We start from the raw sequence: 219,855 nt of genomic DNA on the forward strand, positions 1-219,855 counted from the left end.
TGCTGATGGGTCAGAACTGGGCACAAGTAACAATGAACCCTTTCTATCTGGTGTGGCCCACACTAGGCTCTTACACCGGGGTATGCCATGGCCACCTGTAGTGCTCCTGGTGGTAAACACTTGACTAGTCTACTTCATCTATAATGAAGATGCTAGGTTTAGATACTGCCGTCTTAACTCGGATACTTACATCTTCCCAGGTCCACCACTTTTCATGAGCGGCAATGCCAGTTTCTCTGAAATATTCCTCTAGTGGGGGTTCAAGGAGGATTACATCAAACTCGCTTTTCAATTCTCTTAGATCAAATGTCTCAAGGTCTGCTTGTAAGTACCTGTATCAGCAAAACAGGAAGGTTTCCGCAGGTCACAGACTACAGCAGAGTGAACACATAGGGAAATTCTTCTCATAAATAGACAACACAGTAAAGAAAGCAGAGACTTTGAGATTGGGCTTTATGGCCAATTAGTTATCCAGAATACAGCACCGTATCCAATTGAAATTGAAATAAATGGGACTTGTGAGGACATCTTACAAACCCTAAACTGGGGGTTAGACATGAGATATATAGAGATATATAGAGATATATATATATATATATATATATAGAGAGAGATATAGAGATATATAGAGATATATATATATATATATATATTCTTCTCTACCACATGGCCCGTTTGCAAATAACTGATTAAGAGTGAAGAAGACAAGGATGCTTGCCTGAAGTGTCACACTGGGTGGTCCCTAAACAAACATTTTCTGGGGGAGCATGCAGGTCAGCCCTGTTTAATAGAGCTCATCAGTGTATTGCCATTTATCATGGTTTCATCCATATTTCCATTACTAAAACCACAGAAAGACACATGGAGTGTTCTTTAATTCTCTCTAAGGAACAAAAGACTGAAATCAAAAGGGTCAAAGACAGAGCCATTTCTGCATATACTTTTATTGCAATACTTATATTGCTTCAACAGTCAAAAATAGAGTACAATCTGGTGCAGCGACATTGTACTACCACCAGGAGGGAGTAAAGAGCTGCCTGGTGGCTTCACAGCAACATGAAGGTAGCAGTATAAAACTAAAGTGGCTACTTCCATACATAGCACTGACTGATCTCCACAGACACACTATATACTTTTAATGAACAGGCAGCAGCACCACCGGGGCTTGTATGTTCAGCAACTGACTGCCTATTCAGCAGGCAAAGTTTCGGCTGTTGACACTGAACCTTCCACAAGCAAGATGCATCCCAGCAGATAGATAAAGGGATACCAGTATATCACACCACCATTGTATCACGAGCAGTAATCATAAACAGTATATAATAGAGGGAGAATCACCTGTCCACTATTATAATAGCATTTGTAGAGAGACATGTACCAGAACATATTATAGCCATTATACGTGTGTGTGTGTGTGCAGTTATATATTCATAATCGGTGCATGTGTGTATTTAACAGGACCCACCAGTACTAGAATTACTCCCACCTTTGTTGAGCATGTCTGATATACACATACTATAAATCCATCTCTAGATTGACTAGACAGACTTACATTGGAGGAGTATTGGATGTGGAAATTAACTCATCCTTCAGTCTGATCAGCTCTCTGAGTTTTGGATATTCCTCGAACCGGTCTGCTAATCCTGAAGAAAGAAATGGGGAAGGTGTTAACAGGTTCTGCAAAACAAGCCCTGGAAACCATCTGCAGACGATCATGCGTTACATCTGGGATAGAACAAGATGATAAAGCATTGCCATATGTGTCTGGCGGCCTCCAGACAGGACTAATCCCTTAACTCCTTACTGATACATACACATGATGTACTTTACAGGGTCAGGATAAAAGCATACTAACACTGCCCACCTTAGGAAGTCCGTCAGAGGAACATGAATGACACTGTCTGTTTTTACACTTAGGGATATGAAGCTTTTCCTGCAACCACAAACAGCTAGATAAAAGTAATACCCAAGAAGTGGAACACATTGGGGAAAAAAATCATACCAACGTCTCGGATGAAGTTCTGGGGTCTGTGGCCTGTGTCCACAAAATGCTGGCAGTAGTCATTGTGAGGGTTCAAACTCTGGGTCCCCTGCAGGCAGAAAAGGTCAAAGGGCGATGAGGTTAACAGAAAAGTGACTGGTGGAAGGTAATGAGAACTACAAATTACAGACCCACTGATACCTATAGATGCAGCATCCATGAGCGCTGTGCATGAGCGCATCACCGGTTCCAATTCAAGTCATTACTAATTTTAATGGAACCTTTAGTAACCTTGTGTAAATGCAATGCAAACGCCACGTGTGAAAGCACCCTCAGAAGGGCAAAAATTGGCCCCTTGTACACAGTTTGGTTGTATACAACCACATTCATTTCAATGGGCAATACATCCACCCAATGGTACCAACGGTGGGAAAAATATAGAGCTTTTCCAGTAGATAAAAGCTGGGTTGCACTCGTCCTTATGGAGAGTAAAGGGGCGAGCAGCGATTCCCCCTCCTCTTTTCCAGCAAAACTTATGCCGTACCCTGGTCCCTGCCCAAGCGTAGCATACATTGTGGGCAAGGAGCCTTAATCAGTAACATGAAAGAGCAATAGATACTGTGCTACTCCTTCTTTCAAGTAGAATTAAACCCAGTATTCCAGATGACTATTTACCTTATATACTCGAGTATAAGCCTAGTTTTTCAGCACAAAAAATTGTGCTGAAACCACAAACTCGGCTTATACTCGAGTAAAAAAATATATAGGTTTTACAAGGTTTTTGTGGTAAAATTAGGGGCCTCGGCTTATACTTGGGTCAGTTTTTACTCGAGTATATACGGTACATAATGAAGAATATAAAGATGGAAGGAAAACACTAATGTCATGTACAAACGGGACCAAATGTTATGGAAATTAATATTGGTTTTGTTTTCCCCATAGTAAATTAAAGGAAGATTATAGTAAGAATAACCATTTCAATATTAAAGAAACCCAAAGCACTAGTCACATACAATAAACATATGTAAGCCTATGCTTTTAGATTTCTACTCCTCCTTTAGGTGTAAATATAACGTTATGGCCGGCCTGTGTGGTAATACAGTAGTAACAAAGTCTTTAAAATGCTCCGGTGAACCCGAGCGTCACAAGATAAATTACCAGGAAGAATTCACAGACCCGGTTCTGTTGCTGATTACATGTCCGGAGTAAAGTAATGGCTTGAGACAAGTCAGGAGGCTAATTGACTTTTCCATTTGTGAAACGTGAAACCATTCAATGGAATATATTAGTAACCTTTCCACATTAGCGCAAACCTTTGATTTTGTGCCGTTCGTTCCGCTGCCCCTTTGTCATTTTATGTGACAGCTATTTCCCCGGGCGCGTGGAGAATTCTCCGACTAGCAGATTTTCCTGAGCAACTCTTACACAGTGTGTTGTGCATTTTGTTGTATTTATTGGCCCTCAGAAGATCTCTTTCAGGAAAAGCAAAGCTTAGACAGCTCTAACAGCAGCCAAGATAGAAAATAATCCCCTCTATTAAAGGGATATTCCCACAATCAAAAACATCCATCCCAAAATAGAATAATCCACTGACCCTCAACCCATTGTCGCCAATGCCATCCACTTCGCATTTCAGGTTTTTTGCTCCACTCCTTTCAAAATCCATAACTTTATTATTATTTTTTTGTTTACAGAGCTGTTTTTTGCTTAATAATCTATACTTCCTATATCAGCATTTCCATGCCATGCACGGGGGAAGCTGGAAAAAATTCCAATGCGGTGAAGTTGACAACAAAATCCACACATATCTGCGCCATTTGCTCAGTTTTTACGGCTTTTGCTGTGTGCTTTAAAATGACCTTTACTTTAGTCACTACGATCATGCAGATACCAAATTAATATAGTTTTATTGTGTTCAATACATTTAAAAAAGAATTTAACTTTTGTACAATTTTTTACTAATTCAGCCATATTTTGATGCCAATAACTTTTTCATACCGAAATTTGAATGGCCTAATTTTTTGTGGGATGAGTAAAAATGGCAAAATGTGTTGCAAAACGGTGAAAAATTGGTGACTTGAACGCTCCTTTTATGCACACACAATGTGAATTGTATGCACTGTGTGTGTGTGTTAGAAGCTGACCACTAACATCAAAATGACATCAAAACTTTGCAGTACGAGAGGAGTAGGGAAGTGGCAGAGACGGGTAGGTTTTACAACAGAGCTCCCTCCCTAACTTTGTGCTATAAATAGGTGGACTAAAAGTTGATTTTTTACCACACCTGATACATGACAGGATGATTGATTTGAAGCCGAGGCACTGGATAGAAATGGCAGTAGCGTTTTGATCAGTTTATTTCTGGTGACAGATTCCCTTTAAGGTTCATTCACATGGGTATTTTTTTTTATATGCAAATGAGAGTTTGTGATAGATGGGACCCATATTACGCCCACCCATTATAGTCAACTGGGGTCATCTGAGGATTCCACACATGCTTACACTGCTGTGGAGAAAATCGTAGCGCACTCTACAACGCAGTACCTCATGTCAGTAAAACTAATGTGAATATACTCTGCTTATCATTCATTTTTTGATATATAAAAAACATAAACCACAATAATCAGTGTTTTTTTTAACATGTGTGAAAAACGGATGAAACTGTAAAATAAAAATGACATGAAAAACTGAAACCTGAAAAAATCTGACTGAAAACTGTTTGAAATTTGAGATCTGAAAATCGTAATTTTTTTTCACTGAGGAAACTAAGTTTTTTGCAGCACTCCTATGAGTGTAGAAAGTGCACTCATTGGTAATAGTTGGTGAACCTGAAGGATGGGTTAATTTCTGCTGATGACACTAAGCTATGTAAGTACAGTATAGTCTAGAAGAGATGTTACAAGCTGATATGGATGGTATCCATCAGTATAAGGGTGTGAGGAGAAAAACTTGAATTACAGCAGAACTCCACTATATATTTCCCCCTCTACAATTCCCCAAAACAGTCCCCAGGTTGATGAAATTTCACCCGACAACCCGCTATAAGTGCTCTGCTGCTAAAATTTCACAGCTTTTTCTACATAAGAGATGGCACGTGTCTGATGACCAGTGTAAGTGCCAGTCTAGGTTGACCTAGAGCAGTGGTGGCGAACCTATGGCACCTGTGGGCTCTCAGGCCATCACTGCAGGACAGAGTTCACCAAACAGGACCAAATCCACCAAATCTTCCTGCAGTCCCAGGCAACTGCAATCAGCGCTATTTTAAAGCGACACTTCATTGACTGTTTGGAACTGCGGGAAAAGTGAGAAGGTGTTGACAGAACCGCACTATCTTTGGAGGTCATCCTGCTGGACCCACCATTCTTCCTGTACAGAGAGACCATGGCCCTCTTTCTTTCAACTGTATTAGTGGCATTAGGCGGCCGATACAATTGAATGATGTGGAAGAACAGGCAGCAACAAGTTACTGCTTAAAATGCCACATTGGCACTTCAAGGTAACTAAGTGGATTTTGGTTGTAGTTTGGGCACTCAGTCTCTAAAACCTGAGTGAAGTTGGCCCCCCCACCTTGTTCAAATCAAACAAAATTGGTGTCAAACGTTTGAGCAGCAAAAATTTTCGTTTGTGCCGCTATCGTTTTTAAGATTTTAATGAAAGTTTCCAGAGGTCATCAGAGGTCAACCAGCCCCCCCCCCCCCCCACATTGCCCAAATCAAACAAAACTGGGACTGAACAATTCTGCTACGTTTGTGCTGCTCAAATTTTTGTTTGTGCTGCTTTTGTTTTGAATTATGAACAAAAAATTAAAGTTCAACCAGCCCCCCCACATTAACCGAACCAAACAAAACTGGTGTCAAACGTTAGTGCTACGTTTGTGCAGCAAAAATTTTCATTTGTGCCGCTATCATTTTTAAGGTATGTTCAGGTGTTTAAGGTGTTTAGGATGAACTGGTAAAAAAACAAACCTAGTGACACTTCCCTGGTTTGACCACCAGGGGGAGCTAGCAAACACATTGTACTTTGGAAGAAATGAACTCTGATGACCTCTGCAAAAAAGTATGAATATATTAAAAATGATAGCGGCACAAACGAAAATTTTTGCTGCACAAACGTAGCACTAACGTTTGACACCCGTTTTGTTTGATTCGGTTAATGTGGGGGGGCTGTTTGAACTTTTGACCTTTAATTTTTTGTTCATGTATTCAAAACAGCACAAACAAAAATTTGAGCAGCACAAACGTAGCAGAGTTGTTTGGTCCCAGTTTTGTTTGATTTGGGCAATATGGGGGGGCTGGTTGACCTCTGATGATCTCTGGAAACTTTCATTAAAATCTTAAAAACGATAGCGGCACAAACGAAGATTTTTGCTGCACAAACCAGCACAAATGTTTGACCCCAATTTTGTTTGATTTGAACAAGGTGGGGGGGGGCCAACTTCACTCAGGTGTCTCTAAAAGGTTCGCCATCACTGACCTAGAGAGTCCTGGAGCTACCACAGACTTTGAGAATGCAAACTGAGTAAGTTGAGTTAAAAGGAGCCTGTCATCAAGGACAGGAGGCATGGTTATATGGCTGTCCAGGAGAAAACTTAACTCTTCTGTTCAGAAGTTGACTCAACTCTACTCATTTGCATATCAAAAACATCTGGGGCAAATCATTTGAGGTGATATGGGGAGAACTTCTAACTCTTTATCAGCAGGTATAACTGGTGTGAGGGGTGAAATTTCTATTGATAGGTCTTCTTTAAAGATTACCATTTGCTGTTGCTGCACATGCTAAGCACAATGTCAACCAGACCATATAACATTACTACTATAGAAAAAGACATTCCTTAATGACATTTACAGAACTGCAATGAAGAGGGCACAAAGTGTCCGTAGAAGAAGGCCAGCAGGCACAACGCTTTGTCAGGATATAGAATAGAACACAATGAGCGTAGACAGCCACATTTGTTTCTGTCAAACATTGTCTCAGAGAGGCTGAAGTATCCTAAAGCCATGGCTTATCCTACATGACTTCAGTAGTGGATGGCCTCACAGTGCTTTTAATTACCGATACAGCTGATGAGTAGAGGAAAAATCCCATTCGGCACAAAACCATAGACTAATGGACAATACTACTCCACTATCAACCGGCTTAGAAAAAGGGTTTTACCTAATTTTTTAAAGGAAACCTGGAAAAAAAAAATCAAAATGCACTTCACCTTCTCCATTACCCGCATCTGATTGGCCAACATTAATTGTCCAAGCAGGTCTTAAACAGAAGACCAAGGGACCACGGGAGCCACTACCTGGAGCAGGAAAGGTACAATTTGTCTATTTTTTTTTATCCCATCCCTACATCCCCCCCCTTCCCCGTCCTAGCTTTCAAGGGGTTTTCTACAAATTTTGAGAAGTAGATCTGTTTTTTTTTTTTTTTTAAATCAAGTATTAAAGTATTAAAGTTTTTACATTTTACAAACATATAAATATCCCACCCCTACCTTTTAGTAGATCTGTTCTAATAAATATTCAAAGTAAATTATACGTTTATGAGTACCTTTAAGAAAGTGCTGGAATCTTTGTAAATTTCTTCCTTGTAGGGTAAGTTCTCTTCCTCCTTTTGTGGTTCAACTGCATCCTAGGGGTGAAGAAATCAATATGCCATCAATATACAGATCTCTGTAATTGTTAAGTAACAAAAACAGCACAATGTTAAGCATTTGGAGAACCAGAAGTTACTGAAAAGCCATGAGTGTTTTCAATGACTAAATACTGTCCTGCTGAATCTAATCACACTGCGTACAGTATCTGAATATACTTCTGGTCAGCATGTGTTTAATATGACATGAATTATCTCTTCAGAAAATTGGTCTTGTCATCCAACATATGTTTTCTCTCTGTAAGGTTCAAGGCAGCTGCTTTCACTATAAGAAAGTTGAAGAGAGGGCCACATGGTGCATAACCCCTAGTCACACTCCACATCATGCTACTACATTGCATCTAATCATAGTAAAGAGATCCAGGCTGAGATACCCCATGTGCGGGGCCATAACAAGACAGCCAATCAAACTCGACGTGACTAAACTCGCCATCATCAGTTGCCCCTGGTGAGGTTTCATGTGAATTGCATGGACAAAAGTCATCACGTAGTCCTAGGCACCATCGAAGTTCAGTGTATAAACCAGAGCGGAGATCATCTCCACAGGCCAGCCCTGATGGACCTGCAATAAGGCACCAGCACCACAGCTTACACTGCAGGAGAGTGCAGACACTAGGAGTGGATGGTCAGGGATTTCTACATCCAAACCCATTGCAATAAGGGATTTGCTGGGTATCTTGTGCTTCATAGGAGACTGTCTTCTGGGGAAGTCATTTTTAAGTAGGTAATGTTACCTTGCATTCTTCCACCACTTCTTCATCTGCTTCCCCTTCCTCTGGAGGTTTCCGCTTCAGACTAGGTCCGGATGTATCATATGAAGCTCTTAAAAAAAAACCAGTACTTCCACCATTAAGAATTGTGCATATACTCACCAAATTATTCTCCTTCCCCTCAGGTTTAGCACTGACATGCCTTCATACCCTGCGGGGAATCATCCCCCCCCCAACAATACCGTTAAAGTGAAGACATTAGTTGGGCTAAAATTGTGTATGTAGTTGGCTGTATTAGAGCTGAAAGGTTTTTTTCAGACCTAAACCAAAATTGGGGTAAATAAATGACATAAAGACACTTTATCTTAGTAATGTGAATTCTCTGTCACTTCAGGGCAGAAGATAACATGCTTGACTAGCAGGTCATGTCACCTCTCCTAACCTGGATTTTGGCACTTCATTAGATGTCACAGGAACCAGTCAGCCCCTCCTCGCACTCTATTACAGATGTGCAGATATCATCTGGTTGGATGGGGTGGACTGGAGTAACAGGCATGCCATCTCTGCCCTGTGCCTGCTCTCATGATGATTTACATGTGGGGAGAAAGAGCCTGATCATGAAACAAGAGTTTATTTATTGACTGGGCTATTATTCGTGAGCTGAGTGGGAGGAGGAGTCTGCTATGCAAGGCTTCATGGGAACTGTAGTCCCAGGATATAAACTACCTCTTTAAGCTAGCATAGAGATCAGAGAAATATGTTTTTACATGGATGGGTTAAAAGCGTGTTAGAGCAAGAGATTGTGATTTTAAAAGGATTTTTTTATAAACCCTTTTTCTAAAAATGTAGTTTAAACTCAGAGCGAAGGAGAAAGAAGTGTCAGACACAATAGATACATACAAAGCGCTATGGTAGTAGGGATTGGTCTACACTGAGTTTGTCAGCCACCTTTTCACATCCTCCATTCCATAGACTTGTATTGTGCATTAACCGGACCTTACAACAACAGGACCGTATCGGGAAGCAAAATCTAAAATATGTCTTATTGCTGCCTTGTCCAAAAGGTCTGTTCATGTGCGTGAGGCCTCACACAGATATGGCCGCCCAGCTATAGCACATGTCTCTGCACACCTTGTAACACTTGTTATAATCTAGTGACTATCATTTAGATTTACTCACCGACACATTTCTCTGGCTTCTGCAATCTCCCTTTGTTCATCTCTGCTGTTTAGTACAGCTCCAATGTTGTCAGCACTTTCAGCTCCAAGCTGCAGAAAATACAATAGTGCAGCGAGTAACCAACTGATGTCTCATTAGAAATCTCTGCCATGTCACTAATGCTACAGCACCATCATCCTCAGTATCAATAGGGGTAATGACATTCAGACCCCCTACCAACCAAGACATCAGATCATAACTTCCAGTTATCAAAAGACAACTTTAACAGCGGCTCCAAAGAGAATTTATAAAAAATTACTTTAAACAGCACCACTAGCAAAGTTAAACTTTTGGTGTAATGTAATAGAAATTTAGAGCAAAAGCTGGAGCTTGACTCAGAAGTCTTGACTATGATACCGTATGGAGGAATGGAAGGGTAATTTACCCCCTTCATGAGCTATAGGGGGAGATACAACATGATCATACAATTTAGGTCCAGTTCACACTTCCGTTTGATTATCATCCTCTATAACTAAAACAATACTTAGAAGGGTCTTCCAACAAAGCAAGTCAGGCCCTCCTTTAAGTGCCAGCACTTGGCAAATGTGGAGCTATGGGCAGTGTCTCTTCAACAATAGCACACCACAGATTCACCACAACACTGTTAACACTGCACTAGCACCCCTACTGTAGTGTTACCCCTATGCATGTCTGTCTAGCCTTTGTTATTGTCACTATTGTATTTCGTACTTTAATCATTTCCCCTTATACAATGTAATGTTGTCATGTTAATCTGTATTTTGCTACATCGCAATGTGCTGTAACTGTATGCAACCAAGGAACTAGCAACATAAGAACATGCCTCACATAGTGTATCTTTGTAACTGTAACATTTAAAGGGGACCTACCACCACAATTCTACCTATAAAGCTACAATGGGTGGTAGGTGGATGAATGGGACGTAAGGATAGCCCTTTTTGGGCTAATCCTTACGGCCCGGCTATCCTTTTGTAAACTTTAATCAGTTGATATGCTAATTTATTTAAGCGACTACTGGGGCGTGGAGTAGCCGGACATGAGGCTACTCCACGCCCCAGTAGCCTCGTTCCTCCGCCTACCATGTAATCTTCGGCGCGCAGCACCTCGTAGCTGTGCGCCCTCGTCCGAGCACCCGGCGTCTGCACATGCGCAGTAGCGCCGGCCTCGGAGCTACGGCCGCACACCCGTAGGCCTGCGTCCTGCGCAGAACGCAGGATATTTGCACGAAGATTACCTGGTAGGCGGAGGAACAAGGCTACTGGGGCGTGGAGTAGCCGCGACTAGTAGCCTCATGTCTGGCTACTCCACGCCCCAGTAGCCGCTTAAATATATTAGCATATCAACTGATTAAAGTTTACAAAAGGATAGCCGGGACGTAAGGATTAGCCCAAAAAGGGCTATCCTTACGTCCCATTCATCCACCTACCACCCATTCTACCTTTATAGGTAGAATCGTGGTGGTAGGTCCCCTTTAAGGATATCTACCAGCAGGATGAAGGATTGTAAACCAAACACACTGACATACTGGTGTGTCTCCTCTCTGGCTGGATGTGCTCTTCTTTAAGCTTCCTATGCCCTTGTTTTTAAGAAAAAAAGGCTTTAAAAATTATGCAAATGAGGTCAAATGTAAAAAGTGTAAAATTGCTGCAGCACCATTTTTTCCTTCACAAATAACAGAAGTGGTGCAAACAGTTGACTTCTTTTATCATCATTTTAGCTGCCGAGGTCAATAACAGAGGTGTGAACTGGGCCTAAGTAACAGTCCATCCTAAATCAGTGCCATGAACAGTGGTACATGGAATCTGGACAGGCTCAGGGGGCTGCCTATTTCAAGACATGTTTCTTGGGGTGGTATGGCGCTAGACATGGGCCATACGTTATATATTGATCGATAGCTTTGAACTACTCCAGTATATTGTCCAGTATAATATGTTTATTAGTATCTGAATGAGATGTAAATCCTCCTGCTATACATCATCAGTCATCACTCCTGTTGTGTGGGTTCCTACTATCAGGTATATGATTGTATAGTGGGACTTACACAGGAGGGTGGGTGATGAGGAGGTCTCCCCATTACTATAAGGTACATATGGATTGATAATCCTGTAATGTCACCTATAAACCTAGGACACGCGCACATAACCCATGTTACAGGTGAGTACACTCATCCTCCATTATAATAATACATAATCTCCATTGTGCACTGTACTGCACTGCAAGCTCCAGCAGCTACGGGAAACTACAACTCCCAGCGCCCCGCAGGCCCCCGCTACTCCCTGTGTGTATTACTTGCTGGGCCAATAGTTTCCTGCGCAGCTTCTGCCGGGCGCGGATCTCCTGCAAGCGGCTGTTCATTGCTTCTATTCCCGGTTTCCACTTCGCCCGCTACAACCAGCTCCTCCTAGCGTCGCAATCTGATGACATCAGGCAAAACAGTCCACTACACGGAGGGAGCGATCGCGGCAGCCATCTTTGAATCGGGCACTTGCCAGTAACTCGCTGTTTAACCTCCAAAGTTTTACTTCCTATTTATGTTTTTTAAATAAAAAGTTCAATTCTGAAAACTATTTTTTCCACACATTACTGGCATCTCGGGTAACTAAGTTCTCTTCTGTCAGAGTGAGTGAGATTAATGCCCCCCAACCTTCATACCAGTGAAAGAGTGACAGAATATGCCCCTCATGGAAATGTGTTTTGCCCTAAGTGACGCCTTTTGCTCCAGCCCTAACTTCAGCCCCACACAGTATAATTTCCCCCTCACTGCTCTCCATCTCCCCCTCTTATTGTACCCTCCAAGCAGCTCCCCTTCCTATTGTGCCCTCCCAGCAGCTCCCCTTCTTATTGTGCCCTCCCAGCAGCACCCCCTCTTATTGTGCCCTCCCAGCAGCTCCCCTTCTTATTGTGCCCTCCCAGCAGCACCCCCTCTTATTGTGCCCTCCCAGCAGCTCACCCTCTTATTGTGCCCTCCCAGCAGCTCACCCTCTTACTGTGCCCTCCCAGCAGCTTCCCCTCTTATTGTGCCCGCCCAGCAGCTCCCCCTCTTATTGTGCCCTCCCAGCAGCTCCCCATCTTATTGTACCCTCCCAGCAGCTACCCCTCTTATTGTGCCCTCCCAGCAGCTCCCCCTCTTATTGTGCCCTCCCTGGAGTCCCCCCTCTTATTGTGCCCTCCCAGCAGCTCCCCCTCTTATTGTGCCCTCCCAGCAGCTCCCCCTCTTATTGTACCATCCCAGCAGCTCCCCCTCTTATTGTGCCCTCCTAGCAGTTCCCCCTCTTATTGGGCCCTCCCATCAGCTCCCCCTCTTATTGTGCCCTCCCATCAGCTCCCCCTCTTATTGTGCCCTCCTAGCAGTTCCCCCTCTTATTGTGCCCTCCTAGCAGTTCTCCCTCTTATTGTGCCCTCCCAGCAGCTCCACCTCTTATTGTGCCTCCAAAATAAAATAATAATAATACTTACCTTTCCATGTACCCCCCACAATGGTTCCTCTTTTCTTTCCTTCTGCTGTATGTAGCAGTGAGAAAAAACACAGTCACAGTGATAGTATAGAGAACTGCTTGCTATGAATATTCAGCTCTGTCTGCATCTGGAGGATGCCGGCAGAGTTGATGTCTCAGCAAAAACCTTCTGCACATTCCTCCCGAAAAATTGGGACTGTACCACTGGAACCGGGATGGTTGGGAGGAATGGAACATGGCCCAAAAGGAAAAGCAATGTCGTTTCTGAATTTTAGAGATATAGTTTCTTCATATTTACATAGCTCCCAACCATCCTGAATTTGCTGGGACAGTCCTGGTATTTGGGTGCTGTCCCGGCGGTAGGGTGAATGTCCCGGACTGCCCCACCTTCCGACACACTAGAGAGCAGAGCCGATACCAGGAGGTGGGACCAGCTCCTGCTACCACCACACATCTCACTCCTCTCTCACTTCTGAGAGCCCGAGAGTAGATGAAGCACGACTGCTGGGCAACGAGGAAAGCTAAGTGACACCAATTTTTTTTTAACACCCAGGAACAGGGGAGCCACAATATTTGATGGGACAGGGGAGCTAACAATATGTGAGGGAACAGGGAAGCCACAATATGAGAGAGGACATAAGAAAATACACTTGAACTTATATTGTCCGGCGCTCCAGATTTCCCATGGTTGCTCCATGACGTGGCCATGTTTGTTTACAAAGGGCAAGGCAAAGAGAAATTGCGGCACGCCACACCAGGAGTGCATGAACACGGTAAGTCCAAGTTTATATTAGTCCATTCAGGACTCTATTTTGTCCTCAACGAAACAGACTCATTTTTCAAATCTGCCCTGTGTCACTATACGTGGTTATAACTTTGTAATGATGGAATTTTGTGTCTGTTTTCCGAGACACATAGTACTACAAATTAGTTAAAAAATTTGGATGATGTCTTTTGTGTTACGTTATGAAAAAAACTGAAATTTGGCATACATTTCTCCACTACTCTACTTTTGAAGCAGATAGTCATAGCACCCAAATTAATGAATAACTTAAATTTCCCAAATGTCTGCTTTATGTTAGCATGTTTTTTTAAAGTGAACCTGTCACCATGGAACTCATTTTCACTAAAGACAGGCTACAGAAGCCCATTATAGCTGCATTGCACATATGCCATGCTGCCTTTTCTAAGCATTTGCATTACAATATAATTGTGTAACCAGTCTAACTTTGCATTCTGACAAAATCCTCTGTGTAGTCCTAGGGGTTGGGCTTTGGTTTGGCTGCATTTCAAAAAACAACACGTGACTCTGTGCTGCAGACTGCTCAGCTCTCAGCCCCTACCTTTATGGTTCTGTACAGCTCCTCTTTCCTCTTCCTTCACAGAGGTCACAGCCTGGTGAGCTGACATCAGTGGGAGAGGGAGGAGCTGTACAGGAGCTGTGCAGGCAATTAGTTCATGGGATTTGATATGATACAAATACCAAAGTGCTCCATCTTCCTACAATGCTATCTAGTAATGAGAATTACGTCTCTTCTTAGTGAGCTGGCTCATTAGGCTCTGCTCACTAAGAAGAACCGGCTCTTCTGGGTCCTGAACGGCTCCCTATTACATGTATAATAGAAAGCTGCAGGCCATTCAGTCATCGGACACCTCTCCACTTTTAACTAAATTTTATCGGGTTAAAGGGGGTGTGGTGAGCCGTTTAGGGGCTGGGTTTAGCAAGCCACGCGAATAAGCTGACCTATCACTAATGCTATCCATAGAGCTACTATGTCAGTTACAGCCCCCAACATGTTTGCCTTGCAGTTTCACTAACATTCCTGCTATAGGGTCCCAGGACAGTTTTCCACAGTGCATAGATAAGCAATATCAGATTATTGGTTATAGATAATTTTTCTGTTTCCAACAGTGTCAAAATAACTAAAGAGAACAAAGCTGATAGTTCCGCTCTGTTCTCTGTAGTGGGCCACTTAGTTATGTTGACCTCCCATTCAAATGAAAAGGACCTGGCGACACTTTGTGGACTGTGTGGAGCAGCCTACTCACCATTTTAATGGTATATTTTAAGGATAGTCCAAAAGGACTGTTCTCTTGGTGTGCTCACTGGACCATTACCGGGTGTAATAAACCTCAATAAAGGCTGTGAGCTGGCCACAGTTTGTGTGGTCAGTTCATGGTCTCTGACAGCGTCGTGAATATCAAGCCTTATAAGACTCCTTAGCTCATACACAAGAATATGTGCTGCAGTAGGCCCCATTCACTTGAAGGGAACTCAATTAAATCACCTAAGAAACAGTCCCATTTATTTGTATTTAGTATAGGTCAAGGTTCACAATGATTGTTATCAAATTCTCATATGTGATTCCCTGTTCTATAGGGGGACCTTTCAGGTCATGGACATCAGAAATGAGCGGCCGCACCGCAAATCAGGGCAGGAGTAGGAGCGGGAGCTAGGCCCAGTCATACACAATGGAAGTTCATGGGGCCGTGAGCTAGCCACTGTTTGTGCAGTCCACTCATGGCCAAAAAATATGGTTTTGTGCAAGAGACCTAATGCTGTAATCACTTACATATATCATTATTACATTCACACATATAAAGTTCAATTCCATAACAACAACTATACAGTATATTTATATTGAAATAAGAGAGATACTGTAATTTGGGATACAAAAATTCAGTATGTTTATCACAATGTAATGCTGGCTAGCCGCCACATGTGGCTCTGGTATTTTAACTTTTTCACTTTCCCAAGGATAATGTGTTAATATAAACATCTGCATTGAAAGAACACAATTTTTTTTGGTAAATTGGGATTACACGTACTTCTGCAAACTTCTTTACCACCTGAATAAACACAGAAACCAAGATCCAAAACAAAACCCATGTATATTGCCAATGGAATTCCAAGGTTAATTTTCTGTTACATAAAACAAAGAGGTCTTTAGTTTAGGGGTACGTACTTCTTCTCCCACCTTCATCAGTACAATTATACTGTATTCATTAGATGTAGAACTTGGATAAAGTTCTTCAAGAAAGCTAATGGAGAGGAATACAAATGTCATTTGCACACAGGACCCGAGAAAAGTGGATGAGAAGCTGGCAGCTTATGATGTTTGATTGATACCTTTCAAGGTGAAAACACTTTACTTCTTTGCTCCCTGTAATCTCATCCTGGTGCTTGACGGTACAAAGAACCAGCTGTAGAAACAGCGATCAGCTATTGAGATGAATAACCTTTCTCAATGGGACAATATTTTTGCAGTAGCTATCAGGCATGGTAAACCACAATGGTAATTTATCTACATTTATATACTATGAATACCGTCATTTATATGTTTGCTATACAGCAGGTAGTATCTTACTGAACTTAAAAATGCATGAGATCAGGAACAGGCAGATTATTGTCACAAGCTTTTATACCACTACACTAACTCTCACATATGGTACAGAAGTCTGTGTAGGGATTTTGTTGATAATTTTAAAAGATTAGGTTCTCATCTTTAAATGTATACCAGAAGCATCCATCATCTCATCTCAAGTTACTCTTTTCCGCTCATTTGCATATGTATAAACATATCTTGTTTAATCCCCAAACTCAGTTTTGCTGAAAAAACAATTATAAAATTATGATGAAGCTCTGTCGCTTCTGTTTCTTCTCCTCTTACCCTAATTATACACTGTTTCAGTGAACGCTGTATTCATTGTTGTCCATGACAGGCAGAATTAATCAATTAATCAATCACTGCACCATCCCCCAGCTGCTGTGTATGAGTCATCCAGCTCAGATTGATTAGTCCTGTCTGGGCAGTTCAGGAAGCTCTGTGTAATGTGTTTATGTACTGCAGCCAGTCTGCACCCAGCTTTCCCAAGGTCCAGAATTTTATAATAGTTTTTTGAGCAAAAGCACTCGGATCAGGGATCAAACAAGATATATTTCTGCATCAGTGTAGCTACAGCATTCTCAAGGTATGTTTTGTACACAATGCATAAAAACAAATCCCCTTAAGGACATCCTTAAGTCAACCCCTAGTTACAGACAGACCTCTCTGACCTCTGTGATCTCTGGTGAAGTCTTGTTGATAATCCATGTTCCTATAACGTCAAAAAATGTTGAAAATCATTTTTTCACTGTGACAAAACATTTTTTGCCTGGAGCTACAATTCTAAAATATACCAGTTCCAACTTACATACAAATTCAACTTAAAGGTGTTGTCTGACAGTTTTAAATATACAGCAGGAGGGCTAGGGAGGGATTTAAAAAACAAAACAAAACCTGGACTCACCTCCTCCATCACTCTTGGTGCCCTCAATGCGTTTTAAGCACTGTAGTAGGTGCTGGGATAATGGTGCAGAGTGCTGAGTGCTTGGCTGGCCGCCGGAAGTGGCCGGACCAAATCTTCTGTGTCCCTGTAAACAAACAGGGGCACGGCTCCGATGGACTGCAGTGCAGAACAAGTGGAAGTGACAGGCTTATTTTTTTTAAATCCCGCCCCAGCCCACCTGCTGAATTTTTAAAACTGTCGGACATCCCCTTTGAGAACATACCTAAAGAACCTATCTTGTAAGTAAGGATATTTTCTACTCTGTATGACTATGCCATTAGTTAGTTGTAAAGTCAGTGTAACTTTAAAGTCCCAGTAGTTATTGTTTGGTGCCTTCTGGTGTACATAAACACTAGCAATTATCATTTTGCCATTGACTGACTAGTACATGCCTATCTGGGCATCTTGTAATGATGTGTTTGAAAAAAAGTAATTCATCAAAACTCTAAATAGACGGTCTCTAAATAGTGGCTTATGGATCCACATGTGACTACCAAATCTATACCCCTCTTTCTTTATGGTGTTACCTATACGGTAGTTACATCATGTCATATATTCAACCTATTTTTTATAAGTTGAATGTGTCTGCCAGACATTGGAAATTATGCTACGTTTTCCAGGATGGGATAAGGGAAAACCACGCCTCTTTTAGCTACCTTTTAAGGCTTCTCCCTTGACATCAAGCATGACCTACAAGAGGCCTTATGACATTAAAACCAAACCAGTATATCTAGAAGGAACAGACTCCCAACTGTAGACAGCACTTTTTCGACCTTATTGGGTCTTCTCATTGCAGTGCAGGGAACTGGTTTGGCTGAGTGGGTTGGGAAGTAAGAGTTCTCCTTACGGAGACTGCCAATTAAGGCCTCCATGTAGGCGTGTGGCGTCTTATAGCCATCCTTCTCCCAGATATGACATTTAGAGGCATGAATGTGCCTCTAAATGTACAAAAGGTTTCAAATTTTTTGTATGTGTTTATAATAATCCCCACACAACACCCGACGCTACCTTATGATGTATGTTTCTGTCCTTTATTGGCATTAGACATGGCAAAAATAAGGTGGTAAGTAGTTTTCCCTGTTAAAATTACGAAACTCAAACTTTTCATCACTAGATGTGATATTTCTTGATGGTATGCTTATGTGATATGTTTTATAAAGGTTGAATAAAGCATACAACTACTTCACCACTGTGATCTTTATGATGACAAACATTAACTAGAGTCCTTCCATTGCTTTGAAGTACCAAGTTATGTCCCATACGACCTTATTATTAATGTGAAATCTGAAAGCTGCTATTCCACTGTCACATCAGATACATAATGGTCTATAATTCCCACATTATGGATCAAAGTCTTCCATGCTGGTTGGGTGGTGATTGATAGGAGATATTAGTGACACTAGTCTCCTAGGAAGCAACCTATGTGACTTTAATTTGGTATTTTACACAACAAAAGTCAATGAAATGCTGTCAGGTTTTGGTTTACTCAGGTTATTAGCCAAAAAGCAAATGTCTCCATAGGTTCCATAGAGTTTGTTTCCCAAAGTGGTCCATAGCTGGTACCAGAAGCTACTATTCCTTTGTCACACCAGAGTCATAATGATACACAATTTCCATCCAATTTTTGTGAGGATTGGCACTGCAATATTTGTGACCCCTACTTGTGACCCATAAGTATCCAGCTGCAATGGCTTAGACTGGTGGTTTAATGAAAACTAATGCAGATTTGATGTGTAGAAAATATGCAGGGTTATACAGTAGAAGCGTTGTCAATGGGTTATAACCAAATCTCATACACACGCTTAGAAAAAAAAATATTCATGCTACAGACTAATGAATCAATGGGTTAATGCTACAGCCATTCTGCAACATGTGTACATGGCCTAATTGTTACGAGTAGTCTGGAAAGTATTTGAATATAAGAAGACATTTTAAAATTTATGATTCACATAAAAAAAATGTATAAATGTCTATTCAGATTTTCTGAAAATCTACTAAACATTTTTATGATCTTTGTAAGGTAAAACTATACTTTACATAACACAATTCTACAGTCATAAAGTATATTTATGAGGATTGAAAACATTCCTAAAACTTTAATCCCAGACATTTCCTCTCCGCCTTCACTTTTCCTGAAGTTCGATGCTTGACATATAATGTGTCATTTGATAGCGAACACAATCTGAGGGGAATTTTGTCCGAGACACAAACACACGGCTCCTCATTTGTGATGTCTCCTAGGACATATAAGAAAGTTGGCATTGCTATTCTAAGATGTAGTAACTATGATTTGTTTTATTGTAAGGCTAGATTTGGCTGTGTCCACTTGTGTACTGTACGCTGGATTTTAGATTTCCTGTTTCCTTGATTTATTTTACAATCTACACAACATGCTGCGTTCTTTTCTCCTAAAATAATCAAAGATTTGCTCCAAAACAATTAAAATTGACTAGCAATAGAGATGAGCGAACATACTCGTCCGAGCTTGATGCTCAATCGAGCATTAGTGTACTCGTAACTGCTCGTTGCTCGGACGAGTATTTCGCCCGCTCGAGAAAATGGCAGCTCCCGCCGTTTTGCTTTTTGGCGGCCAGAAACAGAGCCAATCACAAGCCAGGAGACTCTGCACTCCACCCAGGATGACGTGGTACCCTTACACGTAGATAGCAGTGGTTGGCTGGCCAGATCAGGTGACCCTGGGATAGACTAGCCGCTGCCCGCGCTGCTCGGATCATTCTCTGTCTGGATGCCGCTAGGGAGAGAGCTGCTGCTGGTCAGGGAAAGCGTTAGGCTGTTCTATTAGCTTACTGTTAGGCAGGAGTGATTCTCCAACAAGAACCCAACAGCCCTTCTTAGGGCTACAATAACGTTATACATTTTTTTTTTTTTTTATTTGCAGCTAGTACCATATTGTGAGGAATTAGCAGGGGGACTTGCTACCGTTGTGTTTAGCTCTTAGTGACACACATATCCACCTCAAACACCAAAGTGGGAAAATTTATTAGGGGTTTGATTTCAATTAGGCACAGTCTGCCAGTTTCTTTTTATTTTAGGTTTATTTTTTTAATAACTCAGTGTCATCTCATCTTGCATAGTAGTGTGCTTTCATACTTGGCTAGAAAATAGCCATAGGAGAATCCAAACGTCTTACTTACGCCTACAGTAGCGTTATATATATTTGATTTCTGGTTGATCTGCTGGTGGCTGTAGTTGCTGCAGTGCATCTACTAGCAAATTGTGAGCAATTTGTAGTGAGACTTGCGACCACTGTGTTTTGCGCTTAGTGACGCACATATCCATCGCAAAGACCGAAGTGGGAAAATTTATTAGGGCCCGGGGTTGTATTTCAATTAGGCACAGTCTGCCATTTCCTTTTTTATTTTACCTTTATTTTTTTCATTACTCAGCGTCATCTCATCTGGCATAGTAGTGTGCTTTAATACTTGGCTAGAAAATAGCCATAGGAGAATCCAAACGTCTTACTTACGCCTACAGTAGTGTTATATATATTTGATTTCTGGTTGATCTGCTGGTGGCTGTAGTTGCTGCAGTGCATCTACTAGCAAATTGTGAGCAATTTGTAGTGAGACTTGCGACCACTGTGTTTTGCGCTTAGTGACGCACATATCCATCGCAAAGACCGAAGTGGGAAAATTTATTAGGGCCCGGGGTTGTATTTCAATTAGGCACAGTCTGCCATTTCCTTTTTTATTTTACGTTTATTTTTTTCATTACTCAGCGTCATCTCATCTGGCATAGTAGTGTGCTTTAATACTTGGCTAGAAAATAGCCATAGGAGAATCCAAACGTCTTACTTACGCCTACAGTAGCGTTATATATATTTGATTTCTGGTTGATCTGCTGGTGGCTGTAGTTGCTGCAGTGCATCTACTAGCAAATTGTGAGCAATTTGTAGTGAGACTTGCGACCACTGTGTTTTGCGCTTAGTGACGCACATATCCATCGCAAAGACCGAAGTGGGAAAATTTATTAGGGCCCGGGGTTGTATTTCAATTAGGCACAGTCTGCCATTTCCTTTTTTATTTTACCTTTATTTTTTTCATTACTCAGCGTCATCTCATCTGGCATAGTAGTGTGCTTTAATACTTGGCTAGAAAATAGCCATAGGAGAATCCAAACGTCTTACTTACGCCTACAGTAGCGTTATATATATTTGATTTCTGGTTGATCTGCTGGTGGCTGTAGTTGCTGCAGTGCATCTACTAGCAAATTGTGAGCAATTTGTAGTGAGACTTGCGACCACTGTGTTTTGCGCTTAGTGACGCACATATCCATCGCAAAGACCGAAGTGGGAAAATTTATTAGGGCCCGGGGTTGTATTTCAATTAGGCACAGTCTGCCATTTCCTTTTTTATTTTACGTTTATTTTTTTCATTACTCAGCGTCATCTCATCTGGCATAGTAGTGTGCTTTAATACTTGGCTAGAAAATAGCCATAGGAGAATCCAAACGTCTTACTTACGCCTACAGTAGCGTTATATATATTTGATTTCTGGTTGATCTGCTGGTGGCTGTAGTTGCTGCAGTGCATCTACTAGCAAATTGTGAGCAATTTGTAGTGAGACTTGCGACCACTGTGTTTTGCGCTTAGTGACGCACATATCCATCGCAAAGACCGAAGTGGGAAAATTTATTAGGGCCCGGGGTTGTATTTCAATTAGGCACAGTCTGCCATTTCCTTTTTTATTTTACCTTTATTTTTTTCATTACTCAGCGTCATCTCATCTGGCATAGTAGTGTGCTTTAATACTTGGCTAGAAAATAGCCATAGGAGAATCCAAACGTCTTACTTACGCCTACAGTAGCGTTATATATATTTGATTTCTGGTTGATCTGCTGGTGGCTGTAGTTGCTGCAGTGCATCTACTAGCAAATTGTGAGCAATTTGTAGTGAGACTTGCGACCACTGTGTTTTGCGCTTAGTGACGCACATATCCATCGCAAAGACCGAAGTGGGAAAATGTATTAGGGCCTGGGGTTGTATTTCAATTAGGCACAGTCTGCCATTTCCTTTTTTATTTTACCTTTATTTTTTTCATTACTCAGCGTCATCTCATCTGGCATAGTAGTGTGCTTTAATACTTGGCTAGAAAATAGCCATAGGAGAATCCAAACGTCTTACTTACGCCTACAGTAGCGTTATATATATTTGATTTCTGGTTGATCTGCTGGTGGCTGTAGTTGCTGCAGTGCATCTACTAGCAAATTGTGAGCAATTTGTAGTGAGACTTGCGACCACTGTGTTTTGCGCTTAGTGACGCACATATCCATCGCAAAGACCGAAGTGGGAAAATTTATTAGGGCCCGGGGTTGTATTTCAATTAGGCACAGTCTGCCATTTCCTTTTTTATTTTACCTTTATTTTTTTCATTACTCAGCGTCATCTCATCTGGCATAGTAGTGTGCTTTAATACTTGGCTAGAAAATAGCCATAGGAGAATCCAAACGTCTTACTTACGCCTACAGTAGCGTTATATATATTTGATTTCTGGTTGATCTGCTGGTGGCTGTAGTTGCTGCAGTGCATCTACTAGCAAATTGTGAGCAATTTGTAGTGAGACTTGCGACCACTGTGTTTTGCGCTTAGTGACGCACATATCCATCGCAAAGACCGAAGTGGGAAAATTTATTAGGGCCCGGGGTTGTATTTCAATTAGGCACAGTCTGCCATTTCCTTTTTTATTTTACGTTTATTTTTTTCATTACTCAGCGTCATCTCATCTGGCATAGTAGTGTGCTTTAATACTTGGCTAGAAAATAGCCATAGGAGAATCCAAACGTCTTACTTACGCCTACAGTAGCGTTATATATATTTGATTTCTGGTTGATCTGCTGGTGGCTGTAGTTGCTGCAGTGCATCTACTAGCAAATTGTGAGCAATTTGTAGTGAGACTTGCGACCACTGTGTTTTGCGCTTAGTGACGCACATATCCATCGCAAAGACCGAAGTGGGAAAATTTATTAGGGCCCGGGGTTGTATTCCAATTAGGCACAGTCTGCCATTTCCTTTTTTATTTTACCTTTATTTTTTTCATTACTCAGCGTCATCTCATCTGGCATAGTAGTGTGCTTTAATACTTGGCTAGAAAATAGCCATAGGAGAATCCAAACGTCTTACTTACGCCTACAGTAGCGTTATATATATTTGATTTCTGGTTGATCTGCTGGTGGCTGTAGTTGCTGCAGTGCATCTACTAGCAAATTGTGAACAATTTGTAGTGAGACTTGCGACCACTGTGTTTTGCGCTTAGTGACGCACATATCCATCGCAAAGACCGAAGTGGGAAAATTTATTAGGGCCCGGGGTTGTATTTCAATTAGGCACAGTCTGCCATTTCCTTTTTTATTTTACGTTTATTTTTTTCATTACTCAGCGTCATCTCATCTGGCATAGTAGTGTGCTTTAATACTTGGCTAGAAAATAGCCATAGGAGAATCCAAACGTCTTACTTACGCCTACAGTAGCGTTATATATATTTGATTTCTGGTTGATCTGCTGGTGGCTGTAGTTGCTGCAGTGCATCTACTAGCAAATTGTGAGCAATTTGTAGTGAGACTTGCGACCACTGTGTTTTGCGCTTAGTGACGCACATATCCATCGCAAAGACCGAAGTGGGAAAATTTATTAGGGCCCGGGGTTGTATTTCAATTAGGCACAGTCTGCCATTTCCTTTTTTATTTTACCTTTATTTTTTTCATTACTCAGCGTCATCTCATCTGGCATAGTAGTGTGCTTTAATACTTGGCTAGAAAATAGCCATAGGAGAATCCAAACGTCTTACTTACGCCTACAGTAGCGTTATATATATTTGATTTCTGGTTGATCTGCTGGTGGCTGTAGTTGCTGCAGTGCATCTACTAGCAAATTGTGAGCAATTTGTAGTGAGACTTGCGACCACTGTGTTTTGCGCTTAGTGACGCACATATCCATCGCAAAGACCGAAGTGGGAAAATTTATTAGGGCCCGGGGTTGTATTTCAATTAGGCACAGTCTGCCATTTCCTTTTTTATTTTACCTTTATTTTTTTCATTACTCAGCGTCATCTCATCTGGCATAGTAGTGTGCTTTAATACTTGGCTAGAAAATAGCCATAGGAGAATCCAAACGTCTTACTTACGCCTACAGTAGCGTTATATATATTTGATTTCTGGTTGATCTGCTGGTGGCTGTAGTTGCTGCAGTGCATCTACTAGCAAATTGTGAGCAATTTGTAGTGAGACTTGCGACCACTGTGTTTTGCGCTTAGTGACGCACATATCCATCGCAAAGACCGAAGTGGGAAAATTTATTAGGGCCCGGGGTTGTATTTCAATTAGGCACAGTCTGCCATTTCCTTTTTTATTTTACGTTTATTTTTTTCATTACTCAGCGTCATCTCATCTGGCATAGTAGTGTGCTTTAATACTTGGCTAGAAAATAGCCATAGGAGAATCCAAACGTCTTACTTACGCCTACAGTAGCGTTATATATATATTTGATTTCTGGTTGATCTGCTGGTGGCTGTAGTTGCTGCAGTGCATCTACTAGCAAATTGTGAGCAATTTGTAGTGAGACTTGCGACCACTGTGTTTTGCGCTTAGTGACGCACATATCCATCGCAAAGACCGAAGTGGGAAAATTTATTAGGGCCCGGGGTTGTATTTCAATTAGGCACAGTCTGCCATTTCCTTTTTTATTTTACGTTTATTTTTTTCATTACTCAGCGTCATCTCATCTGGCATAGTAGTGTGCTTTAATACTTGGCTAGAAAATAGCCATAGGAGAATCCAAACGTCTTACTTACGCCTACAGTAGCGTTATATATATTTGATTTCTGGTTGATCTGCTGGTGGCTGTAGTTGCTGCAGTGCATCTACTAGCAAATTGTGAGCAATTTGTAGTGAGACTTGCGACCACTGTGTTTTGCGCTTAGTGACGCACATATCCATCGCAAAGACCGAAGTGGGAAAATTTATTAGGGCCCGGGGTTGTATTTCAATTAGGCACAGTCTGCCATTTCCTTTTTTATTTTACGTTTATTTTTTTCATTACTCAGCGTCATCTCATCTGGCATAGTAGTGTGCTTTAATACTTGGCTAGAAAATAGCCATAGGAGAATCCAAACGTCTTACTTACGCCTACAGTAGCGTTATATATATTTGATTTCTGGTTGATCTGCTGGTGGCTGTAGTTGCTGCAGTGCATCTACTAGCAAATTGTGAGCAATTTGTAGTGAGACTTGCGACCACTGTGTTTTGCGCTTAGTGACGCACATATCCATCGCAAAGACCGAAGTGGGAAAATTTATTAGGGCCCGGGGTTGTATTTCAATTAGGCACAGTCTGCCATTTCCTTTTTTATTTTACCTTTATTTTTTTCATTACTCAGCGTCATCTCATCTGGCATAGTAGTGTGCTTTAATACTTGGCTAGAAAATAGCCATAGGAGAATCCAAACGTCTTACTTACGCCTACAGTAGCGTTATATATATTTGATTTCTGGTTGATCTGCTGGTGGCTGTAGTTGCTGCAGTGCATCTACTAGCAAATTGTGAGCAATTTGTAGTGAGACTTGCGACCACTGTGTTTTGCGCTTAGTGACGCACATATCCATCGCAAAGACCGAAGTGGGAAAATTTATTAGGGCCCGGGGTTGTATTTCAATTAGGCACAGTCTGCCATTTCCTTTTTTATTTTACGTTTATTTTTTTCATTACTCAGCGTCATCTCATCTGGCATAGTAGTGTGCTTTAATACTTGGCTAGAAAATAGCCATAGGAGAATCCAAACGTCTTACTTACGCCTACAGTAGCGTTATATATATATTTGATTTCTGGTTGATCTGCTGGTGGCTGTAGTTGCTGCAGTGCATCTACTAGCAAATTGTGAGCAATTTGTAGTGAGACTTGCGACCACTGTGTTTTGCGCTTAGTGACGCACATATCCATCGCAAAGACCGAAGTGGGAAAATTTATTAGGGCCCGGGGTTGTATTTCAATTAGGCACAGTCTGCCATTTCCTTTTTTATTTTACGTTTATTTTTTTCATTACTCAGCGTCATCTCATCTGGCATAGTAGTGTGCTTTAATACTTGGCTAGAAAATAGCCATAGGAGAATCCAAACGTCTTACTTACGCCTACAGTAGCGTTATATATATTTGATTTCTGGTTGATCTGCTGGTGGCTGTAGTTGCTGCAGTGCATCTACTAGCAAATTGTGAGCAATTTGTAGTGAGACTTGCGACCACTGTGTTTTGCGCTTAGTGACGCACATATCCATCGCAAAGACCGAAGTGGGAAAATTTATTAGGGCCCGGGGTTGTATTTCAATTAGGCACAGTCTGCCATTTCCTTTTTTATTTTACCTTTATTTTTTTCATTACTCAGCGTCATCTCATCTGGCATAGTAGTGTGCTTTAATACTTGGCTAGAAAATAGCCATAGGAGAATCCAAACGTCTTACTTACGCCTACAGTAGCGTTATATATATTTGATTTCTGGTTGATCTGCTGGTGGCTGTAGTTGCTGCAGTGCATCTACTAGCAAATTGTGAGCAATTTGTAGTGAGACTTGCGACCACTGTGTTTTGCGCTTAGTGACGCACATATCCATCGCAAAGACCGAAGTGGGAAAATTTATTAGGGCCCGGGGTTGTATTTCAATTAGGCACAGTCTGCCATTTCCTTTTTTATTTTACCTTTATTTTTTTCATTACTCAGCGTCATCTCATCTGGCATAGCAGTGTGCTTTCATACTTGGCTAGAAAATAGCCATAGCAATAGGATAGCATCGTTTGGTTTTAAAAACTAAAAAACACAAAAAAACAAAAAAAAACAAAAAAAAGTTTAAAAAAAAAGAAAAAGTTATAACTCTCATTTTCAAAATGTTTAACCCGAGGGCTAGGGGTAGAGGACGAGGGCGGGGACGTGGGCGTCCAACTACTGCAGGGGTCAGAGGCCGTGGTCCTGGGCGGGGTGAGACACCACCTGCTTATGAGGGAGCAGGGGAACGCCGCAGAGCTACATTCCCTAGGTTCATGTCTGAAGTTACTGGGACTCGTGGTAGAGCACTGTTGAGGCCAGAACAGTGCAAACAGGTGATGTCGTGGATTGCCGACAATGCTTCGAGCAATTTGTCCACCAGTCAGTCTTCCACGCAGTCCACCCATGTCACCGAAATCGGCACTCCTCCAGCTCCTGCACCTCAGCCTCCTCCCCCCCAGTCTGCCCCCTCCCAGCAAAATTTGCCATTTGAACCGGCATACTCTGAGGAACTGTTTTCTGGACCCTTCGCACAGTCACAAACCACTTGTCCGGTTGCTGATGAGCAATTTTCCGATGCCCAGGTTTTCCACCAGTCGCAGTCTGTGGGTGATGATGACCTTGTTGACGTACTGGAAGAAGTGTGTAAAGAGGTGTCCGACGATGAGGAGACACGGTTGTCAGACAGTGGGGAAGTTGTTGTCAGGGCAGGAAGTCCGAGGGGGGAGCAGACTGAGGGATCGGAGGATGATGAGGTGACAGACCCAAGCTGGGTTGATAGGCCGGGTGAACACAGTGCTTCTGAGACGGAGGAGAGTCCTCGACCAGAACAGGTTGGAAGAGGCAGTGGTGGGGCCAGACGGAGAGGCAGGGCCAGAGCTGGTGCATCAGCGCCAAATGTGTCAACTAGTGAAGCTCCCGTGGCGAGGGCTCCTGCGGCGAGGGCTAGATTTTCAGAAGTCTGGAGGTTCTTTAAGGAAACACCGGATGACCGACGGACTGTGGTGTGCCACATTTGCCAAACCAGGATCAGCAGGGGTTCCACCACTAATAGCTTAACTACCACCAGTAAGCGCAGGCATATGAATGCTAAACACCCCACTCAGTGGCAACAAGCGCGTTCACCTCCGGCCGTGCACACCACTGCTCCTTCCCCTGTGTCAGCTGATAGTCAGCCCCCTGCCCAGGACCCTGCCACAAAAACCCCATCGTCGCCTCCACGATCCTCCACAGCATCCACCAGCGTTCAGCTCTCCATACCCCAGACGCTGGAGCGGAAACGCAAATATAGTGCAACCCACCCGCACGCCCAAGCCCTTAATGTGCACATCTCCAGATTGCTAAGCCTGGAGATGCTGCCCTATAGGCTAGTAGAGACCGAGGCCTTTCGCAGCCTCATGGCGGCGGCCGCCCCTCGGTATTCGGTCCCCAGCCGCCACTACTTTTCCCGATGTGCCGTCCCAGCCCTGCACCAGCACGTGTCAGACAACATAATCCGTGCCCTGACCAACGCCGTTTTTGACAAGGTCCACCTGACCACGGACACGTGGACGAGTGCTGCCGGGCAGGGCCACTATATATCGCTGACGGCACATTGGGTTAACTTGGTGGAGGCTGGGACCGAGTCTGACCCTGCGGCTGGTCATATACTGCCGACGCCGAGGATTGCGGGGCCTACCTCGGTCCAGGTGTTTCAGGCCTACTATGCCTCCTCCTCCTCCCACCCCTCCTCCTCCTCCGAACGACCATCCGTGGGCATGGCGCCATCAGTCGGTAGCTCTAGGCACAGCAGCAGTGCCGTCGCTAAGCGACAGCAGGCGGTGCTCAAACTGCTGAGCCTAGGCGATAAAAGGCACACCGCCCAAGAACTATTACAGGGCATCACGGCGCAGACTGATCTGTGGCTGGCACCGCTGAACCTGAAGCCAGGCATGGTTGTGTGTGACAACGGCCGTAACCTGGTGGCGGCTCTGCAACTCGGCAGACTGACACATGTGCCATGCCTGGCCCATGTGTTAAATCTGATAGTTCAGCGTTTCCTCAAGACATACCCCAATCTGTCTGATTTGCTCACGAAGGTGCGCCGCATCTGTGCGCATTTCAGGAAGTCCAGCCCAGATGCTGCCACTCTCAGGGCAGCGCAGCGCCGCCTCCAACTGCCCGCTCACCGACTGTTGTGCGACGTGCCCACGAGGTGGAATTCAACACTGACCATGTTATCCAGAGTTTACCAGCAGCGCCGAGCGATTGTAGACTGCCAGAACTGGTAGTCAGGTCAGTCAGCTTCCTCAAGTCTACAATGAGGAGTGGACGTGGATGTCTGATATCTGTCAGGTGCTGAGTAACTTTGAGGAGTCAACACAGATGGTCAGTGGCGATGCCGCCATCATCAGCCTCACCATCCCGCTGCTTGGCCTGTTGAAAAACTCTCTGGTCAGCATGAAGTCGGAAGCTTTGCGCTCCTCACAAGAGACGGGGGAAGAAGATTCCCTTGTTGATAGCCAAAGCACCCTTAGGTCTGTTTCTCAGCGCATATCGGAGGAGGTGGAGGTGGAGGAGGATGAGGAGGAAGAGGAGGAGAATGTTGGCGAGACACAAGAGGGGACCATTGTTGAGTCCTTCACTGTTGAGCGTGTATGGGCAGAAGAAGAGGAATTGGAGGAGTTGGAGGAGGAGGAAATGGACAGTCAGGCCAGTGAGGGGAGCGAATTCTTACGCGTTGGTACTCTGGCGCATATGGCAGATTTCATGCTAGGCTGCCTATCCCGTGACCCTCGCGTTCAAAGAATTTATTCCAGCACCGATTACTGGGTGTTCACTCTCCTGGACCCACGGTACAAGCAAAATCTTTCCACTCTCATCCCTGGAGAGGAAAGGAGTGTGAGAATGCATGAATACCAGCAGGCCCTGGTGCACAAGCTGAAACAGTATTTCCCTTCTGACAGCGCTAGCGGCAGAGTGCGTAGTTCTGCGGGACAAGTAGCGAGGGAGAGTAGGCGAGCAGGCAGCTTGTCCAGCACTGGCAAGGGTACGCTTTACAAGGCTTTTGCCAGCTTTATGTCACCCCAGGAAGACACTGTCACCTGTCCCCAGTCTCAGCAGAGTAGGGCTGATCTTTACAGAAAGATGGTGAGGGAGTACGTAGCTGACCATACCATCGTCCTAAATGATCACACAGCTCCCTACAACTACTGGGTTTCAAAGCTGGACATGTGGCACGAACTGGCGCTGTACGCCTTGGAGGTTCTTGCCTGCCCTGCCGCTAGCGTCTTGTCCGAGCGGGTTTTCAGTGCAGCTGGTGGCATCATCACCGATAAGCGTACACGCCTGTCGACTGACAGCGCTGACAGGCTGACGCTTATCAAGATGAATAAAGCATGGATTTCTCCTAATTTCCAATCTCCAGCAGGTGAAGGAAGCTCAACCTGAATAATTTATCCACTCCTCCTCCTCCTCCTCATTTTCCTCCTTCTCCTGCTCTTTGTACAGTAAAGCAGAGGAAACTGGCTATTTTTTGACAGGGCCCACTGGCTCTAGCTATAGTACTTTATGCATTTAATTTTTCTGGAGGGCCACCGACCCGGTCCTCTGTTTTAAACAATTTTTGGGAGTGCCACATACAGGCACTCAATCTATTCAATTTTTCTGGAGCTCCACCTACCTGCTCCTCTGGTTTGAAAAATTTTTTGGACTGCCACATACAGGCACTCAATCTATTCCATTTTTCTGGAGGGCCACCTACCTGCTCCTCTGGTTTGAAAACTTTTTTGGACTGCCACATACAGGCACTCAATCTATTCAATTTTCCTGGAGGGCCACCTACCTGCTCCTCTGGTTTAAAAACTTTTTTGGACTGACACATACAGGCACTCAATCTATTCAATTTTTCTGGAGGGCCACCTACCTGCTCCTCTGGTTTAAAAACTTTTTTGGACTGCCACATACAGGCACTCAATCTATTCCATTTTTCTGGAGGGCCACCTACCTGCTCCTCTGGTTTAAAAACTTTTTTGGACTGCCACATACAGGCACTCAATCTATTCCATTTTTCTGGAGGGCCACCTACCTGCTCCTCTGGTTTGAAAAATTTTTTGGACTGCCACATACAGGCACTATCCAAATTGAATTGTCTCCATAGCAGCCTCCACACGTTGTCTCCATTGCTACCTCCAAAAGTCGTCCATATAGCTGCCTCCATACATCGTCCCTTTATCAAACGAGGTTTGTCAGGCCGAAATTTGGGTTGTTTTCATGGATTCCAAATCAAAGTTGTTAACTTTGTCGCCACCCTGCTGTGTTATCCACAAAATACACTGGCAAACTTTTACCATTTACGGATATTATTTCAGCGCTTCTTGCGCATCTGTTTACATTCCCCTCACCCGCCATATCCCAAACTTATAAGAACGCTACTACACTTGATCTTATACAAAAGGTTCTTAGAAGTGCTGTTTGGGGAGTAGCCTAGAGACAGGGGCTTGGATTGGCGAAAGCTCGCCTGGCAGCGGAGCGCCAGCTCCATGCCAAGATCCAACTAACATAGTTTTAACTGCAGCACCTTTAATCTACTACTAGTTCACTGCCTCCATACATGCCCGCCTTATCAAACGTGCTGTGTCAGGCAGAATTTTGGGTTGTTTTCATGGCTTCCACAACAAACTTGTTAACTTTGTCGCCACCCTGCTGTGTAATCCACAAAATATACTGGCAAACTTTTACCATTTACGGATATTATTTCAGCGCTTCTTGCGCATCTGTTTACATTCCCCTCACCCGCCATATCCCAAACTTATAAGAACGCTACTACACTTAACTTGGTGCAGGCTGGGACCGAGTCTGACCCTGTGGCTGGTCATATACTGCCGACGCAGAGGATTGCGGGGCCTACCTCGGTCCAGGTCTCAAAGGCCTACTATACCTCCAAATCCTCCCACCCCTCCTCCACCTCCTCCTCCTCCGAATTACCATCCGTGTGCATGGCGCCATCAGTCGGTAGCTCTAGCCACAGCAGCAGTGCCGTCGCTAAGCGACAGCAGGCGGTGCTCAAACTGCTGAGCCTAGGTGATAAAAGGCACACCGCCCAAGAGCTATTGCAGGGCATTCCACATCAAACTTGTTAACTTTGTCGCCACCCTGCTGTGTAAGCCACAAAATATACTGGAAAACTTTTTTCATTTACGGATATTATTTCAGCGCTTCTTGCGCAGATGTTTACATTCCCCTCACCCGCCATATCCCAAACTTATAAGAACGCTACTACACTTGATCTTATCCGAAAGGTTCTTAGAAGTGCTGTTTGGGGAGTAGCCTAGAGACAGGGGCTTGGATTGGCGAAAGCTCGCCTGGCAGCGGAGCGCCAGCTCCATGCCAAGAAACAACTAACATAGTTATAACTGCAGCACCTTTAATCTACTACTAGTTCACTGCCTCCATACATCGTCCCCTTATCAAACGAGCTGTGTCAGGCAGAATTTTGGATTGTTTTCATGGCTTCCATGTTAACTTTGTCGCCACCCTTCTGTGTAATCCACAAAATATACTGGCAAACTTTTATCATGTACCGATATTATTTGAGCGCTTCTTGCTCACCTCCTTTGGTTCCTCTCTGCTACCCATTGGTTTGAAGCCTGAGTCCATTTAGGGTATGTCGCCATGCCACTCTCTAGCCTTCCGCTGCTGCCGCTGCCTCTGCATGCCGTCCCCTATAGTGTCAGGGTCAATTATTGGATGTTTTAGATGCTATCTAGCTTCATTCTGTCACTCTGTCATGGCCATGCTGTTGCCCATAATTTTGGCATAATGGTGCATTTAAGCAGCCTCAGAGGCATCCATGCATGCTGCCCCTGCTGTTTCCTGTCCATTTCCGTGGTGTTTCCATCCTTTTCTGAGGTTCCCAGGTGTTTGGCCAAGCTTCCCTGTGCAGAGCCTTGGTCCCCTTGAAAAATGCTCGAGTCTCTCATTGACTTCAATGGGGCTCGTTACTCGAAACGAGCACTCGAGCATCGGGAAAAGTTCGTCTCGAATAACGAGTACCCGAGCATTTTAGTGCTCGCTCATCTCTACCTAGCAACATCTCACAAATAGCACCAGTGAAGCCGTCCCCCAAGAAGAAGCTACAGTATCTTAATTATATCTTCTGATAAATCATTGGTAACATCAGAAAAGATCTCTAGAAAATGCCACGATAGGATGGCAATTGACCTCTGGACTAGGCAATAAAGTGTAACTCAACCTTTAAAGCATTTTTTTTCAATTTCAGGATATAATTTGCCATTAGTATAGAGCTCACAGACTAAACCCTATCCATACAGGGCAAATGTCCGTAAACAACGATGGCACATGTACTGACATATTGGTGCCAATCATTGTTCCATGTAATGTCATTGGGGGTTGTTATTGTCATTACAGACAGGAAACTCTGAGAGACTCCTATAGCTGTCTTTGGCACAAACTACAGGACACATGCATTCACACTTTAATATTTAATACATTAATACTGTAGTATATTGCAATCTAGGATTCAAACACCCTAGGGCAGTGATGGCGAACCTATGGCACAGGTGCCAGAGGTGGCACTCTAAACTCTTTCTGTAGGCACCCAGGCTGTCACCCCAGGAAAGATTAAATCAGACAGGACTAGAATATTCCTGCAGTTCTCAGTTCTCCTGCTGCTCTCAATGCTCTTTTAAGGTGACACATCCTTGACTGATTGGAAATGCAGGAAGAGTGAGAAGGTGTGAACAGGGCCAGATTATCTATTGATGTCCCCTTGCTGGCCCCATGATTCTTCTTGTACAGAGAGACCATGGAGAGAAGCTACAATGATGTCTGAATTTGTTCTCCTGCTTTCAACTATATTGGTGGCTTAGATGGCCAATACTATTGTAGAAGAACAAGGAGCAATAAGTTACTGTTTAAATTGTCATGTTGGCACTTCATGGTAAATAAGTGGGATTCGGTTGTAGTTTGGGAACCCAGTCTCTAAAAGGTTTGCTATCGTTGCCCTAAATCAGTGATGGCAAGCCTTTTAGACATCGAGTGCCCAATCTACAACCAAAACCCAAGTATTTTTCGCAAAGTGCCAATGCGACAATTTAAGCAGTAACTTACTACTCCATGCTCTTTTGCAGGTTTGAATTGTATCAGCATCTGAGGACACCAATACAGTAGAAAGGATTATCATTGTAGCTTCCTTCTAAGGTCCTGGGTTGCCTGGAACTGCAAGAAGCCTTAAGTCCTGTCTGGCAACCCTGCCCTGGGATGATGGCAAGGGTGCCCATAGAGATGGCTCTGAGTGCCACCTCTGGCACCCGTGCCACAGGTTTACCACCACTGCCCTAGGGGCCTCAAAGAGTAATAATGAAAAAAATAAAAATTTAAATTATCCCCCTTTCCCAAGAACACATTTATAAATAAATAAAATCATAAACATGTTAGGATCCATGTGCCCCATAATGTCTGCTCTATCAAAATATAAAAAATTATCTTGTATTTTTAATAAAGTAAAGGGAAACCACGTCCAATTAACAAATCAATGCTTTTTCACCATTTTAACAAACAGTAAAATATTCATACAAAGTGATTGATGGATCAAAAAGTACATAAAATAGTATCAATGAAAACATCCTTTCCTGCAAAAAACTTTTCTGCAAAAAAGCACTCCTTTTATTTACTCCTATTTATTCAAAAGAATGAAAAAGTAGTGGTTAACAAAATATGGAGAAAAAAACATGAAGACATATTTTTAGTTTTTACATTTTTTTTCAGACATAAGAAAACTGTGTTGATTTGGTGCCGCCTTGATCGTACTGACCTCAGCATTAAAAGGGATGTGTCATCTGGACCTCACAGTTAGAGCCATAAGTGGCACCACTGCTTTTTGTCAATTCCAACAAATTTGGATTTTTTCTTTTCAGTGTCCTATATTGCATGAAACAAATAAATTAAATGTTGGTACTAGGAAGTACAGTTTTTCTTGCATATTATAGCCATTATACAGGTCTGTGTATGGCTTACGGGATGTGGAAAAATACCCAAAAAATTAAAAATGGTCTGGTATCCAGGGGTGCAACTACAAGAGTAGCAGCCATAGCAGCTTTTATGGGGCCCACAGTTTCAGGGGGCCCTGACATCCAACCTGTCACACTAAATAATGGAAGAGGTGTACCATTATACATTACAAATCTTTCACAATACATAACTGAGCAGGATAAGAATTGTTGGGGGAGGGGGGAATTAGAACAGAAAGACAAGGAATCTCTCATACCTACTTTCTGACGTCTATTTCCCGCATGTGGTCTGCAGCTGCTGGGCTGTATGAAGTCAGATCTGTGGCCTCTGACACCCCACTGTGACTATATATATATAAGTTTAGGTGCCAGCCAACAAGGCCAGACATGGCCTTGCATGGTCAAATAAACAAGTAAAAGTTTGGTGTTCAGGAAATGCATTTATAGGAAGTCCATGACAATTTACATACCGTAATCTGTTGTGCAGTATAATGTTTATATGAATAGTACATTTATAGATCTGATAATGTGATGTATATATGCTCTATATGTGATGTGTATATACTTTATGTGAGTGCATATATGCTGTATATCTGTATATGGTACTGTATGTATGTGTGTATATGGTGTGTATCTACTGTATGTATATATATGGGACTGTATGTATGTGTGTATTTGATATGTAAATATTGTATCTGTGTATAAGAAGTGTATATACTCATGTATATATATATGTATATATGAATGTATATATGAGTGCAGAAATGTGTGTGTCACGCACTGGGGTGTGGGAAGAGTCTCTGAGGCTAAAGTCTGTGGACTCCTTGGACCACTGTGGGGGATAATGATACTAGCCGCAACCCGGGAGCGGAGTCTAAGTGGATCCCTGGTCTTCGGCAGAGCCCGCCGCAAAGTGGGATGTTCTTGCTGCGGCGTTAGCAACCAGGTCGCTCCACGGGTGTGAATAGGCCCGCAGTGGCAGCCAAGGTAGGGACACAGGGTAGGCAGGACCATGGGAAGGCAGGACCATGGGAAGGCAGGACCTTGGGAAGGCAGGACCTTGGGAAGGCAGGACCTCAGGATGGCAGGACCTCGGGATGGCAGGAACACAGGACTGCCACAGGAGTACAGGACTGCCACAGGAACACAGGGCCGCCACAGGAACACAGGAAACACGGAGGCGTCTGGAAACGCACAGGAACACAGAGGCGTCTGGAAACACTCAGGAAACACGGAGGGCTTTCTCTTCAGTATAAGGACTTGAAGATCCGGCAGGGGATGCTGGGAGCTGCCGGAATATATAGCAGAGCCGGAACCGGAATGCCAGCGCCAAACAGGAGGACGCTGGCCCTTTAAATCACAGAGTACCGCCGTGTGCACACCCTAGAGAATGGGGACGCACGCGGGGCCTAGTCATGGAAGGGCACGGGAGCCAGGACAGAAGACCGGGACCAAAGCTGGACCAGGAGCGGGGAGAGGTGAGTTGCGGGTCCGGGACAGGGCAGTGTCAGAGTCAGCACATAACGGAGCACGGGTGTACCCACAATCCACAACAAGGATCGTGGGGACACCCTTGCCATAGGTCTGGGCCGGGGCCCAGCAGCGCATGGGTGCACCCGCGATCCGAGACATGGATTGCCGGGGTCACCCGTGACAGTGTGTATGCAAGAGTATATAAATGTGTGTATAATTATATTAAAGGACACCTGTCATCAGGTCTGTGTCACTAGTCCTGTCACTACTACCTGTTGGAGCAGCTCACAAGGATCCCATCCCAGCCTTTATCTAGTTATTTCATACATTAATCATTGTAAAATCATCTATTCTTTATCATGTAAATGAGGCTGGTCACATGGTCAGAGGCAGTGATGTCACTCCTGTTACCCCTCCCCTCTCCTCCCCCTGCTCATGTCTGTGTGTAGTATATAGTAAAGCATGGCTAGTGTGTGCTGCATCCTCCTAATATACAGGTGAGAGACACAGACATCAGATACACATGAATCTGACATGTTCTGCTGTAACATGGCTGCCTGGAGCTGCAGTATCTCTCCTAAACACACACACATGCACACACAGGCTGCAGGGGGCGTGGCCACCAGCACCAGGAAGCACATCATTATACAGCCTCACATCATTATACAGGCTGTCAGTCATGCACTGGGGGTGTGGCTGTGCCTCCCACTCATGAATACAGTGGACAGCTTGAATATGCTAATGCTTCATTGGACATTTCACAGGTCATTTGCATACAGCTTTAGGACCTCATTGCTTAGGTTTACAGGCATGTAGAGGGACAAGGAAGGGATAGAGGCAATGCTCTCTAATGGCAGTTTATGAAAATATATTTAGTTTAGGGGGGTTATTTTGCATGACGGGTTCTCTTTAATGTGTGTGATTATATAAAGACGTGAGGGCACAAATATGTTTATTTTTTAAGGGGTAGGGGGCCCCATTCAGAAGTCTGCTATGGAGCCCCACCTCTTCTAGTTACACCCCTTCTGGTACCCGGGGGATTAAATAAAACAGTTTATCTGTGCTTTTTTCTTCTGAAGTGAAGACAGCATAGAGATAACAAAATGAGCCTAAATATTAACTTTTCCCAGAGAATATTTCCCTTCATTATTTCAGAGGAAATAAATAAACAGTTTATCAGCTTCTTATCTATCAGCTGTCAGTGGAGTAGAGTAAAGAAAGCTGATTTACACAAACTGCTTAAATAAGGCAGAAAGGCAGAAGAAAAAGAAGGTAACAGAGATTTATTTCTCTAATAAAGTATATAACACAGTTTACTATTATCATTAGCACTTAAAGGGGTTATCCGGGTTTAAAAATTTTATTATGGCCGGGCTGGGGAGGGATAGTTAAACATAATAAACATGGACTTACCTCCTCCGGCGCCGCCGATGTCCCGTGCCGCGGTCACTTCGATCCGTGCCCCTGTAAACAAACAGGGGCTCGGAAGCCGCGCACAGGGAGCTTCCGGTCCGCGTTGTGGATGGCTCCTCCCATCCGTCCCTATCTCTCAGCGTTGTAAGCGCTGAGAGATGGTGCGCATGGGAGCATCCGGCCAGCCGGAAGCTCCCTGTGCGTCCTTGTACTGAAACCGGCGCACGGAGAAGACGGGCCGCGGCGCGGGACATCGGCAGCACCGGAGGAGGTAAGTACATGTTTATTATGTTTAAATAGCCCTCCCCAGCCCGGCCATAAAAAAATTTTTAAACCCGGATAACCCCTTTAATGCCAGAGCCATTCTGCAACATGTGCCTAATTGATAAATTTACTTTAACCCCTAGGCGCACCTGGACGTTATAGTACGTCCCGGTGGCTAGATACTTAGCACACCAGGACTCACGAACGGAGCCGGAACCAGAAGCAGCGTCTGTCAGCTGTCTAGTACGTCATGCATGACCGCGGAGTGTAAGGGTGTTTCTGCTATGGATCGGATCCCCTGTGCAGCTTACCGGGGGATCCGAGCCTATTCTGGGCACCCCCGAAGTCTGACTAATGCTCCGGGGCTGCCCAATGTCCCTGCCAGTCAGATCCCTTCCGGGTCTGACTGTAAACTGTCTGAGCATGCGCCTGCATGCTCAGACAGTTTACACTGCTCTACATTGTAGTGTATTGTAGTGCAGTGTATTGGACTTGAACCAGCGATCAGAGCATCGCTGGTTCAAGTTCAACTATGTATAAGTAAAAAAAGGTGAAAAACACAAAAGTTAACACATTAGAATAAATAAAAAATAAATACATTAAAATATAAGCCCCTAAAATGTAACTTTCCCATAAAAACACTTAATAAACTATAAAAACTCAAACACACAAAAAAACGCCACATATTTGGTATTGCTGCGTCTGTAGCAATCTATATAATAAAACAGAATCGTTACTAGACCTGCACGGTAAACGCCAGGGAAAAAAAAAACCCAAAAATCGTTCCCAAAAAAGATAATTTCTAATTAATACCTTTTAAAAAATGATCTAAAAAGTGATTTAAAAAAGTTACGCACTCTAAAATGAGACCACTAAAAAGAATGACTCTTCTCGCAAAAAATAAGCTGCTAACCAGATTTGTCAGCCGAAAAATAAAAAAGTTCTGCATATGAAAAGATGGTGATGCTAAAATGAACAAAATTTTCTCCAAATTAGTTTTTATTCAGTACAATGGAATAAAATACACAAAACCCCCACATATTTGGTATAGCTACGTCTGTGACTACCTGCATAATAAAACAGAATCGTTATTGGACCCGCAAAGTGAACCTCGTAAAAAAACAACCTCAAAAATGCTCATAAAAAAAGATGATTTTTAATTAATACCCTTTAAAAATGCTCTAAAAATGATTTAAAAAAGTTACACACTCTAAAATAAGACCACTAAAAAGAACAATCCTTCTTGCAAAAAATAAGCCCTTAACCAGATTTGGAAGCCGAAAAATAAAAAAGTTATGTATATGAAAGTCGGTGATGCTAAAATTAATATTTTTGCCAAATTACTTTCTATTCAGTAAAAATGGGAAAAAGTTTTTAAAAGCTATATAAATGAGGTCTTTTTGTAATCGTGGTGACCCATAGAATAAAAATAATATACTATTTTTACGGTATGGTAAACGGGCAAAAAAAACCCACAAAAAAATGTTCCTAAAAATTGATGATTTTCATTTCCTCCACCAACAAAGAGTTAATAAAATCTCACCAATTAGCTATAGATGCCCCAAAATTTGGTAGCAGAAAAGTGCATCTCATGTGGCAAAAAAATAAGCCCCTATAGATCCACAATAAAAAAAAAAAAAAATTATAGCCTGTACAATGTGACATAGCAAATCAGATCTGGATGGCGCCTCCTTCCCTTCTATGCCCGGCCGTGCGCCCATACAGCAAGTAACCACCACATATGGGTTATCAGTATACTCGGGAGAAATTGGGTATCAAACTTTGTGGAGCCTTTTTTCATTTAATCCATTTCAAATGGATTAATTTTCCACCCAAAATGAATGTATTGTCAAAAAATATTACAATTTGTAGACCACACCTCAATTTTGTTTTAACCCCTATAAAACACCTAAAGGGTTAACAAACTTCCTAAAAGTGGTTTTTCGTATGCTGGGATGTGTAGTTTCCATAATGGGGTCATTAACAATTCTAGCTATTATTTAGGCCTCTCACAGTCAATTAAAAGTTGAGCAGGTCCATCTAAATATTAGTTTTGGTGATTTTCCCAAAAATTTTAAAAATGGCACCCAAATTCTGAGCCTCATAACATTCTAGTACAATATGTGGAATCTTAAAAAACCATCCAACATAAAGCAGACATTTAGGAAATGCAAGTTATGAATTTATTTGTATGCTATGACTATCTGCTTCAAAAGTAGAGAATTTAGAACTTTGAAAATAAAGAATTTTTCCAAATTTTTGCCAAATTTAGTTTTTTTTTCATAACTAAACACAAAAGATATTATCCAAATTTGTAAACTACTTTGAAGTACAATGCGTTACGAGAAAACAATCTCAAAATCCCCTGGATATCTCATAGCGTTGAAAAGCTATAACCACTTATAGTGACACAGGCCAGATTTGAAAGGCCAAAAGAAACTGAGTCTTGTAGGGGTTAAAAAGTATGCTGAACAATATTTTCTATAATGTGCGAAGTTCTTTGTAGGCAACAATACATGTTCAGGTCTTAATGCTCCTTAAGCAGGCAGTGCCAAACTTACATGATTATATATATACACTCACCGGCCACTTTATTAGGTACACCTGTCCAACTGCTCGTTAACACTTAATTTCCAATCAGCCAATCACATGGCGGCAACTCAGTGCATTTAGGCATGTAGACATGGTCAAGACAATCTCCTGCAGTTCAAACCGAGCATCAGTATGGGGAAGAAAGGTGATTTGAGTGCCTTTGAACGTGGCATGGTTGTTGGTGCCAGAAGGGCTGGTCTGAGTATTTCAGAAACTGCTGATCTACTGGGATTTTCACGCACAACCATCTCTAGGGTTTACAGAGAATGGTCCGAAAAAGAAAAAACATCCAGTGAGCGGCAGTTCTGTGGGCGGAAATGCCTTGTTGATGCCAGAGGTCAGAGGAGAATGGGCAGACTGGTTCGAGCTGATAGAAAGGCAACAGTGACTCAAATCGCCACCCGTTACAACCAAGGTAGGCAGAAGAGCATCTCTGAACGCACAGTACGTTGAACTTTGAGGCAGATGGGCTACAGCAGCAGAAGACCACACCGGGTGCCACTCCTTTCAGCAAAGAACAGGAAACCGAGGCTACAATTTGCACAAGCTCATCGAAATTGGACAGTAGAAGATTGGAAAAACGTTGCCTGGTCTGATGAGTCTCGATTTCTGCCGCGACATTCGGATGGTAGGGTCAGAATTTGCCGTCAACAACATGAAAGCATGGATCCATCCTGCCTTGTATCAACGGTTCAGGCTGGTGGTGGTGGTGTCATGGTGTGGGGAATATTTTCTTGGCACTCTTTGGTCCCCTTGGTACCAATAGAGCATCGTTGCAACGCCACAGCCTACCTGAGTATTGTTGCTGACCATGTCCATCCCTTTATCACCACAATGTACCCAACATCTGATGGCTACTTTCAGCAGGATAATGCGCCATGTCATAAAACTGGAATCATCTCAGACTGGTTTATTGAACATGACAATGAGTTCACTGTACTCAAATGGCCTCCACAGTCACCGGATCTCAATCCAATAGAGCATCTTTGGGATGTGGTGGAACGGGAGATTCGCATCATGGATGTGTAGCCGACAAATCTGCGGCAACTGTGTGATGCCATCATGTCAATATGGACCAAAATCTGAGGATTGCTTCCAGCACCTTGTTGAATATATGCCACGAAGAATTGAGGCAAAAGGGGGTCCAACCCGTTACTAGCATGGTGTACCTAATAAAGTGGCCGGTGAGTGTATATATAAAATAGATGTGGATTTATCAAGATTTGTACTACTCTCTTATGCCACTTCCATGCCAAGTGGGTGGGGAGTGATGTATAATGGGCTGTGCCTTGGAGTGGCCCGGCCTTGTGATACCCCTTATTGGTGCATTAGCTTTAGCCTAGACCTGCTCCTGGTGCAGGTCATAGCGCAATTCTATGCAAAGAAGGCTCTGGCGTAGACTTGATCGGGTGCTTGGTCTTGTGTTGGATATATGAAGAGGTGTGGGTTGGGGGAAAATCATAGGGTGTAAGAACAATCGTTGGTTAAATCCCCATCATTGTCTTCTTTTATCCAAACAGCATTTCATTATTGATTTATAACATTTTGGTAAAAGTTTACATATACTTTATAATGGATCAGTAGAAGATAAACTGTTAAATACTGTAAATACATACTTTACCTAATTATTAATAATGTGTAGGGAAGAATGTTTATTTAAATTTACATGCATGATGGTGTGAAAAAACAGACAGAGAAATGCTCCGCAGAACATGCTTGCTTGAATAATAGTAGTCAGTGTACCAATTCCAGATTTCTTGTTTGGCTGTCATGAGCAGTGAAATGCAAGAATTCAGCAGTAACTGGAAGAAAATTCAATTAACCCCTTAATCTTCAAAGGGCTTACAGTATATTAAATTTCTGTCAATGATAGCTTTCTATTTTGAAATTGTAATTTTTTTCTGTTTTTTTAGATAAATTCTATTTTTTTGCATTTAACAGCAAATGTAAACCAATGTATTTTTAATTTATCGAGGCTCTTCTAGTTGTAAATAGTAAATAGTCAGGACAGGTTTGATTCTTGCTTTTTTAATTACAGTAAATGATCATGGTTTAGCTGAATTTGTGTGTTTTCCTGAAAAGGGGATGGTTTGCTGTATTGCATGAACATCGGCTGCTGTAACGACCATGTGTATTCCTAGATTGGTGGGGATGGGGGGGGGGGGGTTCACAGGCCTGGATTGGGGAGAGGAGAGAAGTGGCAACGTAGCCCCCATCAAAATAAAATGTGGCCGCCTTAGCAGGGCCGCATTAAGGTTGGTAAAATCTGGTAAAGGCCCCCACTGAGTGCAGCGTGCATACACGTCCTCCTGCTCACTATCCACTATCCCCGCAGTAACACCGCTACATACAGTCGCCTAGTCCCCAGTAACACCGCTACATACAGCCGCCTCACACCAAGTAACACAGCTACATACAGCCGCCTCATCCCCAGTAACAAAGCTACATACAGCCGCCTCGTCCCCAGTAACACCGCTACAAACAGCCGCCTCACACCCAGTAACACAGCTACATATAGCTGCCTTGCCCCCAGTAACACAGCTACATACAGCTGTCTCACCCCAGTAACACATCTACATACAGCCGCCTCGTCCCCAGCAACACCGCTACATACAGCCGCCTCACCCCAGTAACAAAGCTAAATACAGCCGCCTCCCCCCCAGTAACACAGCTACATACAGCCGCCTCGCTCCCAGTAACACAGCTACATACAGCTGCCTCGCCCCCAGTAACATGGCTACATACAGCCACCTCACCCCCAGTAACACAGCTACATACAGCCGCCTATCTCCTGGTAACACAGCTACACACAGCCGCCTCATCCCCAGTAACACAGCTACATACAGCTGCCTCGCCCCAGTAACACAGCTACATACAGCCGCCTCACCCCCAGTAACACAGCTACATACAGCCGCCTCGCCCCCAGTAACACAGCTACACACAGCCACCTCACCCCCAGTAACACAGCTACATACAGCCACCTCGCCCCCAGTAACACAGCTACATACAGCCGCCTCATCCCCAGTAACACAGCTACATACAGCCGCCTCGCCCCAGTAAGCTGCCTCACCCCCAGTAACACAGCTACATACAGCCGCCTCACCCCCAGTAACACAGCTACCTACATCCACCTCGCGCCCAGTAACACAGCTACACACAGCTGCCTCACCCCCAGTAACACAGCTACATACAGCCGCCTCGCCCAGCCACATACAGCCGCCTCATCCCCAGTAACACAGCTATATACAGCCGCCTCGCCCCCAGTAACACAGCTACACACAGCCGCCTCACCCCCAGTAACATAGCTACATACAGCCGCCTCACCCCCAGTAACACAGCTACATACAGCCGCCACATCCCCAGTAACACAGCTACATACAGCCGCCTCACCCCCAGTAACATAGCTACATACAGCCGCCTCACCCCCAGTAACACAGCTACATATAGCCGCCTCATCCCCAGTCGCGTGAAAGCCGACGCGATTGCGACACAAAACGATCACGTGCTACACAATCCCCGAAAAGTCGGGAAAACCGACGAAAATGCGGCCTGCGGGTCCCTTAGTAAATAAGCTCCATTGTCCAGAAAAACATATAATAGACAATTCATACAGATGTAAATAGAAATACAAATAGGATTCATACACTGCCTCTCAAAAGTTTGGGGTTACTTAAATTAATCACAAATACACTCTATACATTAATAATGTGGTAAATGACTATTCTAGCTGCAAACTTCTGTTTTCAAGGCAATATCTACATAGGTGTATATAGGCCCATTTCCAACAACCACCACTACAGCGGTTTAATGGTACATTGGGGCACATTAACTTACCCGTCCTGACGCGTCCCCGAAAGTGCATTGTCCGACGATCATTCACTGTGCCGTGATTCACCAAGATCATGCGCCCGATATCCTGCATGTGTTGCTTCCCCGCTCAGGTCCGACAGAGTTCACCTTCTTCTTCCTGGTGCATGTAAGTGCTTGATCTTGTGATACAATTTGAAAGCTAAATCCCATGCTCAGTCCGAATCAATTGGATCGTCTAACGGCCTGTTCTATCACCCCCTCTCCGCCCCCTCCCCCCCACAATTCTGTCGCATGAAAGCCAGCGCAGCTGCACACCAATTCGATCGAACACAATTCCCAGTTAAATAACCGTCACAGCAGCGCAAATCCCAAAAACGTTGGAAAATCCAACTAAAGTGCGGCCGCGGACCCTTAGTAAATAATCTCCATTGTGTTTGCTAACTGTGTAAGCAAATATCTAAGACAACACACAAATACATTGTCTATAAAAGCATATGTTTATTAGATAAATCTAAAACCACATAAAAAGGGAATAACACAGAAAATAAAGGGCCCACATAAGGTCACAATGTATGCTAACAAAATATATGTGGAGACTCACTCCTACTACACTGAATCCAATAGTTAAACCGCTAATATACATAGTTAAAAAACAAACAAGGTTGGTCAAGAGGGCTGTATGAAAATACATGTATACAGACCAAAGGAGCCAATCCCCTGTGTTAGAAGGCTAATGGATGTTTAGAAAACCCTTGTTCAAGTATGCAAGCACAGCTGAAAACAATTTAGCTGATTCGAGAAGCTTTAAAACTGACCTTCCTTTGAGCTGAGACTTCAGAAAAAGAAACGGAACTCCGCACCAGGTTCAGGGTAAAAATAGTTTCTTGTCAATCCAGACTTTATTTTATAGACAATTTTAAAATGTACATGGCATGTCCCCTAGACCATGGAGAGGAACAAAAAAACCTACGCGTTTCAAGTGCACGTGGCACTCTTAGTCATGGTTAAATTGTTTGTGAAAGACGCCGGGATATGTACCTGCCTCCCGGGACACCCCGGTCACATGACTCAGGGAAATCCCGAAGACATGGAACAGACCCAGGAGTAAATTCTTTTTATATAAAAACAAGGTAAGTCCATAAAAACCTAAATTGTGTACCCATAATAGAGTTCAATACAACATTGTTTCATAAACATTAATAGTAATAACAATTTTTATCATTCCTAAAGACGTCTATTACTTGTGAGTATGACAATCGGTTACTAAACCAATTGCAGCGCTTAGTTACATTCTAGCCAAAAGGTGGACTGGACTGCGGGGGGGAAAAAAAAGAAAAAAATTACTTTTGTATGTATCAAAAACTAGGTTGCATGTTTAGATCTAATAGTATTACTGTTGTAGATGATCCAAACATGTGCTAGCTTAATAATGAAACATGATTTCATGTTTGAAGTTCATTCCTATTGGAAATCTGCTATTTAGGCAGAAAATCCAATAGGCTTCGCGATCCCGTAAGATTTTATTGCGGTCTCCCCCCCTTTTACCCGGGCGGACCTGTTCGATTGCACAGGCTGAAAGTGATGCCACTCTGCCTTGGTGGCATTCAATAAAGTGTCTGGATGCACCGGATAAATTCTTAATATGGATTTGTTCCCTGGAGACATTTTTACTCGCATTAGTGATGTCTCTAATATGTTCCAACAATCTTTGTTTAAATCTGCGTACAGTACTACCAATATATATTTTTTCGCACGTGGTACATTTAATTTGGTAGACTACATAGTCACTATTGCAATTTAAAAAACTCCTAATATTGTACACCTCAGTATTCGTGCTGTTAGAAAATGTTTTTGTTGGTAACACAAAACTGCATGATTTACATGGGTGGGAACCGCATTTAAAGAAACCTATATGTTGTAACCAGGTGCGGTTACTATTGGTTTTAGTAGTAAACATGCTTGGTGACACGAGATTACCAATAGTTGTATTTCTGCGTGCTACAATTTTACAGCCTCCACTTAATATCTTGGATAAGGTCTCGTCTTCATATAAGATGGGTATGTGTTTGTAAATGAGATCTTTTATTTCATAAAACTGATCAGAAAACTGTAGCATCAAAAATGGAGCTGTATTATCATTTTTAGTATGTTTCTTATTTCTATCTAGCATGTTTTTACGTTCCTTGTTGTCAACTACCTTTTCAGCTCGTTTAAGCATCCAATGTGGATATTTCCTCTTTTTAAGGCGATTGTGTATTTCTGTGGTTTCTTGTTTGTAGTCTCTGTGAAGGGTACAGTTTCTCTTAGCTCGTGTGAGTTCTCCCACAGGAATTGCTTTAGCTACATGTTTGGGATGTGAACTGTTTGCATGTAAGATAGTATTACCTGCAGTTTTTTTGCGATGTGTAGATGTCACAATCTTTGTCTCATCAACAATACTTAATTCCAAATCCAAAAACACTGTGTGTTGTGAATCAGTATAGATGGTAAACTGCAAATTAAGAGAATTCCCGTTGATGTATTTTTCAAACATTGGTACGGCAGATACATCGCCCCTCCAAATAATCAATATATCGTCGATGTATCTGCCGTACCAATGCATTAACGAAAAAAATGGGTTATTCTCAGAGTAAACATAGTGTTCCTCCCAGTATGCCATAACAATGTTAGCCAATGAGGGCGAGAACTTCGCCCCCATTGACACTCCTCGTGTCTGAAGATAAAAAACATTATCAAATGTGAAGAAATTATGCGTTATAAGATACCATGTAGTTTCTTTAATGAACAATTTACAATTGTCTCCATAGTCACTGTATTTATCTAGATGGTATGAAAGGGCATCCATAGCAACATGGTGGGGTATAGAAGTGTACAAAGACACGACGTCACAAGTGACCCAATATGAGTCAGTCTGGATTGACAAGAAACTATTTTTACCCTGAACCTGGTGCGGAGTTCCGTTTCTTTTTCTGAAGTCTTGGACCGTACACTACGTCAGTGTGGATCTCCTGCACATGTGAATGGGAAAACTGGTGAGCTACAAAATTTTCTTTTTCTTATTCTTCCTTTGAGCTGGTTCAGCTTATCAATAGATGTGTGCAGTTGCACCTCCAATATTATGGGTGTTAGGTAGGATTAGGGTTCCCGCCCCAAATACTTCAAAATTAAAGAATAATCCAAGCACTCCTTTGGAATATATAATGCCAAGTGAATAGTTTATTTACAGGTAAGTGATCATATTCAAATTAGTGACGTTTCGGCCAAACATAGGCCTTTGTCAAACACTGTAAGACACAAATAGTATATAAATAAGTGTAAATATATGATACAACATATATAGATACATGGTAATATAGTGTATAATCATTGTACATCAGAGTGTACAAATACAGAGTCACTATCATTGTCAGAGTGTAGACATAAACATAAAGTAGAGCAGAATAAAGGGACATGTCGATTTTAATATATCAAGGAGATGCTAGGTAGAGTCTGTACATCACTTACTCCACCAGCCCTACATAGGCTGGTATGATTATTCCTGGCCCTCCTCCTCCCTTTTGTCATCCTGTACACGCACCTCCCCCCTTCTCCCCACCTCCACTAACATATTCCGCATCTCTGCCCACTGTACTAACGGATCAGTAACCCTGTCATCCCTTGCGTCCATATGGTCCTGTGCCCGTATCCACTAAATGTCTCCGTCATTTTAGTAAATGCAGGTGCAAACTGCCAGTTCGGACCTGTAGACCAGATCTGAATTGGCATAGTTTTTTGCTTTAGTCTAAATCAATTTGCGGGCGGAGACTATAGTAAATGTCATGTCCTCCGAGAGGCCCAAAAACTGATGAGGAGGGAGAGATTCATGTGCTTTCTCTGCCAGAAAACTGCCAGAGATGGCATAATGAATCTTACCCAATGAGTCAAGGGTCCAGTATTATCTACAAAGCTAGTTTACAGAAGCCACATTTCTATGTCAAATGTCACCACTGGGAAATGGTAATGTGATTGGTAGAGGACAGATTGGGACCACTCTGAACATGAACTCTGAAATGGGTGTTTGGCATGCTGTAGCATGTTTTTTTTTAAAAAAAAAACTCTTAAATAGCTGAGTTATTTATGATGTAAGCTTCTACTAGTAGAGTGTTTTGTCATTTTACTCTATGATGGAAAACATGGAATCAGAGCTCTGCATAAGACAAATGGGGGTCTGGCTTCCTTTACTGCTCTGGTTGTGGTCAGCCTGCACCTGGGTATAGAATTTTTTGTCTTATGATAAAGCCACCCTATAAGAAGATCTAGTGCTTTCACATGTGACAGTATTCCAGAGTTTTACACACACACTGTCTGGATTAGTTGCCTTTTGATCAGGTAGTTCATCATTCAGCATTTTTTCAGTCTGGAAGAATTCTCCTTGAGGAAGTCTTTTGATTATACACAAATGGAGAATGATGACTGCTATTGAAATATGGACATTACTTTTACAATCAGAACAAATGAAATTGAAGCAAATGTCAGGAGCAACATGACAATCCATAAAACAGTAACACATTCTGGACTCAAGACACACTGCACAAGGCATTAAAAATTACTTTATTACTGAAGAGAGACAACAGCAAATAAATAACTTTCCAAGTGGCTAGATGAAACCATGTGGAATACCATAGGACTGCATTATAAACTGTGTATATCAGCAAGACTTTAGTAGGAGCTGTCACACCAAATACAAAATAAATAGACATCACTAGACAACACAGTCTGAAGTAAAATTTTAATTTAGAACTAAAAGTCAATGTGTGAAATAATGTACAAACATGCACATGTGCAGCCATCTGTGAAAAATAATGCTCATGCACAAAGGGCACTTTACAACCTACAACCACCTTACAACCATCTAGCTGTTTGGAGTTGTAACCTGGCACACATTGGGTCAGATTTATCAAGCTGTCTGAAAGTCAGAATATTTCTAGTTCCCCATGGCAACCAATCACAGCTCCCCTTTAAAATATTCAAAGCACTAGTAAAATGAAAGCTGAGCTGTGATTGGTTGCCATGGGCAACTAGAAATATTCTGACTTTCAGACAGCTTGGTAAATCTGACCCATAGCCTTACATGTGTTGAATTGTGGCCATTTTGCACTTTACTGGATGTAAATTGAAATACTTTTAGTTGAGAATAGCTACTAAGAATGAATTAACCATAAACTGCAGTTTAATCTATGACAGCATGTGTCGAAGGTGCTGAGGTGCTGAGCAGTTTGATATTTAGTGTTGCTTGACAGCTATTGATGTATGCCCAGTCATCTGGTCATGAATGGGGTCCTATCAGTAATGACATCTATCCCTGTATATACAGTTATCTAGTCATGTCTGGTGGTCCTATCATTGATTGACAACTATCTCTGTATGCAGGGCTTTGAAGTCAGTGACCATTTTGGTGGAATCAGAGTTGGACTAAAATGGACTCCAAAAATATATTATATACAATTAATTAACTGCAGTATGTGCTGAATATTTTTTAATAAGAATTTAGGGAAATTATGACATGTCCTAGAAATATCTCTTCTTTCCCTTATCTAAGAATGAAGGCTTTTAGTTGAGATGATTGTGAATGCAGTTTTTTGCTCATGCTCCGTAGTGAAGCTACGATCAGAAGAGAAGGAATGTCTGTGCTTATCTTAGAACTGCTAGAGTGACCAGGAAAACTGGATGAAAGAACTGTATGTTCTCTCTGTATACTGCTTTATGTTTTAGTTTGCTTTCACCTGAGTATATGTTTGGAAAGGATAGCTGCTGTGATGGATTCTATACACTATACATAGAATATGAGGGGAAAACTTTTTTAACATCTCAAATTCAGAAATACAGAAACACACACATGAAAAGTATTTTAGGTATATAAGCTGAGCCTTCATGTTATCTAACACTGCTAGACTGTGCAACATTATGACTTGAAACACTTAGTGAACTTTTTCCAGAGAACATCTTGATATTGAAAGTTAACATTTTCATCAATTGACATTGGTACGGCAGATACATCGCCCCTCCAAATAATCAATATATCGTCGATGTATCTGCCGTACCAATGCATTAACGAAAAAAATGGGTTATTCTCAGAGTAAACATAGTGTTCCTCCCAGTATGCCATAACAATGTTAGCCAATGAGGGCGAGAACTTCGCCCCCATTGACACTCCTCGTGTCTGAAGATAAAAAACATTATCAAATGTGAAGAAATTATGCGTTATAAGATACCATGTAGTTTCTTTAATGAACAATTTACAATTGTCTCCATAGTCACTGTATTTATCTAGATGGTATGAAAGGGCATCCATAGCAACATGGTGGGGTATAGAAGTGTACAAAGACACGACGTCACAAGTGACCCAATATGAGTCAGTCTGGATTGACAAGAAACTATTTTTACCCTGAACCTGGTGCGGAGTTCCGTTTCTTTTTCTGAAGTCTTGGACCGTACACTACGTCAGTGTGGATCTCCTGCACATGTGAATGGGAAAACTGGTGAGCTACAAAATTTTCTTTTTCTTATTCTTCCTTTGAGCTGGTTCAGCTTATCAATAGATGTGTGCAGTTGCACCTCCAATATTATGGGTGTTAGGTAGGATTAGGGTTCCCGCCCCAAATACTTCAAAATTAAAGAATAATCCAAGCACTCCTTTGGAATATATAATGCCAAGTGAATAGTTTATTTACAGGTAAGTGATCATATTCAAATTAGTGACGTTTCGGCCAAACATAGGCCTTTGTCAAACACTGTAAGACACAAATAGTATATAAATAAGTGTAAATATATGATACAACATATATAGATACATGGTAATATAGTGTATAATCATTGTACATCAGAGTGTACAAATACAGAGTCACTATCATTGTCAGAGTGTAGACATAAACATAAAGTAGAGCAGAATAAAGGGACATGTCGATTTTAATATATCAAGGAGATGCTAGGTAGAGTCTGTACATCACTTACTCCACCAGCCCTACATAGGCTGGTATGATTATTCCTGGCCCTCCTCCTCCCTTTTGTCATCCTGTACACGCACCTCCCCCCTTCTCCCCACCTCCACTAACATATTCCGCATCTCTGCCCACTGTACTAACGGATCAGTAACCCTGTCATCCCTTGCGTCCATATGGTCCTGTGCCCGTATCCACTAAATGTCTCCGTCATTTTAGTAAATGCAGGTGCAAACTGCCAGTTCGGACCTGTAGACCAGATCTGAATTGGCATAGTTTTTTGCTTTAGTCTAAATCAATTTGCGGGCGGAGACTATAGTAAATGTCATGTCCTCCGAGAGGCCCAAAAACTGATGAGGAGGGAGAGATTCATGTGCTTTCTCTGCCAGAAAACTGCCAGAGATGGCATAATGAATCTTACCCAATGAGTCAAGGGTCCAGTATTATCTACAAAGCTAGTTTACAGAAGCCACATTTCTATGTCAAATGTCACCACTGGGAAATGGTAATGTGATTGGTAGAGGACAGATTGGGACCACTCTGAACATGAACTCTGAAATGGGTGTTTGGCATGCTGTAGCATGTTTTTTTTTAAAAAAAAAAACTCTTAAATAGCTGAGTTATTTATGATGTAAGCTTCTACTAGTAGAGTGTTTTGTCATTTTACTCTATGATGGAAAACATGGAATCAGAGCTCTGCATAAGACAAATGGGGGTCTGGCTTCCTTTACTGCTCTGGTTGTGGTCAGCCTGCACCTGGGTATAGAATTTTTTGTCTTATGATAAAGCCACCCTATAAGAAGATCTAGTGCTTTCACATGTGACAGTATTCCAGAGTTTTACACACACACTGTCTGGATTAGTTGCCTTTTGATCAGGTAGTTCATCATTCAGCATTTTTTCAGTCTGGAAGAATTCTCCTTGAGGAAGTCTTTTGATTATACACAAATGGAGAATGATGACTGCTATTGAAATATGGACATTACTTTTACAATCAGAACAAATGAAATTGAAGCAAATGTCAGGAGCAACATGACAATCCATAAAACAGTAACACATTCTGGACTCAAGGCACACTGCACAAGGCATTAAAAATTACTTTATTACTGAAGAGAGACAACAGCAAATAAATAACTTTCCAAGTGGCTAGATGAAACCATGTGGAATACCATAGGACTGCATTATAAACTGTGTATATCAGCAAGACTTTAGTAGGAGCTGTCACACCAAATACAAAATAAATAGACATCACTAGACAACACAGTCTGAAGTAAAATTTTAATTTAGAACTAAAAGTCAATGTGTGAAATAATGTACAAACATGCACATGTGCAGCCATCTGTGAAAAATAATGCTCATGCACAAAGGGCACTTTACAACCTACAACCACCTTACAACCATCTAGCTGTTTGGAGTTGTAACCTGGCACACATTGGGTCAGATTTATCAAGCTGTCTGAAAGTCAGAATATTTCTAGTTCCCCATGGCAACCAATCACAGCTCCCCTTTAAAATATTCAAAGCACTAGTAAAATGAAAGCTGAGCTGTGATTGGTTGCCATGGGCAACTAGAAATATTCTGACTTTCAGACAGCTTGGTAAATCTGACCCATAGCCTTACATGTGTTGAATTGTGGCCATTTTGCACTTTACTGGATGTAAATTGAAATACTTTTAGTTGAGAATAGCTACTAAGAATGAATTAACCATAAACTGCAGTTTAATCTATGACAGCATGTGTCGAAGGTGCTGAGGTGCTGAGCAGTTTGATATTTAGTGTTGCTTGACAGCTATTGATGTATGCCCAGTCATCTGGTCATGAATGGGGTCCTATCAGTAATGACATCTATCCCTGTATATACAGTTATCTAGTCATGTCTGGTGGTCCTATCATTGATTGACAACTATCTCTGTATGCAGGGCTTTGAAGTCAGTGACCATTTTGGTGGAATCAGAGTTGGACTAAAATGGACTCCAAAAATATATTATATACAATTAATTAACTGCAGTATGTGCTGAATATTTTTTAATAAGAATTTAGGGAAATTATGACATGTCCTAGAAATATCTCTTCTTTCCCTTATCTAAGAATGAAGGCTTTTAGTTGAGATGATTGTGAATGCAGTTTTTTGCTCATGCTCCGTAGTGAAGCTACGATCAGAAGAGAAGGAATGTCTGTGCTTATCTTAGAACTGCTAGAGTGACCAGGAAAACTGGATGAAAGAACTGTATGTTCTCTCTGTATACTGCTTTATGTTTTAGTTTGCTTTCACCTGAGTATATGTTTGGAAAGGATAGCTGCTGTGATGGATTCTATACACTATACATAGAATATGAGGGGAAAACTTTTTTAACATCTCAAATTCAGAAATACAGAAACACACACATGAAAAGTATTTTAGGTATATAAGCTGAGCCTTCATGTTATCTAACACTGCTAGACTGTGCAACATTATGACTTGAAACACTTAGTGAACTTTTTCCAGAGAACATCTTGATATTGAAAGTTAACATTTTCATCAATTGACATTGGTACGGCAGATACATCGCCCCTCCAAATAATCAATATATCGTCGATGTATCTGCCGTACCAATGCATTAACGAAAAAAATGGGTTATTCTCAGAGTAAACATAGTGTTCCTCCCAGTATGCCATAACAATGTTAGCCAATGAGGGCGAGAACTTCGCCCCCATTGACACTCCTCGTGTCTGAAGATAAAAAACATTATCAAATGTGAAGAAATTATGCGTTATAAGATACCATGTAGTTTCTTTAATGAACAATTTACAATTGTCTCCATAGTCACTGTATTTATCTAGATGGTATGAAAGGGCATCCATAGCAACATGGTGGGGTATAGAAGTGTACAAAGACACGACGTCACAAGTGACCCAATATGAGTCAGTCTGGATTGACAAGAAACTATTTTTACCCTGAACCTGGTGCGGAGTTCCGTTTCTTTTTCTGAAGTCTTGGACCGTACACTACGTCAGTGTGGATCTCCTGCACATGTGAATGGGAAAACTGGTGAGCTACAAAATTTTCTTTTTCTTATTCTTCCTTTGAGCTGGTTCAGCTTATCAATAGATGTGTGCAGTTGCACCTCCAATATTATGGGTGTTAGGTAGGATTAGGGTTCCCGCCCCAAATACTTCAAAATTAAAGAATAATCCAAGCACTCCTTTGGAATATATAATGCCAAGTGAATAGTTTATTTACAGGTAAGTGATCATATTCAAATTAGTGACGTTTCGGCCAAACATAGGCCTTTGTCAAACACTGTAAGACACAAATAGTATATAAATAAGTGTAAATATATGATACAACATATATAGATACATGGTAATATAGTGTATAATCATTGTACATCAGAGTGTACAAATACAGAGTCACTATCATTGTCAGAGTGTAGACATAAACATAAAGTAGAGCAGAATAAAGGGACATGTCGATTTTAATATATCAAGGAGATGCTAGGTAGAGTCTGTACATCACTTACTCCACCAGCCCTACATAGGCTGGTATGATTATTCCTGGCCCTCCTCCTCCCTTTTGTCATCCTGTACACGCACCTCCCCCCTTCTCCCCACCTCCACTAACATATTCCGCATCTCTGCCCACTGTACTAACGGATCAGTAACCCTGTCATCCCTTGCGTCCATATGGTCCTGTGCCCGTATCCACTAAATGTCTCCGTCATTTTAGTAAATGCAGGTGCAAACTGCCAGTTCGGACCTGTAGACCAGATCTGAATTGGCATAGTTTTTTGCTTTAGTCTAAATCAATTTGCGGGCGGAGACTATAGTAAATGTCATGTCCTCCGAGAGGCCCAAAAACTGATGAGGAGGGAGAGATTCATGTGCTTTCTCTGCCAGAAAACTGCCAGAGATGGCATAATGAATCTTACCCAATGAGTCAAGGGTCCAGTATTATCTACAAAGCTAGTTTACAGAAGCCACATTTCTATGTCAAATGTCACCACTGGGAAATGGTAATGTGATTGGTAGAGGACAGATTGGGACCACTCTGAACATGAACTCTGAAATGGGTGTTTGGCATGCTGTAGCATGTTTTTTTTTTAAAAAAAAACTCTTAAATAGCTGAGTTATTTATGATGTAAGCTTCTACTAGTAGAGTGTTTTGTCATTTTACTCTATGATGGAAAACATGGAATCAGAGCTCTGCATAAGACAAATGGGGGTCTGGCTTCCTTTACTGCTCTGGTTGTGGTCAGCCTGCACCTGGGTATAGAATTTTTTGTCTTATGATAAAGCCACCCTATAAGAAGATCTAGTGCTTTCACATGTGACAGTATTCCAGAGTTTTACACACACACTGTCTGGATTAGTTGCCTTTTGATCAGGTAGTTCATCATTCAGCATTTTTTCAGTCTGGAAGAATTCTCCTTGAGGAAGTCTTTTGATTATACACAAATGGAGAATGATGACTGCTATTGAAATATGGACATTACTTTTACAATCAGAACAAATGAAATTGAAGCAAATGTCAGGAGCAACATGACAATCCATAAAACAGTAACACATTCTGGACTCAAGACACACTGCACAAGGCATTAAAAATTACTTTATTACTGAAGAGAGACAACAGCAAATAAATAACTTTCCAAGTGGCTAGATGAAACCATGTGGAATACCATAGGACTGCATTATAAACTGTGTATATCAGCAAGACTTTAGTAGGAGCTGTCACACCAAATACAAAATAAATAGACATCACTAGACAACACAGTCTGAAGTAAAATTTTAATTTAGAACTAAAAGTCAATGTGTGAAATAATGTACAAACATGCACATGTGCAGCCATCTGTGAAAAATAATGCTCATGCACAAAGGGCACTTTACAACCTACAACCACCTTACAACCATCTAGCTGTTTGGAGTTGTAACCTGGCACACATTGGGTCAGATTTATCAAGCTGTCTGAAAGTCAGAATATTTCTAGTTCCCCATGGCAACCAATCACAGCTCCCCTTTAAAATATTCAAAGCACTAGTAAAATGAAAGCTGAGCTGTGATTGGTTGCCATGGGCAACTAGAAATATTCTGACTTTCAGACAGCTTGGTAAATCTGACCCATAGCCTTACATGTGTTGAATTGTGGCCATTTTGCACTTTACTGGATGTAAATTGAAATACTTTTAGTTGAGAATAGCTACTAAGAATGAATTAACCATAAACTGCAGTTTAATCTATGACAGCATGTGTCGAAGGTGCTGAGGTGCTGAGCAGTTTGATATTTAGTGTTGCTTGACAGCTATTGATGTATGCCCAGTCATCTGGTCATGAATGGGGTCCTATCAGTAATGACATCTATCCCTGTATATACAGTTATCTAGTCATGTCTGGTGGTCCTATCATTGATTGACAACTATCTCTGTATGCAGGGCTTTGAAGTCAGTGACCATTTTGGTGGAATCAGAGTTGGACTAAAATGGACTCCAAAAATATATTATATACAATTAATTAACTGCAGTATGTGCTGAATATTTTTTAATAAGAATTTAGGGAAATTATGACATGTCCTAGAAATATCTCTTCTTTCCCTTATCTAAGAATGAAGGCTTTTAGTTGAGATGATTGTGAATGCAGTTTTTTGCTCATGCTCCGTAGTGAAGCTACGATCAGAAGAGAAGGAATGTCTGTGCTTATCTTAGAACTGCTAGAGTGACCAGGAAAACTGGATGAAAGAACTGTATGTTCTCTCTGTATACTGCTTTATGTTTTAGTTTGCTTTCACCTGAGTATATGTTTGGAAAGGATAGCTGCTGTGATGGATTCTATACACTATACATAGAATATGAGGGGAAAACTTTTTTAACATCTCAAATTCAGAAATACAGAAACACACACATGAAAAGTATTTTAGGTATATAAGCTGAGCCTTCATGTTATCTAACACTGCTAGACTGTGCAACATTATGACTTGAAACACTTAGTGAACTTTTTCCAGAGAACATCTTGATATTGAAAGTTAACATTTTCATCAATTGACTGTTCATGAGGCAATTCATCTTTATCTGGAAATTGTTAGAGATGTTGCTTATGTGGTTACTGCATTGCCACCAACCCAAGTCAGTGTAGAGAGGCTGTTCTCTAGCCCTAAAATAATTAGGTCAGACTTGAGGTCATCTATGAAGGAGGATCTGATGGAGAAAATACTGTTTTCAAGAAAAAATTCATAGGCACATTAAACTAATTATACATAACATTTCAACATTTGTGTTGAAAATTGTATTTTCACATAGTGTTTTGCAAAGTTACAATTTATTTAAGTTATAGTTTTAAATTGTATTCCAATTAACTTAGTGTATAATAATGGTGATAAAACTTTATTATTACTGTAAATGTATCACTTAAACATGCCCCATGTCTTTTGGAGTGTTAGGCTCCAGGGATAGTGGATAGTGGCACCCGGTTTTCACCAGAGCCCTGCGCAAAGCGGGTTGGACATGCTGCAGCGTTGTACTACCAGGTCGTTCCACAGATGCAACTCTGTCCGCAGTGGCAGCCAAAGCTCGGTACACAGACGTTAGGCAGAATCGTAGTCTGGGACAGGCAAGGGGTCAGGATGGGCAACACGGAATCAGAGTCGGGGACATAGCAAAAGGTCAAGGCAGGCAGAACAGGATCAAAGTCAAACAAGGAACCGGGGTCACAATGGGAAATCAATAAACAGGCACTAGGAAAGGACACAAGCTTTCTCAACGGCATACAGCATGAAGATCTGGCAGGAAATGCTGGGAGAGGCGGCTTTTAACCCAATCCTGGAATGGCCAGCACTAATCAGTGGTGTGCTGGCCCTTAAAATTTTTGTGAGCTCCCACGCGCGCACTCTAGGATTTGGGGATTCGCACATACTGCCGTGGAGCCGGAACAGGAATGGGGGTAGGTAAGTGGCACTGGTGTCGCGCTGGTGGGGAGAGAGGGGCACGGCACCCATAACATGTCGTGAACTGGTACTCACCCGTCCTTGCTCCTGCTACTGGTACGGTGAGCGTGCAAACGCGCCGGCTTCAGAAGATTTATAATCCAGCCTCTCGCCCTGACGGATCTTTATGCATCACAGCCTTAGAAAAAGCTTGTTTGATTCCATGTGCTATTGTTCTGTATACCCGTTGTGATCCTGGTTCCGCTATTGACTTTTATCATGTTTCGCCTGTCTTGAGCTATTTCTACGTCCCCGACTTTGATCCCGTGCTGCCCATCTTAAACTGCTGCCTGTCCTCGACTACGATTCTGCCTGTCCTCGACTACGATTCTGCTCAACGTGGTGGTCCAGTGGGTCCACTACCCCTGGAACCTGACACTGCATAGCTTCAGTATAAAAGAACAATGTACTTCCTTTATACATACAAGAGTTAATTCAATAAAGTAGCTACTACAGTTAAAATTTCTTGGTCCACCATAAACATGTATATGTGCTTGTTGGAATGGATATATATGTAGCTCGCAGGTCATAGTACAGTTCACTTTGACCGAAAACTAGCAATTAAGTACAGGTCTTGCATTTACTTTTAACACCAAGATGCCTCAATGAAATGGATAGCATGTACAAATCAGCAGGGGGTCAACAGGAGGGTCATCTCACTGCCATCAACTGCTTTCTGCCTTTCTGCAAAGAATGAAACATGACAACAGGTTACTTGTAAGATTTATTTCACTTGACACTACAAACAAAAGCTACTTTTTCAGCAGCAATTGAAATATCTCTCTTCAGTACAGAACATAGGAATCATTTCAATCACACTGAAAATACTGATGTGGAGGCTCATATTTATCCCTAAAAATTCCTGTTTATGTTTTGTTAAAGTTTATCAATATTGCTGTGTGTCATGAAGAAATCACATTGTAAATGTTAAATTTAGGATCAAACGACATTCACAGAATTCAGAGGAGGTATTCTATACCTTAGTGGAAATATACTCTGCTTGTCTCCATTTTACAAAAAAAAAGTGTAGAGTTTACATATCAATATGTAAAATAAAGTAATTTCCAAGTATAGTATCATTGCTTCTGTGCCAGTGTTTTGCCCCTTTGTCCAACACTTGTGAAAACTATGCACCTAAAAGGGCGTGTTTGTTTGGGACACGACACAATTGTGTCACACGCTGTATAATGAAATTGCACCAAAAAGAAAAAGGTGTAAGTGTGTGCACACTTTTCATAGTAGTGCCAATTGCACCACATAATTGAACACTGTGCACCACTATTAAATTATCTGGCGCAACCTGCACACAAATGAGGCAAACTGCACAAAGATAGTTTGCACCACTTTTGATAAATTTGGCTCATTGTGTGTGTATAATATTTATGTTGAAGCTCTATTGATTATCATTGTTCCCATTACAGCAAAAAAAAAATTTGAAACTCCAATTGCCACTGGGGTAAAAAGAAATTGTTTAGAACTACAATTATAAAATATACAGTTTCGACTTACATACAAATTCAACTTAAGAACAAACCTATGGCACCTATCTTGTACGTAACCCGGGGACTGCCTGTATTAACAACTATGAGGAGGTATGTCAAACGGCAAAATAAAGTTTGACATACGACCTAAAAAATACACATCTTGTGCAGGTAGCATTTGAATCTTTAACTGTCACTTTGTTGCAACTTTTGCTTATGATTTTACATGACAATACAGGCGGTCCCCTACTTAAGAACACCCAACTTACTGAGGACCCCTAGTTACAAACGGACCTCTGGATGTTGGGAATTTACTGTACTTGGTCCTTAGGCTACAATAAACAGCTGTAACAGTTTTCAAAGGTGCAATTAAGCTTATGAGAATCAAACATTTTTAAAATCCAATTGTCCCATAGACCAAAAAAATTTAGCTGGGGTTACAATGATAAAATATACAGTTCCTACTTACATAAAAATTCAACTTAAGAACAAACCTTCAGAACCTATCTTGTAGGTAACCTGGGGACTGCCTGTACCAAACTAAAAGCCTAAACACAGGTAAAAGTGGCAAGAAAATTTGACAGGCAAAAATATTGGATATTATGTAGACTATATATAGTGTATCAAAACGTAAAGTACTTCTAAGTAATTCTAGAAAATATATATTCAAAGTGCATTCATATAGAATTCGAACAGACTGTCTTCCTGTTAATCACATAAAGAATGAATTTTTACTGTGTGGAGTTTTCATTCAGTTTCACATTTGCAATCCAGGCTTGCTGGGATCACCATTGCATAGACTATTATGGAAATTGTCCAGAAAGTATAAATTTCTTCCTTTGTATTCAGAGTGCTCAAAGCTATAAAATGCAATAGTTGATTTTGTGTTCTATAATGTGAATGGAAATCTGTTCTTCATTTAAAATACGGGTTTATCTTCTCTTCCTCTCTCTATGCATCCAACAGTAGTTGCTGCATCGTAAAGCGGAATGATTGACTGTGCAATGATTAGCTGCATTGGGCTGGATATAGACTTTATTAAAAACACCAGCGAGGGGTTTAAACGTCTGCAGTGAACCCTAGATAGTCGGTAACTGATGCTGAAGGAATAATTAAATGTAGGCTAATTTATCTCACTTTAGTCAAAGTCTGCGTTCCTTCTCCGGCTAAACGCTTAAACACTTGAATATTGCTTAGATAAGTCATCTGGAGAGGGAGATGGTGCATTAAGATACCGTGGTGAGCAGGGCGTAAATCATATTCCTTCTGTTAGGGCCGGGTTACCGGTTTGTACTTGGTTTTCATCAGCATACCTGTCCAAAGCCAGATTTCCCCTTGCAAGCCACAAAGTATTTTCACAAACCTTCCCTTCCAGATAAATGAGAGAACATATGTGACTGTATTATTATAGTCTTTAACCTTTTTATGTCTTTCTGCTAACATTCCATAGGAAAGAAAATGCTAATGTTTTTGTCCGTGGGTGCCAGACTATTATCTGGCTTTCTTTTGGAGCACTGTCACTTCCATTTTCCGTCACATTTAAAGCAAGGAGTCAAATACATCTCTACATCTCCCTAGAAAACAATCCACCACGTAAGTATGAAGTGTCACCAGACAATACGGCTTTGCTGGAACAATTGCTGCTTAGTCAACTCCAGAGATGAGATCTCTATTGAAAGGCAGGCGCGGGTAACGCCACAGCTGTGCAAGTGTTTATTTGTCTTCTTCGACGTTAACTCATTTCACCTTCTTTCCGTATAATATCCCTTGTATAGAAAATGCCTTTGTCTGTCACAGGATTAGTTCTTTTTATAAACTGATAAATCTCTAATCTTGTAAAAAAAAAAAACACTTACTTGTGAAGTACAAAGCCAAAGTAAAGCTTTTAAAGTAATATTAGTTTAGAACCAGGCAGAGAAGAGCACCTCTCTAATCTGATTAGCTCATTAGGATTATTCAATTATTATGCTGAATGAAGTACCTACTGTGTGTGCACAGATCAATATGATTTATTAATCTTAGACTTTGGCATCAAGAACAAATATAGCTTTTCCCACAGTAACATTTGGAGGTCTGTGACTAAGCATAGAAGAGTTGAGTTTACACATTATGACTTGACCTGATTTACCTTCCCTTGAATGAAAACAGTTATAGACACAGCAGGTGGAAAGGCAACACCCGCTGATTTATATGTGACAGTCTTGTTTGAGGACACTCTAACTAAGGATCTATTCCAAAAATGGGATTTGCCTGGTTGGAACATTTCAGCTTTGGTCAGCTGAGACTATAGGGGAAGGGAAAATTTTCTTAGTTAGATGTAGGTTTTTTTGGTTGTATTATAGTGACTCTTTAGATGCATTGTGGTTTCTCCTACTTACTTTCTTACATGTTAGACTAGTTGCTGGCCTAGCTGGCACAGTGGCAATGGCACTCACTACTAGTCCTAATTACACCACCGCTGTGCATCACTCCTAGAGACAGTAAGCTGTGAGCTTACTGTCGGATTTTGCTGGTGGGGCCACCTTTTGAGTAAAGTCGTGGAGTCTCTGGGACAAATGCTCTTGGAGCATACCCTTTAATCTGGCCCTGATTGCAGCATTTGTAGATTTTTTGCAACTTTTTTAAGCAGGGAACCGGAGTCCATCACATTCAGGTAAACCTGGTTTATGTGAAATTTACCTTTGTATTTAGCCTGCTTCCTGATGTTGGAGCATGATTTACTATTTTTTGCACCTAAAATGTCACAAATAATTGTGCAAAAATACTCCACTACCCACTAAACAAAGGATCGACGGTAAGAGTTGTGCAAAGATTTGCGCCTAAAATTTCACAAAAAAACCTGCATTAAACAAAGAGCCCAGACTACTGAAATAAATAAGATGCAAAAAGAAACACATTAGAGCAGACAAAAGAGCACAGGGATGGTAAAAAAGACATTGACCACAAACATATAAATGCATACATGATTTATTCATAATGCAGCCAAAGCAATTGTTTTTGCGGCCCCACAGATCAAGGGGTGCTGAACAGTAATAGAATACAGTCTACTCCCCCAGTTCAATTGTTAAAATAAGTGGGATGCTTTTCGGCCTTCTCCTTGGGTGCTTTAAAATGTCCTCCATAAGATTTTTAAAGATTTTTACAGTTATATGTGATATAGAAAACTCCCTTCTTTGCCATTTAGAGCAGAGCTGTGCATTAGGAGGACCATCCACACATAACTGTTCTTGAGGCCCTCAGAAAATGCAACTCTACCCCCTGGATATGGTATGACCAGTCATTCTTGAAAACTTTGGTGTTCTGCAGTATCAGATCTGTTTACTGTTTACTGCTAAAGTCCCTTCTCTCTACTATGAGTAACAGGCTTCCTTTTGAATACTACAGCAGTTACTCAAGGCGGGGGCTGTGCTGTGCTCAGTGAAGAGATCTCACACAGCTACACGGCAGCATTGTTTAGTCAAAGCTGATGATCGTTTCGCTTTAATATGTACCAATCATATGTCTTCTGTAATATTTCAGGAGCATAAAGGTCATATTATGGCCAGGAATAGTGTAATTGCTCATGTACACGTAAGACTAGTGATAACTGCAATATTACCATCTGTTATATTTAACTATAATTTCAGCTAAGAACAATCATAGATTTCATATGAGCTCATGCTGTCTGGAAGCCTAGATACACACATAAACAGTAGTTTTTTTTACTAAATAAACTTTGCTAGGGAGTTATAGATGAGGGGAAGCAGGTAAGCCTCCACAAACTCTGTTCAATGGTGAGCTTTAGTGGTGGAATGTAATTCATCCACCCCACACTGATGTTCAAATAGTCCTGAAGAGGGTGTGTGCTCTGAGCACTGTACATTACCTTGTCAACCATTTGCTTGTGACTGTTCCAGTGGTCTCATGGCATAATCATGGAACTGTCTCACAAGAGCAGAGGTGATGGGTTTAGAGTGTCCTAGAGCACAATGAAGACTTTCCATGAAGGTACAAGGTCGAAATGATTCTGCCCACGTGTCTTTACTGACTTAACAATAATCCCTGAATGTTCATCAGGTGATTCAGCATTCCGGCTACTTACTTTAGTGCTATGTGCAAATTATCTGTGGATCTTTAGAGGAGAAGCAGGTAAGCATGATTCATATTGCTCCCACTCTTCTCGATGTGTGTCAGTGTGATAAATGTGAGAGAAATTGTGAGCACAGTGGCTAACGCCATTAGGTCGGACTGAAGGAGTGAGAAATTGGAAATTGTGTATATATGCAGAGAGCAGAATGGTAAAAATAGGGAAAGATTGAAGCTCTGAAAGCAGACAAAGGTGTAGGTACATGTAGAGACATGTTCACCGATTTATTGAAAATCACCTAGCCCCTTTTAACTTCTTTTTCTTGCTAATGACCATCAAAATAGTTAACACTTTAAATTTTACCCGTTTGGTGGAAAACTGCTTATAGACACCCTTTAAATGAGTCCTGGGTGAGGAACAGCCTTTAAATATTTTTAAGTTCAAATAGAATACATTTATTGTTAGGATGGATCATTAAGGCTTTAAACCGTGGAGTTAAAATGGAATGATTCCTTTGGAATATGTATCTCTGCTTTGCTATGAAAAGCCAGTCCTGTTCCTGGTACTAAATATTTTGTTTACTTATAGACCTATGTTAAGACTGAACTTTGGTCTTATAACTTAAGAATATTGTATTATTTCTTGAGATACTTTGGTCTTATAACTCAAGAAAATTTTATTATTTCTATTGTTTTCTGTCCTCATGGCTAATAATGGCTACATTATATTCTCAATATTGGCACAGTACTTCACAATAACGCTATATTTTCTTGAAATTTTCTGCACTTATTTATAAAAATAATGGAAATTTGGTGAAAATTTTTAAAAATGAGTGATTCTCTGATTTCTAAATGTTGTACTCATCATCCACTTAGCCTTACAACCCAATTTTGTTGCTAACTACCACTAACCATACATCGGCTTCATGCTGAAATAAGTTTTTATATGTTATTTATTATGTAATTTTATTTTATTAGAACGTTGAGAGGCTTACAGTTTGAACATCGATACATTCTATATTTTTAGAGGACAATTTATGTTTGTATGGGTTTTCAAAGTACTATTTATTAAAAAACACCAATTTTTAAAACTGCAGCCCTCAAACTCAAAACAGCCTTTGGTAAGCTTGTTGACACTTTAAGCTTCTCACAAGAATTAGAACAAAATGGTGGTTGTATTTGGAATTTTTAAATTTTAACAATAAAATGATTATTTATTTAGAAAACACATCCCAGAGTCTGTTGTGCAGTTTCCTACGAGTATAGCAATACCCCACATGTGAATGTGAACTAATTTAGGGGCCCTCAACAGAGCGTAGAATGGAAGGAGGAATTGAGCTTTTATATGGCAGATTTTTATGACATTGTTTTCAGATGAAAAGGTTATGAGGTACTAGAACCGTGAACCCCCTCTATAAATCCTATTTTGGAAACTACACCACCCAGAGGATTTATCTAGGTTTATCTAGGTTTATAAAGTTTTATACCACCGCAGATGTTTTATAGAAAGTATTTACATTAACTAGTGTATGTGAAAATCTTTTTTCCAAACCTTGCTTTGGCCTCTAAATTTTTATGTGTAGAAGGTTTTTTACAACAATTTTTTTTTACCAAGTTTCTCTAACAAACTGCTGTATGGGCACACAATGTGGCTTGGAAGGAAAGAAGCATCTATTGGTGGATTTTGCTAGAACAGATTTCAGGTGCTATGTCGCATTGGCTGAACCCCTAATATAGTATCAGTATGCATACAGTGATATCCCATTTATATACCTTTTGTACAAAGCGGCGTAATATTTTTATTATTTTGTTGATTGAGCTGTTTTTGGGCTTAGGGCTTATTTTTTGTGTCGGCCTGCCCTGTTTATCTCTATGGAGCGGACGAAGATCGCCGAGTAACACGTTTAGCAATCTCCTTCCTCTCCATAGAGATGAACGGGGCAGCTCACACATGTCGCGGCCGGCTTCTCTGGCAATCTCGGTGGTACTACTAGATATGCAAAGGGGGTACATCGGACCCCCGTTCCCACCGAAACCCCCATTGATTGGCAAGTTAGGCCCTATCCACACGATAGGGCCTAACTTGATTTGTGGGAAAGCCCCTTTAATAACCTTGGTTGCTCTCCTCTGCACCCGTTCAAGTTCTACTATGTCCTTTTTATACACTGGAGCCCAAAAATGTTCCCAATATTCCATGTGTGGTCTGACCAGTGATTTGTATGTATTCCTCTCTTGATGCATTCCATAATTTTATTTGTTATATTATCAGCTGCCTGACTCTGGTCACTAAAATCTTTTCAGCGGCAGTTTTACCAAATAACTGACAGTTTCAAACCCAATTGTACTTTACAGAGCTTATTATCATCTGCAAACTCTATTGTATTGAAACTCTATTGTGTATACCCCCTATGACAACGATGGCTAACCTATGGCACTGGTGCCAGAGGTGGCACTCAGAGCCCTTTCTGTGGGCACTCAGGCCATCACCAGAGATGACTCCAGGTATCTTCTTGCAGTCCCAGACATCCCAGGACTTGCTGTGCACAGAGCTATTGTAAAGTGACAGCTGTACCTGGGACTATTTTCTGCTTTATTGGTGTCCTCAGGGTGCTGGTATCAATAAAAACTGTGACAGAGAAGGGAGTATAAATCATAAATTACATTTCTGTGTTGGCACTTTGCGATAAACAAGTGGGTCTTTGTTGTAGTTTGGGCACTCGGTCTCTAAAAGGTTTGCCATCACTGCCCTATGAGGTCATCAATACAATTATTAAAAAGAAGGGGGGCCAACACTGACCCCTGTGGCACCCCACTGGTCAGGATAATGACATAATTTATATAACAAAAAATGCCTGTATAAATAACAATTTCTCATAGACATCCAACAACCAAGAGCAGCACACCAAGAGACACAAAGGGGTTATTTATCATAAGACCAGCTCTTTAGCTCTTTGGGACAGTTCTATGTCTGTTTTGGAGCTCATCAGACTCATTAAATTGGCTTTGGCCCTTTAATAAATGATCTTGTGGTCTATTTTCTGTCTGGGATTTTTTTCCCCAAAAAGTCTTTAAAAAGTCTCAAAATGCATAAAAAATCTCAGCATATACACCAGCAGGGGATTGAAGTAACTATGAGACTTTTTATGAGACTTTTTGCAAAAGTCTCAAGTCATGAATCTGGCTTTGCATGGTGTTGCACTAGCAGTAGTTCAATGTTTAGGCCTGATTAATAAGGAGTTGTATATAGTCCTGTGAGATAAATACCCCCTTGTGTCTTTTGGTATAATAACATAATTTACTCGAAAATAACTGAATTCACATGAATGCTTACAGTTATTTCATTTTATTACAAGATTCTAATGTAATTAATTGTTTGTATGTTCTACCTAATATATTGTATCACACTGAACCATGCTAAAGTATTGAACTGGTTATATTAATAACACTTTATGTTAATATTCCTGTCCTGTGAGTTTCCTCAGGACAAATAGAATCCCCCTCTGACATTATTTATATGCACCAGAAATGTCACTTGATCTTGGGTTACAGCAGAAGCTCATGTCACACGTCCTACCGGATGTCTGCGTGACCTTATGTCACTGTATGCAGTAATAGTAGCTTCTTCTGCTGTATGACTTGTGCTGCCCCTTCTGGGTATTGATGCAAGGAATGATTCTGCTGATGTATGCTCTGTGTGACAGTATTTAATGAAAAGTTTAGATCAAATGTTTTTTGAATCACCAAAGCCCTGCAACAGAGCGATAACACTAGAAATGTTCTAGTCTTTAGGTCATTTTCTAACAGGTCATTTATTCTTCCTGCTTTGTGATGCACAATATATTTTTAGTTTCCTTAAATACAGACCTCCAGAAAAAAATATATTTTTAATAATTCCATTAATGCATCCTGAAAGTCTGAAATTTGTCTTTGGAAGAAGTTCATTATTCTCTCTTTGTCTTAAGATCTCTTTTCATTTTGAAGGGATTATCCCAGACTTATAGCGATGATATACCATTAATTTCCAATCGATGGGCTCAAACCACCATGATCACCACCTAATGTTAGAATGAGGTGACAGTGGTGATAGAAAAGCACTGTACCTCACCTCTTATTGGCTCAGCTGCTGTGTTTTTCTGGAGAGTGTGTTGGACATAAATGTCATAACCTGATTTATCAGATATTTTGAGTTATATACCCTATGTGTTCAACAAAAGGTTTCACTACTATCAGCATGACAGAGTTTAATAGGATGTTGAGTGTATCAGATTATGGAATAAATGGATGATGCTGATGTTGTTAGATGATGTAGCAAATAGGTGATGTGGATTTTATGGTAGATTTTTGACCAGACAGTAACTGACTCTAGATACTAGATCCATCCCTAAATTCTAAACTTTACACCAGACACTAATGGTCTAAATCTGTCTAAATTTTGGGCAGTGTACACGGGACTCGTCTATTGTTTTTAGGTCCCTACACTGTGCTGATGAGATGCAATCACATTGAAACAATGTTGTCTATAATTAGGAGTCTATTCCTTATGGAACAGATATAAAGTACTGGTTGATTATCCAACATCAAGTCATTAGGATTTATGAAAAAGGCAAGCTTGATGTTAAAGAGGGCTCCCCTATAAGGTAGCTAATAAGCAATGTTATATTTATCCCATCCTGGAAAATTAATTTGCATATTTTCATCCAAGTATACCCAGCGGAGCATCAATGGCTGTAGGTCTCCACCTGCCGGCAGAGGCCTTTAGTGTCAAAGTTTCCTTAAAGGGGTTTTCCAACGCACAAAAGTTAGACCCTATCCACAGGACCCCCACACATCACAAAAACGAGGGGTCAGATGGGGTCCAACGTACCTCCGTCACACCCTTTGGACTAATGGAGCACACGATCACGCATGGCCTGTCTGCTCCATTAAACTCTATGGTGCTGATGGAAATTGCTGAGTCCTGCACTCACCGATCTCCATCAGCTCCATAGAGATTAATGGAGCAGAATGGTCATGCACAGCCGTCTGCTCCATTAGTCTGACGGAGCGATGAGGGGTCCGACGGGGGTACTCATCGGACCCCTCGTTTTCGTGATCTGTGTGGGTCTCAGCACACAGACCCCAACTGATCAGCAAATAAGGCCCTATCCCGTGGATAAGGCATAACTTTTGCTTGTGGGCGAACCCCTTTAAAGAGTTTTCTTAATTCCCTAACCTAGTCTACAGAGTCTCAGAGTCTGTTCCTTACGGAATTTATTATCCTGCCTCTTGTCACTAGGTTTCATGAAAGTCATTCTTGATGATAAAAGGGGCTGCCCTAGCTAATATGCAAAGTTTTCATTATCTAATTCTGGAGAATTCATTTACATATTTTCTATGCTTAGACTAGACAGTTTTCAGTCCACCACGTTTTTACTTGTGTTGCTGGTTGATCTGGTATATTTTTACACTAACTTTCTTTACACCACCACTTCAGTTTACACCAATAGATATGCTAATATCACTCCTATCAGCAGGCATTGACCTCACTGGTAGAATAGAATTTCCCAGCAATTGGTTCAACAATAAAATAATTGAGAGGAAATCACAAAAATACTAGGAAAACATATTTGCATTATCTGATATCTGAGATAGGAAACAGGGAACAGTATTCAATTTATTCAAGGGACAGCAGACATCCAGGAGTGGACCAGGAGTCCACTTAGACTCCGCTCCCGGGTTGCGGCTAGCATTGTTATTCCCCGCGGTGGTCTAGGGAGTCCACTGACTTTAGTCCCAAGGGACTATTCCCATAGACTGTGACAAATACCATATAAATCTATTTTAACGGAATGGATAACGACCAGCATATAAAAAACATTTTAGCAAAGCAGCAAAACATGATATCGATTTAACCAACTAGACCAATCAGGAAGTCAATCCAGACCAGGTTTTGGCATTTGGAGCATGTTTAAATACCAGGATAAACTCAGTATGGACATAGCTATTGAAAAAGGGGTTAGACACCCCGAAACGGGTCTAGCAACGAATACATACAGAACTACCTATCATTGTTTTATCTCTGAGTACCGGTCGATGCGGGAAAATCAAGTGAGATTCCAGCCCCCTCCTTCTCCTTCCCTTTTTCCTGCCAGCCCAGCGGTTATTGGTAATTATTGTATATTGCTCTACCTGGTTGTATATACTGGTTGCCCTGCTACATTAGGGTAGCATATTTCATTGTCACCTCTGTTACTCTTTTCTTTTGCCACTTGTTGTATTGCAATAGCTGGACAGGTTTAAAGGGTTGGGGGCTGTATAGGGAGGTGTTGCTCTTACGGGTATTTATCATATACCCTACCCTCCCTTTTTTTTTGTATGGAGGATTGTGATCCTTTTTAAATGTTTTTAATGTTTTTGGTGTGATTTGTTTACGCATTAATAAAGATTGTATTTTGGTATAGCACATGGTTTTTTCTGTTTTCAGTAAATGAAGTGAGAGACAATTATCTTAAAAGGAAGCAGGCTTCCATCACACCAGACACCAGCACTAGGACCTGGAGGAATTCAGCTGTGTGCTCCAGCACGCTCCACCACATATGCAGTCTATCAGAACGCAGGAATAGAAAAGAGAGCATGAGTACACCTTGTCCCGAGTCCCTAGTGGTAGCTATGCACAGGTAGCACAGTGGAGGCATTGTGGCAGCAAACAAAAAAAACGATGCAGGTAATATATAACCTATAAGCATACTTCCAAACTGTGACCTAAGAGGCAAAGTGACCTAAGAGGCAAATGCTAAGCAGTGTAAAACAATCTATCAGAGATAGCAAATATATTGTTTACCAACGATTGGAAATACTGCAGTAACATGTCAAGACATCCTGGTCTGGATCTCAGTTATTCAGTGACTATTTTTTGTTTTGCACATGCACAGTTTCATCTATTTTGGTTTTAATTGTTGATGCCAACTGTTTATGTACTGCGCTATCTAGTGTTCACACTCTGTGATTTATAGAACTAGTAGCGGTGCTGGTAGTAATATATATATTATATATAACAATAGGATTTTATGTTCAACTTTATGTTACATTTTATGGTTCATTTTATGATATGCAGAATAGTTGTTAATGATGTACTATTTTATGCAATAAACATATGTTGAGTAAAAACAATAAGTAGTGCATGGTACACATTTTTATCTAGCTCTTTTACATTTACCGAGGGGCACACAGTATCACCAGAGCATACTTTCCACTAGGGGTTTGTCCAACAGGTTGTGAGTGCGGTCTAGAGATCCATTACATGATATAAAGATATCCCGTTTGGTCTTACCGATCAAAATAGTTAATGTAGAACAAATGTATTATATTAGCTATACAGTGTCTGACTAGAGTTCCTTTGAGGGTCCACCTCAAACAACTAAAAAAAAATATCAGACTACTTCTAATTAAATTGTAAAACATGCAAATGTTGTTTCACATGATTAAACTCACTTGACAAGATTTAGAAAAGTTGTTTAACATTAGACAGTGCATGATGCTATCACATTGCCCCTGCTGGTCTCAGCCTTGACATGGCAGAGGCTAAATGGTGATGAGGGATAAAAGACATTTATGTAAATACAAATGGGCAGCTGAATATATTACAAATTTAAGGCTCGGTTGGGATTTCTGTTACACTCTCTGTTTTAGGAGCCTAAACTTGAAACTAAGGCCCCTTCCACACTAGCGTTGCATTTCACGTCAGGGTGCAATGCGTGAAAAACTGACGTTTTTGGCTGCGTTTTTGTTCCATTTTTCCTTGGAGTCATTAGCGTTTTTGCGTTTTTCACGCGCGTGTTGTTCGCGTTTTTTTGCGTTTTCGGTGCATTTTTCACGCGCGTTTTTTTAAGTCAATTGGACTTTTTCAAAGGGACCATGGTTCGGGAATAATATTTTTTATTTAATTGAAAAAGAATGTCTTCAGATAAGTTAGCAGATGTATGCAAACATCTTTTCTTCACTGTTCCGCGCGTATATTATCTCCCAACAAGTTAGCAGATGTGAAGAACAGTGAAGAATAGAATAAAAACAGTGAACACAGTGAACACAGGATCATTTAAGTGAAAAACACAGTAAAGAACACAGTGAAGAATAGATTACAGATGTTCGGCACATCTGCTTACTTGTCGGGAGATACGCGCGGAACGGTGCGCCCAAAATAGCATGTGAAGATCAATATATATGTGTGAAGAAGACATTGCAGATGTATGGAAACATCTGCAATGTGTTCTTTACACACATATATATTGTTCTTCACATGCTATTTTGTTCGCACCGTTCCGCGCGTATCTCCCGACAAGTAAGCAGATGTGCCGAACATCTGTAATCTATTCTGCACTGTGTTCTGCACTGTGTTTTTCACTTAAATGATACTGTGTTCACTGTTTTTATTCTATTCTTCACTGTTCTTCACTGTGTTTTTTAAATTAAATGCGCGATCGCGAGCAGGGGAATTATTCATGTCACCTAGCAACCCATACATTTAAAACACATTGCGCTTGATGCATCTCCATAGACTTGAATGGGGAGGGAAAAACGTGCGTGAAACGCAAAAGTAGAGCATGCTGCGATTTTGACGCACGTCAAAACAAACGCAAGCACACGCGTGCAAAACAACGCAAATGAGGAAAGACCCATTGGAAACAATGGGACAGAGTGCAATGCAAGTTCTGCGCATCAAAAGCACGCGCAGAACTCGCGCGTGAAAAACGCTAGTGTGGAAGGGGCCTAAGTGTTCCATTCACCTTCCTATATAATAGTGGAGAAAAGACATAGGCCCACATATGTGAAGCAATCTACGCCAGCATTCTGGCATAAAGTGTTTCTAAATACATGTGCAAACTGGTTCACATGTATTTATGAGGTGCTTGCGCTGGTATTGCGTCATGGCTGCACTATGCACTTCGTGACACAATACTGCGCACATTTATTTCGGAAGTATAACATAAATGTGTCACACACCTTGAGTGTGACTTTTCCTTTAAGTTGTAGATAAATCATACTTTTCTTTACAGAAGTTGCAAAATTTGTACCTTTTTACATACCAGCATTTATTAGCAAACCTTGCTCAATATACTACCTCTAGCTCATGCAGAATAACTTTTGTGTGTGGGGGTATTGATTTTGGAAGGAAAAAGACAATGAGATAAGGTGCGATACTGTTTAATGATGCTTTTTAATGGACCACTTTATCATTCCTGAAAGCTTATTTATGAGAACACCTTGTAAGACCATACTTGTTGGACCATTAAAGTCATTCTCTGCTGCAGTATGTTATAGCAACATAATAAATATGTATTCTTTATCATTTTACTGACCAGCCAGCTTACTGCACATAACACAAAACACCAAATAAGCTTTACAAGGAAATTATACATAATTCTTGTAACTTTTTAAAGGATAAGTAGAGGTCAATTTTTAATAGTCATAAATATATAAAAAAAATTAGCTTGGACATCGAGAAAGCTTGGTAGCTTTTGTATCTATAGGGGCTATGTGTGCTAAAAATTGTTTTGCATTAAAAATAAATTCTGGGAAATGTTGCAAATAGACTCACCATTGTTATATATATATATATATATATATATATATATATATATATATATATATATATATATACTTTCATTACTGGCCATAATTAGGTTGGTCATAAGAGAAAAAACCTTTCCTGCATTATTAAAGGAAACCTACCACTTGAAGTGGCAGGTTTCAGATGGAAATACCGGGCACCAGCTCAGGGTGAGCTGGTGCCGGAGCTTATTTTTGTTAGTGTTTTAAACCGCGGTATCGGGGTTTAAAACACTTTTTAAACTTTATCGCCGGCACAGGGAGGTACGTGCTCGGCGCTTACCATGCGCGCGACCGTGCGCGCGGCTACATAGGAAGTGAAGGAGAGCCGCGCGCATGGTAAGCACCGAACGCGTACCTCCCTGCGCCGGCTATAAAGTTTAAAAAGTGTTTTAAACCGTGATACCGCGGTTTAAAACACTAACAAAAATAAGCTCTGGCACCAGCTCACCCTGAGCTGGTGCCCGGTATTTCCATCAGAAACCTGCCACTTCAAGTGGGAGGTTTCCTTTAAATCTTAGACTGCAGATTAGTTCTTTTTGGTGTTTCTACTAAGAATGGAGGAATCAAAAATTCATATGCAGCCCCACTGCCTACTATAACATAGACTTCCTTCTGTTTACTATACATTAAGTGTAGGCCATATGGTAAGAGTAAGCTTTCTGTACAAACCAGCCATTTTGGATGTTTTAAGGTTTTAAGGTTTCTACAAATCATGTACGTGATCCATTATATAACCTTTAATCCACTTTCTATTTTACTAGGCTATGTTCAATGGAACCAGGAATTGTAATGTTGATTGATGCTGGTGTCGGGGTCGTAATCGACAATTAACCGGTCCGGTCAGTCACCTAAAATTAGACAGAGCAAGTGTGCACGTTTTTCAAGATAGAATCTGATATAAGGTTATTCCGTCTCAATCTCAAACAAGCTCGTAATGCTCAGCACAACAAGACTGACTTTATTTCCGTTAGTAAACTTTATACAGAAGGGTAAAAAGGGTGTGGTTATGTGTCATGCAGCATCATAGTGGGCAAGGATTAAGCAAATGTGTCTAGCATCCGATGTGCCCTGGTTGGTCAGTTCCAGTATCTGGGCAGATAATGTCCTGGGCGTTGACAAAACCTTAAGTTTCGATATGAGTGATGAAGCCTTCTTGGAATCGGGAATGTTGTTCTATTCCTGGAAATAGGGTGTTGGCTGTGTAGTATCAGTGGATGCCGGCGCCATCTTAAGTAACATATCTGAGCATATTGCTGAGGAGCAAAAACTTTAGTATTTGCCAGCTACATAAAAGTATAAAAATATAAAACTATAAGCTCATATACAAATATTGCCCTTCATGTATAAAACTATAAAACCATAAAGCTCATGTACAGATATTCCCCTTCACACTGGTAGTAGCATAGAAGTGATTAGGTTGCTGTGAAAAAATTTGAAATAATAAATCTGATGCATTTCAATTGGGGGAAAGGAACTGTTAGTGTTGGGTAACACTGAAGACAGGGGAAGGTGTGCCCTGAACTCGCCCCAACCTCTGACCACAACTCCCAGCAGTCCAGAGCACAGCCCCTAAACAGCGCAAAGTTTTAGCAGTGCCCAGAGCGCACGCCACAGATCGCTGGTAGCAGATGAGAGGTGGAGTCTGTGTGGAGATGCGCAGGAGGTCGGAGAACGCTGCTAGCACCACCAGAAGCATCGGAGGAAGGACCAGAAGTCCACATTCTGCCCTGTGAACCTCACAGAAACATTACATTGAATTCAGAGAGTATCTAAAATTGAACAAGTAGTAATTTATACTGATCTCTTAAATCCGTATAACAACTGAACACAAGAACATCTGGCAGGTGTAAAACAATTTACTCTAGAGAATAGTAAATTATTTATAATACCATCCCCATAATTCAGTAATCTATAGCAACTTACGGTACAACCACTAAAGTGACTGTGCTAATTACGTTAACATTTTATAGCCATCATCTAGGGGACCGTCGGTCAAATCAGGGAAAAATACTTAGTACCTTAATCACTGTAATGCAGATTTATAGATATGACGGCTTAAAGGCAACTTTACCATGAAAACTTGTGTACTTCCTCTTCATGGTGTCTAGAATTAGGTTCTTTTATTTACACAGTGGGGTTATTTATTTTACTACAGTCTTGGACAATCCTATGTATTCTGAACGGATACAGAAAAGTTGCTCTATTTCAAACTGTTGAAAAATGGAAGGACCTGTCACACTTGCATATCACGCTATTATAATAGGGATAGCTCATCGCAATCTATACAGTGCACTGTATTACTCCTGAAAAATTAGTTTTTGCCCTTGAGAGTAGTGCACATAGAGCCATCAGCAGTGGTTATACAGGGGGTCTAAGGACACGCTCGCTCTGCTCAGTACAGTTACCTCAACAGTCTAGCATCTTATCTCCAAATTTAAATACAAAGGCTTCAACAGCAATCAGACCCTTCCTAGTTTGTTCCTGTAGTTTAGGGTCCTAAATTGATCTGTATGAGAACTGCAGTGAGCGCAAGGTTAAAAAAACTAAAATTTATACTCATATTACTTTAATGAAGCTGGTATAATACCCAGGGGTGTACTATGCCAGCTTCACATACCACAGCAAGCGGGCTCCGAGAGCTCTGGACTGAACTTGCATAGTTTTCGCCCATGGAGAGAACTCATACAGGGCAGTTTGGGACACTAAACCATTGGTCCTTAAGGGTCTGTTGGTGATTTATTGTCACAGACTGCCCTGACAGGTTCCCTTTAAGGGGTGTTTACTGTGAACGGACTGTGTGGGAAGTGTTTCTTGACAGAGTCAAGGACCATGGTTCTTTTATATTTGGAATTAACTCTCCTGAAATTGCAACTTACAATAAATGGGCATTATGGGTTTAGTATTAGGATTCAGAGGCACTGACTAGCACGTCTGTTCATGTAGACATCTGGCCATGCCCCCTTATGTGACAATTATTGCCTCTTTTTTTAATATCTGGTCAATTTTTGAAAAACATAAAAGACAGGAGTAACTGTACTATTTGAATAAAACCGTGTACTGTATAGTTTTTTAGGTGTATTTTGAATTTGGCAGTTGCTGTAATTAAGGAGAAAAAAACATAAAAACTTAATCTTAATTGACTGAACTACAAGAAAGTCTACTGTCTAACAGAGAATGAAAAGGTAGTTTTCTTTTACAGATGGTTAGATTTACTTTCCTATCAAAATAAAGAAAAAAATAATGGACTACAAGGAGTTAAAACTGATGAACATACCTGACATTGTCCTGTTCTCTTGGATACCAGAAACACCCAGAGGCCAAAGTAGATAAAACTTTAAGCAGGGGCAGCAATTTATATGCTAATATACATTCCCGTGTATTAACTTGGAGAAAACATAACTTTCCAAGTGAATTATTTGTAGCAATATTCCCTAGAAGATATTCAAGGTCACTGCTTAAATTTATAAAACGTAAAGAAAAAAGACTTTAAGAGGATTACTGAACTTTATTATTACACCAGAAGAGCTTACATGGATAATAGTAAGTCAACTACCACTATATGGTCATAGTCACACATTCCAGTTGTGTCATCATCATTGATATATTTCTTTTATATACAGTTCATAAAGACAAATGCTTTTACTGTCCCTTGCTGGTACTTGATTTGACAGGTTAGGTTTATCCTAGGCTTCATGCACACAACTGTACTGTATGTGAGGATGTGAGCTAGCCACATAAATTTTGGGTAGCTCACGGACTCCATAGAGGTCTATTGTGAGTGCACCCTGTCGCCGCACCGTGAGCAGTGCTCAGCCATCTAAGAGGGGCCGCAATGGTTTGCGAACAGTTTCAGCTCACGGCCGTGTGCATGAGGCCTACATGTTACAATTGGTATTATTGGTATAGGTGGTACTGTATAAAATTAACTTTTAGAGGTTGCTTATTATTTAGGTCCAGGACATTTTTATTTTTGTAATGTGCCATTCTTATGCCAATAACTTTTTGATATCTCTGTGTGTGGAGCTGTGTATGTGTAAGATGTCAGTTTTTGCTTGATGAGCTGATATTTTCAGTGAAATCATTTTCACATCCCCGGGGTGCCAATAGGAGACAATAGGGAGTATTTCTCAGGGATTCCACACCAGTGATGTAGTAACCTTGAAATATTCACAAATGCTAGCTTATTGCAAGCACTTCTGATTATTTCCCGATTACCGCCAGAAAGAGGGGGCACAGGGCGTTGTTGTCCCCGCACCTGTGCACTCACTGCAGACACCAAATTTTCACACAAGAAAATTAGCTGGCTGCATTTATGTCTACGTCAGCAGTGTCTACGTCAGCAGTTAGCAGACATAGCAGCTGCTATGGGGCCCGCAGTGTCAGGGGGCCACCATCTGACCTGACTCATATATATGTGATGTATATATGCTGTATCTGTGATGTGCATATGATATATGTGTATATGGTGCCTGCTATGGGGCCCTGCTTCTCCTGGTTACACCCCTGTATGCCAGGTAGGGCCACCAGATCCCCACCAGATACATCAAGAGGCTGGATATTCTTGAAGTTTCCAGCTGCGTCGGACACTCTGCTGGGTTTTCATATGTCGATGCACGAGCATTGGCATATAATAAATAACCCCCAATATGGTGCCACTTAGGTGCCGCAGGCCAGCAGCAATCATGGCAGTTAATGGCGATTGTTAGCTGTATAATATAGCTGATACCTGACCTGTTTGATGAGGGCTCATCGCCTAGCTCAAGATGATGTACTATAGTTTTGTAATATGCCTAGGGGTTAAATATATAAGCAAACAAATGAGTGTGTGAACGAGGCCTAAAAATCACAACACTGCTGGTATTTAAGTCTTTTTCTTTTTTTCAGAAATTACCTTAAATGTCTAATAATGAGATTTCCCACCAACAGCAAAAGGTTTGTAAATGTCTATTAGTAAATGTGGGCCATTGTTTTACACACATTATACATTGATATTTGCACTTTAAAGGGTTATTCCAAGATTTTTAATGAATTTGCTATGGTTCAAATAGCAGATTTGTGGCTGTCTGACATTCAGCACCCCTACAGATGAGCTGATTACAGTGTTCAAACTAGAACTTCCGAATCTACCAGGCACAGTGCCGTACATAGTATAGTGGCTGTGCTTAGTATTGCACTTTGATGGGACTGAAGTGCAAACAGGTCTATTAAAAATGGATGTGACATCCCATTTCTGTGAAACGGAAGCAGATCTCACAAGAGTGATGTGGCTGCTTCCAGCTGCTGATTAGTGGAGTTACCATATGTCATGGCTGAACACTTCTAAGAGTATTTCTCCATATACTAATCTTGGCAAAGTGTAAACTTGTGCATTCAGAGTGGACAGAAGAGTTTGTCACTTCCATAAAACTCTACGGGACACAACATAAATCATTAAAACCAGTCCTACCATTATGAGAGGGCATTTAGTCATTTTTCCTGAGATCAAAACACAGGATATAGAAAAATATGGGAGCAGGTTCCTAAAATATAGTCGCTTGTATGAACAGTAATTAAAGTTATCAGGCGTCATATCAGTAAAAGGGATGTATTCTAACAGAAACTACATCTACATTTTTGGTCCAAGAATAATCATTATAATTATTGCAAATTTTATAATTGCATATTTCCAAACTCCTGCGCTAAGTCAAGTCCTGGCAGGAATCTATAGTTATCACAGCGCAGTGTTTAGTAGCATTTCTATCCTGCAAGTTTTGCTTCAAGAAACAAAGCAGTGTGGAAGAGTTTCGGTTGATCTTTATTTCTGTCACTTGCTGCACATTAAGGAGATGACTGAAATACTATCTGCATTGCTAGGAGCGGGATCATCTGACCAGCTGACGGGCTGCGCTGTGCCTGGATGCATGCTCTTTAAAACAGCTGGAGAGAACAGACTCTTACATGAGACACAGCCCACTGCTTTTATTCCAGTAAGTGAACTAAGAGCCTTTCAATCAATAAATCTGGGCAATGCACGTTCTTTGGGAATAGCCGTATTACCAGCAGGAGAAGAAAGAACTGTGGGAAGCATAATGAGTTCTTTAACAGGACACAAAGTTACGTCTTCACCAGCCTGCTGGCACTGCTGAAACATCCTGGCAGATCCACTCACCTGCAGCTATGGCTCTGTACTGAGATCACCCATCTGCTGGAAGCCTGGAAAAGATGAAGGCATGAATAAGTATTCTTCATTTCTTACTTCTTTCTTAAAGGTCCCCTGTTAAAAGTATAAACCACTGACTTGGAGGAGAAAATGAACCATGATGAAAAAAGATCTTGGCAAATGCACATGTTCTTCCAGGACCACTATTTCTTATTTACTGCATTCCTGTCTGGGATTTTAAGAGTTTGGAAATCTTTATACTAGAGATTGTATGTTATATGCCGCTGTTTCAGTTAGCCTTGATCATTTAGTTAGATAGAGTTCATTAAATATCTAATTGCCACATATTTTTTTATGGTAACTTGCGCTTGCTTCTAAGTTTTTTTTTACTACTAATGGTTGAAAAAAGGGAGGTAGAAATATATTTCAACCATCTGTTTCCAATTCATGTTCAGAACTCAGAAGTGCACCGAAGAAATGCATAGATCTAGCTGCTTGTAAGCTTCCCATGCTTGCCTTGTAGTTATCTTTAATTAATTGCCAACATACAACTTGGCAAAGCACATGCATGGAAAGTGATATGGATAGAGAGTAAACACAGCCCTGTGTGCCCTGTAAGGAATGCTGAATTGTTTTTGTCTATCTCATAGAACTTGTTTCACTTACAATAAGTGACCTAGCCCACATATCCTTTTCCCTCCTCCTCTTTCCTTTGCTTCTCCCTATCCTTAACTTTGGATTGGTCTCTCTTTTGTCAGCCCTGGTTTATTCTGCAGAAGTCTACTGTGAAGACCTGTGTTTCTTCCTGCATGAATATGAAATGGGCTGGATGGGATTAGGGGGAAGTGGCAGCTCCACCTCCCCCATCAGTTTCAGGACTAGGTTAGTGGTGGAGATGGAACAAAACAGACAGTGCTGGCAGCATGACAATAACCAGTTTTGCTGTTGCTCTAATTTTAGGGAGCATCCCTATAGCAGGCTGCTTTGATAGGTCTTCCACTTCAACAATTCATCATCTTTTCCAACATCATCAGTCACTTCGCAAAGCCCTTCAACCTGCTCAACATCATCAACCAACTCATCACCTGCCTGTTCATCACCATCACATAGGTTGTCCAAAGTACAAAGGCAAAGAAGGTTCTATAGGTGACTATATCAATGTGACAGAGTTTGGTGCAGATTGTTTAAACTGGGTTGAAATTCCTACTTTTTTGGAGAGGACACCTGGGAAAGGACTAGGTGACCACAACTTCTGCAGGAACCCAGATGGGAGGAGTAAACCTTGGTGCTTCTTCAGGAATAAACATGGCAGAGTTGACTGGGGATACTGTGACTGCAAACAAGGTGAGTAACTTTTCTGTCTTTCACACTGTCTAAGCAATGTGCTCTTTTATGTCTACCATGGAATGTGTGAAATGTTTCCAACATGTGATTTATTTTCAAAGGAAATTTGACCTGGCTTTAACATTACTACTAGTGGAAGTTATACCGTGCACATAAAAAGTGAAAAGTGAGGGAAAGGTTTCAAACAGGTTTTTATTGGTTTGGATCATGCATAAAAGCTTGACATAAACAGAAAATGCATATTGTGGAAACTAAAGAGTTAAATTGTTATAAGGAAATATATTAATTCTAGAAAGTGATTGATGGAAAAGCTGTATAATGGCATTTTGCTATTTCTCTCTCGGTGAACTATAAAATTGTAGCTTGCATAAGACAATATTATCCAACTGAAAGGCTGACCTATATATTATGTATGAGAACAAACATTGCTTCATTTTCTTGTATGGAGAGCAATGGCCTACAATAAACATGAGCTACTGTAGGAAACTTTTGGAGTCAGTGCCCTGCGTGCCAGGAAGAACCAGTTGTGGCTGCTCTTCTAAGCCTCTGAATTAGAGGTAAAGTGGATACAAACTTTTGGATAAAAAAGTACCACACTTTAAGATACATGTCTTAAATTTATTCAACCATTTTAAAATGAATTAACAAACAATAACTTTTTGGTGCTATTTTTTTTTAACTAAGTTGTTAAAAGTCTATTAAGCCTGTTGTAGGTTATGTCTTTTTGTGGGAAGGGCAAGGCACATGTATTGGTTTTCCAAGTCTAGTAAGTCTGACTATATAATAAAGTATGTATTCCCTGCTAAGACATTACTGCTTAAGTACAGAATCGTGAACTTATTGCATTTATTGAAATTCATGGAAAATAGAATAGCTGAATAACCTCACAGAGAGAGCAACATTTTTTTTCTTGAATGTATATGCCTCTACTAGAGCTAAACTTTGAAAAGGCTGGAATATCTGCTCTTTGAACTCAACTTACATGTCATGGAGTTTTATAGAGATCTAATAAAAACTGCATCCATAGAAAGGTATGAGACTATATTATATCCCTTAATATATTTGCATGTCTGATGAAACATATGGGCTTTTCTAGTTGGTTCTGTGTTCTAGACATATTCATACTTTCCAAATGTCCTGATTTTTCCCAAAGTGTCAAGAATTTACATAAACAAGCCTAGCACATTGAAACTCTAAGAATGTGCTGATACATATTGTCCAATTTACCCAAAAGTTGGTCTTTGTTGGTTTGGGGGTTGGGAGATGGTACTTAAATGCCATGATTTTGGGAATCTTGATGTATTCCATAAATTTGCAGAGGGACATCTATGTGTGCTGTACAGAAGGAAATGTATTGTAACAGTTATAATAACTACAACCTATAGAGACTTCATGTAGGTTCAGTGCACATTTAGCAATATACTGTACATGAGGCCTAAGCCATTCCATGCCAAATCATATTTAACAGTACAGACAGTCCCCTACTTAAGGACACCCGACTTACAGACACCCATAGTTAGAGACAGACCCCTCTGACCTCTGGTGGAGCTCTCTGAATGCTTTACTATAGTCCCAGACTGCAATGATCAGCTGTAAGGTGTCTGTAATGAAGCTTTATTGATAATCTTTAGTCCCATTACAGCAAAAACATTTTAAAATCCGATTGTCACTGGGGCCAAAAATTTTTTTGCCTGGATGGACAATTATAAAATATGCAGTTTCGACTTACATACAAATTCAACTTAAGAACAAACCTCCGGACCCTATCTTGCATGTAACCCGGGGACTGCCTGTAATAAATAATGATGCTTTTACCATTAGACTATTAAGCAATGAAGTTTAGAATTTTGCAGAAACACAAATCTTTTCCCAAATAATATCCTTTCAGTAACAAGTAAAAAATAGCCAATAGCCATATTATTTATTGAACCATAATCCCATAGCCTTATACCGAAAAATAGCATGTGCAGTAGTTTGTCAGCAAGTAGCATACAAACTGAATTGATTTTGTGTCTAAAAAGCTTGCTGTATCTGTTAGCATAAAAATTATTTTCAATTTAAAAGAAAATTAGATTGTAAGATTCTCTTAAGGCAGGGGCCCATGAAATTTGATACACTGTGCGATATATATTACCACTAATAATAGCATTAGTATTATTAATAATAATGATAACTTTTAGGACTATCTCCACACTTGATCATTACTCTTACCTATATCCATCTGTCTAGCTTTCTATTTATCCATAGAAGATTAAAACTAGGTTATAGCTACAAACAGAATTTAGTCCAGAGGTTTGACACCGCAAACATTACCTGTTATATCATCTCCCATGTTGTTTTAGAGACAGAATGTAGATGACTATAGACAGCAGTCTGTATTCAGCAAATAGAACTGCAGTTTCAGTTTCTTGCAATTGTTCCTTTCTAACTTTACAATAACCCTAACTTTGATCATGGCCGTTTCATGCCCTTTATTATAGTTGTATAGAACCATAAAACTTCACATATAGAGGATTATGTGCTTGGGGCAGGGGTGCACCAGCCATGAGGAGAGTTAAGCCCCTTGTTTCAGGCAGCACTACCTGCAGCAAGATGGGGGGACAGCATCAGGGTCACAGGCACCTGCTAAGAAGCAGAACTTGACACTTGCACATGAACACTCCTGATTCTGGAGTTTTACAAGGCATTAGGCCATGATTTAGGTTTATTTGAGGCCATGGGCAACTCATTTACTGAGCGCTATATATAATAGGTAACGTGGGAAAATAGTTTCATATCAGATTATTGGCACAACTGGTGCACAAAACAAATGAATTAAACTATACACATATAAATACTGTACACAAAATGTTAATGTATATTGTAGATAAAAATGTCCCTAAATTATGGAAGCATAAATAATAGCGCTATATAATCTTTGTAGCTGCAAAATGTAATTTATTAATGTTGGTTTCTCTCTGGACTTCTTCACTTGTAACCATCATTTAAAATAATTTTTAATATTGTGTGAGTTTTGTGAACATGTAAAGAAACAGGCTGCAATGCTCCCATAGAGAACCAGCCTGTATAGTGTGTGTCTATGAAGCTGACTATGAGCTTACACCTTATCTCCCTGTGTTTGTGTACACAGCTCTGGGCAGTGAAGATCAACATATCACTTTCATCTTGATATTTGAAAATACTGCTCATAGCATAATATAGCCATGGAGAGAGGAGAAAAGAGTAAGACATACTGCTCAGAGCTGTATAAACAATCACAGAGTAGAGGAGAGGGAGTCCTGTCTTTAACTGACAAGCCTTTATAGTGGAAATCTTTTTTACAAATTAAGCAGAATTTCTTAATGAATTATATTAGAAAAATGTTTACAACACTCCACCACACCCAGCATAAAAGAGTTAACAGTTACTCTCTAACAATTTTTAGATATTCTATAATATCTGTATAATTAAAATTTCATAAAGTACCCTAGGAAAATGCTGTGAAAACCTTCACATCCAAATTGCGTGCCATTTACACGGATCATGGATTGTTACTAACTTTACACATAATCTCACAATATTTTTTATAAACTTGCCGTCAGAGCTGCTTTAATTTACTTATCAATTAACATTTGATGCCTCCCTACTACAACACTGTAGTGGGGAGAGGGCTGTTGGTGTCTTGGGTCATAGATGCCCAATGCATTGGCTGGATAGACAGCATGTAGTTAATTTAATAGTGAAGTTGCACACATGACTGCTTCTTCACCCAACACAGGTAAGTTAGACGTTACTCTCTGTCTTTTAGGAATCACTCCTGAGGAAAGATTCAGCTCCAAGCCGGCTGTTCCATGGCCAAAATCTAACATTGACAATTTGATTCAGATGTTTGTGTTCAAGTAAGCAACCAACTGTTTATTCAGACAACGGAAAACCTTTTTTTATTTTTGGTGGATTAATGGAAAAGTATTCTTTCATTTTGAGAACTGTATTAAAGTATTAGTATCAAGGTCCTTTCCTGGTGTGTTGACAACTCTGATCCGACTCCATGATGGTAGAGATGTAAATGGGGAGTACAGCTGGAGGAAAGACCAAAAGTTACTATTGGTATTGATGAGAGGAGTAGTCCAAATTTAGTGATAATTATAGTGAGGGTGGGAAATATCTGATATTATATATGGTAGCTGCTGTCTTTGAACCGCCTTTCCGACCCCCCTCTGTTGTCTGTCAATCTGCATTGATTTCACTGTGAATGATATATGACATTTATTGTTTCCTGGCTAGTAGCTTTGGTCATGTAGAATGACATGTTTCCCATGACTGTCGCAAGTAGCAGTTGTTGATTTGCTTACTCAGCACAAATGCAAACAAAATGTAAAACCCAGCAGAAAACATGTCAGTGTGAAAAACCCGAAGGGAAAAGCCACGGTGGAAAGTAGACGCTAACTCAGTCTAAAGTATCTTGTCTCAGCCTGTGACAACCTGTCTTTCTTAATGCTAATACTTCTTGTTTTCTTCTGTCTATTCTCGAATTCTGGAAGTTACCAGCGCAATGCGCACAATAGGGAGCTTATTACTGCAGAGTCAAACAACTGATCTCTCTCCTGGTACCTTATCCCAGAACTGATGTAGACTTCAGTGAATATACTATAAATAAAGTCCACATTGTAGTAAACTCCGGTGAGAGATGAGTATCTCAGTGAAAGTTGTCTTAGCGGTTTCTGTTGAGTAAAGACGGCGGCGTGTACTGTTCTCTCCATGATACCAGGGGAATGTGTGCCGTCATATATATGTACTGGGCGGATGGAATAAAGCAGATGATAAACCAGTGTGTGTTTAATAAACTGCTATCTCCCAGTGGAGGTTTCCCCCGAGGTGCTGTCTCCTGAATAAAATAAGCTGCAGACTTGTTTGAACCTCTTTGCTGTCAGTAAAGATTGTGACAATGATGAAACAGATAGTGTATGCAAATGCTGACAGCAATGACTGCCACAAGCTACTGAAAATTATCTGTTTTTACGGTATTTCAATCATTTTTAGGCTTGCTTTGTAGTAGGGGCAAAGGTTATATAAAATGATTTTTTAGATTTTAACTATATGGGATATAATGAATAGCATAAGCTGTTTTATATATTCTATTGAAGTATATGAGCATTTAGAACAACACATTGATGAATGTGTCATTAGTTTTGTCTTATTCTTTGGGCAGTGTGGGTTTCAGAATGATCTCTCAGTATAGTGTTGCTATTGTCATTCATTGAACATATCAACTCTCCTAGGACTAGAATGAGAGCTATGAGTCATAACAGAGCCGTCATGATATAAAAGACCAACATTCACTGACAGAACTGAAATTATGGCCATTATTTCTGAAATGCTTTATGTTATATATAAAACATTTTTATCTCAGAGGGTCTGTAAACCTTGAACCCTTGACTTGCATGGAAGGCTGTGTTACAAATGCCTTCTTCTTCTTCTACCATAAAGATCCCCAACTACAGGGAACTAACTATTGTAAGATTTTATTTCTTAGTTATTGCTAGGTTTTAACACTGATAAAATTCATAGCATCACTGCCCTATTACTATAAAATATTTTTAGAGTAGTGGTGAACTTATGACATCATACGGGGCACAGGGATTCATTGGGTACGAGGACTGCCAACATTGAGGTACAGTAACAAACAGTTTAAAAAAAATGTTCCTTTTCTTTTCACATTTGATGGATGTGATGGAAACTATCTTTTAGAAATGATCCTTTATTTAACCCATAATAAAAAGCATGTTTGTTGAAATATCAAAGAGACATAGTAGTATGATATAGTATATAGTGATAGTTTTGCTGTCACCACACTTAGATTTGTCATTAGGTTGAGTGTAAAAAGAACATAGCAAATGTAGGAAACACAGTTAAATGGAGTGAAATAATCTAAACCAAAAAAGAGCTAAAAGTTTTATGAGAGTGCTTACTTTATGAACTACTGATTTCTGATTGTGGCTTGACACACAGAAAAAGCCTGCTTAACCAAGCTCCCGGGAATAAACACTAAAGGAAATCTTTCATCAAAATCAAGCATGATAAAGCGGGACACTTACTTATAGATGTAGGCACCGCCACTGTGGTAATCTTCTTATATTTGGTATCCATGGCCTCTTTCCTTCTAAAATCAACATTTAAAATGATGCTAATGAGTTTGAGGGGTTATCCAAGCCTTTGGTAATCTGGCTTTACAGGCTGTTACACTATCTCAGACCCCCCCTCCTCCCCACCCACCCCCACAGCACTGTGATTACAGCAAAATGTACTTACTGCATAAGTGCTGAGGAAGGGGAAGGTTAACACAGTGTGACAGTGTCACATAGGGGCTATGGTAGCCCCTGAAACTCATAGGCAGAATTTTAAAAGTTGTTTTTAGAAGGTAGAAGGCCATGGATAACAAATATAAGATTATTACCACTGTCACAGCGTCTGGATCTATAAGTAAGTGTCCCTGATTTATCATTATGGATTTTTATGGTACATTGTGGGTGGTCTGTGAGGTGGTCATGACTTCTCTTGTGAATTAAACCAATTCTGAGCAAGTTTGAATTTAATTTCTCTCAGGTATTCAATATTGATATAATGTAAATTCCATTAGATTGACCACCATGGATAACCACTTTCATGTAAATGTTGGTGCTGAATCTGTGATGATGAATTTGATAAAGTGAGGGACACAGGGTAAAAGCTGCAGCTACTTCATTTAACACTTTCATGTAAATGTTGGTGCTGAAACTGTGATGATAAATTTGTACTCATACTTATATCCTGGGGCCCAAGTAATCACGGTAGTTTTCCTTTAATGACAGTTTTTTTTTAATTTGTAGTATTCTCCTCTGCTTTGGTCAATTGATATTCTTCATGCGTAATAATTTGGCTGGCTTACAGTAATTGTTTTAGTGCCTATAATCATACAAGTATTTCTCTACTATAAAGCAAATAACGATAAGTTGATTTAGGGAAGTTGATGTAACACCTTATCGTAATTACTGCAGAAGATGCACTGTTGACTGTAAATTTGTTCTTAGTTTGCATTCCAACTGACAAACTTGGCTAACTTAATTGATTTCTACCACACATGTTTGTCTCCTGTTGACTTTATTGTAGGCTGCAGACAGTTAAGGTAGCTATGATGGACAGATGGACTCCACTAACTCCACTCAGGACTCCACTAACATTCATCTCCTGATAGTCTGGTTTGCTGGATGTCACTCTCTGGACTGGGACTCTGATATCACATAAGAGAAGTGTGCTAGCATTTTATGGACTTATGTATTTTATGATACTCTGATCCTTGCTTATCTTTTTATCCTTCATTTCTGTACTGCATCGTCCTCTTGATTTTCTGTTTTTGTTGCTTTGTTTTCACTTTGGCATATGAAGGGAACTTTAAACAGTTAAATTATAAGAATGTGGACTTCTAAATATTTTTTAGCCAAGTAGCTGCTAGTGACAAAAAGTTCAAATTAATTCCTTCACAAAGTTATGTTTACAAGCAAATGCTCTTTCCGATCTCTTTGTCAGCAAGATTCAGATTTGAACAGAAAAATATCACAATATCACAATGTACAGCATTATTCAAGACATTGGGGGTCATTTACTAAGGGCCCGATTCGCGTTTTCCCGACGTGTTACCCGAATATTTCCAATTTGCGCCAATTTTCCCTGAATTGCCCCGGGATTTTGGTGCACGTGATCGGATTGTGGCGCATCAGCGCTGGCATGCACGCAACGGAAATCGGGGGCGTGGCCGAATGAAAACCGACGGATTCAGAAAAACCGCTGCATTTAAGAAAAAAAAAAGTGTCGCGGGACTAGCACTTACCTTCACCAGGTATAGGCCGGTGAACTTCAGGGCATTCCGTCGGGCCTCGGGGAACTTCAGCGCAGCAGCGCCACCTGGTGGACGTCGGAGGAACTACCTTAGTGAATCCCGGCCGGACCCGAATCCACTGCAGATCTCGAATGGACCAGGTAAGTAAATCTGCCCTATTGTATCAAAAATGTTATATATATATATATATATATATATATATATATATATATACAGGCAGTCCTCAGGTTACATACACGATTCTATAAGTATGTTCTTAAGTTGAATTTGTATGTAAGTCAAAACTGCATATTTTATAACTGTGGTTTCAGACAATTTTTTTTTTGCCACAGTGACAATTGGAGTTGCAAAATTTTTTGCTCCAATGGGACCAAGGATTATCAATAAAGCTTCATGACAGACACCTTACAGCTGATCATTGCAGTCTTGGACTATAGTAAAGCATTCAGAGATCAAAGGTCACAGTGGGCAGGGGTCCTTCTTTAACTAGGGGTTGTCTGTAAGTTGGGTGTCCTTAAGTAGGGCACCGCCCATATATGTATCATCTATATATCCATATTTATATTTGGATGTAACTGATAGATCCTGATATAACAGGTAAAGGCCCAAATCTATTACACTGGCTGTGCCAGTTTCCTATCTGACTTTGCACTGAAAAGAACATGTTTGGGGCTTGCACATGTATTTAAGAAGTGTCTTCACCAATTATGTGTCGTGGCTGCACTGTGATCGACAAGACAGAAAAAATGTGGACCCAAAGGGGTGTGTTACTGCTTAGTCGGAGTTTGTGACACATTTAACACAGCGGCTTGACAGAATTATGTCGTATATTAAAGGCAAAAGAAAAGGAAAAGTTACACACTTCCAGAGCAGTGCAGGGTGCGCCATATAATTGAAGACCATGCTGCAGTATTCAGTAATTTTGTGCACCTTTTGCATTTGTGAGGCAAACTACACTTAGTGCAGATTGCACTAGTTCTGATAAATCTGGGACAAAGTGTCTATAAGTAAAGAAGCTGATGGTGACTTCATGTGACTGACCAAGGTTCCTGTCCAAGAGGAGAATAAAAAGTAATGTACAAGATGGGAGTAGGTGTAGTTGGATTCTCTCCATCACTATATCTTATTATGATGGTTCGAGCTCAGAGCTGAAAAAATGTAATCCGTGCCAAAATGTACACAACTTTACTGATTCATAAATTTCGGGGAGGGTCACACTAAGGGCATTGTGCATGGGGTAAGGAGTCTTGGATTATTTTTTGCAGATGTGTGTCCCTCTTGTTGGTAGCAAAGGTTCAGTGGTCTGCATTCTACTTCACAGTTACTATCCCAAACTAACTGCCTTAATATATGATCTCTCAAAACTGTTTTCCTGTTAAGTTTCAAAATTAGATCATCTTACATACTCGTTTACATACAGTATTGAGAAGTGTACTCAATTAATTTTCTAACCCGATTTTCCTACATATAAACCCACTGGCTTGTAACAGACCACCTGACACTTGAGTCTCCCACTGTCATGAGCTATGCTGCTTGTTGCTAGATATTGATTTATTTCTAAAACATCCTTGGAAGAGATAAGAACATGTCCCATAAATGTCATTAGCTAGTACCAAGCAAGCCTTTACTCATGAGAGCTGTACACAAGAGAGCTTTACTCATGAGAGCGCTGGGGAGACTTATCGTGAGCACAATAGATGTTACTACATGAGTCCATTTTAGGCGAAATAGACATAATAACCCTTACTTTAGTGTAAGTTTAATCACTGTCTATCTGAAGCTTTTATCCTTACTACTTTATGCACTAAAGCAATTTTCAATGAGTCTCCTTAAAATAATTACAAACATATTTCCAACAGAGAACTTGCATGGTTTGTTACTTGGATACACTAAGCAAAATTGAATTTGATATTTCATCTCCAAAATCTCCCTAAAAACTGCTCACCACAGAGCTTTATCAAAACCACTCCTTTAATAAGAAAAATGTTTGCAGATAATCTTATCATTTGGGGAAATGTTCAAAATAATCTGGATTTTTATTTAAGAAAATAAATCTGTAAATTCTCAAGCTAACGCTCTAAAAATCTGTTTCCTTTTCGTGGAAGGAAATGAGATGTGTGGTTTGGATTATGATTTTGCTTACTTAAAAAAGCCAAATGCATTTGAAAGTTGATGTAATATGTTAATTCCTATCATGAATTAATTATTTTTTCATGCCAGGAGAATTACAACAGAAAACAGAATAAACCATGTTTTCTGTTTGTTTGACAGAAATGTAATTTTAATAACATTATCATAGTAAATGAGAGACTGTTTCCAGGGTATCTAAACACAATCAGCTGCCAAAGTCTACTCTTACTATTAAAACTGCAAGTGAGAAGAGATTTTAGAATCATTAAAATTCTGAAAACCCCTAGGCGGCAATGATTGACTTGTCTGTGTCTTTAGGAAACTGCAAGAAATATATTCCATATAATCAGTTTATAAAAGTTGATACTGAAAAGTCTGATATTAATGGGGTTTTTTACTTCTAGTTTGGATTTCTGGTTTATGTACTTTTTATTGAATAGAACAATGGGAAGAAAGATGAGCTATATCATAATTTTGTATAGAAAGAAGTAAAGGATTAAGGTTTTGGCAAGTGTTTAATGTGAGATTCTTCAATAAAATCCTCATATAGAATGAGTACTACTTTATGTATATGTAGTGCAAGCAGGGTCTCTTCTTACCCGGCTTTAGGCATATATTCACATAAGAACACTGCAGAATGATATTGTTTTCTTTCAATTCATTTTTCATGTATTTACATGAATATATTCCACAAAATACATACGGAGTAGAAAATAAGCATATTTATCCTTCCGTTGGGCAGTGTGATGATCCTCCCACTCTCGAGTGACGTGACGGGATGCATCTACAGCCAATAACCTCACAATTTAGCACATAAAGTTTTAACTCTATATTTTTTCCCCCAGCACCTAGCACCCAATTTTGTCAGGAAAACCACTTATCAGTCTCCCTGACACTACACACCACACACGCATAGCCCAGGGAGCACACAACCACACTACATACTACAAGTGCTACTGTACAGAGCCACTCTGCTCATAATCATTCTATACCGCCACACACTAATTCTGTCTGAATCAAGGTGAGCAGTTGGGGACATATTTCCCTACAATGTGATATCTTCTCACAGGGGTCTCCTAAGGGGAAGATATGGCCAGCACATTTCTCAGCATGAATTTACTAGCAATACCAAACACCACAATGAAATCTTTAGTCAATTGCCTAATACCTACTTTTGTTGGCTTGATGACTCCAAAATCCATGGCACTTGAGACATTAGAAATATCAGAGAATGCTGATCACAGATTCATTGACAAGAAATTGGAATCTATGAATTATGACAAAGCATAATATTTTACAGATACAATACACACACATTTGGATTTGGTGATGGAGAGTCTACATCAATTAGCCTTTTCTATTTATGGGACAGAGCAAACACAGAGGGGGGTAGATGAAATATTTGGCCTAGGGACTAGATGCTAAGTACATTATTTTATAGGTGATTTGCTCTGAACATGGGGGAGAGGGTGCATCATAATACATAACTCGTCACAGGTAGCAATAAGGTGTTTTAGTCCTCAGGTTCATATGGTTCATAAGTTCATAATATTCATAATGATATGCATGACGTTGTCTAACACCTGCAAAAACTAGTTAAGTGGCTTTGCCTGGTTGGTCGTACAAATGGACTTTCTTACTATTATGCCCAACACAAAGGTGAATATAATACATGGAATTGATTCATGAGGATACACACAAAATGAATTGAAAGAAAAAATTGACTCTGTACAGGCAGTCCCCGGGTTACATACAAGATAGGGTCTGGAGGTTTGTTCTTAAGTTGAATTTGTATGTAAGTCGAAACTGTATATTTTATAATGGAAGTTCTAGACAATTTTTTTTCTTTTGCCCCAGTGACAATTGGAGTTTCAAAATTTTTGGTGTAATTGGACCAATAATTATCAATAAAGCTTCATTACAGACATCTTACAGCTGATTATTGCAGCTTGGGACTATAGTAAAGCATCCAGAGAGCTTCACCAGAGGTCACAGTGGGCAGAGGGGTCTGTCTGTAACTATGGGTTGTCTGTAAGTCGGGTGTCCTTAAGTAGGGGACCGCCTGTATAGTGTTGTAATGTGAAAATGAACCCATAAATACTGTTGAATCTGAACATCCAGGGAATCATGCAAATATGTTTTCCAAGGTGGGAAAAGGAAAACCATGCCTCTTTTTGCTACCTTAAAATGCAGCCCCGTTAACACCAAGCATGACTTATAAGAAGCCTAATAACATTATGTGGGATTAAACCAAACCAGTATCTCTATTCCATAAGGAACAGACTCCCAACTGTACACAGCAATGTTTTGACCTGATTTGGTCTCTTCAGTACAACATAGGGAAATGGATAGGCTGAGTGAAAGGCTATTGACTAAGGTAGGGAAGTAAGGGGGCTTTCATTGGGAAACTCTCCATAAGGAGAACTCTTACTTCCTGACATTAATTAATAGCCTCAAAAAAGCCACATCAGTTCCCTACGCTGTACTGAAGAGAACAAACCAGGTTGAAACGGCGAGGTCTTCAGTTGGGAATCTGTTCATTCTGGAATAGATATACTGGTTTGGCTTAATCCCATATTATATATCTAATGTCCTTGTCATGCACTCGTTATTATCGGTTGGTGCCTCTGGAAGGGATCCTACCCCATTACATGTATAAAGAATATCCAGGCATACATTTTCCTGGATATTCTTTAATCCCACATCATGGTATTAAGCTTTTTGTATGTCATGCTTAGTGTAGGGGGCAGTCTTAGCAAAAAGGTACCAAAAAAGAAGCATTGTTTTGCTTTTGCAACCTTGGCGAACATATTTACATATTTCCAAGGATTCCCTAGTGGAACATCAATAGCTATAAGTCTCTATACACCTATAAGGCGACCTTAATTGGCAAGCTCTCCATAAGGAGAACTCTTACTTCCTGATCTGAAAGTCTGGATAAATATACTTACTATGAATCTCTGTCTTATAGATATAGGTTATAAGACCATCCTGTTTTCCAGTTTGCCTCTGACTGCATACAGAGAATTGCTTTTGACCTGCCCTGGGTCAGCTTCCACCATGAATTTGACTACTTAAGTGGTAGAACCTTTGCAGTAAATTCCAGATTTACCAAAATCCCTGTACATTGATTGAATAGTTATAACCAATTGCTCAATTAAAAAACACCCTTCGAATTAACTAGTCAGGTGATATAGGTAATTATTCACTGCTTGTTTCAGACACTTGGCCAAATGTTACAGAAAGTACACATAGGCAATGAAAAATTATTATTAACACTCAATTATAATACACAATACACAAGAATCAGACATGGGAATGTCAAATGAAACTTCCCTTAAATTATTCAACAATCCATGTGTAAAATAGCACATAATAGCAATATATATCAATATAATAGCAATAAAAAGTTTTTTGAACACTGTAAAATACAAAAACAGGTAAATTCAGATTATGATAACCAAAATGATGACCGAATGTGTTGTCATTACTTTGACATGTGATCTGTTAATATGACAAAGGTTTTTTTTTAATCCGGTCTAGCCAAAAAATATACAAGTTGACAGATCATTTAAATGGAAGCCTTATATGTGGATCATTATAGCTAAAGGCAATGATATGGGGTGATGTAAATACTACCTGATTCCCTGTTCTCACAACACATCCCACAGTCCTAAATGGAATCTGCTAATAACCTTAAGGACATGTTCCCATAGAACTATATTAACTCTTGCCCACACTACTTCTGCATGGGTGCCCTCACTACTTCTACAGTTAGGCTTATTTTCAAGTTCATTTTCTGGGGATATGAACAATGCATTTTTTAGCTATAAGCAGTGTGGGCAGAAGTTAGTATAGTGCTATTGGAACTTGTCGTTAGATTTATTAATGAAATTTGGTGACAGGTTCCCTTTAATGCTACCTTAATCTGAATTTCCTTTGGTCATGTGTCTTCTGCAGTCAGTCAGTGGGATCAGCAGTCACAGTAGAGGAAATGGGACAGTGGCATTTATTTCTGGGAAATTATTAGAAATAATTATTGTCTTTTTATCAGATATTGGGGCATATTTATCAGGGCCTCTGTACCTCATCAGTGGCGTAGAGGCCTTGAAATAATCACAAATGCTAGCTGATTGCAGAGGGCGGGGCCGTCCGGGAGTGGGCTGGCACGTAGAATAAACATTGGCAGGGCCTGGCATACAATAAACGCTGCCCGTTACCCTGCCCGATGTATCTCACTGCGAAAATGCAGCGTCGGGGCTATCATGCGGCAGGGCTATCAATATCCCCCATTATCTTATTTGATAAAACAATCCTTAATATAAGATGGCATGTTATCTGATCTGTTTGTATAAATATATAATACATGATAATATAACCCAAAATTTTTATATAGCACAGTAAACAGAAGACAATGTAATATGCACTATTGAATAATATGTTAATGATAATGCTTTAACAAATTTGATGCATTTACCTCTGCAAAAAGGAATGTAAAATATTGCCAGTGAAGATTGTGTGGTGTTATTTGCTTTAAATTGTCTATTGTTAAGCTGTGACACATGTGACATGAATCAAGATACTGTAGTTTGCTGCCAAAGCTTCAGGTTGAACCCATAAGATAAAATAGTGTTACTCGTTACTGAAAGTAAAATTTCATTTTAATCCGCTAGAAAATTGCTAAAATTGCTAAAAAATATGTAGCTATGACAATCAATTACTGTAGTCTGTTGACCCAGCCCTCGAGTGATGATAATAACTTATATGTGAGTAGCTAGAAGCCTCCAACCCATGTATTTTTTACATATCGTAACTATGATGTACCGTACTTTAATCTATAGTAGTTTTAAAACTTTGTATTGCTGAGATTCAATGGATATATTTTCTATAGATAAGTTGTTAATTCATACTGATCATTGCTATATACATTTCATAGAATAAATTTTTATTTGCAGAAGGAATTATACTCAAAAATTTAAAGGGGTTTCCCAGAATTTAGAAATCCTGACTCATCCACATCCTATCTACCTGCCTACTTGCCAGGCCCCACACTAACTGGTTGATATTCCCTACTCTGAGTATGCACTCAGAACAGATGAGAAACATACAGAGAGATGATAAACAGACACAAGCGAAGTCAGGACAACCAATTCAAAACCAAGATGGTGGCGAGGTACAGAATCATGAGGCAATGAATAGTCAATAATGTAGCAAGGGTTAGAGAAAACAGTAATAGCAATAGACTAAGTAGTACAACAAGTATCAGGAGACAAGTTCAACCAGCACTTGAGTGAAATAAGAAGCAGGTATACAGTGCAGACCAAAAGTTTGGACACAACCCACTCATTTAAAGAGTTTTCTGTATTTTTATAACTATATAAATTGTAGATACACACTGAAGGCATCAAAACTATGAATTAACACATGTGGAATTATATACTTAACAAAAAAGTGTAAAACAGCTGAAATATGTCTTATATTCTAGGTTCATTAAAGTAGACACCTTTTGCTTTGATTACTGCTTTACACACACTTGGCATTCTCTTGAGGAGCTTCGAGAGGTAATCACCAGAAAAAGTTTTTACATCACAAGTGTACCCTGTCAGGTTTGTGATACAGAAAAGGTGAACGAATGGACACATGAACATCGTGAAGCATGGAGGAGGAGGTGTGATGGTGTGGGGGCTTTGCTGGTGTCACTACCACAGCATCTTGCAATGGCATACTATTCCATACGATAATGCATTTATATTAAATGCATCATTCATGCATGCTCTATTCCATCATTTATTTTTCAACAGGACAATGACCCCAAACACACCTCCATGGGCTTTGACCAAGAAGGAGAGTGATGGGGTGCTATGCCAGATGATCTGGCCTCCACAGTCACCATACCAGAACCCAATGTAAATAGTTTGGGGTGAGCTGGACCGCAGAGTGAAGGCAAAAGGGCCAACAAGTGCTAAGCATCTCTCTGAACTCATTCAAAACTGTTGGAAGATCATTTCAGGTTACTACCTCATGAAGCTCATCAAGAGAATGCCAGAGTGTGCAAAGCAGTAATCAAAGCAAAAGTTGGGTTTGAAGAACCTAGAATATAAGACATATTTTAATTTTTTTCACAATTTTTTGTTAAGTATATAATTCCACATGTGTTTGCGTGGGTTTCCTCTGGGTCCTCTGGTTTCCTCCCACTCTTTAAAATATACTGGTAGGTTGATTAGATTGTGAGTCCCTTTGGGGACAAGGACCGATTTGGCAGGCTCTGTGCAGCGCTGCATAATCTGTGTGCGCTATATAAATAAAGAATTATTATTATTATTATTATTATTATTATTATTATTATGTGATAATTCATAGTTTTGATGCCTTCAGTTTCAAAATCTGCAATTTTTATAGTCATGAAAATACAGAAAACTCTTTGAATGAGAAGGTGTGTCCAAACTTTTGGTCTGTACTGTATGTAGAGTTTCCCAGAGCCGCCCCAGCCACTTATTGGTTTGGCTGTCCATCACCACACCTGACACACACTCAGTTCCAAGATACCCTTTGGATAGGTGGTGATCCAATAACTTGCAACATTTCTTATAAACTGATCTTGGAATTCACAGCCCCAGGAATAAGTACAGAGTTGGAGTCTGATAGCTCCATATATTGTGTTGTGGCTGTTCCTGGTAACTGCAGTTCAGCTCTCATGTTTTAGAGATCCTAAACTTAATGACAGGTTCCCTACCATCATACAAAATATAATATGGTGACGAAAGTTATAACAATATTTGTTCATCCAACAAATTGGATTATGTGTTATCTTTCAAGTCCAGTGAGTGGCCACGAGGATGTTGATGAAAGTCTAATTAGAAGCCATTCCATTCCCTTTCAGAATTTTAAGATATCACATTTTAGGATGCCTGTGGGATCCAGGATTATAATGATGACCTGAATACATTCCTTATTGATGTATTGATATAAAATGTTCCTGTGTAAATCAATAGACTTGCATATCTTGTGTTTGTTGCCCATTTTAAAACTTTATGGATTTCCTAATACATTCTAAAAATATTTAACTGAAGTGTTGCCAAATGTCTGAGGGCATTTTTGAACAACTTATTGATCCAAAATGTGTATATCCCTGATAAACAATTATATGTTCTAGCAGAAAAAATATATAATTCACAAAAGTGCACAAATTCTTTTCCAGTTTCCTTCATTTATTTTATGTTGCAACGAAAACTACATCATATCATCAGCCCCCGAAAAATAATGATATCTTCTGCAATAGTATGCAGGTTTAAGTGTATCAGTCTTGTGCTTCATCTCAGTACATATATGGCCAACATTCCTTCTCAAATACTTTTCATGACCTTACAATTTATAGCTTTCCCCTTCAAGGTAATTGTGGCACAAAAAACTATTTGCCCTTAAGCTGAGTGTCAATATCTGGGGAATAAATACATCTCTAAACACAGCAGGATGCCATTTGTGAAGCTCTAGTACATCATCTAAATGCATTTTCAACAATTAACAGGGTCAGTGCGTCTGCGGAGGAGCCAGAAAAGTGAGTCAGAGGGAAGTATAGTGGAAGTCTATGTGAATGGTGCCTGGGGAACGATCTGCAGCAGCCAGTGGGATGATAATGATGCATCAGTCATATGTCGTCAGCTAGAACTTGGGTAAGTTTCCATAATATGAACTTAGTTCAACATAATTGTTTATATGTGATTTATATGTATATGAGTATAAAACTCATTCCAAATTCATTCTACATTTATATTCTCTTTTATATTTATATTCTACAATATAAAACTACAAATGCAGCAAATGTTAACTTGCCTATTAACACATAACATACCATTGAAATGAGCAGTATATATTGGGGCAGATTTACGTACCCGGTCCTGTCGCGATCCCCGAGGTGCGCTCTCCGACGAGGATGAAGTCCGGCGCGATTCTTCAAGATCGTGCGTCCATTTTCCTGCATCTGTCGCTTCCCCGCTGAAGTCCGCCGGAATTCACCTTCTTCTTCCCGGTGTATGTGAGTGCATTGTCTTGGGACACAATTTGAATTGCAAATCCCACGCTTAGTCCGAATTAGTTGGGTTGTCCGTCGGCCACGCCCCCGATTTGTGTCGCATGCAAGCCGGCGCAATTGTGTCAAAATCCGATCGTGTGCGCTAAAAACCCCACTTAGATGCGGTGCAAATCGGAAATAGACGGAAAATGCACTGTGCAAACCCTTAGTAAATGTGCCCCATTGTGTCAAGTAAAGGGGTTTATAAAAGGGTAGAGGTTTATAAAAGCTGTTATAAGTGCTTTGAATAAAAGTACTAAATAAAATAATTACCTAATTTCTTGTTTATTATAGACTGAGTGGCACGTGGCTGTTTGATCAGTTGCATAACTGCTTGTCTTATGGTTTCTGTTGTAGAAGTATCAGGTAGTTGTGGTCTGGGATATACTTTATACCATTATATACTAGCTTAAATATTGTGTAAACCAGTGTACTCCATGAGTGAGGGTCCAAGCATAGCCAGATTAACAAGGAAAAGCAAGTGTTGCAAATTCCTGAGCTCAATCTTTTTGGCCTAAATGCATCTGCGTTCAGGAGTAAGCCCTAATGCATAGTGAATTTTCATGTGTGTGATAGCCACTGTTTCTGCAGCAAGCTTAATTCATCATATATCTCAAAGGGCTCATACACATAGCTGTAGTTTCCTCAGCCCCGTTTATGAGCCCAGTGCCCTCAGCTTTGCCCTCCCATAGAAGTCTATGGGAACTTTCAAGGTTCTCCAAAGGTCCTGAAACAGCAGATTGAAAGCAGGCAGAAGGGACGCATCCACCAATCTCCAAGAAGCTTGATTCTAGTAGTATGTGGGAAGTGAATGCTAGACTCAAAGGGGTTATAATATTCATACAGCCCAGGGCCCAAGGTAGTCTTAATCCTCCCCTTGGTAAAACAGTCATGCAATGCTCCAAGGGCTTAGGACAAGCTACTGACATCATTTCTCTGTGTATCCGCAGAAATGACAGTCTGGTGGCACATGGACCATTTTTGCAGATCTATAGCTTAGAAACTTTAAAACCACTGAAGACACACTGGAAGGGATTTATCATCACTTTGTCTGTTTTTGTACTACTTTTTAAGACTAAAAAAGACAAAATTCTATCAAAATTTAGTTCAGCAAACTAGACAAAGTGTTGATAAATCCCCCCAACTGCAAAAACAGACAGAGATCTGTGGTTTACAGGAAAATCTTTTGTGTGTAGGTGCAACACCCTCGCCGATGCAAGGCAGAGGAGTGGTTGCGAATACGTCCCACCATGTAGCTTGCAGCCTGTGTAGGGTCTAGTACCTACAAGAATATAAGCAAAGTACACACTTTGCCTATATTCTTAAACTGTTATTTAAACTGATGCAGATTGTTGGGCCATTGCAGCCTGTGTAGGGTCTAGTCAGCCCCACAGCATGTCACTACATCACACTACATAGTCCTTATAGGACACAGGGGAACACTGCAGTAGTAGATCCTGCCTGGCAAGGCAGGAGTTAACTGTTTTATGTGATGTCATATGTGTCAGCCAATCACAGGTGTTATACTTTGTCTCTGTGAGCTGAGATGTGAGCTGAGATGTAATTGGAGGAGCAGCCACCACCTGACCAGGGGAGTTACAAGACCCTGTCAGGAAACTTCCAGAAGAGGCCAGTGTTCTCTCAGAAGAGAGTAGAGAGCAGTCAGACCTAGGAGTCTGCAGAAGCAGACTGGAGTTACTCCAGTACAGACTCTGTACAGTTAGCATACCAGACCAGAGCAGGAAGAGCCAAGCCCCTGCCTGAAGAGTGGAACTAATAGCTAGTTTAGTGAGGAAAGGGGTATCATCCTACCTTCAAGAGTGATACCTGAAGCAACCCAGGACAAGCTGAAGCATCCTTTTAGGACACAGCTACCTCCCAGCCTGCCCTCTGCATCCAGGCTGGCGCTCTACGTCCTGTGGCTCCCTCCAACTGCATCTCAGCACTCCACTACTCTGTTAAAGGCACGTTGCTGCGGTTCCTGTCGGTTCCAATAAAGAACTGTAAGTTGTTTTTGTTCAACCTCTGCCTCCATCTGGTCCCTGCTACTACGGCTGCCATCATCACAGGCACCCTGTCCACTACACAGAGACTTATACTCTAGACACCAAAGGGTTGCCCCAGGGAGAACCGCTATAGCAGCCTCTCCCTCATCATTTCTTGCCAACACCACCCTGCTGGAGACCTTCCAGGCTGTAGGACAGCCCTCCGGTTCTCCATACCAAGCACCGTGACACTAGCGTGCCTAGGCCGCAACCGCCAGCCACTCAGGTACTGCGGGCCCCGGCTGACTCCAGGCCCCGAGAAAAGGCTAGGCCCCGGTGGGGGATGTTGCATAGGTAGCTTCATTTCACAATGCATTCAATTGCATTTCAGCATACAATTCAAGGACAACATGAACATGCACATTGATTTCAAATAAGCAATGCTGGAAATGAAAGTGTCCTGTCCATCTTTTTGCTGAAATGGCAGGTAATGGCCCCATTGAATAAAGATATTCAGTAAGCCAACCAGCCAGCTAACTTTAAAAATCCACATTGAAGCTCTGCCCCTGGTTTCTGATATGTATTTTTGCTATATATATAATATACACTCACCGGCCACTTTATTAGGTACACCATGCTAGTAACGGGTTGGACCCCCTTTTGCCTTCAGAACTGCCTCAATTCTTCATGGCATAGATTGAACAAGGTGCTGGAAGCATTCCTCAGAAATTTTGGTCCATATTGACATGATGGCATCACACAGTTACCATAGATTTGTCGGCTGCACATCCATGATGCGAATCTCCCGTTCCACCACATCCCAAAGATGCTCTATTGGATTGAGATCTGGTGACTGTGGAAGCCATTTGAGTACAGTGAACTCATTGTCATGTTCAAGAAACCAGTCTGAGATGATTCCAGCTTTATGACATGGTGCATTATCCTGCTGAAAGTAGCCATCAGATGTTGGGTACATTGTGGTCATAAAGGGATGGACATGGTCAGCAACAATACTTAGGTAGGCTGTGGCGTTGCAACGATGCTCAATTGGTACCAAGAGGCCCAAAGAGTGCCACAAAAATATTACCCACACCATGACACCACCACCACCAGCCTGAACCGTTGATACAAGGCAGGATGGATCCATGCTTTCATGTTGTTGACACCAAATTCTGACCCTACCATCCGAATGTCGCAGCAGAAATCGAGACTCATCAGACCAGGCAACGTTTTTCCAATCTTCTACTGTCCAATTTCGATGAGTTGTGCAAATTGTAGCCTCAGTTTCCTGTTCTTAGCTGAAAGGAGTGGCACCCGGTGTGGTCTTCTGCTGCTGTAGCCCATCTGCCTCAAAGTTCAACGTACTGTGCATTCAGAGATGCTCTTCTGCCTACCATGGTTGTAACGGGTGGCGATTTGAGTCACTGTTGCCTTTCTATCAGCTCGAACCAGTCTGCCCATTCTCCTCTGACCTCTGGCATCAACAAGGCATTTCCGCCCACAGAACTGCCGCTCACTGGATGTTTTTTCTTTTTCGGACCATTCTCTGTAAACCCTAGAGATGGTTGTGCGTGAAAATCCCAGTAGATCAGAAGTTTCTGAAATACTCAGACCAGCCCTTCTGGCACCAACAACCATGCCACGTTCAAAGACACTAAAATCACCTTTCTTCCCCATACTGATGCTCGGTTTGAACTGCAGGAGATTGTCTTGACCATGTCTACATGCCCAAATTGCCGCCATGTGATTGGCTGATTAGAAATGTTAACGAGCAGTTGGACAGGTGTACCTAATAAAGTGGCCGGTGAGTGTATACATACCCCCAGCTTTACTATGGTCAAAAGCAGTATGTCGATGGGCGCAATATCACTATTATGTTGGGGTGCTGGCTGTCTTTTTCTGACTTTTTAGGTGCAAGACAGCCATGTGCACCTTTTAAAGACAGACTCCATTGCTGTGCAATTTTTAAGGTGTGACTTTTTAGGTGCACCTGCAAAAACCGCTCACAAATTTCCCAATCCCTGTCATCACATGGTTTGTGGAGTAATCACCAAGGCCTACTTAGCAACTATTTTTGACATTTGTTCTCATTCACAACATATGGGTGACCTTGATGGCATTTTACTGTACAGTTTTACTTATTATTTAATTGCTAGCACTGGGTTGTAGTGTACCAGAAAGTAAACTGCAGTACAAGTAACTCTAAACTTATCTGCATCACATTCTGAAATGAATTCTGAATTCTTGTGGCAAACCTTCAAAGTACACACTTTGCTTATATTCTTAAACTGTTATTTAAACTGATACAGATTGTTGGGCCATTGCCAGACAGAAAACCTAGCCCTGTAAAATAGCAGAAACTTTCCATCAATAAGTGGAGCAAGTCTGTGAGTAGAATTGGCTATAAACCACACACTGATTTTCTGCACGTTTTCCTACATGCAGTGACCCTTTTAGAGAAACCACTTTACTAATCCAACGAGAATATTAAAATAACGTGCAATTCGTCTCCTGATTTATAACATGTCTTAATGTATGAAGCTCAACCAACAAATTGTGTCTACAGCTCTGTCCATACTTTGAGTACACCAGGCTCAGACTGCTGAGAGTCTGGTAGAATAATAGAATTTAGAAATTGTATTTAGCATTGCATTATGTAGAGTGTATTTACTGAATGATAAAAAATTGTATTTATTATAACAAACATTCAATATGGTGCCTCTCTTCACAAAATTGTACCACCATTCCAAATGGCATCACAGGTGATCACATGTCATATATTGTCAGCCTAAGGAAGTGTTGTACTGGCCCATCAGAGAGCCAGAGGATCCTTCGGTGGGCCCAGGTTCTAGCTTAATAAATTTGGACCCCATAGATATAGCAGAAACTTGGGGGCTAGTATGGTCTATTTCCTGGGGGATAATGAATAATGGGTCCCCAAAATGATTTTATTTGGTGAACCCAAGGAATTCCATTCAGACACTGATCTGAGGCCAATAGATGTCAATAAAGTTTAAATTGAGTGGGTGAATTCCAGCTTTTCCCTAATGCTGTACAATGTGCAGTATAACATCCTCCATTTTTTAGTGTGTTAAGGCGGGTGCTGGGGCTCCCGGAAAATGTAGGTCCCATAGCAACTGCTATGGCTGCTACTGCTATAATTACGCCCCTTGTTGAAACAACTGGGTCAAGTGGCATCCTTGAATTTTACAAGTTGTTATCCAAAGTAGAAATTAATAATATAGTATACTCAAGTATAGTTAATTATTAATTATACTCGAGTATAAGCCGACCCGAGTATAAGCCGAGACCCCTAATTTTACCACCAAAAACTGGGAAAACCTATTGACTCGAGTATAAGCCGAGGGTGTAGTATACAGCCAGATAGCCCCCTGTGGTGTACAACCACCAGGCCCCTGTAGTATACAGCCTGTCCCAAGTAGTATACAATCAGCCAGCCCCAAGTAGTATACAGCCTGCCCCAAGTAGTATACAGCCTGCCCCCAAGTAGTATACAGCCTGCCCCCATGTAGTATACAGCCTGCCCCCATGTAGTATACAGCCTGCCCCCATGAAGTATACAGCCTGCCCCCATGAAGTATACAGCCTGCCCCCATGAAGTATACAGCCTGTCCCCATGAAGTGTACAGCCTGCCCCAAGAAGTATACAGTCTGCCCCAAAAAGTATACAGCCTGCCCCCATGTATAATACAGCCTGCCCCCATGTATAATACAGCCTGCCCAAAGAAGTATACAGCCTGCCCCCATGAAGTATACAGCCTGCCCCTATGAAGTATACAGCCTGCCCCAAGAAGTATACAGCCTGCCCCCATGTATTATACAGCCTGCCCAAAGAAGTATACAGCCTGCCCCAAAAAGTATACAGCCTGCCCTCAGTATGCCAAGCGAATAATAAAAAACTAAGCATAATACTCACCCTCCAACGATAGTCACCTTTGATGCTCAGGGGCGGCTCCCGGTCCTCGGCGGCAGCTCCCGGTCCTCGGCGGCATCCATGCGATCTGCCGGTGGGCGCGCACTATGATGCGGCAGTGTCACCGCTGATGACGTCATCGGCGGCGACACCGCTGCATCATACTGTGCGCCCGCCGGCAGATCGCATGGACGCGACTGCCGGCTAGTGAAGGAGAGAAGATAGAAGAGAGAAGCGGGAACGCCGACCAGGATCAGGAGCCCGCGCCGAGGTTTCGATTGCCGGAGGGTGAGTAATAATTTTTTTTTATTATTATTGACTTGTGTATAAGCCGAGGTGAGGTTTTTTTGTGCTGAAAAACTTGGCTTATACACGAGTATATACGGTATATACTGTAATTGAATAAAAAGTGATCAGCAAGTTTCCAAGATGGTATTAATGAAAAAAATCAGTTGGTTCCCCCTCAAAATGACTTATGAATGACAAGTATAAAAAAGTATTGGGTATCTGAATATGGCAATACAGAGAAACCTTTTTATTTAAGTTTAGAATTTTTAGAAATGTATTACAACATAACAAAACTATGTAAATTTGGTGATCATACTGACCACAAAAATAAAGGGGATGTATTATTTGGACTGTACAGTGGAAAACATAAAAACAAAAACAAAATCTCACAAGAAAATGTCACAACTGTGTTATTGCAAATTTCAACGCATCTGGGTGTTTTCTGCTTTCCAGAACTGTAATGTAATCTTAAATGTTACTGCTAGGAAGTAAGCTGAAAAATTTTAAATGTTGTGGTGTTTGGAGTGCAGCAAGTAAAACAAAAAAAAAGAAATGAAAAATAAACCTAGTCCTCAAGGGGTTAAATTTTTTATATTAAAGGGTTATTCCAAAGAAGAAAAATTTCTATAATGTACTCAGGATAAAAAAATAACATTCTCTAATTCACTGTTATTAGCATAAATACAGCATTTCACAGGTATAAGTCCAACCTGTCTCTATCAGTCCTGGTCTACACAATTTCAGTTGCCCATAGACACGACCCTGTAACGTCTGATGGTGATGCCATCTTGGATTTCTGTGTGACGGCAATGGAGCTGGGTTTATCTCTCTCTGCACTCTAGCCCCGCCATCCTGCTGTCCAGGATAGAGTTTACAGACACAGGCACTGAGTTTCTGCCGGCAGCAGTATGAGAAGAAATACAAAGTACAGACAGATAAGTTATTAATCGGGGGAGGAAGGCCCAGCAGATCTAGTGTGTTGTGGAATACTGACAAGCTGACATTGTGTGTAATAGGAATCTCATGGATCTTATCATCTCTGATCTGTCTCTCCTCTCTCTGTATGTGTCAGTGTGTTAGTACATTGTTCAGAAGCCAGACAAAAGTGTATGTACACCTGCACCCTGATAATCTTACCACACTGTCAGCACACAGAACTAGATGGATCATAATGTGTCTGCTTCAAGAAGTGTTCCCCAACCACTGGTTCTCGGCCTAAGACCGGGCCTTGGAACACCTGGTTTCGGACCGTGGACAATCTCTATAAGAACAAAAAAAAACAGCGACTCACCTTCCCCATTTCCCTTACTTCATTTCCAAGTTAATGCGCTGCTCTATTGCCGGCACACATGAGGATGTCATCACATTGTGTCTCCTGACAGTAGAGTCATGCACTAATACGGAAGAGAAGTGACAAAGTTCAGCTGGGAAAGGGAACATTGGAAGGAGAGGGTGGGGGCAGCAAAAGTAAAGGGGGCAATATAAGTGGGTGGTTGCTTCTTCAGGAAACGGGACAATATAAGCTAGGCACACAGGGAGTTATGGTAGGGCATGCAAACATACATTTTTGGCTATGAAACGGTGGTTTCAACGGACTTTAATGGGGACCTTATGGCTTTTTGAGACTGGGTTAACTCAATGGGGGACATTTATTATGCCTAGTTGCAATTGTGACTTTTTTCCCCTTTGACACCCCTCACGGCATTATTTTGAAATGTGGGGATGGTGGGGCAAGGGTAAGCCTGGACAAGGGTTTTACTATAATCTGCACCAGGATACTGAAACAGCTAAAATGTAAGCCAGGTATGAGTGCTGTTCTGGAATTACTGGAAGCCAGAAGCTTTTGTAATCCAGTGTGTCATGCACCAGTGCAGGGCTTAAATCAGTTTCAGTAAATTCTTGCCAAAGTGTTTCCTTTCTTGTTGAAATATATTACCATCTTGATGATCAGCACATCAGGAATAGAGTTCAGCAATAACCTGTGCCAGTTTGGTGTAAATATGGCTGCCAAGGCATCCTCACCCTGGCCCTCATTGTTTTTACCCATCCACCCACTTTTATATAGAACAGGTAAGAGTGAAACAAAAGACAATTGTGTAAATCTAGTGAAAATCAGTAAAATAATTGAGTTGTACCTCCAAAGGTCTGATCATCATAAAAGAAAACTGCTGTGAAAATGGACAATTCCTTTAACAACAAAGCATCCTAAGATAGAAATAAATGCAATCATGCTGTAAACATTCTATAATGCATATGCAAGATGTTAAACCAGAAAGGTCCCCAAGGGACCCAAAATTCAATATCATCATCATCATCAGAACTTCAATATAATAGCTCTAAATGATATCAAAATAGAATGCTTGGAAGCCTGCAAAAACCTTTGACATCATAGAGTATGTTCCAAATTAGAAATATTGTTACAACTGCTGTGTAATGTTCTAACAAAAAAATAAACATACTAATGAAAATATTGGTTTTGATATTTCTCTAAATGTAAGCAGAGCAGACATCTATCATTTGGTTATACCTACCTTTCTGGTATTGCTGTGTCTGTGTTTAGTCAGGAGTAATATGGTTTGTGACAGTCCACATGCATTATTAAAGAAGTAATAAATCCTTATATTTGACTGTGTTCATTTGTTTATTCATAGCAATAAAGCGGAAGCAAAGAAGATACCTTTATCTGGGGTGATTCCATCTTTTTGGAATGATGTACGTTGCCGCGGTGATGAAGAAAATATACTTCTCTGTGAAAAAAACATCTGGCAGGGTGGAACGTGTCCACAGGATTTAGCAGCTGCAGTTACATGTAGTTTTACACATGGTAAATAAATATTGTATATAATCCTTGATTTAATATGGTAGGCATTATAATGATTACGTGTTTTTCAGCCTACTCAATCATCTACAGATAGCAGTGTACAAGCTTTGTAAACTTTTTAATTGAGAAAGTATTCTAATTTTTATTTACATAAACATTTTACCATGTTTATTTTCTTATTTTTAGAATGTTTTCTTGCCTTGTAGAGTGCGTTTAGTTTTTACTTGTCCGCAGTGACAGGTGACTAGCATAGACAATATGTTCAGTGCATCTAGTACCATGTCTATAATTCTACTTCAATGTGGTTATCAGATGATATGAATACACTGTAAGCTGTACATAACTATTGCTCAGGTCATATTTAGCCTAAGTTTAAGCTTGAGTACAGATAATTTCCTCAAGACACATAAGGTGGGGTGCACAATACACAGTCCTTACACGCCTGTGCATCTTAAACCAGAACTCTAGCCAATCCTGTTTTTCCATGCTCCCCTCACCTCACTATCTTTCAGACTCTGATTGCAATTGCAATTATTATTGTCATTATATTCTCTTATATATATGAACCCAGACGTTTTAGCAGGCATTTATTGATGGTGCGCATTATAATCCGGTGCGCCTTATAGTCCAAAAAATACGGTACTTTGTTTATTTATAGTGCTAAATTTCAGGCTTCAAACATAAATTGTGAAATGGATCGAAATTTATTGGATATTTTAAACTTTTGTAAAAAACTTAAACTGAAAAGTGGGGCGTGCAATATTATCCGTCCGCCATAAGTTAATACTTTGTAGCGCCACTTTTTGCTGCAATTGCAGCTGCACGTTGCTTGGAGTATGTCTTCATCCGTTTTGCACATTGAGAGACATAAATTCTTGTCCATTTTAACTTGAAAAACAGCTTGAGCTCAGTGAGGTTGGATGGAGTTTTTTACACAGATCCTCGATTGGAATCAGGTCCGGCCATAATAACACCTGGTTACGTATACATAGTTGTGAACCATTCCATTGTAGATTTTGCTTTATGTTTGAGATCATTGTCCTGTTGGAAGATAAATCTCTGTCCCAGTCTCAGGTCTTTTGCAGACTCCAACAGGTTTTCTTCCAGAATGGTCAATCCATCTATCCCTGTCCCTGCTGAAGAAAAGCAGACCCAAACCATGATACTGCCACCACCATGTGAGACAGTAGGGATGGTGTGTTCAGGGTGATGAGCTGTGTTGCTTTTACGCCAAACATCTAGTTTGGCATTGTAGAGAAAACGTTTGATTTTGGTTTTATTTGACCATAGAACCTTTTTGCACATGCCTTTGCAAGGCACTGTATATAACATATCGCCTTCGCATCCATGAAGATAATCCATTATGAAATCTACTATTAAATGCTATATTGAGCATGTGCTCCTCTATTGCTAACATATAGTGAGAGACAATTATTTGTCATGAAATTCTTCTTCAAAGAAACTCATTTACATCTGGTGCATGTACCATACTTGATGCATGTACATAACAGTCACTTTGGCTGAAACTCCTAAGAAGGCCAGTGGAGGCTTAACATTTTTTGCTTTATTCAAGCCACAAGGGGTATTCTCATCTGGGCATTCCCATTCAGTTTTATTAATCTGCCATATATATACATTTCTTCAATTAGATGTTATTAAAAAACAATACCTGTGTGAAAATAATTTCTAATAAAATGTAGTAATATGGTCCCTTAGAAACAAGACTGACTCCTTGGATGCAACCACCTCTGCTGGAGGGATTGCACCAAGAAACAAAAGGTTTTTGTGTATGAAATGTCCAGGAGTTACTGCATGACCCCATCCTTCCTGTGGTAATGATCACTCAATCCAGGGTGTCAGGAAGGGCTCAATAGTGCATGTCTGGCCACTGCTGCCAGAGTGTGAGGTGGTCGTATCCGAGGAAGCTATCTGGCTTCTAAGGGACAACATGACTACATTTATGAGAAATTATCTTCACACAGGAACATTTTTTTTAAATAACATCCAATCAAAGAAATGTTTACAAATGGCAAATGAATGAAATTAAATGTAAATGCTCAGATAGGAATAACCCTTTAAGTATCCAATGATTGTACATACTCTTAAGTCCGGTATTTACACACCATAAAGGTTCATTTTTGTCTAAATGATTGTGCACCGGATCTTAAAAGTAGTTTAAAAATTTGTCATTGACGTTTTAGGTTTCTTTTCAGAATAAACTACCGTGTATGTAGTAGTGCTTAAGGAATCGAAGAAACTGTTGGCCAATATATAACATGTATTTTTCGGTTAAGATCAGTTTTCCTGAGTGCAGGCTTTGTGTCTAAATTTCTTAAGATTTGCTAAGAGAAAAGCAAAAAGTAGACCTCCATAACACAGTAACGATGAGAACCTGCTCTCCTGCCTCTCTATAATACACCATCCAAGACAAAAGAAGTATAAATGTCATTTTGTAGAAGAGCGGAGCAGTTTAGGTGTGAATTGAATAATTAGGTGAAGGTATTAAAATACTTACTAGAATCCGTATAATTTCTGTGCCTCCACCTCTTCTTCTCAATAGATTTTTATGGGAGGCAGCTCCCATAATCCCTCAATGAGTTCTTATAGGTGTAGAAGCTATCACCTAATCTCATAGTGGGTTGAAAATCTGTCTTCATTTCTGTCACACTGAAGAAGGATATTACCACTTAAATGAAAAAAAAAAGATTGGTTCAGGAGATAAAAGGTAGTTATTGGTAGAGACTGTTCAATTTATTATGAATGTCCATTGTGTTTTACAACTTAGAAACACTTGAGATTGTCAATATAGCACTAATGTGGTATACAACAAATCACAGTAACGGCCAGCCTATAGCTATATAACTCATAGAAAATGCATAGTACAATTAATTATATGTATGGTACATAGTCCATTGATTGTTGTAGTTATAAATGGGCTTTATGGAGGCTTTAAAGTTGGAAACATCCATAGTTTTTGTCTTTGCTAAGTTTTTAAACGCCAGTTTCTAGCTATTATGCTTATATATACAATACTGCTAAACAGTCAAAGGGCTGAGAAAAGAAAGCCATTCTGTCCCAGTAGGCGATTTTCCCGTGCATCAAATGGATCAATTAAGCCTAGAGAGGGGAATGCGGAGATGTCCATTACAAGGGCTGCAGCAGTGATCTCATTTATAATTCAAGATCTGTACGTTAAAACCAGAGCGGCAGGTTTGTACCATTAAGTAACATATCAAAAGAAGACTAAAGGGTTCTCATCCTTAAAGTCTGATGTGCCTTTTGTAGAATCAAATGGAATCATTACAAGAAGTGCCCTAGCAACTCCCTGCTGTGCACCTCTCACGTCTGCCTACTAAAAGTCTTTGTTTCCTTAAACGCTAACAGGATTGAGAAGGTTGTGGTACACTTTTATTGCTGGAGGATTTCCTCATCATTTTGTATGAGCAGCAGTCACTCGAGCCCTGACTCATTCTTAAAGCTATGCTTCATTTCACATCCATGTCTAAGTAGACTAACATACAATATCACATCTCTATAGGTGTTCAAAGTGCCCCAAAACACGCTGGCAAACAAGTCAATTCATGATAGCTTTGGCCTGCTTTAGAGCACATACATAGGGGGATATTTATCAGGACTTTGGCGCCACGTCAGTGACATAGAAGCCATGAAATAATTGCAAATTGCGATTATTTTCCCCAATCCCCCACGTTGACCCCAGGGGTAAATGGAGAGGCGTGTAGTGGAGCGCTCAAATGTGAAAATTCGCTGACTGCTTTTTTCTACGCCAAGCAGAGCCTGGCATACAGATAAACACGCATGAGCGCACGGGCGTATGATAAATAACCCCCACAGGAACCTGCCATTGTCAGATAGTTTTCTGTCTAACATTGCACTGACAATAACGTCATTTGAGCTTGCACATGCATTTATTAAGCGTTTTCAAAAGTTTTGTATTGCGGCTGCATTGCGACTCTTTAGGAAAATGTGCACTTAAAGGGGAGTGGTAGTGCTTAGTTGGAGTTTGCGACACATTTAGGCTACATGCACATGAACGTATGCGTCATACATTCGCCGTGATGGAGAGGTCAAAGGGTGCATATTGCTCTGTGCGCCGATTGCCATCTATGGAGGACATATCTACGGCTGCACATACATCCCCCCCCCCCCCGGCTGTGAATGCAGCCTTATTATAGTGACGCGAGGCTGTATGTAAAAGGTGCACCCAAAAAAGTTGGTACACGCTTCCCGAGAAGTGCAGGGCGCATCCTAGACATTCGTGAGGCAAATGTCCCTAAGGGCTTTGTTTTTCACATCTGTAGTTTAATGATTTTCACAGATGCCTGACAAAGTCATTGATTTCTATGGGCGTTTTCACTGATCCATTGTCTGTGGAAAAAATTATGAAACATGTCCTATTTTTTCACAGATGCGGATCACGGAAGGCAATAGAAATCTACGGGTACACAAAAAAACCCCCAAAAAAACAAACTGTGTATCAACAATTGCCCAAAAGTGGTACCACACATCAGGTGTGATGTTTTCAAAGCAAGGTTAATCCTTCAGTTTTTTTTGCGGACAGACAAAAAGGCAAAAAAACAGACACAACAGAGACGAAATGCAACTGATGTGCAACTGAAGCTGAGCGTCAACACCAATGTGAAGGAGCCCTAAGGCAGTGTGCCTCACTTTTGAGGAGATTTCAGTCAGGATTTGAGTCTACAGCTCTTTAGGATGTTCTTCACCTTCAGTCCAGGCCCGGCTTCCAATACCCTGATCTAGTTAAATACCAACATCCATTCCCACCATTGGCGCACCACGGTGATCATGGCACCGTGAGAGATTTACCTCAGAACACACCATCTGTAATCTCATATATCCAGAAGGCAGAGCACTGTACAAGGCTCTTCTGCTCCACTCAGCGCTTTTAATGGTTCATCCAGTGTGCGTGAGGTTGCAAGGGCTCATTTTGAGGGACACAGGGCTAGCACACCACAACGCCGCCTGTGACTAACGCAATAGAAGTTCCAGCAGGCCCTTGTACCGTAACACCAAATCTCCCCTGGGCACCACAGTTTTCTGTGACAAAAATTATACTCTACAACCCCCAGAAGTTTAAAAAGAAATTTAATAAAATATTTAAAGGAAATCTGCCACCAAAATTAAGCATGACAAACCAGGGACACTTACTGAGCCAATACTATGACTGTGGTAATCTTCTTATATTTGTTATGAAATGCCTCCTTCCTTCTAAGATCAACTTCTTATATTTGTTATGAAATGCCTCCTTCCTTCCAAAATCAAAATATGCTAATGAGCCCGAGTGGCTCCTCAGGTATTACTAGAGCCACTCTGTGCTATAGATTCACAGGCTGTTGCACTGTGCAGAGCACTCCCCTCTCCCCCTTTACTGTGTGCTGAAACTTTATCTGCTGCCATGAGATTACAGCAGACAGAGGGAGGGGGGAAGTGCAGGGGTGGGATGGAAGGAGGTCATGAATAACACATATAAAATGATAACCACAGTCACGGTGCCTAGATCTATGAGTAAGTGCCCCTGTTTTATAATGAATCCGACTACATGGTAGCCTCGGGTCTTCCGAAGACCCGAGGCTATTTCGTTTTAACCCCTTCATTACAATGTGCTGATAGTAGTATGGCAGTATATGATAGGATCGATCAGACAAACTAGGGTTAAAGTACCCTAGGGAGTCTGAAAAATAGTAAAAAGAAAAAAAAAAAGTTAAAAAAAAAATTATAATAAAAAAAACTAAAAATTCAAATCACCCCCCTTTCCCTAGAACTGACATAAATATAAATAAACAGTTAAAATCATAAACACATTAGGTATCGACGCGTCCGAAAATGCCCGATCTACCAAAATATATTATCGTTTTTCAATGTGTTTAACCCCGTGACGGAAAATAGCGTCCAAAGTCAAAAATGGCACTTTTTTTGCCATTTTGAAAAATATAAAAAAATCTATAAAAAGTGATCAAAAGGTCATACAGTCCTAAAAATGATATCATTGAAAATATTATCAAATTTCGCAAAAAATGACACCACCCACAGCTGTGTACACCAAAGTATAAAAAAGTTATTAGCGCCAGAAGTTGGCAAAATAAAAAAAAATATTTTTGTACAGGAGGTTTTAATTTTTGTAAATGTATGAAACATTAAAAAACCTATACAAATTTGGTATCCCCTTAATCATACCAACCCAAAGAATAAAGTAGACATGTCATTTGGGGCGCACAGTGAAAGACGTAATATCCAAGCCCACAAGAAAATTGCGCAAATGCGTTTTTTCACCATTTTCACTGCAATTTTTTCCCGCTTCAGAGTACATGGCATGGAATATTTAATACCATCACTATGAAGTGCAATTTGTTACGCAGAAAACAAGCTGTCACACAGCTCTTTACGTGTAAAAATAAAAAAGTTATAGATTTTTGAAGGTGGGGGAGTGAAAAATGAACATGAAAAACAGGAAAGGGCCCGGTCCTTAACCGGTTAAAATAGATCTGTCAAATCTCAAAAGAGGACAAGGGGTTAAGGCTATGCAAGGAAGGTTCACAGGCTGTTTTTACTCCATGCAGGGCAGGTGTCTGCAGTGTTATACAGCAAACACCTGTGGCTAACTGTAGCAATTGATTCTGGCAACAGTTGTGGAAGTTAACCTGTTAGTTGCCATGTTCAAAGCTGATCATTTCACATAAACAGCAGCTTCACTTGGGATGCAGCCATATTGGTGGCAATTGGAGCTCCCACCAAATTTTCAAGGGTTACTGATTGGTTGCCTTGACAGCTGGGGGCCTTTGCGAGACTCCTATGGCCTATTAGAGCTGCATATTCACAATATATTGCAATACAGTTGTATTGCAGTATATTGTATGAGTGGGCAGACCCCCTAGTGTTCAAACACCCTAAGGGACCTAAAAAAGTAGTAAATAAAAAATGAAAAAAAAAAACATTAGAAAATATTTAAAAAAATTATGAAAAGTATAAACCCTAGAACCCCCTTACCCTAGAGTAAAATCATAAATGTGTGCCAAAAGTCCTGACCTATAAAAATATAAAACAGTTATTCCAAGTCATGAACCCCATAACAGAAAATTGTGTCCAAATGTCGGAGGTGCCTCTTTTTCTATATATAACACATAAAACAGATCAAATTTGGATTAAAACGTGATCCAAACGTCATACAGTCACAGAATAGCAATGAAAATGGCAGCTCCTTCTAAAAATAAATTACACAGCTCTATATATCAAAGTAAGAAAAAAATTTTGTACAAAAGGTTTTAATTATTTTAAATCTAATAAAACCTATATATTTTTTTCCCTGTGTTCATACTAACTCAAAGAATAAAGGAAATGTGTTATATGGAGCACATAGTGAAAGACATAGGGGCACATTTACTTACCCGGTCCAGTCGCGATCCAGCGGCGGGTTCTCCGACGCTGATTCGGGTTCTGCTGGGATTCACTAAGGTCCGTGCGCCGATATTCACCAGGTGTCGCTGCTGCGCCGAGGTCCGCTGGAGTTCACCTGCTTTTTTCTGGTGTATGTGAGTGCTTGATCTTGCAACACAAATGGCTTTTTAAATTCTGCGGTTTCTCCGAATCCTTCGGGTTGTCCGGTGGCCACGCCCCGTGATTTCTGTCGCGCGGAAGTCGGCGCAATTGCGCCAAAAATCGATCGCGTGCGCCACAATTCCGTGAAATACAGCGCAAAGAGGAAATATTCGGGAAAAATCTGACGGATTCGCGGCTGCAGACCCTTAGTAAATGTGCCCCATAGAAACAGTGTCCACCAAAAAATAAATCAATTGTGTTGGAATTTTGTGTTGGAATTTTTTTCCAGCTTCCCATTACACGCCATAGAATACTAGATACCATCACTGGAGAGTACAATTTGTTACACGAAAAACAAGCCTTCATACAGCTCTGTACATAAAAAATGTTATGGAATTTTATAGATAGGGCGTAAAAAAAAGAAACGCAAAAACTTTAAGTGGTCTGGTCCTTTATGGATTAATAATAAACAGAATGGGTTAAAAACAAACGGTGCTCACCTGACCGATTCCCCACCATGTATATTATAAATCTTAAGGGTTCACGAGTTAATGTCTATATATTTCAAGAGGATTACATTGGGATCGCAATATAGAGTCCAGCATATACTGATTTAATTGTATTTATTTTACATAACAATTGGTAGAGATATATGTATCCTCAACTATGTTATTCCCGAAATGACTAATTTTGATCCAATCTCTTTCCAGCCACAGACTCTTTCATACCTGCTCGACTGGTTGGAGGGAGTTCCCCTTTTGAAGGAAGGATAGAAGTTTATCATTCTGGCCAATGGGGCACAGTATGCGATGATCAGTGGGATGATGCTGATGCTGAGGTGGTTTGCAGACAACTAGGACTTGGGTGAGAAGAGCCTTTTTATATTCTCCTGGCTCAAATTAATTCATTTGCATGGTAACAAAGATGCAACGTTGCTTTTTTGGTTAACATTGCTGTAGAGAAATACTTTGTATCTGGCAGTGCTACTACAGCTATGCAGTTAGCAATGACTCTAGGCCATTTATGGCGAACCTTTTAGAGACCTGTTGCCCAAACTACAACTGGATTCCACTTATTTACCATGTGCTAACATGAAAATTTAAACAGTAACTTATTGCTCCCTGTTCTTCTACAACATTCAATCGTATTGGCCCCCTGAGGTCACCAATATAGTTGAAAGCAGGAGAAAAAGTCAGACATCATTGTAGCTTCTCTCCCTGGTCTCTCTGTACAAGAAGAATCATGGGACCAGCAAGGGGACATCAATAGATAATCTGGCTCTGTTCGCACCTCTCACTCTTCCTGCATTTCTAATCAGTCACGGATGTGTCCCCTTAAAGGAGCATTGAGAGTAGCAGGAGAACTGAGAACTGCAGGAATATTCTAGTCCTGTCTGATGACTCTATCCTAGGGCGACAGCCTGGGTGCCTACAGAAAGGGTTCAGAGTGCCACCTCTAGCACCCATGCCATAAATTCGCCATCAATGCTCTTGGCTAAATTCACATCTCATTTTTTGCATACTTTCAGCGTTTCTTTATCTATGCATATGCATAGACATATATTGGCAGACAATGGTATCCTTTTTGCCTCTATCTGCACAGTATAAATCATATACTGTGGAAAACACAAGATGGAAAGATGCAGCAAGAAACTTGCTGAGCGAGGCAATTTGGGATGGATGCAACATACTGCATTCCTCCCCTAACCTCCACTGAGCATATACTCAGGGGGTCCCCAGTGATGTCCAGTGATAGATCTTTGCTCTCATTTGTAAAGACAAGTGGGAATCCTCCCGACGTATCCTTAAAACATAAAGACAAAACGAGATGTGGATGTACTCTTAACATGGTCGCCTGGCTATAGATAATAATGATTACCCCCAGGAATTAGTATACTCCAATGCCACAAAATGTTCAGCCCTATACCTACACTATGTTCAGCCCTATACCTATGTCTGCCTGACTGTCCTAGACAGTTGTGTAAATGATAATTCTTACCCTCAGGGTGGGAATTTATCCTACTATTAGAAAAATCAGTAATGTAACTCATAAGAGTTAATTCTAGGCTTATCACAGAGAAGCACATTATTCCTATTTTCTCAGTCAATTTGTAATTATACACATTGTGCTAAAATATATTTCCTTTTAAAGATCTGAATTATTCTAAAAGCAATAACATTTGGGTAGTTTTACAGAAAAGCTTCTTCTGTAACTATCCTAGTGAAAATATTACAAATGACCAAATATCGTTGTAATATTTCACCTCTGCAGAAAATGAATAACTAACCTAAATGTGAAGGATGAGCTCGCCAAGTAAAGGTCATCATTCAAGCATAGCTCAAGTGTGCTGATTCATCACGCTAAAACATAATGGCTTTGAGACGAACAATATTTTCTGGAATATAGACCTTATAGAAAATAACAGTGCAGCAAACTTTCAAATTAAATGCAATATTGGGAATCATTTTATAGAGAATTGTGCTTAACCATGGATGATTCAAAAACTAGAGGTTAACAAAGTGACATATTATACCTGTAATAGTAGTGATAACATTATAAGGACCGGGGTAGGTTTTGCTCTGGGAAGTGTGACCAGTTACTAGTGTCCTTGCGCTGCCCCTTAGGGATTATATTTAATGACCTGTGAATTTTTCCTTTTATCATAGGTGCTTCCCCACTGTTAGTGTTAAAAGCTTCAAGTAAAGTTATATGTGATGTGTTAAGTGATAGGTGTCCTAGTTCACATGTATCAGACAACCATGGTTTTACTGTAGATATTTATGGCAAAGTATATAAAAAATATAAAAGGCATTTCCTTTCAATTAAAAACCTTGAAATTAAGCACTTTCAATTACTTTGCCCATTCAGAGGAGCAAGATTCTGATTTCTCTCAAAATCGTCACATTTTTATTAGATTCACCTCAGGCTCAGGGCTGACACCCAAGGCATTAATTTTTGGTTTTAGTTTCCAGTAACTACTCATTGTCCATGCCACTGAGGGGCATGGACAATGCCAGACCTGGGAAAGAACTATCATCGCTCTAAATCCTGGCAGTGGTACCTCTTTATTTAGAAAGAGAGATGGGACCATGAGGAATGCAGAGATGGTGGAGGTGGAGGATTGGTTGGTGGTGGCTGCAGACAGTTGGAGCAAAGAGAGATAAGAAGTTTCAACATGGACTGAAGGTTAATCAAGAGAAACCTAGACAAATGAGGGCATACATAGAAAAATCAAAGTTAGAAGTTAAAATAATTTTTTTTGGTTGTTAGGCCCTAAGTCAGGTATCTTTTATTATTTATAAATAGACTCATATACAATCAATCAATCACATATATGTCACCAATATTGAAAAAAAGAGTAAAGTGTATACATATTATACATTTAGTACAATATAAACCAAAAAGTAGAAAATAAAGGACTGCCCCCCATCTTTTTACACCAATTAAAAGTCATTCCTCCGGCCAGTTTTGTTACACATTTGTCTTCAAGCCTGGATAGTTGTGCAATTACAAAGCAGAACTGTGGATGCCAGGCCCAGATAATGTGGTCCATTGTTTATCACATTTATGAAGTACTACTCTTTTTATTTCCCCCTGGAGTTTGAGAGACATTGAACTTAATATATCGTATACAGACAATACAACTTGCCAGCTATATAATAAAATATAGAATGTATTATTGGCTACCTACATCAGCGGGCCATAGTATACTATTAAATGAGTATTCCCACGAAGACAAGTTTCTTATATGAAAATAACACATTCTCTAATTAACTGTTATTAACAAAAATTCAGCATTTCAGATATAAGTCCAACCTGTCCCTATCAGTCCTGCTGTACACAATTTTAGTTGCACCCAGACATGACTCTCAGAGAAGTAACTTCTCACTTAGGGTTGGGTTCCGGTCATCTTGGATGGGATCGTGCAGATGAGATTACTATCTGTCTCTGCTGTGTGGCTGTAGCCACGCCCCCTGCACGGAGCTCACACTGCTGCACACTGAGATACATACACTTCCTGCCAGGAGATTATAGAGTGAGGATAGAGAGTCTGCAAACAACATGCTACAAGGACGTAAGTGAACTGGGGAAATGGGGAGGCTGGCACATACCTGTGAGATGCAGCAGAGCCCACAGTTCAATAAACTACAAGGAGATAAGTGACCCGGGGGAAGGGGGAGGCAGGCGCATAGCTGTGAGATGTAGTATAACCCACAGTGTAACAGTGTAAAAGTCTCTGTCTGTCAGCCTATGTGTAATCGCATGCATCTATGATATGTGTCATCTCTCTATGTTTCAGTGTATAAGTACAATGTCAAAAGCCAGATCAAAGTGCATATAAACCCTGTACCCTATAATGTGAACACCCTGTCACACCACAGAATTAGACGGATAATACAGTAATGTGTCTGCTTAGAGAGGCCCCGCTCACACCATCGGATTTTACACTGAGCAGCAGAGGGAGAGATAGGAGTTAAAACAGCAATAAAACTGAGTAACGTTGTTAAGTAAGGGGTTGAATGATCTTTATTGTGTTAACATCACTAGGGGATTTTTCTTTCGTGGGAAAACCCCTTTAATGTTTGAAAATCTTATAACCTCAAAACTTTACCTTGTGAGACATTAGTAACCGTATATATTAACTTTGGTGTATGATCCAGTCGTTGCTTTTCATAGCTTCTCTAAGTCCCACCCTGATCATTTGTGTATATATATATATATATATATATATATATATATATACACTCACCGGCCACTTTATTAGGTACACCATGCTAGTAACGGGTTGGACCCCCTTTTGCCTTCTGAACTGCCTCAATTCTTCGTGGCATAGATTCAACAAGGTGCTGGAAGCATTCCTCAGAGATTTTGGTCCATATTGACATGATGGCATCACACAGTTGCCGCAGATTTGTCGGCTGCACATCCATGATGCGAATCTCCCGTTCCACCACATCCCAAAGATGCTCTATTGGATTGAGATCTGGTGACTGTGGAGGCCATTTGAGTACAGTGAACTCATTGTCATGTTCAAGAAACCAGTCTGAGATGATTCCAGCTTTATGGCATGGCGCATTATCCTGCTGAAAGTAGCCATCAGATGTTGGGTACATTGTGGTCATAAGGGGATGGACATGGTCAGCAACAATACTCAGGTAGGCTGTGGCGTTGCAACGATGCTCAATTGGTACCAAGGGGCCCAAAGAGTGCCAAGAAAATATTCCCCACACCATGACACCACCACCACCAGCCTGAACCATTGATACAAGGCAGGATGGATCCCTGCTTTCATGTTGTTGACGCCAAATTCTGACCCTACCATCCGAATGTCGCTGCAGAAATCGAGACTCATCAGACCAGGCAATGTTTTTCCAATCTTCTACTGTCCAATTTCGATGAGCTTGTGCAAATTGTAGCCTCAGTTTCCTGTTCTTAGCTGAAAGGAGTGGCACACGGTGTGGTCTTCTGCTGCAGTAGCCCATCTGCCTCAAATTTCAACGTACTGTGCATTCAGAGATGTTCTTTTGCCTACCTTGGTTGTAACAGGTGGCTATTTGAGTCACTGTTGCCTTTCTATCAGCTCGAACCAGTCTGCCCATTCTCCTCTGACCTCTGGCATCAGCAAGGCATTTCTTTTTCGGACCATTCTCTGTAAACCCTAGAGATGGTTGTGCATGAAAATCCCAGTAGATCAACAGTTTCTGGAATACTCAGACCATCCCTTCTGGCACCAACAACCATGCCACGTTCAAAGGCACTCAAATCACCTTTCTTCCCCATACTGATGCTCGGTTGAACTGCAGCATCAGTTCTACATGCCTAAATGCACCATGTGATTGGCTGATTAGAAATTAAGTGTTAACGAGCAGTTGGACAGGTGTACCTAATAAAGTGGACGGTTAGTGTGTATATATATATATATATATATATATATATATATATATATATATATAATATATAGTTAATATTATACATACGTAAGTTACAGCTAAGGAATACTATGCATGGGTAGTTTCCTAGCAATTACTTTGTACTGCGTTATACTTGATTTCATAATTTTTTTTGTATATTGTATTTTTTTATAGCAATTATATTCACTTGGGTACCAACATATTGCATACTACATCATATATGTTACAGGCGGTCCCCTACTTAAGGACACCCAAATTACAGACGACCCATAGTTAAAGATGGACCCCTCTGCTCACTGTGACCTCTGGTGAAGTTCTGTGGATGCTTTAGTATAGTCCCAGACTGCACTGACCAGCTGTACGTTGTCTGTAATGAAGCTTTATTGATAATCCTTGGTCCAGTTACAGCAAACAATTTTAAAACTCCAATTGTCACTGGGGCAAAATTTTTTTTTGTTTGGATCTACCATTAAAAAAAAAAGTTTCGACTTACATACAAATTCAACTTAAGAACAAACCTACGGAACCTATCTTGTATGTAACCCGGGGACTGCCTGTATATACTTATTTATCATTATATGTTTTATTGCTTTATAAAACATTTTAACAGTACTTACATAACAGGTAAGGCACTGTGCCAGAATCAGATATTGCAAACCTTACCGGCATAGAATCTGAGTAAACTCCCTATTCTACAATTTTCACTGCAGGAGCTGACATACATATCTCAATACATATATTTTTGTTTACTGGGGAGTCATACAGAATTTAATTGAAATATCAGATCCAACAGTTAGTCCCAATAGCTATCCAATTTTCAGGAAATAAGAACATATGGAGCATAGCCATCTAGTCTGCATTACATCAATAAAGTTGCCTAGAAGTATTCCACAATTGCAGATAAATATTTGCATCACTAGTACCATCACTGGAGAGTTAGCGCCTAACACAGTTCACATTGAAATCAATGGGCTGTCAACGTGATGGATGCATGCAGTGCAAGACACTACAGTGAAAGACACTCTTCATAGCTATACTCTAGTATGACTAATAAATAGTGGTTTCCGACCCCTATTGAGACAAAAAATTCTCTAGTTACCTATTAAAGTGTTTCCTGACTAACAATGCCTGCTGATAAAGGGTTACAAGTCCTCCCCATATCACCTAAAATTAGTGGACAGTGGGGCAATGTACATTAATTAAAGACGTTTTTATAAAATGCAAATTAATTTTTGTGACTCATGCCTGGTATCTGAGACTATTCACTCTCTCAGGCTGGCACTGAACCATGCCCCATTATTTTGAATGATAGATCTGTGTCTCTTCAAATCACTACTCTGCCTCCTTGTATTTAGGAACCATCTGCTAATATTCAGACATATAAAGTTCTATGCACAGATGGTGCCCTGTGTTACATTCATTGACATGTGACCAAAGTGACATCATCGCAGGTCCTTTAGCCTTCTAATAATAGCAAACTGTACACCATGTAAGTGATCACATGAAATCTCAGCAGTCACTGCTGTGAATTCATCTGGTCAGATACATGCATGGGGTACAGTTTGCTATTGTTAAGAGGCTAAAGGACCTGAGATGATGTCACTCTGGTCACATGATATGAACTGTGACCAGTAAGTAGGCATAAGGCATGTGGAGTATACGTTGGGAGGGGCTGGATGAGCAGGACAACCCCCTCCCCCTCTGATGCCAAGTCATATATTATTAAAGATGATTTATGTGGATGTAAGAGGAACAATTTTTAGCTAAAAGAAGGATGTCAGTTAGTTAATATGGCTCTATAGGAAACAGTCACTGGCTGTATATGTGCAAATGAGGTGACAGGTTCCCTTTAAATACAACCTATCAAGACCTTCATGTTATCTGATCTCTTTGCATCATGATATTCAGACAGGCTCTTTGGTTACAAAAACATATGTTTTTTTTTCATTTTATTAAACAATTGGCAGGGGAATGGTGCCTCAGAGTGACCACTTCTCTGAGTTATGTGTGGCTGTATGACCTTTTGATCACTTTTTAGTTCCGTTCTGTAACTGGTTTTATATTTTGATAGATCAGGACTTTTGAAAAGCTGCAAAACGTGTTCATGGCTTTTAATGTTCGTATCTTTTTAGTAGTAGTTGGGAAAGGGGGTGATTTGAACTTTTAGGTTATCTATTAATTTTTTTTTACATTAACCCTAGGTTGTCTGATTGATCCTATACTGTGTACAGTATAATGGTTTTCAGTTATTTTAAGAGTAAATTTGAGCTCTTTGTAACCAAGGACCCTATCAAAATTCATTACTGCCTAAGGTACCCCTTAATGAGACTTAATTATCCGAGACTTGAAAGAATCTTTCCCTAATGGAAACATCACTAATAGAGATGAGCGAACATGCTCGTCCGAGCTTGATGCTCGTTCGAGTATTAAGGTACTCGAGACGGCTCGTTGCTCGGACGAGTATTTCCCCTGCTCGAGATCGAGCATTTAATTAAAAAAACACAGTGAAGAACAATGAAGAATAGAATAAAAACAGTGAACACAGTGAACACAGGATCATTTAAGTGAAAAACACAGTGAAGAACACAGTGAAGAATAGATTACAGATGTTCGGCACATCTGCTTACTTGTCGGAAGATACGCGCGGAACGGTGCGAACAAAATAGTATGTGAAGAACAATATATATGTGTGAAGAACACATTGAAGAACACGGTGAGCAGGACAGAGACAACGGGGAGCAGCACAGAGACACCGGGGAGCAGCACAGAGACACCGGGGAGCAGCACGGAGACATCGGGCAGCGGCAGCACAGAGACATGGGGCAGCGGCAGCACGGAGACATGGGGCACGGAGACATGGGGCACGGAGACATGGGGCACGGAGACATGGGCACGGAGAGCAGCGGGGCACGGAGACATGGGGCACGGAGACAGCGGGGCACGGAGAGCAGCGGGGCACGGAGACATGGGGCACGGAGACATGGGCACGGAGAGCAGCGGGGCACGGAGACATGGGGCACGGAGACATGGGCACGGAGAGCAGCGGGGCACGGAGACATGGGGCACGGAGACATGGGCACGGAGAGCAGCGGGGCACGGAGAGCAGCGGGGCACGGAGACATGGGGCACGGAGACATGGGCACGGAGAGCAGCGGGGCACGGAGACATGGGGCACGGAGACATGGGCACGGAGAGCAGCGGGGCACGGAGAGCAGCGGGGCACGGAGAGCAGCGGGGCACGGAGAGCAGCGGGGCACGGAGAGCAGCGGGGCACGGAGAGCAGCGGGGCACGGAGACATGGGGCACGGAGACATGGGCACGGAGAGCAGCGGGGCACGGAGAGCAGCGGGGCACGGAGAGCAGCGGGGCACGGAGAGCAGCGGGGCACGGGACAGCGTATCTCCCGACAAGTAAGCAGATGTGCAGAACATCTGTAATCTATTCTTCACTGTGTTTTTCACTTAAATGATCTTGTGTTCACTGTTTTTATTCTATTCCTCACTGTTCTTCACATCTGTTAACTTGTCGGGAGATAATATACGCGCGGAACAGTGAAGAATAGATTGCAGATGTTTGCATACATCTGCTAACTTATCAGAAGACATTCTTTTTCAATTAATTAACACATTTTATTCCCGAACCATGGTCCCTTTGAAAAATGCTCGAGTCTCCCATTGACTTCAATGGGGCTCGTTATTCGAGACGAGCACTCGAGCATCAGGAAAAGTTCGTCTCGAATAACGAGCACTCGAGCATTTTAGTGCTCGCTCATCTCTAATCACTAACCATGTCCATGGGCTTTCTATGCTGTAGCAGTTCAGTACTAGTCAAGTGATTAATGGCATGTTCTATACAGGAGGAGTCCACATACCATACTGTTATATACAAAGGATTCATTTGTACAAATAAAAAGTAGATAATGAAAAAATAGACATTTTGTATTCTGCAGCAGCATTTTATATTAGACCTTTGATGCAATGCAGAAATAAAATAGTTCTACACATTATTTATTAAAGATAAAGTAATGGGGATAAACCAGGATGGCTCCCGATTTATACATCACATACATAGACATTGTTTTTGTCTCCATCTGCACAGTATTTGTCAAATACTGTGCAAAAAGCAGGAAGGAAAGTCTTGAGAGGAGGCTATTGAAATCTATTGGGGGGGAGGTGCAGCAATGCTGCATACCCTTGGTCTCTGCTGAACATACGCTCAAGGAGGTTCTCTAGTGATGCCAATGTCCACATATGAACAATGACGTCACTGGGGAAACACCCTAAACATCAGCAGCAGCCAATCACTCCCTATACCTTCAGGGTGGAGGTGGATGCAGCGGGTGGACCCAAGCATATGTGACGTGTCCTTACAATGTAAAGTATAAACGTTGTGTGAATGAAGCCTAAAACAGCTTTGTAAGCTGAGACTAATAAGTATGTCCACAATTAAATATGTTTTTCACCAACAGGCACTAGCAGATGGTGAATCTACAAAAAGCTATACATGGCTGATATCTAACACAACAGGCAACCTAAAGCATGTTTATATTATCATAATTACATAAGGAACTATTGCAATTAACCCTATATATTGTCACTAATGATTTACAATACCGATGAATTCTTCATATCTGAACAAATTTTGAGTAACTCTAATTTTATACAGTAGCTTTATTTCAGTTTTGACTCAGTTTTGGTTAATAAAGAACATACAACATCCTTTTGTTAACAATTGTCACATTGCTAATATTGGTGAGAGAATGAACACTATCATTTATATACAGGACTAGGCAGCAGTATAATAGGCTGAAGTTAAGTCCATCTGTTGCTGTTTTGCTCGTGATGTGTGACTGATGGGTCTGTGTAGCAACAGGTGGGCAAATTTGCATATGGCACTTGACGTCAATTAAGAGAAATACATTGGGGGACAAATATAGAGAAAGAAGATGGGTTTAGCTAAAAATGCCACAATATGCATATGTTGTGTTATATGCAACTTGGAAAAATTTCTATTTATTTGCCAAAGCTACAGTAGTTAAATGATATCAACCATTCTAAAATCTAATTATAAAATCACAAAAATTTAAAGTAATTGATTACTGTAACTAACATTTGGTGATAGTACACATAGTACAGTACTCAATCAATGGTCTTTCCTGTGACTGGTAAGTTGGTTCACTAAACCTAGCGAGTGCATAACAATACCCTTTAACTCATTTCCCTAGAGAACATAAAGATTAGGTAAATACAACATGCTGGATCTTTTCCTTTCCCCAACATCATCTGTAAGGCAAAAATATGGTGGAGTTCAGACACATGGTCCCCCCTACCATCAGGAATCAGTGGTTCTAGCCAATGTTAGTCATTTGTCGCCCAGAAAATTTAGTACGGGGCATCATCCAGAAAATCAACTTTGAAATGAGCTGTAAATCAGTTTTATAAAAGCAAGGAGGAGGAGAGTTTAACACTGAAGTTGAGGCCTCATTCTCTGTGATTGAAATCATAAATCAGACTTCAGAAGATGAGGTTAGTGATGTCTCTGGATAAATGAACAACAATTACAGTGAAGGGGCTTTCTGAGGAGGGAGAGCTTGACTTAAGTGTTAAAATCTCCTCTCTTGACTTTGTACAACCAATTTACATCTCTCTTCAAAGTAGATTTTCTCGATTATGCCAGCACACTAGTGAAAGAAACCTGATTTGGAAGGTGTGAAGCTTCTTGAGAGCATGCTGGTAATGGTTTAGGTCAATTTCTGCTGACAAGTTCCCTTTAAATGTGTATGGCAGCCTTAATGTGTTATGTAGCCTTTAGTTTTAAAGCAATAGACTATCAAGTCTTCATGTGTAACATACTCAAATTAAAATTAACATTTTAAATAATATAAACCATTTTCTTTCGGATGGAACAATTTGCTATATATTTTCTTGATATTCTTAACAGGGGTGTTGCCAAAGCCTGGACTCAAGCTCATTTTGGAGAAGGAACTGGTCAAATTCTTCTGGATGAAGTGCAATGCACAGGAAATGAGTTGTCTATTGAAGAGTGTGAACGCAGCTCATGGGGGGAACACAACTGCGGACACAAGGAAGATGCAGGGGTTTCCTGTACACCCATTGCAGGTATAAAATTGATTAAATGTGGATTTTAAGTGGTTTTGTTCATAGATCTTTCAGGCTACTGGAATTTACAAAAGACATTCTCATGTTTTGCAAACAGTTCAAAGACAATATTGATTTTTGAGGCAATCTTCTGCAGGAAATGTCCTTGTAATTGAGAATACAAAGAAACCATTAAAGCACTACACAAAGTCAGCACCAGTGGGTTTAGGAAGACCCTGGATTATTGGGAAAATAAACCTATCATCACTCTAATTCTCCAATTTGTTGCTGAATGAAACTATTACGAAGAATTGCTGGATGTTTAGTCCAGTAATCTCATAACATTGTTACCTTTTCTATTGCATGTACTGAGGAACCAAAAATAATACTGCCTATCTATGTATTTTTCATACAGATGGTTCCATTAGACTAGCAGGTGGTAAAGGCAGCCATGAAGGACGTCTCGAAGTATTCCACAATTCACAGTGGGGGACGATATGTGATGATGGGTGGACTGAGCTGAATACACAAGTTGTATGCCGTCAAATGGGATATAAGTAAGAACCATTTAATGTCTACTAAGCATCAACTAGAAAACAGGTATAGCATATAAATGTCTGACACACAGCTTGTGATATTAAAATGGTTTAACCTTGATTCAAAAAAATATGACAGATACACCTTAAAGGGACCATCCAAAACTGCAGATGTTAAATAGGAGCCCTGTGGTTCCTTGTAACTTTGTGTATATTATTAATAGTGACAAGACTGGGAAAAACACCTTTATATTCCAGGGTTATAGCATGACTCGGAGCACACCCATCTTTTCACTGTACTTCTGCACATCCCCACCTATGTGCTCTGAGTAAGAGATGTAGAAGGCTTCTTGTTACATATTACAGCAGAGGGGGAAGCTGTAGAGTAGTTTGAATGCAGAAAGCAAAGAACATAGTAGTTTGGGGAGACTCCCTCAGCCCTCCAAATTCAACTTCAATCCTAGACTGTAATTATAAATGCATTTTTCAGTCATTCTCTGTTCCCCCTGACTATGAAGTAACATTTTTGTGCCATGGTTCACCTGATCTGAGGAGCTGTAAGCTCCCTCATATACCAATCAACTGATACACTGTGATTTTTGGACCTGATAAGCCAGAATGGTATGTTGCCGAAACGCGTAGTCCCTACCTTTTACTATTAAAGCCTCTATTATTGCACCTAAAATTATAGCAATTTTAAGGCACATTATACTCCTCATAGCTAGATTTATTCTTTTCTAGCCTCAAGACCCGAGATAGAGATTTGTAAAGGTTGTTAGCCAGTACATATCTAATAAAAAAGAAACTTATTCACTGTGGATACTCTTTTTTGTTACCACTATGTTCTGCATACAAGTAGGTGCCTATTCTTTTGAATACTTAAGAAATTGAATGAGATGTTACAATGACCTCTTCTGTCTTGGCATGAGGTCAAGAAATAGCTGTTCCTCTCATCAGTTGGCAGAGTACCCTTGACTCTGTAGAGACAGGTTTCGTAACAAATAAGAACATTTTTGAACCTTTTAGATTGTGATGTATTTGACATACAATGTAATTATCTAGTCACTGTAGTAAAAGGCCACGTGAATTTGACTTAGCTACAATGTGTCAGATTAACTTTTTTACTTTGTTTTAAAGAGAACCTTTCATCTTTCCTGTCTTGTATATTTCAGAAATTACTTGCATAAAATAACACTGTAATAGCTCTTTGATTAAATTGACCAATAGATGTTATTATTTACCTTCTCAAAGGGGCTTTGCTTCAGCTTTATCAAGACTTTTTTTTGTCATACCAGCCTTTTTTAACCTTAGAAATATTCACAATTACTAGTGAACTGCCAGTAATTGTGATTATTCCCCCTTCGCATCATGTCCACCATATTGGGCATGGAATGGCATGAAGGGGGGGGGGGTCAACATCATCCTGTGCACTATATATAACCTGCGAGCATTCAGGCCTGTAAGTTCACAGGCAGCAGAGCAATTGTACGCTAGGACTTAGCATAGAATTGTCTGCAGGTACAGCCATATGCCAGATACATCAGGAGGCTCCAGCCAGTTGGGAGGGGACTTCCTCATAAACAAGCACCCCGTTGTCAATTTATTTATAGACTTCTAGGAGGGCTAATAGAGTCTTAAGAAATGATGCTCCAGAATAATTATTTCATAAACAGCATGATGGGGAATCTATATTGCAACAGATTTCTCAAAGTATCTAATGCTGGATGTCTAATCTAGTCTAACTTTGTATTTTCTTTTGATAAAGAGTTTTATTTTGTGCTTGCCATTAGTTGGCTTATTTTTATGTCATAAAATATGTCAAAGTTTGGGGTATGATGACACAAGACAAGACCCACAGACCCCTTCTGCCCCAGGCATGAAATCGTCTAAAAAGTATGTAAAAAATGTGACACATTGGCTCACATTTATTAAAGTGTTTGCTCTAGTTTTCAAAAAAATTCTGTATTTTTCTTATGGTTTATTTTCTTCATGTTGATATGTCAGTCTTATAGGCATTGAATACAGATGGCACAGACATTGTAACCTGTAGTGAGTTAACCATATACTTTTTTCAGGGGCTCAAAATTTTCCATTGACGCAAGAGATTCAAATTTTCTGAACGTTTTTACAGATTCATTTAATATAACAGACTGAAGATAATACGTAGTGTAAGCATCAGTGGTACCTCTGCTGCATCTGAGGAAATGAGGTCTTAGATTAATGCCTACAGCTATAGAGTAATTAGTGCTAAAGAGCATCTGTGACCTATGAAGCAATTCAGTCATATAAATATCTCCAGTCTTCATGGGCTTGCCTCAAATAGATCCTTTGTTCATGGGGATTAGCCTTTGATGACCTACAATACATCACTATTATACACTTTTGCAGTGTCCTTCGCTTGCTGCCATGCAATTGAAACTTTATTGTTTAAGTGGATTCACAACCTGTCCTGACCATGTGATGGACACAATAGGACATGGTTTGTTACACCTCTGATAGCTGGACCATATCATTCATGAATCTATGGGTTCCATACAATACCAAGTAATCAGTGAAAAAGGAGGAAAACAAAGACGAAAAGTACTGTAAAAATGAGGTCGATCTGCCTGAGAACGGTTTTATTCCGCTCACCATCTTTGGTATAGTATCCACAACCACTTGTAAGAATAGTGTATATGAGATAGCAGCCAGCTGGATGCAGTCCTGTCTCTTAAGGAGATGTCAGGATGTAGAGGAAGTCTTTATCTGAGATCAACAGAAAAAAAATCATGCTAGACTATGGGAGCTGCCCCAAATAAACTGAGTGAGAAGAGCTGTGTTCTTTTCTATGTTTATTGGTAGAAAACTACAACAGCATAAAAACCAGTAACTTGCATCTGTGTTTTACAGATAATTTCACTTGTTACTGCTTAATTCATTTTCTGGAACCCTTTCTTCTTCTCTTCCTCTAAGCTCAACCCTAGCAAATTTTGTCTTGACCCTCTTTCTGCTGATGGTTAGAGATGACCTGGATATATTATCAGATTGGATTGGCAGCAATTGAGATGTTCTCTACAATCTATCCTTAAAGCAGCAGACAGACAGGCTTCAATTCATATTACAAAGTTCTCCCCATGCTCCATACCTCTTCTCACTTATCTCAATATTTCTGTTTTCTGGTCTGTGCTATTAAGCATTAATTTATTTAACTTATTTAATCTATCAGCTGACTCACTGTGGCAGGGCCACCAGTGGGGATACAGACCCCTGTTACAGCACCAGGTGTTGGGACCCAATGGTGGATTGCCGGTCCACCAGTGGTTCTTTCCCTGCATGAGCATTAGTTTTCAAGTAAAGCCAGAATGCAAGATGGTTGCTAAGGGCAAAATGTTATAAATTCCTAGGATTATTACTGCACCAGTTTTCAAGCAGAGCCAAAATATGGCATGGAGAGCAATTCTTGTAAAACAGACTGTAAAACAAAAGGAAGAGTCATTACTTAATAGTGCAGACATTAGCGGGTGGAAAGGTCTTACACCACATGTTTTAGAGGGCTGTACCACCCACGTTGACTACTTGAGTATTCATCTTGTACAAAGATACTTTTAAGCCTACATTTATGATCATAGACCCCCCTCTTGAACATCTCTGCATTCTAGTAGCTTGCCTTATTATCTGCTGCCATGAATGTATACACTGTTTGTGTGTGTGAATGTGAAGATTATTTCTACAGCATATAAGATTTTTTTTGTTTTCTTTAAAGTAGGTTTTCTAGATATTTGTCACCCTAGTGACTTTGTAACCAATTTCAACTGCATGAGATCATAAAAAAATGAAAATGATAGATTATGTAATACTCTAATGCTGTTTAATGAAGATAATTAAGATTGTTCAGGAAATTTTCTCAGTAATGGATTTCTATTATGCCACCAGTTTTGCTGTATATTAGGATATAATAAAATTAGAAGAGTGGAATGTTTTCAGAACATGTGTGTAATTGTCAAGAAATCAGTAGTGCAGTGTACTGTTAAAGGGTGGAAATGTGTACAATGTTTCAATTAACATCAAAAAGTAAAAGGGGAAGTTGTTTCAAAGGAAGGATTATGCTGATGGATACTTGATAAAGCAAACATAGCTTAATTTGGCAGGATCAGCCAACTACCTATTGTGAGTAAAATTATTCTCCCGATGTCATCCAGTTATATCATGGGAAGGAAGTATTTGGCACATTTAATTTCGACTAGCAATCCTTTTGTTCTCAATAAAAATAAGCCATTGCTAGAGGTTTACTTCTTTCTACATATTATAAACGCATGCATGCTTGCATATGTGCATGGAGTAAAAGAAGAAATCGCCACTAGTTAAATTTGTGTGACACCAAAGGTTATTGAAGGTGTGGGACAATCTTTACAATAATAAAGGACCAGGTGGTGCAAATTGACTCTTTAAAGGAAATCAACCACCAAAACAAAACAAAAAAAGGCTACAAATACTCACCCCAACTCCTCTTCACCTTCATCCCAGTGCTGTCCATTGCTAATCTTGACAGGCCGGGATCACCTAGAAAACAAATTTGCAATTAGCACCATGTAGCGCGGGGACAAGATGTCCAGCACTGCAGGCTGCTAATTATGCATGCACTTGCCACCTACCTCTCCCATGCTGGCAGGCATGCCCTCACACCTCTATTTCCCATGCAGGGAGCGGAAGAGGATGCCACGCGAAGGTGTGAATTCACGCCTCCTGTGTGACATTGCCTAGCTGTCTTGTGCTCCCAGCATGGGAGAGGGAGGTGGCAAAAGCGTGCATAATTAACAGCCCGAAATGCCGGACATCTTGTCCCTGCACTTCGTGCTGCTAATTATAAGTTTGATTTCTAGGTAATCCCAGCACATCACGGTGAAGAGAAACCGGGATGAGTATTTGTAGCCTTTTAATATTTTTTTTAGTGGTTAATTTCCGATAAAATCACATTGTGTAGAAAAGAGTGTGATGGCAACAACTCAATTACTGTCTATTAATTACCCCATTATAGATAATATATTTGTACTGTATGTGTTTGCTTTCTTAGATATGGGAAGATTCTTCTGGATAGTGACTTTGAGGAGAGCACTAGTGTCATCTGGCTGGATGATGTCACTTGTTCAGGCAAAGAACCCACGCTCACACACTGTATAAAGCATGACTGGGGCAAGCACGACTGCAGTCACCAGGAGGACATTCACTTAATATGTTATCCAGACACTGACCAGCACAGGGCTTTACCTGGTAAGTAATATGGTCATTCATGTTCTGCTTTTTTAGTGGGTGAAAGAGAGTCTGTCCAATCTGAGCGATCACAGAATTAGGGGCACAAATATAATAAGGACAGAAGTTTCCACCACTACAGAATGAAATTGCAGTTCATCTTTCGGAAATATATATATATACATGCAGTCCCCTACTTAAGAACACCTGACTTACATACGACCCCTAGTTACAAACGGACCTCTGGATTTTGGTAATTTACTGTACTTTAGACCTAGGCTACAATAAACAGCTATAACAGTTATCACAGGTGTCTGTAATTTAGATTTATTGTTTATCCTGGTTCTTATGACAATTCAACATTTTTAAAATCTAATTGTCACAGAGACCAAAAAAATTTTGACTGGGGTTACAATAATAAAGTATACGGTTCCGACTTACATACAAACTCAACTTAAGAACAAACCTACAGAACCTATCTTCTATGTAACCCGGGGACTGCCTGTATATATAAACATACTGTGGGAAAAATAAGTATTAAACACATCACCAAATAAATATATTTCTAAAGGTACTATTGTACCATTTCAGAAAGAACGTTTCAGAAAGACAATAATCCCAAAAACTCAGCCAAATAAACTCTCAACGTGTTTCAGCTAAAGAAAATAAAGCTGCTGGCATTGCCCAGCCAATACCCTGAACTCAATGCAATAGAACAGTTGTGGCGAACCTATGGCACGGGTGCCAGAGGTGGCACTCGGAGCCTTTTCTATGGGCACCCAGGCCATCACCCCAGGACTGAGTTCACCAAACACTGAATCCTGCAGTCGCAGGCAAATTAAGAGATGCTGCTCTCAGTGCTAGCTGACACTTCGTTGGCTGCTTGGAACTGCAGGAAAAGTGACAAGGTTTTGACAGAACTGCATTATCTTTGGAGGTCATCCTGCTGGACCCGACCATTCTTCCTTTACAGAGAGACCCTGGAGGAAAGCTACAATAATAATCTGAATTTGCCCTCCTTTTTTGAACTGGTGGCTTCAGACCGCCGATACAATTGAAAGATGTGAAAGAACAGGTAGCAATAAGTGACTGATTAAAATTTCATGTTGCCACTTCACCGTAAATAAGTGGATTTTGGTTGTAGTTTGGGCACTCGGTCTCTGAAAGGTTCACCAACACTGCAATAGAACATCTAAGGAAGGATCTAAGGAATTAAACTGAAAGTTCATAGAAGGAGCCCACAGAACCATCATGAGGAGCATTTGTGTGGAAGAATGGGCCAAAATCACATCTGAGCAATGCATCCAACTAATTCTCCACACAGGAGGCACTTTGAAACAGTCATCACCAGTACAATGTATTAAATACATTACAGTAAGCATGTTCAATACTTTGATCAAGTCTTTGCTGCATATTACTGTAACACCCGCGATCATTGGCAGCTTTGCCGGTGGCTTCAAATAGATGGCGGCGCATGGGCCAATTAATAAAAAAAAATTTGTACAGGAGGTTTTAATTTTTGTAAATGTATGAAAACATTATAAAACCTATACACGGCATAAAAAATAAATACCATCACTATGGAGTGCAATTTGTTACACAAGCCATCATAGAGCTCTTTATGTGTAAAAATAAAAAAGTTATAGAGTTTTGAAGGTGGGGAGTGAAAAATGGGAATGAAAAAAAAGGGCCAGGTCATTAATACACACAACTAATTTTATGGACATCTGGTTTGATTTCTTTTCCAGTATGCATTGGATGGGTTCTTACAGACATTTGATGAGAATTTCATGTCAGTATATTTATTTCGTAATGTGTTTAATACTTATTTCACCCACCGGATATAAATATATCCTGCACCTGATGAACTGCAGTTTCTTTTTGTGGTGGCGGGACCTTCTGCCCTTATTATATACAAGCCCCTAATTCTCTGATTACTCAGATTGCACCCACTCTTGTTATAGCAGGTTTTCTGTAAAACCTAAAATAGACACATACAAGATCTATCTGACACAGCCTATTAGGAGAACCAGAGGTAGAAAACAGTTTTCGATTAATGGTTATCTGATAAGTCCAGGGAAGTGAACTAGCACTATATAAATGTGTCAAGTGCTACGATCTCAACAATATCTAGAAGCAATTTTGTTCTACACTCAATAAATAAAATCACCACAGTAAAACATTGTGATAACAACGCAACAAATATTGCACAGGAAGTGGAATGTATCTCTGCAGCCATGGCATGAAGAGAAACTCCTCTGAAAATTATTCCTTGAAACAATTATTGGCCCACATTTACTTCAGGCTGTGCACCAGTTTTCTGGCATTCTTTCAGTGCGAGCTGCTTGCACATGTATTTAACCCCTTACCGACACGTGACGTAATACTATGTCACATGCCGGGTGTGGGTGCATGGAGAGGGCTCACGGGCTGAGTCCTCTCCATAGCCGGTAAGTCATTGCTGCATATTGATCCCCGCCAGCGGCTTCAAAAGGTGGTGGTACATGGGGGCTGCCATCTTTCCGAGGATCGTCCCTCCCCGTGACGTCATCGGGCAGTGGCGATCCGTCGCCATGGTAGCCTCGGGTCTTCCGGAGACAGGAGACTACCTCAGGTTAACCCATTCATTACAATGTGCTATCAATTGATTACAGAGATTGATAATTTTAGGAGGAGATTAGATAAATCATGAAAGCTGTAAATAGATTGACAGTGGAGAATGCCTGGGCTATCACCCATATATCTGACCCACCATGACCCAGCAGGTGTGGTGGTCACCAGAACGCTTGGCACCTATACCTATGGCTGCCTGCAATTCCGGCAATGTAGGTTGCAGGTATTAAGAAGGGGGCGGCGTTGGGGCATATTATACCTGCAGGCAGTCTTAGCACAGGATACACAACATTAAATAGAGGAGGAATAGTAGATATCTATGTGACAGGAAAAAGGTTTAGATCCTTCCGCCTAGTGCCGAGTCTTGCAGATTCTGAATTATTCCTCTCTTGCCATCTGGGACAGGGTGATTATAAATTGTCATATATTAGTTTCTGGTGAGCCTAGGAATATTAAAGGTGACATTTTAATGTTGCCATTCATTGTGACTCTGGCTAGTTGCCACCATGCACTGTAAAAGAAATTTAAGTAGCGCCAGTATCTTGGCAGCCACTGTGATTTTATTTCAGCGTGAGTAAAAAGAAAATGAAGCAGGAAGAAAACAAGGGCTAGAAGTACAATCCTATTCTTTACTGCAGCAGATAATGAAAGGTATGCCATAGAAAAATAAATGTATCTACTGAATATTAATGAAAGTCTACTAAAAACTAATGAAGTGTACAATTCTGATAACCGACCTGATCCTGGGGATAAAGGGGATATATATGGAAACACTATTAAAGAATAGAGTAATTAATTAGAGAAAAGGTAATTAGTCTTATTTCATTGTAAGCACATATCTCACACATATCCTATGTGATTTGATGTTCTAGTGTGAGTAAAAGCGCAAAAAAAAATCATTTTGCTTTTCATTTTCTAATCCCATTTAATAAATCCTTTAGAGTTTTTCCTTGAATTAAGTAATGCATTAGTTATTTTCATTTAGCAAGTATCCATATGTGTAATTGTGTGACTCCTTAGGTGTGACTGTTTGCAGATAATTTTAATTTTATGTTTTATGGTCCGTAACATTTTTCTACGCACTTTATGTTCTCTAATTGTTAGTGATTTAACTGTCTAATTGAAGAAATGATTGCGTATTATAACAAAAAAATACATGAAAACCGAATGGTTATGGATGATGAATGCCAAAAACATATTCTGTTGTTAACTAGTGCAGGTAATACTAGCATTTTCCTTATGTCTGCTGAAACGCACAGAGGTCCAGGAAGCTGACATATGGTTATGGCAAGGGACGCTGACAATGTAAAGCCACATGTTCGAAAATAGCAATTTAAAGTGTAGCTTTTCAATCAAGTTAGCAAATCTCATTTGTATCTAGGGTTATTTAAAGAGGATCTTTCATCACTTCCATCAACTCCAACTCTTTGAATCCCAGCATTTCCATTTTTTGCTTCCTTCCTTCAAAGATCCATAGCTCTTTTTCAGCGTACTGAGTTTTATGAGGGTATTTTTTGTGCATAGTAAATTGTACTTCCTGTTGGCGGAGACAGGGAAAAAATTCCAAATGCGCCAAAAAATTGCATTTCCAATAGTTTTTTGTAGGCTCTGTCTTTAAAGGGGTTGTCCACTTTCAGCAAATATTTGATATGATTTTGTGTAAAGAAAAGTTATACAATTTTTCAATATACTTTCTGTATCAATTCCTCATGGTTTTCTAGATCTCTGCTTGCTGTCCTTCTGTAGAAAGCTTCTATGTTTACTTCCAGTGGATAGAAATCTGCCCTTGGTCATGTGATGGACAGGCAGGTGCACAAGTTGTTATTATCACAACTCCTATGACGTATCAGTGATAATAATTGCTCATGCACCTGCTTGTCCATCACATGATCATGGACTGATTTCTATCCACTGGGAGTAAACGTAGAGATGAGTAAACCCTAGAGGGACTGATCCAGAAAGTAAATTTGAAAATTGGATAACTTTTTCCTTACACAAACCATATTAATTATTTGCTCAAAGTGGGCAGCCCCTTTAAGGCTTTCACTGAGGATAAAGCCTAGTTGTCATATTGGTACTGAAACTCCCCTTAAACTGTGCCAAATAAGCTCACTAACTGTCAGATGGGTGGTCCTGGAGTTGAGCAGACCGCCAAACTCCACTCTTCTGGAAATAGTGAACCAGATTGGCTGGGAATGCAACAGGTTATAGAGAAAATTCCACATAGCCCAGAATCAGCGGAACAATACCTATTAAAGGATGCAGAATATTGGGTCTATTCAAGGTAGTTAAATCACCTTTTTAAATCCCCTTCACCCAAGGTTCCCAGCTTTGTGTTCTGAAAATCTTATATGATTTGCTTTTCTACAATGAATAATTTTCCATTTATTTAATTCTTCCATCCAGGGTAAATTGGGAGGCTCCCATACATATTAGTGGCTAGCTTGAATCATAGGTTTGGCATACATTAATACCTATGACCAGTTGGTCAGCCATATTACATATTACACTGGGTTTGCCCCTCTGCCTCTCCAGACTCCTGAGTGGGAAACCGCATTCCTTATGTAGGGATGTGCAGTTTACAAGTTTACAAGGAATCATAAGTTCACATTAAAAAATAATCAGGAGGCTTCAAAACATTGACATTTTTTGTGTAGCATGAGAAATGTTTTTGTGGTGTCCATTAGCCCCCTTAGGAGAAATATAACACGCTTAATTCAACACAGGAATGCCATAAAGATCATCATGTGAATTTTACTATTCACGCAATAAATAGTTTTTTAAACTCACAAACATAGCTACCATCATTTCTCATATTTTAGCAATCACGTTGGGATATTATTAATAAAAATTTAACAGTTTAATTCCTTGCATGAGCGGCTTAGAAATAGATTTTCTGTTAGTTAAGGGACAAAAAGGCATATGGAAAGAGGACAGCTGGTCCAGAAATGATTGACACTCAGTCATCAGACCCAGGAGATTTACAGGCGGCCAATTTTCTGCCTGACCGACGATTTATCGTATCCTCAAATTACGTCAAGTCAAATAGTTTCCAAAGTTGCCACCAAATGGGACCTTGTCTATACTGTAATCATAGACAGCTCCATAAATATGGACTATATGGAATAACATACGCTGTAATAAATGTCCACACTGTGCAGACCTTGTTAGTGTTAAATTATTAATCTGTTTAGATTAAAGTGTACAGAAGAGGGTTACAATTCTTCATGATATTTCCTTGTAGTATGGACAAGTAGGTGTGATCCCCTTCAAGAGCAGCTGCTGGTGGTTTGATGGACTCATATCATGCAGAACCTTGCAGCTGGTTTCAGAAATTGAAATACAATTCCAGGACATCCCATTTTACAGATAGGAATTGCAGATGTTCTAGTTATTTCAAGTGAATACTAACGGAAAAATGATTAAATAAACTTGGTTTAAGTTTATGTGACCCTAAAACATCATTGAGGCACAAAAATGCTAACTATCTGTAATGACATGAACCATCTGTGCTGAGTGAGCCAACAGACTATTGAAATTCAACATGGTTCATTGAAGGTCATTCAAAATTACAACTTTTCATGAATCACTTACTTCAACACTGACAACCCTTTCAATGATTACGTTAAACAACAAAAACAGTCACCACAATAAATTAACTCGCCTCGGACTGCCTTCTGAGGTCTAAAATCTTTAGATGTCGCTGCAGTTTTCAGAGACAGCAGGTGATCCTAGGGAGAAGGGCGATACTACCACTTCTTCCTTCTCCACTCCTTACAGCATCGGGCTGAAGGAGGTGCTTTTCACCTTCCTGACACGGCCCATTTTTTCCAATCTGCCCTGTGTCACTATAAATGGTTATAACTTCGGAACGCTTTAACATATCCAAGTGATTTTGAAGTTGTTTTCTCGTGACACTTTGTACTTCATGAATTTTGGTGGTACGTTTTGCATTTATTTATGAGAAAATCATATATTTGGTGAAAATTTGGAAAAATTTTAATAACTAATATTCACCAAATGTCTACTTTATGTGGACATGGCTTTTTATGCATACTCTCATTTTTGTAAGATGCTGTGGGGCTTTGAACGTTTGGTGCGATTTTTTACATTCTCATAAAAACGCAAAATCCTGCTATTGAGGGACCTGCTAAAGGTTTCAAGTCACTTTGAGAGGCCTAAATAAAAGTAAAACCCCATAAATTACCCCATTATAGAAACTACACCCCTCAACGTACATAAAACAACTTTTATCAAGTTTATTGACCCTTTAATTGTTTTATAGGAGTTAAAACTAAATCGAATGCAATTTTGAAATTACATTTTTTTGGATAAATGAATGTGTTAAATTTTTCAGTGGATAAAACACCAAAACGCTCCACAAAGTTTGATACCCAATCTCTCCTGAGTATAACAATCCGCCATATGTGGTGGTAAACTGCTGTAGGGGCACACGCCAGGGCATGGAGGGGGAAGCTGCGCCATTCATAGCAGATTATGCATTGTCACTTTTTATTGGCTATACAATTTTTTTGGCAATTAGGACGTATGAGGGCTTATTTTTTGCAACATGAGATGCACTTTACAAATACTTCATTTTTCTGTAGCTTTTTTGGGGCTGTACACCGTACCATACAAATAACATATTATCTTTATTCTATAGATCACTACGATTATGGTGATACCTCATTTATATAGTTCTTACAGGGAATAAACTAATATGAAGCTTATTGCAAATCTTATTTGTTTTTGTATTGCCATCTTTTCAATTGACAGAGCTTGTTTAGGGCTTATTTTTTACGTGTTGAGTTGTCCTTTTCATTGGTACCATTTTGGCGCACATAAGTTTTTTTGATCACTTTTTGGAACATTTTTGTGAAGGGATTTGATGAAAAATTTACTTTTTTGGCAAGGTGTTTGGGTTTTGTTTTTATGACATTCACTGAGCGGGTCCAATAATGTTTCTCAGTTATTGCACAGAATGTTACGGACGCGTCAATGCCAAATATGTATTTTTTTTTGTGATTTTGTGTTTTTTTTTTAAAATTTATTAGATGTCTATAGCGAATGTTTGTGTCTAGGGGATGTTTTCTTTATTTTCTTTATTCTTTTTATTACCAAAATTTTTAAAAGTGTTTTAAACTTTTATATTTTAACAGGTTGGCTTGAAAAAGCGATGCTTTGATTGCTTGTTCAAGCCGTCATTCATATAACACAGTGTAATACAGAATCTCCAATCGCAGGTGTTAGAGGAGGGTGTCGGCTATTTCCCCATATAATAAAAAAAAAATCCCCCGCTACACTATAAAAACACTGCGATAGCCGTGTTTATACATATTATATATCCCAAAAAAATAGGGAATTCATTAATAATGTTAATTTTTAGTTAATTTGAAAATTAAAAAAAAAACATGTACTATAAATATAAATTTTTCCCATTTTTACCCCAAATAAGAATATAAATGGAAACATTTTTTAAAACTTTTATTACATCTTAACTAGCTCTATGTGTCCTGCCAAAAAAAAAAAACCAAAAAATTGTAAGGTAGTTTAAAAAAACAACAACTTATGGCCCTTAAACCGCTGCTTACGAAAATTTGCTAAAATGCCTGGGCATTAGAGCCTTTTCAGACCACGTCACAAAGGACATTGCCCTTCGACATTGCCCTTCAGTAAAGCTTTTCATACACATAGGATTCACAACTATCACTCCTAACTCCAACATGTAAAGAACATGAAATAAAACCAATCTACTTTTTATTTCATTAGGGATGGATAAAAGTTCTTTTAAATGGGCCAGTAGGTGGCTTGTACAAAAGGACAACCAAAGATATAACAAGTTGATCAGTGCTTTTTTGTTTTAAAGAGGCTTCACAATCATTATTATGAACACATTTTCACAAATTATGATTTTTGGTAATGATTTTTGCATTACCATTTCTGGCTTATAAATGCTGGCATGGTCCAATTGCATTTCTATGATTTGTCATTGTCAGAAGGTTCACAAACAGATTAATGTTTAAACATTAATACTGTATGGTAATCTCCCAAAGCCCCATCGATGAGAAAGGAGCCCCTGTCACATATGGGTAACAGCTCTTATTCAGAAGATCTCATTTCCTTTGTTCTCTTATATACACTCATCGGCCACTTTATTAGGTACACCATGCTAGTAACGGGTTGGACCCCCTTTTGCCTTCAGAACTGCCTCAATTCTTCATGGCATAGATTCAACAAGGTGCTGGAAGCCTTCCTCAGAGATTTTGGTCCATATTGACATGATGGCATCACACAGTTGCCGCAGATTTGTCGGCTGCACATCCATGATGCAAATCTCCCGTTCCACCACATCCCAAAGATGCTCTATTGGATTGAGATCTGGTGACTGTGGAGGCCATTTGAGTACAGTGAACTCATTGTCATGTTCAAGAAACCAGTCTGAGATGATTCCAGCTTTATGACATGGCGCATTATCCTGCTGAAAGTAGCCATAAGATGTTGGGTACATTGTGGTCATAAAGGGATGGACATGGTCAGCAACAATACTCAGGTAGGCTGTGGCATTGTAACGATGCTCAATTGGTACCAAGGGCCCAAAGAGTGCCAAGAAAATATTCCCCACACCATGACACCACCACCACCAGCCTGAACCGTTGATACAAGGCAGGATGGATCCATGCTTTCATGTTGTTGACGCCAAATTCTGTCCCTACCATCCGAATGTCGCAGCAGAAATCGAGACTCATCAGACCAGGCAACATTTTTCCAATCTTCTACTGTCCAATTTCGATGAGCTTGTGTAAATTGTAGCCTCAGTTTCCTGTTCTCAGCTGAAAGGAGTGGCACCCGGTGTGGTCTTCTGCTGCTGTAGCCCATCTGCCTCAAAGTTCGACGTACTGTGCGTTCAGAGATGCTCTCCTGCCTACCTTGGTTGTAACGGGTGGCGATTTGAGTCACTGTTGCCTTTCTATCAGCTCGAACCAGTCTGCCCATTCTCCTCTGACCCCTGGCATCAACAAGGCATTTCCGCCCACAGAACTGCCGCTCACTGGATGTTTTTTCTTTTTCGGACCATTCTCTGTAAACCCTAGAGATGGTTGTGCGTGAAAATCCCAGTAGGTCAGCAATTTCTGAAATACTCAGACCAGCCCTTCTGGCACCAACAACCATGCCACATTCAAAGGCACTCAAATCACATTTCTTCCCCATTTCACCTTTCTACCCAAACATGTTGAAAACAAAGCCTTAGACTGCTGTCCAATCCTACCAGAATCAACATTGAATAGAAACTAAAACAAAACCTACCTTTTTGCTACATGAATTGTTAACTAACATGTGGCAGGTTATTGTGTGTGCCCTGGCTGCTGCCACAGAAGTCAAAGAATTCACAATGCAATGCATGTAGATCTTTATAAGTCTGTACATTCTATTGCTGCATTAATCTATATGAAGCTTCTGCCTGTTCTCTGTAGAAATTGTATTCCCAAACAACCCTCTTCATCTCCCTGCAGTTTGACTGAACTTTGCTCACAGTCTGTGATATGCTTGCTGCTGTGCCTGCCATTCATGTTGAACTTACATCTGTGGCTTTCCAGCATCTTGCTGACAATATGAAATGATCTATAGAACCTCTGCTATATGCTGCCTGGCCACATCTATCTTAATGATGCCTGAGCAGGACATCATGGGTCATGTAGTTACCAGTGCTAACTCCTGCAGACACTCATATCCAAAAGTGGGAGACAGGTAATGGATTATCATTTAGAAAAGCAGGTTAGACGTGGCACGTGGGTAAACAGAAGACAGTTACATTGTGGGTTACATTCAGAAATAGTCTTGAGAGGGAGGATTCTTCAATCCATGTATACAAATAAGGTGGTAAATTTGAACAGAATTTATTGTAAAAAATGCTTCATATACCTAATCAAATAATGTTCCAGGATAATTATAAGCACTCATTATTCTGTACATCCAGATAAATTAAATTACAGATCATGAATTGCCCTGTCCTGACCTTTTTCAAGTCACTTCTGGTATAAAAGAACATCAGTATGATACAAGATTATAAAACGTTCACTGGGATTATAAACATAAATACAAAAACCATAACTGCTAACATGGATTAAAAAACTGTTCCATTAAACCAAGGGATGGTTGAAATTGACATAATGCTCAAGTAGATGCACCAACAATCACAAAATCAAAAATCCCACCCCAAAAATGATAGATACCAGAGTACAGTACAGTACTAAATTCCACCCCACAATCCATTGAGACAATACCTTATATAGACTGCTAACCAGGCATTTAATAATAATACAGACCCGAGACCAGAGGATAAAAACAGCAACCAAATCACACAATAATAAAGACTCTAGAGCAGACAAATAATAATAATGGAGACATCCAGAACAGACATATATCGGAGACCGCTGAGGAAACTGTGATAAAATTACTGAAGACCACTAGAGCAGAAAGTAATAAAAACGAAGACCTCAGAACAGAAAACTATGATATTAGAGAGATCCTAGAGCAGATAAAAATACAACTGTAGACCCCAGAGCAAACTATGGCTGGAGAAACCATGAGCATACTACGACTGGAGACCCCAGAGCAGACTAAGGCTGCAGTCCTTAATGCAGACTATAGCTGAAGACCCTCAGAGCAGAAAATGGCTAGAAACTCTAGAACAAACAATGGCTGGAGACTGCAGATCAGACTCTGGCTGGAGACCTCAGAGCAGACAATAGCTGGAGATGCAAGTGACTGGATACCCCAAAGCAGACAACAATGAAAAACAAAATGCTCATCTCTCCTGTCCACTCTTATTTTCCCTGTACCACACTGGACTTTCTGTGCTCCTCTTTTTCCTGCTGCATGTTATATGTTCTGGTGTCAGGAGCCAGAGCAGAGAGGCTACTAGAAGTGGAGAGTACCGTAGAGCTAACATCATGTACTGGTCTTGGATCCTCTCCCATTTGGGACACCGCTCTGCTCTGGGTCTTTCTGTCAGCACATGCAACCTGTGTCAGGACACATAGCAGATCTGCAGGAGAGCACCCAGTAGTGGTGAGCACTAGTCCTATGTACTTACCAGTACCCATCCTATTGCACAAATGAGTGCTTCTATTAGTGATGATTTATGTTTGGTAGTACAGTGCGTGCTGCAACTCCAGGCTCAGAAGGCCAGGATTTTTGCACCAATACATTAAGCCAAACATGTTTATCAACATAATACAGTCCTAATGTTGTCAACAACATATATGTTGGCTTACAGTGAAAAAAAACCCCTGAAATCTAGATATTTTTGCTAATTTATTAAACAATAAAAACTGAAATATCACATTGTCATAAGTTTTCAGTTTCCTCAGGTTGGCTGGTGAATGTTGTTGGACAGCCCTTTTCAAGTCTCTCCAGAGATTCTCAATTGGATTTAGGTCAGGTCTCTAGCTGGGCCAGTCAAGAATGGTCACAGACTTCCTAAGCAAGTCCAATCAGTTTAATTAAACATAGCTGGACTACAGTGAAGGAGAAGAACCATCTCAAGGAGGATCGAAGGAAATGGACAGCATGTGAGTTAAATATCAGTGTCACATCAAAGGGTCTGAACATGTATGACCATATGATATTTCTATTAATATTGTTTAATAAATTAGCAAAAATATCTACATTTCTGTTTCTGTTCTTCAAAATGTGGTACAGAGTGTACATTAATGAGCAAACAATTTTTTTTTTTTTATCTTACTACTTGGTGGCAATGAAACAAAGAGTGAAAAATTAAAGTTCTGAATACTTTCCACACCCATCCTATGTGAAAGTGCATGTCCTTTTTTATCTTGAAGTAGCATATAGTTTTAGCAAGGAGTTTTAATGATACAATAATTGAAATCTCTTATAGGAATTTTCCCAACTGGACTGCTTCTTATCCTGTGTTTCTCTTGGGCCCAATGCGCATGCTAACATAGTTTCCATTGTGTAATTGTGGTAGAGTGCCCTCAGCATTTCAGTAAGTTGTGGTGTGAATACTGATTTCCTGGTTTTAGCTACTTAGCATTCTTATTTTAGCTTTAGTTTTTATAAGAATGTGTCATATAATTGTAAGGCAATGATGGGGAACACCTTCAAGTGTCAAAAATAAAAAAAACTACTTCATGACCCCAAGTAAGGCCCCTTCCACACTAGCGAGTGTGATGCGATGAACTCGCATCACACTCGCAACGCAAGCTGCCGGGAACGCATGGCCCGAACGCTGCACCGCGGGAGTGAACTCAGCATGTCAGTTCACTCCCACGGTGCAGCGTTCGGGCCGTGCGTTCCCGGCAGCTTGCGTTGCGAGTGTGATGCGAGTTCATCGCATCACACTCGCTAGTGTGGAAGGGGCCTAAGACTAAACGTTATCTCTAAATGTATTTATAATCGGACTTTCCCAAAACCTGTGTATTTATTTGTTCTACCTGCATATGTGGATCTAATTTTCTTTTTGAAGATTAGAAGCTACCTAAAACATATTGTATTCTATCATATAAAATCTGATATACTGGACTCCATTGACATTAGATTGCTATTGTGTTTAAAAAAGAAACCTGTAACCATCCTTTGGGGAAAATTGATCACAATACTAAATGAAAAAACAGCAGTTGTCTGTTGCCACTTTTGCAGAGCTGTGGCCACTTTTCTTACACATCTTGGGGTAGCAGAGAATAACCATCCATTGCAAAGACATACAGTATGTGGGTAATGGGTTATTAAGCTTAAAAGGTTATGCCCATCAGCTGTTTACTGCTAACATGAAAATAACTCTATGGACAGTTTTAGACAGGCCTTAGACTAAAGAGTCTTAAATGTACCAGATTTATTGCAGTGGCTGATGATGGAATAAAAGATCTGGTGCTCCATTACACTGTCTCATAAAAGTTTATTCCTCATATTAGATGGTCAGAATTAGGAACAATTCTGGCATGGGTTAGTGCATGTTAAATGTTCATGCTTCCAATGTGAGCCAAGTACCTTTCCAATTAAGTTCACCCACTCGTTAGATGAGACAATACATATTTAATGCATTGCAAGCCATGTACACAATTTTTTTATTTGTTGATTTTTTATATGAAACCTAACTCTTTTGTGTTTCCTAAAAGAATACAATTTTTCTTCATAATTCTCAAATAAAATTATAGTGTATTTCAACTACTTCTTGTAATCGACTGCACAATCTTTGCTTGTGTCCCTTTGTCTTTATCTCAGTATTGCCTTTCCTCCAGGTCCTCCTCTGAGGTTGATGGATGGAGAAACAAAGAAGGAAGGGCGTGTGGAGATTTATCTCAATGGCCAGTGGGGGACAATCTGTGATGATGGATGGACCGATAAGGATGCATCTGTTGTGTGTCGGCAACTTGGCTACAAGTAAGTCTAGTTCGGCAAATGGAATGCTTCCTTGACAGGCAATATATTTCTAAAAGGCAGCAGAGGTTTTCAAGTATTTGGAATTTGTACATTAATAAACATAAATTACTGTACAAGCCGAAATAGAATAATTGAAACAGTTGCCAGTGAAACTGAGATGCATATTTGGAAAATACAGTAAGTCTGTAAAATGTGCATGCATTAAGCTTTTTGGATGTATTACAATAGAAAAATATACTAACAAGACATTTTTACTGAATTAACATGATTAAGTTCCCGCTATGTTGATATATATCTTTAATTATTTGTGTTTAAAATAAATTATATAAATAAATTAAATAAATTATAGTAGGTAACAAATAACCTGAAACGGGAAAAGCCGTCTTGCACTTGAATCTGATAACATGTTGCAGCATGATGTGCAAACAACAACATTCATGGCAAATCAGTGAAAAAAGGGTAAACTTTATCTGCTCTCTCATGTGCATATTTACAGATAAAAACAGTGGCTTTCTAATAATAATAATAATAATACCTTTATTAATATAGTGCCCATAGATTACGCAGCGCTAGACACAGAGTTTACCAAATCATTCCCTGTCCCAATTGGGCTCACAATATTATCAATCTACCAGTATGTTTGTTTGGAAGAAACCGGAGGACACAGAGTAAACCCACGCAATCACGGAGAGAACATACAAACTCTATGTAGATCTTGAGCTGGGGCCCTAGTTTTTCTACTAGTTTTAGTAACATTCTGAACAGAAAAAAACACTTCTGTGTTGATAGTTTTCTCCAGTTATATTCCTTGACAGCATGTAATTTTCTGTAACATTTTTTATTCAAATATTTAAGGATGTAAAAATGGCAAAAAAGTGGCGATTCAGACATTTTGGCGGTATTTTTTGTAACTGTGTTCATACCCTGGAATAATTTTTTTTTTAATTTGATAGAATGGCATTTTGACATGGTGCTAACATGTTTATGATTTTTAATGTTATAAATTTATATTTATGTGTTCTAGGGAAAGGGGGTAATTGAAATTTTTACATATAATTTATTTGTTTTTTTATATTTTTCTTCTTCTTCTTTTTTTTTTTTACTATTTCAGGTCCTCTAGGGTACTTTTTAGGGTCTGATTGCTCATACAATATATTGCAAAACAGTACTACTATAGCAGTATTTTGTTAATTTACTGATTATCTCTAATAGCCTGCCAATGGCATAGATCAGTATCCATGACAGGCCTACAAGTCCATAATGACATCACAGGTGCAACGATTCAACATTCAAGATGGCAGCACCCACTGGAGGCACTGTTAACTGTTTTGATCTGTACCAGCAACAAACACACCATTTAGAGACATTAGTAAGCTCTCTCCATACATCCCCACAACAGCATAATAGTATTGTACATCATGGTGCGCAAAGGGGCTAAGTAAAGGAAAGTGCTCCTAATAAACATATTACTGTATGCACACTGTTGGGAACTTCCCAGTATTGTGAATGGTTGATACCAGTCAAAATGACTTGTAGTTTTCTTTTAGGAGAAATTGCATTCACAGTTTAGTTTTGAATTATACATGGTCCATTATGAGAAGTGGATAATAAATGTAATTTTTGGGTTTCTCCGTGGGGCCATAGGTTCTTGTGGGCTCATTGATACCAGTCCTGTCATAATCAGTTAGCAAGAAAAACATGCTATAAGCAGTAAACATATTATATATAATATCACTGCTTATAGCTGTGTAATATGACATCAGGACTTGGCCAAACTATGGGGATGAATTACTCAGTCAAATTGCCAGCTCTATAAACTTACACCACCTATATGGAGAGCGCTATAGGGCCCAGGGCCTATGACACACTTAATCTGCACCTTATTAATTTGAATTGTAGAAATGTAATGGTGATTATCTAGGTCTTGTTCATTTATTAAAAAATATGTCAATAATGAAGTGTAAAAACATAGCTTTCCTACTACTTCACAGTTGAAAAAAAACACAGACAACAGGGATTTTATATATTTTAGATTTAACCCCTTCTCGACATTTGACGTAAAAATGCAGTACTATTACGTCAAACTTCTGGCCCCGGCTCCTAAATATGTTATAGCCGACACCCGCCTCTAACACCCGCGATCGGAGATTTCTCCGATTGCGGGTGTTAACCCCTAACACGCCGCGGTCGCGCTGACCGCGGCGTGTTGGGGGCATTTAAAGTGAATCGGACCCCCCCGCGGCTGTTCCGATCTCAGCCCCGGGACTGCCAGTGGCCGGGGCTGCGCGATCCTCTTCTGTAATGGGAAGTGTAATGTAATGTGTAATGTAAAAACATTAAATGAAAACATTTTTAAATAAAAAGAATTAATCAAATAAAGTTAAAGTCCCCTAAACACAAATATTCCCTATACACATGCAATAAAGTGAGAAAACGCAAAATCGCCAAAAAACCCCACATATTTGGTATCTTCACGTCCGTAACAATCCGTACAATAACTCAGAAACATTATTGGACCCACTAGGTGAATGCTGTAAAAACAAAACCCGAAAAACATGCCAAAAATGTACATTTTTTGTAAAATCTCTGCACAAAAATGTTCTAAAAAGTGATCAAAAAATGTTATGTGCGCCAAAATGGTACCACTGAAAAGAACAAGTCAACACGTAAAAAATAAGCCCTAAACTAGCTCTGTCAACCAAAAAATATTAAAGTTACGTCTCCGAAAAGATGGCGATGCAAAAACAAATGAGATTTCCTCTATATTAGTTTTTATCCAGTAAAATTGTAAAAATAAATGAAAAACTATACAAATGAGGTATCACCGTAATCGTAGTGATCTATAGAATAAAGATAATATAGTATTTTTAGTGTGCGGTGTACGACCCCTAAAAAAGAAAGTACAAAATTACAAAAATAAAGTAAACCAAAATTGACAATTTTCTTTTCCTCCATAATACAAGAATTAATGAAATCTCATCAATAAGCTAATGACCCACTAAAATGAAGTATTTGTAAAGTGCATCTCATGTCGCAAAAAATAAGCCTTTTATGTCCAAATTGCCCAAAAATTAAAGATTGTATAGCCAATAAAAAGTGACAATGCATAATCTGCTCTGAATGGCGCAGCTCCCCTTCGATGCCCTGGCGTGTGCCCATACAGCAGGTTACCACCACATATGGGGTATTGTTATACGCGGGAGGGATTGGGTATCACATTATGTGGAGCGTTTTGGTATTTTATCAACTGAAAATTTGAAAATTCACTTTCAAAATTGCATCCGATTTTGTTTTAACCCCTGTAAAACAATTAAAGGGTTAACAAACTTCTTAAAAGTTGTGTTACGTACGTTGAGGGGTGTAGTTTCTATAATGGGGTAATTAATGGCGTTTTACTTTTATTTAGGTCTCTCAAAGTGATTTGAAACCAGAGCAGGTCCTTCAATAGCAGGATTTTGCGTTTTTTAATGAAAATGTGAAAAATCGCACCTAACGTTCAAAGCCCCATAACATCCTACAAAAATAAGAGTGTGCATAAAAAACCATGTCCACATAAAGAAGACATTCGGTGAATGTTAGTTATTAAGTATTTTTGCGGTTATGACTATGTATGGAAAAAGTAGAACATTTTGAAGTTCGAAAATCAAGAATTTTCCCAAATTTTCACCAAATATCTGATTTTCTCATAAATAAATGCAAAACATACCACCAAAATTTTTCAACTAACATGAAGTACAAAGTGTCACGTGAAAACAGTTTTAAAATCACTTGGATATGTTAAAGCGTTCCGAAGTTATAACCACTTGTAGTGACACAGGGCAGATTGGAAAAAATGGGCCATGTCAGGAAGGTGAAAAGTGGCTTCAGCGTTAAGGGGTTAAAGTAAATACAATATTTCACAGAAAAACACTGTACATTTCAGTACATTTTCCATACACATACTTTGTGTTATTGCTACACATAAGTAGAGGAAAGACTCACTTGTATCACAAAAACCCTAGACTCTGATCAATTGCTGGGGGATGGGACATAAGTAATTAATGGATAGCTCCCCCCATCCAACCTTGAGAGGGTTACTGCAGACTGAAGCTTGTTTCCTGCGGCCAACAATGTCATTATATGTAGCTGAGTAGACGTGAACAGCCTAAATCACATTAAAGGACTGTCTTACAAATTAGAAAAGGCCCATTAAGACACTAAATATATCAAGATATCTCATTTCTTGTGCAGCCAGGCATTACGTAATATAACACACATTATGTGAAATATTACATTACGTCTGAAGACTGGCTACATGATTTGACAACACTTTAAGATAATGGCATTGTAGATACTAAACACAGCGAAGGTTAAAGGGCCAGTGTTTGGATAAATACAATAAATAAAATGTTGACACATTATTTACTGAGGTTTCTACCCATTAATACAAAAACATTTAGAAATAATTTTCAGTGATAACATGTTTTATAAAGGTAAATTATAGAGTTCATTGAAATAGTGATGACTGTACTTAAAGGACACCTGTCATCAGGTCTGTGTCACTTGTCCTGTCACTACTACCTGTTGGATCAGCTCACAAGGATCCCATCCCAGCCTTTATCTAGTTATTTCATACATTATTCATTGTAAAATCATCTTTTCTTTATCATGTAAATGAGGCTGGTCACATGGTCATAGGCAGTGATGTCACCCCTGTTGCCCCTCCCCTCTCCTCCCCCTGCTCATGTATGTGTGTAATGTATAGTAAAGCATGGCTAGTGTGTGCACTGTTTCTGCTGACATGCTGCATCCTCCTAATATACAGGTGAGAGACACAGACATCAGCTACACATGAATCTGACATGTTCTGCTATAACATGGCTGCCTGGAGCTGCTGTATCTCTCCTAAACACACACACACATACACAGGCTGCAGGGGGCGTGGCCAACAGCACCAGGAAGCACATCATTATACAGCCTCACATCATTATACAGCCTCACATCATTATACAGGCTGTCAGTCATGCACTGGGGGTGTGGCTGTGCCTCCCACTCATGAATAGAGTGGGCAGCTTGAATATGCTAATGCTTCATTGGACATTTCACAGGTCATTTGCATACAGCTTTAGGACCTCATTGCTTAGGTTTACAGGCATGTAGAGGGACAATGAAGGGATAGAGGCAATGCTCTCTAATGGCAGTTTATGAAAATATATTTAGTTTAGGGGGGTTATTTTGCATGACGGGTTCTCTTTAAATGGTTTTCATAGCTATCAAACATTATAGTTAAATGGTCTCTATTGAGGGCCAGGGACACAACAAGACTTTATACATTATTTTCTACTCTGGTCTACTTTCCGCTGCACTTTGGCCACGCAGCCTATCACTAACTGACTTGATGTTTCAACCAGTGATTGGCTGAGCAGCCTCGACTAATGTTTTCTGTGGTGTTGAGACATTTTTTTTCCATGATGGGGTTTATGGCATGGGATAATATTTTATATTTTTATAGATCATAAAAGCATATGATATATCTGTTTATTTTTATATGGAAATTAGAATTTTTGCTTTTTTCCATATTTCTTAAATTTAAACTGTATTTTTCTATTATTTTAAGCCCCCTAAGGCCCTAGTGGGTCTGAACACCTATACCATAGAATGCAATACAACAGTATTGTAGTAAATTGTGATTATACTGCTACTCTTTTACAGTGCACACAGTAAAAATCCATAGCCATAGGACCTATACAGAAAGTATACAAGAAGCTTGGCACTCTAGGAAACCACCAGGGGTAATGAAAGCAGTCTTCTTTATTAGCGTCTCAGGAACACAAAATGAGGGAGTAGCCTATACAAGGGAAACCCCCCTCAGTCACTTTCTGTAAATGTCATCCAGGTGGGTAATTGGTGAATTATATAAACTTGTATTAAAAACAAATGTGCAGTAGGGAAATATTGGATGGATACATGGATGCAAAATCATCTTAAAGGTGCCTTTTGCTAACTGGGAGAACACGGTAGCATAAACTCTTGAGCTATTAAATTTCATTATATGCTGTTACCTACAGGTGAAAGGGGGCCAAATTCGCTCCCTCTCTTGCTAATATCTATATGTCTCAGTGCATACCTCCCAACCGTCCCGCTTTCGGCGGGACTGTCACGCTTTTTAACCCCAGTCCCGCCGCCCCGGGAGGATAAGGGAATGTCACGCTATTCCCCGCATTGTCCCGGGCCAGGAGACTGAGTCCCGTCCCTTGGTCCCGGGACCAGGGTCCGACTTGCCTGGCTGAGAGTAACCGCGAGGGGGGGCGGGGGGTTCGGGTGGCCAGGGCACACCTGCTGGCTGCAGCACACACTACCTCTGGGGATCATCACAGCAGTGAATGTGGTCAAGGACCTTCGATGAGGTCATGACCATGTGACGCCTATGTGGGAGGAGCTACTGAAGACCCCGGTAGAGGTTGCTGCCATGCATGCCGAGGTATGTATGAGAAGTTATACAGAAGCAGTGCAAGGAGGTGAGACAGGTATATAATGTGGGGGTGGGGGCAGTGTGACAGGTATATAATGTGTGGGGGGGGGCAGTGTGACAGGTATATAATGTGGGGGGGGGCAGTGTGACAGGTATATAATGTGGGGGGGGGCAGTGTGACAGGTATATAATGTGTGGGGGGGCAGTGTGACAGGTATATAATGTGTGGGGGGGCAGTGTGACAGGTATATAATGTGTGGGGGGGGCAGTGTGACAGGTATATAATGTGTGGGGGGGCAGTGTGACAGGTATATAATGTGTGGGGGGGCAGTGTGACAGGTATATAATGTGTGGGGGGGGCAGTGTGACAGGTATATAATGTGTGGGGGTGCAGTGTGACAGGTATATAATGTGTGGGGGGGGGCAGTGTGACAGGTATATAATGTGTGGGGGGGCAGTGTGACAGGTATATAATGTGTGGGGGGGCAGTGTGACAGGTATATAATGTGTGGGGGGGCAGTGTGACAGGTATATAATGTGTGGGGGGCAGTGTGACAGGTATATAATGTGTGGGGGGGCAGTGTGACAGGTATATAATGTGTGGGGGGCAGTGTGACAGGTATATAATGTGTGGGGGGCAGTGTGACAGGTATATAATGTGTGGGGGGGCAGTGTGACAGGTATATAATGTGTGGGGGGCAGTGTGACAGGTATATAATGTGTGGGGGGCAGTGTGACAGGTATATAATGTGGGGGGGGGGCAGTGTGACAGGTATATAATGTGTGGGGGGGCAGTGTGACAGGTATATAATGTGTGGGGGGGGGCAGTGTGACAGGTATATAATGTGTGGGGGGCAGTGTGACAGGTATATAATGTGGGGGGGGGCAGTGTGACAGGTATATAATGTGTGGGGGGGGCAGTGTGACAGATATATAATGTGTGGGGGGGCAGTGTGACAGGTATATAATGTGTGGGGGGGGCAGTGTGACAGGTATATAATGTGTGGGGGGGGCAGTGTGACAGGTATATAATGTGTGGGGGGGGCAGTGTGACAGGTATATAATGTGTGGGGGGGAGCAGTGTGACAGGTATATAATGTGTGGGGGGCAGTGTGACAGGTATATAATGTGGGGGAGGCAGTGTGACAGGTATATAATGTGTGGGGGGGGGCAGTGTGACAGGTATATAATGTGTGGGGGGGCAGTGTGACAGGTATATAATGTGGGGGGGCAGTGTGACAGGTATATAATGTGTGGGGGGGCAGTGTGACAGGTATATAATGTGTGGGGGGCAGTGTGACAGGTATATAATGTGTGGGGGGCAGTGTGACAGGTATATAATGTGTGGGGGGCAGTGTGACAGGTATATAATGTGTGGGGGGCAGTGTGACAGGTATATAATGTGTGGGGGGCAGTGTGACAGGTATATAATGTGTGGGGGGGCAGTGTGACAGGTATATAATGTGTGGGGGGGGCAGTGTGACAGGTATATAATGTGTGGGGGGGCAGTGTGACAGGTATATAATGTGTGGGGGGCAGTGTGACAGGTATATAATGTGTGGGGGGGCAGTGTGATAGGTATATAATGTGTGGGGGGGCAGTGTGACAGGTATATAATGTGTGGGGGGGCAGTGTGACAGGTATATAATGTGTGGGGGGCAGTGTGACAGGTATATAATGTGTGGGGGGCAGTGTGACAGGTATATAATGTGTATATATGTGATCTAGTGAAAGGGGGTTGCTTTAAAATTTTTCTTTTTTTTTCAATTTTTTTAAAAAAATGTTACCATTATTTTAGACTCTCTAATATAATATACTGGAATACTAGTGTATAGCAATATTACTGCTGATCTCTAATAGCCTCTCATCTGCTATTAGAGATCATTACACATGGCAGGCCTACTAGTCTCAATGGGACTTTAGGCTACCATGACAGCCGATCACCAAGAGGAGGAGTTTGGGAAATCAGGAGGCTGCTGGAGGAGGAGGCTGGGTACAGGAGGAGGAGGAGGCTGGGGACAGGAGGAGGAGGAGGCTGGGGGACAGGAGGAGGCTGGAGCAGGCTGGGGAGCAGAAGGAGGAGGCTGGAGGACAGCAGGAAGATAGAGGATGGAGGAGGCTGGAGGACAGGAGGAGGCTGGAGGACAGGGGGGCTACAGGAGGAGGCAGGGGGGCTACAGGAGGAGGCAGGGGGGCTACAGGAGGAGGCTGGAGGACAGGAGGAGGCTGGAGGACAGGAGGAGGCGACAGGAGGAGGCTAGAGGACAGGAGGAGGCGACAGGAGGAGGCTAGAGGACAGGAGGAGGCTACAGGAGGAGGCTAGAGGACAGGAGGACGCTACAGGAGGAGGCTGGAGGACAGGAGGAGGCTACAAGAGGAGGCTGGAGGACAGGAGGAGGCTGGAGGACAGGAGAAGGCTGGAGGACAAGGGGATACAGGAGAAGGCTGGAGGACAAGGGGATACAGGAGGAGGCTGGAGGACAAGGGGATACAGGAGGAGGCTGGAGGACAAGGGGATACAGGAGGAGGCTGGAGGACAGGGGGATACAGGAGGAGGCTGGAGGACAGGAGGCTACAGGAGGAGGACAGGGGGCTGGAGGCTACAGGAGGAGACTGGAGGACAGTCTATATGTTTTACATGTTACAGAGTTGCAATAGGGGATATTATATTGGTCCACGGGAAGGGGGGCAAATTAAGGGGCGTTGTAGCATTTGGGGACCATCAAGTTCGATATTATACTATGCTTGAGGGTGGGACAATGGGCGTGGCTTAGAAAAAGGGGGAGGGGCTTTGTGTCCCTCTTTCTCTTCTCCAAAAGTTGGGAGGTATGCTCAGTGGGAGGAAAATATCATCTTCTGCCCCAATAACCCACAACGGGGGTCTATAGTATGGATTGGCCATTACATAGACAACGTGGTGTGGGTATGAAAGGGTTCAGAAGATTCTTTTAATAATTTGGGGAGCAATTACATTGATTACATTTTGTTTTGGGGGCCAATTGATTTCTTAGATGTTAACTTGTCGGGTAGGGGTAACAAAGTACAGGTTTCCACATATAGAAAGTAAACTGCCAGAAACTGTTTTAGCTACAACTTGTCATCCTGCACATGTCATTAGTAACATCCCCTATGGGGAAATGACATGTTTAAGAAGAAATTGCAGTATTGACAACCAGTTTTAATTAGACTGCATTTTGATGAAGAAGCGTCTGTATGAACATAAATAAAAAACGGAATATAGTAAGGGCTGAAGAAAGAATTCCTCATCTCATATACAACACAAAATTTTGGAGGGGCCCACTCGGGCCCCCAGATCAATTGTAGCAGTGTTGGGCGTCTCTCATAGCGATCTGTGTCTTCCGGACACAGATCGCTGTGAGAACATTTGCAGTCACTCACTGCTTTCCCCGGCAGCAGCTGCTGCATCGGAGGCTGAAGGACCTGCGATGACGTCATGGTCACATGACCTGCCGGGGAAAGCATTGACCACACAGAGAGAGCTGCATCAGTGAGGTGAGGGGGGAGACATGGGAGGCAGTGTGTATACAGGGGAGAGGGGGCAGTGTGTATACAGGGGGCAGTGTGTATACAGGAGGGGGGGCAGTGTGTATACAGGGGGCAGTGTGTAAACAGGAGGGGGGGGCAGTGTGTATACAGGGGGAGGGTGCAGTGTGTATACAGGAGGAGGGGGACAGTGTGTATACAGGGGGGGCAGTGTGTATACAGGAGGGTGTAGTGTGTATACAGGGGGAGAGGGTGGCAGTGTGTATACAGGAGGGGGGCAGTGTGTATACAGGGGGAGGGAGAATGTGTATACAGGGGGAGAGGGTGGCAGTGTGTATACAGGAGGGGGGAAGTATGTATACAGGGGGAGGGAGAATGTGTATACAGGGGGAGGAGGGGGGAGTGTGTATACAGGTGGAGAGGGTGGCAGTGTGTATAAAGGAGGGGGGAAGTGTGTATACAGGGGGAGGAGGGGGACAGTGTGTATACAGGGGTAGGAGGGGGGGCAGTGTGTATACAGGGGTAGGAGGGGGGCAGTGTGTATACAGGGGGAGGAGGGGGGAGTGTGTATACAGGGGGAGAGGGTGGCAGTGTGTATACAGGAGGGGGGAAGTGTGTATACAGGGGGAGGAGGGGGGGCAGTGTGTATACAGGGGTAGGAGGGGGGGCAGTGTGTATACAGGGGGAGGAGGGGGGAGTGTGTATACAGGGGGAGGAGGGGGGGCATTGTATATACAGAGGGAGGAGGGGGGCAGTGTATATACAGGGGGAGGGGGCAGTGTGTATACAGGGGGAGGGGGCAGTGTGTATACAGGGGGAGAGGGTGGCAGTGTGTATACAGGGGGGGGGCAGTGTGTATACAGGGGGAGGGGGGCAGTGTGTATACAGGAGGGGGGGCAGTGTGTATACAGGAGGGGGGGGATGTGTCCACGCGGGGGAGGGGGGGCAGTGTGACTACTGAAGGGGGGCCCATAAAGGGGCCCACTAGGGCTCTGTCGCCCAGGGGCCCACTAAAACCTGGAGCCGGCCCTGCCAATAGTAATTTTCCTATTACAACATACATTAATTGCAATATGTGTAATAGCATCAATTTTATAGAATGCTCTCTTTGTAAGAAACAATATGTGGTCTACATATAAGAAGACATTTTTTGGATATGAAATGGTTAATGGGGCACATTTACTTACCTGGCCGCTGGAGTTCACAGAATGTTCATTGTCCGTGTATAATGCTCTGTGCACCCAATATCCTGCATGTGTTGCTTCCCCGCTCAGGTCTGACAGCGTTCACCATCTTTTAAATGGTGCATGTAAGTGCATTAGCTTGCAACACTATGTGAAAGTTAAATCCTGTGCTCAGTTCGAATCAGTCAGATTGTCCAACGGCATGCCCCCCAATTTTGTGCCGCATGGAAGCCAGCGCAGCTGTGCAAAAAAATGGTTGCATGTGACACAATCACAATGCACCCGCTACTTAAATACCCGGGCAAGCCTTTTTCCCTTTGAAAAAAGGGCAGTCCGAAAAAAGTGCATTGCAAAACGGCGCAAAGCCTTAGTAAATGAGTTCCATTGTGTTCAGTGCTATTGTAAAGGTAAGGCAGACCTAAGGATGCTAAGCTACAATGATACACCAACATTCTCCACCTACTTTCTACCGTATTGGTGTTCTCAGGATGCTGATACAATTGAAAGATAAAATAGAGCAGGGAGCAATAAGTTACTGTTTAAATTGTCATGATGGCACTTTGTAATAAATAAGTGGTTTTTGTTTGTAATCTGGGTCCTCAGTCTCCAAAAGATTTGTCATCACTAGCTTAGGTCATGTCCCCTTTTACTGAGGTCATACCTCCTTTCTCATATTAGTAGTAAAAGTGTCTTGAGAAATGTGGTGCAAGGTGCTACAGACAGTTATTTGGTACAGTTATTTTGTACAAACATTCTTGTTCTATTTGATTACCCAAAGCATATGTGTACTTGTTTTGCTGTATTATGACCACCTTATGACATCTAGGAATAAATGTGTCTGATAAAGGGCAAACACCACATGCTGGTCATACAAGATGCATTTAATCACTGGGGGACATATATCTTTATTTCCGCTAGTTAAATTGTCTAATCTTTAGTCATTTGACTACAGTTCTTAAAAATGTAAAACACAGCCTCAAATCCAAAATCTCTACTTTCCGTTCTATTTTTCTTGTGTCAAACATCTATATAAAGTGGTCATAAGCTCTGACTTTATTGTTCTCTAGATTTCACATATAGTATTATTTATTTAAAAAACATCCCCATCTTTATACCTAGAACTGATAGATGCTTGCAAGTTCTCAGGTTTCCTAAAGACATAAATGATGAATTGAAAGCCTCTCAGCTATTGGCTATGGAGAAGGTAATTACGGTACCTGGAAAGTGGTTCTAGAGAATAATCAAGCAAGAGACAGACAGGCTCCCTATTCATTATTGTTTTGGTGTAATTAAATAGCAACTTAGGTCCGTCGTGGTATTCTAACTGATGATGACATTTAAAAGCACAGATTTTTCTTATTGCAATTTTTAAAATATAACCTCCCTATATAAATTGCTCCCATCAATCTTTAGAAGACAATTTTATTCTTTCCCACTTATTAAGGAGGTTTGGCAAGAATAGATGATGATAGATGATACATGTCCAATCATGGATATCACACCATTCCCACGGACCACTGAATCAACAGTACTGTACAGTTTGGTAAAGTTTGGTAGGTAGAGACCTGTGATGTAGGGGTCTCAGTGATCAGACAATTATCACCTATAGTGTACATGGTGCAGAAAGGCACAGGGTGTCATTGTGGATGGTAGATACATGTCACCAATGTGCCTGGCATCGGTGAAGTAAAAACCATTCTTGATGGTGTCAGCGGCATTTGGCCACCGATACAATGCCGTACAGGTTTTTCTTGAGCAGGCACCGTGCTGGGTGGGATGGCTGCTCCCACAATCCAGGCCAGGGCCTACAAGCCCTATGTGTCAGAGGAGGGTGGGGTGTGGTTTCCTACCTGAGAGTGAAACTCAGTTGAACAGTGTGAAAGTGTGAACTAGAGCTGTGCAATGCTGTATTGGAAACCCTGAGGACAAAAAAGGTGCACCGAACCCGGTCGAGGTCAAAGTTCGCACTGTGCTATATCACAATTGCTGGGATTTATCCTTAACACTGTATTATTTTGTTTTTTTGCCGGCTGGAGCAAGCCTTTGGTTTCTCAGTTTTGCTGTTTTGTTTTATGCCACAAAATAAAGACAACCGTTTTTTGTTTGTCTATAAAAACTGCTGCCTGGCATTTCTCTGATGGCTTCCATTTCAGCGAAACCCCACAAATCCTCTTTAATGCAATCTGTCAGCAGTTTTGACCATACAAAACTCCAGACAGTGTTCGGTAGCAGCTCTTATAATGTGTACATAGGCCACACAGTAAACAGTATGTTCATGTATTCTTATTAGCAGCAGGACTGGGAAGATGATTATATAATAAAATCTGTTCATCTGAGATTACAGCACTGTCTTTATAAGAAAAAATAACAAAATAATTATTCTGAAAGGTGTTCACTCCATATAATGTTCTGCCTTCTAAAAAGATACATTATTTGATCTCTGCATTGTATATCTATCATTTTTACTTTAAATATTTCAGAGGTCCTGCTAAGGCCAGAAACATGGCTTATTTTGGAGAAGGTAAAGGGCCGATTCATGTCGATAACGTTAAGTGTACTGGAAATGAAAGATCCTTAGGAGACTGTATCAAGGAAGATATTGGAAAGCACAACTGTCGCCATAGTGAAGATGCCGGAGTGATCTGTGATTACTTAAGCAAGAAAATGACAGCCATGGGACATAAAGGTGGGCTCTGCTATATCCATCTACAATAAATCTCTCACAAGCCAAGATATGATTCCTAAGAAAAATGGTCAGTCCTGAATATAGATCAATAAACAAAAATGCGCACAGCATACAAACTAAATCTATGCATATTACAGAAACAATGGGTAAAATTGCATGATATGTCTGATTTTTGTGTTGTACAGGGAGATAGGAGAAGAGCTCATTAACAGCCGAGCAAAGTATTATAAATGTGCCTTCTATTTTCGATGATAGCAAAAGCACCTTCCTACATCTCTCAACCAAATGGAAATGTTTTTATTAAAAATGGCCCTGTCTTTTGTCTCAGTGCCTATAAGAAGTCCACAGGCAAATGAGTTCACTGTGTCTAGAGGAAGGTCAGAAACTTCATTTACTTGACATTCTCCTTAGTCACAGTCACAGCTGTTCTGCTGAAGCCTGTGGAGTGAAGAAACAAGAAGATACATTATTAACAGCCTCAATCAGAGACAAGTAGGCAACTGCCAAGTTACAGTACCAATTAAGAGTTGGGGGATGCTATGGGTGCCGTTGCTAGGCAATGAACCTATTTTCCTAGAATAAATGAAGTTTTGCAGATCATACATTTCTGCAAACAATAGAACTCTCAGGACAGAAGGAGCCATTCAGTCCACAGCATAAATAATTATCAGCCTTTACAATTTCACAGTTAGTCCTAACATGTAGAAAGTTGGAGAAACCAATTTATCTGTCATGGGAAAGTTTTGCATCACTTCAAAAACCACATAGTTTATGCAGAGCTGTCGACCCAATACCCAGTATACGGTAGATGCCATCTCCGCTGATCAGCCGTCCCTATTTCGATTTGCTTCCTCTTTCCATATGTATTCTAGTTAGTATTTGTTTCTTCCTGGGTTCTTAGTTGGCCAACCATGCCTCCATATGTGTCATACTATTTCTATGCCTCCATATTTCCCACCTGTAGACCACCACTCCAAGTGTTCTGTACTGGAAATGACATTCCAAACCCTGCAGACAGGTACAATGTTCCTGCTCATTGACCTCTTTAGAAGGTTTATAACTCTTTCATTACCAGACTACAGGGTTCGTTTTTCAGATTATATTTTCATTTGTTTCCTAGTTTATGAGAATAAAAGTAAACCTAGTGTCTGGGTAATTTATTCACACTGCACATTCCTACCTCAATATATATAATATCTCGTAGAGTAGATATATGAATGTCATTATTCCTTTTTTTATGGAAGCTTACTGTATCAATAAGCTTACATGAAAATATTTAGGGAACCTGTCACTATGAAAATGTATTGCAATCTACAGAGAATAGGGAGTCTTCTCTGCAAAACAGTCAGTATTACCTGGATCAAAGGACTATGGCCTTTTCAGACAAGACCAGAAGCTCCTCCCCATGTCCCATTCCTCCTCTCACCATACAGCACTTAATATCATGTGACCAGGGTGATGTCACATAAGGTCCTTTACCACCTCACATTTGCAAAATCACAAAAAAATCACAGCATGGTTCCATAGATTTCTAGTTCTCCCTACGCCTCCATTGAGGCATGGTGTGATTTTATGTGATCAGATACATACATGGGGGAGATTTTGCAAATGTTAGGGGTAAAGGACCATAGATGACATCACACTGGTCACATAACATGAAGTGCTTAATCATGTAACAGAGATCTCTCTCAATGTGCCAGCAAGGCACTGTGTATAACATTTGACAGAGTGGGGCTCATTTACTATGGGTCCGAATGCCGCACTTACGTCTGGTTTCCCGAATATTTCTGTTTTGCGCCAAATTGGCCCGGGATTTTGCCGCACGCGATCAGATTGTGGCGCATCGGCGCCGGCTTTCACACAACAGAAATCGGGGGGTGTGGCTGTCGGAAAACCCGACGAATTTGGAAAAAACGCTGAATTTTTTTAAAAAATTGTCGCAAAAATAGCACTCATATACACCGGAATGAAGGAGGTGAATTCCTGCGAATTCCGTCGGACTTCAGCACAGCAGCGACACCTAGTGGACATCGGGCTCACGACCTTAGTGAATCCTGGCAGAACCGAATCAGCGTCGGAGAATGCGCCGCTGGATCGCGAATGGAACTGGTAAGTAAATCTGCCCCATTGTTTCCTACAGAGCTGTATATGTCTGTAGCTGAATATTGGCATATGTTCCGGTAGCAGTATGACCTGTCAAACTAGCGAGGCAGGTCGGTGCAGTTATTAATGCAGGACTCCTTTATTTTAATTGGACTCCCCACAAATGAGTTGCATATAAGTTTACAAACACATTTTTTTTAACATTGCAGCCTTGAAAATGAACCTTTTAGAATTAGGATCAATGATTTTAATCATAGTTTTAATGAAGTATTTAATTTGGTGGGTTAATTTGAATGGCAGGTTCGTTTTAATCTTAGGAAACGGTAATAGATCAGCATTGGTACCTATCGTTCACAGGGCTTCCGCCAGGAATGCATAGGAGTACCATTCTGCTATGGCAGATTACTGTCTAATATCTTTGCTAGTTCCATACAAAACCACTGTGATAGAACAACGACCTCCATTATTATTATTGTTTTCCAATTTTTGCTACATCTGCAGGTTTAACAAGGCAGTTAAATTGATAGACATGTTTTATTGTCCATAAAAGAACACACTTTAAGGGGGTCAAGAACGGTGTAAATGAAACACCCCAGGAGCAGTGTTAAATAGTTTCTTTTGTTTTCTGTTTTAAATTGTTTATTAAATCCTATCCAGTAATGAATTTGTACAATATCATAGCAATTTTAACTAAGCCAGCAGGTTTTCTGCTTTATTTGGTAATTACATACATGGACGTCTCATTCTACAGATGGAAAGGACTATTAAAATGAATAATACAAGACTATTTAGAGTAGGTTTTCTGTGCACTGGGTATTATTACTGAACCAAAATAAAGATAGGAAGTACAAATGTGTTTACAAAAAAAAAATCTCTCTTACCACATGCGGCAAATTGCTAACCAGGGCGTAATTTTGCCTTCACAATAAAATAGCAGAGTCTTTAAAGCTTGCATAGTAAAAATGTAGATATAATGCAGATGATAGATATATGCAGAAAGGTGGACAGCACTCCAGTTTTCAGTGTTAGTTAAAGGTTTATACAAACATTGGCAACATTTTAGTGGGAATACGCCTTTGTCAAGCCAAAGGTGACAAAGGTGTATTCAGACCAAAACATTGCCACTCCTCAATATACCTCACCTTTAAATGACTCTGAAAACTGGAATGAGGCTTACTTTCTGGATATGTTTCATGTTTAGGCCTTGCCTGGACATGTGGGTCCTGCACCACTCTCAAGGAGAATTTAATTTACCCAGTGCTGTCTTGGACTTTCTGTTACTTAGATAGATAAAAAGATAGATTCATAGATACATGGATACGTAGATAGATACAAATGCAAAAGAGCAGCATTAAAGTAAGTGAGTAAGTAAGTAAGTAAGGCAAGGGTGCTATCCTGATCCTCTTACCAACAAGAGTAAAGTGATATATTTAAGAAAACGGTGAACTAGAATGTGGAAAAAAAACACTATACATTTTCTTTATCTGGGATGTTTTTAAATTTGACTATAGAATATTTTTATATAAATATATAAGTTTATAGTTAGAGAGATTCATCGGCACTCCAATAAGCGCTCAAATAATACTTCAAAAACATTTTTAAAAACCCACAAGAATGAAGGCAAATAACATTGTATTTATGCAAACAAATAAACAATAAAGACAAGAGATAGCGGCACTCACCGGGGAATCTTCTTTATTCAGGTTGATGCATAAGACAGGGCTTGATACGGCTATACGAAGCGCAGGAGTGCGCGAAACGGCCCGTCGCCGAAGCCTTTCTTGTGCTGCACCTCCCTGTCTTATGCATCAACCTGAATAAAGAAGATTCCCGGGTGAGTGCCACTATCTCTTGTCTTTATTTGTTTGCATGGATCATCTACCTGGTTGAACAGCTGAGCACCACCCATATATCCTAACCATACCAAGCCCGAAGTGCTGTGCCTGTGTTTCTGCCATCAATTACCCCCGCTCCTGGTCTGGCAGTGCCGACATCCCGCTAGGTGACTTGCCAGTCTCTGGCGTTTTTCTATTCTATTAACATTGTATTTATTGTCCAAAAAGTCATAAGTACATCCATGAAAAGTGCTTTGGCCCATCACAACCTATTAAGTACAATAAGACACATCATATAAGCAAAATAAGGACAATAGTACAATGTAAATTGGGTATAAATTATGTATATCTCACATTTTTTCACATTTGATAAACACATTTAACCATAACTTCACTATGTTCATGGTATTATCGCCAACAAATGTGCAGAAATATGGAAGGAAATAATATTATATTTTCATGTACCCTATTTTCAGGATCAAACTTTATCCATTTTCTTATGTTCTTTTTAGAAGGAATAAATCTTGGCAACACATCCAAACAAGTCATACATGTTCAGTCATTTTCTAATTGCATCAATGTTAACTTTTAAAATGCCAGTTGATTCATCTAGAGCCTAAGGCCCCTTTCACACTGCATGTGTGGGATTGTGTATACTCCCAAAAGTTAGTTCCTGGATATATAGGTCCCCATAGAAGGCTATGGTGCCCAGCGGCGGTACGGTGCCACACACATGTGACACTTTACTGTACTGTGGGAAAATATATAGCATGTTCTATCTTTCCCTGTACGTACTGCCTGGCACCATACATCAGAATGCAAAGGAGAGGCGCTCACCCTCCTCCTCTCCAATGTGCTGCCATGTGTTTGCCCAGGCTCCTTTGTTTTGTGGTAAATGTCTTGAACACTCGACACCAGTAAACTGCCACACCCTTTAACAAGAGTATGTTAGCTGGCACTCAATACCTGTGGAAGTAGCAAGGGTTAACTTGAGCTTTTGTATACTTTTACATTATGCCTTAATGTTTGTTAGGTACAATGTAATTTATCTTGTGCTGTGGTTTATCTATGGTTTGATATTTAACCCCTTCCTGCACCTTGACGTAACTGAACATCAGTTGTGGGCAGTTACAGTACCATGACGTACAGTTATGTCATGGTGATCGCCGGGCTCAGAAGCTGAGCCTGGTTGATCAGTGCGGGATCCCACACTATGTGAAAGCCGTGTTCCCGCAGTAACAGCTGAGATCGCACCTTTCACAATCCAGGCTAATTAACCCTATAGACACCACAATCATGGTGACCACAGCATCTATAGGACATTACTGTGACAATCGGCACCCTCTGTACAGGGCAATACTGTTAAATATTGTAGTAGTCTATATAGCATTGTATACATTTGTTTTTACAATGAGACCCTATGTTCAACTTACAGGATCCTACTGTTAGTTTATCTAGATGAAGTCATGAGATATACAATGGGAGGTCTCACATTATGCAGTATATGTGAAACAGAGTGTGTCCTTCATTTTGATTTTTTTTGCCACGGTTATGTTTATTTAGGTAAAATTTAGAAATAGAACTGGATTAAGAAGATTTCTGAGTTTTCTCTACAGTATATTTATGTTTTTCCTTAAGAAGTCTGCATATGAAATTCACCTATTAATTTACAATAATATATGTTTTTTTACAGAATCCTCGCTTGTCTGTGGGATGCGTTTACTACATCGACGTCCTAAACGTATTATCGGTGGGAGGAACTCTTTACGGTAAAATAATTTACCTTTTAATTGGGGTTTTGTGTAATTGACTGAAATAAACAAAGGATGATGAAAAGACACATATGGAACACTGAGGTTGGTTTCTATAGCTGGTTCATTTGATGCATATTTCCTTAAAAATTTGCATCAGTATTTTTATTTTAGACCCTTGTTTTTTTTTTTAAATATTGAAATAAGTGGAAAACATTTTGCACAGATAATATAAAACCAATTATCATGCGAAAACACAGGAGGGGTGTATCATTAGATGTGTATAGTACCTCTTAGGAGCTGTGTTGAATGTCAGATTTATCATAGTGGCTAAACCAACTTCATAAATCTGGCACGTGAGGTGTTAAGGTCTGCAGTGTATTTGCAACCTTTTTGTTGAAAAGTCACAAAAAAGTTGCTTTTTCTAGTACTTTTTTTCTTTGGTCCTTCTGCAATAACCCCATCTCAATCATGATTGGCTGATAACAGCAGCATATGTCACTGTTGTTTTCGAGTAAAGCTTTTCCAGCAATCTATAAAGATGCATCATTAAACCAGGTATTTTCTTCTAATAATAGAACTTTCTATAGTATAAAGAGTAAATTAGAGATGAGAAGTTTGTAAAGGGCTAAGCAATTTACTGGGCAAAATTCAGTTGTTATCAAGTGCCACATCTCTGTACAAGTGAATGTATTTCCAGCTGCCTCCACACTGTTGATTATATAGAATCTCACTAACAGCCTGTATTTTCCAGAGTAGTATTTTCATTCAGCTTAATAAGAGGCCGTTATTTTTTTCCACATAGAGGCGGTTGGCCCTGGCAGGTAGCTCTGCGGCTGAAATCTTCTCACAGTGATGGAAGGTTGTTATGTGGAGCCACTCTCATTAGCAGCTGCTGGGTACTCACTGCGGCTCATTGTTTTAAGAGGTAAGTTGGCCAGAGCAGAGGGATTAGTTCGGACAATTGGAAGAATATAGGGGCATATTTGTTGTAGTTATCAAGAAGTCTAGAAATCACTTTTCTTATGTATGTCAACTAATTCTAGTTCACACAGTTTAGTAGTAATAGTACATTAACAAAGGATTTGGGCAAATGACTGTGACAAGGCAATTGTCTATGTATTACTTTATAATATAGGCAAACTTTTGGTAAAGTATAATTCTCAAGAACTTTTTATATTTATAACAAGCACTAAACTTAGGCCACATGCGTACAAGCATTTAAGGGCCTCAAAAGGGACTGTGATCTCTTGTTTGTGACCCATTTGTCATTGGCGGTGAGCACTGCTCACATGCAAACGACAATAGAAATAGACTGCCACAGTCCCAAAGATGGACAAGAATAGGTATCGCTCTATCTTTTGGGCATGGGCAGTCGGCTCATGTTTGGGGACAGTGAATCTACAGCTGTGTGCATGAGACCATAGAAAGAAATGGGGACGTGTGCTGAAACGGCTAGCACACAGCCCTAAAACACGTTCTTGGGTATGAGGCCTTATATTGTATTCATACTGTTATTTCTAGCCATTAATTTAACCCTAAATGTTCTGTAGCATATATATCCAATGCCAAAGTAAGGTGGGCTGTAGTGTTTTTAGTTGTGAATAAGGTTGTCTGATTAAAAGTATAGTGTATTTCAATAGTCATATACAGTAGTGATATTCTCTATGGGTCTTCACTATGTCTAATTTAAGCATGCTCATCAAATTCCAATATCAATTGGAAATACAGGAAATTCAAGCAACATTCTAGTAAAATATACTTGGCCAACTAGTTTAAGGTAAATATAAAACAGATGTGCTTTTCGTGGTGAAAAATAAAACTCTCTATCCAAAGAAGTCGTCTTAAATATATAGTGCACTCAGCTGGTATAATACAGCCATTTGCATTCTAGTACTTACACTACAGTCTAATACAATTTTGTTTTGTTCTAAGAGAATTGTTTGGAAATAAAATGAGAATCGCCATTGTGTTTCTGATCAAATTCCAAACTTTTGTCAGAAACATTGGAGGCGCAAGGCCACATCTGCTAGTGGTATAGACATTCTGCTAGCTTCCAGTTAAAACAGTAAGACATTCTGCAATTACATACTCACTACTCAATTACTTTAGCTTTAATTGTATCCTTCCTCTTTTACAACACATTGAATCTTTGTAAGCATTTCTTCACTTCAAGGTGAACAGTAGGACAACAGGAGACTAGCCAGAAAGTTTCTTAGGAATTTATTTGCAATGGAGAAACGATGTAATGTATTGATCCCACCTTATTTCACCAAAAGCTTTTCATTTCATGGCTGCTTTTAAATCTTTGGTCATGAGTGAGTTGGAAAATACACCTGTAGTATAGGAACTGAATTAAGTAAAACTCGTCTGAACAGTAACTTATCAGGGATGTACATAAAGTGTATCCCATTGATAAGTTAATGGCGGTTTTCATACAAACCAGGTTAGGTCCTATCCACAAAATAGGACCCAAAATAGACCAGAGGGGTCTAATGGGGTCCCAGATACCTCAGTCGGACCCCTTGTCTCTCTTGGAGATTAATGGAGCAGACGGCCACGCATGAGCGTTTTACTCCATTTATCTCTATGGAGCTGACAGAGATCACCGTGTGCAGCACTCAGCAATTTGCGTCAGCTACATTCAGATGTATGGAGCAGAATGGTTATGCCTGGCCGTCTGCTTCATTAATCTCCGTGAGCGACAAGGCGTCCGACTGAGGTACCAGGGACCTCATCGGATCCTTGTGATCTGTGGGGGGTCTCATTAATTAGACCTCCACTGATCAGCAAGTTAGGCCCTATCCTGGTTTTATTTAAATGTTTTCTCCCCTACAAACATTGCAATACTGCTCTGTGATGCTATAGAGACGAGTACGGCAGCCATAAACTATACTACAACCTGTGCACCTTGTACACGAGACCTTAGCCTGCAGACATTTTGAACTTTTACCCTTTGCTGTCTCTTTTTAGAGACATTACATCACCTGCATTATGTGTCCTGGTAGATTTTTCCAACATAAAGCTACTTTATTATGATGAATGAAGCTTTCACGTCTTTGTTATTGCGTCCTGACATCATATTTGGCTGTATTCCTAATTGTTTCTTCCACAAATTGTTTAAAATACTTTAAGTAAAGCGATAATATTTTACTATGACATAATTTCAGAAAAAATGTATATTCATAAATACTATATTATGGTGTAAGAGCTGGAAGGGCTCTGGTAAATGTCTATGGTACTGGCTAATATTTATAAAAAAAAAGTATTTTTCATCAATTGGTTTAAGGCTGATTTGAAAGTGAAGATACATATTCACAAAATTGAGCTCTTGCTCAACAGTCCATAATTTACTAGCTAAACCAGCTAAAAGTCTCACATTAATTCTTTTTTTTTCCAAAAAATTGAACAAGTATATATATATATAATTTAATTATTGAAACAATATTTTGGGTTATTGACCAAATTAGTAAAACACTTAGGAATTGACTATTCTCAGTAGTAAAGGTTAGCACAACTTCATTGTAAGGAGTCGTTGGTAGTATCAGAATGTAGTTTTAGAGCCTATTTTCAATTTGAAATTCTTAGGTAATGCTAAGGTTTGAAGTACAATGGGGGTAACTATCATATATATTTTATGTCAAGTTGCTTTTGCACATAAACCTCTGACTTTGCCACGGTTATGCTCCATGCTCCAAAAAGTTGGTAAGTTGGTTGGACAATTGGTTATGACAGAAGGTTTATGTGCAGGAGATGTGCCTAATTTGTTAATATGCATACTTAATGACTGGGTTAATTAATTTCAACTTATTTCAATCATATTTCTATCTAGAATGCCACAGGAATTGCCCCCATCAGCTACAGCTCAGTAGAATTAAAAAATATCACCGACCACCTGACCACCTGATATGAACATAGTATGGTCCAGTTCATACCTCTGTCAGGGCTTTCTGCTGCTTACTGACTCTGTTTAAGAAAAATGTACTGGAAACTAAAAACTGAAGGTCTTCCATCCTTGTGTTCCCCATACAGGTTACTAGACATTCCATTACCTTTCTTTACACATCCATTATTTTAAACGGAAAAAGTCACCATTTGCTGATATTCATAACGGAATTTGTAACATAAATTGCTAAATGCAGATATGAACTTAGCATAAGAATTCTAAAATATTTGAAAAATGTAAGATTTTCTGTGGTTGGTTGCTTGGTGCAAAAAAAATAAATAGTGAATAAGTGATAAATGTCTTCATGAAAAAAACTTTTTAAATGAATGGGCTGATGTGAACTTATTAGGCCATCCGGAAAGAAAAGCCTAAGAAAGGCTTAGTTCTGACTATTAGATGAGAACCTCATCTGTAACTATTGACTTCTTTATACTGTACTGAAAAAGATTAATCCTATAACCTTTTGGAAGGTTTAAAAAGCTTAAATCTTCAGAAAGGTAAATTATTAAGCAGTAAAAATTTGAGCCCTGGTCAGAAAATCTGACTCCAACTGTTCATACAGTCAGAGAGGACACAAGGTCTCATCCCATGTGCACCTAGAATCTTAATTATTTCTGCACATTGGACTTAGATTTCCCTCTTTCCTCTTTGCCATGACTTAATCCTGGCTAGTAGCCAGCAAGTGATTATGTGAAATTAATATTTCCATGACTGGTTGCTATTACCTGATGACAGAAGTCATTTTTCATGGGCAGCAGCTCTCTCAGAATAATTATTCAGGTGTTTCTGTCTATCCTGCCCTCCTAATCGATGCCAGTTTCAGATTGATTGATTCTATTTTGTTTTATGCTGCACGGGGATGTCAGGCTGCCCTGAGCTTTAACACATTTTTGTGCAGAAAATAAATATTCTTTGTAAATCATCACAAAGTTACACTATTACTTATGGCTTGTTTTATTAGCTTTAGATATTTGGCAGTGAAAGTTCAACATCCCCAGTAAAAATAAAAGGAACTATGCCAAAGCTGGATATGATGATAGGACATAGCAATTCTTTGCTAGAGATAACATTTACCCGCCCTAGCTCTTCATTCCTGGAACACAGTTTTTCAAAATGATTACCTCACTTTCCAGATCTGGATTCTTGTATTGTGCCAATAAAAGTTTTAGCAGAGTAATTGGAAACGTACTCATTTAAAACCTCGGTAAAAGCCAGACTTTAATCCTGCCTCATGGTTGTTATAAACATAATGGGAACGATGTATTAATGTGTCTGTCTTTAGACCCATACAGAATAGAACTAGACAGTTTTCTGTTGTGCCAGATTAATCATTGTGTCTGATGCTGGAGGATGAATCTGGTGCAGTATAAGGCTGGTGACTTGTACTTTACACCCCTTTTTATTTGGTGTAGTTTTTTGGTGCAGGGTTATTTCCAGCGCAGACATATCCCCTTTTATTGAGGACATGCCCGTTTTTGATAGGAGTCGGAAAAAAGCTCAAAAATTCATAGGTACCAATATTGCTTAAACTTTGTATAGCTAACCCCTGTGATTGAATAGGTACCAGTAATTGAGAAAACTACAATAGAAAAATGGCAATAGCAGGCACTAGTGGGTATGCAATAGACAATAAATTATATTTGGTACATTAAAAAACCTATTGCATCAGAATTTGTCATCCACATCAAACCTAGCTATACATAAATGGAACTGCTCCAAATTCAACATTATGATATGCGGTGTATATAGGAAATCACACTTATAATTCTAATTACATGTGTAAGAAGAAGAAAATGGATATTGTATCTCCACAGGTTATAAACAAATGCTCAGAGTTTCCCTACATGCTTATACTTATAGGTATCACTTGTAATAAATAAACACATAGTAAATAATAGGAATGTTACTAATTTAAATAAAATAAAATCTATTTTATTTTAAAATGCATAGATACAGGGGAATTATTTTAAAAAGTGGCAGGGACACTTGCCAGCTGGCAATATAATAATATAAGTGTGTCGTGCTGGCCAGATAGAAATAATTAGTGTATACTTTATACCTGATATATCTGATGGTGTCAGTATATAAATAAAGCAGTATCAAAGATGGTTTTCCGCGGTCCTGGTTTGGCGTCCCAAGCACACTGTTTGGCCACGTGTATCGGGGAGCACATGGACATTAATGAAGTAAGATGAAAGTCATTGGGGCAGATTTACTTACCCGGTCCTGTCGTGATCCCCGAGGTGCATTCTCCGACTAGGATGAAATCCGCCGCGATTCTTCAAGATCGTGCATCAATTTTCCTGATGTGTCGCTTCCCAGCTGAAGTCTGCGGGAGTTCACCTTATTCTTCCCGGTGTATATGAGTGCATTGTTTTGCGACAGAATTTGAATTGTAAACCCCGCACTTAGTCCGAATCAGTCGGGTTGTCCGTCTGCCACGCCCACTGTTTTGTGTCGCGTGCAAGTCGGTGCCAAAATCCGATCATGTGCGCCAAAAACCCCACTAAAATACAGCGCAAATCGGAAATAGTCGGGAAACCCGACGAAAATGTGCTGTGCGGCCCAATTGTCGCTAACAGGGAAGTTATGTTATAGTGATGAGATGTTATAGTGAAGTAATAGTAATGGAAATGTAGAGATTGAAATATTGTAATATCGTAAAACCTATTTTGGCTAAATATGACTAAATAGGAATATTATTATTATTATTATTATTATTGAGGAATGGTATATGGCTATCGTATGCATATATATATTTTACAATTAAACAGGATTTGTAGTAATTCTGGAGGCATAGGCGAGGGTAGGGTGACAAACAAAATATGTATTTACCCTGCTCTGCCACCTGGTTCCCTTGTTGTCCCAACTCTTCCAATATTTGGACTGCATCAGGAAGTGATGGGAATGAAGGGTTTGGCCAATGAGTTGCCTTCTAGGACCATAAGCTGTCACTTGTGATGTTAGAAGAAGTACCAGTGCAATGTGGGAACTGAGATCCAGAGCAGTTTGTTTTGATCTTTGCCACCACTCACTGGGTTTTCCAGAATTCCTGGAAATTCCTTTAATTGAACAAAATATATCTATGTATAGAAAGAGAGAGAGATGATTTTGAATCATATTTTTAAAAGCTCATACACCGGTCCCTTAGCCATATCTAACCAAAATAGGTTTTAAGTTATTATAATATTTAATTCTCTAAAAGATTCATTTAGCATTCATAGGTGTCAGTTGTAAAATGATGTCATAGGCACAGCGCAGATTGAATACAGGATGTGAGTACACATGTCCATTGTTTTGGTCTCCTACGAGAGATAAGTTTAGTGTTCATTTACTGTTCTGATAAGACACCTACCTGAACAGTGACAAAACAGTGACTGAAAAGTGATAATATGTAGCTATTTTCTTGTCTCATCAAAAATGTTTCATCAGTTCAGAATAAGGCTCTGGCTGGGCAACTTGAGATTTACAGAGTTTCCAAGGGTATTGTGCCTCTGCACCTTTCGCCTTTCCCTTGGTCCTGAAAAGACTCCCAGTTCTTTCGATAGCAAACATCATATCATTTATATGCTACAAATACTATGGTTCACCAAATGAAAGGTTTAGGCCAGACAATAATAGTTCCTGGATTTCTCATGTTTTAAGGTCTAAGCTTTATACTTGTGACAAGAGAACAGGGAATCTTATTTCTTGAGATCACAGGGTGCTTTGAGTGGCGATCAGCACACTTCAAGTAATGTACCATATTTTTTGGACTATAAGGCGCACAAAAAATCCTTTGATCTTCTCAGGAATCAAAGGTGCGCCTTATAATCCAGTGCGCCTTATATATGAACCATACTGACAGACAACAGCTGCCTTGAACTGTGCACAGGTCTGCCACCTGCTGGTCATTCATCCTTATAATCAGGTGCGCCTTATAATCCGGTGCGCCTTATATATGAACCTAGATATTTTATCAGGCATTTATTGATGATGCGCCTTATACTCCGGTGCGCCTTATATTCCGAAAAATACTGTATGCTGTTACTGAAGGCATGATTAGTGAAGTTCTGGAGGCATAGTTGTGTACATGCAGGGTTTCCCTTTTTCCACTTGGTAAGCTCCCATAGTCTTCTTAGCCAAAATATAAAGTTCGTGTTAACACTCCCAATTCCCTATTCCCATGTTCACATATTCTATTCGATCTCTGGCAGGACAGTTTTACAACTCCCCTGCAAGTTACATTACCCTATGGTAGCATTCATTCAGCATAATAGTGCTGTAATGATAGGTTAATATAAAGAAGCCTACCGTGTATTCTCTGGTAACCCTCATAAATATGGGAATATTTAGGAATTTGTATTTTTAACATAAATCATATAGACATATGTTAAAATTTACACAGAAATACAATATGATGTTAAAATGCTTAATCTAAAGTTTTTATAAATAATTTTGCATAGTTCTTACCAGCTGTTAATGTCATTATGTTTCAATCTAACATTTTTAGAGACATTTTAATAACTACAGCATCAGACTTTTATTTATTCATGTTATTTTTATTTTTTGGCACCTGAAACGTAAACTTCTGCCAAATCATCCTTCTTCACATATGTAAAGCACCCACACTAGCATGAAACCCTGGCAAAGCATTACTTGATAGTGAGATGTTATCTAGTGATAGGAAGTAGTTTGCATTCCATGACTTAGATCATTTCCTTGAATATAATATTAGTGGATGTGTTTCTAAGACACTAAGGAAACTGTCCAAACTTGCCACCTTCTGGGGGCTTACTTGTAAGGTTGCGTCTTTGGTTACTGATTCATCATAATTATCAGTTTATTTATAGGGTCAAGGGGTTGTAATAACATTGTAATCAGGTGAATTAAATTGCAAACACATGATTAATATTGTCAAATATAATTACTGAGCAATTCAGTAATTATCAATTTAAGAGTGTGGTCATGGGATCCACTTAGAGATGAACATTTACTGATGCCTATGGGAATAGTGCTGCATTGGTGTATGACATAGCTGTAATGTAGTCATCTATGGTTTAGAGACCAGTCAAGTTTCCTTTTATGATGAATCTACCAGTGGTTTATAGCTGTATTCAGTCTTAATGCTGCTTGGTAGCTCCCATTAAGGTGAAGACAGATATAATCTAAGGAGATATAATATAAGGAGATATGCACCTATAGTTTGGTTAAAATGTAACTTTAATCTTTATGTAAAGAGTGCAAGTGCTCTGGGAAGCATCACCAGAGCCTCTCTGGTCTCCTGGGCTCTGGATCTCACATGTCACATAGGCAGCACATTGTGTGTTGCCACAAGATTGGGGGGTGGAAGGAGGGGAGTTCAAGCAGCAGGGAGGAGGGGCAGAAGTTCTCCATGGGGCGTGTTAGAGCCAAAGCTCCCAATAAATTTATAGTTGTATGTAACCTGCTTGTAGCTACCAATCAGTATTAAGGGTGAATACAGGTATAAACCAGTTGTAGATTTCCACTAAGCCTCAAATACTGCACAATAATAACACACAATTCACTTCAACGGATGAAATGTAATGGGTCAAAAATAAGTTAGCAGCATTAAAAACAATTGGACTAGAAACCACCAACCAGGGCCTATGGGAATAGTGCTGCATTGGTCTATAACACAGCTGTAATCTATGCCTGAGAGACCAGTCAAGTTTCCTTTTATGATGAATATTTAAAGGTAATATTTAAATATTTAGTTATTTTAGTAATATTATGTTGCTTTATGTGACTATGAGTTGTGATAATATTACTACTCTAGTTTGTTTGTTTTTAATTTTTTCTTTCTTTTGTGCTGTTTCATTATGTCCTGTTATGAGTCATTAGGCTCCATTTGGCCAGAGCAAATGGCTGAAAGGAACATTGCTTTACAACCAGCCAGGAAGAAGTGCTGGGCAGTGAGTCTCCAAAATCCAGGGAGTTTCTGTTTGATCAGAGAAACATGCTCTTCACTAAGTCGAAGAATTGACACCTTAGGCCAGAGTTTGGTAGAGGAAGGCGGATGAAAGAGACAGCATAATATGTGTTTTTTCCCTCCAAAACTCAGACAATGGGAAATATCATAGCTGTCCATAACTGGGGCATAATTCATAATTATGGGTCCCCAGTTACACGGGGCAGTTATGGGGTCCAGATGTGTTCCTGGAGCGAGAATCGGAAGCTTAGCTCCAGGGGAAGTCAGCCAATAGCAGAACACCCCTGATATTAGGCTAAGACACCCCGAGTTTGGTATGGGCTGGATGCTAATAAGGTACCCGGATGATTGGAAGCAATGGCACAATTGGGCCATCTTCCAATGAAAAGTTATGGGGTTTTCATAAAACCCCAGACCCAGAAAGTACCTCTCTGATGGGAGGGGGATAGAAAAACTCCCCCTCACGGTGACATCACAGACAAGGGTGGGGGTCAAAAATCCCCTGAGTTTCAATTAGTGCAGCAGCCACATGGCTGTGGTTCAGTTTGAGGGCTCTATTACACTAGAAGGCTGGATCGCTCTCTATGCCCTGTCCTCGGGCCAAAGAACTTCTACCTATTTCAATAACTGTTTTTAAGTATCGTATGTGTATTGTTTTTAACTTTTTCATTTTATCTGACAATTTTATTCTTTGAGTGTACTGTATTTTTTATGTACAGTATATTAAAGTGTTACTTTAATTAGTCTCTGCTTGTAGCCTTAAAGAATCTAAGTCTCCGAAGGGAATTACGTTACCAGTAGAGATGGGCGAGCACTAAAATACTCGAGTGCTCGTTATTCGAGACGAACTTTTCCAGATGCTCGAGTGCTCGCCTCGAATAACGAGCCCCATTGAAGTGAATGGGAGACTCGAGCATTTTTCAAAGGGACCATGGTTCGGGAATAAAATGTGTTATTTAATTGAAAAAGAATGTCTTCTTATAAGTTAGCAGATGTATGCAAACATCTGCAATCTATTCTTCACTGTTCCGTGCGTATATTATCTCCCGACAAGTTAGGAGATGTGAAGAACAGTGAAGAATAGAATAAAAACAGAGAACACAGTGAACACAGGATCATCTAAGTGAAAAACACAGTGAAAAACACAGTGAAGAATAGATTACAGATGTTTGGCACATCTGCTTACTTGTCGGGAGATACGCTGTCCTGGGATCCGCTCCTCTTCTTCCACTGAAGTCTCCGTGATCTCTCTGCCGCTGCCTCGATGTCTCCGTGCTGCCGCTGCCCCGATGTCTCTGTGCTGCTCCCCGGTGTCTCTGTCCTGCTCCCCGCTGTCTCTGTCCTGCTCACCGTGTTCCTAAATGTGTTCTTCACACATATATATTGTTCTTCACATACTATTTTGTTCGCACCGTTTCGCGCGTATCTTCCGACAAGTAAGCAGATGTGCCGACCATCTGTAATCTATTCTTCACTGTGTTTTTCACTTAAATGATCCTGTGTTCACTGGGTTCACTGTTTTTATTATATTCTTCATTGTTCTTCACTGTGTTTTTTTAATTAAATGCTCGATCTCGAGCAGGGGAAATACTCGTCCGAGCAACGAGCTGTTTCGAGTACCTTAATACTCGAACGAGCATCAAGCTCGGACAAGTATACTCGCTCATCTCTAGTTACCAGTTTTAGCATAGTCTATGTAGTAAGTGAATGCATGTACTGTCTGAATTCATCATTTTAATATAGTGTAAGTAGTACGTGCATGTTCTGTGTAAAGAATCAGTGTGCATCGTCTGCGTGGTTGAGGTGCCTACGGCCTTCTTTGTGTAAGTAACTCGTGGGTGGTGGCAGTGTGGACTGGGTGCTGAGATTGGGTGGAGTAAATTTAGTGTTAGGATGCCATTTTGTAGAAGTGGGTGGAGCTTGAGGGCTAAATTCTGGGACTCCATAGAGTAGGTACACCCTGTGTTTGGACTCCGGTGAGTGGGGTTCATGACATTAGGCATTCATGTCCATCTATTACATTAAGGAGATGTGAAGGTAAATATTTCTGTTTGGAGAACATTTTTTGCCATCATAGTCAAATTTTAAGTATTTTTTATAAAATGTTTCGGTTTGAATCAGAATTGCATGAAGGCGCCTTAGTTATAAGGGCAAGTGTCTGCTTTCAGAAAATATGTGGTTTGTTGCGGTTTACTATAATTGTTTTTGCTGTAATTTTATTTTTAAACATCAAAATTGTAAAAATTGCTCTGGGTTAATACCCCTTGGTTGAATTCCCGGGTGAAGATGCTTATCATCTGTCTCCTGTCTATATATCTATCATCTATCTGTCTAGTTATCCAACTTCTATAATCTGACCATTTATATATCTCGCTTTTTCTCTATTTTTCAATCAATCTTCTATTTCTCTTCTACTGTATTTATCTCTCATATCCATGTACTGTATATATCATCTACTTTATAGCTCTGCATCTAGAAATCTCTATCACCTATCATATTTATCTTCTATCATAATAATAATAATAATTCTTTATTTATATAGCGCACACATATTATGCTGCACTGCACAGTCCCTGTCCCTATGGGGCTCACAATCTAATCATCTTGCCAGTAAGTTTTTGGAGTGTGGGAGGAAACTGGAGGACCCGGAGGAAACCCACACAAACACTGAAAGAACATACAAACTCTTTGCAGATGTTAACCAGTGCTGCAAGGCTGTAGTGCCCATCAATCTCTCTTTGATCTATCTATCTACTATAAAATTCTCCCATATGACAGTTTTACCTTACTAAAGGGAGCCTCTGTGACTGCTCATAAAATAGTTTTATTTTGGGACCCCACTTTTAGTTTTGCCAAGGGCCCCACTTTGTCTAGAACCGGCCCTGCCACCAACAGTTACCATATTCCTGTCTAGACAATGTATATAATTAGAAACTTCAATTGACATAAAGGGGGGAATTTCCCATGCCTTATCTGCCAGTTTTGTGGTTCGACAAGGCATGTATAAAGCCCCCTTTCTGTCAGAAAAGAGGGCTTGTGGGACAGGGGTGGGTAAAGGTTGGTAGAGGTGTTCACTCTCTTTCGCTGTAATCTCCACCAGGCCAGATGTGGTCTGAACTGGCAGTGGTCATTTCCAGATATACTTAGAGCCTACTAGTATATCTGGCATACAGTGAGCTGGCGGAGGGAAGTAAGAGACTGGAATTCAAAACCAAATTCTTAATAAATTCCACCCAAAGGGGGATATTTATCAGGACCTCTGCGCTCCGCCAGTGGCGCAGAGGCCCTGAAATAATCGCAAATGCTAGCTTATTGCTAGCTTTTGCGATTATTTTCCCCAATCCGCCACCTTCACGCCAGTGGGGCGTGAAGGGGGGAGCGCGGCCGGCCGAGCAGGGGGCGAGGCCGGACGGGAGTGGGCCGGCGCGGGGCGTTACTGTCCCCGCGCCTGCGCACTCGCTGCTGCCGGCGACTTTTCAAACGAGGATAAACGCTGTGCAACTGGAAGCCCGATACATGATGAGGCAGAAGCCTCTTCATGTATCGGGCTGCAAATTTGTAGCGGCGGGGCGTATGATAAATATCCCCCAAAGTGTCTTATGGTCAGATAGGAAGTCAGTTTTTATATTTCTATGAGATCGACATGACTTCCTGTCTACACACAATGCCCTTGGGTAGAAGCAGAGACTGACTTCTGGTCAAGTAGCAAAAAAACACAGGATAGAGTGTGTCTATAAGGTTCTATATAGATATTCCAGTTTACTGTGAGAAAATCCTTTTTTTTTTGCTTTTGTAAATAGAAAAACTATACTCTTTCCTATTGTAGCATTTCATTATTTTCAAGTTCTATCAAAGCAATCAGTAGAATTACTAGTGACAGTGGTCACATGCTCAAGAACTGACATATGACCTGTGATATTACAATTGTTAGCATGGAAACCACTTAATCCAAAAATTGTGTTAATATTTGTATGCCAAAACCATGGTAACCCTACACAGAAATAAATATACTTATACAATTGCTGATCTATGGGATTGTATTTATATGTGGTCATTTTGCTGCAGATTTTTATGCCACTGTCTCATTCATCTTATCAATAATATCACTTCACCAAAACAACTCCATTCAAAAATTGAAGAATTCAGTAGGTTGAAGGGAACCTGTAACCACCTTTTTCCTAAAAAGGAGCATTGACAGGTTTCCATAGATTAAGACATGGGTACTCTTCTTTTACCTAAAAAAAACTCTACTCATAAGCCAGTGAAATGTACTTTGATTTCCTACTTGGTATCCAGACAGAGAAGCCCGCGAGTCAGACGGTGCATGGCCTCCACGACCGAGTCGAGCAGCTCATCCTGAACTCCCTTCATAAGGAAAAATGTGGTGAAAGGGTTCCTTTAAATTAATGCAATTCACAAAATCCACTGGAACATTCACTGTCATGATAAAATGCTATTTTAATTCCATTTCACCCTATAATAGAATTCTATTTGGGAGTTTTTTTTACCATGTGTCATGAAGCACCTAAGCAAGCTAAAGGCTAAACTTTCAGCTAGATTATAATAAATAAAAACCATATGAACATAGTACTATACTGCATTACCTTCTACTTTGCTTTCTCATCTCATTTACTAGGTATGGTAACAACACTCGCAATTATGTGATAAGAGTAGGAGATTATCACACACTTGTACCTGAGGAGTATGAAGAGGACATAGGAATCCAACAGATCATAATACACAAAGATTATAGACCTGATGGAAGTGACTATGACATTGCACTCATACGACTACATGGATCTTCTGAACAGTGTGTTCCATTCAGCACCCACGTTTTGCCTGCTTGTTTACCAATGCGAAGAGAAAGAGCTCAGAAAACAGCATCAAACTGTTATATTACGGGATGGGGTGATACAGGTAAAGGAACTTATTGTGCAGCTATCATATGATGCCGATAAATTAATGCATTATTGACTGACCTGATGAATATAACAATAGAAAATTTACACCATTCTTAATTAAGGGTCAAAGATAAATTTAAGTTGTTCTCGTGGAAGATAAATTATTTGCATAAATAGAAGCAGCAATATAAGATATACATTTATAAGACAACGCTTGGAAGATGATTGTAAAATAGGATTTACACTGCTTAACCCCAACTTGTCACATCTAAAACCATCACATCAACCTTGAAGCATTGATCGATTGGTAACACTTGAGATGTGTACATGAGTCATGCCAGGATGACGTTTTGAGGCCTAGATGACAAGTCATCAATGGACTTCACACTTGCACTTTTGTGAGCTAAACAATTTTAAGTAAAATGCATAAATAAATAATTCTCATTGTAGAGTTCTCAGACTGACACAAACTGTCATAAAATATCCCTAGAAGCAGACCTGTCAATCACAGTAGTGTTTGCTGAAGCCATGCCTGTTATAGGAGTGCATCAGTCATTGACAGTTCTGCTCCATCTAATGCTTTTATAAACTATCCTTTTCAACCTCCTGCAGTGACTCAGATCCCTGGAATAACAGCTATACAAGCCATATCTCCCCTTGTATGGAACATGATAGATATTAAGACACATTTTCCATAACCATAAGCATATGCATTTGTATGCACTTTTAGGTCGGGCATATTCAAGGACTTTACAACAAGCTGGAGTGACATTGCTACCCAAGCGAGCTTGTGAAGAGCGGTATAAGAGTCGGTTTACAGGAAGGATGCTTTGTGCAGGAAGTCCTCAAGACCAGAAGCATGTGGACAGCTGTCAAGGAGACAGTGGAGGCCCGCTGGTCTGCGAACGATCTGGAGGCAGCTGGGTAGTCTTTGGGGTAACTTCATGGGGCTATGGATGTGGGATGAAGGATTCTCCTGGAGTATACACAAAAGTGTCTAATTTTATACCATGGATAAAAGGTTTGACCAATTTATAGACAACAGAAGTATTTCAGATGTTTCCAAGGAAGCCAGACCAAATTGTTATGTATGTTACGATATGGCACTCAGGAACTAGTATGGCAGATTGCTTCTACATAATAATTGCTACCTAATAAAGACTGTATTACCTTCCCTTTATGGAGACTTGGTGGAAGGTATGCCAAGTAGCATCCAGACAGGGTGGGCTATAAAAATAAAGTGTTGAAATTTTGGTAAATCAATTAGTTATTTCATAATGTCATTTTTTTTAATGTTCTCTAAGCCAGATGTTTTGTCTTGTTAATAGGTCTGTAATTAAAGTGATATGATCTATATTTACTGTGCACACATATTTCATAGTTAATATAGGTAATAAATGTGGTGTAAGGATAAAATAATTATATTAAGGTGGTCATAGCCATCAGATCTATTTGCATCCTTAATATTCATTCTAACTTCAACACCTATGATTATTAATGATGTAATAAAAAGCAATGTATATGCTCACAATGGATAACTCTAACAAACAGCACAGGCGTATGATGCTTTATAGGCATACAGAAGAATTACATGTGTTGTCTATAGATTCCTGAAGATTTTTAAGCAACTCACCTGGATGACTAATGTGTTTATACACAAGTCAAGTACTCTACATAGTTTTCTTTGTAACAATATGAAAATGATACTGTCAACCACAAAGAATCTTATAGGCAAATGAAATAGCATCAGCCATGAAAAAGATGGTTTAGATATTGTATTCCTTTCTATGCCCTTAAGAGCATGTCAATAAAAGTAAAAACTACTTGTATTTTCAGTTCTATTTCATCTGTGATACATTCTTTATAGAACTGTGAAATGTTAAAATGTCTCTCTTTACGATATAAAACAATCTACAAATACTGATGGACTCTCAAGTACAGCACTTGACACTAGAGAGTGGTAAATAGACAATTCAAATAAAACTTGGAATATAATTCCATGTTCATGGTCTATACAAAAATGTAAGACTGATTTCAACTTTTCTCTGATGGCAGATATGTGCCTGCTTGTCTTTGGCCCGCAGCATTGAAATTTATAATTGTCTCATGTATCTGGCCACCATAAGCCAGATAGGAGCAGGTGTAAAAATATACAGGCAGTCCCCTACGTAAGAACATCCGACCTACACATGACCCCTAGTTACAAACAGACCTCTGGATATTTTAAAATTACTGTACTTTATCCTTAGGCTACAATAAACAGCTATAATAGTTATCAAAGGTGTCTGCAATTAAGCTTTATTATTAATTGTGAATGATGAATTATGAGTTCTTATGACTATCCATTTTTAAAATTCAATTTTCACAAAGAAATTGTCATAAAAAAAATTTGGCGTTGGTTACAATGATAAAATATACAGTTCCGACTTACATACGAATTCAACTTAAGAACAAACCTACAGGACCTATCTTGTACCGTAACCTGGGGGCTGCCTGTATGCCGCGCAGCCCCCGCTGGATACTTCCCTCAATGATTCCAAACCTACAAGCAATGTAATTAGGAATTATCTTTACCATGAAACAATAGGAGTCCTGAAAGTTATGTATTGACCCCTACTGAGCCCTGATTTTCAAGTCAATCAAGTCATTCTTGGATTATATGAAGAGAAATAGGACTTTAGCAAGTACTGTACATCCATAAAAGATCTTTGGTTAGTTTTCAAAGATGTTTGGAACAATCTTCATGTCAAGTTCCTTCAAAAACTGTGTGTGAATGACCCTCTAAGAAATTATGCTATTTTGAAGTCAAAGTATGACACTAAATATTGAATTCCATATTGATTTCTTTTTTGTCCATTTACTTTGCATTTTGTTTATTGCTAAATATAAACTATTAGCAATTATCCTTTTGAATTACTTTCCAGCAATTTGTTCAGTCTGCGCTGACAAAAAAGTAAAATCTTCAATATTTTACTCAATCTAGTAAAAGTTACAATAATACATCAAACCTAAATTGACCTCTTATAACCTCCAACTATGTGTACAAATCATGGTTGGTTTGTTTCTTTAGACAAACTGAAGTATTTTCATTTAGGAACATGATTGAGAATTGCAATATTGCAAGCAAAAATGAGGCTGTAACAATGTATACTCATTTATATCACTGAACACATACAGTATATGTCAAAGCTGGAGATATTGTAAATTAAGTTGTAAAAGTGAAGAGAGATACTCAATGTTCCTAGACCTGTTCAATAACAACTGTCAGGTGTCATTATAGGTCTGATAACACTGTACAAGTGAGATAGCCTGTAATCTTCCTAACACAGCGACACAAATATGTGGCAGAATAGCTGAAAGCTGTACCAGGACAATACAATAATGAAAGAGAACCTGTCATGCAAATTAACCAACTCAAAACAAATACTTCATTAAAAAGCATTGCCTTTATCCCTAAATGGTTCATTTCCAAAGCTGTAAACATTATCTTAAACAAATCTTAAAACATTAGTTTGTAAACTTATATACAATGCACCTGATATGGGTCTAATGATATTAATGGGGTCCTGCCCTGGCTCTCCATTCTTGATTGACAGGTTTCTGCTACAAACATGCTGCTGGCATGGAACCATTAATTAGGGATCGTCTGCCAATATTGAACTACAGACATATACAGCTCCCTTTTCTTTTACCTCCAGAGGCAGTAGGAAGTTGTACACAATCTCTTGCTGAAATATTGAGAATGAGAGTGAGAAAGACAAGGGCTGTATGTGACTCAGCACTGCTACATTATTAACCACTCCCACAGAAAGGTGACACATGAGAGACCTATGTAAAGAGGAATCCTCTTTAGAGAGTCACATGTCTCTCTCATTCATGAGGGGGCCATATTAGAAGTGTCATCATCAGTGAAATGGCGAGATATACAGACTGTATACTGCAGCTCCCCCCTCAATGACTGGAACAAATGACATCAATACAAGTTTTTTAGGAGAATGGTGGCTCTAATCCCATGGATAGAGCCATCAGTGGAACATAATGGTGACAGGTTTTCTAAAAACAAATCTACCATCAAAATCAAGCTTGATAAACTTATTGATTGGTCCAGGCACTGTGACTGTGGTAATCTGTTTATATTAGTTATCCATGGCCTCCTTCCTTCTAAAATCAACTTTTAAAATTATGCTAATGGGCCTAAAGTACCCTAGCCGCTCTGTGATCTGGTTTTACAAGCTGTTACACTGTCTCACCCTGTTCCCTCACCTCCCTCAGTTTTACCCTCAGTCTCCCCATGAAACCCCTGTTTATAAAATAGTTTTGCGGATTGCCTCCTATAGCAGATTATTTAGCTAATCACTTTGGAGTTTATTTTAAGTGTTGTCTTCATGAGACAACCTCTACAACAACTTAAAAGAGGTTCTGTGGGGTTATTTTTTTATATGTGACTCTGCGGTGGACTCTGTGGAGTATTAAAACTATAAAGAGCTGATACTTACCTTTCTCTATGTTCCTCTTCATCAGCAGTGCATAATTTAAAGTTAATTCACTTTAATTTAAAGTAAAAAAAAAGTGGATCCTGCAAGAGGGAACACACACCAGCATGTAAAAATGTTTGATTGGATGAATATGAGTCATAACTGGAAAAGTTTATATTTGCGTTAGGCATCAACATGGCCTTCATTTACATTCCTGTTAAATGGTTTCTGAGACATGGATACAGCAGCTCAGAAAAATCTGCCGGAGAATCTTTTTCTATATAATGCTGCTTCTGAAAGGACATGTTAGACCAGTCTGAAATGAATATGTGTGTAGCTGAATAGTTTTTGGCCTTCTTTAAACCTGCATGCCATTATGGGCGCTGGAGCAGGGTGGGGGGCTAGCTGGAAAAGCAGCTGAGACCATAACAAAAGACTCCACCAGTTCTGATCTGGTTTACAGTTCTGAACTGCTAGAGATTGTGGCCGCATTTACTAAGAGGTCAGAACCTCTTAGTGACTACGCCACAAGACCGCCAGCGGGGGGAATTTTACAAACACCAGTCCTAATGAATTCCCCACATGTATTCCATCTGTAGCGTATTACAGCATGTATAATTAATAATCTAATATCCAAACTCACAGATACTCCAATATTCACTTACAGACTCCAATATTCATCTTACCATGATCCTGCTGCTGTCCTGTAGCAGTAATACATGCATTCGAAGCTTCTTCAATTCCCCAAACTCTCACTGGCAGTCAACGGATTATGGGGAAAAAACATTTATTAAATTCTTAAAGGTTGGACTTGATGGACTTTTGTCTTTTTCCGGCCTTACATACTATGAACTTAATTACATGTTGCGTTTTAGTTTTCACTAAAATTGGACTAATCATTGTTACCGGAAACAGTTGATAGTCCTGAGTGTTCCTTTTTCCAAAACAATTTGTTGCTATCACATAAATCCTATGAAGCCCCTACCCCATTTATAAAGACAACAACCATTAAAATATTTTAGTATTTTATTAAGAAGCCTATAGTCTGCTCCTGCCTTTTGTTTCTCTATTAGAAAAAATTCTATAAGATATTTTATACTTGTGAGAGCCCAAATCTCCCACACACCAACATACTTGTAGCTACCAATTGTCCATACTTACTAGAAGTCATCCCAATTGTTGGAAACCATCTTGGCAAATAAGTATGTGTACTGGCCCAAAAGGGGTTTATAAAACTTTGGCAAAAATGAGATTTGTACCACAGTTTGGGTTTCCCACAAGTGGTAGTCGAGGACAGGTCTAAATGTCCCTGTTGCGTCCATGTACGTTATAACAGCATATGTTTAATATTGCAGGGCAGGTTTATGAAAAGTGTCCTAAGGTCAGACAGTGAGAGTACGACTAGACAGTCTTAGGCCCGTTCCACACTTGCGAGTGTGATGCGAGGAACTGGCATCACACTCGCAACATGCTGCCCGGCCCGAACGCACGGCCCGAACGCTGCACCGCGGGAGTGAACTCAGCATTTCAGTTCACTCCCGCGGTGCAGCGTTCGGGCTGTGCGTTCCCGGCAGCATGCGTTGCGAGTGTGATGCGAGTTCATCGCATCACACTCGCAAGTGTGGAACGGGCCTTATACTGCACCAGTGAGGGTGATAAATCTGGTGCAGTATAAGACTGTTTAGTCGTACTCTGCACCTACTATTAGTTTGCTTACTTTACGCCAAAAAATTAGGCCAAAATTCAGTCGAGTCAGCAGTATTTTTGGCGCACAGACCTTTTTAGCGTGAGGCCATGCCCCATTTTCATAGGCCACGCCCCTTTTGTCGAGCTAGTCAAAGAAGCCAGAAAACTGTCTACAACCCTTTATAAATGTGGTGTAGATACTTTTCTAGTGCAAACTACAACAGAATTCTGTCGTAGACAGATTAATAAATACCCCCCCCCAATGTCTTAATAAACTTTAAGTAACAGAGAAGAAAAAGTTGGAGTGCTGGAGCAGAGGAATTTTTAAAAGGTCGGTTATTATTGGTTTAATTTTTATTCCAATTCTTGACATTTTTTTACATAAGTCAGACAACTGCTGTATAGTATCAAGAAAGGTGTCAGGAACTACATGTGTTCTAAACCAACAGTTAAACATTTGTGGAGTTAACAATTTAAATGCCCCAATTTGTCATGGGGTGTCTGTAATAGTTTTTTTTATTCATTTGATCACCTGTTTTACAGCTGAACAGAGTAGAAGTTCTTTAAAAAATAATTTTAATGTTAAAATAAGCAGTATTTACCCATTTAAGGCGCTGCTGGTTCAGTGGCGTTATAATCCCTGACGTGCTCTTCCGAGCAGCTAGCATGTACCATATCATATCATATACATGAATACTTTACCTTTAAGGACAATATCCACAGAGATAGGCAGGATACCAAGGAACACGGTAGACAGTGGCTCGGATCAGCATTTGACCCACAGGTTACATATTTGGGTCCAAAAAAATCCAAAAGAGGGCATAAGTATCTAGCACACCACCAGGTTTTCGGAATTACTCCAGATATTGGGCAGAGCACAAAATAAGAATCTGCACACACACTAGGGGGCACCACAATGAGTATTTCACAGCAATATCTAGCAACAGGAGGAGGTTATGCTGCTGTTACGTGTGATCTAATAGGGAAATATGAGTAGCTCTTTCTTTAGCCATTGGGTATGAAACAAAAAACCTAGTAAAATGAAATAATCATACAGTAAGAAAAATGAAAATATTAAAACATTTAATAGTCATTTTTAAAAATTGCAGCTTGATACCACTTAGAAGAACATCGTGTACAAGCTAGGGAAGATTACATTCAATGTAATTTACAAAGCTGTCACGTAATTTCACCTTGATATTGTGGCACATAATGTCTTATGGTGCTCGGAGGTGACATGATTTATAGTCTGTAGTGACCTTGATAAGTCAGACTATCACTTTGTGCCTTGTGTTTCCTGCAGCTATGGCTTCTTTATTAAACAAAATGGTTACTTAAAAAAAGATCAGTTACACTACAGAGCTCATATTAAATCCTACACTGTAATAGAATATTCAGTAATTCACTTTTGCGCAAAATACCTATTAAACATAAGAAGGTATTTTACAACATTTTATGAGCAGCTGCTGTTTTTTTGTATCATCTTTATTCTTTCTCCATTGGGATATAACTGAAATATAACTTATTTTATGTATTGTGTAATGTCTTATCATGAACAATGTAGTCTTGCATAACAGGGGTCCTGTGGTCGAATCTGACCCATTGCAGCAGCCTAATTTCTGTTTGTTCACCCTGTATTGGCCCCCCCTCCCCACCAAAGACATACAGTTGGTACAGAAAGTATTCAGGCTCTTTACATTTTTCACTCTTCGTTTCATTGCAGCCAATTGATAAGTTCAAAAAAGTTATTATTTTTTTTGCTAATATTGTACACTCTGCACCCCATCTTGACAGAAAAACATAAATGTAGGTTTTTTTTGCTAATTTATTAAACAAGAAAAATAAACTATCATATGGCCATAAGTATTCAGCCCCTTTGCTCAGTATTTAGTAGAAGAACCTTTTGAGCTAGTACAGCCAGGAGTCTTCTTGGGAATGAAGACAAGTTTTTTCACACCTGGATTTGAGGATCCTCTGCCTCTTTCTTGCAGATCCTCTCCAGTTTGCTGAGGTTGGACAGTGAACATTGGTGGAAGCCATTTTCAAGTCTCTCCAGAGATGCCCAATTAGATTTAGGTCAGGGCTCTGGCTGTGCCAGTCAAGAATGGTCACATAGTTTTTCTCAAGCCACTGCTTTGTTATTTTAATGTGTCCTTGGGGTAATTGTCTTGTTGGAAGGTGAACCTTCAGCCCAGGCTGGGTCCAGAGCACTCCTGAAGAGGTTTTCTTCCAGGATATCTCTGTACTTGGTCACATTCATATTTCCTTCAATTGCAACAAGTTGTTCTGTCCCTTTAGCTGAAAAACACCGCCATAGAACAATGCTGCCACCACCATGTTTCACTGTTGGAATTGTATTGGGCATGTGATAAGTAGTGCACATACTGCTTAGATTTAACACCGAAAATTCAATCATTTTCTCATCACAACAGAGAATCTTATTTCTCATAGTTTGAAAGTCCTTCATGTGTTTTTTTTTTGCAAACTGTATGTGGGTTTTCATATGTCTTGCACAAAAGAGAGACTTTTGTTAGCACACTCTTCCATGGTGGAAGGCTGCAGTGATAGTTGAATTTGTGGAACTTTCTCCCATATCCCTACTGCATCAGTGGAGCTAAGCCACAGTAACCGTGGGGTTCTTCTTTATCTCTATCACCAAGGCTCTTCTCCCATTTGTTGTGGTTGTCCCAAACTTATTCCATTTATAGATTATGGAGGCAAGTGTTCTTTTAGGAACCGCTGCAGTAATTCTTTTGAAATCGTGGCCATATCTGTGCCTTGCCACAATTCTGTCTCTGAGCTCCTTGGGCAGTTCCTTAGACCTCATGATTCTCATGTGCTCTGACATACACTGTGAGCTTGGAGGTCTTATATAGACAGGTGTGGGCCTTTCTTAATTTATCCAATCGGTTTAGTTAAACTGGTTTAATTTAATTAGGAAATGGACAGCGTTAATTAAATATGAGTGTCACTGATATTTCAGTTGTTCTTGTTTAATAAATTAGCAAAACTATCTACATTTCTGTTTGTTTCTGTCAAGATAGGATGCAGAATGTACATCAATGAGCAAAAAACAAGAACTTTTCTGATCTTACCAAGAGGTTTGAATACTTTCTTTACCCATTCAATTGATACATCAATTCTCTTCCTTAAAAAATGCTAAACAAAATGTTGGTTCCATTCTGTTTAGTAAAGGTCACCAATGGTCACTGAAAAATGTTTAACTGCTTAACAAAAGTAATGAAAATGTTACTAAAAATTAGCAAAATTTAACAAGGTCTTGATTTTGAATTGTTACTCATTTGGAAACTATTTCAAACTACTGAAACTGGACAAAAATCATAATGCCCCAGGAAAATATGGAAAGGATCTTGACCATAGTGGGTCAACACTTTCATGGGGCAACACTGAAGATATGCCAACATCATGAACTGAAGCATAGTGGCCAAGACACTACAGCGGTTTAACAAGACAGGTTCCACTTAGTGCAGGCCACTCTATGTTCAATCAAAGAAGTTGAGTCCACATACTCATATCCATATATAGTCATATTCATGGGTAGTCTTACAAAATAGATGTATGAGTGCTGGCAGAATTGCCAGCAGAAATGGGGGAAAATGGGTCAGTTTGTCAATATTCAGAACATATGCTGCAGACTGCATCACAATGGCACTAATGAATTTTTGGTTACTGTGTATCACGGGTATTGGCTGCTATGCCTGTTATTACATCCCTGTTGTAGGGGTTCAGTTCAAATGTGGGGGTCGGCAATGACAAAGCTCTCTTGGACAGCAGTTGAAACTGTGCATTTATTCCAGCAAAAACAGCAGTAACAAGCAAAACATCAAATAAAAATCCTTGCCTGTCCGGCTCTAACTAAACACTTGGCGGCCCTCACTAGCCACTGGAGAGCTTCTCCCTGCCAGCATGAAACATACGTTCAGTAACCCCGTGTCACTCACGTGTGGCTCTCACACAGTCCAGCTTCTGTCTCTCCAGCTAGAGAGCGACTTCTGACTGTTCCACACCCTTCTTTAAGGGATTGCACACCTGGTGCATTGTTAGACCCATTGTAGTGTGGAAGCTTTGGTCTGGAGCAGTGATCACACTTGTCTACACTCCTGCAATTAGAGTCCTGTACCAGGTCTTCCAAGAGCATTTAAAAACCCAAAAAATGGGAAAAAGAACACAATGGTCTCTCCTCAGAGAAATATTTCATATATGTACAACCAACAATGGATAACAAAGCTGCTAAATATAAAAGTATAAAAATATGCACAAAATCACATGTAATAATAAGGTGCAAAGTGCCTAGGCTGAATACATACAACGGTTCTTGGACTGTGTGCTGTGTGGTGTGCAAGACAAGTAGAGACAGTGTCTCAATGCAAGGTGTTTACATATTATGAGATCAAAAAACGAAACAAAACATAGATAAAGTGCTGCGTGCAAAAAATAGCAGCTAGTGGTGTAGATACACAATTCAAGTAGATACAATAAAGCAGTACATCACATTATATTACCTAATGTAGAGCATGAAGAGTGGGCGTTTGTGGTCTCTCCTCTTCATGCTCTACATTAGGTAATATAATGTATGTATTCAGCCTAGGCACTTTGCACCTTATTATTACATGTGATTTTGTTTAAAGAAAAAAGAACAGATGTAATATTCTGAATATAAATTTTATTTAGACATAACAATACAAGAGTAAAAACAATTAAAAACCACAAACGGGTCAAAACTCAGGTCCCCCAGGTGTACATTTAGGTATCACCAAATTCATAATTGTACAAAAATTTGTCTATAAATATATGTACTTAATCAAACTTGAGCGTATCTTGTGTAGAAAATTACATTCAATCATAACGCGTATCACATGTCAATTAAAGTGCATAGTGTATTCATACAGAAACTCAAGTGCAAAGTTTAGCAATAAAGTGCAAGTTGTAAACATTTTAAGAGATATTACCAGTGATCTGGGATTACCTTATTTCAGATGTAACACATTACCCTATACCCCGTGTCTCTAGTATACATGTGATTTTGTGCATATTTTTATACTTTTATATTTAGCAGCTTTGTTATCCATTGTTGGTTGTACATATATGAAATATTTCTCTGAGGAGAGACCATTGTGTTCTTTTTCCCATTTTTGGGGTTTTTAAATGTTTTTATCTTTGTATATTGATGAAATAATAAAATTTATCTTGTTTGCACATCCGCTTTCCCTCTCTTTTCTAAAGTATCATTATTTGGATGTGTTATTTGTCTATTGCATTATTTTCCCCTCTCAAATCTTGCTAGGTCTTCCAAGAGACCAACACATGGAAAACAGCTTCCGATTTGACCCAATTCACATTGTGGTTGCTGTAATAAACATGAACACTCATTTTCTCTCCAATTCAATAGTGACTTTGTCACATATCCCCCCCTTTGATCATAACCGTAGGTGGGATCACTTTACTACAACCCCCAGGGTCAAATTTTCCAAATTTTAAATAGACCTCTTTCTTTTGTAACATGCTCACTCCCAGAGATCACATTAACGCCTCACCAAGTGTCATAGACGCATGATGAGGCGCCATTACTCCCCAGAATAATTACCAAGCATAAAAGTACGCTTGGCAATTATCCCTGGCTATAGTGTGTGGGCTGAGCGGTCTGGAGCGCACAGCAATGGTGTGCAGGACATGACAATGGCAGCGCGGGCCGGCACTGCTCAGCACACACTTCAGCGCTGGTAGCCTCTAGAATGGAGCTGCTCCGGGTAGCCGTGATGTCACGGGAGGGGGCGGAGCCTCTGGGAAAGGGATGGAGCCTCTGGGAAAGGGGCGTGGCTTACTACACAGTCTCCACACAGGAAGTAGAGCTGTAATGGCTGCCTGCAAGTAGAACGTGTACAGGTACTGTGTGCATACATGTGTATGGAGGTGAGGGGCTTGACAGGAGTGGATGTGAAGAGGTCAGGGAAGACCTGTGTCAGGGACTGCGTGTCTGGCCGGTGCTGAGTTGGCATGAGGTGTATTTTACATAAGACTGCATGTCTGACAGGTGCTGAGGTGGCGTTAGGTGTATGTTACGCAGGACTGCGTGTCTGGCGGGTGCTGAGGTGGCATGAGGTTTATGTTACGTAGGACTGCGTGTCTGGCGGGTGCTGAGGAGGCATGAGGTATATGTTACGTGGGACTGCGTGTCTGGTGGGTGCTGAGGTGGCAGGTGTATGTTACATGGGACTGCATGTCTGGTGCTGAGGTGGCGTGAGGTATAGGTTACGTGGGACTGCGTGTCTGGCGAGTGCTGAGGTGGCAGGTGTATGTTACATGGGACTGCATGTCTGGTGCTGAGGTGGCATGAGGTATAGGTTATGTGGGACTGTGTGTCTGGCGAGTGCTGAGGTGTCATGAGGTGTATGTGAAACAGGACTGCATAAACAGTAAAAACACGTAAAAAATGACAAAGACGCAAATTCAATTAATAAAAAACCTTAAAAAAAAAAACGCCTCCCCCCAACAAAGACACCAAAAAAAATAAACCAAAATTTCTTTTAAAAAAAAAAGCATGGTGGTGGGAGGTCTCGGCGGGCCGCAGTGTGGTGGTGGGAGGTCTCGGCGGGCCGCAGTGTGGTGGTGGGAGGTCTCGGCGGGCCGCAGTGTGGTGGTGGGAGGTCTCGGCGGGCCGCAGTGTGGTGGTGGGAGGTCTCGGCGGGCCGCAGTGTGGTGGTGGGAGGTCTCGGCGGGCCACAGTGTGGTGGTGGGAGGTCTCGGCGGGCCACAGTGTGGTGGTGGGAGGTCTCGGCGGGCCACAGTGTGGTGGTGGGAGGTCTCGGCGGGCCGCAGTGTGGTGGTGGGAGGTCTTGGCGGGCCGCAATTTGCTATTTAAACACAGAAGACACTGACACATGATTTTCTTATATAATTAGCGTCTATCAACATTATATACAGCTATGAGTTATATACTTGTATTACTGAAAATTTCATACTCCTCCCCAGCTAAAAATACTCCTCAAAAATAGTAAGAGGAGTATTATTACCCTTCTAGAAATATGTTAGTGCGACCTCTGCTCACCCCCTTGTAATAAGGTTTCTTGCGTGGAATGTCGTCCATGTATAATGTTGCCTGGATAAAGCAGTTCTCAGGCTCCAAATCTTGCACATACAAGTATTTTATGGGCAAACAGTTTTTAGAAGCAGTCACACCACACTTCAAACTTCCCAAAGCAACTTTGGACATATCGACTTGCAATATGGACTGTGTAGTTGGTACCACATTAAACGCACAGGACACATGCCATATGTTCCTCATGTGTCTTATATCCATGGCCTGAGGACAATACAATCAGCCCAATATCTTCTGAAGTATTGGTTTCAAACTGCATGCAAGTGTTCTGATCATCACTCACACTCATCAGTTGTGTATGAGAACAGCCAGTGTCCATGACAGACATACATGCATCACCATTATCCTCTGTACTGTAATCCTTACAATTCACAGCATTTATAGCCATCTGAAAATCAAAAGAAATTATAGTAGAAGACACCAGATTCACAGGAATGTAACCACTTTCATCTGTTACACTTCCCTCCACATTGGAAACCAAGGAATCTGCCTCTGTCATATCACCTGAATGTTCCATCAGGTCAGCACAGAACACTTTCCCAATACAATTCTCAGGCACACTCAGTTTGTGTATCTCACTCAAGGTAGAGGTCCTTTCTACAAAGCTGTCAGGACCCTCATCCTGCTCTGCAGCATAACTCACAGAACCAGGGCTGAAATCCAAATCCATGGCTCCCTTCATCCCTTTGACATCATCAAGCGCTACACTGCAGTCACTTTCTCTTTCATTATAACAGCCTGCAGGGGGCACAATTTCTAGGGGTGAAATCTTCTCATCTTGCACACTATTTTTATTTTCATCACATTCACACCTGCCTGTGTCATACTCCATAACATCAGTAACAATGGTGATTTCTAGGGAAGTTGTTCCATACTTATCTGGTTCAGTACTGGGCGTTTCAGCACTGACAGGTGCCATGTCCACCACAAGTGCACCCACCTCACTGACAGGTGCCATAGCAACCACAAGTGCACCCACCTCACTGACAGGTGCCATATCCACCACAAGTGCACCCACCTCACTGACAGGTGCCATATCCACTACAAGTGCACCCACCTCACTGACAGGTGCCATAGCAACCACAAGTGCACCCACCTCACTGACTCTTCCAACTGGAAACGTACCTGCATCACTTATGGCTTCATTCACACCATGGCGCTTCTCTGAATGCAATGACAGATCTCTGCTGCTTGATTTATTCAGTTCAGTCAAACCTGAGGAGTCCACAGCACAATCAGTCATCTCCACACAGCACTCAGCGTCACCTCCATCACCTGCACACGTGTTATGTGAGAGGAGCCTTAATTTATCAATACAAATCTCCCCACCATTATGTACCTCCCTGTCTTGTGTGGTCACATATGAAAACACATTTAGCAATACATTTTCTTCCCCCACAGAAATGTCCATCTTATCATTGTTCCCTGTCAGTGCAGGAGATAATTGGTCTATATTAGAAAACACATTATTGGTGCTTAACCTGTTAACGCTCAGCGTCCGATATATCGGACGCTGAGCCCATGCCGGTTCAGCTCAAGATCTGAGCCGAACCGGCATCGGGAAACACGGGGTGCCGGCTGTGACTGATAGCCGGCACCCCAGTGTAACACCCGCGATCGGAGTTGACTCCGATCGCGGGTGCTTAACCCGTTAAATGCCGCGGTCAGCGCGACCGCGGCATCTAACATGCCTCTGGGGGGTCTTTCCCCCACGATCGCCCCCCCCGAACCGTATTCGGGGGGCGCCGATCGTTGCTATAGCAACTCTGGGGTCCGATCTGGACCCCAGAGTTACCTGCAAGAATTGCCGGTAAGATGGTGTCTGTGACGTCATCTTACTGGCACAGTGCCAGCCTATGCAAGTGTATAGGCTGACACTGATAATACTCTGCAATACATGAGTATTGCAGAATATTATCATGAACAAGCAATCAGAGGATTTCTTGTTCATGTCCCATGGTATAAAAGTGAAAAAGTAAAAAAAAAAATGTTATTCAATAAAAAAATAAAGTAATAAATCACTAAAAATGCCCAAAACCCCCAAAACATATAAAGAGACATATAACTAAAAAAAAAGTCTAAATCATAACACAAACCCCACATATATAGTATCACCGCGTCTGTAACAACCCGTAGAATAAAAGTAAATCATTATTGGACCCCCCCGATAAACGCCGTAAAAAAAACTGCTATAAACCTTCCAAAAATTATGATTTTTAGCTATTCAATCCCACAAAAAATGCTATAAAATGTGATCAAAAAACCATGTGTACTCCGACATGATACTGGTGCAAAGTACAACATGTCCCGCAAAAAATAAGCCATCAACCAGCTCCGTAGCCAAAAAAGTAACAATGTTATGCCACTTGGAAGACGGCAATACATAAATGATAGATTTTTCCCCACATTAGGGTTTTGTTTGACAAATTTAGTAAAACGTAAGAAAATATATTCAAGTCTGGTATCCCCGTAATCGTATCGACCCATAGAATAAAGATAACATGATTATTAGTCTATACGGTGAACACCAAAAAAAAAAAAGAGTAAAAAATCCAGTACAGAATTGATGCTTTTCTACTCCTGCCCTCAAAAAAAGTTCCTAAATTTTCAACAATAGGTGATACCAACCCCAAAATGGTAACAATGGAAAAAGCATCTCATTGCGCAAAAAAAATGGCATCACATGGCCCAAATAACTAAAAAGCGAAAATTTTATAGCCTTCAAAAGGGGCCAATGAGGAAACTAAAATCCTGGCAGTTGCAGGGCTCTCCTTCTCTTCTGCGTCTCGCTGTGCGCCCATAAAACAAGTCACGGCCACATGTGGGGGGGTCTTTGTACTCAGGAGAAATTGCAGAATAAATTGTATGGTGGGTTTTCTCTTTTTATATTTTGGAAATGTGTAAATTTTAGTGCTAAATGAACGTATAAGGGAACAATTTGACCATTCTAAATTTCACCTCCATTTTGATTCAATTACTATGAAGATCTCAAGGGGTTAACAATCTTCGTAAAAGCGGTTTCTGATAGCTTGAGGGGTGCAGATTTGAAAATGGGTTGGTTATATGGGGGGTTTTGATGCTAAATATGTAAAATTTCATTCAAAACTGTATTTATCCCCAAAATAGTCAATTCTAAAAATCCGGAAAAGCGATATTCTTTTTGTAAGCCGCGTGACATCAAAATAAATTATCCAGACATTTCAGAAATTATGAAAATGTAAAGTAGACAAATGGGAAATGTTATTCAGCAACTTATTTAGGTGGTAAATCTATCTGCCTGAAAACGCAATGATTTTGAATTTCGAAAATGGCAAATTTTTCAAAAAATTTATCATATTTTCTTTTTTTTTGTAAATAAACGCAAAACTTATCAGCCAAAATTTACCACTAAAATGAAGTACAACATGTGGGGAAAAAACTATCTCAGAATCGCTTTGATAAGTAACAGTGTTCAAAAGTTATAACCATATAAAGCGACGCAGGTCAGAATCCAAAAAATCGGGCTGAGCCTTAAGCTACAAAATGGCTGCGTCCTTAAGGGGTTAATACTGGCCTAGTCATAACATTTTCTGTGCTAGCATTGGTAACAACATTGACATCATGTAATGGTATATTTTCCTCACACAGTGAATTTTCACTATTACCAGCCACAACCTCTAGGGGCGCCCTTGAGCACTTAGACGCCTCTGTTTCCACAACCTGTGGAGCACCTACCACCAAGTCTACAGACTCTGCACTGTGAGGCTGCAGGTGTACACCAGAGGAACACTGGGGGACATTGTTATCACATAGCATTTCATTACACACATTATTAGTATCAGGTAAATGCTGTATGGGTTCATGTTCTTTCTGAGAGATCACAGCATTTTCTGGGGAAGTTGTCTCCTGGGGATAAACATAAGGGTTAGCAAGGACATCATTTTTCCCCAGAATTTCCCCACAGAACTTGAAATCTCAGCCTAGCACAATCTCGACATCAATATCATCAGATTTAACAAGTTCATGTTCCACTGTTCCAAACTCAGTCTCAAAGTTTAAAGTCACAGTCTTGTGGGTCTCATGAACAACCTTATTAGTTCTGGCATGATTTTGGAAATATTTTGGTCTGGAACCAAACTAACCCCTAATAGGATTCCACCCACAGTACACTCAAATGTCTTCCTTGGCAGTTGCACCTGTTGTGTCATCACAGGTATTGGAGTTTGGTTCCCTCTGACCACATCGAGCTTCTGATCAGAACCAGCAGATGGTTTAGCAATTAGTGGACAGTCAATGGGAACGTGCCCAAGCTTCTGGCAATGTGTGCACTTCACCAGCCCTTTGGTTGGTCCATAATTATTCACCTCTGGCTTTCCCAAGCCCACTGTAACATTATTTTTCACAGTGTTTACACTCCTCCCAGCTCCCTTAATGCCCCGAACAGTCTTACCATGAACTCCCGGATATTTCCCTTTATCAGGGGTTTGGTATCGGTGCTGGGTTGTATGTAACAATTCCTCTGTTGCAGAAAATCGATCCCATATGTCCAGGCGTTTTTGAGGTTGTTTGCTTGTAGCAACAGTATTACTCCTCCTAGATGGCACCTCCAACAAAACACTGGGCCTCTTAGCAAAAGGACATCCTTTCATGCAGTGATCCACCTGTAAACATCCCCAACATGGCTCCTGTTGGTTGACCATAGCAACAGTACTCTTACTCCTTGCATCTGGACCTTTAGACATCGCAGCCAGGTTAGAGGCCAGCACACTATTCTCTGCTCTCAGACGTGCACTCAGGCTTTCCATGCTTTGCTGCTGCATAGTGATCTGCCGTAGTACTTCTTGTTCCGCTTGTCGCACATCAGCCATAACTTGCTCATGTCTCAGGTTAGACTGTATCAGCTGCTCCAACAGCTCCTCCATTGTCTTGTATGAACCTTGCAGCACCGCAGCTGCTTTCACACAGGACATAAGCTTCTGGCACTTTAAATTTCCACAAAGTTAAAGTTCATCCGTAGCTTTTGTCATGCAGTTGCCGCTAGCAACCTGCCCGCATCCTCCACCAATTGTAGGGGTTCATCTCAAATGTGGGGGTCGGCAATGACAAAGCTCTCTTGGACAGCAGTTGAAACTGTGCATTTATTCCAGCAAAAACAGCAGTAACAAACAAAACATCAAATAAAAATCCTTGCCTGTCCGGCTCTAACTAAACACTTGGCGGCCCTCACTAGCCACTGGAGGGCTTCTCCCTGCCAGCATGAAACATACGTTCAGTAACCCCGTGTCACTCACGTGTGGCTCTCACACAGTCCAGCTTCTGTGTCTCCAGGTAGAGAGCGACTTCTGACTGCTCCACACCCTTCTTTAAGGGATTGCACACCTGGTGCATTGTTAGACCCATTGTAGTGTGGAAGCTTTGGTCTGGAGCAGTGATCACACTTGTCTACACTCCTGCAATTAGAGTCCTGTACCAGGTCTTGCAAGAGACCAACACATGGAAAACAGCTTCCGGTTTGACCCAATTCACATTGTGGTTGCGGTAATACACATGAACACTCATTTTCTCTCCAATTCAATAGTGACTTTGTCACACTGTACAACATAATATCTACCCCAATCAAATCTCCAAGATGACCACTGCTTTGATAAATAAACTAGGGGTAAAGGTGTTGGACTTTCCAATAATGTCTTCAAACCTAAATGCTATTGAACATATGTGGGGTATCCGTAAACGGGAGGAGGAGGATCACAAGTTCCCTAACATCCACCAGCTCTGTGATGTTGTTTATGAGGGAGTTGAAGAGGATTCCAGTGACAACCTATGAAACTCGAGTTAACTCAATGCCCAAGGAAGTTGAAGCAGTGCTGATGGAGGAGGAATAATGCAACTGTCAAGTTTGGTGTTGGAGGAATAATGGGGAAGTCTTATAGGTTGTTGTAGGCCTCTTAATTCCAGTGCAGGAAAAATCTTAATGCATAACACAATTTGAAGAAAATTATTTTTATTTTCCAAAACTTGATGTGCCTGCACAGAAACCCAATGAACACCTTTTGAATGAACTAGAATGCAGATTACCAGGTAGGTCCTTTTATCCAACTGCAGTGTCTGACCTTGCTAACGCTTCTGGATAAATGGGTAAAATATATGTAATATATTAATATGTAACAGTTTTGCCATTATTTTATGACACCATTTATTTATATTATTATTAGCAATAGCAATCTGGGTGATTATAAAATACTGTACAAAATTACATTCATGTTCAACATATGCCGAGTACAACAATACAAAACATTCTATACTGTTTAGAGATTTTTAGTGTCATAATGTTCAGGCTCCAAAAGTAGTGAAAACCTTTGTTTGCATTTTGTTTTATCATTAGCAATGCCCCTGAATAAAAAACTGTCATCTCTATAAAATATAATGACATAACAGTTTTTTTGTGCTGACTTTTGCTACTGCCCAAGGGATACAATTCACTGAGAAAGTACAAATAACTCTCTAGTGATATTTCCATTTTGAAAGCTTTACAAGTGATACAAAGTTGTTTCCTCATTCCAAAGAAAAATGGCTCTCACCTCTAGTAAAGAAATGTCTCCTTCTGAAAAACAAAACTTGGCTGCTTGAAAAATAGCTTGACACATATTAGAGATTCACTACTGCAGAACAAATTTGCACATTGTTCTTGCTCGCTTAAAAATGTACTCTCCCAAGAGGCCAAGACAAACACATGTTTAAGAGAAAAACATAAGAATAAACAAAATGATACCACTAGAAACATAAAGTGTGCTGATGCTTAAAGGGGTATTCCAGGAATCAGCATAATTCATATACAAGTGGGCACTAAAAATATAAGCTAATGTGTAATTAGTTGTTATTTAAAATTTTGCTCCCCTTAGCAGAAAATGCTGGTGACATAGACTGTGGTGGAGAATTAAAATGCTACTGGCCCTTTAATCAGTCCGCTAATTTCCTCCGCGCGGTCCGTTGCAGAAAAGAAGATGGCCGCTGGTCACATGTCCACATCACATGTCCTGTACCTGCCTGGGCAGGGTCATGTGATCAGCCCACTGTTTGGCTGTAGTCGGTTGGTTGCAGTGCATCCAGTGTGGTCAGTGTTGTGGTGATGGCAGTTACACATCATTACTATGGTAATAGAGCAAGAAAACTTGTTACATCATCACTGGGGGCAGAGCATAAGACGGAGGAGGAATTACTGAGAACTAAAGGATCATGGAACTTTTAGTTTCCAGTGGCGGCCATCTTAGTGATAACTCCACCTACTTTAGAGAGGACATAAATTTTGTAAATCATAAAATCAAATTATTTAAGCTCCGTTTTGTGACTAATGACATTGAGTATTGTTGTATTCATTTATTTATATCATCATGGGTTTTTGTGTCAGACGTTCATATTCCCGGAATACCCCTTTAAAGCAATTTCACATATTTCCTATGGTAAGGGCTCATTACGTTTGTTAATATGTTGAAATTAACAACATCAGATAAGGGTTGTCTAGATTCATGAATTTTGTGTAACTGTTTTCTGGGACATATATCTGTATCCTGGCTTCTAGTAATGATTGCCAGGATTTAGTTCTGCACCCAGGTGTATACTATGCTAAGGATTGAGTGTGTGTCAGCATATGTCAAGTACCCATTTGAATGCCATATGACAGAACCTATCAGCATTTGGGGTGGTGTCCAGACACTCTATTTTCATTCACTGGTGACTTCATTTGTTGCTTGTTATACAAGTCTTCCAACTAATAGCGCTTAGTACACCAGCCCTTGCACCTCTTTTATTATTCTTCTGTCTTACGATGATGTACCTCTCTTCCATTTGGTTTTTACTACTGTCAGTCTCTACTTGTCTCTTTCTGTTTTTATTTCTCATGGCTGGGACCGTCGTCCAGTTGGTGTCAAGTAGACAGGGATAGAGGAGCCCGACATATGCATATGCTAAGAGCCATCTAATGTCACTACACCAGGGCAAACAACCAACCAACAACCTTAACCTCTTAATGACCTAACCTTTTTTGTTTTTTTTACCATTTCCATTTTCACACCCCCCACCATCAAAAATCTATAACTTTTTTATTTTTACACATAAAGAGCTGTGTGATGAATTGTTTTCTGTGTAACAAATTACCTTTCAGAGTGACAGTATTTATTTTTCCATGCCGTGTACTGGGAAGGGAGAATAAAATTCCAAATGCAGTAAAATGGGGAAAAAACGCATTTCCACAGTTTTCTTGAAGGCTTGGATTTTACGGTGTTCACTGTCATTAGACTGTCAAATGACATGACTACTTTATTCTTTGGGTCGGTGTGATCGCGGGGATAACAAATTTGTATAGGTTTTAGAATGTTTTCATACATTTACGAAAATTAAAACCTCCTGTACAATTTTTTTTTTTTGATCTTGCCATCTTCTGGTACTTTTTCATGTATGGAGCTGTGGGTGGTGTAATTTTTTTGCGACTTTTGAAGACGTTTTCAATGCTTCTAATTTTGTAAAACCTTCTAATAACTTTTTATTGATTTTTTTAAATATTTTTCAAAATGGCAAAAAAATGCCATTTTAAACTTCTGGCACTATTTTCCGTTACCAGATTAAACACAGTGAAAAACCGTTATTATATTTTGATAGATCAGGCATTTTTGGATGTGGTGATTCCTAAAGTGTTTATGATTTTTAATGTTTATTTAAATTTATATGAGTTCTAGGGAAAAGGGGGTGATTTGAAATATTAGTTGCCGCCATCTTTTTGAAGCCGCCGGCAGCTTTGGACGGGATAACGCCCGCGATTAGTGTACGGCTCAACGTGCAGGTGCAATGTTTCCCATGTGGTGGGCCAATGTCACGGAGGCAGGGATGAGAAGAGGGAGCATGTGGGAGGGGAAATAATTGAATAATTACCAGCGGGAGATGAGCAGAGAGTTGTGTAAATGAGCAAGGAAACATTCAGCTTTGAAAAGAGGCACCACCCCGAGACTTGGCCAGGACTTTTACACTGTTAGCTCTGCGACATATCTGTTCTCACAGTTATGTGCCTCCCTCCCTCTTACCCGGGATAACTTATGTGCCTGTAGTTTGCATCTTCTCTTTCCTCACAATGTGGTGTTTGCTGGCAGGAAGTGAGTGTCTGTGAACTGCAGGGGGCGGGGCTACAGTGAAGGGAGCAGAGAGACAGAAATCTCAGCAGTAAAAAAATTCAATACGGCAACCCCAACGCTAAGTCAGAAGTTACAGGGTCATGTCTAGGGGCAACTTAAATTGTGTACACCAGGACTCATAGAGACAGGTTAGACTTATATCTGTGAAATGCTTGAATTTTCGTTAATAACAGTGAATTAGAGAATGTGTTATTGTGTTATCCTGAGTACATTTAAGAAACTTGTCTTCTTGGGAATACCCCTTTAAGACTCTTTCAGATATAACCAGGAAAGGTTCTGATCTACATGACTGGTCATCTGAAACTGTACAGACTTTCAAAACCCTGAAATATTTTTCTCCTGCTCAAGTCCTTGTACAACCTAAGTTGGATAAACCTTTTGATGCAGAGGTTGACACTTTTCAGGTTGGCGCTTATGTCTTAGATATTGTGTATTTTTCTCTTGTGAATTTTCTAGTGTTGAAAAAAAATATGATGTTGGTAACAGGGATTTCCTTACCCTCAAGTAAGCAGGTCAGGAATGGCACCACTGTTTGGAGGGTTCAGATTTTGGTCTTCACTAATCATGACAGATTCACTTACAGACCTACATACGGAGAGAGAATGGGGAGATGGTGGGGTAGAGACAGAAACACAGATGACACGTGTTGCTTAGTGCTCCATCTTGTTCCTTCCCCCAGAGCATTCAAATAATCTTTGTTATTTATAGTGGGAGTGCCCCTCACAATCTACATACACATGTGACTGATGACATAAGAGTACACATGAGGCCATATAAGTCCTTTTGCCATATAAATCCTTGTTGCACAGTTTTGAGTCCAGCGGTTTGCAAGAACCTGAACCTGTAAATATTCTTCCTCCAGAAATAGTTGTGTTGACTATTACACCTGAATTGGCTACAGTTTTATGTAACAACCAACGTCTAGCTCCAGATAATCTCCCCGCTGATAAATTGTTTGTAACTATTCAATACCATCTGAAGGTGCTCATCTATTAGCTCTAGATCACTCTTGTGGGCTAAAAGATGTAAATAATTCTGACATTTTTAATAGGATTAAAGTCCCTAGAAGGCCTCCTGCAGGGCAACTTTGTTCCTTGCAGATTTCGTCCAAACCATGAACCATGGACCATGCTCTCCATCACAGATCTTTCTCCCAGGAAATGACTGTGGTTTGGGTGGTAAAAATTTCTTTTTTTTTTTTTTTATATCACTTCATTCTGCTGAAAAAATTACTTGAAGGGGTATTCTCATCTGGGCATTCACATTCAATTTTATTAATCTGCCATTTATGTACATTTCTTCAATTATATGTAATTAAAAAATGTACCTGTGTGAAGATAATTTCTCAGAAATGTAGTCATATGGTCCCTTAGAAACAAGACTATGTCCTTGGATATGACCACCTCTGCTGGAGAGATTGCACAAAGAAACAAAAGGCTTTTGTGTATGAAATGTCCAAGAGTTCCTGTATGCCCCACAGCCGTCCTGTGGTAATGATTGCTGAATCCAGGTGGTCAGGGAGGGCTCATATGGTCGTATCCAAGAAAGCTATCTTGTTTCTAAGGGACAACATTTATGATAAATTATCTTCCCACAGGAACATATTTTTAATAACATCCAATTAAAGAAATGATTACATATGGCAAATGAAGTAAATTAAATGTGACTACCCAGATGGGAATACCTCTTTAATGCTAAAGAAGGGAGTTTTATAAGAGGCTATGAGTTCAGTTGTCTTTCTCATTGGCTTTTTACCCGGAGACTAACTGGCAGACCAAGCACGTCAATCAGATTTTGGTGTAGTATCTTATGGGTTCTGTGACTGATCCTGCTAATCTTCAGTCTGATGGCGTTGTTTCCAAACTGTGCAAGAGTATGTTAAAAACATACATCTGCTACCAAAAATTAAACAATTACTTTAACCCCTTCCCGCCGCAGCCCTTTTTCGTTTTTGCGTTTTTATTTTTCACTCCCCACATTCAAAAATCTGTAACTTTTTTATTTTTCTATGTACAGAGCTGTAAGATGGCTTATTTTCTGTGTAACAAATTACACTTCAAAATGGTGATATTTAATATTCCATGCCGTGTACTGGGAATGCATTGAAATTGATAAAAAAAAAAGCATTTGCGCCGTATTCTTGTGGGCTTGGATTTTACGGATTTCACTGTGCACCCCAAATGACATGTCTACTTTATTTTTTGGGTCGGTATGATTACGGGGATACCAAATTTTTATAGGTTTTATAATGTTTTCAAACAATTAAAAAAATTTAAACCTCCTGTACAAAATATTTTGGGGGATTTTGCCATCTTCTGGCGCTAATAACTTTTTCATACTTTGGTCTATGGCGCTGTGGGTGGTGCCGTTTTTTGCGGATTTTGATGACGTTTACAATGTTATAATTTTTAGGACTGTACGACCTTTTGATCACTTTTTACAGAATTTTAAATTTTTTTTAAATGGCAAAAAAGTGCCATTTTCGACTTTGGTCGCGATTTTTTAACGCAGTAAAAAAACGTTATCATACTTAGATCGGGCATTTTCGGACGTGACGATATCTAATGTGTTTATGATTTTTACTGTTTATTTATATTTATATCAGTTCTAGGGAAAGGGGGGTGATTTGAATTTTTAGGTTTTTTTATTATAATTTTTTTTTTTAACTTTTTTTTTATTTTTATTTTTACTATTTTTCAGACTCCCTAGGGTACTTTTAACTACAGTATGGCAGTATATGGGGATTTCACTACTCATACATTACAATTTGCTGATAGCACATTATAATGCATGGGTTAACCCGAAGTAGCTTCAGGTCTTTGTGAGACCCGAAGCTACCATGGCGATGGATCGCTGCTTCCCGATGACGTCAAGCGGGCGCCGCCATCTTTTTGAAGCCGCCGGCACTTTTGCGATCAGCAGTAAAACACCCGCGATCGGTGCCGGCACCGATCGCGGGTGTTACCGGTAAGCCTTTGCTGCAATATGCAGCAAAGACTTACCGGCTATGGAGAGGGCTCGGCCCGCGAGCCCTCTCCATGTACCGGGACCCGACATGTGACGTACTATTACGTCACATGTTGGGAAGGGGTTAAAGTAAGATGTCAGCACATATATAGGCCAATGACCAATATATGGAATATAGTAGTAACTAACGCATGCCTACATAGTGAAGCCAGATGATACAATACCCAAAGTGCATCCACTCAAGAATAAAGGCAATGAAGGCATGAGCAGAAAAAAGGGACGGCGAAGAGGACCCCATGTGTATCGTCCCCAAAGGGGACAAATGTTAGAGCATGTCCTGTGTATATATATAGTCCCCCACACGCGCCCAGAAATCATTAATTACCTGCATCAGAAATTATGCTGCCAGTAGTAATGGTGTGTCAGAGCATGATCTGCGCACAAACGGAAGTGTCAATGTCATGTGAGAAGGTTACATGATCGGGACCGGCTGCCGAGAGTAGCAATACAAACTACGCATGCACTGGCTAACCAGCAATGCACGGAAACAGGTTCAATACATGCACCTGCCCATAAAATATTGCATGTGTGTGCAATATAAGAAAATGCCCAGACTAAAGAGTAACAGCAGCAAAAAAATAGTATACAGGGGGCTACAAAAATAAAACAGCAGCATATAGATATAATACTAGATATATACTGTATATGTATAGTTAGTCAGTATACATAGTAGATACAATAGCAAATACACATTAGTTTTGGCAAGAACACAACTCAAGGTTTATTATGTAGGTTTAACCTAATAAATCTAGCTGTCAATACATACAAAGTGTTGAAGTCATTGATGGTTCAAAAATATCCAAACAAGGTTCAACAACACATATGGAAAAAAAGTAAAGAAAAAATTCTACAAATGTGAACAGTTTGATCCATCAGCTGTGGTTAGATTATAAACAGATCTCACAATACACTAATAGTGGAGGTGATGTTCTCTAGATCAATTCGGGGTCTGAAGCAATTGCCAATTGTATAAACTAAAAATGTTCTGACACCCATATGAACCATATAAATTTCATATAAATGTTTAAAAAGCAATGATCTCCATATTAAATCATGCATTTGTCTAGTTCTGTCCATGTGCACATTAGCAAGAGACGTTGGAGCTGCCATATAATCTTAATGTCACTTAGATTTGTGAACCTGCTACCATATTCCACCACCTACCTCAGAACAGAACAACATTTTATAACTTGTTTTTGCAATATCCCATTCTTCTTGAATCACTGCTTCAATGCAATGATCTGATGACATTTGTTATTTCCTGTTTGTCAGAAGTCTTCTTAGATTTGTATTGATCTAGGTAGCCTTATTTGTTCTTTTACTTCTGTATTAAACTAGAGAGGATTCATCAGAGGTATGTTCTGAGGTTTTGGAGACATATGTATTATGTCTCCCTAATTTCTCTATACACAGAGGACTCATAGCTCCTTTCTCCAACACTTAACATAAAGCTTAACTGAACCTTTAAAACTATTTTATTGCAAAAAAATAGTGCAGATGATTATATTGAAATTTGTAAAATACTTCAATACAGCATCTCCGTGCCTTTCTTCTGCTCCTCCTTTCACCTGTAGTTAGCAGTGAATATGAATTCCTGTAAACCTAGAAAATATTTCCATGATTTAGTAACTAAATGTGACTATCCAGGGACACTCCTGAAAGAGTTACCGCCTATACTCAGGTATAAGCTGAGTTTTTCAGCCAAAAAAATGTATATATATATAATAGAGTCCATAAAAAATAAAATAAAATCAATACTCATCTTTCCCAGTTTTTTGTGTTAAAATTAGGTGCCTCGGCTTATACTGGGTTTGGCTCATACTCATGTATATACTGTAAGTCATTTGAATCATTATTAGATTCTTTTATACATCAGCTGTCAGTGGAGAACAGGACAGAAAGCTGTGAATAGGGGCCAACTTATATGTCACTGGAGAACCCCTTTACCTCTTCCATATCCACGTTTGTGGATACATTGAGGGGCATTTCTTATTGGCTTTACACCAATTTGGAAGCCTTCTTTTTAGTTGCTGTGTTGCTATGACACCATCATGAATGTGGAAAGTCATAGCAGCACTTTCTTCCCTGTGCCAAATTATTAAGCACTTGTGACGCAATCTAAAATCACAGTCTAAAATTTTTCCCAGTTTGTGCGCCATAAAAAGAACCCTGCAACACAAATAATAAATGTCCTCTGTTAAATGAATTTATTTTTAGACACTTAATAGGTCACTATTCATATTATTTGAATTAGAGGGTGCCAAAACCTAATGACACTTCAATGGGGTACATGTATCTTAATTTCTACTAGTTAAATTGTTGTTTTTGCAACTTTTCACTGCAACTTTCGCTGTTGTTTTTCAAGTACACCTTGGTCTACACCTATTTTTCCCAGGCATATCTGCACCTGGTCCAGGGCAGGTGCAAAGGAGAGATTGTTTTTCATGGACCCTGTTTTAACATGTAAATTGGAATTATTTCACATGCTTTAAATGTTTAAAATTTTGCACATTAACCAGTTTTTTTTTTATTCATAAATTTTTGCATTTCCATTTTTTTTAATTTATTGGTCACTTCTAAGGGTGAGGTCACACATGGAGTTTGGTGAGGAGAGGTGATTTGCCTAATCTGATTTACTCTTAAGATTTGCTTTTACAAAAAGCAATGCAACACAACACGATGTTAACACACATGTCAAAACTGTGTTAACGTATGTATTAACAATGTGCTAACGTATGTGTTAACAGTGTGTTAACACATGCATTAACAAAGCGTTAATAAGGCGCAAAAAAGACCTTTCAAATGTCTCAATTATACACCAAAGAAAAAAACTATGATACATGTCCCTCAACATGTTTATAAAATAGTAGCAGTGGAATCATTAAGAATTTTCAATTAGACATCTTAAAGACACAACTATTACTCTACTAACTAGTGTAATCCTGATGAAATACTTCCCTAATTAAATAAAATAAAATTCTATTGATTTTAAGCTATTCTGCTTCTCCCTCATTTATTCATTAAGGGAAGTATGATGTTTGATCAATATTTGTATCCGTTCAATCATCGAGCCAAAACTGAGAGCTTATTGAATACATGGTAAATGGTTGATCTCCATAACTGACTAATTAGCAGTTGTATTTTAATGAATGCAAATAAGTAATTTGTAACTATTTAATCGGATAAGAACAATATTTTATATAAGTGTATTAATCTAAATCAGTTCTCCAAATGTACATTACATGTATCATGTAACATTAAAGGGGTTTTTCTATGAAGACAAGTTTCTTATATTTACTCATTCTCTAATTCACTGTTATTAACAAAAATGCTGCATTTCACAATTTCACAGATATAAGTCCAACCTGTCTCTATCAGTCCTGCTGTACACAATTTCAGTTGCCCCTTGACACGTAAGACCCTCTAGCTTCTGACTTAGGGTCGGGTGGCCGCCATCTTGGTTTTGTATGTGACCCTGTGCTACTGAACTTCTGTGTCTTTCTGCTCTGAGCCTATAGCCACGCCACTTGGCAGTTGTAGCACGGAGCTTACACTGATATACTGAGACTCACTGATCACTTCCTGCCAGCAAACACATTGTGAGGAGAGAGAAGCTACAAACTACAAGGAAATAAGTGATCAGAGGGAAGGGGGAAGCAGGCACATATCTGTGAGTTGGGAGATGTAGCAGTGCTGGCAGTGTAAATGTCTGTTAACCTCTGTCTGTCATGCCTCTGTGTAATAGGCATCATGCATCTTATCATTTCTGATCCATCTCATCTCTCTTTCTGTGTGTGAGTGTGTTAGTACAATGTCAAAAGCCAGATAAAAGTGCATATACACCTCTACCATGATAATCTAACCACATTGTCACCCCACAGAACTAGATGAATCATAATTAGAGATGAGCGAACATACTCGTCCGAGCTTGATGCTCGTTCGAGCATTAGCGTACTCGAAACTGCTCGTTGCTCGGACGAGTATTTCGCCAGCTCGAGAAAATGGCATCTCCCGCCGTTTTGCTTTTTGGCGGCCAGAAACAGAGCCAATCACAAGCCAGGAGACTCTGCACTCCACCCAGCATGACGTGGTACCCTTACACGTCGATAGCAGTGGTTGGCTGGCCAGATCAGGTGACCCTGGAATAGACTAGCCCCTGGCCGGGCTGCTTGCGTCATTCTCTGTCTGGATGCCGCTAGGGAGAGAGCTGCTGCTGGTCAGGGAAAGCGTTAGGGTGTTCTATTAGAATAGTGTTAGGCAGGAGTGATTCTACAAGAACCCAACGGTCCTTCTTAGGGCTACAATAACGTTTTATTTTCCTTTATTTTTGGTTTGCGTGTGGCTGGGCTTGCTGCTATTAGTAGTGCAGCTAGTACCATATTGTGAGTAATTTGCAGGGAGACTTGTGTTTAGCTCTTAGTGACACACATATCCACCTCAAACACCAAAGTGGGACAATTTATTAGGGGTTTGATTTGAATTAGGCAGAGTCTGCTGATTTATTTTTTTTACGTTTATTTCTTTTTAGAACTCACAGTAATCTGCCAAAGCAGTGTGCTTTGAGTGTGGGCTAGAAAATAGCCATAGGAGAACCCCAACGGCTTATGTAGGCCTACAATAGCGTTAAATTTTCCTTTTTTTTGGTTTGCTTGTGGCTGGGCTTGCTGGCATTAGTAGTGCAGCTAGTACCATATTGTGAGTAATTTGCAGGGAAACATGTGTTTAGCTCTTAGTGACACACATATCCACCTCAAACACCGAAGTGGGACAATTTATTAGGGGTTTTGATTTGAATTACGCCGAGTCTGCTGATTTATTTTTTTTTACGTTTATTTCTTTTTAGAACTCACAGTAATCTGCCAAAGCAGTGTGCTTTGAGTGTGGGCTAGAAAATAGCCATAGGAGAACCCCAACGGCTTATATAGGCCTACAATAGCGTTATATTTTCCTTTTTTTTTGGTTTGCTTGTGGCTGGGCTTGCTGGCATTAGTAGTGCAGCTAGTATCATATTGTGAGTAATTTGCAGGGAAACATGTGTTTAGCTTTTAGTGACACACATATCCACCTCAAACACCGAAGTGGGACAATTTATTAGGGGTTTGATTTGAATTAGGCAGAGTCTGCTGATTTATTATTTTTTTTTACATTTATTTCTTTTTAGAACTCACAGTAATCTGCCAAAGCAGTGTGCTTTGAGTGTGGGCTAGAAAATAGCCATAGGAGAACCCCAATGGCTTATTTAGGCCTACAATAGCGTTAAATTTTCCTTTTTTTTTGGTTTGCTTGTGGCTGGGCTTGCTGACATTACTAGTGCAGCTAGTACCATATTGTGAGGAATTTGCTGGGAGACTGGCGACCGTTGTGTTTAGCTCTTAGTGACACACATATCCACCTCAAACACCGAAGTGGGACAATTTATTAGGGGTTTGATTTGAATTAGGCACAGTCTGCTGATTTATTTATTTTTTTACGTTTATTTCTCTTATAACTCAAAGTCATCTGGCACAGCACAAAATCCAGTTGTGTGCTGTCAGTGTAGGTTAGAAACTAGCCATAGCAATAGGATAGCATCGTTTTGTTTTTAAAAAAAAACACAAAAAACACACACAAAAAAAAAATTGAAGTTTACACTTTAATTTTGAAAATGTTTAACCCGAGGGCTAGGGGTAGAGGACGAGGACGTGGACGTGGGCGTCCAACTACTGCAGGGGTCAGAGGCCGTGGTCCTGGGCGGGGTGAGACACCACCTGCTGATGAGGGAGCAGGGGAACGCCGCAGAGCTACACTCCCTAGGTTCATCATGTCTCAAGTTACTGGGACTCGTGGTAGAGCACTGTTGAGGCCAGTACAGTGCGAAGAGGTGATGTCGTGGATTGCGGACAATGCTTCTAGCCATTTGTCCACCAGTCAGTCTTCCACGCAGTCCACCCATGTCACCGAAATCAGCACTCCTCCAGCTCCTCCACCTCAGCCTCGTTCCCCCCAGTCTGCCCCCTCCCAGCAAAATTTGGCATTTGAACCGGCATACTCTGAGGATCTGTTTTCTGGACCCTTCCCACAGTCACAAACCACTTGTCCGGTTGCTGCTGAGCAATTTCCCGATGCCCAGGTTTTCCACCGGTCGCAGTCTGTGGGTGATGATGACATTATTGACGTATGGAAGAAGTGTGTAAAGAGGTGTCCGACGATGAGGAGACACGGTTGTCAGACAGTGGTGAAGTTGTTGTCAGGGCAGGAAGTCCGAGGGGGGAGCAGACTGAGGGATCGGAGGATGATGAGGTGACAGACCCAAGCTGGGTTGATAGGCCGGGTGAACACAGTGCTTCTGAGACGGAGGAGAGTCCTCGACCAGAACAGGTTGGAAGAGGCAGTGGTGGGGCCAGACGGAGAGGCAGGGCCAGAGCTGGTGCATCAGCGCCAAATGTTGCCCGTAGTCAAGCTCCTGTGGCGAGGGCTAGATTTTCAGAAGTCTGGAGGTTCTTTAAAGAAACACCGGATGATCGACGGACTGTCGTGTGCAACCTTTGCCAAACCAGGATCAGCAGGGGTTCCACCACTACTAGCTTAACTACCACCAGTATGCGCAGGCATATGAATGCTAAACACCCCACTCAATGGCACCAAGCCCGTTCACCTCCGCCTGGGCATACCACTGCTTCTTCCCCTGTGTCATCTGCTTGTCAGCCCCCTGCCCAGGACCACGGCCCAAACACCTCCCGTGCGAAAACCCCATCTTCGCCTCCAAGATCCTCCACAGCATCCACCAGCGTTCAGCTCTCCATACCCCAGACGCTGGAGCGCAAAAGGAAGTATAGCGCAACCCACCCACACGCCCAAGCCCTCAACGTCCACATCTCCAAGTTGCTTAGCCTGGAGATGCTGCCCTATAGGCTGGTTGAGACGGAGGCCTTTCGAAACTTCTTGGCGGCGGCCGCCCCTCGGTATTTGGTCCCCAGCCGCCACTACTTTTCCCGATGTGCCGTCCCAGCCCTGCACAAGCACGTGTCAGAGAACATCATCCGTGCCCTGACCAACGCCGTTTCTGACAAGGTCCACCTGACCACGGACACATGGACGAGTGCTGCCGGCAGGGCCACTATATATCGCTGACGGCACACTGGGTTAACTTGGTGGAGGCTGGGACCGAGTCTGACCCTGGGGCTGGTCATATACTGCCGACGCCGAGGATTGCGGGGCCTACCTCGGTCCAGTTCTCAAAGGCCTACTATGCCTCCTCCTCCTCCCACACCTCCTCCACCTCCTCCTCCGAATTACCATCCGTGGGCAAGGCGCCATCAGTTGGTAGCTCTAGGCACAGCAGCAGTGCCGTCGCTAAGCGACAGCAGGTGGTGCTCAAACTGCTGAGCCTAGGCGATAAAAGGCACACCGCCCAAGAGCTATTACAGGGCATCACGGCGCAGACCGATCTGTGGCTGGCACCGCTGAACCTGAAGCCAGGCATGGTTGTGTGTGACAACGGCCGTAACCTGGTGGCGGCTCTGCAACTCGGCAGACTGACACATGTGCCATGCCTGGCCCATGTGTTAAATCTCATAGTTCAGCGTTTCCTCAAGACATACCCCAATCTGTCTGATTTGCTCACGAAGGTGCGCCGCATCTGTGCGCATTTCAGGAAGTCCAGCACAGATGCTGCCACTCTCAGTGCAGCGCAGCACCGCCTCCAACTGCCCGCTCACTGACTGTTGTGCGATGTGCCCACGAGGTGGAATTCAACATTAACCATGTTATCCAGAGTTTACCAGCAGCGCAGAGTGATTGTAGACTGCCAGATGTAAACTTCCACCAGAACTGGTAGTCAGGTCAGTCAGCTTCCTCAAGTCTACAATGAGGAGTGGACGTGGATGTCTGATATCTGTCAGGTGCTGAGTAACTTTGAGGAGTCAACACAGATGGTCAGTGGCGATACCGCCATCATCAGCCTCACCATCCCGCTGCTTGGCCTGTTGAAAAACTCTCTGGTCAGCATGAAGTCGGAAGCTTTGCGCTCGTCACAAGAGACGGGGGAAGAAGATTCCCTTGTTGATAGCCAAAGCACCCTTAGGTCTGTTTCTCAGCGCATATCGGAGGAGGTGGAGGAGGATGAGGAGGAAGAGGAGGAGAATGTTGGCGAGACAGAAGAGAGGACCATTGTTCAGTCCTTCACTGTTCAGCGTGTATGGGCAGAAGAAGAGGAGTTGGAGGAGGAGGAAATGGGCACCCAGGCCAGTGAGGGGAGTGAATTCTTGCGCGTTGGGACTCTGGCTCATATGGCAGATTTCATGCTAGGCTGCCTATCCCGTGACCCTCGCGTTCAAAGAATTTATTCCAGCACCGATTACTGGGTATTCACTCTCCTGGACCCACGGTACAAGCAAAATCTTTCCACTCTCATCCCTGGAGAGGAAAGGAGTGTGAGAATGCATTAATACCAGCATGCCCTGGTGCACAAGCTGAAACAGTATTTCCCTTCTGACAGCGCTAGCGGCAGAGGGCGTACTTCTGCGGGACAAGTAGCGAGGGAGAGTAGGCGAGCAGGCAGCTTTTAAAGCACTGGCAGGGGTACGCTTTACAAGGCCTTTGCCAGTTTTATGTCACCCCAGCAAGTCACCTGTCCCCAGTCTCGGCAGAGTAGGGCTGATCTTTACAGAAAGATGGTGAGGTAGTACGTAGCTGACCATACCATCGTCCTAAATCAGTGATGGCCAACCTATGACACGCGTGTCAGCACTGACACACGTAGCCATTTTCAGTGCTGGAGAAAAATTGCTGTAGTGCAGTTTCCTGGGGCCGGTCAGGCCGTCGGTCGGTGATGTGGTCTGCAGCGAGCGGCTGCATCTCAGTCAGAGAGATCGCAGCTGCTGCTCCTGTCCTCCAGTCCTGCTCTGCGGAGGCCGTGCAATGACTCTAGAGTGGAGCAGTCCCAGCTTGCAAAGACTAAACCTATGCTGTGCCTCCGCGGGAACATCTACACAGGAGCTGAAGCGGCCTGAAGAGGAGTAACGGAGGTCCGTGGTGTCATTGGAGCCTGTGCCAGTTAGGTAAGTTAATTTATTGAGTTGAGCTCTGCCGGGCCGGGCTGTGATGTATTCTGCTTTGGGGGGCACTTCTCAGGACACAAATGTCCTTAAAACTAGCTGTTGCTGGACTGCCACAGGTTCGCCATCACTGGAATAATTCCCCCTCACTTATCTTAGTTCATGGCACCCCATACAAGTTAAATAACAGCAAGACCAACAAAAGAAACTAACTGACCAATTAACAAAGAAGTCACTAAGCAGGTAAGTTAAATAACAATAAATATTTAAACTCTAAATATCACAAAATGGTGACACACCACGCGAGTTATGGATGGTTTTTTGGCGAATTTTGACACACCAAGTTCAAAAGGTTGCCCATCACTGTCCTAAATGATCACACAGCTCCCTACAACTACTGGGTTTCAAAGCTGGACATGTGGCACGAACTGGCGCTGTACGCCTTGGAGGTTCTTGCCTGCCCTGCTGCTAGGGTGTTGTCCGAGCGGGTTTTCAGTGCAACTGGTGGCATCATCACCGATAAGCGTACACGCCTGTCGACTTACAGCGCTGACAGGCTGACGCTTATCAAGATGAATAAAGCCTGGATTTCTCCGGATTTTTATTCTCCACCAGGTGAAAGAAGCTCAACCTGAATAATGTATGCACTCCTCCTCCTCATTGTCCTCCTTCTCCTCCTCTTTGTACACTAAAGCAGAGGAAACTGGCTATTTTTTGCCAGGGCCAACTGGCTCTAGCTATAGTACTCTATGTATCTAATTTTTCTGGAGGGCCACCTACCCGGTCCTCTGTTTTAAGCAATTTTTGGGAGTGCCACATACAGGCACTCAATCTATTTAATTTTTCTGGAGGACCACCTACCTGCTCCTCTGGTTTGAAAACTTTTTTGGACTGCCACATACAGGCACTCAATTCATTTAATTTTTCTGGAGAACCCCCTACCTGCTCTTCTGGTTTGAAAACTTTTTTGGACTGCCACATACAGGCACTATCCAAATTAAATTGTCTCCATAGCTGCCTCCATACATGGTCTCCTTATCAAACGAACTGTGTCAGGCAGAATTTTGGGTTGTTTTCATGGATTCCACATCAAACTTGTTAACTTTGTTGCCACCCTGCTGTGTAATCCACAAAATATACTGGCAAACTTTTATCATTTACGGATATTATTTCAGCGCTTCTTGCGCATCTGTTTACATTCCCCTCACCCGCCATATCCCAAACTTATAAGAACGCTACTACACTTGATCTTATACAAAAGGTTCTTAGAAGTGCTGTTTGGGGAGTAACCTAGAGACAGGGGCTTGGATTGGCGAAAGCTCGCCTGGCAGTGGAGCGCCAGCTCCATCTCAAGATCCAACTAACATAGTTTTAACTGCAGTACCTTTAATCTACTACTAGTTCACTGCCTCCATACATGGTCCCCTTATCAAACGAGCTGTGTCAGGCAGAATTTTGGGTTGTTTTCATGGATTCCACATCAAACTTGTTAACTTTGTCGCCACCCTGCTGTGTAATCCACAAAATATACTGGAAAACTTTTATCATTTACCGATATTATTTCAGCGCTTCTTGCGCATCTGTTTACATTCCCCTCACCCGCCATATCCCAAACTTATAAGAACGCTAGCACACTTGATCTTATACAAAAGGTTCTTAGAAGTGCTGTTTGGGGAGTAGCCTAGAGACAGGGGCTTGGATTGGCGAAAGCTCGCCTGGCAGCGGAGCGCCAGCTCCATCTCAAGATCCAACTAACATAGTTTTAACTGCAGTACCTTTAATCTACTACTAGTTCACTGCCTCCAAACATGGTCCCCTTATCAAACGAGCTGTGTCAGGCAGAATTTTCAGGTGTTTCACCAGATACATAGTGGAACGCGGCCCATCTGTCGCCGCCATGCTGGAGACCTGAAGTTGCAATCATAGCAGTGCAATATGGATGCCCCATACTGTCGCTCTTAATCATGGAACCATTTCCGTAAAAACAATTAAAAATAGAACCACTATGCTATTCCATTATTCCTAGGTGAAATATTCAAACGACCCGGCCTGCTTTGAAAATTATAATTTTTTCAAAGTAAACGCTTCTGGCCCCCAGGCCCATTTTGGGTGGGGAGGAGCCGAGAGACAGGGGCTTGGACAGGCGAAAGCTCGCCTGGCAGTGGACCGCCAGCTCCATCCCAAGATTAGGCAGCCTCAGAGGCATCCATGCATGCTGCCCCTGCTGTTTCCTGTCCATTTTGCCTCCATGATCCTCCACAGCGTCCACCAATGTCTCATTTCAACTCTCTATACCCCGACGCTGGAGCACGAGAGGATATGCAGCACATCATCCACTTATCAAACGAGCTGTGTCAGGCAGAATTTTCAGTTTCACCAGATACATAGTGGAACTCGGCCCATCTGTCGCCGCCATGCTGGAGACCTGAAGTTGCAATCATAGCAGCGCAATATGAATGCCCCATACTGTCGCTCTTAATCATGGAAGTCGTCTCCATGGCTGCCTCCACATGTCGTCCCCTTATCAAAAGAGCTGTGTCAGGCTCATTTTTCGGGTGTTTCACCAGATACGTTATGGAACTTGGTCACTATGTCGCCACCATGCTGTGTTATCGACTAAATATACCGTCAACCTTTTGTTCACATGGGGAATCATTTCAGCGCTTCTTGCTCACCTCCTTTGGTTCCTCTCTGCCACCCATTGGTTTGAAGCCTGAGTCCATTTAGGGTATGTCGCCTTGACACTCTCTAGCCTGCCGCTGCTGCCGCTGCCTCTGCATGCCGTCCCCTATAGTGTCAGGGTCAATTATTGCATGTTTTAGATGCTATCTAGCCTCATTCAGTCACTCTTTCATGGCCATGCTGTTGCCCATAATTTTGACATAATGGTACGATTAAGCAGCCTCAGAGGCATCCATGCATGCTGCCCCGGCTGTTTCCTGTCCATTTCCGTGGTGTTTCCATCCTTTTCTGAGGTTCCCAGGTGTTTGGCCAAGCTTCCCTGTGCAGAGCCTTGGTCCCCTTGAAAAATGCTCGAGTCTCCCATTGACTTCAATGGGGCTCGTTATTCGAGACGAGCACTCGAGCATCGGGAAAAGTTCGTCTCGAATAACGAGTACCCGAGCATTTTAGTCCTCGCTCATCTCTAATCATAATGTGTCTGCTTAGAGAGTCCCCACCAACAACCTGGGATTTTGCACTGAGCAGCCTAGGGAGTGATAGGAGCTAAAACAGCGGTAAAACAGAGTAAAATTGTAATTTAAGGGGATAAATGATCTTTATTGTATTACCATCAATAGGGGATTGAGATATAAGAATTTTCTTTATTGGAAAAACTCCTTCAAACCATATATGAGCTAACTGTATCTGTCCCTTGTTATATGAAAGCTCATACTACACAATAGCAGGTCGTAGTCATCATACACCTGCAAATTACTTTCAGCAGACATCAT

The 219,855-nt window shown here is 40.6% G+C and overlaps 2 protein-coding genes across 2 annotated transcripts in view; one reads left to right on the top strand and one right to left on the bottom strand.

Moving 5' to 3' along the window:
• The window catches only part of METTL14 (methyltransferase 14, N6-adenosine-methyltransferase non-catalytic subunit), a 16,153-nt gene extending 4,179 nt beyond the window's left edge, over positions 1-11,974 (bottom strand). The window contains exons 1-7 of the mRNA XM_072119200.1: positions 11,818-11,974; positions 9,511-9,599; positions 8,356-8,443; positions 7,520-7,600; positions 2,003-2,090; positions 1,553-1,643; positions 191-332 (exon numbers count right to left, since the gene is read on the bottom strand). Coding sequence (XP_071975301.1) covers positions 191-332; positions 1,553-1,643; positions 2,003-2,090; positions 7,520-7,600; positions 8,356-8,443; positions 9,511-9,599; positions 11,818-11,883 — 645 coding nt within the window. The 5' untranslated portion in view covers positions 11,884-11,974. The remainder of the gene's footprint in view (positions 1-190; positions 333-1,552; positions 1,644-2,002; positions 2,091-7,519; positions 7,601-8,355; positions 8,444-9,510; positions 9,600-11,817) is intronic.
• A 67,612-nt stretch (positions 11,975-79,586) lies between these two features.
• On the top strand, positions 79,587-183,885 carry PRSS12 (serine protease 12). The gene is made up of 13 exons (XM_072119201.1): positions 79,587-81,177; positions 98,685-98,829; positions 108,086-108,258; positions 116,538-116,691; positions 127,680-127,858; positions 128,253-128,394; positions 133,424-133,620; positions 147,471-147,612; positions 161,232-161,437; positions 167,069-167,144; positions 167,932-168,054; positions 181,641-181,921; positions 182,636-183,885. The coding sequence occupies exons 1-13, from the start codon at positions 80,757-80,759 to the stop codon at positions 182,941-182,943; spliced, it is 2,547 nt and encodes an 848-aa protein (XP_071975302.1). The 5' UTR covers positions 79,587-80,756; the 3' UTR covers positions 182,944-183,885.
• The last annotated feature ends 35,970 nt before the right edge of the window (positions 183,886-219,855 follow it).

The sequence above is a fragment of the Engystomops pustulosus genome, chromosome 1, assembly GCF_040894005.1.
Source record: "Engystomops pustulosus chromosome 1, aEngPut4.maternal, whole genome shotgun sequence".
NCBI classification, from domain to species: domain Eukaryota; kingdom Metazoa; phylum Chordata; class Amphibia; order Anura; family Leptodactylidae; genus Engystomops; species Engystomops pustulosus.

Bases quoted from the DNA above. Each gene is read 5' to 3' on its own strand.
- PRSS12 (XM_072119201.1), top strand. From the start codon at position 80,757: ATGACAATAACCAGTTTTGCTGTTGCTCTAATTTTAGGGAGCATCCCT. The intron at 127,859-128,252 runs GTATAAAATTGA...TTTTTCATACAG, and splicing joins TTCCTGTACACCCATTGCAG to ATGGTTCCATTAGACTAGCA. The intron at 147,613-161,231 runs GTAAGTCTAGTT...TAAATATTTCAG, and splicing joins TGTCGGCAACTTGGCTACAA to AGGTCCTGCTAAGGCCAGAA.